General features: G+C 36.5%; 4 protein-coding genes across 4 annotated transcripts in view; 1 reads left to right on the top strand and 3 right to left on the bottom strand.

Moving 5' to 3' along the window:
* Positions 1–58, bottom strand: part of LOC140164181 (uncharacterized) — a 657-nt gene extending 599 nt beyond the window's left edge. The window contains exon 1 of the mRNA XM_072187427.1: positions 1–58. This exon is cut by the window's left edge and continues 599 nt beyond it. Within this exon, the coding sequence (XP_072043528.1) occupies positions 1–58 (58 nt within the window).
* A 1,706-nt stretch (positions 59–1,764) lies between these two features.
* On the top strand, positions 1,765–2,211 carry LOC140164171 (uncharacterized). Its single transcript, XM_072187415.1, has one exon. It carries the CDS (start codon positions 1,765–1,767, stop codon positions 2,209–2,211), a length of 447 nt encoding a protein of 148 aa, XP_072043516.1.
* Positions 2,212–16,478: 14,267 nt separating this feature from the next.
* LOC140164160 (craniofacial development protein 2-like) lies at positions 16,479–17,300 on the bottom strand. Its single transcript, XM_072187405.1, has one exon. It carries the CDS (start codon positions 17,298–17,300, stop codon positions 16,479–16,481), a length of 822 nt encoding a protein of 273 aa, XP_072043506.1.
* A 75,811-nt stretch (positions 17,301–93,111) lies between these two features.
* On the bottom strand, positions 93,112–244,346 carry LOC140156599 (probable aconitate hydratase, mitochondrial). Its single transcript, XM_072179540.1, has 22 exons — positions 244,236–244,346; positions 238,551–238,625; positions 238,093–238,239; positions 236,756–236,866; positions 235,441–235,521; positions 234,138–234,230; positions 231,907–232,065; positions 231,488–231,539; positions 229,718–229,816; positions 227,397–227,501; positions 226,613–226,704; positions 223,154–223,259; positions 222,069–222,162; positions 221,680–221,817; positions 220,403–220,514; positions 217,132–217,254; positions 216,205–216,360; positions 215,318–215,415; positions 135,547–135,640; positions 100,411–100,543; positions 95,386–95,507; positions 93,112–94,196 (listed from the first exon to the last, which is right to left on the bottom strand). Exons 1-22 carry the CDS (start codon positions 244,266–244,268, stop codon positions 94,062–94,064), a joined length of 2,358 nt encoding a protein of 785 aa, XP_072035641.1. The 5' UTR covers positions 244,269–244,346; the 3' UTR covers positions 93,112–94,061.
* Between the last annotated feature and the right edge of the window lie 44,012 nt (positions 244,347–288,358).

The following is a 288,358-nucleotide window of genomic DNA, read 5'->3' as shown; positions in this document are numbered from 1 at the left end:
TTTGATGGAGATTGTTAATCAGGGACTTCAGTTCTTGCTCACTACCAGCTAAAGCCATCTATGTCATCAGCGAAGCGAAGATTGGATATTGCTCTAACTAATTGTCATACTGTCATCAATTGGTGAATCTTAGGCAATATTACAGTTTGGCGGAGCCTATCCCTCTCTAAACCGTCGTCCTGGTCTGTCCGCCACCTGCTGAACAAGTCAGCAGGCTCACAACCCCCACCAGTCTTGAAGGTAGACCAGGGCGCCTTACCCGTTATCTCACAAGTCGGTCGTCCCCTCACACTACATGCTACACTAGTGCTACAACTATGTTATTATCTACACTACATGCTACATGCAAGATGCTACCAGGGACGGTCTCCTCCTTGTATGGTCCATCATAACAAGTATGATAAGAGACTACAGATCGTTAGCTACAGTGCCGGAACACTGTAGCAAGGGGGGGTTAAACGCTTATACAGGGGTCCACATTTAAAACTACAACCAATTTCAAAATACATCTGGTCATAAGGATTCAAACAATCCATAATTAGACCAGGTTAAGTACCACTTGGAGAACAAGAAATTCTCATATGGTTTATCTGGACCAGTTTTGCATGGGGAACAAGAATTTCTTGGGTTAAAAGCCTGTAACCTGCTTTTCCGTGAGGGCGCTTTTTTCAAAATGGCCGCCAAAATCCAATATATATGGTTAAATTAGTCACTTTGGGGCATATTTAACCAGATTTTGATTTTATTGATAGCAATAATGTACTACTAAGTCAGGTTATTAATATGAAGGTAACAGGAGGTCACAGCTGAGGGCGCATTTTTCAAAATGGCCGCCAAAATCAACGAAAAACATATATATGGTTGAATTAGTCACTTTAGGGGCATATTTAACCAGATTTTGGATTTTTATTGATAGCAATAATGTACTACTAAGACAGGTTATTAATATGAAGGTAACAGGAGTCACAGCTGAGGGCGCTTTTTCAAAATGGCCGCCAAATCAATGAAAAGCATATATATTGTTGAATTAGTCACTTAAGTGGTATACTTTATCAGATTTTGGATGTTGTTATTGATAGCGGTATTAAAGCATTACTAGGTCAGATGAATAATATGAAGGTAATGGGATGTCACATGCGAGGGTGCTTTTTTTTTCAAAATGGCCGACAAATTTGAAGGAAAGTATGATATCAACGAAAAAGCGTCAGGAAATGTTACTTAAGTAGAAAAAAAGTAATAGTTGTCTTTGACTTTTTGAACATATAATGAAGTACTTCAGGGTGGTAAAAGTAGATTCTGATTTAAAATGGCGGCAATGGCGACTACCAGAATTGCCTTTATGTATTGAAGAAGATCCCAAAAGCAACTTGTAAACTAGAATGCCGCAAAAGTCATGAAAGTGTTGATTACAATGTTATAAAGTGTCCATTTGTGCATGGTTTCAAAGATGCAATTCTCTTTGTTTTAATCCTCAGGATCACTCAAATCGCTATTTTCTGAAAAGTCTTCATAGTTATTCTCTACCAATAGTTCTTGGACGTCCTCAGGCGCGCATTACCGTTTCAACCCATTTAGGTTCCATGTTTTCGTTCCACCCATTGTCAACAATGATTCCACCATTGTATACAGTGACATCTGCTGCTCTCCACTCTCTTGCAATGAAATTTGCGCTAAGGATATATGAAGCGTCAGCGCCTGCTTACATGGTGGTAGTAAGGATATATCTGCAATCTTTTTATCTTGCCCAACTAATTGTCACCATTGATGATATTGCCAGACGAAAGAGGGCAGACAGACCTTATCTTGCTTGATTTTGAAAAGGCATTTGATAAGGTGTCCCGTCATCGTTTGCTGATGAAAGCAGAGCATTATGGTATCAGAAGAACAACCTTGGAGTGGATTTCGGACTTTCTCACAAATAGAACCCAACAAGTAATGGTTGATGGCCAGTTCAGCACTGAAGTGGAAGTGACTTCTGGTGTACCCAAGGCAGCCGGGCCGTTGTTGTTTGTAATATTTATTAATGACCTACTAGCCTGCATCAAGAACTCCTCGGTTCGACTCTTTGCAGATGACTACATCTTGTATAAAAGAATTACATCACACGAGGACATTCTGCAACTGCAAGTAAAAGACTTGGATAACTGCAGGAGTGGGAACAACAATGAAATTCCATCCATCAATATGCCAAGTCATCCATATCAGAAATAGGAAAAATCCCCTCCAGAGCTCATACTCTATTAATGGCCACACACTTGAGGAAGTTGATTCTGCCAGGTATCTGGGCGTCCACATTGACTTCAAACTCAGTTTCAACACCCATATCGACAGCATCTTTAAGAAAGCCAATTCCACCCGTGCAGTTCTCAGTCGCAATTTCAGTCACTGCATACGCAAGACCAAAGAAGCAACATACACCACTTATGTCAGCCTATAGTTGAATATGCAGCACCTGTCTGGGATCCCCATACCCAAAAGAACATAAAGAGACTTGATCAAGTCCAGCGCAGGTGTGCTCGCTATGTCACCAGTGACTATGACAGGATGAGCAATGTGTCTGCTATTCTGCAAAACCTCCAGTGGCAATCTCTACAAGCCAGACGGCAACAGAGCCGTCTACTGATGATGTATCGCATCAGATATAACCTTGTGGACATCCAGTGGAACCAGTACCTTACCCAATCTGTGACAAACACCAGAGGCCATGATTCCAGATTCCAGCTTCAGCACTGCAACACCCAGGTCTACCTGCACTCTTTCTTTCAGATAACAGCCAAGGACTGGAACCTTCTTCAGACATATCTAGCCATCTCGCCGTCCATGATGCAGTCATGTCTACAGTAGAATTCATTTCGACCTTTGCAGGACTTAACCCCATTAAAAGCTATTAAACCAAGATAACACTAATTGAAACAGCTCAACTGATTAAATCGGATCTTCTCTGGCTGTGCACATGTGACTGTTTTCATGTGCGATATCGCAATAAAGTTTGTATTAAAGCTTCAGTTGGGTAACCGATTATAAAGGAAACGAAAGGAAACAATGGTATGTGTACCATTGTTCACGAAATGAGACAATGGCGTGCTTTTTGTAAACCAGCATTCTTGAAAATGAGCAACATAATGATTGTTGACTAAACACGGTTTGGAAATAATTTCTTCATATTTTTGGTGTTATCTGTCGTTTACATATCCTTCCTAAAACACAAAAGTACGACCCTCTCCAAACACCTAAATTAGCTAAAAATTTAGGACATGTTACAAAACTATATTGTCTAGAATTTTAGAAGAGTACTTTTAATATTGGCCGGTTATTTTTCACACAGCGACGTTAACTAGGCAATGTACTATTACCTATAACATTAACTAAAACACCAAAGTACGAATATTTCCAAACATCTAAATTAGCTAAAAATTTAGGACATGTTAAAAACTATATTTTCTAGAACTTTAGAAGAGTACTTTTAATATTGGCCGGTTATTTTTCACACAGCGACGTTAACTAGTCATATCCCCATACTGTTAACGTAGGGCTATTTGGGAGGTCACGCGTCAATGGGAAAGAGCACTGTGTATTGTGTATAGGAAAACGGACAGTAACTGCAGTATGCCCTCAATGCTGTCAAGTCTGCATTGGGGGGTTCCGCAGCACTAATATTCCTCCACCGAGTGCTGATTTTTATCACACATCGCACTGTACATATTTTGCACTGCTGTTTTTGAACCTGCGTTCCTGATCCTTTGTACATACGCAACTTGAAGTGTGCCTGTCATCATTGATGTTACACTTACCGTGGAAGAAGAAAAGAAGAAGAAGATATCTTTGATCGAAAGTTTTTGAAAGAGAAAAAGATTGCAGATATATCCTTACTACCACCATGTAAGCAGGCGCTGACGCTTCATATATCCTTAGTGCAAACTTCATTGCAAGAGAGTGGAGAGCAGCAGATGTCACTGTATACGATGGTGGAAACAACGTCCAAGAACTATTGGTAGAGAATGACTATGAAGATTTTTCAGAAAATAGCGATTTGAGTGATCCTGCGAATTAAAAACAATGCATTAGTGAAACCAAGCACAAACGGAACAACACTTTTGCATCATTCTAGTTTACAGGTTGAGGTCTTCTTTAATACATAAAGGCAATTCTGGTAGTCATCATTGCCGCCATTTTAAATCCGAATCTATCTTTACCACCATGAAGTACTTCATTATAAATTCCCAAGTCAAAGACAACTATTACCTTTTTTCTACTTAAGTAACATTGGTGATGCTTTTTTTGATATCATACTTTCCTTCAATTTTGTCAGCCATTTTGAAAAAAGCACCCTCGCCTGTGACATCCTATTACCTTCGTATTAATAATCTGACCTAGTAATGCTTTACCGCTATCAATAACGACATCCAAAATCTGATGAAGTATACAACTTAAGTGACTAATTTATATATATGCTTTTCATTGATTTTGGCGGCCATTTTGAAAAACGTGCCCTCAGCTGTGACCTCCTGTTACCTTCATATTAATAACCAGACTTAGTAGTATATTACTGCTATCAATAAAAATCCAAAATGTGGTTAAATATGCCCTAAAGTGATCAATTTAACCATATATATGTTTTTTCATTGATTTTGGCGGCCATTTTGAAAAAGCGCCCTCAGCTGGGACCTCCTGTTACCTCCATATTAATAACTTGACTTAGTAGTACATTATTGTTATCAATAAAAATCCAAAATCTGGTTAAATATGCCCTAAAGTGACTAATTTAACCATATATATTGGATTTTGGCGGCCATTTTGAAAAAAGCGCCCTCACGGAAAAGTTCTCAGGTTACAGGCTTTTTACCCAAGAAATTCTTGTTCCCCATGCAAAACTGGTCCAGGTAAACCATATGAGAATTTCTTGTTCTCCAAGTGGTACTTAGCTCAGTTTTAACCTGGTCTAAATGTAATTATTAGGAAAAGGTTAAATGTCAACAATTTGGCTCCGTAGGGGTCAAAACAGACAAAATCCTCTGAATTTGATGTAAATAGGATTATACAGGTCTGTCTACTTAGGATATTCTGTTTCCTAGGAGACACAATAAAATAGACCATAACCAATATCCGTTTCGTTATAATTGACAGGATTTGGAATAAGTCCAGTACAAAAAACTTAAATGATCGAAATATGTATCTTTAATTGTGATTTTCTAGCGTTGCTTATTATCAGTTCCTTCTAAAAATTTTGTCTATTTACGATATTTTGTTACCTCGAAAACACAGGAAAATAGATCATACTCAATAGGATAAACGAGTATTGATTCGTTTTGCTGTTTATGTAGGCAACAAAACATTTGAGGTATTACAAAGTATTCCTGATTTAAATGTGTATTTCGTGATCCTACTATCCCTTTTTATAACATTTTTCAGTAGATATCCACGAAAAAAGCTTATTCCCAAAATTTCAGTTGATTCCGATTTTGCGTTTTAGAGTTATGCATGATTATGTGCATTGCACTAGTACTCCATAGACAATGTGTTGTAATTTCGTTCTGGTATACCAGACCGAAATTCAAATTTTACGATATTTTTGTACATAAATATTATGTAGCCAGATATTTCAAGTGGTTAAAAAATCTCAACTTTTTTTTGAGAAAAGTGTGGGAATGAGGCTGTGGATCACGAAATGCCCTTTTAAGGTGTTATAACAGAAAATTGAAAGGATTGCGATGCCGACAGTAAAAAGGACTATCGAGAATGTGGTTATCTAAATGTGTATTTTAATTAGAATTTTCTGGTGGTGCTTATTATGATCCCCGTCTAAAATAAGAACTGCTTTAAGCGACGACACTCACTATTAAAACTTTAAAACGAACGTACACACGTGATACATGGAACCCATGACAACATCACATTAACCAAATCTGATATGTGTGGACATATTCAATTATCTGGCTTTTAATCAAGGAATTAAATCTCAGCGTCCACAAAAGGTGCAAGACCCCTATTTGAAAAACTTTTCTTGCACAGAATTGACAGAGGTAAAAACATGAAAAAGGAAATATGGAAAAATGATCTATATTAACACAGAATACAGGCGAGTCGGAGCCCTGAGGTCATATTTTGCTGTCCGTGGTATTTGCCGTAGAAGTGATGATGTAACAGCATTAACTACCACAGCAACAGGTTTACACATTTTTTGATTATATCGCCCTGCACTACAAGTAGGTTGCATTCATCACCTGTGTATGTCTACAATCATAGATTTAATACAATACTGCTCTTTTCAAAGATACTAATCTTACAGGTGCGAGTGATCAGCAGAAAATGAATATTCTAAAAATTACGATGCAGGTCTTTATCCCTGTTCTTTGACATCCATGGTGCAATGCAGAGGTACCTTCCTTCTTCCCATGTACGTGCTTACCTCAACTGATTGGGTATCAACGCACGGACTTTACGTGCACAGTTTATGCCTATGCACGATCCTGGAACCTAGGATTGATTGCAGATATCAGAACCAGGGATGGTCCCCCTTCTCTTTTCGAATAGCTCTGACACTTAACGTGCACAGGGTTTGACTCTTCCTGTACATAAGACCAACGGCTTCACGTGACTTCCGTACCACGAGACGTCGTATACACACTACCTATATCTGCACGTGCTAAGCAGTGTATAGGGTGAGAAGAATTTCTTCAATTTTATTCTGTAAAGTAACTGCACACATTCGTAGGATTTCTAGGAACATTTTGGGAGAGGAAAAGAATTCTCACCTAAGGCAAGCCCAAGGCTTGAACCCTCGCCGATCATATTATCCCGGCCGGCAGCGCAACGCCTTAACCGCTCGGCCATTTCCCCTGAATATACTAATGCAGTGCAGTATATTCATATTCAAAAAAATGTTTTCAAAACAAATCCGATCTCCTACCCTGTCTATTGCACGCGTCTCTATCCAAAGTTTCCAGTGTAAACGTTAGGACGAGCCTAGCTCCTATGTTTTTTAAATTTTATTTTAAAGATCAAAGGCACTTTATAGGCGGTTTTACCTGTCCATATAAACAAAGCACTATTTAGATAAATACTCAATACTACGCCTTGCAAACGACGAGCAGAACAACTTAGAAAGCAGGTTTCTTTTCGATATTTTAAAATTAACTTGTATGGCAGTTTGAACAAACATAATTATGGAAACTGCGGTAGCCTATCACAACAATTCTCACGAAGTCCACCCGTCAACGATATGTCCACTCGCCGATATGTTTGTTTTGTCGCCAGTGAAATCACAAAAGCCAGCCAAATTGTATCTGTTACCATTATCGTATGTAACCAAATCAGGGTATGCAAGAACCAATGATTCGAGAAAAACAAATTGAATCAAAAACATCATAGAATGGGGCATTACTCCGAACTACATGTTAGACGAGTAGGATCGACACCATGTGATTTCTATTTTCAGACGATTATGTATTTGTACCATAAAATGCATTAACTGTACAAAACGCTATGTGGATTTCCGACTATAATACTAGTCCATTTGGCTTCCTCGAGAAAGACATGAAAGAAGTGTCCTCTTATGATACACACGCGATTAAAGGCGATGCATCTATACCGTGCCATGCGGCGAGAAGTGACTGTACAGATACACCGCCTTTAATCGCGCTTGTATCACACGCGGACACTACTGTCTCAATGAAACCAAATGGCCTATAACTTTGGTAGTAGTTTGCAAGAAAGTCCAAAGTGTGCGGAACTTTGTTAAAGTATGGTGACAGTATTATAGTCCAGTGACGATGTTATGTGGGATGGCTAAAAGAACGGGACTGTTGATCTTCAACCTCTAAGCAGTGCAGTTGTATATTAAGAAATGCACTGTTCTCATTCAAATTATTTTGCTACAGGGTGTCCCAGAATGATTTATACCGGGAAAGATGGAATTTTTTTAGGTATAAACGGAATTTCTATGGGTCATATTGTTTTGCATTTTAAGTTTTACATATATTTAGCTTTCTCAGATTTTTTAGATTTTAAAAATTTGACGTTTCTAGTAGAAGTTAGAGAGGATTGCGTAAAAATGGTGAATTCCATGTTTTAACAAAGCAAACTATTTTGAAAATCTGTAAAATTACTAACCGTTCAGCACAAAGTTATTTGGAAAATGTTATGCAGTATATTTGTTGTGTCCTGTTCTTACTTCTACTAAATAGTTGATATCTATCGTTTATTTATGATGTTATGAAGCAATCCTTGCATGGAATAAAGGATTTGCTACACTTGAGTGACCTTAAACTATTCTTTCTTTGGCGGCAGTTTTGAAGCCAATTATTGCAGTGTGTGAGTTTCATCATTTCAAATGCCGGCAGAGATGGATTTTTTCATAAAAGTATAGAGAAGGTTCGTCCTTAGTGTCACAGCATGCATTTATGTCCACAGTATATTGGCAAACCCACAGCTACTTGACGAAAAGATTAAAGTTTACTGCGGAGGATGCTTGAGGAAGATATATCCTCTGTAATAATGACATTTTTGGGTAAAAATTGGGGTAAAAGTCACATAAAAGTATGTTTTCCTACCTAAATATCTGATGTCATATTGAAATGTTTCACTTAATCCCATATCAACATGATCAAGAATTATTTAGCATTGTAAGCTCTACATCTGTGCCAAATTTGGTGTATTTCATATAAAAGAATGTAGGATTTCTTCAATATATTGCACAGTGCGGCTGGACAATGGTGATAAAGGATCCATGCCTTTGCACTGTAAATTACACACATGCCGTTTTCGTCCATTTTCAGTAATAGCAATGTCACACGAAAACGAATCAAGCAATTTCCATGAAAGTCACAGAATAAGTAGGAGACATGTGTGGCATTGTATTGCACTTATGAAGATTCGATACACTGTTGGCTATATATTTTTGATATTTTATTCAAACACGGTATAAATCATTCTGGGACATTGTATGTTACATAGGCTAGATCAATCCACAAATCAAAATGAGGTGGGTATTGTGCTGAAACAGATTGTGTCAATACCCCGGTCAATACATAATACGTGCAGTTGTTGAAACCTGATTGCTTCGGGTCGGCAAGATAATTTTCCTTCGCCTTCTTCCCGTTCCCTCTTCTGCTCTCTTTTATCTTTTTCTTATTTTTCTTTCTCTTTTCTTTCCTTATTCCTCATCCTCTCTTCCCTCTTTTCCTCATCCGTTTATCTTTCCCATTTTATCTTCCATATTTTCCTTTTCCTCCTGTTAGGATTTTGCTCATATAAAGCCCTGGCTACAACACTAGACTAAATCCGTCAGTCTCCTAACCTATACGCACGGACGCTACACTGTGCCGAACACACAGTGTCATCGCCCCGATATCTTCATGGCAGAAATCGCCATGGTAGGTTGAATCCACCGCCACGCATGGCCAATTTGTTCCGACCTGTTTAATAATTTTGAGACGCATAATGGGCCGAAGGACATCTGACTAAGGCTACTGACAATTGCCCGGTGACTGACCCCGCTGTGTGTGAGTCGAGCATGGTACGCCATAGGTCATATGCTTTTAGACTACCCACGATTGGCCTATACACTGCGCTATATAATTCGGCACATATAAAATCAGAATTATTGTCAGTTATTGAGTTCAAGACGCAAGCTTCTTTCTCAAGACGCAAGCTAACGACTCATATGAATCATATCTGTTCAACACATTATTCAAGTGCAAGGAACCACATCTGGTTCTATACCGGTATCCAAAAATTTTCGTCTGAATATCAAAATCGTGCATAGCACATTCACGCGAATCGATCTCGGGTATTGATTTAAGTATCTCTGGTGTACCAAGTAATTATTAGCCAGGCGATGATCATGTCGGTGTGGAACAGGATTATGAGTAAAAACGAACAGGATTGTGGGTAAAATAGGACGCCGCCGCGATAGGGCCTGACCAGGTAGGCTAGCTACAACACTACAAAAGACGAATCATGGGATAAGTAGGTCTATTTGATTGGTCAAAGGAAGCTGAATGGCCTTTACAACGTCTTTGGGAAGGATCGAATTAAATGTACGTCGTCTAACGACTTTCTGGCAAGCTAAACTGCACACGACTTGATATAATTGTAGGACCATCCTTTATAAGCCCGAAAAATCGAACCTGGAGGGTATTCGATGTTACAAAAGTTCTTAAGAGGGTTAAGGCTCCACAAAGTTCAATTTCCAATACTTTTCAGTAACCTTGCAGGAACAACTATAAAAATGTAATATTAGTTTTATTTACAAGCAATTTTCTTTATAACGCGGCTGTACGTGTAGGTTGTTGCTAAACTGAAGTACTAAAATGAAAGTTATTCTCTCAGTTTTGGTATTACTTGAAACACATTTCAAGAACAATTTCGACAACATTCGAATATCTTCCTTTTTACTGCAATGATGTTTTAAATGAACCTTGTGCTTTACTAAATTAACGTCATCTGTGCGTCATCTTAACTTGTATTAAATTAAAACTACTATCCAAGGTAGCCTTCTTGTTGCCTTTCTCCGTATATTTCATCGGCTGTTTTGTAGAATGTTCTAATATTTTAATAAGATTCTCATTTTCAATTGAAATCGAATTAACAGCCGCGAAGACTACCATAATTAAAATTTAAATTATTAACTTCTCTCATAACAGAAGAGAAAATTGAATAAAATAAGTGAAATATATCTTTGATACCAAAGGGTCGATAAAGGTTACACAATAATAGAAACGGCTTAATTACGTTTGGGTGAATCGGAGATATCTCCTTTGAAATATTGACATTACTAATCAATGAGAATCGCATCTCGCCCACTCTACCTATTACTTCATTTGGTCTTTTATTATTTCAATCAATCCAAGATTAAATCGGAAATATGATAATTATTCCCACTATCATATTTTATAATTGTTTGTGTCATATAATGCAGAAATAACTCAATATTTTATACGTTTAAAAGCTTTGCCTCAATATATGAAACTGGTGAGCTAACGGATGTCGATAGTTAGTTTACGTCATCTCATTTGCATCTTTGCGATATTCTAGTAAAACCATTGGCGAAAATAATTGGAAATATTATCAAACTTCGCTGCCATGTACTTTCCAGTCAATTATTAATGTATAGTTTAGTACTTGAACATAGGAGGTCTCTTAACGATGATGAATTTAAAGTTGAGAATAAAAACTTTTTATGTTTAATATTTTTGTTCACTTTTATTTAAAAATATGACTAGTGAATGTGGAGATAAGATTTTGTACGGATCTGGCGTGACAGTTAGTATACTAGTGGCACTGGGTGAATAGTATGCATACATCACAGTTGCACATTTTGGTGATATTCCAGCAACACTATACAGTCAATATTTTCTGACCACAACATGAACTTCATTTTCATACAGGTTTTGGTGTATTTGGTGTGAGTTTTGAAATGGACCTTTGGCCAAATCTTCCGACTTGCTGCCATACACTTGAGAGTAAAATTTAATACCTGATCGCAAAAGTTCCTTCCTTGAAGTCCTTTGATCCCACAAAAAAATAACCATGTTGCCGGGCATGTTGCGACTGAACTACAAATTCCATGCACGTAATCTTACAATATCTGATATAGAGAGGTATATTTTCTCTTTGAATTGATCAACTTTTAATAAACGTGTAATGGTGTTTGCCCCAGTGTCTGATTGTTTATTTACCTAAATCGATCTTCACGATGTGATAGTTCTTCCCGTTGACTGGGGCAATGTTACCAAAAAGTATACTAATGCAATGTTCAACCTAGAAAGAAAAAGAAAAACTGTATGGTTTAGTTTGTAACATTTATTTCTGAAACTGTTTCCCGTGTTAGGAAACAACGAATGTTTGTTTAATGCATCTGAGCAAAATATTGAAGACACTTAAAAGAACGGAAAGTTTACAAACTAACACTTATAACATCCAAAGTATGGATGAATCTAGTTCAGGAAAGCAGTTGAAAGGCGTCATATGGTATACAAACAGCCTGAACGGGACGAGAATTGCATTGAATGTAAATAGAATCTGACTATCGATTGTACATAGTGACAGTTTGTTGATCTGGGTTGATCAAATTGGAATTCTTTATTGTATGATTGCCATTACTTCAGAAGTATTGTTTGTCAGTCTCATCGGTTGGAATCGCAATACGATCTCCTCGAACACTAAAATGCAGAAATCAATACCATTTGCGTTTCGACCCCGCGTAGCCCAAACGGTTCAAGCATATGCATTTAAACATATTTATTCACCAATCAATGATAATGATACAAATGAAAGGGAATAATCCGAAATAATTGGGGTGATTACGTAACTGATGTATGCTTGAACCACATTTTGTTCTTTGTTCTCAAAATTACAAAAGTGACTTGTGCAATTAGCGTAGCAGGCTGACGATTTGGTGCCGAAGCCACTTATTCCATGTATTCCTTGGACTGAAACAGAGGTTTCCCCTTCGAAATCCCTTATGATATAATCTTGTGGGTCTGGTCGGCTAACCAGAAAACCTCCCAACGTATTTGTTGGGTACTCAACACTGCTCAAATTATTTGATTTTTGCTAGAGTAAATATCTTGACATAAGCGATTTCATCCGATTTCATTATAATGCTGTTTGTTATGGTCTCGAGACCGTGTAGTTGGGATGTTGATAGACTTGAGATGGTGGTGGAAAAAAAGAACCACTAACCGCGAAATGTGGATATCCAACATAACTCAAGAACCACATGAGCTACAAAAGTATATCTGTGATATTTGAGTTCTTCTACACGCTCGCTATGAAATGATCAATGCGATTTTTGCCAAAGCTACCACTCGCAAGATGCTGTGAGCTACCAAATCGCAACAGTTTAAAATAGTTGCTGATCTTAAAGGCTTAATGTACGATTTCCTTCAAATTTTAAATTTGTCATTATATACTCAAAATGCTGAAATAATACTAGTAATAATGATCGGGAATGGTTTCTGTCCATTTTGAGCTGAAATAACGAGGTAACGTGAAAGAAACACTGCTTGTAATTTTGGCCGTTTAACACGCAGTTCTATGGGCGGACATAAAGTCATAATCTTGAATTATGACTTTATGTCGAAATTGCTCACAGGGGTTGATGTACATAGACCGCTCGATCACTTGTTCAAAAAAGTTCAAAAAAAGATAACTAAGTCGAAGCCAACCAATTTGCATGTACTATATGAACGATAATTGTACAAGGATTACTTGGCTTAAAAATCCGGTAAAACTTGAAAATGTATGAAAATTCAGCTCAAAATCCAAGATGGCGGCCGTAAAGTGAAAATTGTCAGAAGAAGAAAACTAAATCGAAGCCAAGCCATTAACAGGTCTCACATGATAGGTAATTGCATATAGATTAATTGGGGACTTTAAAAAATGAAGAAAAAATTGGTCTTTGGTTTCAAAATGCACAAAATGGCAAAAATCCAAAATGGCGGATATACGAATAAATGATCAGGGCCAACACCTGTGTGCTCTGTTTACCTACAAACACAACAAATTTGGCTGATTCCACTCTGGGTGCAAGTTATGACATGTGTAAACATTACAAATATGCAAAAAAAATCAGGTTTGAAAAAAATTAACCAAATTCATATCATAAGATCGTACATTATGACTTTAAGCTATCTTAGAACTGCCCTCCAACGTGTCTGCCATTTCAATTATTATACTAACTTGGTTGGTTTAGCAAACCTGATTTAGTAAGTGAATGGAATGGTTGGCCTAAGGGCTGATACATTATGACACAACAAAAGACAGTGTGCATCGAAACCATGATGTCGCATGGTTCATGTTTATGAATATCACAAATGGATTTGAAATAGAATATACCCTGAAGGTATTATTTTATATAATATTCTGCTAATTTCCTGATAACAACATTCTTCATAAGAAACACTGGTCAATGACATTTAATGCTTGAAATTAAGAATCGAAAATAAGTTTGATAATATGGCTATGAAGGTAGTTAGTAAAATATAACGCATGGGAGCAGAATATAACGGTGAATAGAAATGGGCACTAGAAGTTTATTGTACAACAAAGCCGATTTGCCAGACGTTGCAATCCAATGAAGTAGTACATGGTGCTGTGTAGTGATATTTGAGGGTTTTTTTTGTCTTGCTACGTTAGTGGAACCAACCATATTTTCCATGCCCCTATGCTTCTTACGACGCGTCGTAAGGGCGAAGGTCATAATGGGGTCAAATTTTTCAATATTTTCAATCATTTTATGATTGTGATGTACCCTGTATAATCCTGTATCATGAAATAGGGGAAGTTACCTTTATAATCATGCAATAGTACAGTTTGTTTATTATGACTTTTCTTGAAAACCCCTATGATGGAAATAACAACATCATTTATGTAAAAGGGGAAATCCCCGAGTTTGTAAAGAGAGTATGACATTATGGGAAAATCTCCTGAGATCAGTATGTTGCAATAATGAAAACTATTGGCAATGTCTATTATTAGAACATTGGGGAATATCCCCAATATAGCTAGATGTAGCTAGATAAGCTACCTAATTCTAGGCAGACCTGTATCAATATGACTGTAATGTGAAGGGATGTAGCTAGCTCTCAAAAATAGAGCAATGTTAACCAGTTAAAATCAGGATACTCCAAGAGTATTACTGAGTGTGGCCATGGAGATCATGATTTTCCTACAGTGCTAGTTAATACAGCCTCGGAGAGATGAAGATTATGTTGATGGATCTCGTCAAGTGCGGATACCGTTGTTTGCTCACAGGGCTATTATTTTGTCTTCACCGGCGCGACAAGCTGGAAGTATGTGGTTATTTCGAAGCTACGAAAATGTAAGACAACGGGTCTACTGCGGATTGTGTCGGACTTTATGGAAAAAGTTACAATTATTATCATCTGGATACAGATCTGACAGGCTGCAATAGCCTTTATTATGGTAGAATAACATGAGATATTGTAGACTCTACATGTGTGTGTTGGTCGACATTATGCTTCAAAAGGAGGTATAATCTAACCATTTTGCATAGACAAAAATTTTAATACAGCAACGAAGGAGATTTTAAATACACAAATGTGCTCCTCCTCATCAAAGGATTAAAGTTCTTCTGGCGACTTGCTAGAGTCTGGTTTATAAAACAACACATGTGTCAAATACAGTGGAGCAGTACAGAAATAAGCCTGTGGGGGTGTCTGAGCTGGAAAAAAGTCGACAAAATAAAGGTCCAATTAAATTTGGGTGCACCATATTTTACACTAGTATAGCTTTAACAAAAGTGTACATGCATGTTGTCCAAACTAGAAACCAAAATGGCCAATATTTTATATCCATATCACAAATAGACAATATAACCGACGTGGCGCTAAAATAATCATAGATCTTCCACGAGCAACGCCGCTTTGAGGTTTACGCAAGTGTGGATCTAGGGGAGTTTGCAGCAGGCTTCTAGTTGATACTGAATCACAGTATAATACACTTTTTGGCTGTTTGCGCCACAAGAATTGGACATTTTGGGGAAAATGCCATAAAAATTCGACACAGTTCAATAGTTTAGTAGTACATTAAACTCCTTGAAATGGTCACAATAAAAGTGTAATCCAATCACAGACGCTGTATTAAAAGCCGTTGCAAGTCCATACTTTGAACCACTACTTATTGTAAACACATCAAAGCAACTGGCCTTATCATACTCCAGTCCATGGCTTACATTATTAGGTTGACTTTGACTACACATTGAAAATGTCCTAATATTCTTAACTGATTGTGGACCAATTAATGTCTTTCCCATTGACTTAAGCTAGTGTTTTAATTATCAATTTTAGTACAAATTGATCTGTAATTCATTAAAATCGCTCAATTTTTCACAAAGTTGGCCCACAGACATTTAGCTATGATATTAGTAGTCAACTCTTTAGCTACAGTTAGTTAACCCTTAGCTTAGCCATTTAACTGCGTTGTCTCTTTTAAAGACAGTTCTGGTTAAGTTATGGTATGGTTAAAATGCACCAATACTGGTCTATTGCTTGATTGAAATTTATGTACAATATCATACATTTTGTGAGTATCGGTACAGTATAACAGATGATCCGTGAACATAATCATGAAATAAGTTATTGTTGTGATGTATTAAAATAACAACATTTATGTTGTGTTTTAGTTTCCAGTTTTACATAATAAGTACATTTTTATGCACATAAATTTTGATCAAGGTTCTTCGTTTTATTTATAATACTAGTATTATTACATGTATTATTCATTTAATCACTCAACATATTGAGCAAAATAATTATAGGAGTCTATTAAATTTGGCTTGTACTTTGGGGTTTCAGCACTTTCATGATGTTCATTCAAAATAAGCGTTTATAAGTCGTCAAAATATTATTAAGGTTTGTTGTTTAAATCTGTTAGCACTTCAGGTCCGATCCGTCTGCTTCTTCTCTTCTCCAGCTGGAATCCAAGCTGCTCTTCTTTGCCTTCAACTGCCTCCCTCAATGCATAGTCTGTACTTCAACAGTATATAGCTCCTGAAGCTTGGAGTCTGAGCAGAGTGTTTTCCAGTCATGGTTCTTCCCTCTAGGCAGGGTCTTGTTCTTTCTTAGGCTGAGTCTGATCCTTGATGTCACAATTCCATGATCTGATCCTACACTTGAGAAGGTATTGTATGCTTCAGCATTTAGTAGGCTGTTTCTCCACTTTTTGCGAAAAATGATATACTCCAGTTGGTACTTGTTTCCTGCTGGGCTGCAGAAGGTCCACAGCTTTCCTTTTCTCTTCCTAAAATAAGTGTTCTTTTCAATTGCCAGATTAACCAAGAACTTCCCATTCCTATTAGTTATGTCATGGTAGGTGAACTTTGCATCCCCTGTTCCAATTCTGCCATTAAAATCTCCAATAACCATCAAGACATTATGCGCAGGGATGGAATCTATAGTTCGCCTCAAGTTGTCATAGTGATCTTCTACTTTGTCTTCGTCTTCCACATTGGTGGGACAGTAAGTAACAATAACAGTAGTTGCAGGGTTTCCTTGAAAGTTGGCAACCAATATTCTTTCTGTATGTGGTACCACACCACCCAGTGAAGCCTTTGCATTTGCGCTTAGCACTATTCCTACTCCCCCTGTAGCTGCACCTGCTCTATTCCTGGTAGCTGATGTTGTGATAAGAGTCTGTCCCAAGATGTCTTCAAATTTGACGGGTTCTTTATGTACTATGCGGTGCTCCTGGATCCCCAGGATGTCGATGTTGTATTCTATCAAGTTTGACACTAGCTCTTCTCTACATCTGTTCTTTCGGATGGTTCTCACATTCATTGTGGAGATGTTGATGATTTTCTTGCAGTTCATTTTTTCCTGATACAAACGCTCTTCTCAGACTTATTCCTTCCATAAGGCTTTGAGGAAAAATCGTCATTTGATTTCTTCGAATCAGCGTCAGTTTCAGGAATTGATGTTTTGTTAGGGACTTTAACCCCAGTGTTATATAGGTTTGCTGTCATAGTTTTTCTGTTACTCTATAATATCTGTGGTCGCAACTCCTACAGAATGGTTTGACATTGGAGTTTACCTTCTCACAGCTGTCCAGTGGCCGAAGCAAAAGAGAAACTATCTGATCCACATCGCCCTTCACTCTTACCATCCCGTCTCCAAGCAGATATGGCAAGTAGTGCAGGTCTCAGGACTCCCTGTTTGTGTTCACTGGCCGTGATATGAATGTAATCCATGACGCCCTTCTGCCGGAACAATACCGGGTACTTGAGACTGTCCGCCTGAGGTAGTGAACTACCTCAACTATATGACCCATAGTGGGGGCAAAGGTTGGTGTGTATCCAGGGCGTGTACACGCGCCGGTGGGCCTGCGTACCACACCTTTGGGGCCCTTTGCTGCTCCCAGATCCCATCATGTCAGCCTTGTATCGCAAGATGCCAGTTACCGGTAGTGACTGCTGGGAGGCCATGAGGAGTCTTGAGTAAGGAGAGGCTATGTACTGGCAGGAGAAGCCTTACATAGTTTGCTTCCCTTTTCGCCTTTCGGCTAGCCAGCGGCAAGTTGGGTTCGTCCACAGTATAATAACGTTTCAAGCAAGCAAAAAAGAGAAGCGAGGAGAATGATAAAAGAGAAGCTAGGAGAATGTTAGGCGGGTAGAAAGCTCAGAATGAAGGATAGGGAAACAGCAGCAAACTACATCTACAACTACAACTATGTGCACTAGACGCATCACCTACCCCTGTGACAAAAGTCACCCACCACCAAGTCACTATTACCGGTTTTAAGTCGCTTATTACCAGTAATAACTCGTTTATGTCCGACTGTGTGAACACGATTAATGGCATGTACTACCAAAGTCAAAAGGTGCGTGATTCAGTTACCAGGTAGTTACGTAACCACTTCGCTGGCGAATAGATCCCTTTATTCGAAACAAGTGTACCACTTTTATGAATAGCCTGTTGGCAAATAAAATTGGCATCAAAGGAACAATACGTTACGTAATCTATTGCTTCTCCCTCAAAATAAATAATCCTTGCAAATTAGCATCGAACCTCCAGTCAATGTTCCTTGCCAGTGCTAGCCACGAAACAAGGTCAATGGTCGTCATTTCAGTGATTGGCAGTGATTTTCAATGACGTGATGCAAATATGGCACTGGCCATCTGGTCACGTGCGCATTTATAAAAGCGCATTTATATATATAACCGAAGCAAAGTAGAAATATCAAAGTTCTTTTGTACAAATCCAAAAATACTTAACAGAGACGTGGAGAACTACTTTCTTCCGCATATTTACGACCAAGTCCTAACAGCGCCATCTAAGCCAGCTCCCATTATCGGAAGCAGTCGATGATGTGCAGGAATTGGCCATTCAATTTGAAAAGGTGCTAAGTCTGAGCACGAAACTGTCATTGAGATACTTTTGTCTAAAAGAACTTTGAAATATCGGTTTCTAAACTGTTTCTATATGCATCGGGCAATATGAAATGTGGTTTTCAAGAAAATGAATGCTATGAAGTGTCGATGAAGTGTTGAGAGCCCTTAAAAGCCGCGAAAAATTTGATATTTTACCTGAAAGTTGGCGTAAGAAAGGCTCTACAAGCATCTCAACTGCATATGTTAAGCACTGATTCTCAAGTGTCACTGCATGGATGTTTAATCTCACTGCACGAACGTGCCAGGAATTAGCACGTAAAAATAGCCCATGGATTAGAGAAACAATTGGAAATACATTACAACATGATAGGACCATTTTTGAATTTTTGCCCCATTATGACCTTCGACCTTTCGTGGGAATCATAGGGGTATATAGAATAATGGAACCAATTCTAGTTTTATTACTTGCGGTGTAGGGATGCCTAAAAATATTGGTTCCACTGAGCAAAAAACAAAAACAAACCCAAACACCCATCACCATATATTATAGGATTGATCTCCCGATATGTGACTGTGTCTCGATATGTGTGTGGTAGTGGCGGCGCCAGTTGGGCATGGGGGAAATGACCCCGTTAGAACTCTTACCCCCCCCCCCCAGTTCCCTCCAGTACGAATCGTGGCTGCGCTGCTCTCCTTGTTTCTTTACAGTAACTATACGTACTTCTTTCGCATTCCAGGTTGATAAAGGGAAAACTGATTCTATTTCCAGGGCTGTCAAGTTTTTGGAATTGCTTGGATTGAGATATTGTCGAACAATGGCGTACCGGGACGAAAATATTGTTTGCCAACTAAAATGGGAAATTTTTGACCCCGATTATGTTTCGCCGGGGGGGGAATAATTCTTGAACTATATTTTGAATATGCGTGAGATTCTACAACCTTAGCATGAAAGAATGAGAAAGCGTGAAAAGCATAATACTTGCGCCAAATGCGTCAGACTTGACAGCCCTGTATTACGTAGAACTAAGGTGAATAGGCGTGTAATCCAATTAAAACTGATAAAGTAATCTCTTTACTCTGCATTTGTCCCGGGAATTTGGTTTTTGCAATTTTGTGCATGAATTTAGTATGTCAATTCAGTTTTCTTAGCTGTATACCTTAACTTTTAAAGTTCAGTGTTTGTAGTTTTCTGACTGTCTTCCACGCAAATTTGCGAAAAGCTGCAAATCCAATATAATCGTATATATTTAGACAGACACATGTAGTTTAACTCTTAAAAAGTGTTGACGTCCGTGGCGCAAAACACATTTAGTAGCTAAAAATAAACAGTAGAGTACAGCGAGTTGCACTTTTTCTTAAATAGATAAGAGCCAGATTTAAATTTCAGACCCACTTATCTTTTGTTGGATAGTACACACAGTTATGTGAATTAAGGTTGAGTAAAGCCATGAAACAGTACCTGGTGGGCTTGGCGATCCGAGTAACAGAGCCAGTTCTACGTTAAATTAACTACTGTCTTTATCAGATGCTTTTCCCACAGAGATATGCTTCTTTGCTATCGTTGTTATGCCATGGATCGATGAAACAACGCAGAAAAGTTTATGAGAGAGAAACAATACCACGAATAGAAATGGGCCACCCACATCCCGAGTTAGTCCCATTTTACATTAAACTGTAAGTTAAAAAAATGTTCAAGATACAACAAAAAATGGCAATACCAAATACGCCGTAAGAAATATTCTTTAACATGTTTAAGGAATCTGACTAGTTTATGCGTTCATCATCATTTCTCCTCAAATGTCAGTCGTTGACTTAGATTTGACTAGACAAAGAACATAATAAAAATGTGAGAATTTGTATGTATTAAGTTCAGATAGCTCTAACATGATAAACATTCGCACCTGCTTTAACTTGAATAACTGCGATATCAAAGAACATCAAAACTAAATTGAATAATGAATAAAGAGTTAAATTTCGACATTATTTTTCACTCACCTGGAACGTTTCCACTAGTTCGACTAGCGTCTTCAGCAGATGGTGATACTGTGATGATATCTTGTCTACAATCGGGATATTCCTCAATGATGATGTCATATTAAAGAATAATCTGAATGCTGCTAAATCTCTAGATTGAACGATGTATACGAAATTGAATCATCCTGCCTCAGAAAGTATGTTTTATTTTCTGATGCTGGTAAAGGTTAGTTGTAAGATTACAAAATGAATGTACTGTTTAAAGAATTTTGATACTGTCATTGGATCTATGTAATGTTTCTGTTTTAACATGACGCATTTTAGTGTCATTTTTAATAACTTCAAATTCCTTTAACATTTACGAAATGTATCTATTTTAATACAAAGGTGAGTTATTTGCAATTTCAAACTCAAAATCAACTTTGAAAGGTTGCGCTTCATAATGCATTCATCCCATATTAATCCAACTATCTCTGTGCAGCTGATATAGATGAAAGCTAGCCATGAGTGATCGAAATCTGACACGTGATGACGTGAAAATGAGGATGTTCCTTTCTCATACCCGGAACAGCAAAAAGAATCGATCATCGCCGTGTAGCGACTGAACTTTAAACCCCATTTAAGTAATTTTACCATATAGAGAGGAAATGGGTTAATTTAATCGTGAAGTATATTTTTCTCTATGAATTGATCAAAGGGCAATCGGTTTCGCTCCATTGTCTGATTGTTTCTTAATCTAAATCGATCTTCACGATGCGATGGTTCTTTCCGTTGACCAGGCAAAGGTTTACAGAAAGTGTGTTAATATAATGTTCAACCTTAAAGAAAAAAACATGTATGATTTTTATTTGTAACGGTTATTTTGGACATCAAATTAGTTAATAATTGGATTAGCTTTTTGCTATATAACCTATATGAAATACGCCTGAAAACATAACAAACGTTGAAACTGTACTATTTATTGATTATAATTGTATTTCTGAAACGTTTTTCTGTATTAAGAAGCGACGAGTAGCAAAAACAGCAAAATATTGAAGAGCGAAAGGATCACAGAGTTTACAAACTAACACTTATAACATTCGAAGTATGGATGAATCTAGTTCATGAAAGCAGTTGAAAGGCGCCATTTTGTAATATAAACAGGATGTCCTACAATGTAATTTGAAATGCAAATAGACTTTGACTGTCGAAGGTGCAGAATAGCATTGTGTAAATCTGGGTTGATCAAATTGGAAGTCTTAATACAGGAAAGGTTCTTCAACGTTTTTATAATATCTTTTGATTGTACAAGACCTTCACACAAAAACAACAATGCACCATCACACATATAACAAATTAGTGGCAAAATGTCATAGACTTTATTTAACCTGGATTATATTATAAAAGATAATACTTCGGAAGTTCAGACTCAGGAATGTGAAAGAAGTGCGGTAGAATTTTCAGTCTCACCTGCCGGAATATTGTCTGATTTACACCCTGAGTTGAATGTCGTTCTGTCACAGATACTGTCCAGATAATAGAATTCAGGCTTGCCTCAGGTATCGGAAATATTATTGGCATCTTGAGGCCGCATTAATTCCATCCCTTTTAGTATACAGACTGTAACCCCGGGACTGTAACATAAAACATAAAAATTATATAATTATTGCAATTTCGCTTCTCAGATAAAAATAAAAGAGATCATGGCAACGATGTTATATACAGTGGAATCATTAACATCTTGGATAACAGAAAAACTTTACTTGGTTTCTTTATAAGTTCGGACCCAAACGCTATGCTCAATTAACTTATCGTCCAGAAAACAAGTTAGGCCACTTATGACATTTTCGTTCTTATCAAACTTGCATTACGTAAAATCGACTTTTAAGATTAGCAATTTTGCTTTTCAGAAAAAATAAAAAGCAACTTAATCCTCCAATAGTCACAGAGATTTCATGTGAAACTTTTCCAATCAAATTAAAATTACCCATCTTAAGAGCACCGACCAGATGGTTCATGATTCAACTCAATTCAGTCACTTTTTCTACACAAAGACACGAAAGAGGCCAAAGCTATGTTAGGACTACTTTACATAATTGGCCATATCTTAGCTCGTAGACTAGACTATGCCATAGTCGAATTTTATTTAAAATATGTTATTATTAGTCATGATGAACCCATTTCGTTGAACTCAAAATTATACTGATATTTATTAAAATTAAAGTATTCAATAGTAAAATGGTCATAAAGAGTTAAAGATATCAGATGATTAGTGACAATAAAAGTAATTGAATGCAACATTATCTTGCATAATTATAATGGCTCACTTTAATACTGAACAATTCAGATTTTGGAATCTACCAGTTTATTGATAGCGAACCCCCCACTTGGGAAGCTAACAAAGAGAGGGAGTAGGGTGACTGAAAAGATCAGATGTGAAAATCTATCAATTGTGCACACATTAATTAAATCAGAGTTTTAAGCTTAAATACAATATCCAGAGTATGCACAATGGGCAAATGGACTACGGGGTAGTCTACTCGTAGACCACCGATTTTACTGAAACAAAGTTAATGTAGTAGTAGCTTAAGAGACAGTCCCTCTTATTATGTACGGATTTGCGATACATAAAAAAATCGAATTTTCTCTAAAAAACAATTTTGGTACATATCAACACCAACAACGCACATGTACAATATGAGCGTGCACAGCGCCCTCGTTCAGCTTTAAAAATATTCTTGAAATTTCAGCCTCTCTGAGCTTTACTTGCAAATGGTAAACTTTGGAGGTGCATAACATGTGCGCCAAATTATCCCAACCTGCATTTTGAATTTTGTTGAAGTACCAAATGCTTACATTACAAAAACCAAGAAAAAAAGTTGGGATCTTGATGGCGCACAAAAACAGCAAATCCAATGATTTGATGAAAAGCACCTTCGTGCAAACGTCAAAGCATCATAACGGGCTGCGCCAAGTTTGAAATTAAAGATCTCAATGGTAAGTTTCATTTTTCAGCAAAACGTTTTTGGGATTTCGATGGCGCACGTAGTTAACAGAGGTCAAATGTCAAAATTTCCTATTTTCGCACATTTTTACATGCCTGTATCATTGCGCGCCAACGTCACCCGACTCTCCGAATAGCATTTCATCAAGGAAGGGGTAATTCTCTACCAGTACTGAAAAAATTAGCTTGGGATTTTATTTCTTGATCTTCATATTTTCAAAGTTCATAATTTGTGCCGAATTGGCATTATTTTGCCTATACAGCACAAAAGTGGAACTTTGACCCGCAATAAAAATGTGCGCCAACAAGATCCCATCTTACATTTTGGATGATTGGATAAAGGTTTTTTTCGAGGTTGGTTCAAGAGGTCTAATTACAAAATCGAACAAGACTCGTCTTAACCGCCTCCTGCATGTAGCCAAGTCGCACATCAAATACAAAGATCTGAGGAATGACATCTCCAAAATGGCTCTCATGTCTTCTTTTTCCATCTTTCAGGCAAGACATGAAAAAGAGTGGAATGTCAATATCCTCAGATAGCCTACCAGGGTGGCGTATCTGTCGCTTGATGCTCAAGGTCATTAATTTGTTATAATTTTTTTGTATCTTTTAGGTGTTTTAAAAATTGTGTATGTGTAATTTGTATTTCGTTCACGCCATGCCTGGTGGTCAGTAAAGGCCCCAGTTGTCTTGGATGTTTGTTGGTTTCTTTATTCTTTTAAATTTGTATGTTTAAATTGCTTGAATAAAGATGATGGAATAATAATGCAGTTTTCAATCATATTAGGAACAGATTTCTTGTTCTGGTGTAGTTCTCAGTTGAATTTAATTGAAAGATATGAATGTCCTTTGATGTTTACATCACACAGTTTGTCAATTAAACAAAGAATTACCCGAGGAAGCGCATTACAATGGAAGAATCACACAATCGCAACACTTTTGGCGGTCTCTTTGTATCACAAAATGAGATTAATGACACTAGAAAACTTCATTGTTTAAACAAAAAATTAACCTCTCATTGTGATTTGTTCAGATAAGTTTCTTGCTTGAGAAAACACATCTCAATATTTGGTGTGTCCACCCCTTGTCAGCTCAAGGTCATTTAGGCGACGTGACATTCCCTCATCCAGGTTTGCCATGGTCCCTTGTGGAATATCTCTCCAGCAAGCAATGAGGGCGTGTCTAACTTCCTGCAGGGTGATTGGTTGATTGTCCATGTTACCTATCCTGCGGGATACTTCTGCCCATAAGTTCTCTATAGGGTTCATATCCGGGCTCAAAGCCGATCAGCCCAGGTGTTCTGCATTCTCATTTTCAAGGAATTCCCTCACGCGTAGGGTTCTATGCGCCGCGGTGTTGTCATCTTGGATCACGAAATTATTCCTGAAGTCTCTTCTTGCAAACGGAAGCATAACTGTATCAAGGACATACAGATATTGGTCCTGGTTCATGTGTCCTTCTAGCATGTAGAGTTGTGATTTCGACCTACTGTGAAATGCTCCCCATACTGTGATTCCACCACCATCTTCCTGGACCAAAGCAAGCGCGCATGCCGATGTCTTTGCAGAAGTATCGGCTTTCTTATTGGTCGCCTTGCGCGAAAACCTGCACTAACCAGTCTATTGTTCACAAGTTTCCTGGTAACAGGCACTTTTATGGACCTCAGCCATTCTGTTCGTAGCCGAGATACAGACTTCGTGCGGCCATTGCGGCAAAGTCTCAGGAGAGATCGGTCTTCCCGGGCGGTGGTCTTTCGGGCCCGACCTGACCTTGGTCTAGGTGCAGTAGTTCCGGTCTCCCGACGTCTTTTCAAAATTTTAGAGACTGCACATTATGTAATTCCAAAAGTGGCACCTATATCCTTCCATTGCGGCAAAGTCTCAGGAGAGATCGGTCTTCCCGGGCGGTGGTCTTTCGGGCCCGACCTGACCTTGGTCTAGGTGCAGTAGTTCCGGTCTCCCGACGTCTTTTCAAAATTTTAGAGACTGCACATTATGTAATTCCAAAAGTGGCACCTATATCCTTCTGTCGATGACGCGGGCGTATAAATCTGCGCTCAACCCCATGATCAGAAATATCGTATACAACAGACAGATGCAACAAAATAAAGCTGGTTTCTTCACACCGTAATGCAAAAGCCAATGTAACCTTATGAATCATATCGCTAAAATAACTGCAAAAAGGATGCCCGATGGTTCATTGGTCAGGCATAAGAAGCCATTGCCCTACAGTATGTGTTGTGTGATATGGAATGGTACCTAAGACCTTGACAGACACCCGTGATCCATTTTGCTTGGCTTACGGGTCATTGATGGTAAGAAATCTGTACTTAAAAACAGGGTTATGCAAAAAAATAAAAATATTCCAAACTTTTGTCCATGACTGTATATTTGTGACAGTAAAAGTAAAGTATACGTAGGCTTATATTATTGAATTCAACATATCATAATGGCATAACTATAATGGTACTTCAATACTGAACAATTCTAATTTTAGAATCTGCCAGTTTGAATCGCAAAAGCCCGAGCATTTGGGAAGCTAACAAACAGAGGGAGTACGGTGACTGAAAAGATCAGTTGTGAAAATCTATCAATTGTGCACACATTAATTAAATCAGAGTTTTAAGCTTAAATATATTATCCAGAGTATGCACAATGGGCAAGTGGACTACGAAGTAGTCTACAAAAATGTGGGATCATGTGGGCGCACTAAATCAATAGAGATCAAAGTTCATACTTTTTTTACTTGTTATCAGTTATATATAACCCTTCTAGCTAATCATCCAAAAAGTAAGATGGGATCTTGTTGGCGCACATTTTTATTGCCGGTCAACGTTCCACTTTCGTGCTGCATATAGGCAAAATAATGTCAATTCGGCACAAAGTATAAACTTTGACCTCTATTGAATAAGTGCGCCCACTTTGTTTTACTTGCAATCAGTTATACATAAGCCCCTTTAGCCAATCATTCAAAAAATAAGATGGGATCATGTTGGCGCACATTTTATTATGGGTCAAAGTTCCACTTTTGTGCTGCACATAGGCAAAAATGCGTCACTTTGGCACAAAGCTTGACCTTTGACCTCTTTTATATTAGTGCGCCCACTTGATCCCAAGTAGCTGTTATTGTTTTGTCTACCAGTTGCCAAAGAAGCTATACGATGAAAAATAAAATTGGGATCTTGTTGGCGCATCTTTTTGTGCTGCGGTAAAAAGCCCACATTGTGCTACGCGTCATTATCAAGGGGAAAAGAGGGCAATTATTGACTGCAATTGGGTGTTGAGTGGGTCTGCTTTTTCAGAATCTGTGGTGCATATCTTTCCTTCAGACTTAAGTGGTGGAACACCAGTGTTCTCAGTACGCATAAGCTTAACGTAGGACCAAAAGGTCTTGGGATTGTCCTTCAAGTTCTCACCAACAACTTCATTGATGTAACGGTTGTGAGAGTCGCGCACCATTTTGGTGACACTGTTACGATAATTTCTAAAGGTCACCCAATCATGTTGTTTTCTAGTTCTTCTAGCCTTAATGTACAGCCGGTCACATTTCCTCATTGATCTTTTTATTTTGTAATCAATCCATGGTAGGTGTCGACTGCCTTTGGTAGTCTTTGAAGGCACATGGTTATACATTAAGGTATTGAGCGCTTCCTTTATGATTGTCCAGTTAGTGTTCACTGAATTTGACTCAGGGTTAGAAGACAAAATCTCCTGTGTGAACTTCTTGGTGTCTTCTTTTAGCTGATCTTCATTAGCTTTCCTGAATAGAAACACCTTTCTGGGTGGTTTGCACTGATGATGGGGTTTAGTGTTGATATAGCATAACACAATACAGTGGTCTGATATCCCAGGCAGCACATCATGTTCGCTGATGAGACTTGCATTGGAAGTTACAATTAAATCAAGTGTCCTTCTTGAGAGCGGTCTGGTTATTTTCCTAACAAGCTGAGCTAAGGAATTATCAAGCAGGAATTGGAGAAATTTCTCATGGACAGCCTTGGTTCTGCTAACAGTAGCACGCCAATCATCCCAGTTTATGTCGCCAAAGTTGAAGTCTCCTCCTATCACCATTTTTACATGTTGACGGGGATGTTTAGCATGTTTAGCAAGAAGATCATGGATTGTACGGTTCAGTTCTTCAACTGAAGCAAATTCAGTTTAGCTGGGTGGTCTATAAAAACTGGCGAGGTACAATGATTTACTATTAGCAAAGTGGAAGTTTGCCCAGATAAGTTCACTGTTTGAGTCCAGCTCGGGCATTTCAGTTGCTATCAGGGTGTTTTTGAAAGCAAGGAAAACTCATCCCCCATTTTTGTTCCTGTCTTTTCTGATGATGTTATAATCTTCAGGGAACAAAGAATAGGTTGCCATTGAACTGTCGATTTTGGATTCACATCCCATGATTACATCTGGGTCATGGTGAACAATAGAAGCTTGAAAAGCAGCTTGCGTGTTCTTACCCTTGATTCCATTACAGTTAATTATCATAACCTTCACTTTATGCTTCTTATTTTCACGTTTACTACGAGGCTGGTGCGATGAACCTTTATTTATTTATTTATTTATTTATTGCATCATATTTACCCAGGGTGGCCCGATCAGCTAAAATGCTGTTCTTACACGGGGGAGCCAAACCATTTAGAGATTTATACATCAATAAAGCCTTAAAATAGTTACAACGGTCTTGAAGTGACTTCCATCCTAACATTGGAAACATAATATCAGATGAAGTTAGATAATTAACACTTAAAATAATTCTGGCACAACGTTTTTGTAATACACTGGGTTTATGGACATCCTCGTTGTATCTACCAAACCATACAGCACTGCAGTAGTCAAACTGGGGCTGAATCAATGACTTATATAACACATTTAAAATATTGGCATCAAGAAATGTGCTAAGACGCCTTAGAAGAGCTATCTTACAGAAAACTTTCTGAGTAACACCATTTACTTGTTTGTGCCACAGCACTCATCGTCAATTATCACACCCAAACATTTAGCCTTATTTACTCTGTCAAGTTTAAAACCATTTACCATAACTGAAAACAAATCATCATGAACATTGCGTAATTTTGAACTACTGCCCAATAGCATAACATTTGTTTTGTCAGTATTGAGAAAAAGCTTGTTATTACGAAGCCACTTAGTAATTTCTTCCATATCATCGGTAAGCTTCTTGGATATTACATTAACATCACTTCCACTAACATATAGTGTGGTATCATCAGCGTACATTGAGATCTTTCCATGTTTAATTACCAGTGGCATAATCATTAATAAAAATAAGAAACAAAAGTGGCCCAAGGATACTTGTGGAACTCCCGTTTTCACGGGAAGTGCATCAGAAACAATACCATTAAATAAAACTCTTTGCATTCTTCCAGTCAGAATTTGTTAATCAAGATATCATGGTTTACAGTATCGAATGCCTTACGTAAGTCGATAAAGGCCACGCCGGTCATTTTACCTGAATTAATATTTGAGAGCCAGTCATCCACCATGTCTATAAGAGCGGTATCAGTAGAATGCCCTGGCCGAAAACCTGACTGGTGCTCATTTAAAATGCCAATGGGTGTGGAAGTACGTGGGTTACCTGGATTTCCAAAGGAGATATCTAAATCACAGTCATCTGATAAAATGCTAAAGCTGTTTTCAATAGATACGCTTGCATTGTTGAAGAAGGAATTAGTGGAGCTCAAGTTTGGCAGCCCACACTGGCAACATATCCATGATATGTTCTCCTTATTCAGAACATTATAATACATGTGATCTGATACTCCAGCACAATCTTGGTGAAACCATGCATGACATTGATCACAAAAAATACCTATGCTGGTCACATCGTCACTACAAATACCACATAATGCTGAAGCGTCGTGATCTCTGTGGCAAACCGTGCATGGATCTGTGGAATCTAATTGAGTTGGTGTTGGCCCAGGGTTTAGTTCCACTTGACCACTTAACAGGATTACAAGCAACATGTGAGGTAATTTGGTAGAATTTGCGCAAGTGTAATTCCATACCTGTGGTTGGTGTTGTAATTTCTGACTCGACATAACATTTATTGCTATACTCCATTTGCTAGAATTGGCAACGAACTGACTCTCAAGAAAGTCGGTTGACAGTGACAGGTTGTTACCAATAACAGTTATATTATAATTGTAATTACGATAGTTTTGTTCACAAGTTTGACTTTGGTTAACTTGATTGTAATAAGATAGGCTGAGTGTGTACGTGTTACTGGAGTTGCTGCCAAACTTGTTGGTGAGCTACCTGAGCCAAGTGGTCTTTATGATGTTAACTCCAACAGGTTCCAAAGCTATTACAGTCATATCAGGAATGGATCCTTTGATCTCCATGAGGTCAGCGAGACCTTTGTCTATGATGTGCTAACCAATCTTAACATCAATAAAAGCACTGGCTTAGATGGCTTGCCGGCTCGTTTTCTGAAAGATGCTGCAGAAGTCATTAAAACTCCAATCACATATATTATTAATCTCTCTATCAGGACTGAAGTGTTTCCAAGTGAAATGAAAATTGCCAAGGTCAAACCATTATATAAAAAGAAGAGCAGGTTGGAAGTAGGCAACTACAGACCTGTTAGTATTTTGTCTGTGGCCTCCAAAATTTTGGAGAAGGCAGTATTTGTACAATTTAACAGGTATCTCACGGAAAATAACATCTTGTTTAAATTTCAGTCAGGTTTTAGAGGTAAATATTCCACAGACACATGTCTTATCTATCTTCAAGATCATATCAGAAACCAAATCAGTGCTGTTCTGTTTACTGGAATGGTGCTTCTTGACATCCAGAAAGCATGCGACAGTGTTAATCACTCTTTTTTTATGTCAAAAGCTTACTGCTCTGGGAATGAACTCCACTAAATGGTTTGAGTCATATCTAAATTGCAGATCTCAGATTGTTAATGTTAATGGCTCAGACTCCAACTCTATGGCTTTAACATGTGTAGTTCCACAGGGGAGTATCTTGGGTCCCATTTTGTTCCTTTGTTACGTGAACGACATGCCCAACTGTGTTGATTGTATGCTCCATCAGTATGCAGACGATAGCGCTCTTTTGGTTTCTGATAAAGATCCATTGAAAATTGGGCAGCAGCTTAGCAAAAATCTCGAAAGCTGTAACAAATGGCTCATAGATAATAAACTTTCTCTCCACATGGGTAAAACAGAACTCATTCTTTTTGGAACAAAACATAAATTGAAGAATTGGCAAAATTATACCATTGAGTGTGAAGGGCAAACAATTCATGCTACTCCCTCAGTCAAATACTTAGGCCTTACTATTGACCAGTGCTTGAATGGTGACGAAATGGGTCTTGGTGTCATAAAAAATGTAAATTCTAGACTCAAATTTCTTTACAGACAGGCAAAGTTTCTTGATCAAAATATCAAGAAAATTTTATGCTCTGCTCTTGTACTTTGTTTGTTTGATTACTCTATTTCTTCTTGGCATGCTGGCACACATAAGCAGATGAGTAAAGGCCTACAAATTGCTCAAAACAAAGTTATCAGATTTATTTTAAATAAGAATTGCATGTATCATATTACAGAAGATGATTTTAAAGATCTTAATTAATTCCTTAACATACAAAATAGGGCTAAACAACTCAGGTTGAACCATGTTTTTGATATTTTTAATGAAGTTGGCCCAGACTATCTTAGTTCAAATTTTACCAGAGTTTCAAACGTGCACCAATACAGTACTAGAAACAGTGCTCAAAATTTTCGTGTTCCAAAATCCACTACCATCACTTCTGGCTCTTTTTTATTATAATGCCATTCAGGATTGGGCCAACTTACCAAGTGCAATCAAATCAATTTCTAATAAACCAAGTTTCAAAAAGTCTGTAAAAACTCATCTTTTTAACCAAATTTAGTTTCTAATGATTTTAATCATGTTGAAAGATTTTATTTTACTTTTAATATTCACTTGTATATATATTTCTTTGTATGTTTTTATATGTATGTATGCCTTTTGCCCTTCTATGTATAAAGGACCCCTTCGGAAATAAGCCTTTGGGCTTAAAGGGCTATCCTGTGATATCTCCTTGCTTTGTTTTTGTGTATTATATGTTATTATTCTTAATGCATTTTATATCTATTACCTTGTATTGTTGTATGTGCAATATGGAGATACCGAATAAAATCAAATCAAATCAAATCAAATCAAATACGTTGAGATACATGTTAAAACAAATTGAAAGAGCACTGTGAAGTGCACTGAATGACTGGATTTCTGTTGCTGTATAGAAGCCATCGCAGCTTCCACAAAGTCGACACTGCAAGTGCAACAGTTTGTTTACAACTCAGTGATATTTCCTCTTGTCTCGTTCATCATGGAAATGGGATAAGTAATAAAATTTTCATTACTCACAGACGTCATGGAGTTTGCATGAGGGCGCTTGTCATCAAATCATTGGATTTGCTGATTTTGTGCGCCATCAAGATCCCAACTTTTTTTCTTGGTTTTTGTAATGTAACTATTTGGTACTTCAAAAAAATGCAAAATTCAGGTTGGGATAATGATGGCGCACGATGTTATGCACGCTCATATTGTACATGTGTGTTGTTGGTGTTAATATATACCAAAATTATTTTTATTGTATCACAACTCCCCTTATTTATGTACATAATAAGGGAAACTGGCTCATAAGAAATTACCTTGACGACTAAGTAAAATTCAATACAATCATATCATCAAATGAGTGACATTTTGCCTAATACTATTCTCTAAATTGTATGATATGTTTTGTTACAACCTATACATCGTAAAAACTGAGTAATATAGAATCACTTTTGATCTATTGTTCAAATACACACACTCAAAGACATTGATCGTTGGCATTACTCAGTAAGTTGACGTAAGTCGTTGCGTCAACTTTCCGAGTAATGCCAACGCGTACAATTTTGAGTAACGCTGACTTGATATCATTATGTTGGTAGAACTCATTTGCACTTACTTTATTGAGTTGTTACAACTAAGAAAATGAAACTAGGTTAGCATAATTTTCTAGATTTTGCACTGATTACAAAAATAAATATTTGAATACTGCTAATTGTGCAGAAAATGATCCAATTGCGTGAATTAAGTAACAAAGTACCAATTAGAATAACTCAAAACAATAAGTACCAGTAACTTAATATGAACGAGTTACATCAACTTACATGTTCAGTTTCAATAAATCAACTAATTGGTTCTTTGAACCTTGTTTATTTTTCTAAGTTCCCTGAACTTGAATTCAGAAGTTGGCATTACTTAAAAAGTTGACGCAACGACTTACGTCAAGTTGATTAGTTGACGGAACTTTTTGAGCTTTTTCAGCATTTTTTAAGTTCGGGTAACTAAAATGAATATTGTTTTGGCAACTTTTACACTATTTTTGAGTTGTCCAAACTTACTCCTTTTGAATTGCGCCAACAAGGCGAACAAGTCATTTCTATGAGTGCACCCAGGCTATGAAAAGTTCGACATCAATGGCACACCATGGATTTAAAAACAAATATTCCCGGCAAAAATTACGAACAATTATAGAGTAGTTCATTGAGTGATATATATCCAATGTACGAATAACGTTTTCAGGCCACCAGCAAGTGCGAGTAAAACAGTGACAAGGCCAATTACAATTGATACTTAGTTTCCTGTTTCCCTCGCGCGTCCAAAATCAAGAATGGAAAAATATTTAATTATTTAATTTTTATTTAGGTATTTTCATCTTTTAATTGACTTTGTAATTACTTTTATTTGCTAATATCTGTTTTTGATCATCTCAACTTTGATTATGAATATAAAACATTAAACCATTGCTGTGACGTCAGTCTATTCAATAAACTGTAGATTATTTTCTACGAATCAACACTTTTCTGCACGAATCTACAGTTAAGTGTGGATTCGTACAGAGAAGTGTGGATTCGTACAAAACATGTAATCTACAGTTTATTGAATAGAATTATGACTGTTTCTAAATTAGGCCTAAATGATAGAAATCAGAACATTATCATGAACAAATAAAAAAAAGGACGACATTTGAAAATTATGAAACCATTTTACAGTAAAAAATATAATGAATACAATATTTGATATGTATAAAGCGCTGAGCTTATACGTTTTTCCAAAATTATATAATACAGAGCTATTTGTATGTAAAATAACAAAGCAAATTTGGCATTTTGAGTGCAACTCGGTCATTGTACTTTCATTTGTGTCATAAATCTATTATTCCACCAAGATTTATAGGTAGGCCTATGTACTTTTTTCTTTTAATTACAAATATTTGATCTTTTGTCTGTTTTTTTTCCCTATTTTTTTTGTTTTTGTTTTTATCGTCACAAATTTTGCATTTTGCCTGCAATTCAGCCATTATACTTTTATTTGTGTCATAAATCTGTTATTCTGGTACGATTTGCTATTATATTGTTCTTTTCTTTTTCTATTAATTAAAAAAAAAAATATTTATCTTTTGTCATTTCTTTTCCTTTGTTTTTTTTTTTTTTTTCTTTTCTTTGTATCTGCTTTATATTTTTTTTATGTTTTTTTATTTGGGAAATATTGCTGCATAGTATATGCCTACATTTTGAATTAATACATTTTGAATTAATGCATTTAGGCCTTTGTATTTGTTTATTTCATTGTTTGTTTTTGAGCATGTTTGATTATGATAAAATTCACAGTTGGTCTATTTTCAGTTTAATTTGTATTTGTTTTTCGTACAAGCTGTATTTTTTCACCAGATGGTATTTTGGCATGCTTGAATATTTACTTGGATCCTTCAGTAGGCCTAGTTCGATAATTAAATGTTATAATGTTACCGTTCTGGGTACGTAGGCCTACATTGATCGGATTTAAGTTCAGGGATATAGGTAAAATAGTTCATAGGGTCAACAAAATAAAACGAAGTCTTCCTTTACACTGTTTACAAATTTGAAAAGGACTTACCTGTGTTCGGCTAAAATTAGAATCCTATTTTAGATCCTTTTTCGAAACACAATTAACAATATATCCTCTGAATGATTCCATCGCAAAATTATCCAAATTATCGTGATTTACGGGATGCATTTCAATGGTTGTTCCTAAACCAAACTCTCGATTCACTCGATTCACGGAGTAGAGCATCATCATTATACTGATATCCTCATTTCTTCTGAATATGTTTGATCCACTATTATATAATTTCCGTATGGCAAATATACTAATTCATTATAAAGATAGGACATCCATCATCTCTAATAAAATCTTGTGAATAGCACACATAATGCAAAACAGGTTTAGCTTCCTTTAGGTGCAACACTGCAATTCCAATGATCTGCTATGACCAGAGATGAACCCGTGACCATTTTGGCAATTGTTATGCAAATAGAGACCTATTACACGCATCTAATGCAGTACTACATACATTAGAAGTGGGTATAAACAGCTATTGATTGTCTAATCACTTTGAGAGGTTTTACGAATCCACGTTTATTCAATTTGTGTAACAAACATTTTAAATCAATCCTAACATTTGTAGATTGGTGTTTGTAAGAATCCACAGTTATAGAGAGTAATAATAGGCCTATTGTTAGTATAAAGCAATGGTTTAAGTCAGAGAATACACTCGAAACTGTTGATTCTTGATATTAATCCACTCGGCTCCGCCTCGTGGATTATTATTCAAGAATCAACAGTTTCTCGTGTATTCTCCTTAACAGAACATTGGTGGGTCCCCTACTAATATTAATATAAAAAATCAATTATAAAGGTAAAATAATTAATTAAAATGACCAAATGGATGTTGATAATAGTCACGACCACATTTTCAAAATAAAGAAAGTAATAGATAATTAATAATTAATAATTAAAAGTCGCCTCGTCCTTTATTTTCAAACTTGAAACAGGAAACTAAGAATTAATTGTGAAGGGCCTAAAACTCGAAACATATTTTGCTCTGAGCCAGGGTAGACGTCAACGATTACATCATTATGAGGCCAATGAGATATGCTTCATATCCTATGTAGATTTTATTAAGACTAATGTAATACAATATTATTGATATGGTTAATGGAATGGTTGCCCTAAGGGCTGACAAATTATGAATGTACAAAATACATCGAACAATGACGTGACGCAAGGTTGATGGTTTTGAATTTAATTGACAGAGAACTGATATAGTATATGTAGTGGAATCACAAATGGATTAAAAATACAATGTATCCTGAAGGCATTGTTTTGTATAATAATATTTTGCTAATTTCCTGAGTACATAATTCGTCATTCTTCATAGCAAACACTGGTCTGGTCAATGACATTTCTTTACGTTGGAATTGAGAATCAAAAATAAATTTTGGGAACAAATAGAAGCATCGTTTTATATATTTTGCTACTTCCCTGATGGCATATCATCTGTAGTTTATACTAAACATGGGTTTATTATCTTGTCTTAGATACTAGTAGTTGAGATATATATCATTGGCATGTTAACATGGTAGCTTCCTAAAGATAAAACTGATCCAATATATCAAAGGAACTCTATACTCATATTTTTTGCACGCACTGTCATGACTGTTGTGCACAAATATACTAAACTTTTTAATGTACGTCTTATTCAGATCTCCTGTTTTGTCTTTACTTTCAAAGGTCATTGGCGGTACTACTCCGAAATGTAAATGTCGTCCTTTGACAAATTTGCAAATGCTGAGAATCATATTTAGTTGCATTCAGACAAAAATGTGAAAAGGTGATGACGTTCGTGGTGCAAAATACATTTAGGAGTTAAAAATACACAATAAAGCCCATTGAGTTGAACTCTTTTTCTAAAGCGTTAAATTTCAGACTTAAGTAATCTGTACAGATAGTACACGCAATTCTACGTGTAAAGCCAATCAAATTTAGTAAATATTTCAACGTACGCATTATTCAGATTTCCTGTTTTGTCTTCATTGTCAAGGTTCATTTATGGCAGAACTCCGAAATGCTAATCTGTCTACTGATCCAATGAAACAGTCGTCAGACCTGGCATACTTGGCGATTTTATAGGAACTGAGCCAGTTCTACGTTAAATTAACTTAATGTCTTGATCAGAAGGCTTCTAGAGATGTGCTTCTCTTCTATTTGTTATGCCATGGGTCGATGAAATAGCGTAGAAAATTTTATGAGAACTTTAATAGAAAGTTTATGAGAGAGAAACAATACCACGAATAGAAATGGGCCACCCACATCCCAAGTTTGTTCCATTTCACATTGAAAATGTTTAAAAAATGTTAAAGGTATAACAAGAAAATGGCAATACCAAATCATATACGGTATACCAAGAAGGAAGGAATTAGAATATAGTTCATGCGTTCATCATTTCTCCTCAAATATCAGTCGTTGACTTAAATATGACTAGACAAAGAACATAATAAAAATGTGAGAATTTGTATGTATTAACTCAGATAGCTCTAACATGATACACATTCGCACCTGCTTTAACCTGGGATACAGGGTGTCCCTGAAATAACTGTATCGTCGGAAACTTTAAGGGTTTGGGTATTTTAACGCCACAACTAAACATAACTAAGTACTTGGTGTGGTTGAGGAATAAATCAGCTATCACAGACTTTTAGCAATTCTAGCAATAGCAATTCTAACGTACTTCTTTCACATTCCTGATGATAAATGGAAAACAGATGATTTTGTATGACTAAGGTGATTCAGATTTCCTGTTTTGTCTTCACTTTCAAAGTTCATTGACAGTAGTGCTCCGAAATAATAATCTGTCTTTCTTTGACAAATTTGCAAATGCTGAAAATCATATTTAGTCGCATTCAGACAATGTGAAAAAGGTGATAACGTCCGTAGAGCAAAGAGAGTAGTTAAAAATAAACAGTAAAGCACATTGACTTGACCTTTTTTCTGAAGAGTTAGATTTAAATTTCAGACTTTAGCAATCTGTACAGATAATTACCCGCAGTTCTATGAGTAAAGCCAATCAAATTTAGTAAAACAATTCAGAGTTCCTGTTTTGTCTTCATATTCAAAGTTCATTGATGGTAGAACTCCGAAATGCTAATCTGTCTACTTATCAAATACATAGGCTTAGGAACCGGTGGGCTGGGGTGGGGTGGCTTTGGCTCGTCCCACTCAATAATTTCGGTGCGGGGCTGGAATACCTTTCAACACCCCGCCCCCAATAATAGGTGAAATGAAGTTGTGTGAAAATTGTGATAAAATAGAGGGAAAATGGGTGTTTGTAACCTATATTTTCAGCCCCCTCCCTCCATGTTGCCATGTTGAAAATCTTCCAAAGTCAATGGAATGAAACAGTCATCAGACCTGGCACTCTTGGCGATCCAAGGAACTGAACCAGTTCTACGTTAAATTAACTTCTGTCTTTATCAGATGGTTTTCCCACAGAGATAAACTTCTCTGCTATTGAATCAACACAGAAAAATTTATGAGAGAGAAACAATAACGAATCGAAATTATGGGCCACCCATATCCCGAGTTAGTCCCATTTTAGTACATGCGTTCATCATCAAAATGTCAGTCGTTGACTTAGATTTGACTAGACAAAGAACATAATAAAAATGTGAGAATTTGTATGTATTATTAACTTCAGATAGCTCTAACATGATAAACATTCGCACCTGTTTTAACCTGGGATATTAAAGAACATCAAAACTAGATTGAATGAGATAAAATGAGGTCGAATCGGATGTTTTTCTAGCATTGCCGTACTGCTAAGTCTCCCAATGTTATTAAATTTGGTGTTTACATAACGAACGACGTATACCATGTATACGGAATTGAATCTTCCTGCCTCAGAAAACACATTTCATTTTCTGATGCTGGTAAATGCTAACACACAGGTTAACGTTAATCTGATAAGATTCTAAAGTTAATGTACTGTTAAAAAAAATTAAACGGTCATTGGAACTTTGTAAGTGTTTGTAATTTAACATTAACTTAACATTTCTTTAACATTTACGAATGTATGTATTTTAATACAAGGGCTTTGAAAAGTTGCGCTTCATCGTGCTTTCATCTAACAGCATCCAACTATCTCTGTGCAGCTGATTTAGATGAAAGCTAGCTATGAGTGATCGAAATTTGACACGTTGAAATAAATTGATCCCCACAAGAATATAGGTATGTTTTCAAAACAACATTGACCGTTCCTTTCTCATACGCGGTACCGCAAAGAGAATCGCCCCTCGCCGTGTAGCAAAACCCCATTTACGTGATCTTACTATGTAGAGAAGAAATAAATAAGTTAATAACTTAATTTAATCGTGAAGTATAGCCTATTTTCTCTATGAATTGATAAACTTAAGTAAAAGGGCAATTGGTTTTGCTCCATTGCCTGCTTGTTTCTTAATCTAAATCGATCTTCGCGTTGCGATGGTTCTTTCAGTTGACCTGAAGGTTTACAGAAAGTGTATTAATTCAATGTTCAACCTAAAAAGCGAAACATGTATGATTTTTATCTGTAGCGTTTATTTTGGACACTCTGTACTCAAATTAGCTAATAATTGGATTAGCTTTTTGATTGCTATATAGCCTATATGAAATACGCCTGAAAACATAACAAACGTTGAAACTGTACTAGTAATTGATTAGAATTGTATTTCTGAAACGTTTTTTCTGTGAATAAGAAATGTAAGCAAAATATTGAAGAGCAAAAGGATCACAGCGTTTACAAACTAACACTTATAACATCCGAAGTATGGATGACTCTAGTTCATGAAAGTAGTTGAAAGGCGCCATTTTGTAATATAAACAGGATGTCCTATAAGGAAATTTGAAATGCAAATAGACTTTGACTGTCGAAGGTGCAGAATAGCATTGTGTAAATCTGGGTTGATCAAATTGGAAGTCTTAATACAGGAAAGGTTCTTCAACGTTTTTATATATATCTTTTATATTATAAAAAATAATACTTCGGAAGTTCAGACAAAGGGAGTTTGTTTTTCAGTCTCGCTTGCCGGAATATTGCCTGATTTTACACCCCGAGTTGAATGTCGCGGTACTGTTCAGATTATAGAATTCAGGCTTGCCTCATGCTCAAAGGTGAATGGCTTTTTATTTATTTTTATTGTGTTAGTCCTACAAGGGTGGGGTGGGTAAAAGTTGTCATACAGTCAGTATATTCCTACAGTGGGATTCTCTTACTGTGTCCTACGGGGAGAAGATTTAATAGTAGTCTTTTTTAGTCGTTGTTGTACGGGGGACTTTTATTCTGTACGGGGAGGGGGCTTACTCCACTGATGCCTTCAGCAACTTAAAATCCTCCAATAGCATACATACATACATACGTACATACATAAAGCTATTTATATAGCGCCTTTAAAATTTATCAAAGCGCTGAACAAGGAGAGAAAGAATGGGGAAAAAAAGAAACACAGCGGAACAAGAAAGAAGCTAACTGAAAAGGTGAGTTTTCAGTTTCTTCCTGAAAACTGGAATTGATGGAGACTCCCTGGTGGCTTTAGGGAGTTTGTTCCATTCCCTCGGGCCAGAGACAGAGAAGGTATTTAAACCAGATCCTCTATGTGCCCTAGGCTGACTAAGCAGAGTCTTATCAGAAGAAGATCTCAATTCTCTTCCGGGAGCATAGGCTGAAAGAAGCTCACAAAGATAATTAGGGGCACAGCCCTGAGAGCACTTGAAAACATAAAGCAGAAGTTTAAAAAGAATTCGGACCTGGATTGGAAGCCAATGCAATAGAATGAGAAGGTCGGAGGTACCAGTTGAGCGAGGGACAGAGAAAATCAAACGCACAGCACGATTTTGCAGCTTCTTCTGCAGTCTATTTCTTTCACCTTGAGTGATACCATAGAGGATTGCATTGCCATAATCAAGTCGGGACAGTATGAGAGAGCGAACAGCATGGTGACAGGTATCCTGGTCAATGAATTTACGGATGCGGTAAAGATTACGAAGATGGAAATTGACAGACTTTGTGAGGGTGGTAATGTGGTCACGCATAGACATGGTGGGATCAAATATGATTCCCAGATTCCGGATGAAATTGGAGGGCTCGATGATGACTGAGCTGCTCAAATGAAGCGTAACATTGGAAATGGAGTTAATGGCATGAGGGGATGCAGCAGCAAAGAATTCAGCTTTTTGATCATTCAACTTGAGTTTATTGATTGTCATCCACTTCTTGATATCTGAGATACATGCAGACAATCTGGATAAAGCTAGATCAGAACTTCCAGGAACAGAAGGATCAAAGGCAGTATAAAGCTATATGCATATACGTGGTATCTCAAATGATGATGAGTTATGATATCAGCGACAGGTTTAGTGTAAAAAGTAAATATGAGAGGACCCACAACTGAGCCCTGAGGAACCCCAAAATCAACAGATTGCTCATCCGAAAGGGTGCCAGAGCACCCATAGTGGGTAGGAGAACATGAAAACTAATATGAGATACTGTATTAGGATCACATATTAAGTATCATGTGAGAGTATACTCTTGTACTCCAGAAGACAGGATCACATATTAAATATTTGACACCATAGAATATAAAAACTAGTAATTTGATAAGTTAAAATAAGATTTTTAACGGAATAAATCTAAATAATATGATTATGCAGTTTATTCCGTTAAATATTTACTATAATTTCCCTCATTCTTCAGGCCCTGCCCTCTATCGGGTGCTAATTTAAAGTTTAAGCTTGATTGCTATTGTTTCTTTGTAAGCCTGCGGCGCAACCTTGAACAATATTGTCCTTGGGTAGACGTCAACGATTACATCATTATGAGGCCAATGAGATATGCTTCATATCCTATGAAGATTTTATTAGACTAATTTATTATTAGACTAATGTAATACAATAGTATTGATATGGTTAATGGAATGGTTGCCCTAAGGGCTGACAAATTATGAATGTACAAAATACATCGAAGCCGTGATGACGCAAGGTTGATGGTTTTGAATTTAATCGACAGAGAACTGATATAGCATGTATAGTGGAATCACAAATGGATTTAAGATACAATGTATCCTGAAGGCATTGTTTTGTATAAATAATATTTTGCTAATTTCCTGAGTACATCATTCTTCATTCTTCATAACAAATACTGGTCTGGTCAATGACATTTCTTGGAATTGAGAATCAAAAATAAATTTTGGGAACAAATAGAAGCATTGTTTTATATATTTTGCTACTTCCCTGATGGCATATCATCTGTAGTTTATACTAAACATGGGTTCATTATCTTGTCTTAGATAGATATATATCATTGGCATGTTAAAATAGTAGCTTCCTAAAGATAAAACTGATCCAATATATCAAAGGAACTCTTTACTCATTTTTTTTTGCACTGTTGTGCACAAATTTTCTCATTCAGATTTCCTGTTTTGTCGTCACTTTCAAAGTTCATTGACGGTACTACTCCGAAATGTAAATGTCGTCCTTTGACAAATTTACAAATGGTGAAAATCATATTTAGCTGCATTCAGACAAAATGTGAAAAGGTGATGACGTTCGTGGTACAAAATACATTTAGGAGTTAAAAATAAACAGTAAAGCACATTGAGTTGAACTCTTTTTCTAAAGCGTTAAATATTAGACTTTAGCAATCTGTACAGATAGTACACGCAATTCTATGAGTAAAGCCAATCAAATTTAGTAAACATTTCAACGTACGCCTTATTCAGATTTCCTGTTTTGTCTTCATTGTCAAAGTTCATTTATGGCAGAACTCCGAAATGCTAATCTGTCTACTGATCCAATAAAACAGTCGTCAGACCTGGCACACTTGGCGATCCTAGGAACTGAGCCAGTTCTACGTTAAATTAAATGTCTTGATCAGAAGGCTTCTAGAAGTTTCTAAAGATGTGCTTCCCTGCTATTTGTTATTCCATGGGTCGATGAAATAACGTAGAAAATACAATACCACGAATAGAAATGAGCCCCCACATCCCAAGTTTGTTCCGTTTCACATTGAAAATGTTTAAAAAATGTTAAAGATATAACAAGAAAATGGCAATACCAAATCATATATGGTATACCAAGAAGGAAGGAATCAGACTATAGTTCATGCGTTCATCATTTCACCGCAATGTCAGTCGTTGACTTAGATATGACTAGACAAAGAACATAAAAAAATATGAGAATTTGTATGTATTAACTTCAGATAGCTCTAACATGATAAACATTCGCACCTGCTTTAACCTGGGATACAGGGTGTCCCTGAAATAACTGTATCGTCGGAAACCTAATTGTTTGGGTATTTTAACGCCACAACTAAACATAACTAAGTACTTGGTGTGGTTGAGGAATAAATCACCTATCACATACTTTTAGCAATTCTAGCAATAGCAATTCTAACGTACTTCTTTCACATTCCTGATGATAAATGGAAAACCGATGATTTTGTAGGACTAAGGTGATTCAGATTTCCTGTTTTGTCTTTACTTTCAAAGTTCATTGACAGTAGTGCTCCGAAATAATAATCTGTCTTTCTTTGATAAATTTGCAAATACTGAAAATCACATTAGACTTTTTAGTCGCATTCAGACAATGTGAAAAAGGTGATGACGTCCGTATAGCAAAATACCACTGATAGCCAGAATGGAGTCAAGTGACTCTATAAGTGGAGTAAACTAGCACTGACTCTCCAAAGGAGTCACGTGATTATCACAGGAGAGTCAGTTGACTCTACCTGTGAGATCAATTGACCCTTCATTCAGAGTCGTCGACGGAATCAAGAAATGTATGACTCTTCAAGGGAGTCAGACTCTGTAATTACTTGGCTCTTGGCACAATGGAATGTATATTCTCCCATTCCAAGAGGAGGGTGGAAGCTAAATTGTCTCCATCGTGTCGTCTGACAATCGCCTATGGCGTGAAACTCAGAGTAAAGTCTCCTATTCTTTACTTAATTTTTATCTTGATATACATCTATGTGTATCATTATTTTGTATTTTTTCGGACTGTCGGAGTGACCGGAGTCACGGTTACTCTAGGAGCAAAGTCCAGCCACTACGCAACTCTATGTTTAAAATGACTCTATATTGAGAGTCAAATGACTCCTGTGTATAGTCATCAACAGTGACTCTTCAGTGGAGTCAGGACATTTATTACTCTTCAAGGGAGTCAAATGACTCCCAATATGGAGTCATTTAGACATAAAGTCGCAGAGTGGCTGGACTCTGCTTTTAGAGTCACCTAGACTCCAGTTTGGCTTTCAGTGTATAGTTAAAAATAAACAGTAAAGCAAATTGAGTTGAACTCTTTTTCTAAAGCGTTAACTTTCAGACTTTAGCAATCTGTACAGATATTTACACGCAGTTCTATGAGTAAAGCCAATCAAATTTAGTAAAACAATTCAGATTTCCTGTTTTGTCTTCATTTTCAAAGTTCATTAACGGTAGAGCCCCGAAATGCTAATCTGATCATAGGCTGAGGAACCGGTTGGCTGGGGGTCGGTGGGTTTGGCTCATCCCACTCAATAATTTTGGTGCGGGGCTGGAATACCTTTCAACGCCCGCCCCCAATAATAGGTGAACGAACTTAAGTTAAAAAAATTATGAGAAAATAGAGGGAAAATGGGTGTTTGTGACCTACATTTTGAAAATTTTTCTGACTCCTCGGGCACCCCCTGGGTGGGCCACCAAATATTTTTCAATTTTCAGCCCCCCCCCCTCCATGTTGCCATGTTGAAAATCTTCCTAAGCCAATGGAATGAAACAGTCATCAGACCTGGCACGCTTGGCGATCCGAGGAACTGAACCAGTTCTACATTAAATTAACTTCTGTCTTTATCACATGGATTTCCCACTGAGATAAGCTTCTCTGCTATTGAAACAACCCAAAAAGTTGAAAAGTTTATAAGACAGAAACAATAACGAATCAAAATTATGGGCCACCCATATCCCGAGTTAGTCCCATTTTACATTACACATGATAAATAACAATATGGCAACCGTCACCAATCAGATGTACCGTAAGAAAGGTTCGTATAAAGGAATCAGACTAGCAGATGCGTTCATCATCAACATGTCAGTCGTTGACTTAGATTTGACTAGACAAAGAACATAATAAAAATGTGAGAATTTGTATGTATTAACTCAGATAGCTCTAACATGATAAACATTCGCACCTGTTTTAACTTGGGATATTAAAAACATCAAAACTAGATTGAATGAGATAAAATGAGGTAGAATCTAATGTTTTTCTAGCATTGCCGTACTGCTAAGTCTCCCCAATGTTATTAAATTTGGTGTTAACATAACGAACGACGTATACGGAATTGAATCTTCCTGCCTCAGAAAACACATTTCATTTTCTGATGCTGGTAAATGCTAACACACAGGTTAACGTTAATCTGTAAGATTCTAAAATTAATGTACTGTTAAAAGAAATTAAACAGTCATTGGAACTTTGTAAGTGTTTGTAATTTAACATTAACTTAACATTTCTTTAACATTTACAAATGTATGTATTTTAATACAAGGGTGAGGTTTTTGCAATTCCAAACTCAAAATAAACTTTGAAAAGTTGCGCTTCATCGTGCTTCATCTTACAGCATCCAACTATCTCTGTGCAGCTGATTTAGATGAAAGCTAGCCATGGGTGATCGAAATTTGACACGTTGAAATAAATTGATCCCCACAAGAATATAGTTCTGTTTTCAAAACAACATTGACCGTTTCTTTCTCATACGCGGAACCGCAAAGAGAATCGCCCCTCGCCGTGTAGCGAAACCCCATTTACGTGATCTTACTATGTAGAGAAGAAATAAATAAGTTAATAACTTAATTTAATCGTGAAGTATATCAACTTAAGTAAAAGGGCAATTGGTTTTGCTCCATTGCCTGATTGTTTCTTAATCTAAATCGATCTTCGCGTTGCGATGGTTCTTTCAGTTGACCTGAAGGTTTACAGAAAGTGTATTAATTCAATGTTCAACCTAAAAAGAGAAATATGTATGATTTTTATTTGTAACGTTTATTTTGGACACTCTGCACTCAAATTAGCTAATAATTTGATTAGCTTTTGGATTGCTATAGCCTATAATGAAATACGCCCGAAAACTTAACAAACGTTGAAACTCTACTAGTAATTGATTAGAATTGTATTTCTGAAACGTTTTTTTGAAACGGCGAGAGCTTGCTCTTTGTAAGCAAAATATTAAAGATCGAACAGATCACAGCGTTTCAAAACTAACACTTATAACATCCGAAGTATGAATGAATCTAGTTTATGAAAGCTGTTGAAAGGCGCCATTTTGTAATATAAACAGGGTGTCCTACAAGGTAATTTGAAATGCAAATAGACTTTGACTGTCGAAGGTGCAGAATAGCATTGTGTAAATCTGGGTTGATCAAATTGGAAGTCTTAATACGGGAAAGGTTATTCAACGTTTTTATACGTCGTATATATCTTTTATATTAAAAAAAAATGCTTCGGAAGTTCAGACAAAGGTAGCTTGTTTTTCAGTCTCACCTGCTGGAATATTACCTGATTTTACACCCCGAGTTGAATGTCGCGGTACTGTCCAGATTATAGAATTCAGGCTTGCCTCAGGTATCGGAAATATTAGTGTCATCTTGAGGTCGAATTAATTCCATCCCTTTTAGTATACAGACTGTAACAATAAAAATTATTGCAATTTCGCTTCTCAGAAAAAAATAAAAGAGATCATTGCAACAATGTTATATGCAGTGAAATCAGTAACATCTTGGTTAACAGAAAAACTTTACTTGGTATCTTTACTAGTTCGACCTCAAACGATATGCTTAATTAACTAAATCGTCCAGAAAACGAGTTGCGCCACTTTTGACATGTTCGCGCCTATCAAACTTGCATTGCGTACAATCGACTTTCATGATTAGCAATTGCATTTTTGCTCTTCAGATATACAGTAAAATTAGTAATATCTTGACTAACAGGAAAACTTTACTTGGTGTCTTTCCTAGTTCAGGTTCAAACAATATGCCAGATTTTACTTAATCGCCCGAGTTGATCCACTTTTTGCAAATTTCGTATATCAAGTTTGTACCGCGTAAAATGAACTCTCATGCTTATTGTCAAAGATCTCGGAACAAAAGATTTTGCATGTTTTTCTTACACTTAATTGACCTCAAAAAATAAATAATATGATATTTATTTCAAAATCATAAAATAAACTACACTTTAGGCAGTTTGGCGAAATGGTTTCATTTCATTTCATTTTATTTAGCACTCAATATACATCAAAAATTGCAAACAAAAAGAAAATACAATAGATTGCACATTATGGATAAAATACTTTAAAATCTACTGTACATGTATGTAATTCAGGGTACCAGAATAAACTATTGCACGAGGTGACAATGGAATCAATAGCAATGAGTACCAAGGATAGCCCAAAAAGCCTTCCGAAGAAAGCTTAATTCCATTGGGGTCCTTGTAAGGCAAAAAACAATAAAGCAGCAGCAGCAATGATTAAGGCAGGAGGACGAGCAAAACATAACAAAGACGAAAAAGAAACGAGCAAAAAGGGCCTAATAATTTTCGTGATGCATAATATCACGCTCAGCTAGCCAAGCCTGTTCAGAAAGGTGCTTCTTGACAGCACGTTTGAATTGCGGCAAATTCCCAATTTCATTGATTGATTTGGGTAACAAATTCCAATGGTGAATAGCAGTGAAATAAAAAGTATTGTATGCTTGGCCTTTGACTTTGGGGACAATGAAATTGACTGAGCTACCCCTGGTACTATATTTGTGAATGGACGAAATACGGGTAAAATTGGAATTAAGATAATCTGGGGCGGTACCCTGAAAAATTTTTAAAACGTTATTCATTTTCATTTGAATCACCCTATCTTTCACTGAGAGAAATCCAACTCTATCCCGCTCTCTCTGTCCAATATGAGAGCGAGGACCTAAGTTTAAAATAAATCTTACCACTCTGTTTTGCATTGTCTATAACCTTTTTCTTGTAATGTACAGACAAACCTGAAAACCATGAAGAACATGCATAGTCATAGTGACATAAAATCAGGGCAGTGCTCAGAGTTTTACGGCACTTTTCATTCAAAAAATGAGCATGCCTATACAAGAAAGCAAGGCTAGCGCCAGATTTTATCAGAATATCACGGGCAATTTCTTGTTTCACCTTTCCTTTTGAACCAAAAATTATACTCTCAGTCTTTCCAAGATGTAAGGAAAGTTTGTTATCAACAAGCCATTGACGACAAGTCTCTAACTCTTTACTTAGTTTATCAGCAATACACTTAGGATCTTTGTCTGAAACTAGTAGAGCACTGTCATCTGCATAAAGCAGGAGTTTGCATTCGACACTGACGGCCATGTCATTTATATAGCACAAAAAAAGGAGTGGCCCTAGGATACTGCCCTGAGGAACTCCACAAGAGATTGGAAGGGGGTCAGAATCCACCTTGTTCACGTGGACAATCTGCTTCCGACCGCTCAAATATGATCTAAACCATTCCACCGAGTCAATACCCATGGCCCCAAGTTTTCCACATAGAATGTCATGGTCGACAGTGTCGAATGTCTTCTGGAGATCCAATAAGACTAGTCCAGTGTAGTTGCCTTTTGAAGTTTGACTGTTTATATAATCTGTAAGATGGATTAAACATGTATCTGTTGAAAATGAATTCCTGAAACCAGATTGATGTCCATAAAGAATATTATTTTCCCGTAAATAAGAATCAATTTGAACAAAAACAGCTTTTTCAAGAATTTTCGATGTTATACAAAGAATACTGACGGGTCTATAATTACCCACTTCAGACCTACTATTTTTCTTGAAAAGTGGCCGAACACGGGCGGATTTCAATTCTTTAGGAACTGTATTAGTTGTTATTGATAAGTTCACAATGTGCGTTAATTGATCTTTTAAACCTGTTGCACCATCCTTCAAAAATCTGGCTGGGATCTCATCAAGGCCAGTACTTTTATTTGGCTTTAAAGAATGGAGTTCTTTGAGGATAAAATCAGAGGAGACTGGAGAAAGCTTAAACCCTTTGTTTGCAACTCCCATTTTCTCATAATAAGATTGAACAGTCTTTGATTTCATATCAAACTTGCCAAATTTTGTGTAAAATGAATTGATATAGTTTGCAACGGCACTAGAGTTAAAGCATAGATTACCATCAATATTCAGAACTACTTTGGACTGGTCTTTACTTTTGGAGCTATAGCCCAAGGTCTTAAACTGTTTCCAAAGTTTTTTGGGGCTAGATTTATTCTCCTCAATTTTATTTCAACGGATTTCTTTTATGGGCGCAACACTATCCAAAATACTACTAAAAATCATCCTAAAAGTCACCCAAGCATGTTCAACACTACAATACACTTCAGACCAATCAGCACTAAAGAAGGCATTCAATAAATTTTCAGCAGAGTAATTCTTAAGAGATCTTATTTTGATGACGTTATGTTGTCTAATCTGCTTTTTTACAACCTTGCGGGAGCAGTAAGTCAGAATGTGATCACTCATACCAATACATATTGTACCTGATTGACAAATCTTGGTTTTGTTATTACAAAGAATGTGATCCAAACAAGTGTTACTGATAATACGAGTTGGTTCATTTATGAGGTTTACAAAATCAAATAAATTTAGAACCTCTCTGGATTTCCTTAACATTGCACATGTGTTGTTCAATCAATCTTTATTAACACAGCAAGCAAAATACATACAAGCAGGCAAAACAACAAAGATTGTATACACAAATGCCCAGGACATGTACCAGGGTCAGCAAAGCTGACCCGGATACGGTGCAGGGCTGCACGCAAGACAACGAATTAAAACACAAGACAAGGCCTATTCAAAACAAGGCAATATATTAGACAACAATGCAAGAGGCATATGAACGGCAAAACACCTAGAGCTTGAGATGGGGTTGATCAGATGAGCCCCATGTCGGTTCATGACGGGCATTCCAGATAGTGTAACTGGAGAGGATAGCAAGTTTGCTTAGGTCCTTTTTGATTGACCTGGGTGGTTTGGCTTTGACAAAGGAGAAGATGTTGGAAATCCTTTTGGTGGTATCGGGTGTAACCAAACCACGTGACCCAATTTCTATGCAGGTGAGATTGCAGGTGAAGCCATTGCCGGAAATGTCTGATATGAGGTCGGTATATTTTTGAGTTTTGCGTTCATGAGCCTTACTAATATTTTGTTCAAACGGAACTGTTAACTCAACCAAGTGGACATATTTCTTTTCAGTGTTGATTATAACAATGTCTGGACGGAGTTTTGAGACTATGACATTGACAGAAAGAGTGCCACCGGTGGTGGTAAAACCGGGCATGTCGGAAAAGATCTGGATAGTTGTTGTAGTGGCATTTTTAAGATGTTGTAGAAGATAAATTAGGATTGAATCGTGGCGCCACGTAAATCTGCCTTGGTTGAGTGAAACAGTACAGGAATTAAGAACATGCATGAGAGTTTCTTGATTTCCACAGAATCTACACTTGGTTTGAGATCTTTTACCCCAAGTTTTCAAGTTGCAGAAGGTTGGCAGGAAGTCAATTGAGGCCCGAACTGCAAAGCTTAGGACCCCCCTTGGAAGGCCATAAATAATTGACCTCCAAGAGAGATCTGCGCTTTCTGATTCCATTAGCTTCAGGAGATTGCCCTGTTGAACTAGCGGCTTGATGTAATTTCTCCAGAAAGCAGCACGGTCAATGGAAATAAGGTCTTTGACCATTTGCTTGAATTTTGGCCAATTTGTCTTGCTGTCTTCGTTTTCAGAGACTTGACGATATTTTTCGTCCCACCGCATTGAACCGTTTTTTGTTTTTTTCCGCTTCCATTTTGACTCCCTGTCAACCTTACTTTTTAATGCATGAACTACACGAGTATCAGCTTTAACCATACAACGACTATAGGCCAAGGTATGCGATTCTAAATATATATCGGAAACACGTGGAAAGCCCAGTCCATCTGGGCTATGGATGAAAGCTGGGGTCGGACCTTTTGATGGGAGACCCAGAAAAGCCTTAATAGTATTGGTATGGATATGGTTGAGTTTATCCAGTTGAGTATCGGTGAGTTCATGAACAGTAAGCATGTATCTTATAGATGGTGTAGCATATTGAGTATAGATTTTTAGTTTATACTCTTCACGGACCAGACACATATTTATGTTGTTGATCATACCTTCAAGTTTTGTTTTAACAATTTCATGAATGTCCGTAGATTTACCTTCAAATGTGATATTACTACCGAGGAATTTTTCAGGGGCATCCTTGAGAGAGTTGAGCACGTCATCACCAATTGCAAATGTGCAGCCATCTGATTTGCCACTGCGGATGGAAATAGATTTGCATTTGACCGGTTTAAGGGTCAAGTTCATCGATTTGGTGATTTCATGAATTTCATTCATTAACTTTTGGTGCCTCCTTTTGTCTGATGTTATTAGACAGAAGTCGTCGGCAAATGGCAGGGTAATTTACCGGCAGCCATCCAAATCATAGCCGAAAGTTTCTTCATGGGTCTTCAGATGTTTGACGATGGGCTCAAAGACAACCAAGAAAATGATTGGAGATAAAGGATCGCCCTGAATAACTCCACGATTAAATGGGAAGGGTGCAGACACCCACCCAGGGCCTTTCACTTACAGGCAAAAGATAATCAATGTTGAAGTCGCCCAAGACAACGATCTCGCAGTCAGATCTAATTTTTGAGATCGTTTCTTCCAGATAGTTGATAAAACCATGGTTTCCTTCAGGTCTATAGCATACTCCAACAATGATTGGCTTTGTCCTGGGAAGAAGTATTTCAAACCACAGAGCTTCGTTTTTGTTGTCATGTAAATCAGGTCTAGGATTGAAAGCAATGTCATTTTTAATATAAGCACATACACCACCCCCATTTCTGTTTCTGTCCTTACGAAGAGCAGTGTATCCATCAATTGAAATTTCAGAGTCAGTAAACGAATTGTCCAACCATGATTCAGAAATACCTATTACAGCAGCTGATGTTTTTCTTACCAGGTACCTTATTTCAGAAAGCTTAGGTGAAAGGGATCTGGTATTCAAATGAATAAAATGCAGACCTCTTTTAAAACAGTCAAATTGATATTCTTGAGCTTCCGATGGCCTAGGTATTCTAAAATCTGCGTTAGAATTTTGCGAAGGACCTGGGTTCAAAGAGACATCTCCGGATAAAATAATGAGAAGAGTAACTTTGATGCGGCTTTTGTTCAGGTTACGTAAAATACGAGTCTTATTTGATGAGTAAGATGAGTTGGGAATCGAAGCATGTAGTTGGCATATTGCACTTGATAGTGAAATACTTCTTCCCAGTTATCAGTAAATGTTGCTGGAGCAGACCAGTGTTCAAGCTCAATCGAGTTGTATTTCATGTTGTCTTCGAACTTGCTGGGTGATTGTACCCTATTTACAGTAGATAAAATGATGAAAATAAAAGTCATCCATGATGAGCCAAGATATTGCGACATGGTCCTGGTACGGTATGGTCTTGATTACAATTTTAAAAACCACTTTAAAAGGAAATGTTACGTATAAAAATATAATTCAGACCGAAAATTCAAAGAGATGATGGAATTTATCAGTCATAGCAGTTATTTACACGTAAAAATCATTTTGCACAGGGTTGAGGCGATGTTGTGTGGCGGATGTGAAGTAATGTCAGCCTTGATTAAAAGGCGCAAAATTCGGCACTAATTACGCTATACGGAAGTGACTGTGCATTAAAATATGTGTCTCAAAATGTCTCTTAGCGGCGTCAGAAAAAACTCACATAGTCTGGAGGTTAACGGAGTGTTGAAATGTTGTAAACAGCAGAAAACAGTGGACAGACGGTCATCACAGATGATAAAAACGAGAAAAAAAATGACGAATACCAGGACGTAAAACAACACACCTCCAACACAATCTAGCGCCGCCGCCGGCTGGAAACTTTTGCGGTCTACTTTATTTCGGGAAGCTATTTTTGTGACGCGAAGAATATGGTTGTCCGCACCCCAATAAAACATCAAATTTTGTTTTTGTTTACATTAAGGGTGTCAAATTAAGTTAATTATTTTCAAAAGCACTGAAAGCTCCATGCGAGCTTAACACTGAGTAAACAGTCACAATACACTACAATACAATCATCTGTCTGAGAATCATAGCCTGTAGTCTGATATCCGGTCACTGAATCAAATATCCATGATACTTCAGGCATTCAATATTTATTTGTCAACCTTAAACCCAATCAGTTTTTGTCACCAATCAACTATTAACTATGTACACATGTCCTTTTGGAGATCCAAACATGGCAAACATTGAACATATCATTTACATAATAATTGACCAAATTTTTAGCCCATTACATAATAATAATAACAATAACTCTGTATTCATGAATGGTGATTCAATGTTTATTGTAGGCCTACTGCTCAAATGTGAATGGCTTTTTTTTAAATTGTGTTTGTCCTACAAGGGTGGAGTGGGTAAATAGTGGTCCTACAATAAGTATAATCCTACAGTGGGATTATTTTACTGTGTCCTACGGGAGAATATTTAATAGTAGTCTTTTTAGTCACTGTTGTACGGGGGGATTTTATTCTGTACGAGGAGGGGGCTTACTCCACCAACTTAATCCTCCAATAGTCATAAATATTTCATGTGAAACTTTTCCAATCAAATCAAAACTCTTTTGTTTGCCTAATAATATTTGTAAACATTTTTGAATAAATACATCGTAAAAACTGAGTAATATAGAGTCACTTTTGATCTATTTTTGTTCAAAAACCACGGATTTAAAAACAAAAGTTATATCTATCCAATGTAGGCATGTAACGTTTTCAGGTCACCAACAAGTGCGAGTAAAACAGTGATAAAACTCGAAACATATTTTGCTCTGAGCCAGGGTAGACGTCAACGATTACATCCTTATGAGGCCAATGTGAGATGCTTCATATCCTATGTAGATTTTATTAAGACTAATGTAATGCAATAGTATTGATATGGTTAATGGAATGGTTGCCCTAAGGGCTGACAAATTATGAATGTACAAAATATATACATCGAAGCCGTGATGACGCAAGGTTGATGGTTTTGAATTTAATCGACAGAGAACTGATATAGCATGTATAGTGGAATCACAAATGGATAAAATACAATATATCCTGAAGGCATTGTTTTGTATAATAATATTTTGCTAATTTCCTGAGTACATCATTCTTCATAACAAATACTGGTCTGGTCAATGACATTACTTTACGTTGGAATTCAGAATCGAACAAAATTTTTGGGAACAAATAGAAGCATTGTTTTACATGTTTTGCTACTTCCTGATGGCGTATCATCTTTGAAATTTATACCAAACATGGGTTATTAACCTGTCTTGACTTAAATAGTTGAGATATATATCATTGGCATATTAAAATGGTAGCTTCCTAACACAACGTAATAGATTCGTAATGGTGACAAACGAACAAGGAAACAAAGTAATATTCGATATCTTTTAACTGATAATGAAAGCGGCTTGAGATATTCAACATTGATTATTAACCTTGACTTTGACATTGAGCTTAGAAAATAAAAGTAGGAAAATAGAAAAAAATATCATTGGCAATTGGCATGTTATAAAAAATGGTAACGCTCTAAACCAAAAGAATGATGCCACCGATTTTTATGGATCGCAAACGGTTTTACACCAATTGACAGAAAACCACAATACCGGTATTCGGTTTTACAAGACTCATAGGGCACTGCTCGTCACATTACATGGCCCTTGAAAAAGATGCGTTTTTTAATCCAACTTGGTCAGAGTTGTCTTTTATACTACCCACAATGGGTATTGCAGAAAATAAGTTTAAAAAAAAGAAATCTGGATTTCCTAGTTTGCTTTCGGAAAACGACTGGAATTCCAGTGGCTAATTTGCTGGAAAAAGCTTGAAAATGGAATTGAATGAATGAAAACTCGCGAAATTGTCAAAATGAGCCTCTCAAATTGATGATTTTTATCACCTTTAGACACTTTAAAAATCTGGGTTCAAACATGACTGGACATGAAGTCCGGAAATCTAAAATCCTCAAAACTTAACACTTAACCATGTTATAATACACTTAACCATGTTATAAGACCTGATGAACCTCTTCAGTCAAGACAACAACATGCTCTGACTTAATCCTTGAACATGAATTGGATGCTCTGTTTCTTACTGAAACATGGCTTGGCCGAGACGATGATGATGCAGTATCTGGCGAATCTATCCCACCAGGGTACTCTTTTATTAATATTCCGAGAGTTGCAGCCAATCATTGTGGAGGTCTGGGAGTTATTTTCAGAGATGCCCTGAAACTGAAACTTATGCCATCTGATTTCAGTACCTCTACTGGTACCTTTGAACATGCTCTTATATCCGACAAACAAAGGAAAGTTATTTACGCTCTTGTATATAGGCCACGACCAACTTCTGCAAATCAATTAAAACATCTGATTTCTTAAGCGATTTTGAAGATTTTCTAATCTACTTAAATTCTTTAAGTACTAAAATGATCTTGCTCGGCGATTTCAACGTCCATGTTAACACTCCTGATGATTATGATGCCAAGCACTTCATAACATCCTTTGAAAGTGCTGGATTTTGCCAACATGTGACTGGTCCCACCCACAAGTATGGTAACACATTGGATTTGATTTTTTCGCATCCTGAAGATGGCTTGTTTAGGGATACGTGTACTGGCACTCGCCTATCAGACCATCATGTTATTTTCTGTACACTTAACCTGGACAAGCCAACTGATGTGAAAGAAGTCAGGAACTGTCGTAATTTTCGGAACATGGACCAGACATCGCTGAACAATGATCTTGTATGCAAATTTAAAATGCTTGTTTCTGAATCTAATAATAGTGACCTAGTCACTAGCAAATACAATGAGATCATTACAGATGGTCTTGATACACATGCTCCCAATACTAGGAAAATTTGTAGAGCCAGAGTCAGACAACCGTGGTATACCCAAGACATTCACAAAGCTCGTCGTGAAAGACGAAGGCTTGAAAGAAGATGGAGAAAAAGCAAGTCTGAGGCTCACCACGAGTTGTATATTGCTCAAAACAATGTTGTTAACTCAATGATTGAAAATGCTAAAATAACCTACTACAAATCTGAGTTTGAAAACGCAGATAGCAAATCTGTTTTTAAGCGTGTAAAAGGTCTCCTAAATCGCAGTAAAAAGGTTCTGCCAGACCATAGCTCCGCAAAGGAGCTCTCTGACGAGTTTGCCAATTTTTCTCTGAAAAAGTTGCTAATATCCATAGAGAATTGAAGATTGAACAGAGTAGAATTAAGAATGTTGTTGATGTATCATATGATAATACTGTTTCTTGCAATCTTGCACACTATGATCCTGTTAATGAAGATGATGTTGTTGATCTTATCAATAAGTCTGCTAAGGGATGAAATCAAAACTCGACCGCCGGTTGCCCGCCGGTTCCGGGCGGTTCCGTCCGGTTCTAAAATATATACAGTAATGAGGTCAGTCGTCACACCCTGGTTCATATGGCCGGTTGGTATCATCGAGTGAGTGAGTGGAGTGGTTTCAAGTGGTTTCTTTTCAAATTTAGTACAATAGGAATAATCGATTTTCCTTCCCGGTGTTCTTCTCAATCAATGTAGCTACTTTTAGAATTTTATTTTGAAAAAATATAATTATTTTACATCTTGACAGGTTAGACAAGGCCTATTTTAAAGTTTCATTTCCGAAGGAATAATCGCGATCTCGGAATTCTGCATGTTTTAAAACGCAAGGGTAATACATTTCTCATAAACTTAGTTTATAATCGAAAGAAAGAAAGAAAAAAAGAATCAAAGAAAGAAAGAAAGGGGGAAAGAGAGAAAAAAGAAGAGAGAGTGGAGAGGAAGAGGGAGGATAGGGGGGGGGTGGAAAAGGGGTGAGAGTATGAGATGTGTCTCTTACATCGCATGAGAGAGAGAGAGGTGGATACAAAACTACACTATTCGTAATATTAGGCCGGTATATTGGGCCTATAATGATGTTGGCCAGGCTCGTTGAGGTGATGTGCAAGAAGAACTAATGATTTTGCAAGATGCATATTAAATATATGCCAATCCCATCACCCTTCGGCACCGCGCCCTTCATCAGCACCAATGGAGATTAGCCATGGGGCAGGGTGGCAAGTCAGTCCCCTCCCCTGTCGACAGAAATGTTGTGACAAAATCTTCCTTTTGGTCTATTTTAGACCCAAAATCAACCCCATTTTGGGCTATCATTTTCTTGGGAAGAGGGGGAGGAGTCCCAAATATACGGGGGGGTCATATATTCGTGGAAAGAAAAATGGGGGGGTCATATAGTGTGTTTGTTGTATTCAAAAAGACTGATTTTAGCCTGTTTAGAGGTGTGTCGGTGGTGGGATCATAAAATTGTTGTTGCCGAGATAGGGGTAATCTCAATTTAAGTACAAAGCAAAATAGCAAATGAGTCAATCAATATCACTTCAACTGGGGATTTCTTTTGTGATTTATGCAGCATCATGTCTTCTGGAGGAAGATTTGAACTAATGACCTTTCGTGAAATCGCCCTATAGTAATTTATAAGTGATGATTGTCCATCACCAACACAGGCCTATGTGATTCACAAAATAATAATTCGCAACTTTTAAATTACTTAACCTATAGAAATCATTGAAACACTGTTCTGAACTGAAATTAAATGATCTAAACAATGGTACTATATTCAAGCAATTTTAACCATAAACAAGAAATCAGTTCCAAAATTAATTTGCTTTGGTGACAAGCCAATAGATACACGACTAAGAACAATCGATCATCGTGTAGTACTTTCAAGTATGGGCTATTGTGACCGTGAAATTTCAAGTATGCGCTATTGTGATCGCGAAATAAACATATCGACATTTTGTGATAATCTCTCCGGTTATGTGCTTAAACCAACCGGCGGTTGCTACTCATGCATTCTTGAATATTCATATACCAATGACCTCTGCCAACCGGACGGAACCGCCCGGAACCGGCGGGCAACCGGCGGTCGAGTTTTGATTTGATCCCTAACAAAAGTAGTCTTTTGGATCCAATACCCACTTGGTATATCAAGCAAAATATGTCTGTTTTTGTACCTGTAATCCACCGTATTATTAATGTTTCTCTTACCACAGGGGTATTTCCAGACGCACTCAAGCAAGCTATTATTAACCCATTGATAAAGAAGCAATCCCTGGATCCAAATGTTATGAAAAACTATCTTTTTAAATTTCAATCCATCTGATCCGATTTCCATTCAATGTGCTCTGTCAAGACTCTCAAACTGCATTAGCGAGATAAAACTGTGGATGACTAACAACATGTTGATGCTGAACGATAACAAAACGGAGTTTTTTATCGCTGCTTCACCACACAATAGGCGCAAGTTACCATCAAATATTCATCTTCAAATTGATAATAATGTTATCATTCCCTCTGACACTGTTCGTAATCTGGGTGTCCTCTTTGATGGTCAGCTTTCCATGTCAACCCACATTACAAGCTTGTGTAGTAATGTCACTTACCATCTTCGTAACATAACACGTATACGCCGGTTCTTAGACAGAGACACATGCCACCACATCGTTAGGTCGTTAATTCTTTCTCGCCTCGACTATGCAAATGCAGTTCTACTTGGAGCAAATGCAACTGACATCGCGAGACTTCAGAGACTGCAAAATTGGGCGGCAAAACTAATTTTCTGTGCAAAGAAGCGTGATCATGCAACACCGTTCATCAAAGAGCTCCACTGGCTTACTATCAAGAACAGAATAACATTCAAAATCCTTGTCATTGTTTTCAAGTGCCTAAATGGCTTTGCTCCATCATACCTTGCCTGCAACTTGTCTCTGTACTCACCTGCACGAACTGGCTTACGATCTTCAACTTATACAGCGCGTTAACAGTGCGTAATGCTGCGTCTCTGCTGCAGGTATGCGTGCCTTCAAAGTCGGCACAACGTGTGCGTCCGCGTCTGTACTTACTTTGTACTTAGTCCTGTCCGAAGACTGCAGCTTTTCCGAACTCAGCCACGAACCCTGTATCGAGAGGTAAATTGTTATGTTGTTACAATGAATTGAGTAATCATATCGTCGAGAGACCCACCTAGAGGAATATGACATTCATCCCGAGCCAATCTGCATTCTGTTGTTTTCAATAGCCGACGATCAGACATAAATTCTAAAAGGAGCATATCCAGATATCAGCGTTAATTTCAGCCTAAAACGCATTGAAAACTTCAAAATGCAGTCACAAAATATATAATATTAGTAAATCGCAAAAACGAATGGTACGTGGGTATGCGGAAAAGAGCTGCGTTAAGGTGGCACACAGGATCACTCAAAGTGGGAAATTTTAGACATTGTTTTGTATTGTATCTTTAAAAGTAATGATGATAAGTACATAAAAGTATACATTTTCAGAAAGGAAATGACACAAGGAATCCAACTAGCATAGCAGACTTCTGCAAAAATGAGCAGTTTATGAGAAAAGTGTCAAAATTGATTTTCCATGCCAATTATTTTCGGTCCATCATAACAACTTACCCTAAATATCAAAGTTGATGAAAATTACATGTTTGTGTTCTAAAGACACAAATCTAGAAAGTGTTTTCTTAAATTTTTGAATTTATCTTTCGTTTTAAAATATGGGTCAAAAAGGATCAAAATTTGACTTTTTTTCAATTTTGACCAAAATCTGGGATATTTTAAGGTATATTTTCAAAACGAAGAAAAAATTAAAAAATTTGAGAAAACACTTTCTTGATTTGTGTCTTTAGAACAAAAATATGCAATTTTCGTCAATTTTGGTATTGGTGGTGGACTCACAGGAACGTATTTGCTACGAAAGTTATTGCCGTTTCGTCCGATTTCCGCTCGTTTCTCTATACGTTGTGGAATCCTGCAGGCGTCCTATATTATGTAGGTCCCTATGTCCGATATTCGTTCAACGTCCCGTTCGCCAGTAATGCATCCGTCGCCAGCACCAGCTAACCCTCACGAAGGAAATATACAAGATACTACGAACACACATCGGACAAATACCGAAAACGTGTACGGCACACTCCGTTTCAAGTTTTGTGCATGCACATAATTTGCCGACGGACTTAACGAACATCACCTAACACGAAACGCATTTGGCAGATGATAGCAGGACATAAAAAGAACCATAAGACGAACAATTACGTACGTACAACGGATTTACTAAAATACCGTCCGTTTATGGAAAGATATTCTTATTGTTAAATGACTTTATCGCGTTGTCATTTTAATATTATCGTGCAATGTGGAAACCGGGTACTACGTGTGACGGGCCCACGGACGTTTCTCCTGCTTTTTATCGAAAACCCCGGTGGTTTTCTTTTAACTTTGTTGCATACGTTCATGTACATTGATTTTTATGATCATATTGATTGAATTCTGCTACGACTATTTTCCGTTGCCTGTTTTTAATATTGCTATAATTTTGTTTCAATATTATCTGCTTTATATGGTTTTGGTGTGCTTATCATGCTTGCTGTAGTTTTGATGTTATTTGATATGTAATTTTGTATTTAGGGCCTATGCTGTGTATATCGCTATATCATGTTGGATGCTTTCTGTAGTTTTTGTTATTTTGATATCTAATTTTGTATTAAGGGCCTATATATGCTTTGTAATTCGCTACTGGTATATCATGTTTAATGTACTTGTAATTTATTGTATAATTTTGTAATTAGGGCATGCTTTGTAAAGCGCTTAGCGACTTATGTTTTAAGCGCTTCATAAATGTTTCTTTATTATTATTATTATTATTATTATTATTATTATTACTGCTTCAAGAATAATAATAAGAAGAGGATGAAGAAGAAGAAGAAGAAGAAGAAGAAGAAGAAGAAGAAGAACTGAAGAAGAAGAAGAAGAAGAAGAAGAAGAAGAAGAAGAAGAAGAAGAAGAAGAAGAAGAAGAAGAAGAAGAAGAAGAAGAAGAAGAAGAAGAAGAAAAGAAGTAGAAGAAGAAGAAGAAGAAGAAGAAGAAGAAGAAGAAGAGAGAGGAAGAGGAAGAAGTCAAAAGAGTCAATTTGTAAGCCCTATTTTGAGAAGAATCAGGTCAATGTTTGGATTAAAAGCAGGAAAGCTACACAATCTCTTATTCTTGCTTTCACGGGAGTCAGTTTAAAGTGTGTCTTTAAAATGACGTTTAATACGCTTATAAAGAATGACAAAGAGAATATATAAGAATTAAAAAGGGAAAAGGTAGAGTAAGCGAGAAAGAATATTATACGCTGAGAAAGAAATTGAAAGAGTAATTGAGAACGGTTAAAACGGAAGTAGAGCGCCTTATATGATACCGTTAACCCGAAATTGATACGAATATAGTAAATCAAGTTCCACTAGGTTCTTGTTCTACTCGAGTTTTTAAAAAACTTCATTAAATCCCAAAACATAATAAGAAGGTATCCGTTGTTGTTTTAATGAAACAAATGTTCCTAATGAATGAGGCCACCTTCTGGCTCTATGTTGTTAAGGGTGTAAGATATACCTGTAAGTTCCCGGGTGGAATAAGCATCAGGTTTCGTTATAATAAACCCTATAAAAGACAAAATGTAGGGTATAGATGACGGGTTAAAATAATTGCTAAACTTTCTCAAAATGTTCTCAGAATTTTGTATTTTTAGTTGGAAAGCAATTTTATTGTTTATTGTATTCCTTGAGATATTATAATAGTAAGAACTGATCTATATTAAGGAATGGGAGCATTTAAGTAGCGTTCTCCGAAAAGTTTTCGATAAATTCATTAATTTCTCAAAAAAATAAAAATCTCAATTTAACAAATAACGGCTAAAATGAAAGCCATTATTTGGGGGCTAATTACAGTTTCATTATAACAGGTCTGACACCAATATAAACATTTGTTCGGTGTCCCAAGTCTATAGTTATTTACGCTCACGCATCGCCTGAAATTGCTTATTTAGGTTTCAGCGATTGCTGAAAAAAGGGTGATATGTTTCTGAAAAGCGTTTCTGCTTGGAATGTAGATATCTATTGTGGATCTAACTGTCCGTGATTTTAATTTATAAGCTCTTTCATCTGACATTTGTAACGTCTTTTACGTACCATCCCGATATTTGTAAAAGTATCGGGTTTTTTAAACCACATTCTTTGTTTGCTACAACCACAGATAACATTAGAACAGCTTGTTATCGGTAGATTTTAAACGAGAACCTAAAGTGTTGGCATATGTGATAAAATACGGACTATCGCAGAATATATCTTTGTTGTAAGAAATTATATTGCCGACGTTTTTAATGTTCTTGCTAAGAAGAACATTAAGAACGTACCTCAAACGTCTTATGTAGTCTGTATGCATACTCCGGTTTGGTAATAAAGGGTTCACAAAAATAACTCCCCCCCCCTAAAATTACAAAACATTTTTTTGCATAACTTGACATACATTTTGTGGATTTGAAAAATTTAAAAACCTGTGAATAAAGGAATTGTTTGTCTACCCTCCCAACGTTCTTTCGTCTGAAAATCTTTTTGTTTTGGCCAAAAATAATCACGTTTTCTAAAAATGATGCTTTAAGAAAAAGTTGCACTTTCCAACATCCTCATTTATGTCAAAATTAGCTTCAACAAATCATTATTTTGCACTACGTGATGGTTGCATGGGTGACTAAGAGTTCAGAGACGGTCTTAAAACATCAGCTTTATGGTACATGTACACAAAAGTACACATTTGGAGAAGCTAGTTAATGTGTATGCACACAAGCCCGGCACACAATTTAGATCTATTTGAACACAAAAAGAGTGTAAGTTGTCACCAATTTAGTGCAGCAGTGCTATACAACCGTACTATTTTTAGGCTGCTGTCGCATATCTAAGTTAATTGAACTCACCTGTCCGTGTTAAATGCAATCTGCAAATTAGTTGCAAAATCCTTCGGATAAATCTCGATTCACGACTTTCGAGAAGACTCTTTCTTTCTTTAGGAAAAAACGACACATTGAAACAATAAGCGAACTACGGATTTTGAAGCCCACACGCGCTCGTAAGAGCAATAACACTAACATAAGAAACGAGAAGGAATGGAAAAAGAAAAAGAAGAAGAAGAAGAAGAAGAAAAAACCCCACCAAACTCATATATCAATATAGCTGTCGGTCCTATCATAACAAATCCCCAGGATAAACACAATCAATTTATTGAACACGGATTGATTGGACAGTGTCACCTTATACCAACGAATATAACAATAGCTAACTACAGGGTGTCCCAAAAAAAAGAGGCCCCACATTGCGCCCTCTTTTTCTCCTATTTCTGAAACGTTGATCAAATATATTTTGGTATGTAAAGAAACCCTAAATCGTTAGCTTTAATAAACCAAAACAATTCTTTCAATCGGCTCATAATTTTTGAAGATATGCCCACTTTAAGAAATGTACCCGTTTTTCACTCTGTCCACGGATGAGGTTTGGCTACATTAAGATTTAAACGAAACACACGGTTAATGACATGGATAGATAATGGCATTAGTCTTGGGAAAGCATTCACTATAAGCGAGGATCACCAGCTAGCTTCAAACATCTTCGCAACCCTGTATTACTGCTGCATTCGCAAGTATCCGGTGCACAAGGCCTTAAGGATGGTACGCAACGCAATTAATGCAATGAGAACTAGGGCTGAAACCTGTATTCGTCACGGAGGCAACCAGGTAGAGGGCAGAGCAGCACAGTAAACTCACTTCAAAAGAACCAAAGACAAACTAAACAGCCCTTTTCAGGGCTACCTTTTATTCCAAAAAGAGAAATGACTTATGTTGTCAATAAAAAGAAAGCAAGAAACGAGAAAAACATAAGTATAATTGCAAGTATAGCAAAAGAAGTCCCATCCCACATCAATTTCGCCCAAATTAATGACACTTAACAAAATCCATAACCCATAAGCCCACCGGTAAAGCCCATTCCCTTAAATAAAGTTGTTATTTTATAAAGTTATCATCGAGGAATGTTTTATATTCATGCATGGTATATGCACTTTTCAATCTTTGAAGTAGCCAAACCTCTTCCGTGGACAGAATGAAAAACGGATACATTTCTTTAAAAGGACATATCTTCAAAAGTTATGAGCTGATTGAAATAATTGTTTTGGTTTATTAAAGCTAACGATTGAAGGTTTCTTTACATACCAAAATATATTTGATCAACTTTTCAGAAATAGGAGAAAAAGAAGGCGCAATGTGGGGCCTCTTTTTTTTGGGACACCCTGTATATAATTATATCTAATTATAACTAACAACAATATTTGTAACTTGATAATATTTTCAACACAACAAACATACGTACAAATGGTGTTTCACGCCTCCTACGGTCCATCAAAATGGTAGGTAATATAATACCTAACAATAAAGAAACCAAAAAACAAACCAAAGAAAAGTAGAATTGAAAACTTGAAAAGACGCATTAAACTTCATCACGTCAAGCAGACAGATAAGCATTCTACTTATGAATATTCATGATTGTATCTAATAGCTCGTATTAATTATAGTTAATACGTCAAGCATTTTGGGAAGTACGGCTTAGCAATCGTATATTGCCGAATTACTTTAAAATTGGAAACCTATCAAACAAAAGATGTTAAAATCTAAAAATATGTACATTTTGAAACCTATTATTATAGAATGTGAGCTATTCTCACGCAATGAGCATCCCCGATGAGCATCGAACATTTTAACTACTCAATACATTATTGAATACTTCAAGACCAACTTCACTTTGGAAGTGTTCAATATTTTCTCCGGGAAACCATTGAAATCTCCTACCTGCATGCATGCAATAACGTAACAAGTTGCAAGTTTCCTACTTGAGCATTTGCTAAATACTCGATGTGATCTACAAACGATCTACGTAAGGTTTTTGTCGACAATACGATAATGGTAAAAACCCTACGGAAATGTGTATCAAAGTTTTACTTACATCAAAATGTTTCTACTCTGTGTGATATTAGGAATAATGGGTTTTAGGAACTGGTTCAGAGCAAATAAATTGTCATTAAATGCGAACTTAATGTATTTGGACTCACGTATGTAAACAAAAAACTAAAATGATCATGATGTATGTATATGACTGTAAGCTAAATCGGGTGCACGAAACCAACTTGCTGGGAATTACAATAAATGATGAAAATTGAATATTGGAAAAACAAATTTAAAATGTTTGTGAAGTATGTTCTAGGAATATTGGGGTATTAAACGAGCTACAATCGTTTTTACCTAAGAACACGATGTATCAATTATCAGAGTTCGATCTGATCAATTGCTCCGTGGTTCAGCCGCATTTCTATTACTGCTTGCTTTTATGGGAAAATGTCAACAAAGAATGTCTCGATATATTTTTTCGTCTCCAGAAACGTGCTTTAAGAACAATAATATTGTAAACCATTTTTGTAAACAGTCGAACTTGGGCCATCAAACTCTTCGTTCGAGAGTTCCAACTTATTCAATATTTTTGATAAGGTTGTCCAACGTTTACATATTTTGAACAATTTTGTGCTACCTTTAGAATATTTTAGGCAACCCCACCCAATTTTGAGCAGTTTGGTGCAACTTTACGCAAGTTTGTACAACATTGCGCGACTCTTAACAACTTTTCACAACTTTATGAAATGTTTAGGCAACTTTACGCAAGTCTTCGCATCATCGTAAAATGTATAGGCAACTTTGTGCAAGTTTGGTCGTTTTTACCATTTTTGGCAAACATTTCCCCCTGTGATATGGGTGTCTGACAACGGGTCCAATCATGATGTATATGGAATGGTTTGCCAAATCACAGAACCCAGAATGTGGCCAAATCAGATAAACTGTCTACGATATTGGGTCAATTTAAAACAAATCTAAAGTCTGTATTATCAGTGGACTTCGGTTGTATATATAAATGCGCATATATAAATGCGCACGTGACATCTACAAGTCGCCATACCGTATTAAACGATATAAGGTACCCGGATGTACATAAACTCCCCGTGCAAAAGTATCGGGGAAAATGACAGGTCGCAAGGAAAATTGCTTTTGCAAAATAGTGGCATTGATTGCAAAGGGTAAAATAACTTGACCCGAAAGATAAACTCTTTATTAACGTTTTCCATCACGGAAAAAAAAAAATTAACTACGGAAAAGCTAGATATAGCTGATTCACAAACTTATATTTCATAATTTCCGTGCTAAATGGGCGTGCCAATTGGCCATATCTATGACGTAGTGCTGGTTTCATACTATCATGCTGCTTACCGCCGAGCGGCGTGACACACGCGCATTGTAGACAAACAGACACAATCAAGACTTGTGAATGGCTGATAAGTCATGCCTCTTGTCGCAACGGCATGAAAGTATGAAAGGGGACATGATTGGCTTTAAGGTCAGAACTGTGCAGGCGGCGGATGACATGATCGAGCCGGCAACTTGTGAAACCGCCCGGCCGTATGGCATTTTCCAATATAGTCGGTTAATTTTGTGGAGTTCATTATCGAACCCCAACGGGTTTAGCTTGTATTTATATTATTTATCAACATAGGCCTATTTGTTTGTGATATTTCAAGCGTTTTAAAATTTCAAAATAATCCCATTCAATTACACGGTTGACGATGAAAATTTACTGAATTTAGAGAATGCAATGCGGCCACCACCTGGAACTGTGGTCGCAATTTCAGTGATTGACAGTGAGGTAACACGAACATGGCACTGGCCATCTGGTCACGTGCGCATTTATATATACAACCGAAGTCCACTGATTATCTTCTAAGGATAGGCAGGAGGGTGAAAGTGCATAGGAACAATGCCGGAAACTACGTCACGCTATTGTTCGACCTAGGCTACATATTTTTTAACGCATGCGTGTTCGTCAATACAGCTTTAGACTCCTCCACCTTCGCAACACGGTACTGGAGTGACTGGAATCACACTGACGGCGGAGGAGAATACTAGCTGGTCAAACAGTTTAATTCTATCAAGCATATAATATCTGAACAATCATCGTCATTTGATCTATTTACTACAGAATATACTCAAAATATAATTTTAAAATTGTAAACCTGTTAACTTGTAAATTTGTGTACTAAAATATAAGGACATGTGAATAAAATCATGTCGAAGACAAAATGGCCGCTAATCCGCCTATTGTGAGACCTAGGATACATATTTCGAAAGAGGGCAGCAGACTAGGATGCCTATCCCTTTGTCTATTATTCCTGGGATAGGTCTTATGCCAAAAAAAAAGACGGTCTATTTTGAAACCTCTGTAACTTTGTATGTCATTATGTACATGCTTTTAACATTTAGTGCTATTTGTGAGATGTAAAGATGAGGAAGTGATTGTACGTTTTGATCATCAACTTTAATTGTTTTAAATGGTTTTTTTAACAGTCGGAGGAATCGTGGTTCAGAGCAAATAAATTGTCATTGAAGGCGAACTTAATGTATTTGGACACATGTATGCAAATATATAAACTGAAGGCGAACTTAATGCTAAGAGAGATAGGGTCTTAAAAACAAAACATCAGATTTATAGCATACTGAATAAAAAGTACATCTTTGGAGGAGCTAGTGTGAGCATACAAGCCCGTCACACATTTCAGATATATTTGAACGCAAAAAGAGTGAAAATTGTCACCAATTTAGTGCATTTACCTCTAGTTCTATACCACCGTACTATTTTTAAACTGCTATCGCATATCCAAGTTAATTAAACTCACCTGTCCGTGTTAAATCCAATCTGCAAATTAGTTGTAAATTCCTTCAGATAAAATTCGATTCACGACTTTTGAGAAGACTCTTTCCTTCTTTTGGAATAAGCAATAGGCGAACTACGGATTTTAAAACCCACACGCGCTCGATTTAAGATTGGCCTCTGATTGAATAATTATACAAAGAGATAAAATTGGTCTCTTTTTTTTAAATATCTAATATTGAATGGTGCAGATTAAAGCTACAAGGAAAATCGTGATATTCGTTATTTATATTGCTAGTTTAGTTCTATTTCTAATTCTATTCTATTTTTATTCTATTTCTAATTCTATTCTATTTCTATAGAAAAATTCGACTATATAACTTTAGCCTGGGATATTTTATCTAAAGACGGGCCAGTTCAGCATATTCAGACGTTTGTGTTAATTTGTATCCGGAACCTCAGACATAATTCTCCGCTAAAGTGTGCAAAATGTCATTTCCGTGTCGCTCGTAGTCTCGCGTCGTATTCAGACTTCTTTCATCAGCAGTTAGAATTGAATTTTATTAATATAACTTATACTTAGGAGTTAGTTTGTCGGGCTACAGGTTGTAAAGTGCTTTGAAGGTATAAAACAATAAAGCTGATTATGCATATCTTTTGTTTCCCACAATGTCGCCAATCAAGGTGCGTTCCCTACAATGTGCCCCTGCTCGTAATGCCTCTGTCACACTTAGACGGAGAGGATCAACGTACATCGCCGTACACAATTTACCCGTTGGCAAAATCATCATTCCTGCAGAAGATTTGGGCCCGATTTCCGTTCGTTTCTCTATGTGTTGTGGCCAATAATAATCCTGGTTTTTCTTCTTCTTCTTTTTTTTTTTTATCCCTGTTGCAGAAACTCATCAAAAATGTGAGATAGTTGATACGGTCCTTAATTTCTGTTCATATTTGTAAGCCCCCTCTTTCTTATTTCTACAGCCTCCTTCATCCAGCGTTTATCTTGCTCCGTGCCAATGACCTCAGCCTCAAGTCCCGGTCCCATCCAATGACGTGAGTCTTATCAACAACTTGGCCTGTTATGGCCGACTTGTACGTGGTTGTTAGCGACTCCATTCTCTCTGCTCTAGTGACCACTGTGCTGATGACTTTCTCCATTTTACTTGTGTGTTCTTCCAAGCGCGTACCAAATTTCCTTACTGTTTCTCCAATGTAAGATACATTACAGTTCGTACAGTGGATCTTGTAATGTACACTGCCTGTGTGATGGCATGTTATGACATAAAGGCTCAGGATTGGTCATTGCACAAATAGGCTACAGTTATTGCAAGAAAGTGTGCAATTTGTACATGTATATACAAATAGTACAAATAGCCAGGTACCTAAGCAATTTTTACAAATTGCATAAATAGCCACAGATAGTTACAATTGATGCAATCTATGTTGGACAAATTGTATAAATAGCCACAGGTGTTGCAATTTGTGTGATTTATGCCAGTCAATTGCACAAATAGCCTACAGTTGCAGGAAAGTGTGCAATTTGTACAAATAGCACAAATACGTACTTACGTATGTAAGCAACTTTTACCAATTGTACAAATAGCCACAGGTGTTGCAATTTGTGCAATTTATAAAGCAATGATGACAATAATCTGAGTTACTTCCATTAAGCGCTATTTGTGCTATTTGTGCAATTGGTGGAAAGAAAATTCAAGGAAGAACGATATGTACGAGGTTGTTTAGAAAGAAAAAACAAGTCCGAAAACTACAGTAACACTCAACTTTTCGGGGCTCCCTTAATTTCAATACTCCCAAAATAGCGCTGCCCCATTGCTTTCGAGAACCGAGAAAATTTAAGAAAGAATGATACGTACGAAGATGTTTAGAAAGAAAAAACAAGTCAAAAAAAAAACAAAAACAAAAAAAACCCCGCCCTAACTACGGTAACACTCAACTTTTCGGGGCTCCACATAATTTCAGTGCTCCCAAAATAGCACTGCCCCATTGCTTTCGAGAACCGCCTTGTTACAAATCGAGAAAGTTTAAGGAAGAATGATACGTATACGAGGATGTTTACGGTAACACTCAACTTTTCGGAGCTCCCCTAATTTTAATAACGCTAATACAAAGACACACTCATTCATTTTGTCCTTATGCTTAGGCTTGGTGGGTGGGGGGGGGGCCAAATGAAATTTTTGGGGAAAAAGCGAACAAAATTTCCCGGTTGATTTAGCTCTTATTCCCGCTAATACTAGCCTAATTATACTCCCGAAATAGTGCTGACCCACTGCTTCTGAGAACCGCCTTGTTACAAACCGAGAAAATTTAAGGAAGAATGATACGTAAACGAGGATGTTTAGAAAGAACAAACAAGTCCGAAAACCGCCCTAACTAGGTAACTCTCAACTTTTGGGGGCAACATTGCTTACATAGCCGGTACGATATTAATTAATTAATTTGTTCTTTCATTTTTTCTTAAAAATGTATATCGTTAGAAATGTATGTAACAACATTGTGAATAACTGTTCAAAACTCATAAATATTAACCTTTGAAATTTAGTAAAATTCTTTCTTGACCACCTTGCATTGTTATGAAATTAAACTTCCTTTAAAAAACCTATAGGACAAAAACCTGTAACCGCGTATAACCTGGCCCAGGCCATGCATAATAACTATTATTATATCGTTTGCGTGATTTTGCTAAAGCCTTATAAATGTATCACCATTATTTTTCTTAGAATACATCGTATTCAATTCCTTTCATTTTATGTATATCTAAAAACAAATGAAAAGAAGCTCAAAAGATTTAAAAATCTTTTGAGTTTCCTTTCATTTATCTTTATTATATATATTCTGATTCAATTCTGGATTCACGTGTGTCCGGCAACAGTTTCACTTTACTAAGGTTAATTTGATTTTAGATTTTAGTAAATTTAGATTTGTTTTTCTTGAAAATGACGTAGACCTAAATGTATTCATGGTCAAGACGGCCAGTTACGATGCATTCGATAAGCTTCGTAATAGAGGACCAGCGCTAATGTTTCGTGACTAAATCTTAGAGCAAAGGTTTGAAAGTGTTTTGGCATGTCTGAAGGTACACCACATTTCGCCATACTGCATTTTAGAAACGCTTGCTGTTAGAATAAGAAAAATTTTAATTGTAATTATTGCACAGGTCACGGCGACCCTGTGACCTTTCCGGAAAAAGCCGAGTGGCAGGTTTTTCAAATAAATATTTTCTGCGTAAAAACTGTACCATCAGATATGTAATGGAATATATGAATATTAACTGTACATCTATCACAACAATTTTTGATAACAACTTGCGTCACAATTGATCTAGTATAGAAGGTAGAGAATTTATTTCAATCTTATATACGCCATTTATTTTTTGGAATTAAGTGAAAATTAATTCTGTAAAAACTGTAATTTTTTAATGTAATTTTCACATTAGACCCGACAAAAGATTACCGTTTTGTTGTTATGATAATCTCATCGTTTGATTTCGTAAATAAAATTAGGGGTCTAATGTGGATTTTGGATGCAAACTGGAACAATCCAATGCCTTGTCAAAAGCATTTGCTTCAAAATGGAGTTCGGATGCACTTCGTAATACAACTTCCGCCACTGCGGGAAACCACATGCACAGCAGAGCACGTGGCCGATATCAAAATCGATTTTATGTATTGTGTATGTAGGCCTATTCCTCGTATTAATCGTCTTTATGCGCATTATATGTTTAAATTTTCATGATGACACTGTCAAGTCCTTCGTGGTCGAGCGGTCTAAGGCGCTGGTCATATGGTAGGCTATACGTGATAGCGGCGCAGTGCAGCGTGGGTTCGAGCCGGCCTCTGCCTAATTAAATGTCCTTCTTTTTTTTTGATTTCATATCATGTTAGGGAAATGTGGCTGGGAGAATGTATGTATGGCGAAGAGTGGTGTGGTCTGAAGGGTACTGAACAAATTTGGCTTGGGCTGCCCTCTTGAAAGTGTCAGGCATTTTGGTAGGGGTCAATTAACGTCAGACAGGGTTCAAAATGATCCCAAGTATACCAAATTACTCACCTGTTCATAAGGAATCCAAAAAGGTACAATTTGCCCTATCTGCGACCTTTGGTTACGGAGCCATGGTCAGAAACGTGACAAAGGTCAACACACTATCGGCTAGGTGCATTTTTATCAAAAAAGGTTAAGATTGTCCAATTTTCATGATTTTGGTGTCTATTTTCTGACATGACAAATTCAACTGAACAACTTAAAAAAACCCAAATGGTCACCTTGACCTTGCAATCTAAAAATAGCCGCCAAAAATACATAAATTCAGGTTTGGGTTCAATGGCATCATGAGCCCTCCGAATGACCTCTAATTTTCTACATATGAGACCGTACACTACGAATGAGCCGTAAATTCCTCCCCGGTCATTTCAGGTTTAGAAAATATATATCATAAGCTTTAAAATGATATATCATTTGACTTCAAACGATATCCTGAAGCAGGGTTATGGTTTGTTGAACTTTGCTCCTTCAACAAAATTTTTCATTTTACATTTTTCACATTGCTGGTAATAAATATCAAAGTCATATTTGGCGGTCATTTCAAATCATCCCCAAGTCAACGAGGTCCTCTCTTGTTATTGTTGGTTATAGCCTACATACCTAGACAAAATACAATACTTTGTAACACTCCACTTGAACAGGATTTAGCCAAAGCAAACAAAGACCAGAGCTATTTAAAAATTCTAAAGAAATAGGTAGAAGCTTATTATCCTCTTCAACAATAGGATTATTGATTGGTTTAAAATATGTTTGACTAGCGCTATTAAAATCAGATACTTGTCGCACTAACTTGAGGTACCTATGAATACGACCTTCATTCACATTTTACACTATCGTTTTATCTTTTCAGTTTCGGTTCCTGTTTCAGTTTTCGGCTTCGGATCTCATTTGTCATTGTTATTTTGAAGTGTTAGCAATGTAAGTGTGAAAAATCCTTTTATTCTAGTCTTTTGTTGCTCACTGAAAATTTGAACGAAGACAATGTTTTCGGTTTGGTGAGTTAATATCTGACATGAAAACGTGAGTTGAGAGGGTTGGTGCCAATTTAGACAAAACTTGAGATTTTACGGTCGTAAATTCCCGATAAGTTGTACGGCTTCAATTGTCTTGCGTTTGGTGTATAGGTACTTCCGCCTACGCGGGAATGGCTCGTGAAAATAGCCTAGCATTGAAATATATACTGACCATGTTGCCAAGTTATAAGCAAAAGTCTTTCATATTGGCGATGAAACGAGCGTCTGAAATAGCCAAATATCTCCCAATGAGGCGTGCAAGTGGCGATTTGGTCATCATGTTATATTGAAATGCAATACAAAAAGAATTGTATTGGAATGAAGATAATTCTATTCATTCGTAACAATGGCAATTGCTAATCTGATAATTGGTTGGGCCCAACGCACTGAAGGGTCTATTGTTCTATTGTGTCCGATTTGAGCGCCGACATATTGGAAAATGTTGCCAATCAATATTCATGAGAGTGTACTTTCAACGTCCAGTTATCGAAATTGGGTGACATGTGTTTGGCAGGTGTGAAATATATCTGACTGGGTGTTTTAATTACGTAACGTATTAAGGTTTGGGCATCATTAAATGGCTGCCTACTTAGATTCTATAATAATAATTAGTATTTTCTTTATTCATTCCTTTCTTTTCTTTTCTCTGCTCTTATTCTTTATTATGCACACACTTAAGCAGTGACGTAGATTTATTTTTGACATGGGGGGGTAAGTACCCAGTACAGTGAACTTTATGGTACAAATGCGCGGGAAAATTTTAGCATAGGCCTATTGAAACTAAACTGGTGAAATATGGGACAAAAGCGCTAAAAATGGCATTTTGTGGCTAAAATGACCAAATATGAGGTTAATTTTGACAGAAACCAATACACAGGCGTCAATATTGGGGGGGGTGATTATATCGACCATCCACCCTGGCAAAATATTGTGGGGATTTATCCCCCCCCCTCCCCCGATCTACGCCTATGTGATTTAGAGCCATGTGACTGCATCAATCTCCTTCTACCTCTCTCTCCTTCTACCTCTCTCTCCTTCTACCCCTCTTCCTTTCTTTTTTGCGCTATTTATGGCATTTTGTGGCTAAAATGGCCAAATATGAGGTTAATTTTGACAGAAACCAATATATAGGCGTCACTATTGGGAGGGGGTGATTATATCGACCATCCCCTGGCAAAATATTGGGGGATTTACCCCCCCCCCCCACTTCCCCCTCCCCCGATCTACGCCTATGTAATTTAGAGCCCTGTGACTGCATCGCTCTCCTTCTCCCCCTCTTCCTTTCTTTTTTGTCTTCCGCCCCTCCCCTACAATCTCGATCACCCATCCGCTTCTCCTCTTTTCTCCTCTCGACCCTCCTTCACTACCTCATGGGTATTCGTGATATTAAGAAATCCATTTGATTTTATTGAACAGGCCTATATAACCATGATAACAACATAATAGCTGCGAAGTAGTTAATTATAGATAGTGACACAGAAAGACCTATATACCTGGCAGCAATGACACGTTGTTACGGATAATCGATCAGCAACTCTATTGAATTTATTTAAATGAGGCGCCTAAATTAAGAAGGGCGGTCAACTAAATAATTCTATGTCGACGGTAAAGTGTGTTTTTGTGTGTATGCGACAACTCGAGCACACCCTTGTGTGGTATTATAACAAAAGGTACCTCTCGTCGATGTAGACGCTTTCACGTGACTTTCATTTGATCACTTAATGACAGTGGCCTGCCTATATAGCGTTAATACGCTGTCAGGTCAGTTACCGATTTAATGGCGGAAGCCCTTTGTCCCAAACAAAAGGTACCTCTCGATGAATAGCTTGGCGGGCACAAAGGAACAATATGCGTTACGTAATCTATTTCCTCTCCTTTCTATATCTAACCTCCTTGGTTGGGCCTATATGCGAGACTGGAGTTTATTCTAAATGTTTATTTTTGCGGAGCTGATTTTTGTAAGGCATGTTGATCAAAATGATCAATTTAATAAAAAGGGAGGGGGAGATACTTGAGACTGACAGACTGAACAAGTGAGGGGAGGGGGCGAGGGAGAAAGAGAGGAGAGGGAAAGACGGAAAGACTAGAAAAAGAAGAAGACGAGAGGTGAGAGATTGCCGGGGAGGGAGAGGGGATACTGATTCGGAGGGGGAAGTGAAGTAACTAATAGGGTGTGCTACATTGATACAAGAACGTCAGGAGAGATAGGCGACACAGGCCCGTAGCCAGGATTTATTGGGGTGCGATCGGTTCAAAGGCTGACCTTTTGTGATTTAAGGGCTGCTTTTCAACGTTTTTACAGAAAAAGAGGAGACCTTTTCATTCGAATTGGCAATTTGTCACATAAATGTGAACCACATTAACGACATCAAAGTCCTATCAGCTCCTATCATAGGTATTAGAGGACATAATAGCGAGAGGGGCGCTAGACAACTAAAAACACCTGTGTTCCACACACTGTGTGTGTTCTATAAATATAATCTTATCTTATCCAGCCTCGAATGACACTGACAGCAGGCATCAACCACTATTGAAATATTAAGCTGATTGGTACTTCAAACTTCAATGAATTCAAATTATAGATCAACTAACATAATCCCTTGCGTTTTCGTTTCTGAACAATAGAGCTCCCGAAACTGAAATTATAAAACGACCCTATAACTCGGAACTTACAATTTACGACATTTACGGCTCATTCGTCGTGTACGGTCACATATGTCTAAACATGTTCCACTTGTCTAAATATTATATTAATACCTGTCCACCGCAAGTTGGATGTCGTAGGAGGCCCATTATTACTGTATGTTTGAATGCAAAATCTTATAATCGGCCTCGTATAACTTCAACAGCTTGCTGAGGACCCAATAAAAAAAAATTTAGAATTAAGTAAAATGTGACAAAATAATTAACATTAGTAATAACGGTCAGGAAGGTATAAACATAAATTTTAGGCCAAATGCCAAAATAATAACTTTTGGCACACCGTTTGGGGGCTTGTTATTATTGCATAGCCCAATACAAAACCAATACGTATATCTTCCACAAATACTTTGTTTCTCATTTCCTATGTTTCGTGCAATAAAAAGAAAAACCTTCACAGGGTTGAAAGAGCAATCATTTGTAGTGTCCAAGCGTGGGATACAATGACGGCGACGCTTTATGACGGCTGAAATCTTTAAATGAGGCTCTTGCGCGATGGAGAGGTTTGTAGTGACACTTCAGAGTGTATGTTTAAAGTTGTATTTTTTTTTATATAACTGAAGTGTTTTCTTTTTCCACGGGACTGACGTATTTTATACCGAGTGTGAGATGCAAGTGACTGCATTTAAGGCTATAGAGGTTATCTGTGTTTTATAAGTTGCATATCCTATCAGCGACTACTATACCTTGTTTAGGACTTTCAAAAGAAGTACCTGCATGTGCAACCACGACTACTTCCAAATAGCCCGCCAAAGTCATGCAGGTAATTCCGAGGTCGTGCATTGAATTGGTTTGAATGAGGAATACTACGGGAACCAGCGCCTTTTGTTAGAAGGCACACATGAGTCAAGTGGATAACCTCTATACCTGACATAAAAAAAAGCTTTTTCTTGAAGGCATTGAAATTGATTAACGAGGCTTGAGATTGGGCTATTCCAGATAAAACATGCACCCCCCCCTAGAGGGCAACGGAAATCCAGATTCTTTGGTGGTCTCTGGGGCTCGGAATTCCAGCCAATTCTACAATATGCTTGGTCAAATTCCAGCCTATTCTGCCTATGCCTATTTGGAATTCCAGTTTCCTTTCTCACGAAGTAAGGGCTAAGAGTAAAATTGTACAATTGTGTTTGGGAGTGGCCTTCTCTCCTTTTCCTTGCTATTTTCTTCCATTTCTTGCTTTGTTTATCAAAGCTATCTAGGCCAGCATGCATTTTATTAGCCTACACTGGCTATCCAGGCTTATGCTTTTTTTTAGCATTTGTTTAGTATGAGCTTGGAACGGTCCATGAATTTCCCATGGATTAGCATGTGTCCCTCACGGACCAACCTGGGTAAACCAACGAAATGCAAAACTATGCGAAATATTATAAAGTGACTGAAACTGTAGATATTACACTCACCCTATCAGGTCCACTATTCAATCCCTTGTAAACGTGTTACGCGAAAAACCCGGGGTAAAGACATATGAATAATGATGACCAAAACTTCTTGTTTATACCATGATATTGTACTATCACAACAATAGAGGTTATCCGTGTTCTATAAGCTGCATATCCTACCAGCGACTCCTATACCTTGTTTAGGACTTTCAAAAGAAGTACATGCATGTGCAACCATGACTATTTCAAAATAGCCCGCCAAAGTCATGCAGGTAACTCCGAGGTCGTGCATTGAATTAGTTTGAATGAGGAATACTACGGGAACCAGTGCCTTTTGTTAGAAGTCACGCATGAGTAAAGTGGATAACCTCTATGAACTGCAACTGCATAAAACATAAATTACCCCTAAATGTTAGAAAATAAATTAAAAATCAAATAGTTTTTTTGCACTGACCATGCAGACTACAGTATTATTTATCGGGTGATTTATTTTGTTTCATTGTAGCTCATTGTGGAGGTATCTCTACAAGTAGGCATACTATTCACAGTAATTGGCCAAAAACAGGGTCGGCCCTTCTAAAAAAAAATTTTAGATTTTAGTTTATAATTTTTTTAAATGGTTTATACTTCTTTTTCTGTGTGTAATTATCATTTCAAAGTTAAATTGTGGCTAACAACATTTTGTTAAGAAGAAAATCATTACTGTAAACTCATAAAACATTTAAAAACTGTCCATTCCTGATCTATTTTCCAATAAAGTTTGCGTCTAACGCCTGTAATTGAATATATGAATACAAAACCCACCCAAGTCCATACGTTGGCCAAATTGAGTTAAGCATGGGAAATTCTTGCTATACATAGGCCTGACATATGTTTGAAAGAACAACTCATATTCATCATCTGTGTCTATTGAGCATACTGAGAAATAGCATGTATGAAAGTACCACCCAATTCCGTGATTTGAGTCTTGTAACACATTGAATGAAATCCAGTGTGTATAAAAGTCCACTTGTAACACATTCATTGCTGGAGAGTGACTTTTGAAAATAAAATGGGTTTAATAAAGGAACGTGTGTGGTTTATATTACATGGCAGAATGCTTATCAACATTATACATACCTGTGTGCTTTATTTTGTATTATCTTACTAGTGGTAATCTCATTCCAACTTTGTTGTCTTTGTATATGATTCAAAAAACCACCCAAGTCCAAAATTTAAAATGAAAGTCCCTGAAATGCTAATCGTCATACTTTATACAGTTTAATCCACTCATTTGCGCGTAAAAGTTACCATATTGACCAGGTAAATCTAACTTAAGGAATTAAAATGATACACGTGTTTTTCTCTCAGAATCACTTCCCATGGACTTGGGTGGGTTTTGTATTCATGTATTCAATTATTTACTCACCCTAATTGAATTTGTGGTGTGCCATGCGTCTTGACGGTCTGAAGTATTGATTTATCTTTCCATATGACCAATGCCCATTGCCTAGGCCTATACAGTTGTGTGTCATTAAGTATTAAACAAGAGTAGACATGAAAGGATTCATACCAAAGAGAAACCATACCAATAATACATATTCCAAAAAGAGTTTTGCATGAATAAGTATACAGATAGACATGGAAGGATTCGCACCAAAGAGAAGCCATATCAATGCTTATATTGCTTGAACAACATGTTAGTTGAGAAGACTAGACATAACAGGTTTCATACCAAAAAGAAACCATAAAACAAACGATTTGCACAGGCGGATCAAAAGATGGGATCGTGAAAATGTAAATAGAATAAAATGTCCAATGTAAATAGTGCAACAATAATTTCTCACAGGCACGTGGCAAGACTTAATAAACTCAAAGGACCAAGTTGACCGCCTAACGTGTCTTACACAATTGTGCACAGTCTGTATAGAGCAAAGCGCTTTTAATAGACAGAGTGCTTGCACAGCCTACAACTTCCTGCAAGGTCAAATATTGATCCATGCTTTGGCGATTTTGCTGGAGGACAAACAATGCACTCGGCACTGTACTGAGCAATAGGAGAAACTCAGGTTCATGACAAACTAGCTCTGAAAATGTTCAATTATCTCCACCTAATACTTATTTTTCATCAAAGGATTTGTTCACAATTATTTCTTTATTTTTTCAGCAAAAATTTACCATTTTTATGTTGAAATTGTGTTTCAGGGACAATTTTTCCTGTCTCAGCACATGATCCTACATTGAAACAGTGCAGAAAACTGTGCTTGCTTGTCCTCCACCACACTTGACTGACTTGGCCGCCCCACTTTTTGAGAAATTTGTTATGTTTTTCTTTATATCTTTATTTCAATTTGGGTATAAATTTGTAATTTGGCCGCCCCACATTTGTGATGGCCGCCCCACATTTTTCAACCTTGCTACGACCCTGGACCTACTGTGTAAGGGCCCTATTGGAAGATCACTGGCTTGCGCAAGGCTATGTTGCGCGGTTTGTATCGGTACGTTATCTTGGAGAATAGAAGGTATGGAGGCCATCAGCGTGACGTCACATGCCGCCATCTTGTGGGTACACGCTGCGATGGTTGTTTGATCTCCATGCATGAACAGCAAAATCACCGCATCGACGCGTGATAACAGCTGCGTGGCAAGCTGCGCCCTGCGCGTAGTGTCCGATGCATGAACACGCAGATCATTTGTGCCCACAAGATGGCAAAAGGCCGATGGCCTCTATTATATCAATGTAGGCCTATTATTTTGGAAACCTGTATTTCTCCTAAGCCACCGGTAGCTTGATATGTCTATTATTAATTATGAGTGGCACCCCTAAGCTCACCAAGATGCAACCTGACTGTATCCTTTTCATATTTCTACCCTTATAGACGAATCCCACGAGCTAAGTCATGATCAGGATTTGGTCGGCCATTATTGGGTCCCCGCTGCACCAAACTGGTGTTTTGACCGCCCAATTGAGCGAATAAAAGCCACCCAACGCCTAGAGAAGATACAAGGACGAGGGTTAATAAAATAGCCTAATATATACAATAGGGATAATTCCGCTCGTAAAAGGCAATGGACCATGTACTAGAAGCGGTGTGTTTTGCCGAAGAGAATTCTATTGGGTTGTAAACTTTCATCATTCTTTTGCCTACATGTGCTTTTGCTGCAGGTGTAAAACGGGTGATGGAATGCAGTTTAAAATTATTTCTTTATCATTTCACATTTTGGGTGAATCGTAGACAACGAGGGACCCAGTTATGGCTGCCAGTGAGGAGTAGGAATGCGTGAAATGGGATTCGTCTCTTCCCGGGATACCCTTGTACTCTCAGCTGTAAAAACTAGGACATTTTCCATTCACACCTTACTGTACACACACATACAGGGTGCTCAACCAAGTGTAAAGAGCACATTAAGGTATGACAACATTCAGCATTAAGATTCGAGTTTTCTCACCTCCTGATTTGCTCAAAAATCGTGATAATATTACAATTCAGTTTCAGCTTCACAGACATTATCTTCCTTTTCGGATAGGAAATAGCTTGCAAAATTATTGTTTCTGGAATGAAACTTCTACTCAGAGGCGATGTCATTACATCTTCTCTGTTCTACTTTTGTATGGATGTTTATCTACTGTTTGACTACAGTCAGTACAGGATCTATTAATAATCGGTCCATAGGGTAGCACATTTTCCACATTTAAAGCAATATTATAACATTTTCAAACAAAATAGATTAGCATTTCTTTGCCATAAAATGTTAGCTTTTACTGTCAGATATATCCTCTTTTATTTTTGAGCCGAACAACTACGGCAAAGCAAAGAAAATTGGAATTTACTACCAGCGCACGTGTCGCCAATACATACCACTCCTTCGGTCATGTTGTGGTACGACCCTTTGTTGTGTATATCACCGTCGCCCACGCCGCGTACATACTGTGTGTTATGAACATCGTGTATGCGTTCGACTAACGATTCCATCGTAATAATAAATGGCTGAATCAGCCTTTTATTCAAAATCTCTGATTTTGACAAAACTACAGCACCTAGAGTCTTGATTTTTGCAGGGTATATTGGTTTAATAAAGTACAATTTAATCGTGTAAAAAATGAATTTTAAAAAAGTCAGTGAGGGCGTCCTCCTCAGCAAATGTTATAATATGGCTTTAACTAAGAGTTTCCTCAATGAAGTATTACTAGTTTTTATCCAATCACAAGCTTATACTGCAATAACGAGAATGTCACGAATTCTGGTGACCTCTTACCAAATTCACTAAGTTCATGAATTTATGACATGCACTCATCTCACACATTAGGAAAAGTCAATGGGCCAATACATTGATTTGTTGATTGGGTAATCTTATTTGCCTAGTTGAATAGGAGTTCAATACCTGACTGACTTTGTTTACCTGCCTGTGTATTTAAGGTGTTTTGGAATTTAAATTACATTAAGAAATAAAAAGGACTATAGCAACAAAAGTAAAACATAATCCTATAAAATGTGATCCATCACATCGAAACAGACCACTTCGCGGCTAGCTTCATTGGTAGATAACAATGAAATGAAGATGGAAAAATATAAGGAAAATAAAAAGAATTCTGAGCTTGTTTTGCCTCATAAAACATTTTTACTGTATCTGATTTCAGCAAGTAAGGTGTTATTTTCAAGCTAAAAAACAGTCAGTTTATCCTAGAGTTTAAATCTCCATTTTCATTTCTGCCGCGAGGTGGTCTGTTTTGATGTGATGGGTCACAAATTTTAAATTTGACAATCTTTAACAAAAACGTCGCCCGGCAACGTCACACAATGACCGGGCACAATGATACCAATTTCAAACTACCTTATTACACTTAATAATGTTTAATATTTCTATTAAAAAAATGAGAATATAACACCCCCCCCCCACACACACACACAAAAGGTGATTATATTTGGGTCAGTCCATGCCGAAACAGACTGAGTGTACACCCACCCTCTTGGATTTTGCTCTCCTTTGGCTCAGGGGTACCTTTCATGGATCCCTAGGTGAGGTCACAAGAAAAAAATTCAAATTCCATTTCGTTTGCGAATGGCAGGCCGTCAAAGTTTGGCGATCTTGACCAAAATTGGGAATTTAAGTGGGTTAAATGACAAAGTGCTCTCTTTGATGGACATTTTCTTCTTAATTGAATCAGTTGTGACCCTCTTGTTGAATGTGGTCACTCACTGGCTGTGTCTGAAATGCCCAATGCCAAAAAATATTGATTTTTTAATTTCGTTGGGATTTCAGGGGGGTCAAAATCAGCACTTTGTTCTGTTCAATCAAATTATATTTGATTTTGAAGGACCCATGATAATGTCTCAGTGCACTTATAGGTCCTAATTATGTTCAGAATGGATTAACCATGTACCAATGTCTATGAGAAATTCATAAAAAGAAATATTTCTAGACCCACTACAGAATTGTAGGGCCCCCTAGAGTGGTTAAGCCACAAATGGCGCTTAAAATCGGCAAATTTTGACGCCTAATAACTTTAGGTGTACACCAGATATGAGTTTCTAGTCTTTTGCTTCTGAAAGAATGCAGTCTAACGTTAATACTAATAGGAACATACGATTTGTTTTGTATTTTTTGTGTTTTGATACTAAGTTGACGCTTTCAAAAATGCCAATTTTTGACTAACATACAGGTTTATAGGGGTACAAAATGCCAATTTTAATATGCCCTTTTTTCTATTTTTGATCACTAATTATATTCAGAATGGATTAACCATGTGCCAATATCTATGAGCAATACAAAAGAAAATAAATTTCTAGACCCCCTACATAATTTTAGGCCCCCCTAAAGTGATTCAGCCACAAATGGCGCTTAAAATCAGCAAATTTTGACCCCTAATAACTTTAGGTGTACACAAGATAAGAATTTCTAGTCTTTTGCATCTGAAAGAATGCAGTCTAACGTTACCAGGAACATAAGATTTGTTTTGTATTTTTGTGTTTTGATACTAAGTTGACGCTTTCAAAAATGCCAGTTTTTGACTAACATACAGGGTAGGGGCACAAAATGGCAATTTTAATATGCCATTTTTCTATTTTTTAACACTAATTATATTCAGAATGGATTACCCATGTGCCAATGTCTATGAGCAGTACGAAAGAAGAGAAATTTCTAGACCCCCTACAGAATTTTAGCCCCCCCCCCCCAAGTGGTTCAGCCACAAATGGTGCTTAAAATCGGCAAATTTTGACCCCTAATAACTTTAGGTGTACACCAGATATGAATTTCTAGTCTTTTGCATCTGAATGAATGTAGTCTAATGTTACTAGCAACATAAAATTTGTTTTGTATTTTTTTGTGTTTTGATACTAAGTTGACGCTTTCAAAATGCCAATTTTTGACCAACGTACAGGTTACGGGTACAAAATGCCAATTTTTAAATGCCTTTTTTTTCTATTTTTGATCATTCTATAGCAAATTGTTTTATTTACAATGTTATTTCAAGTTGTTCTTGAGTCAAATGATAAGAAAAAACTCATTTCTAATTCTCTATACGGATTTTCAAGAGGGTCAAAATGGTGCTTCCTGGCCTGGCAACGATGCACTTGCAAATTACAAAATACCCATTTCACTGTGCTAATGTTTCTAGTTTTTTTAGTTTTATTGCAATTTCTTTACTTTCTTTCTCTACTTACTTACGTAAAGAATAGATGTCAGAATAAAAAAAAAAATTGCAATACAACTGTAAAACAGAGAAAAAAGAGCACACTGATATCATGGAAATGGGCACATCGATCATAACCTGTACTTTGCATGTGCATCGTTTCCAGGAAGTGCCTTTTGACACCCTTAAAATCCATACAGAGGATTTAAAGTAGTTATTTCTTATTATTTGACTCAAGAGCAACTTGAAATAATCAGGATAAAGACAATTTGCTATAAAATGTTCAAAAATATTTCAAAAAGTCACACTAAAATTTGAATTTTGTACCCGTATCCTGTACGCTAGGCAAAAATGACTATTTTTGAAAGCATCAACTTAATGTCAAAACACAAAAATTACAAAACAAATCTTATGTTCCTAAAGTTATTAGGGGTCAAAATTTGCCGATTTTTAGGCGCCATTTGTGGCTGAACCACTTTAAGGGGCCTAAAATTCTGTAGGGGTCTAGAATTTCACTTCTTTTGTATTGCTCATAGACATTGGCACATGGTTAATCCATTCTGAATATAATTAGTGATCAAAAATAGAAAAAAGGGCATATTAAAATTGGCATTTAGTCCCCGTAACATGTAAGTCAGTCAAAAATTGGCATTTTTGAAAGCGTCAACTTAGTATCAAAACACAAAAAATACAAAACAAATCTTATGTTCCTAGTAACGTTAGACTGCATTTTTTTTTTAAATGCGGTCCGTCAACACTCAACATGTGTACAGCTTCAATAAAAACTATCAGTGATAGTGTCTATTCGCATCTTCTCTGGTCCAAGGCAGTGGAAGGAAAAGCAATTTGTAGTATTCAGCTAAATACAATTATATGATAAGTTGTACAATTATGACTTAACAAGGATGACTGGAACTCAAGCAGCCTCTTGCCGGGTGAGGAGTGAGCCGAGGACACTAATGGCACTTGACCTTTCAGTCACTTTCAAAGTCTTTGCAATCAACAGAAGGTTTGATCAAAACGGATATACATAATTTTTAAATAGTACATCTTGCAGGAAATATATGAGCGACCAACACACACTAAAACACACAAACAAGAAACGCGATCATTTCCCAGATGCGGATCCAAATGCAGTGTAGAGTGTAGCCACTTGTTATGTTATGGATGAGCATCCTGGGAGATCACATTGATGCAGATATTGCTCTCGTGTACATGTAGCAAAGAAATTGTAATGTGTAAAAAGTGAAAGCTTTATTTTAATGCAGGTTGCACTGACGTAGCACTTATATTTAAGACAACATAATTCTCTGGTGCAATCTGTGTACAAACTCTGAGCCATGAAGCCGTTTTGTTTAATGAGAAATGGATGGCCTTTTGTTTTAACATTTGGGGCCCTCAGTATACTCAAGCAGGGCATTGTAGCTGCTTTATTTACTCAGAGATGTCACAGACTGACCCAAAAAAATCCTGAACTTGCGAAGCGTAGCGAGCGGAGGTCTCGCCCGGCCCAGCACGGAGAACGGAGGGCGTGGAGCGCCCCGCAGTATCGCCGATGATGGCGGGGGGTGCAGGGGCCCGTTTAAGCTAGATGGTTTCTACACTGTAAAAACCCTTATAAGCCCCTTACAGAAGACACATTTTATAGGAAAAAACCAATAAAGAACATGGTGAAAATGAAGCCCTAGGCTTTTATACACTCCAGCTTGCATTGGAGGAGGGATTTCGACTCCACATCTAGCAACAATTTCAACACATATTTGATGACAAAAAATGTAAAAAAAAACATTCTGGGACCTGTTTTTATAATTTTGAAAAATATGCTTCCTTCACACAGAAAATGTGCTTTTAAAAATGCAGTTTCCTATACTTTGGTACATAACGATTATTTGTTGAAGCCATTTTTTGGCTTTAGAACAAGGCCTACGTGACTGATAGGACACTGATATGATACACAATACAAAGGTGAAAATTCAGGGGAAAAAACCAAGTTTTGGGTGACTTTGGAGAACCACTAGTCGTATTCTGAAGTGCTGGGATCATTCACAGTTAATTTGGAAAGAAAATTGGAAAAAAATTACAACAAAATTACAGTTTGTTATTTTTAATATACAAACCACTAACTAATGCTAACCTCTTCATCTATCACATATTATAAATGCATTGGTTTTCCATGCATTTATAATATGTGCTAGATAAAGAGGTAAACATAAGTTAGTGGTTTGCAAATTAAGGATAACAAACTGTAATTTTTTTTTTTTTTTTCTTCCAATTTTTTTTCCAATTAACTGTGAATGATCCTAGCACTTCAGAATGTCCAGTGGTTCTCAAAAGTCGCCGGAAACTTTGGAAAAGAAATAAAATCAAATTAACAAAAAAAAACATTTTAAATTTTTTTTCCAGTAAATCGGGAGTACTCCGATTTTCGGGGGTTTAAAACTCGGGAAAATCGGAGTAGGGCCTAACTCCGTGAAAATCGGAGTAGTTGGCAGGTATGCAGATGGTTTCTGCACATTTAGCACCACAGGAAAGGCCATTTCAGAGGGTAAAAAGAACATTCAAAGCTCCTGGCCTGTTCTACACTTTTAATAAAAAGTGCTTCCTTCTTCCAGAAAACATGCTTCGAGTTTCCTATACTTTTATACACAAGAGACACTCTCAAAAAATGTTTTTTGGCTTATCACTTTGCATATTAAAAACACACACAATATGTTTCATAGGTCAACCATGAATAATCCTAGCATTTAGTTCTTGGTCCAGGGACGCTCCAAAACCAACAAAAATCCGGAGCACATAAAAAAATCCGGAAATCCGGAAGTGTGACATCTCTGTAATTACCGAGTAACAGCCGACCCTATGTTTCATAGTGTACCAAATCTGAGCCCTGAAGCTACATTATTTGCTGAGAAACAGTCGGCCCTCTGTTTTAATATTTGGGCCTCTGTGACCACTAGCCTTATCTGGGGCCAACATGGGCAAAAGGCACATCTACAAGCTAAGGCTCATAATGTGTGCCACATATGAGCCCAAGTGCCCTTGTAGTTTTAGAGCTAGCTCTGTCGCATTGTGAATGTTAATTGAATTGGATTAGAGATGTGCATCTGTAATTGCTCAAATTGCCCTCTCCAGTATAGAGTATGTGCATATGACATATCATACCGTAAATATGCCGGACATTCAACAAAAGCATGATTGCAATCTACAGTGGCAGTTTGTCTCACACACATAACAAAGGCACTACCATCAAACAGGTTGATTGAATGGATTGCAGTGCGCTACTGATTAAAGGAAGTGTTCGGCAATCACAACATTAAGTCTTATATGTTAGAAAAATAATTATCAAGCACGAATCACAAGGTTTTATTTAAAACAAACTCATATTAACAATAAAAACGAATAAAAACAGCAATCTCTCAAGATGCGATCTTCAAAATTCCCGCGCCGAAATGTTCTAGAGCAATGACGTCATGGTTATTTTGTGCTCATTTGTCGTCAGGCTTCATTGAATTATTGGGACGTCATTGCTCTAGACAATTTTGGCGCGGGAATTTTGAATATCGCTTGTTAAGAAATGGCTGTTTTTATTCATTTTTATGGTTAATATGAGTTTTAAATAAAACCATGTGATTCGTGCTTGATAATTATTATTCTAACATATAAAACTTAATGTTGTGATTGCTGAACACTTCCTTTAAGGTGAAGGACACCGGTTCAAATTCTTTGTTGGGAGCCAATCGAAAAAGCATGCAGGGCCTCTATATGTCATTTTTTTTAATAAAATGTAATAACAAATGTATCAGGTTTCCTATCAGAGTGCAATTTAAAACAAAAAATATATAGGTAGGGAAGGGTTTTTGTCAAGGTAATACAACCAAAGTGGAACTAGCATGAGATGAAGGCCATCCTTTATAGTGGATCTATGTATACACCAATCCAAGAAGCGTTTACTGTATTTGGCCCTCTATTGACAGCAACACAGATATACCAGAGCGGGAGATTTAATTTGTAATTCAATACTCATGATTGTGCATTGAATCACTGTTGTGTACAATTCCCAGGTACAATTATGTATAGCACAAAAAAATAATGGATGGAACCCCCACTTTTGGGACACAGCAGTTTTACATCGGCGACACCGCATAAATGGCGAAGTAGGATAGGTGTATAAAACCTTTCAGAGGGGTTGCACACACACCCCCACAGCACCCTTTAGACCTGTTTCAAGGAGTCCACTGATATCATAGATGTCAACTTGGACAAAGTGGATGAATTAGAGATGTGCATCTAAAATAGTGACAACATTCGTGATGTGATCAAGCAAAATCAGTTGTAAGTCAGACATTATGATTTTGAGATATAGCCAAACAAAGGAAATATTTCCTTTTGTTTCAGAAACTCTTTGAACTGATTGCCGAATTTCAATGGATTTTTTTGCAAAATGTAGCTTTGCAAAATGTAGCTTTGCAAATGGAATTTACAATCCTGCAAGAAACTGATAATTAAATATGGTCGGTGTCAGACTGATTTTGCTTGATCACACCTCATTTTTAATAATAACAAATAGTAACACAATGTAGTCATGTTTTCTATAGATGTGCAACTTTTATATATCCACTCAAGGCATAAAAGTTTCTGATTCATACTCATAATATTTATACACCCTTATGCATAAGCAAACTAATTCCACACATTGGGATGGGATTGTTTTTGATAATTTTCTTTCAACAGCACTTCAAATATAACTAGAACCAGCTTAGTTTCATTCTGACCTTGATGCCAGATAGCACTAAGCCAGAGCTAAATATTACAAACATACATGGGATGTGGGGCTGGGTGAATGTACACGGGATCTGCATCAACGTGCACTCCTGGGATGCATTTCATTACGATTTCCTCTTGTATGGCATCACGTCATGAGCTTGTTACACACACACAACATTGCACCATGAGTGACTTACACACTAAAATACACAAGACATGTGATCATTTCCTAGATGCGGATCTAAGTGCAGTGTAGAGTGTAGCCACTTCCTACTATGGATGAGCATCCTGGGAGATCACATTGATGCAGATCCTGCTCTCCTGTGGAGTCCCCCAATATTAGATCATCCACCATAACTTATCTCATAAATCTCAATAAATGCCCAGCAAAAATAAATATGGGTTTTAAAACATTTTACACAAGTTCATATTTCATTAGGGATTACATTCTCAGCTTGAAGTTTAATCATTATTGTTAAGTCTCTGAATCCATCTGATTACTTATTGTAGACTACTAATATGATGTGCCTGGTCAACCAGGACTTGGTGAAATCACTTTGTGAATTTCAAAAAGACTAATGCATTTTAAGTACTTCAACCTGTTGAAAAGCTCTGTTTATACCGGGCTTGTACATTCGACTGTGACATACAATGTAGGCGTCTTAAAAATCTTTGTGAAATTGGAGTTGTTAACAGTGCACTTAGCTCCTAAAATAGAACAACCAGTTCTATTCTTACATGTTTGAATGGCTATAAGGAAAATTCAACATTCATATTTTGTTAAAATAGTTACATTGGTTAACCTTTCACAGGCACATTAAATGAATACATATATGTTGCTGTGCATGAAAAGGTAGATTGAGAAACAGATTAAAAATAAAATGCTGAAACACTCCCACGGATGTAACCTTGAAAATACCAGAGATAATCTATTTTAAAACATAGCAGTAACTTAACTCCAGGCTTAAACTGGGTCATGGTGCATCAATTAATGAAGACAATGGTAATAACAGAGAAACATAACATCTCTTTTCCAGCTAAAACAGCTTTCTTAATATCACACTGATGAGGAAACAGCTGCCTATTAAATATTATGTAATTAGACTCTCATAGTTGGGAAACAGAATAATTATGCTCCATTCAAGGTCGTTTATTACATTTGAATTTTAACCACCACAAAAAAGACATAATCTGAAGTGATAGTGTTCTGCCATATAACAAATGCTTAAGCTGAGTAAACCAAGTAACATTCACAAATGTGTACATATGATAAGGACTGTATAAGGAAATACCTACAACTTAGGCAGATACCTTTGTGGTCCACAGAATAAAGGACAGTCACTTATGTTGTGGGTAAATTGATACAATTGCATTCCCCTCATTTGTCATGGGTGTGCAAATCTGTGTAATCTTCTCTAGGTTATCACATGCTTTTATACTTGATTTATCCACAAATGGCTGAAAATAACGTAACACAAACAAGCTCTACTGATGCACGTCACACTGTAATTATACACGATTGACCATCTGCCCACTCTATTTGGGGGTGAAGGAACACTGTCATATGTATTAAGTTAAGCGCTTACTACAAGAAATCTTGTAGGTAAATCAGTGTAGGTAAGATGTAGGTAGCTAATAACCAATGTGTCTAAATGGGAACTACCTGTGAGGAAGCTAATTAGAACCTTCCCTACAAGTTACCAATGATCATCTTGTCTATGATACCTTAATGCCTTGCAACAGGTGATGTCATGAAGAGTTGTATATTTCACAATTTCTTGACAAATTTTGGCCGTATATCAGGATACATATTATATTTATTGGTACTGCTGTGCTATTTCTATAGCAGTTTTTGTACGATTGGTAGTCTATAAAAAACAAACCTGATAATAGTAATAAAATGTGAACATGTGTGGGGTTAAAAATTTTTATTTGTGCCTGGCATGATGAGGAATTGCGATAAAATAATACACAATTTATGCAATATTTCACCAGCATATGATGTTTCAGTCCTTTTGATATAAGTTTTGTGATGCTAAGAAACACTTGCAACTTATTAATAGTGCACAGCGCTATGTTGAACAAAGGGGAAGTCGTGCGATTTGTTTGTTAAAAGCAATTTCTCAATTGATTTCATTACATTGGAAGGTAAAGATTGAAATAAAACATGTTTTCATTTTTTTAAAGACCGTTTAGTGCCTAAAATCCAAGATGGCCGCCGTGATTGAAAATGTGCCATATTTTACTCATAAATTGCGCTTTAGTAGGATACAGAATGGAAGTCCCATTCTAGGGTTGAGTACAAGAAGTTTTGAAGTTGTTTCTTTATAGATTTGAAGATGCTGAATAAAATGAGAGGGGTCTGCACCATCGAAAAGTGTGGGGAACTCTTGGTAGAGGGCTTTTTTCAAAATGGCCGCCAAAATCCCTTAAAATCACCATAACTTGGTCAGAGAAGCACCCAGCAGCACGATTCTGATGTCTATACCCACCTAACCCCAGATCAGGAACGTGGATCTAGGATAATGCAGTCTAAACCCCAGATAAGGTGCCCTAACCCCCGATAAGGGACGTGAATCTAGGATAACGCAGTCTAAACCCCTAAACCCATTACACTGTTGTCAATGGCAAAATGGCTGATTTCGGGTGAAATTTTCTCAAATTTAGAACTCTCACCTGCTTTAATATAGTTAAACGCCACCAATATCAGGTGAAACTAGATGATTTAATGATCAAAAACTCAAGATAGGTTGAAATGAGACTTTTCTTATTTAAATGCACTGAACCGCAAACAAAATGGCATTGCACCCTCGAAGCTGAAAGATGCAATTAATTAGATAGGGCGCATATATGCTAAAAGGTGTCATATAATGAGAAAAATATACCATGTCGAGCATCAAAACCCAAAATGTACTTTTTTGGCTATATAACTTGGTCAATTACAGTGATTTTAAACAGTCTTTTCAGATGCCACGCAAACAAATAGTTCATCATTTCCATGCATCGCCCAGGCCTATTAGTGGCGTATAACCATGCACTAGTGCCATGAGTAGGTACTGTATCTGATATGTCGTCCATCTTGGACCTGGCAAGGGGTCTGGTTATATAAAACATTGTGCTTTTGGTTTAAAGACATAATCACTTGGAAACGTGATCATAAAAACAAACTCATGCATTTATATACATTTAAGCAGTATATAAGCAGCCATATTGGTCGCCATATTGAATAATAATCATAATTCTAGAATATTAAAGTTATCTTTGAGTGCATGACACAATGCTAGTCCCAGTGTTTGAAATTTTGAGCATACTTTGAGATGGCTTTTTTTTTTTTCATTTGTCAGTCAGGTTTACAAGATTTTGGTGGCCATCTTGGATTTTACCACTTACCCTGAAATATTAAATCTTTCTTTGAGTGTCTGACACAAGGCTACATATAGTTCCAGTGTTTGAAATTTACGTTTTTAGCATATTTTGAGAGCGATATATAGCTTTTTTTTTTTGTGTCAGTCAGTTTTATAGGATTTTGGCGGCTATCTTGGATTTTACCACTTACCCGAATCTTTCTTTGAGTGTCTGACATAAGGCTACATAGTTCCAGTGTTTGAAATTTACATTTTTAGCATTTTTTGAGAGCGATATATAGCTTTTTTTGCATGTGTCAGTCAGTTTTATAGGATTTTGGCGGCCATCTTGGATTTTACCACTTACCCGAAATATTAAATCTTTCTTTGAGTGTCTGACACAAGCCTACATAGTTCCAGTGTTTGAAATTTACATTTTAGCATATTTTGAGAGTGATATATAGCTTTTTTGCATATGTCAGTCAGTTTTATAGGATTTTAAGCGGCCATCTTGGATTTTACCACTTCCCACGAAATAAAAAAATGAAAACATCTTTTTTCCCATTATTTACCCCCACAAGAGACAAAATCAAGTGAAAGTTTGCTTTTAACACCGAAATCACACGACTTATAACCCCCACAACTATTCAAAATAAAATGCAATATATGGTGATGGTATTTGTAACAATGTGACCCAAATAAAGTTAATTGAGGGCAATGGGCCATTACATTTGAAATCCATACGCCCCCATATGGCCTATATCTCTTTATTTCGCAATATAATAGTTGGTTCTATTTAGATAGGGAGTACCATCAAACTGCAGCTAATCAAATGTTACTTCTCAGTAAACCATACTTTCAATATTGGAATTTCCAGACATGTCCTCCTTTTGCTTAACTGGATCATATTCTACAAAGCTGAAATGATTGATTTATTCCATTTCTATACTAATCGAGTCACCATCATCAGGTAACACCAGTGGAGGAGAGTATTCAGACTAAAAAGAGTATTTCAAAAGTAGCAACCAAATCTAAATTGTAAGTGAATTCACTTCAGCATGCTCATCTATATTTCAGTCGCACACAAAATGACACCACCAAAGATGAAACCCGCTTCTTGTCACAACTTCTTTTTCAGAGCCTTGGAGTCAGAAGACCACCTGCTACAACCGGAGTTAAGAATCTGACCCTCCAGCCACAAAATACATTATATTTGATATAATTTCATACCTTGTAGAAGTTTAAAATACCTGCACTGTATTGCATATTGGCAAATATATATTTACATATTACAACTGGCAAAACAGTAAGTATCACACTTTATTAAATCTAATACAATTTAAGTTTGTTTGGCTTGTAAATGGCGAAAAAATTGATATATAGAACGGTAGGCACACACGTATGTGCAGCACACACGCACATACGATGTGCGTTGCAAAATGCCTGATTGGCCCTCGCTTATGTGAATTTATGCTAGCATAGGTTACTTTATTAACAAAAAAGCAGTAACAAAAACTGAATAATATTTGCCAATTTATAAGCCAATAAACTATAATACTGTTTTTTCATATATTTTCTGATAACTCAAGATTGAAAATCTGCAACACAGTGGACATATTTTGTGGGTTATGGCTAAAAACAAGCTAAAGAGACTGATACTCAAAGCCATGTGTGAGTTAATTTCAATGTGTATTATAAAACATAAAACAACAGGCACTGCATCATAATAAACATAAAACAAAGAATTCTGAAGTTGTTTATGTGAACACCCTTCACATCCATTCAATCAAAATAAACTATACGACAATATTTGACTCAGTGTAAATCATGCACCACGCACTTCACTTTTATTTGAATAGTTGAAGTGACCTATTCCATTTGAAATCCATACATGCCCTATGAAGGCATGATCTTAATCTCCCACACAGGGGGAGTAGGTAATGCCATTGAAATCTACACACTCTGTGTGGAAGATTAAGGTCATGTCTTCCATAGGGGTGTATGGATTTCAACTGGAATAGCCCATTGCTTAACTTCAGTTTTCCCTAGATATTGTTCTCAAAGAAGATTGACATTTAGAGCTGGTTGCTCTCTGAGAAAGAGATTAAAAATTAATCAAAATTCTTCCTTGTATATTTATTTTTTATTTATTTTTGTTTGCTTTTGTTGATTGTCATTTTTGATGAAACCAAACCTTGATCACTACAAACATAAAAGTTGTACATGCTTGTATTCATTGCTAAATTGAAACTTTGGCAATAATAATATAAGTGTACCATAGAATTCTATCTATAAACATATATGCCTCTGAATTAGGGTTTTTTGACAAAAGAAAATAATGACAGAAACCCTCCACAAAAATATACTGATAGGGTGGCTGTACAATCATGCATTTTTGTAAGACCAATTTATTGTAATGTTTTTGTGAAGGGCATCTGCCTTTTGTCTCTTTCATCAAACAAACCCCTCATTTATAGGCATATATGCTGCAAGGTGGAATTCTACAGTATATTATTCACAACAAGATAAAATTACCATAATACAATGATAAAGAAAGTGGCATAATTTGTCATAAAATTAATTTTTTCTTTTCAGAGAAATTTGTAGAATGTTTCTGAGGTAAGCTTAAAGTATCCAATGATGTAAGAACGGCTGTGAACTGTATTGCATATTTGTAAAACATAATAATGAACTTCTCAATATCTAATAATACAGTCTGTTATTGGTTCACTTCTTTCATTCTGTTGAGGGCGCTTCCTGCTTTGAACCATGTGATCTGTAAGTCGTTCATGGTGTGGACCAGTTGAATTTCGTCTGATGTTCCATCGCTGTGTTTCAATCTGCACACTACAGGCTGTAACAGGTAGACAAAAAACAAGAATAGAAAAAAAAAATAACCTAGTTAAAGGCACAACCACACAGAGAAAGTGTACTTACCGAACTGTACCATGTTTTTTTTTTTTTTTAGCATGCTTAGTGAATGATGCAATTCCACCCAAATTCATTTAAAAAAACCAAACAGGAAAAAAATTAATAGTTCTACATGTATCAGATGCAAGTTTATCAGAAAATCAAAACAAAACAACACATCTGATGATGTAAGTAAAAGTGAATTTCTAGTTTGTTAGGTCTAATTACTCTTCCAGTATAATAGCTAATAAAGAAAATTTTACTTTCATTATATACTTATGAAACTAGCTTAAAAAGATGTACATAAACATTTTATAAATGTGACATGATCAAGCAGTTAGGAGGTAATTTTTAAAAATGAGTTCTCATCATATCATCATCTACAACTTGCCTCTGCATTAATCACCCATACTATTATGGAAATCCTTACATCCCAAGCGCACTTGGTTGTAAGTAATGAGCTTTTATAAAGCCACTTTTCCCCGTTTTTATTTCCTCTTTGAATTGCCACTTTTAGCCTCATAGGAAAAAAACAAGTCACATATGACACATTGTCAGTTCGCTAACCCATATCCTAAAAGATGAATGCACCACTTCTGTCATTTTCATTTATTTTCATGAAATTGTCAACAATCTTTTACTGAAGGGTATGCACTCCTTGAAAACAAATACCATCTTGACATTAAGTGCCTTTTGAGGTATTACCTGCTTGCAATACTTTTGGCTTAATGGGGAAGATTTCTGTGTGTCACACTATACCTATGTCCTATTACTCTTCCAAACAAGATTAGCCTCAAAAGAACAGTAATTGTTATTGTCAAAATGAGCTTCATCCCAACGGACTTGAAAACACACACAGTCGTTGAATGCTGGTAATTCCACAAAGGTGTTATTTGATCTTCAATCAAATCAAATTATAAAGATTTCTCGATTGAAACTGATTCACAGAAAAATGTAAGCGGAGCGGAGCTACGATAAAAACCATGCATATGAGTTACAGGTAAACATGAATGGTGTCAAAATGATGAGAAAATCCATGGGTTGAAATATTTGTATTACAGTACAAGTAACAAAATCTGTCAGTCACAAATAAATTGAAGTAAGGGTAAGTTGGGAATAGAGCTTCCTCTCACCTTTCCAGGGGCGATATCTGTTAATCCCAGCAGTGAGAGTTTGTCATCTGGGCGCACTTTGTCATAGTCTGATGCATCGGCAAATGTCAGAGGCAGCATACCTTGTTTCTTCAAGTTGGTTTCTGAAAAAAGAAAGAAAGAAAGACATTTGAAAGAAAATGGACCACATACAAAGCTGACAGGACAATAGTATAAAAATGTAACGGCAGACACTTAGAGTCCGAAAAACAGAGGAACCTTTTGGAAGTTACGTTAGAGTTGTTTTTAAACAGATTTAGGATACTAGAACAAAAATGTCAGGAAAATTATTGATGAGCACAGCTATAATAAATTCATTACTTCAGGGATTTATTTGTCAAATACTTGTGCTGACACAAAAAGCATCAGGCATCTGAAATGCATCAACTTGGTTTCTAAAATCAGAAATGCTTTATGATCAATTTGAGCTTGCAATACTTTTCAGAGGATATGGGATAGAGAGAAAGAGAAAATGGATAATTTCATCTTGCAACTGGATCAAACCTCAGTTATCTAAGCCTTTTCCTGTAATCTACTGGTCACAGAAATGTCATGAATATAATATAGGAGGCAATGTAACATTTTCCTTGTTTATATTGCCTCACAAAAACTTAATGTATCAAATCGCAACACTAAAAGGTGCAAAGTACAAGTTTTTAAAAGTGAGTGACATCTGACAACTGTAGACTTGCTATATTTGTTCCATGTTCTTTCACCTCTGACAAGTGCTACTTGACAAGGCTATCCCAGTTCTTATCTACAGGCTTATACAAAAGGTGCACATGGGACAAAAAATTATAGCAAGAAAGAGTACATTACACAATAGAGCATGAGGCATTTTACATTTATAATTAAAGATGCCAGTGGTTTCTCTTGATTGTCTTCACTTTAAAGTTCAATCACTGGTTATATAAGTAACAGGTTGGTGATTGATCACCACAAGTGCTATAATACATATTTTATGGTAGATGATTAAAAATTGATATGTTCGACATTTAAAAGTCCTCGAGGTAAACTTTATAAAGCTAATGATATGTACTTAAAGTGTATGTAGGTGGAAGAAAAAGCTGTCCATCATTTGAAAATTATGACCTTTCATATTGAAGATAATACATTTTTTCCCCTAGCGAGCTAGGTGTAATCTCCGCCAGGCGTATGTTGCAATGTGAATGCTGCTACGCCTGGCACCTGGTGTAAGTGTGACCTTTTTTGGTCGGAACTAAGAAATAACATTTCGCATGGTTGAAAAAGGTCGCAGAAATGCCAGAAGAGGTAGCCAATGTGTACGCCAACCAGAAGTGAATGCTTGGTGGAACTGGTTGGCGTAGTGCTAGCAGTAGGCTAGGTGTGGACACACTGTAGGAGTAGGGAATATATTTGTGGATTTTTACCATTAATGATAGTGTTAAGTTTACACTGGGTGTAACTCAAAATGTGAACACTACTCATTATAGGAACATCTGCATTCAATCTCTAAGTCTGGTTCTTCACCCAAAGCATATCTCATCTGGTCAGAGACAGGTTGACATCTTCATTCATATCTGGTCTGGAAATCTTTGTTGAAATTGATAACACCGTCATTAAGTTTTCCGCTATTTTTTTAAACTGCATAATTCGTTGACCTAAAGCTTAAAATCATATCTGGTCAGAGATTTTTGAGATGGAAACCACATGTATCTGACTGCACTGGTTAGAGAACCATTGTTGAGACTAACACCATCATTCAGTCATTCATTCAGTTGTCAGCTACAAATGTAGGTTTTCAGTTGGCTAGTATGCCTCAAGCATACTGCTTAGATCATATTCTATGTATAGAACCATATAGTTCAATATACTACTGGACAGACCTTCATTAAGTAGGGCAGAGGGTGATGGCACACAATTCAAATGTGTGGCAAATGCTCAAATGCAAACTCTTCCTTGCCATATGTGACCCGGCAGCACAAATGAGCCGTAAATTCCCTAAATTGTATTCTGAGTTACGGTGTAAAATGTGTACGAAGGTCATATTCATCGGTAACTTAAGCTGGCCCGACATCCGTCTCATTTCGATAGTCAAAAACTAATCAATAATCCTATTGTTGAAGTGGATAATAAGCTTCTACCTTAGATGGCTATAGCACTTTTAATAGCTCTCTGGTCTTTGTTTGCTTATATTGCTAAATCCTGTTCAAGTGGTGGGTTACCATGCATTGTATTGTGTACAGGTATGCATAACCAACAATTAACAATGAGAGAACTTTCTTAAACCTTGTTGACTTGGGGATGATTTGAAATGACCGCCAATTATGACTGTTTGATATTTATTGCCAACAATGTGGAAAAAGAGACACATGTAAAAACGTAAAAGCTATAATTTTGTTGAAGGAGCAAAGTTTAACAAACCATAACCCCGCTTCTGGATATCGTTTGAAGTCAAATGATATACCATTTTTAAGTTTATGATGTTTATTTTTTAAACACGAAATAAACCAAAATTGACCAGGGGAGGAATTTACGGTTCATTCGCCGTGGACGGTCACATATAGCTTGTAAGTCAAAAGGTCTTATGTTTGAAACAGTGAGGACAGGAGTGACAACATTGATAATCCACAATTTGTCCATGCTGACAAGATCTAAATCCGGGGCTGGCAGGAATGGCATAGACATGGGGGCAGCTGCCCTCCTGTGGAATATCTAACTCCTGTGGGATGCTGGCTGCAATGATATTTAAGGTTTTTAGGCCATTGTGACCATGTTGTACAATTTTCATCAAATGTTGTCCCCTCTGAATGTCCTCTTTCCCCCCCACCCATTTCCCCCTTTGCAAAAATCCTGGCTATGACACTGGGTGGGAATGGTCGATTGCCCTAACTTTCAGCTGGCAGAGACAGAGCATCCTGTACTGGTCCACAAATTGGGACTACTGGGGTTATTATGATATTCAAATCAAGCTTTGACTCAGAGAATCCCATACAGGGTCTCAAATTCAGTCAGTGAAGGTCCAGGGCAATGAATATTGTAACTAGTACTGAAACCTGCTTAAATCTTACCTGAAAATAATGCACTCTGGCAACAAGGTCTCACACATCAGATGTGGTTTCATATCACTTGACCTGTTTATATTCTAGTATAAGGCCTGGGTGGGGAGGGGGAGTACAAGGTCACTCTTGGAAATATTGGATCTCATTTGGTTACCCAGGTAATTGCACAATTTCCCCCAAGATTCAGAATGAAATATTTTAATCACATTTTCCTTAGGGGTTTAAAACTCGACCCCAGGTTGACAACAGGTGGAATCGTGTTTCATTGAACTGTTTAGAACAATAGAAACTGGCTCCAACCAGATGGAACTGGTAGTTCAGTTTTGAAGCCATCCCTTATGAAATACAATATATCAAGTTATTACTCTTCACAAACAATCATTTTGTTTACATTTTTATCTATACCAAATCAACAGGTTGTGCTTTCAACTCGCAGTCATTATTTTCTAATAGAGGTTAAGTTTGACACAATATAGTTCATATAAGGTTAATCGCGTAATAACCGGGTACAGGTTGTTGCTCTATTATATAATACCATAAAGCTACCCAATACAATGAAACAAGTTTGAAATAATCAAAATCGACCCTGGTTGTTCCAAGCAACAGATTGTACTTGACTTGATAATCTGAAGTGTCTATTGTTAAAATGAAGACAAGTTTGAACATGCATATCAATTGAAAAATACTGACATGTTTTGGGGTATTGGTTGTACAAATTAAAATGAGGACAATCGATCAAGATTGATACAACTAAATTCCACTGAAAAAAAAAGCACAAGTTCAAATATACTCCTCATAAAAAATTCTCATCCACACCTGATGGTGTACTTTAAGTTCAATACCTTTGCACTTAGAAGTCAAGTTAGGTATATCAATAAGAGATTAGATTCTGGTTCATAGTGTTTGGTGATATGAATTCGAGCCACGTCACAGTCTCTGTTTGTTCTCGTGAAAACACTTGAAATTCCTCTGGGCAAGGAAATAACTGCTTATTGTTTTGGTTATCCATACGAGAGCTCAGGGAGCTGGTCCTGGCTGTGACGATTTATTGTGGTATGTATAGGGTGTGCACTTCTTAGCTGTAAGTCCCTGATTGTTGTCACAGTGTTCAGCAAATTCCTGTAAAGTGTGCAGAGGCTTGTGGGTTTATGCCTGCATATAATGAACTATACATTACTCCCCTTTTTTACTTATCGTGTGTTCATCTGTAGCTACCTGTTGATAAATAAATCCACTTGACATTGATTTCATGTTGCCATGCCTATTTGCTAATACATTAGATCTTGCCCAGTTCCATCCGATTGCGATGTCCCACAAATTGTGTTTGTGACTGTGAAGTGGATAGCCTTTGTGTCAGCTAGGACTGGTTACGTTACTCCAGGCTATTTATAATTAATTGACTGATGTTTTTGCCTCCAACCATAGACTCTGAATTCAGAGTCTATGCTCCAACTTGAGCTACCTAATCACAAAATTGGGAAAGTCTTTCAAAACTCCCAAGGTCTGTCACTCTTCCATATCTAAAAAAGTCAGTGTCAGAATTAAATTTCTTGTCTTTTTGTCAATATTTGGAGTGCCTAAAAAATTCAAATATAATTCTTTTCACAAACGTGCAGCTCATTGTGCCAGTTCTTCTTGGCTTCTCAGTTTTCTTTTGCCCTTGTGCATACACAAAAATTCAACTAACCTTGGAATTTTCGATGTATGACACACACATCTTCATCAGAAGAAGCCCTATGATGTTGTGATGGACTTGTTGTTTATCACCAGCATGTATGAATTTACGTTCAAGCTTTGATTATTGGAACACCCTTTGGAAATCTGTTATCCAATCAATTTCAAGAATGTTGCCAGTGAGTCGATTTGTTAAGTGACGAAGGAAAATGTCATCCAGAACCTACCCTCCACAAAACTATCCCACACACACCCCACATCCATTCCCCCTCACACCCCCACCCATACCCCGCACACACAGATTACTAACCATGTATACGAGCAAAGCTCTTGACAATGATGGCTCTCCCTCCAAGATGTCTTGGTTCCAAAGCTGCATGCTCCCTGCTACTTCCCTCACCATAGTTCTCGTCTCCAACCACTACCCATTGCGCACCGTTAGCCTGCAAATACATCAAAAACATACACTTCAATTTAATACAGTAAGAATAGCATATATTATCATGATAACTACAAACTTACAATGTTGACAAGAAATCCATCAGTACTTAAAATTGACCAATTTATCCAAATCAAGGTCAAACCAACATAAAATCACTTCGGTTTCTCAGGGAAAAGAATATTTCATCCATGTAACTTTGAATTTAAAGTCTGCTTATTCTAGCTGCATTTCATAATCTGTCATCTTTCAAAATGTTAAAGTGATTTCTACTTCATTATTTACAAGTGAGATGGCTTCAAAAACACTCACTGGCCACTACATTGTACTTCAACATACGATATGTAACAGACATCTACTTGTGTGAGAATGACACATCTCCAGTGATATGATATGAAACTTATGAAAAATATGAAAAAATGTGACAATTTCCAAGTAATTGGATCTCAAATATTGGCAAAATAAACAGAGGTCACATCTCACAAACATACACTTACCATCATGTGGGAAAATGTTGGGACACTTAAGGCTACTGACAAGCGATCTTGAATTTCTGTCGCATAATTTCTGAAAACAAGTGAGGTAACTTTTTCATTCGTATTTTTCTGACTTTCATTGTATGACCAAACACGAATGTAAAACAGGTTTTTATTTACTGCTTACTCCATCAAAGATGTATGTTTATAGCCCAAGTGAGATTTCAGAGTATACTATAAAGAGGCTGCGAGGTTGGTACCAAAATGGATGTTTTGATTTTGATTTTTCCACTAAAAATGCATGGATATTCATCTGTTTTTTTTGTGGCAAATGTTAGCCAGTTTTTATTGTTATTTTGGAAAATCACAATAACGAATTCAAGTTAGAGTCAGAAAATGAAGTGAGGGCGTGTGACGGGAAACTCAAAATCGACTCACACATCCTCGCTCCCCTTCAACAATGCCGAGTGCTGGATGGAGTGACAGATGATTCAAAGTCTGTAATTCTAAACGCCTAGTACTTATTATTGCCCTCATGCACCGGGCCTTATAACATCAAGTATCTCATCAACTTTCACACAATATTGTAGGTGGGCTTTCAGTCCATGTTATTCAACAAACACTTGCAGCATGTTTTCATGGGATTAACATGTGTAATTTTAGCTCTAGTAGGCAGACAAACAAAATCTAGCTGCCAAATTGATAATAAACCACTCCTTAGTTTGTCTGATCTGTAGATTTTCTTTCTGTCTCCTCTCTCTCTCTCCCTCAAATGCCTCTCTCTGTATTCAATACTACAGACAACAATCTTAACAGCAAGGCCAAATGCCAGACATCAAATAAATCTTAATATGTTTATACAAGTGAGCTTCTTGCTTTTCAATACAACATATAATTTTTACCCTTTTTGTCAAAAAATATCTTGATAGGTTCCTTATAAGGCAATATATCAATTTTGTAAAAATTACATGCTGGAAAAATGATACAATAACATTTTGTAACTTTGCAAATAATAATAAAAAGTTTACTTTGTGAAATTAATCACACAGATATTTAAACCGAGGATAATGAAGTGGGCACCTATAACATCAGACTTGCAAAATTATCTTGCTCCATCCTACTCGGTCATTCATACATGAGAAGAAAGGTTACCACAAAAAGCGTTTTTGCCCTTAAGCAAAGAGTGATTGCAAACAAAATTGACTATTAATATATTACAGGCCATATTGGCTTCTCAGTACTATTTCAATTAATTACAAAGATTCCCATCATAATACTAATCATGGCGTGTCCGTCCGTCTCTCTGTCCGCGCGCTATCGCGTCCGCGTCCGCGCGGTTTGCGTTCTCGCGGTGCACAATCGCGTGCTCGCAGGGCGCCGCTATCACGTAGTATCAACGCGGAGTGCCGACGGGCGCAGTGCGTGCATCGGAAAGCATTAGGCCTACAGTATGACTAACAGGTGCACCTCATTGGACCAATAGGCCTACTTTCAACACATATTTCAATACGGAACGCGTGCATTGGCCTATTTCAGCAGAACATGACTATTCCCGAGGTCCTCCAGAATGGTTAACATTATGATAACAATAATCTGTTAATAAAATAATCAGGTAAGGCCTATAACCCCTAATATTAGGCCTTATTGGGTTGACATTTCTCCCGATTGATTTCATTACTTTAGTAACGGCCTATACATCCAAGCTATATATTAATTTCGGAGTATTTTCGGGGTCCTCCAACGTAGTAGCAGGACACTCAGAGCTTGGAAGAGGCGAATGATGGGTTTCCAGATTATGGTACCGAAGTAAGCGTCACAGCTACAAAACAGAGTTGTGTCAAGTTGGATCTTGATCATTGAGAGACGGCGAGGCCTAATATAGTAGTTTAATAGGTCAGGGCAGCTATATGGGTAACGGGTGTTGGGCAATTAGAGATAGGCCTATTACGAGAACCGCACAACCCGAGAACCGTGAAATCTAGTGTTATATATTGAGCCAATCAGAGATATGGTAGTAGCCAGTAGGGTTGAAGAGGAAAAGCTTAAGACATCTAAAAGATCTAGTTTGATTGGTTCAGTCATTTCATTAGATCAAGCAATTAACCAATCAGGGACATTTTAAGAAAGCTAGTAGTATACTACCCAAAGATAGGGTTAATGGTTGGACATTGATTCAACACCCCAGTGCTTCAGGAGTAAATGACCCTTGTAATAAGGCATTATTAAGCATTTGTCAGCTAATTTAGCTTAATTAGTTGATGTAAAGGTCTTTTTTCCCACCTGATTTGTTGCTGCATATAATGCTTCATAACTAATTGTTTACCTTTTATACTATTATTTGAATGAAAGTATGAAAATTCGGTAATTTGAGTAACATACAGCAAAACTTGCAACTGATAGGCTGTGCTACTATCTATTTTTAATACAGTTAATTTATCTCCCAAACTTAAATATTTCAGATAAACAGAGTAACTGAAAAGGCATGCAAGCCTTAGCAAGCTAACCTAAACAAACACAATCTATCATACAGGTTGCAATCCATCAATACCGATGTTTCCATTTCAAGTGCCATCATTCATCATTGAAAACGGCAGCAACCCTTGTTAACCAGGTAACCACTTGTTACCTGGTTATGAATAAGAGTCTAACTCTTGCGTATTCATCTTGAATAATTACCACCCCAATATATGGGATGAACATGCTTTGAATTTTCCCCTCCCCCCATAGGTAAAACCTGACCAGTTTTGTTGCTTAAAACTTAAAATTCCATTACTGATTATTTAAGTACCTAGTAATTCTAAGAATGGATTCCACCAGAAATGGTAAACATTATCCCATCTGCTATTGAGTGTCATCTTTCCCTGCTCTTCGATTGACGATTGCTTGCAAACTCTTCCCTAATCTAGATGCGTGATAAAATTCTAAAATCCCACCTGTACCATTTGAAGTTTACAAGAGTCAGCTATGTCCTATATTTGTAAAGGACACTGATCTGGTAGTATTTCAGAATTCACAACAGCATTGTGAAAGGCAGTAAATGCTCATAGTTGTAACAGGTTGTAATGCAATCTCAATTCTACTATTCTATTAAATTATTCTATAAAATATTGAATGGATGAAGTTTGCCACAGAAATTGAGCATACTCGAAATAAATCATGATATTTTATGCATAGCATAGTACTAACAAACGACAGATGTGGTGTAATCAAACAACATGAGTCACCTGTTGCACAAAGCAATGTTTTTAATTTGACATTCATGTTCATTTATTAAGTGACATGTCAAAAAATGGTTACAATTCCTGGAATATGACAATTTTATAAAGTTGAAAACAATGAAGCTTCTTTTGGCTGTAGTTGAAAATTGTTCAACAAGAGACTTTCTTTGAATAACTGGGTTGCAATATTCTCTCCTGGGTTGTTCCATCTATTGCATTAACCCATTGCACACGTCTGTCAAAGTGGACTCCTTGCAAAATCCCTATTTGTTTGTACATGGCCTTTCAAGTCAAGTTTGGAGCATAGAAAATTGGAAATGGATTCCCTGTTAAGAAAGCAAACTGTTGGAAATGTTTTACGATTTCCGCTATAGAATTCAACAGTAAGCGCCCCCTTCATGTCAGAAGGTGTGATATGGAATAGCCAAAAATAACCAATGCGATGAACTAATCTATTGTGAGTGATGTAATGTCAACTGACTGAATGCTTGTCCATTCAACAGAGTTTTGATGCTGCTGGTATAGATATACTATCATCGTATGCTATCTCGTATGTGCTATCTTCAGTAGATAGCAAGACTGATGAAATCATAACAGCACCAGATGCAAACTGACTACAATCTTCAATATCAATACCAGAAACCATAGAGAAATCTAGAAAACATTTATAGCTTGAATGCACTACTTCCCAATTAAAATTAAACAAGGTTATGGTCCACCTAACCAAGTTATGTCTCCAGTGAAACTGTCTATAGTTTTCTTTTTTGCACAAATCACATACATGTACATTTATCACCAATTTTTTTTATCAACAATATTTTTTTTTCCGTCAACACAGGTTTTGGAGACTCATTTTTAAGTGATTTAGTTTGTATTGGGAATCCGTAGGGGACCCTGTTGACTATGTTTTTGCCTTTTTTCTGCTTTTTATGGTTGCTTGCCTGGATTATCAAGAAATCAAATCAAATACAATCAAACTGTGCATCAGTTGTTTGAATGGCAATGTAAAAACACTTTGCCTTTGGTATCATGGGATAATGCCAAGCATTATAATGATGGCAAGTTTTTAACCCAATTCATAAGCGTCACATCACATTGTGCTACATAATCCCTTGCTATTTCACACACAGAGGACATTAGGCCAAAAAAAATGGTTTGTCTCAAAGCTCACGAGTGGTTTGAAAACAAATGCGAAATGCGATTTAAAAAAAAAATTTATTCCCGACTTTTTTCATGGTATTTGGAGAAAAAAATCTGATTTTCGCCGAATTTTTCTGGAAAAACTATAAAGAAAAATAAATTTTGAAATAAAAAAAAATTCTGCATTTCTTTTTTTCCAAATCTCACAATTTTACAAATGCGCGTGTGAAACCTTTTTTTTTTTGCCTTATCAACTAACAAGCAATTTGATTGTGTCTCATCCGTATATACCAGTGTTCGAATTAAGCAATTTTTTGAGGTTGTCCGCCGGACAACCTAAAAAAAAATTTTGGTTGTCCGAAAATATTTTTGGTTGTCCGAAATTTTAATGAACTTTTTGAGCTTCAAGTTGCAAGTTTAAAAACATACACTGCCGCCAAATTCACACATCACACACTTTCCCCAAACTCACCTTGTTGCTAATAAAATATCAAATATATCCAAGAAAATACAAGTTGTATGTTCATCAATTATTTATCATCAATAAATCCATGTTTGTGCCGTATTTTATGCTTAAAGGCCGTCCAGAATTCATGATTGTTTTCAAGAAGTCAAGATTTTAATATGTACCGGTACGCAAAATTCTCCATTGAAATATACCTCATTAATTATTCATGAGCTCATAGGGAAATCCCCCAAAGAGACAATGGGTGTTTTGAAACTGATCTGATCTGAATATTTTTTATGCACATTATAATTGCCTCGTGTCTTGAAACTTATAATAATATCATCAATCACTTAGCAACGGTCAGAGGTCAGATTTTTTGCCTGGGTTTTTGCTGACAGCCAGTTTTTCTTTAGACATGATTTTACTATTGCAAGAGCTTGACAGATTCGGGAACCATGTTAGCCCTCGACCGACCATGTGTCAAAATGCCCAAACCAGCTGTTTACATTTACCGATGCACATGTCCAAGGTTGGGTATTTATAAAATACTGGCTACAAATTATGGGTGTTTTTTACAACATTGGTCATGATTTCTTCTGAAAATTTCAAGATGATAATACAATGCATTTTATATTCAGCTTATTCAGTAACAGTGGTGCACATTTTTTATGGTTGTAACTTGTAAATCCAGACTTGTATAAATCGAACGCAAAGGACTGAACTTCCCCCGATGCATAAACTTTTTTTTCGGTATCGAGGGGCTCGATAAAGTAAACAGATAATGGCTGCGAAACTCAATCGAATCAGTATTTTTGGTTGTCCGGCGACTTTTTTAGTTGTCCCGGCGAACGGACAACCAAAATTTTGAACGCTGGTATATACATCAATCTAATTTTAACAAACATAAACAAAAACATAAACATTGTATCGATATAGTGAAATATATACATGCTGAGCACCTGAATCTCATCCAAAATATATATATAGTTAAACCCATCCATACCAAGCTCAATGCCGGTTATGGTATCCTAATTCGATTAGATGGAAACGTGGCTTGACTTGAACACCACTTCCTGCAGAAACATGTATCTTTATAATCGGGCCAAGGTAAATGAATACTGCCGGTTTTGGCGGATGGTAGGCGATTAAGTAACCAGTATTACTTACAAGCCTACAGGATTTACAACACTATTTATATATTTATTGAAACATGCGCTATCGTACCAGCAGCACACGTCCGTCATATTGTATGTTCAGAAATATCAGTAAATATAAGCATATAAAATACAAGAAATACTAAACATGTTTAGGGGTAACATTGTTACAACACTTGTTCAAAAACAATTCTTATGTAAAGAAATATATAAGCCAAAGCCAAAGTTACTGTATTTTTTGTAGACAGCTATAATAATACAGCAAGTTGACATTTTAGGCCCTGCAAAATGTCAAGTCAACACATACTGTGTGTTAGAAAGAATGAACTTATACGGTAAAGTAGGCTGATATCAAATTGACACGCAAAGATCCGTTTCTCTAGCTTTATAGGGAATAAAGACAGCATGAAAAGGTCACCAAAACAATTGCAAAATATCAGCCATTTACCATGAATGTTTTGATAAAGTCACGCACAACCACCGCGTCCTCACGTAGCTCTGCCATTTTAACCAAAATACTCTATTATCCTGTTGATTTGCAAGTAGACAGACATTAATTACTTAAAATGAACCAATACCATAAACAATCACAGATTTTCTGGTTGCTGTCTTTGACGTCAGACTTTTCATTAAAACTAGATGGACCGCGGTTCTCGGATGTCGCGGTTTTCGACGCACAGCGTCGACCGTGATGCCTCCACCAAAGGGAGTGATGTGGAATTCACAAGTTGATACAAAGCTTCAAGCCTAAAAGAGGAGACTGAATTTGACCTTAGATGACCCCAAAACAACCTTTCAATGACTCCTGGGTGACCCCAAAATGACCGCCAAAAAATTTGGCTCTAAATGTTGACTGTACCCACCAAGTTTCATGCCCATATAGTAATTATACTAATTTGACCTCAGATGACCCCTGGTGACCCCAAAATGACCTTCCAAAAATTGGCTCTAAATGTTAACTGTACCCACCAAGTTTCATGCCCATACGACAGTTTTTACTAATTTGACCTCAGATGACCCCTGGATGACCTCAGATGACCCCTGGATGACCTCAGATGACCCTGAAATGACCTTCCAAAAATTTAGCTCTGAATATTGACTGTATCCACCAAATTTCATGCCCATACGAGTTTTTACTAATTTGACCTCAGATGACCCCTGGGTGACCCTGGATGACCCTAGAATGACCTTCAAAAAATTAGGCTCTGAATGTTGACTGTACCCTCCAAGTTTCATGCCCATACGACAGTTTTGACTAATTTGACCTCAGATGACCCCTGGGTGACCCCAGATGACCCCAAAATGACCTTCCAAAAATTTGGCTCTAAATGTTGACTGTACCTACCAAGTTTCATGGCCATCTGACTATTTTTTTGCTAATTTGACCTCAGATGACCCCTGCATGACCTCAGGAGACCTTGACCCACTAACCAATATAAACTTGTTCTGTCTGGGGTCAAGATGCACCCACCCACCAAGTTTGAGGAACGTGCGACCCCCAGTCTCCGAGAAAAGTGTTAAATAAGGAAAATGGGCCCTCTGACCTCAAATGACCTTTTACCTCGGTATATGACCTTGAACCTCACCCAAAAAAAAGTAGCCAGAGTTTTTGACCATGACCCACCTATCCTGAAAATCTGAAGTCAATCCGCCCATCCATGCCCGAGATATCGCATCCGGACGGAAGGACGGACATTGCAAAAACAGTATGCCTCGCGGTGGAGGCATAAAAGAGGGAAAAAATGAGGAAAGGATGATAAAATCCCAAACTGTTTCGCTGGTCATGAGGTTTCTTGTCACCAACTTTGAACCCTGTACCCCTTACAGATGCCCAGATCTGCCAATTCTAATTCAGATGTCCAGATCAGATTCTAAGATTTTACCCCAGATGACCTATGACCAGATTCCTGCCAAATGTTCCAAAATGCTCCCCTGGTCATGAGGTTTGTTGCCACTGAGTTTGAACCTGTACCCCTTACAGACGTCCAGATAATGCAATTCTAAGATTTGACCCCAGATGACCTTTGACCTGACCCCTGCAAAATATCCCAAAATGTTTCCCTGGTCACGAGGTTTGTTGCCACTGAGTTTGAACCTGTACCCCTTACAGACGTCCAGATAATGCAATTCTAAGATTTGAAACCTGATGACCTCTAACCTGACCCCTAAAAAATGTTCCTAATGTTCACCTGGTTATGAAGTTTGTTGTCACCAAAATTGAGCCCACACCCCTTACAGATGTCCAGAAAATGCATTTCTAAGATAATGACACCTTAATGACCTTTGACCCTAAATCTGTGAACACCCTAAAGGCACATGGTAATAATAATGCATGTGTGTAAGTGGCATCCCCGGGGACTGGCATCACTGTACGATGTTGCTTGTGGGAGAAGAAGTAGATTGAGAGAAGAAAGAAATTGGTAAGAAACAGTAGACAGTAGGGAATCCATCCATTCCAGGTGTTGTGTGGAATGCAGGAAACTTTGATTGAACCCTCAGAAGGTTAATTTTACTGTGTATGTTAGTCATCTTTAATGGAAAAGTACCAGGAAGTCATTTAAATTGTATCCGGAACTACCACCATCAAGCACTGGTACTTAAACGTAAAAAGTACTGCGGGAATTTAGAGAGGACCCTAAATTATCCTCTCAATCTGCAGGTAGGCCTACATGGACATTAATTACTAAACAATCATGGATTTTCCGGTTGCTAGCTATCTTTGACGTCAGACTTTTCATTTGGCAGAAAAAATAGGGTAAAGATGAGAAAATACAAGGGTGAAGCATTAAGCCTAATGGATTAATTAGAGCAAATAATCTCTACTGGATTCAAACAGTCGTAGAGTTACTTTTTTCACCTCTCTTGCTTAAAAGATGACTTCAAATTGAGTGTTCAACAAAAATCTCATGCATCCACCTGTATTGCGCAATTTATGTAAAAAAGAGAATTATAAGCCTTAGATACTCCTTCTCTTGGGATGACAGTTAATTGACTTCAAATTGAGTACACCCACCTGTTTTGCCATACAATTTAAGTCTGTGTACAAGGGGAATTTCAAGGGCCCTACTCATTCTCTTATTGAGCAATAATTTATATTTATGAAGACCAGAAAGTTTTCTTAAAGAGGCCTATCTGAAAATTACTCTAGCAGAATATAAAAAAATGGGATGTACCACACACACAAAAAACCCACCAAGCGGATTACAACACAGTGGGCTGAAATGGTAAAAAGTATTGATGAACAAGTCACAATGGATACGCAGTGTGTGGGTGTCAAGCACAAGGAGCAATTGTCACATAACAACTGCTCCATTACCTCCATACACGACAATAGTGCAGTGTGTATCTAGTCTGTACATACAAAAACTTGCTAATAATAATGTGTCTTTACTTTTAGTGAGTGCCGCATAGGGTATACAGAAAGTAAAAATGGCTAAAACACACTTATTAATTCAGGCAGTGCTTTATCTTCAGTTTAGAGTTCCCTTAGTTTATGATGGAATATACTGTCATGCATGGCCTACATGCAAGGCATACACACACGCTACAGAATAAGAAATCGTAATATCATCTCTTTCGGGTAAGCCAATAACCTCAAACTGAGTATGTCATAAATGACATTAATTATGATCAAAAAGATCATGGGGTGGTGGGTGTTTTATATATGCAAGATCAAAAATCTTTGCATGATCTTTGAGATACTAATTCAATGCAAACTGTGTGTCAACCCATAGCCATTACTTTTAATGGTTTCCCTCTATGTTGAATTCTCTGTCAACAACTTGTTGATGCAAATCTTCCAGGACATATTCTCAGCCTAATATATCCCTCCAAACTTGTCTGGTCTGAGCTATACTTGGGATTATAATATATCTTTCAAGCAAAAAATAGTCCAATATCTAATTTTATGAGGACGATCCTGGATTTGTCTTTTTTAAAACTTTTTATCTAGCAAGCAGACGGCATATCTAATTTGGCAGGTGACACCTGACATTTATTCACACCAGTAGACAGATTAAGTCCATCCCATTGATTTCCCCGTCTTCCTTCAATTGCAATGCATTGTTATAATTGTCTGTAAACCCATGCTGTTATGTTCACGGAAAAGGTTAACTTCAAGACTTAATTTCTACCTTTTGCCTGTCACATCTGAGCCTTACTTTTTGCCTTTTACTAAGAGATTTAGTTTCACAAAATAAGACTGCTACCAAGTTTTTAATAACAGACATTTGCTTATTTCAAAGAGCATAAGTCACAGAACGTCCTTGTAACAAAACTGTAGACTTCCTAACATTGTGAATGAAAGCTCTTGTGAAACTATATTGTGTGACCTTTTATGGATACCCTTTATCTTTCCAGGGAACATCATCATGCCCAATCCAATATCATCCCAATACAAAGGATGTTTCTTAATAAGTCAGCCACCTCTAGTGCATTTCTTAACATAAAACATATAATTATTTTCTTATGACGCATTTCCACACGAACAAGCTGCCAGTGATGCAAAAGCTGCCCAATGTTGGCTTATTTTAAGATGATTGCAGAAAATCCTGCAACAACTTGCTTAAAACTGGGTTATTTTGGAGAGAGTCAGTCAGGCAACAAAAATGATGTATCCCCCTTCAATTTTAGCCACTTTTACAGGATTTTGAGTTTCTGAAGAAATTTATCTGAGAAATAGATAACCTCAGAATCAAATAAAATCATGGGTCAAATGTTATGCTTGTACATATTTCTATTGGACTAATTGACTGCATGGACTCTAAAGGGGGACACATCAACAGAAACATGCACTTAAATTGTGAATTAAGTATTATGTTTCTAATGTTAAGGGGAGTAATTTGAGACCAGTTTCGATGAAATCAGACTATTTTGTAATTTTGACCTCTGTGTATGAAATTTTTGACATTTGACCTATTCGACCTTATACCTCCTGAACTAAGAATTGTAGAAAAATATGACAGGTGACTTTTTTATTCCGTGTGATGAGAAGAACAATTTGAGATACATAAGTATTACATATTAAAGTCCTCCATAGTGGGTACCACAGGGGCGTGAAAAAATGGAACCAATCAAATTGTTATCATTTCAGGTTTAAGGATTGCAAAAAACATTGGTTCCACTAATGTAGGAATATAAAATCCCAAACCCATAGCGCCCTGTACTATACCTTTACAATTGGGCTACTTGACGCTCATTTATGGCCTAGGAGGTTGACTCATAGCAAGTGATGGCAACACTGCAGGCAACAAGATAAGTTTCTGGGTAAGTAGCACAATAATTAAGAGCAATGTTGTCTGCAACATTTTAGTCTTCTGGACATTACATTACTACAATTACATTAGGAGTAAAGTAATTTGTCCCAATTATAATTGTGCTAAACAAAATAACACACACTTACAATGGGTATCTCAAAAGGCTGAATTTCAATGTTTTTACCGAAACATATATAATTGATAGATATAGTGCCTCTTTTAGTGGACGTAAGAACAGGACACAATAAAAATACCGATTAAAATTTGTCCAAGTAACTTTGTGCTGAACGGTTAGTAATTTTACAGATTTTCAAAATAGGTTGTTATGTCAAAACTTGGAATTCAGCATTTATATGCAATATTTTTAACTTCTGTTAGAATAGAAACATCCAATTTTAAAAATTTAAAATTTTTAATTCTAACTGTAACTTTATAACTACAATGAAATTTTGCCAATTTCGTTTTTCTACAACTGAAACAAACAATATGAATCAGAATTTCAAATATTCATGTTATGAGACAATATTCAATGTGTTTTTGACTGTGTGAACTTATCATTTGTATGTGCAAGGGCATCTATGGCACCTCAAGGTATGGATTAGTTGCCTAACTTCTGTAAGAATGCTGGATGACATTTGAAAGAGCGTATCATACGACAGATCACTCAGCTCAGTCTTAACTGAAAGGTCACTGCCCATAGAAAAGTAAAAAAAGTGAATTTTAGAGGCGTGCAACTGAAGCTTAATTAACAGCATGCAAGTCTGTTGTAGTGCTTTGCAACGTGAAGTTGTTGTCTTTCATGCACGATGTGAATTAGTTACTTTCAGGCGGTTTGGAATCCAGTCAAGATTATTGGCACTAATCAAGATTATGTATAGAAGTCTTACCTGAATTAATGTTCCCCCCCCCCAATCCATCTGAAAATTAAAAAAATCCCCTAGGAAAATTGCCGAAAACGGCTTGTGCCCTCTTTCATGGTCGGTCCCACCAATATGATGATCCATACTACCCCACTGGATCTGGAAAAGGCAGGGCCTATGATCCATAATAAAAGGGTAGGCCTAATACATAGGAAGTTGAATGCTATTATTTGCTATATCTCAAAATCAATATTCCCAGCATCGGACTCATTTTGCTCGATCACATCACATATATTGTAAATTGAGATAAATCGCATTCCCTGCACAAGTCACAATTTTGCATGTAGGATGATGCCGGTCATGTGCCGGTAAAGCAAAAAATAATACAATTACATAATCTAGAAAACATACAAATATTGAATATTCCTCGTAAACCTTTTTGAAATTCACTCAAAACATCCATTCCAAATAATTTAGATGCCATGGCGGCACCTTGGATATGCAGGGAAGAGAAATCACCAGATGTGGACGACGCGCATAAAACTGTCAAATCATAATAGATCACTTTGTGATATTGACTTACTTGGAATTCCATGCAAATTTGATCATTTTTAGTTTTATTTTATATAAGCATACAATACAATACACACACTATTCATACCGTCACTCATAACCTTGACTCTATATTTCAAATCTACCTAGAAGTCACCAATTAACTTTTAAAATAAAATAAAATAATTCAAACAATATTGTAACAGTATTGCCCAGGCTTATCCATCCAGGCAACTCTGATATTGTCCGGACTGTGAAGAAGATACAAGTTTTTTTGATATATTGTGTAACGTTTACACATGTTGAAAGTTACACTTAATTGGAATCAGCCAAATGTTTATACATTTGTAGTAAAGAGCAATTTTGAATCAATGTTGCAATTACAAATCTCCCATAGAGCTCCACCGTTAAGGGACCAAGATAGTAAGTGGGTTGGTTTTCATCTTACCTGACAGTTATCACTAACATGGTTTTTTTTTCAGAATTTTTAGCAATGAATAACAAAATGATAAGTTGATCAAAATATTATGGCTTTAATCCTTTCCAAATTTATTTTGAATATGATAACTTAAGCAGTGATTATATGTGATGCGATCAAGCAAAATCAGGCGGAACTCGGAAATATTGATTTTGAGATATAGCCTGTTGTTTTGCCAACTCTTTAATTGCTCATATCTTTGGAACTGGTTGTTCAATTTCAATGGGTTTTTCTGCAAAATGTCTCTTTGTAAATGCTTTTTACTATCCTATATTTTACTATCCTATAAAAAACTGAAAATTTAATATTTCCGAGTTCCGACTGATTTTGCTTGATCGCATCACATATAACCTTTCAATCATATGCAATTTGCCTATGCTCTCTTTACTTAGGCCTATATGTCTTCCGTCCTACCTTTAAATCTCTCACAAATCAGTGGCTTATCTTTTCACCATCAACAAGAAGTAGTTCAGTATAGCTATTGGGAAGTCACTTTACACCAAAATCTATCTAATCAAAATGAGAGAACCAGTTCCCTTCAAAACAATATCCCAGCGGTCATGACATTAGCCCCCTTTACAACATGATCTAATTCTCCTGAGTTATCAAGAGCAACTACAATGTTCCTAATCAACTCACGCTTAGAGCTATATCTTTCCTACTACAACATTTTTGCCAGGGATACCTCAAGAGAAATATAAACATTGCTCTAGTTAAATATAAGGCATGCCAACAGCTCTTATCCGCCCTATGAAAACAGGATGTCCTTCTATGGTGAAATGCTTACATAACCTAAATTTTTGTCATAGAAGACACATTCTATGAATAACTAGTATGTAACCCCTTAACAACTACATACAAGTTATTAAAACAATATTTTCCTGTGGGGTACAGGTGGTTATTCTTTCAATGAAAATGTTAGTCCACATGCTCTAGTACATACTGATTACGGAAATCAAGAGGACTAAATGAATTTGTTGTAACATCAAAGGCCTGCTATGGGAATTCATTTTGTTTTATGAATGTATAGGTAGGGGCCCTCTGGTTGATCCAATTTCTATGTTTGCACAGATAGTTTTGCTACCACTACAAGTTTTCGTTATGCTGACAGGAAGGCCACAATAAGAATGAGATGTGTTCTTGGTTATATAAAGAAGGTATTCTATAATAGTCATTTTCAAATTAGCAAATTAAAAATGGGCATATCATACATGTATACTAGGGTGGGCCGAAAAACACCTTTTTTCTCGGATCGACTTGGAACTCTCAGAGAATTTTACTAGGGTACATACTACTATTGTGCTAAAATATCAGTAAGATCGGAGCATGTTTCGCCCAGGCAGTAGATTTTCAAGAAATCCCTACTTATTTGCCATTTCTTACTGTATAACTCTATATAGAGAAATCAGTAGAAACAACCTGGGAAAAGTAGGCATTGAGATGACATCATAGCCAATATTAAACAATTTGGGTAGTTTGTTTAGACCCTCCAGAACATCACCAAATAGCAAGCAGTCTCCAATTGGTTACCATTATTTTTTGCTAGAGACCTGTATTTGGTTAAATATTGATGATATTTGAGTTGCTACATTAAGGGGTAGCGGTAGCATTATGGAGCATTTCCCCAGTTCTACTGAGTCAAATTTCACAATCTTGGTCTTGTTGGGTAGATATGAACTGCAAAAGTACAAACAATACATGAGATATGAATTTAGTGCAGCTCTGACATGACCAGGGGTTAAAGGGTCATGTGACCCCTGATATGTAGGAATTTTCAAGGCTGTGTGACCTTTTGACCAGAGGTCAAAACATGGATAACCGAAAATCATATAGCATTTATTTTTGGCAATGCTGCAGTTCATATCTGTGCAACAATACCGCATTTGTGAAATTTGACTGAGTAGAACTGGGGAAATTCTCCATAATGCTACCCCTACCCCTTAATATAGCAACTCAACTATCATTAATATTTGACTTACATGCGTGTCTTTAGCAAAAATAATGGTAACCAATTGGAGACGGCTTGCTATTTGGTGATGTTCTAGAGGGTCCAAACAAACTATCCAAATGTTTAATATTGGTTAGGGTGGCATCTGAATGCCTACATTTTTCCCAGATTGTTTCTACTGATTTCTCTATATAGAGTTATACAGTAAAATATAGCAAAAAAGTAGTGATTTTGTGAAAATCTACTGCCTGGGCGAAACATGCTCCAATATTACTGATATTTCAGCACAATACTAGTATGTACCCCAGTAAAATTCTCCAAGAGTTCCAAGTCGATTCGAGAAAAAAAGTGTTTTTTGGCCCACCCTAATGTATACCTAAACAAGGCTGAAATTGCATGCAGTTTCTGATACATCTCATAAAGAAGAAACATACAACACACCCATGAACTAATATGACCCATCTGTCTGTAGTTTGGATCCATGAGATTTTAACCTAGCTAAAGCCATGCTCCTGGACAAGTAGAAACTGCCAGTATTCAATATTATCATAACAAATAATACATTTGCTTTCATCTTCCTATCATTACTTTATCTTAAACAAGGTGGTTCTTGAACTACAAGTGTCACCTGCTTTCACGGTTCCTCATCAAGTTGACCTCAAATTACCTTTGACCTATGTGACTCTGAACTCATCAATACTTTTATGCATCTATTCATATTTGAGTGTTTTTAGCGACAAAGCCAGCTCATGCAATGTGTCTGTCTTTCAGTTTGTTCATAACATACGTTCAAACATTTACATGTTTTGTGCATGCTGTACACACCGGCTGTGGACGCATTGGTTTGAACCATGGATACTATCATATCATCTGTAAATCTGTGTACATCAAAATTAAATTTAGGAAAAAATAAACACAGGACTATATTGCATGGAAGGAAGAAAGAAAGGAGAGGAGAGGAAACATATAATTATAAACAAAGAAAGAAAAAAGAAATACATGTAGTAACGGCGACGGACATACAAATTTACTCTGGTCACATCAGACTTATTCAAGACCAATCCCCTCAACAGCTGCCAGATTTTGTTTCAAAGGAATCTGTTACAGTATAATCTGAAGGCTTATAATATGATATTACTTGACATGTCATCAAACGTCATAAGCAATCAAGAATGACCCACAGGCTGGCTACAGAGACTTGGGAAATCAACCTCTTAATTGTCTCTTTAATAGTTCTCCTACAATGCTGCTGTCGGCATCAACCAAATGCAATTAAACTTATATGAGCACAACATCAACAGGTGTGAGAACCGTTTTATGCCCCAAAGTTATGATCTTGATAATCAATTTTAATTTGAAGATGGTTTCCCTTTCATTTTGGATATGTTACAAGAACTGTTTATATCTTATCTATCTACTTTTAATTATATAGTATTATTTACAAATTTCAACTGATCATCTGAACTGCAGTCTAAATTCCTGTCCAGATTGTTATGAGGCTATGACCATACTGATGTAATAACCAGACAAATAAGTGAGCACAGTGCTAGCCTTTCTCACCTTAGTACTGTGCCATGTGAGCCATCCCTACATCTTGGCTGAGTTAACGATTGTGAAAAAAGGAGTTCTGCCAAGTGGGCCATCCTTACACCTTAGCATAGTTAAGCTTTGTGAAAAATTGAGTTATTGAGCGGAAAAAAAAAAAAAAGAATCTGGTATTTGAAGCAAATTATCAAGCATTACAGAGGGAAAAAAACCCACTGCTTCTTGAAACAAGAATTTCTATTTGGGAAAAATGTTGGTCAGAATCAGTGGGTAGTTGTATGGTGCCACTTGCCATCATCACCACAGATTAATGCATGTAAGCTAAGCACTTTGAAACTATAATATAGGAGGAAACCCACAGCTCTTGAATTGATTGCTCTTTTGCTCTAGTTTTAAAATCAACTTACATGAGGTCTACCATTATCTCTGAGGTCTCTTTTTACAATTTGGGATTCATGTCACTTGAAGTAAACACTACCTTACTTATAATTAACGCGTGCGAGGAATTGATGACACGATTCTGTGAACAAAAAATGTGCACTGAATGACTGGTGGTGTTGAGGAATGCATACAATCTTTTCATGTTACATATTTACATGCAAGAATGTGGTTTAACTGATGCATTGGTAGGTAGATCACACATGTTCAGGGTAGGCCCTTAAATAAATAACAAAACTTTTTTCACAAGTAAATATTTGGGTATTTCAACTTTGAAGAATGCTACCCATTGAGAGCTGTAGTATGAATCATCTGATTGGATGGCACGAAGCCTCATTGACAGGGCCCCAGGCATTTTTTGTGAGTAATTTTTTAATTGGAACTATTCACTTTGCATAATTATGCCCCTGTAATTATTAAAACAGAACGTGGGGATACATGTATTATTTGCGGTTTTATAGTTATTATTAGTGGGATACTACTAAGATATTTTCTGATGTGTGACTGTTCAATCAGGTATTGATGCTCTAATCTTCAACCCGTGTCAGTCACATAACCAAATTCTCATAGTCTTCCTATTCAGCATATATGCATACACTGAACTAGATTAGCACATAATCTCCATGTTGCATTCAACCACATGCATATGTTTAAACTTTAGATGCAACTATGTGAAGTAACTCCTTGATGCGTCACAGTTTCTAAGGTTTCATTCAAACACCTTGCAGGGAATAACGTAACTTATCTACATCGCATCTATATAGGAAGTCTTTGAACTAATCGCTATTAATACTCCTGGCTGGCACTATCGGGTTGTAGATAAGCACTTACCTGTAATTAACTTCCCTATTGAAGATGAATTTGACATATTATACACAAAGCTGAGAAATGATTATTATTCTGATGACAAAGGTCAATCAATGCAGACATATGAGTTCTCTCCACTCCTAATCACCAGCCATTGACACCTGTTAGATATAGGAGTTCTCTCCACTCCTAATCACCAGCCATTGACACCTGTTAGATAGCTACCATTACAGGTATATCTGCTAGCAGATGGTATTAATATTAGGAAAAATATTTTTCTCATGTCAATGTCAGTATTGAAGTGAATTTTGAGATTTCAATCTGATCTACTGTACTTGCTTTTTTTAGTGGCAATATTTCACATCCTACCTATCCTGGATGTACCTAACCTAGAGTCCAAAGTTTTCTGTTTTACGGAAAACGGAAGAAAATCTACTTGATGAAGTAGTCTATCTACTGCTGATATCAGTATTGACAAAGTACCTATCTACTGCTGATATCAGTGTTGATGAAGTAGCTCTCTTCTGCTGATACCAGTATTGATGAAGTAGCTATCTACTGCTGATATCAGTGTTGATGAAGTAGCTCTCTTCTGCTGATACCAGTATTGATGAAGTACCTATCTACTGCTGATATCAGTGTTGATGAAGTAGCTATCTACTGCTGATATCAGTATTGATGAAGTACCTATCTACTGCTGATATCAGTGTTGATGAAGTAGGTCTCTTCTGCTGATACCAGTATTGATGAAGTAGTCTATCTGCTGCTGATACCAGTGTTGATGAAGTAGCTATCTACTGCTGATATCAGTATTGATGAAGTAGCTATCTACTGCTGATATCAGTGTTGATGAAGTACCTATCTACTGCTGATATCAGTATTGATGAAGTAGCTCTCTTCTGTTAATACCAGTATTGATGAAGTAGCTATCTACTGCTGATATCAGTGTTGATGAAGTAGCTCTCTTCTGCTGATATCAGTGGTGATGAAGTACCTATCTACTGCTGATATCAGTATTGATGAAGTAGCTATCTACTGCTGATATCAGTGTTGATGAAGTAGCTATCTACTGCTGATATCAGTATTGACGAAGTAGCTATATACTGCTGATATCAGTGGTGATGAAGTAGCTCTCTTCTGCTGATACCAGTATTGACGAAGTAGCTATCTACTGCTGATATCAGTGTTGATGAAGTAGCTCTCTACTGCTGATATCAGTGTTGATGAAGTAGCTCTCTTCTGCTGATACCAGTATTGACGAAGTACCTATCTACTGCTGATATCAGTATTGATGAAGTAGCTATCTACTGCTGATATCAGTGTTGATGAATTAGTATATCTACTGCTGATACCAGTTTTGACGAAGTACCTATCTACTGCTGATATCAGTGTTGATGAAATAGCTCTCTTCTGCTGATATCAGTGTTGATGAAGTAGCTCTCTTCTGCTGATACCAGTATTGATGAAGTACCTATCTACTGCTGATATCAGTGTTGATGAAGTAGCTATCTACTGCTGATATCAGTATTGATGAAGTACCTATCTACTGCTGATATCAGTGTTGATGAAGTAGCTCTCTTCTGCTGATACCAGTATTGATGAAGTAGTCTATCTGCTGCTGATACCAGTGTTGATGAAGTAGCTATCTACTGCTGATATCAGTATTGATGAAGTAGCTATCTACTGCTGATATCAGTGTTGATGAAGTACCTATCTACTGCTGATATCAGTATTGATGAAGTAGCTCTCTTCTGTTAATACCAGTATTGATGAAGTAGCTATCTACTGCTGATATCAGTGTTGATAAAGTAGCTCTCTTCTGCTGATATCAGTGGTGATGAAGTACCTATCTACTGCTGATATCAGTATTGATGAAGTAGCTATCTACTGCTGATATCAGTGTTGATGAATTAGCTATCTACTGCTGATATCAGTATTGACGAAGTAGCTATCTACTGCTGATATCAGTGGTGATGAAGTAGCTCTCTTCTGCTGATACCAGTATTGACGAAGTAGCTATCTACTGCTGATATCAGTGTTGATGAAGTAGCTCTCTACTGCTGATATCAGTGTTGATGAAGTAGCTCTCTTCTGCTGATACCAGTATTGACGAAGTACCTATCTACTGCTGATATCAGTATTGATGAAGTAGCTATCTACTGCTGATATCAGTGTTGATGAATTAGTATATCTACTGCTGATACCAGTATTGATGAAGTACCTATCTACTGCTGATATCAGTGTTGATGAAATAGCTCTCTTCTGCTGATACCAGTATTGACGAAGTACTTATCTACTGCTGATATCAGTGTTGATAAAGTAGCTATCTACTGCTATCAGTGTTGATGAAGTAGCTCTCTTCTGCTGATATAAAGTATTGGTGAAGAATCTATACCAACATTGATGTAGTAACTATCTACTGCTGATATAAGTGTTGATGAAGTGGCTATCTTCTGCTGATGTCAGTGTTGATGAAGTAACAATCTGCTGATGTCAGTGTTGATGAAGTTGCTATCTACTGCTGATATCAGTGTTGATGAAGTAGTTATCTTCTGCTGATGTCAGTATTGATGAATTATCTATCTACTGGTGATATCAGTGTTGATTAAGTCACTATTTATTCCTGATAGCAATGTGCATAAAGTAGTTATCTGCTACTGATATTGGTAATTGATGAGTTGATGCAGTAGCTATCTACTGCTGATATCAGTCTTGACGAAGTCACTATCTATATCTGATATAAGTGTTGATTAATCAGTTATCTTCTGCTGATGTCAGTGTCGATGAAGTAGTATTCAACAGAAAACATCAATTATTGATGCAACTGTTTCTACCACTGATATGATCAGTATTAATGAAGTAGCCATCTACTTCTGATATTAGTGTTAGTATTGATGATATAACTAGCTACTGCTGTTATCAATGTTGATGGAAGTGGTTATCTACTGCAGATTCAGTATTGATGAAGAAGTTATCTATTGCTGATGTAAGTGTTGATGAAATAAATATCTACCGTTGATACCACCATAAGTTACTATCTACTACTGATATTAGTGTTAGTGTTAATGAAGTAGTACTCAACAGCTGATATAAAGAAGTGTTGATAAAATAGCTATCTAACATTGCTAATAGTGATATCAGTATTGATGAAGTAGCTATCTACTGCTGATATCAGTCTTGATGAAGTAGCTATCTACAGCTGATATCAGTATTGATGAAGTAGCTATCTACTGCTGATATCAGTCTTGATGAAGTAGCTATCTACTGCTGATATCAGTCTTGATGAAGTAGCTATCTACTGCTGATATCAGTATTGATGAAATATCTAGTAACAAAAAGAAAGAAAAAGGTAGCTATCTACTGCTGATATCAGTTTGATAAAGCAGCTATATACTGGCTGTATACGGCTGATATCAGTATTGACAAAGCAGCTATCTAATGCTGATATTAGTGTTAATGATGTAAGTATCTACTGCTGATGTCAATGATGATGAAGTAGATAACCATATCTGACATCAGTGTTGATGAAGTAGCTACCTACTGCTCATATCAGTGTTGATAGAGTAGCTATCTACTGCTGTTGATAAGACACATTTTTACTGCGATTACAGGTTTTGTTTCAGATTGTAGTAACTACCTGACTCTTGCAAGTAGTATATGGCCATTGTTACCATTCATACCAATTTTCAAGAGTTGGGTTTCTACTAACTGATGTCCTTCGGACATTTTAAATTGTTATGGGTTGAGATGTCCAGTCAAAAGTGATTTCCATGTTCTTTCCTGACCCTTACTGTGATTAAGCTCTATAGGATAACCTGTCAGTGTATTTGTGTACATGGTCACTGACAGTCAATACGAAAAATAAACACAGATAAAGAAAATATTACTGAGATTCTCCTGTGATAACTGTGGAGTACAAGTCATCACCTGCAAATCACTTCAACTGTTTTTCAAAACAAGTGTACACAATACGGGTTACTAAAGCTGCAATTTGGTAGCCTATTTGGCCTACTTTGTGAAGTGTCCATCATGATTTGTGGTCATTCCCCCTGGCCTGTATAAAACAAAGATCATGTGGAAATTTGCTCATTTTTTTCAACTTCTATCACCACAAGGTTTGGTCACTTCTTATCCTATAGCACCCAAAGCTAAAGAGAAACCACAAGTTTATGGTGATTTATCCAATGATTCAAGCTGGAATTTATTTTGCAACACTGCATGAAATAAGGAGACAGTTGAACTGCAATGAGTGTTTATGTGTAAACACTGCCTGGCCGGCCCAGCAGCAAACCACATGAGTGATTGTCGGCATATCCTTGCCTGCCTGGCCGTATTGAATTAGTACACTTAAATTACCGCAGGAGTTTTAGCCTATGTATATAACACAGAGGTGACTTCCTGTAACAGATGTAGAAAGTACCTGTAACTGGATACAAACTTGTAACTTCTTGTGGCGTTTCAGTTTGTCACTTGATTTTGAAGTTCAGACACTCAGACCTATATATGGTATCTCCACAAGAAAAATAACTTGTTAAGTTGACTCAAATTGCTGGGACTCAAATGTCTGTCTTTTCCCCCCAACAAACACTAAGTGTTTTATAAACATGGTTCCTCGGCCATGGCTATAATGAGTTGTTTTTATAACTGAATAAAACAATTTCTAAATGGGTAAAATCCAATGAAAACGTTGAAAATAATATGATGCGAAATAGACTGATACATGCGATAGAGACCACTGTGATGCATATGAACTTTGATCTCAGCTACTAGGGAGGGTAACAGCCACATGATTACTTTGTTGTACGAAACGAGCGTAGACATTAGAAATAGAGCTTCTAAACAATCTTGCTAGCTTTTTTGAATGAAGCACTTTTAATCTTTGTCGAAAGAAGACATGCGCATACTTCCATGGTGTGTACAGGGTCATAGCCTTGCTATCAGGTTGCATAATAATCCATGCAAAAACATAAATGCAATGTCCGTATTTCCAGAAATACCAACTTGAGCCTATGCAAACAACAAAGGGGCGAATTCTACCTGTTTGTCCAAGTCTTAATACATCCCTGGGGATTCCAATGCAAGCAACTGTTGATTGTTTGTCCAATCGGCTACCTACAGATTACAGTATAAAGTACTTTCATGGCACTAAAGAGTTTCATTTGTAGGATCATTTCAGTCCAATAGTGCTTTTTTGTTAGACAAATCCAATAACTTTTTCTCACTTTTCGATGACAAGTCATCTTGGTCACAGATGTCCAGATCCACTGCACTTCCTGTGGGTAGATTCTACTGGAGTTGCTTTAAGGTGGTACTTCACCCCCTGATAAATTTTGTGACTAATTTTTCTCAAAAAGTAACTACACACTGGTAACAAAAGTTATGTATATTATAGGGGCAAGGAATCAAATTACTTCACTGCAATTTCAGAGATTCAAGACAGGGATTCATTATATATGTTAAGAAATGAGGTACATTTTAGTAGTACCTCTTTTCTTATCATAAATAACGTACCGCTTGTCTTGAGTCACTGAAATTCCAGTGTAGTAACTGAATTCCTTACCGCTATAATACACATAACTTTTGTTACCAGCGTGTTATTATTTTTTGAGAAAAATGCAAAAATAGTCACAAATTTATCAAGGGGTGTAGCACCACCTTAAACAAAGAAGCACTATAACTTTCATAAAGGAAACAAACAACTTGCAATAATTTAATTCTATCAGCTTCATTATGCGACACCAGGACTCTGTGCCATAAAACAACTTGCATGTAAAACAAGTTTTCATGCAGCACATTAAACAGTTCTGCAGATTTGTGAGCTGCAAATCTATGGTGAAATCATTGAGGATTTAATACTTTTTACTTCTCTCCTACAAACTGAAATCCGCAATATAAGCAGCGCACAAGTATTGAATCTTATAAATATTCTTTTCCAATTTCAAGCACCTTCAAAAGAATGGGGTAGATAAATTCAGCATGAAAGATAAAGATGAATGTTGTTAAAGATTTGTGTGAGAAGTAGATCAACATAAAACAAAACCACTTCATACAATACACAAATCACCTGAGAACCAAGGGAAAAGAATATTTTACCAAATTGTCTTTTTTGTGATTTTATGCATAAAACCTGGTTTTATTTTTGTCATGGTCGGTACTTATTACTTGGATAAGTATATATTTAGATATACAATTTGAATGACGAGATGTAACTTGTTAACATCACTTGCCATCTTAATTTGTAAGGCCATCTTATTTTAATAGTTTGTCTCAAAGCCCCAGTGTGCATTAGTAAAATTGCACACTTTTTGAACGTTATTCCCACTGGATTAAATTGGAGTAAAATCTCATTTTTCCTGCTGTTTTATTTATTCTTTCCAAATCCACCACACAAAAATCTTGCATGTAAGTTTACCCTTTCTATGAAATCTAAGTTTACCCTTTCATACACATCCAAAGTTCACATCTACGCAAGTTATTTGTTGCATAAATAAAAGTTTTTTAGTCCAATTGCTGATTTTTTGACCCCTCAATCATAAGATTGCATAACAGATAAGTTTACCCTTTCTCACACATCTAGAGTTCATAAATACACCCACGTAAGTTGTTTGTCTTCTATAACTAAATCTACCCTTTTTTGAGACAACATATTTTATGGTGAAGATTACATGGTAAAGATTTAATTAAGCTAAATATGTACGCAAAGATTTCATACAGAACACAAATCACCAAAGAACAAAGGATAGACATTGTATGAGTTTTCTCAATAATAGAATTCTAGGCGTTACTGACTGACTTTATTACATCATAGCAATTATGAAACAGACTATTATGAAGTTTACCCTTACAACCCAGATTTCATAGTTACAAAAGTTGTGTTTCCTATAACTTTATTAAGTATATATTGTATCTGTACTACTGGAGATATTGCAATATATTTCCACACAAAGTTGCGCTTGCAATAAAATTCTGATGCAACATTTGCCTCACAACATTTTACTCTTAAATAAAGGCACACAACAGTCAATAAGATGTAATTTGAAGTTATTTCACAACACAATATCCCTCCTGAAAATCTGAATCTATATACTACAGTTTGGCATTTTACCAAAGGCAGGCACAAAGGTGATTAGAAAGCTAAACTAAAGTGTGTTATACAAGAAGCAACAGTGTTAAAGAACTGTATGTCTCTCTCATCTCATTTCATACCTCAAGCAATAACACATCTAAAGATGCGACAAATGTATCTCACTACAGGGAAATCTCAACAGAAATCACTTACATTTCCTATGTTTAAATAAAATACGACAGACATATGGCATTTATCACAATGTCTACAGAAGGATCATTAATTTATTTTGTGTGTATTTTGTATACAAAATTTTTCTTTTGAGAAAGATTATTTAGCATACCGTTTGCTCATTTGTTGTTACAGTTTCCAGCTGTTCCCAAATAAAGTTGGTATATTACTTTTCTTTTCTGCTTTGTTTCTTAAAAATCTGTTTTGTACAGCAGCCTATGATGTTGATGTTCTAAATGTAAGCCAAATAACCTTAGTGATCTGTAAATGTAAATTAAGATGGAAAACTATTCTCACTCTATTCCGAGCGATTAGTCATGAATTCTTTTTCTTCTACTTAGTCAATCTAGATTCACTCCTTACAGAGTGATCCCAAATTACTGTTCAATCTCAGAGTGAAATCACGTTTACTCTTTGTTGAGTTGATTTCACAATCCGTGTGGCCAATCAGCAAGCCGGATTTTAGTGATGCATGTCACAGAAAATTGTGACATTAGGTTGCCACACTCTGTTGAGGGGCTAGTCTATCGATATGATTGTGGGAACAATCTACAAATGAATGCCAACTTTTACTGTTCAATAGCTGAGTGTTGCTTTCTAACTGATATGACTCAAGTTTCAAAAGCAGAGGTCCTAACCTAAACAAAACAGGATGTATATTTAATATGTGCATACTGCTGGGCAGTGTTATAATTAAGGCAAATAAAAAGGCTAAAAGCCCATGAAATTGATGAGGGCCTGCATATTCAAACTTTTAGGAGGATATGGTAATTCAGTGAAGTTCTCTTCACACTACTTTTCATCTGACATAATATTAGCAGTTTACCCTTAAGGTTAGCAACTATTTAAAACTGTTGCGATTTGGTAGTTCATAGCATCTTGTGAATGGTAGTGAGCTTTGGCAAAAATTGCATTGATCATTTCATAGCAAATATGTAGAAGAATTGAAATATCAGATATACTTTTATTATAAGTCCTGTGGTCCTTGAGTTATGTTGTAAAGCGGGCTGAAACAACACCACTTTCGTAAAACATACATAACTCATTAACAACAATAAATCAAACAAATTTTCGAAGTATATGATTTGCAGAATGAACTTTTGCAAAACATCAAAGTATTATTTTATATTGATTTAGATAATGAAATCAATTTTTTGGCTGCTTCGACCAACAATACCTAGTCTACCCTTAAGAGTGCTTTCCTGCATAGCCCTTTTATTTGATAAAGAGGCCGGCTCATTGTGGTATGTCAGTTAAAGAGGCTTTCACTGTAATGTTCATTATCGGTGTGTTTGAACTTAAATTCAATGAAAATGTTGTCACTTTGGAATTGTGACTCGTAATATCAATTAGAGCACAGGTTCAACCATCTGTAGAAGCCTATCTTCTGAATAAAAGTGGTGATATCTTTATGACAAGTGTGATATAAAATTGGATCGATTGAGCCCATATTTATTGGTTGAGCTACGAGTTTTAAAATTTTGGACGAGACAAAGTCAAGTTTAATATTTTAAAACTCATAGCGAGACCAATAATATTGGGCGTAAAGCATCCAATTTTATCATTATTATGTTTTGGATCCAATATTTTCACACACTTGGATTCATCAAAACGTAATAATGCTGATACTTGTTGTGCCCACTAAAATTATATATTAATATAGATTATAAGTCTTTGATAAAGATCCTGCTAGGATCAAAAGCTCAGGCCCCTAAAACTTTGAAATTTTACTTAACAGGCTATTTTTGTGGATAAGCAGTTTACAACAGCTCACTTTTCAACATTACAAGTACATACAAACTCCCACAAGACTGCAAGTACACGACAATGAAAGAGCCATCAACTTTTCATCATCCTTACACTAGCCCACAAAACACATGTATCGTAAGTGCAAAACTTCCCATAAGGCCCCCCTTAAGACAGTATTATGCATAAGTGAAATCCTTAAAGGTTGCCATGATTTCACACCAGATTCAATGTGTGACACAATCTCTTGAGTTATCTTATCAAGTGGCCCAGTTAAGGGTAAACTAGATAATGTTGGTCGAAGCAGCCGGAAAAAAAAAATGATTTTCATTATCTAAATCAATATATTATTGAAAAATAACACTTTGATGTTTTGTAAAAGTTCATTCTACAAATCATATACTTTGAAAACTTACTTGATTTATTGTTGGTAATGAGTTATGTACATTTTACAAAAGCATTGTTGTTTCAGCCTTCTTTACAACATAACTCAAGAATCAGAGGACCTACATGAGTATATCTGTGATATTTGAATGATCAATCCAATTTTTGCCAAAACTCCCTACCTTTCAAGATGCTGTGAACTACCAAATAGCGACAGTTTAAAATAGTCGCTAACCTTAACCCAAACATACTATTGTTACAATCCCCATTGAATAATATCTCTGGCATTTTGGTTTTAAGCAATACAAATGTCCTTATTTTTTTTTAAATCCATATTTTGCCTGCATCTCAATTTTCCACTTCCAAATGTTGGCCTGAGTGGATCCAATTGTGACATACCATTGTGCATTGCAAAATTCTGAACAAATTATTACGATTAATTTAACATGCTTCCTTAGAATTCTAGTCTCTTGTGCTCAGATTTCTCTCTGTTCTTGAAATAGAACACTTAAGTGAAATACTTACAAAATGCTCTTTTTTTCTTTTATGCTCATGCTATATTCTCCCACTGGGGAATGACTTGTTCCTTATTCTTATATGTTTAATTGACTCTCCTCAAGATACATGTATATTCAAAGAAATTCCATAGGCATATTGCATTCAAGTGGGTTTTCTGATATGGCCAACAACTCTACAAGTGTTGAGTAGAATAGCGTTGACTTCTCATTTGGGAGTGTTGTAAGTTCAGTTCCGTTCTCCCAATTTGCTAGGGATTACTGTTTTTACGTCATGGACAAACCACTTCAAAATTGAGCTTTGTCAGTCTTATTTTCTGTTGGTCAAAACCTATCCGTACACCATGTTTTTCAATTTAGAAATAAAATAAGGAAATGGACAAAAAGCTTTTCATTAACGTTCATTTGTAGCTGTATCCTAAGGTCAATACAATTAAAATGGTTTGCTTATTTTTACCCAGTAAGGACACTGAGTGAAGACACTTACAGTAAATCCACAGAAATAGGTGAAGTAGAATCAAGAACCTGGCCTTTCATCTTTGTTCAGGCAGAGGAAAATTTGTAGGTATTCAAATTCTGCTTGGAATGCATTCATAACTTATTGTTAATGGTTGGTGACACTCTGGGACTAAGCATAATTTGAAATTTATACAGGTAAATTACAGCTGATACTTTGCGGTTTTACACAATGGATTAACATCTTTAGGAGCAGTATATCAAACTGGACACTATTTTATAATTTTTTCATAAAAAGATTAAGCTACTTTTTCAATTCTGCTACCTTTCCCATTTTACAATAACAACAAAATTTCACTCCAGTGTCAGAGGGAGGTTGAGGAATAGATTACTGATTCGATGCCAATGCCATGGTTAAGGTCCAACAATTTGTGCCAAAGAAATTAAGCAAATTGCACAGTAAAAAAATTGACCAGATCAGCGCAGAAAATATTAAACGCCCCCTTCAAATAAACACCCCCCATTAACCCTAACCCGCCAGGAGCTTTTTGGCGATGGGAAGGGAAAGAAGAAAGGAATAAAGAGAGAAAACTAGGAAAGAAGTTGTTTGCTCCGGGTGGGATTCAAACCCGAGACCCCTCGCATGCCAACCACTGGCTCAGTGACACTTTGCCACGGGTCCTGGGCTTCGCTGGCCAGCGAAACCGTGCCTATATATATCACTTAGGGCGATTGCGTCATCACTCCACGTGGGATGCACGCATCGAACAGCGCATATATCAAGTAGTATTTTTGTAGTACTCAGGCGTGTTAGGGTTAACTGAGCCTATACTGAGTTTCGCGAAACCGTGCCTATATATCACTTAGGACGATTGCGTCATCACACCATGGATGATGTGGGATGCATGCACGAACAGCGCATATATATCAAGTAGTATTTTGTAGTACTCCGGCGTGTTAGGGTTAATTTTCCAGCAAAAATAGACCAATTTAGGCCTTACAATGCTGAAATTGCCATGCTATCTTGCGTAAGCTTACCACACATGATTGTAAATGACATCGCAAATCCGGAAGTGAACCGGAAGTCACTGATCATACGTTCATAGTTCGTCATTTTTGGGAATGATGTACGCCAGTGTGTGCGACTGTGCATGCATAACGGGGAAGTGAATCTAACCATGTCAACACACAGGTGATTGGTTAGTATTGTATCCAAGGTTGTGTGTTCGAGTTGTAGTTTGAAATATGCGATCGCGGTTGGATCGAGTACAGCAGTACTGAAATTCCTACTTTAAGTCTTTGTTGATGCACAGATCGTCACTGCACATATTGAACTGGTCTGCAACAATGTGCGCATAGATTCTACTTGTCCTCAAAGCATTTCTGGGTGCAAAAAAAAATCAAATTTGTTTGAAGATTTTTTACTTCCGATGCTATGGGTAAACTTGTCCATCAAAGGCTAAGACATGCCCTTGATGGTCACTGAACTTGACTTGATGATGTTGTAGTCATGCAATACATGTTTTTGATGAAATGTAAACATCGCAGCAGAATAAATTACTTTTAGATTATTAAGCTGCTTTCATCAGTTTTCCAAACCCTCAGACAATGGTCAAGTGTGTACTGGGAAGGCTGACAATATATCCGGAAATTAGTTTTCATTCAGGATATATTTTGGTAGCTAAGTCTATCTCTACATCATTTCCTGGATAAAATAGGATGACTTCTTTTGATTTTTAGGCAATGTTTCAGGGGTGCTTTCATATGGTTTACAGCCAATGATCCTGGGGAACATGTTTTGAGAATAAATACGCTTAAGGGTAGACGAGGTATTGTTGGTCGAAGCAACTAAAAAAAAAATCAATTTTCATCATCTAGATCCATATATTATTGAAAAATAACACCTTGATGTTTTGCAAAACTTCATGCTACAAATCCTATACCTTGAAAACTTGCTTAATATATTGTTGTTAATGAGTTATGTACGTTTTACAAAAGTGTTGTTGTTTCAGCCCTCTTTACAACATAACCCAAGAACCACAGGACCTACCAAATATATCTGTGATATTTGAATTCTTTTACACGTTCGCTATGAAATGAGCAATGCAGCTTTTGCCAAAGCTCACTACCATTCGCAAGATGCTGTGAATGACCAAATCACAACAGTTTAAAATAATTAATAACCTTAATTATCAACACACTACAGAACATCTCTGAAAAATTCTACCATTGGACACTGTAATTTAATGGTATTTTAATGCTCAAATTGTAATGCATTGCTACAATTGTGTCTGCAAATGAATACGCTATATAACATGCTCAATCTGAGGCTATTGACAGACGTGTTGACAGTTTATTTTGTACAGTACACGTATTGTTATAGAGGGCTATACTGCACTATACTATACTAACTGGAAATAAGGACCAAAATATGGGTTTTTAGGCCATTTTTTTGTATGTTGTGACAATCAAACCTCAAGACTTGTACAAAGACTATAAGTTATGAAAATGAAAATTTAGTGCAAAACTGCAGCAGTAAAACTAGGCCTACATCATATACAGTAGATGTTTTTTATATGAAACTTTTAGCAATTAGGTAACATTAGTTACAATACCCCTTCTCTCCCACAGGAACCCTTCTTCATCCACTTGCTATGTAATTTCTATTGAATATAGTACTTATGAAACACACTGCTCTTAAAGCGCATGAACACTCAATTCACATTTTAAATGTAGTTTGATGCTATATAACTGGTGTTAACACCAGGAATTCCAAATTCTGCACTGAATCAACATCTTCACATTTTCTACTATAAACACAGATGAACTGTGAGTACTATTAACTAGCTCTGACCTGTGAGGTACTACCCTAGTTCTGCCAAAATGAGTTTTAAACTTTCTCTACTAACTATGAAGAAAACTCATCCATTAATGAAAATTCCCTTTTTAAACGGAGAAGAGGACATGTTAATATTTTTTTGTTCAAATATCCCAGTATAGCTGAATTGGTTGACACTACACCACCTTTTCAAGTGATTTGAAATGTGGCCATCAATGTTGACTGTTGTTGTTTGTGAATATTCTAAAATTATGACACGGGTTTTTTCCCTTTTACTAATTTTGCCATGTATATCATACTTTGCATGAAAGTACCCATATTGCAGCTATGGCCTAAGTTTGGGAAGAGTGATTTAACTGTCCAACTGCTTCAGCTACTGAAACCTCATCAATGCAATCCTGAGTGGGATATATTCATCAGAGGGTATGTGTTAATTCTAAATTGCTAATACCTAGTAGTGCTCCTTTGAATTTTCAAAGTAAAATCCTAATACCTTTCAAGGTATGTCTACTACATGTCTACGGAAATTAATGTGGTGACAGAGTAGCTGAAATAGCTGAGTAACTACAAAAATGTTAATTAAATCACTCCATGTACATGCAGTACTGCAGGGTGTGGCAAAAAATCCCATTTTTTTCTCGGATCGACTCGGAACTCTCAGAGAATTTTACTGTGGTACCTACTACTATTGTGATGAAATATCAAGATTGAAGCATGTTTTGCCCAGGCAGCAGCTTTTCACAAAATCCCTACTTATTTGCTATTTCTTACTGTATAACTCTTTAAAGAAAAATCAGTAGAAACAACCTGGGAAAAGTAGGTATTCAGATGACATCTTGTAAAAATCCACTAACTGGGTGAAACATGTTCTGATCTTACTGATATTTCAGCACAATAGTATTATGTACCCTGGTAAAATTCTCTGAGAGTTCCAAGTTGATCCCCCTCTTATGTATCACACCCTTATGTATAGTGCTGGCTTTGGTTGATCTTGACTTAATATTTGACCACATCTGTAAGCTTACAGTAAGTAAATTATGATTACAGGTTCTGAGATGAAATTTGTAAGACAGATTTACTCTGAGCAATTTAAGATTTTGTTTGTTTGTAAGAGGACATCAGGTCACCAAATATTATCTCAAGCAAAGAACAGAGCAAGCATTTTGAGGCAGCGTATTTCACCCAAGATGACCAAACAGGGGAAATACCCTTCTGTGAATCTTCATCTCATGCAGCTCTGAGCAACTTGTTAGGAAGTGGACACCTGGTCACCAAATATTATCTCAAGCAAAGAACAGAGCAAACATTTTGAGCCAGCGTATTTCACCCAAGATGACCAAACAGGGGAAATACCCTTCTGTGCATCTACATCTCCTACAGCTCTGAGCAACTTGTTAGGAAGCGGACACCTGGTCACCAAATATTATCTCAGACAAAAAACAGAGCAAACATTTTGAGCCAGCGTGTTTCATCCAAGATGACCAAACAAGGGAAACAACCCTTCTGATGCTCCTCCACTTCATACAGGATGTTGGATATATTCCTTGTCATAAAATCCCAACCACCACCATTGACTAACATCAGATGAAACTTTTGCACTTCTTGTGTCCATGAATGAAATAATTTCAGACATTACAATGTAACAGTTGCCAGTACCCCTGTGCAATTACTCCCAGCCATCAGAAGTGATGGCAGGTCTCTCGTAATTTCTTGTACAAACCGTCAAATTAAGGTAAGACGTTTTGGGACAGCCTGTATGATGACCTTTTTACCTTCTTTTAATGCTTTTAGTGCTTTATCAGCATGTGCACTATCATTATGCAAAACAACACTTCACAAGTTCTTCAGATTCTTTGATCAATATTTAACCTGTAAAATAGCATGCCAGAAATGCAAAGTTTTGTTTTTGTTTCGGAATTACAATTATATTAAATATGTTTAGAGAGCGACTTGTGGAGCAAACTGTCTGACATACAGATATTTAGTTTCTATTTTTTAATTTACAAACTTGTTGACCTCAAATGACTTTTGACCTATGACCTTGAACACCACCCAAAAAAGTAGCCAGAGTTTCTGACCATCACCTTTCCTGAAAATCTGAAGTCAATCCGCCTATCCATTCACGAGATACAGCATCCAGAGGTGCAGACGGATGGACACAGCAAAAACAGTATGCCTCATGGTGGAGGTATAAAAACCCTCTGCAACTGACCAAATTAATTGACAAAATAAGCCAATACATATTGGGACACAATAGGTGCAATTTGTTACCTAAAATAATCAAGAGTGTTGTGGTGAAACACCCCTAAATGCAGCTACCATGTAATGGAGAGATCAGGAAAAGACATTCGGGACAAGAATATGCAAATAAAGGTAGAAGGTAGGATAACAACCTGAATACCTGGTGAAAAACTCAAGAGGATGGGTATAATAAACTGTGGTTGCAGATAGTCAAGTAAATTGACTACTAAACCAACTATCCAGTAAGTAAATATCAATCACTTGATAATGTCACATCCACTTTATAGGCCCATTTGTGGTAGTTTAAACCAACAATAATAAAGTGAGTGAACAAACACACAAACAAACAAACGCACAAGAGTTTTATGGTTTAACCCTGTAACACCCTATTGGGGTTTTGGTCAGAGATGCCCTTTGTGTATGTATAAAGCACCTTAGATCCATTGGCAATCCAATGGCGCTAGTATGACTAACCCGTAAGAGCTCCCCATTTTACACCTTGTGGAGTGGAACAAGCGAGATAAAGTGTCATAAATTCTTGAGAGTTCACAGCCAGTTTAGAGTAGGGTTGGTCTCCTTCTTTATGCACATAGCCTCAGTCACTTCGCACTGTACCAACTTGTCTTCACTACACCTCCCAGGTCAAGATTGTGTCCTGTATATCTGTTGTGTTCTGCAATAGCTGAGGTGTTAACTCGCTGTTTTGGTAGACTAGTATGTTCTTTGAGGTTTCAGCCAGGGTCTTCTTGGTTTCTCCCACATAAACTATATCACACCCACTGCATGGGATGTGATCAAATTACACCAGACCGATCTTCTATTTATGGCTTAGGGATGAAATCAAAACTTGACCACTGGTCTACCGCCAGTTCTGGCTGGTTGGAGCTGGTTTCTGTTGTCCTAAACAATGGTTGAGTTATGATTTCATCCCTTATCTTTTAGTAGAACAAACATTTGATGCAAGATCCGGGAGTTTGATTCCATACCTGCCGAAAATTTGTCCAATTCTTTCTGATATTTCTGGGACCTATGTTTGTTGTATCAAAAGTCGAGGCATTATGTACCTGCTCTTTAATTGATCTCCATATTTCCTTATGCTGAAAGCTTATGTGGAAAGCGTCCTCATCAAAGTTGCGCTGAAGCATTTTATTATGATTGACTTCCGTACCCACAACATGTAAAAATAAACTTGTACATTTGAATAACTTACCTTGTAATGACGTGCTGTATCTGGTACTGCTCCGTATTCCCCGGTCAAAAAATTCTTCACTTTATTCATCTCTCCATTTTCACTATTAATTGCACTGAAATTAAGAAAATAATATTACCCATGAGGTTACTTAAAATGCAGACAAACCATGAAGAATACTGATAGGCACAAACATGGCTCCTAAAGCTCCTGGGATTTACAAAGCGAAATTCCGAAAAGGGATACAATCTTGACCCAGTCTGTCAAGACTCGTCTCCAAGAAAGCATTGTCGTTTTGTCCCAAATTTTGTCGTCATGGACAACCATCAAATAACATCATCCAGGGCGAGTATCATATTTTGTCATTTCATATTTCTCTCAATCATGATCGCCATATAATGGAGTACCACTGTGTATATATGGGATATTTTAGGGCCCAAAAGAAAAGGGGATCATTTTCAATTCCTGCACGGGCATGGGTGGCTGATAGTTTGGAGAACAAACACACTGGACTGAGATGCAGAAATTGTGCAATAAATTGGCCTTTATGATTCCTGTGATATTAACTATCACGGATGTATGCAATTCATGAAATGTCTGCAAATATTTTTTTATAACCAAGTATTTCAATATTAAATAAATAATGAAATGAAAAAGAGAATCTCTTTAGAGAGATTGAACAATTGTAGGCCGTAATGTTATAAAGTGGGAAGGGGAGTGATTACACATCTCCCAGGTCAAAGAGTGGGTGGATATCCCCATGATGTATGGCCAAGCAAGAAACATATTGGAATTCAAATTTCTCTTTGTCCTCTCACATTTAGTCATTTGGTCCAAACCCAATTGTCCACTCCAGCATGTTTAGCCCTTTTCCCAGTTCATCCATTTTGTCCTCTTCCCACTTTCCAATTCATCCTTTTACTACTTAGTCCTTCAAAATTCATATTTTTTTTGTTCTTTGATATTTGGTCCTATTGCCAATGTTGTGGTAGATCTTGAGATCCAGTACCCACATTTAGGATTGTAAATAAATGGCAGAATAAAGGGCCGATCTAAAACTAAATCAAACATCAAATAAGCAACTTAGTTGTTAATATTGCTGCAAGTGATATGACACATTCTTTACACTGCATATCAGAAACAATGCTTTCAGTTAACTCTGGGCTTAACTTAACCCCCTGAACACTACTGGTCATTTAACAGCATTTCTGATTGGTTGATAACTTGTAATGCTCATTTCAATTGCCAATTATGACTAGGCTTTAAACTATTTATGGTCAAACTTACATTTGCTGATGATCTTATATTAATACCCTCCTTGATAGGTTCAAAATTGGACATAATATTCATTTTGGCCAATCAGCAGGTAGTTCTCATGGGGTTAAACTGCACTTTTAAAGTCTACTATGGGTAAAATCTACACAGATGCAATTGCAAGGGCACCATCTGAAGTGACAATCCCAATAGAGGTGGAAGGTATTTTCACACCTTGTAATATTACAAGAAGTAGGAATATGTGACATGAATTCAAAACTAACAAGCTGTAATTAATTTACAAACAAAGTGTCAAATGTCAGGGCTGTAGCAAGGTAGATAATGTGGGGGGCAAAAGCCAAAATTGGTATAAAGCTTTAAAAAATAAAATAAAAAATTGCTCAAAGAGTGGCGTGGCCATGGCCTCCCCGCTTTCTATGGTCCTGATAACTCTAAAGACCAGTACAGAAGCTGCGGTTGAGTTAGAAGGTCTACTTCATTTTACAATACATGTATGCCTGGCCCCCGCAATGTGATCACACAGATTAAGACCCAAGTTTTGAGAGCAACCCGAAGCAAAATTCAATACGTTGTTTAAATAGAGACAAATTGGTGTTTCATCCAGCTTGTGTTGTGTCTATTCTTACCTCTTCCTCTTCATCTTTTCTTTCTTCCTGTCCCAATCATAGAGTTTTGTGTAGAAATGTGGATGAACCTCACTGCCTTGTGAGCGCCTCGGGAGAGGCAAAGGCTAGGAGTAAACCTTACACAAATCCGAGTGGAGCCCCTAAGGCGGTCTGGTGAATGAACTTCCAACACCTTCCGGCAGCTCCTGCATCCAAGTTGATGCCAAACGTATTGCTTCGCTCTCCTTTGGACTACATCAATGAGGCCAAGAGGGGGACTCTGATTACTGGGCAGCTCAGAGTCTCCAAAAAAAAATTTGCCCATATTGGAGTAGCCTATCCCAATGGCTCTAAACCTTCATCATGGGCCAAAGAGCGGAAGAGGAAGATTTACTTCTCAACGGTCATTAGGCTGGTGTTGAACATGTCATCATTGGTCAACCTTCCAACACTGGCCAACATGTTCCAGATCAGAGGCGAACTACTACATATTGGTAGATCTCGGCTGCTGTGTGTCCAGAAATAAGCTGAAACGGGCTGATCACCCGTAAAGCTGCTGGGACTGGACCAAAATAATTCCCAGCAAAATTCATGATTACGAAAACTACAAGCAAATCTTGAAAATACCGAGGGTAGATGAGCGGCAGTCTACTGTTGACTTCATGACGGACCAGCGGGAACTCGGCACACCATCACGAACTGTTGGCCCTGATTATTGTCGCCTGTCTACCTTCAAACCTCTTGTAATATCTACTTATAATGTCCGTACTGTAAATCAACAAGGGAAAATGCATCAGCTTTTCATGGGCTGTGCTGATGCAGGTATTGACATTGCGAATTCAAGAACATCGTCTCATTACACCAAGCCCAACCGATGAACTTTGGTCAGATGATAGGAACTGGGTTTTATCATTCAGTTCTGCTACCAAGCAAAGGCACGGAGGAGTTGGTCTGGTCATGTCCAAGCACATTCACAGATGTCTTAAGAGTGTTGAAGCTGTTTTCGAGAGGATACTATCTGTAACATTCCATGGCAACCCTCAGCTCAGCATCACTGTTGTATATGCACCCACTGAGTGCGCAACATCTTCTGACAAGGAGGAATTCTATTCATCTCTATCTGACCACCTGGGTGGTATGAAAAGACACAACATCCATCTCATCCTCGGCGATTTTAATGCCAGAATAGGAACAGACAGTCATCTTTCCCATCCTTGGGTCATTGGTCCACATTGCTACCATGATTCAACAAATGACAATGGTGAGCGTCTGGTCAACACCTGCCAGGAGTACAATCTCAGACCGCCCAGATGAGATTCCCATAACCCAGGAACCGTCTCTGGACTTGGACCCATCCAGCTGGATCAACCCATGCACAGCTAGATCACATACTAATAAACAGCAAGTGGGTAAATTCTCTCCGCAACTGTCGAGCATACAACTCAGTAGAAGTGGACTCCGATCATCGTATTGTGAGCATCCGTCCTAGCTGCCAGTCTGCGAACTAGCAAAGGAAAACCTTGCAAGAGACCAAAATTCAACTGGAAGAAGTTGCAAGATCCTGATACAAAGGAGGAATTTCAGCTGGAGCTATCAAACAGATTCCAGGTCTTGAGCATGGATGACACCACACCCATCTCTGACAGGTATGAGACCTTCGAAACAGCGGTCCGTGAAGTTGCCGAGAAAGTTATTGGAAAGCAAGAGCCATGCGGACTACCAAGTTGGATATCAGATGCAACCATCAGACTTAAACTTGAAAGGGATGAGGCCAAAAAGCGGTACTCCATTTCAAAGTCTCGTCAATCTAGAGAAAGATGGAGGAACTTGAACACCAGCCTTAACAACTCCTATAAATCTGATGAGCTTGCTACCCTCAATAAGCAGATGGAAGACCTGAAGCTGGCCGACGAGATGGGGAATTATACCACCACCTGGAAAATTATACACTCGCTTTCTGGGAAGAACTCAAGGAAAGGGGTGAAAGTCAAAAAGAGAGATGGATCAGCTCCAACCAGTGACCATGAACTGCTTGAGGAATGGAAGGAATATTTTAGCTCACTCCTTAACAACGACAGTGGCATAGCAGCTTCAGAACTTCCTGCACCAGCTGTTGAAGATCTTCCTATTATCACTGAGCCCCCAACTCGTGAAGAAGTAGTCAAAGCAATAGCAGCCATGAAGACCAACAAGGCAGCAGGATTGGACTGTGCTATAACTGCAGAAGCACTTCAGGGAGGAGGGATAGCATGATTGATATGATTCTCGAATTCTGTATGGAAGTATTCTCAACGCTGACACCACCACGTCAATGGGTTACGACTGTAATCATTCCTCTACCAAAGAAAGGTGACCTCTCTCTCATGACAAACTACTGTGGTATTGCGCTTATGTCCATTGCCGCAAAAGTGTACAACAAGATCCTTCTGAACAGGATCCGACCCCACATTGATCCTTTACTGAGAAGCAACCAGGCTGGCTTTAGATCTGGTCGCAGCTGTGCTCAGCAAATACACATTTTGAGGAGGATCATGGAAGGCTTCAAGGAGTACCAACTTCCCTTAACAGTAACTTTTGTGGACTTCAAAAAAGCCTTCGACTTCATCAACAGGTCCGTCATGTTTTCAGTGCTGCGGCATTATGGAATACCAAAGGTTGTGGTCAATGCCATCCAGGTGCTCTACAAAGACTCCAATAGTGCCGTTATGGTAGATGGCAGTATCTCAGAGCCTTTCAAGTAACAACTGGAGTGCTTCAGGGTGATGTGTTGGCACCATTCCTGTTTATTATCCTGGTAGACTACCTTCTGATGAAATCAACTTCTGGAATTGATGCTGGAATTGTTACCTACCCACGTCCGGTCAAGCAGGTATCCTGCCAAGATGCTGAATGACCTGGATTTTGCTGATGATATTGCCCTGCTGGAATCTTCCATAGACCGGGCCCAGTCACAGCTTACTAGGACTGCAACTGCAGCAGCAGATCTAGGCCTTGTAATCAGCGCACCTAAGACAGAATATATGACTGCAAACTGTAACGCCTAACCAGCACTTGAAGTCTATGGTAGTACCATCAACCATGTCACAGACTTCAGGTATTTGGGTTCCAAGATGGGCTCTAGTGTTGGAGACCTAAAAGAAGAAAAGCACTAGCCTGGGCAGCTTTCTGGAAACTGGGCGCCTTTGGAGAAGCCCGTCCCTGCCCATCGAAGCAAAAATCAAGCTGTTTCAGACAGCGTGTGTTACTGTCTTTCTGTACGGGTGCGAGTCATGGGTAATTACCAAGGACATGGAAAACAAGATCAATGCATTTGCAACATCTTGCTACAGAGTCATGTTAAACATCAAGCGTGTGGATCGGATTCCAAACGAAACCATCTACAACCTGACCAACACCACTCCACTGGTTGCCAGAGTCAAGATTCATCAACTCAAATTTCTCGGCCATATACTGCGTCTTTGAAGATGGCGAGCCTGTGAAAGAATATGCGCTTTATATTCCACCACATGGGAAGAGGAAACCGGACGGCCGCGCACACTGTACTTACAGTATGTCCAGCACCTCCTGGGAGATACTGAAGGGATGCTGCAGCCAAACAAAATTGTTTCGCTTGCCCAAGATCGCATTAGTTGGAGAAAGCTTGTAGTCGCCTGCTCTGCAGCCGACTGATGATGATGATATTTGGGCATGACATAATATTATGACCATAAATATGAAGTTATCACACTGATGAAGTAAATGATCTTATGATGTCAATATTGTCAACATTATCACAGCAATAAAAGAATATTACAACTGTAATTGTGTATGCTTAGGCCTGCTAGAAATATATGATATTGGAGGCCAAAATATGCACCTCAACTTAAAATCCTACAAAAAAAGAAGATTTTTTTATATTATTTTCTTTATTGGGATTCATGGTTGATTAAGAAACTAGAATTTTGCGGTTCTCCACTTGTGCGGTTCTCGACGCAAAGAGTCTGCAACAATGCCTCCACAGTGCATCATTTTAACCAGTGCAATTTCACTTGATTATTACTTGTCTTGCTAGGGTGGTTGTTCCCACCAAATTTCATGAACCTGGTACCAATTTATGTCGATTTGACCTTGGATGACCTCAAAATGACCTTGACATTTTTGACTTACTACGATGGTCGTTCCTACCAAATTTCATGAACCTGCAACAATCCTATGGCTATTTGACCTCAGATGACCCCAAAATGACCTTGATATTTTTGTCTCGCTAAGGTGGTCGTTCTGACCAAATTTCATGAACCTGCAACTATATATAGCGATTTGACCATAGACGACCCATCATGACCACTAAATGACCTTGTGATTACGCATATTTTGCGCTGAAAATATAAGCAGGTCAAGAACCTCTGGCTGTGCTACTCCCCAAGTTTCATCACTGTGACCCATATAGATCACCAGATAATCTGTGCACAATGTTATTAAGGCCCTTCACAATTGATTCTTAGTTTCCTGTTTCATGGTTGAAAACAAGGGATGAGGGGACTTTTAATTATTAATTATCTATTATTTTCTTTATTTTAAAACAAGTGGTCGCAACCTACATCAACCCGTTTTGCCTAGGAACATGCATTTAATTATTTTACAACTATGTTTGATTTTATACACAAGTAATGGTACAGTTATATTCTTTGTTAATTCATTATTATAGTTGATATGAGCAAAGTCAGAAAGTAGCAAATGGAAGGCATTAAAAGTTATTTTAAAAGAGAAAATCCAAAATAAAAATAAAATAATTAAATATTTTGCATTTCTCTACTTTGGACGCAGCGGGAAACAGGAAACTAAGAATTAATTGTAAAGGGCCTAAGCTGGATATGTATAAATTATCCAAATCAGATACTTAATTATCATATTTTGCAACAAAAACCTACTGAAATTTGGTGACTGTCAATTGCCACTCCTCCACCAAATTGCATCACTATATGCATTACCAGTTCCGAGAAATTGCATTCGCAATCTTGGACAGACAGATGGACACACGGACGGAATGACAGACGGACAACCAGGAAACATAATACCTCCGGTGGAGGCATAAAAACACATTGGTTTTGTACACATTTCTTGAATCTTAAATGGATTATGAAGTGAACTCTTCAAATCTGTGAAAAAGACAGAAAAAAATAATAAGCTTTTCAGATGTTTCACCAAATGTAATTTGCGTATTTGTAGCAGCTCTATGAACTACTAAAAAAAATAAAAGGATCAAACTAATTTATTAGCATTTTTCAAAACAATATTAGCTCTAATGACCCAGTTGCTTTTTGGCGAGGGGGGGAGGAAAGAAGGAAGGAAGAAAGAAAGAAGAAGAAAAAAGTTTTTTTCTCGGGTGCGGTTTTGAACCCCCAACCTCTCTGATGCCACACCCGTGCACGGGCCTACCTTGCCTGGGGTATCTAGGTTGGCATGCCAAGCTTTCTGTGGCCATATGACTGTTTGCATGATGACACAATCGCATCATGTGGGATACCTGTGCATGCATATGCTTTGTGAATTGAGGTTTTTTGATGTTTGGTTCGGTTAGGGTTAACCTTGTAAATCAGATGCGTGTAAATGATTGACACTGAAAAATACTTTGGTTACCACCATGACAACAAAACAGAAACAAGGTAAAATTAAGATTGACACATTCTGATCCTTAAATCTTTTTGAGCAGTGTACTTCTACTCTTTAGAAGATGCAAAATAAAAATAGTCCTCAAAAAGGACAATCCTGCAGATAAACAAGACAAAAAGAGAAAAGAAAGAAAACAAGAAAAACTGAAGGGGAAAAAGCAATCTTAGTATGATTTGTTTGACAAAAAAATTGTAAACCTGAACAAAGATACTAATAAAATGCAGACAGGAAAGCCAAGCCCAGCAACAAAAGAACACAACAACTGTGATTGTGTATGCTTGTATACTTCTACTCTTCACAAATATAAATAGCAACATGTATTGAAACTTTGCAAACACCTGACATTTCAAGTTTCTCCAGCTGAAATTGACAATCACTTTTGATCAAAACTGGGATAACCTTGAGAACACACGTCTGCCATCTTTTTAAAGTCAAAACATCATCTTTCTTGCATGTGTATGAAATGTGTACTAATAGTGTGTTTCATTATATTCACTGAATGTCACACTCAATAAAACATCTGTCATTTCACATTTCTGTAGTAGATATGGACTCTAAATTGATGATACTGCTAAGCTGGTTAATTATTAAAAAGCTTTTAACAGGTATTCCACATTTTAACAAGAAAGTAATCTTGCTTTCTACAGTCTGTATACCTTACTTGAGTCAGTAAATTAGATATTGTTTTCTATTGTATCTCTAAATGTAATGATGAGAAGTATATAAAAGTAGATATAGGAAAAAGCTGTTTTGGCATTGTGAAAAGTAATATAAAAGTAAAAAGTATGATACTACTGGAAAATATACAATCATACTTTTATAGTATATAAAAGTATACATTCTAAATGATGCAAGGAATCCAACTAGCATACCAGCTTCCTGCAAAAATTATGGTTTTTGAGAAAATCTAAAAATATGATTTTACTTTACTGATGAGGAATTCTTAACATATCAATACAATGGGGAGAAAGAACAACACATCACACACTAGAACAATGTCTATTATGTTTAAGTGTGCAATATGTGGCTCTTTCAATAACATATCATCTTTAAAAGCTGATGGACTATGTGCAGCTCTTTACAATCTTTATAAAATAACAATAATTTTAATGGAGAGATAAGATGAAAGTCATATTTATTTCAAATCCTATTATGGAATATTTTCATTAAAAAGCAAAATTTATACCGTATGTAACTTCACCAAAGCCTGAAAGTACATTGACTACTTGCGAACTCTCACATTTTAACGTTGCAGAAAAAGGCGGTGAACATGTAATTGGCCAAGTTTTACATGAATTGATTCTAAAGAAGATTGGTGGTTATTCAAGGAGAAAATGTCAAGCTTAATCAGTCATAATAGAGCTTAATATCCTGTGACTTCAATAATAGAATAAGTAAGATTTTAATCTCTTAGTAATTTATCTTTTTCTTTTATTGAAATAAATCAAATCTTATCTTGATATCTATTTCTTCAAATAATTGTTATATTTACATAAAAATAAATCAGTCAAGTATGGTTGTAAGTCTGCCACTGGTGAGAAATTTGTGAATAATTAAGAATGACAATGACTTGCGATAAGAATCTTGACAGGGTTGTTTGATCAACTGTAATCATATGTAACAACAGCTAATTCTTTGGTAATTCGTTTGGGTGTTGCAAGTCCAGACAGATCAATTAATAATCTATTTGCAGTTAATTGTTCATTCATTCAACTAATTTTGCTGAAAAGAAAACCACACAATAGTGTGTCTTTATCCCCAAAAAGTGTGATCACAATCTTAAAGTACACTTTAATGCAGACATCCTGTTATTCAAAGGTACTAGGTGGTGCGGTCTGTAATTTGAAGATAATTGTGATGGATTTGTATTTCTTGGTAAAGTGGGACTGCATTGGGTGCAGAAGCCAAACACCTTTTAGGGATGGTGAACGGTTCCCTTGAAAATGAAAGGAAAACACACCTTCTCTAAAAAGCAATAACTGCATTATTTCAATATCTGAAACTGATGCAATTGATTGAAATATACCTGAATATACCTGTTACCAATAAATAAACACAGAGGGCACATCCTCCGACAAAAAAACCTGAAGTAAGTGATAATGTAAACTTAAAGATTTGATTGTAGAACAAAGCTAAACATCCATTCACGGCTAAAATCAAGTTTTAGGCATTCATTTTGTAACCCACCCTTTTTGCACATTAAAAGTCGCTTACATTCACATAATAAACCCGAGGCGCAGCCGAGGGTCATTATAAAGCATGGTTTTGAGATCACCGCGGGCCTATAATCTTAACCATGTCCCGAATATAAAGCAGGCAATATTTGTTTTATATTTGTTTTATATATGGATACGTGGATGCTGAGATTGCGCAGTTTGATCGGGACTCACATGACCAGTCCATAGTTCATTTCCATGACCGGTCCATAGTTCATTTTGAGGGCATAGTTAATTCAATGACTGCACTTTCAACAAATCAGATGACAGGAATCTACAGTAAGCCAAAAAATTAAGGTACCAGTTATGTTCACCTCCTGTATATCCTAAACAAAGACATATATGTCATAATTGGAACCAGCAGTGAATAGCTGCATCTTTCAGCTCGAATATATAAGACCTCATTCGTTGAAAATGTTAAAGAAATAAAGACACGGCGATACCAAAACCCAAGGAAGATACCAATTTAAAAGTTGCAGTTTGCTGCATTAAATGCCCTATTGATTTGTACACAAAGTGTTCGTGAACGAGAGAACTGCGCTGCGCTTCCATTGATTAGCACGTTAAAACTAGCGTCGTCATGGTCATGCTTGCATTGATTAGAACACAAAAGTGCAACTTTTGATTTTGTTACTTCATTAGGTTTTTAGATCATTGTTTCTTTAATTCTCAACCAATTTCAACAAATAAGGTTTTAAATCAGAGCTAAAGAGTACAGGTATTGACCTCATTTGCTCTAATTTAAGACCTCATTTGTTAAAAGCATTTGATAATAAAAACAGTGATTGAAAACCCCAGGAAGGAACAAAATCAAACAGTTATCTAGAAACTATTTTCTCAAATTTTTAAATTAAGACCGTACACTGATTTTATACCTTAAAATATCCCAAATTTTGGTCAAAATTGAAAAAACATTAAATTTTGATAGTTTTTGACACATCTTTTTTAAAACAAAGAAAAAATTCTAAAATTTGAGAAAACAATTTCTAGATTTGTGTGTCTTTAGAACATAAACATGTATAAATTTGGAATTTTCTCAAAAACTGCTACTTTTTCAGAAATCTACAGTGCTATTTGGATTCCTTGCATTATTTCCTTTCTGAAAATGGTATACTTTTACTTACTTACTTATCATTACTTTTAAAGATACAATACAAGACAATGTCTAACATTTCCGATTAGGAGTGATCCTGTGTGCCACTTTAAGTATTTGAGAATTTGAGAAATTTGAGAATGATTTGTGTACAGGGCATTCAATGGAGAAACACCACCTTTTGAATATGCATCTTTCTTGGGATTATGGATCACTGCATCTTTATTTCTTGACTGATTTCAACAAATGAGGTCTTAAATCTAAGCTTAAGGATGCAGCTGTTGGCTGTTGCTTCTAATTATGACATATCTGTCTTTGTTCAGGATATATAGGGGTACCTTAAAGGGACCATTGAAAGAAAATATGATTTGGTATCAAAATAAAGCCCATAAAATATAGAATCAATATCTAAAACAATTGAAGAACTAACTATTTTAGAAATAAAAATACAGTGAAAACAACGTACTCGATTTACCCCCTTCCGACGCTACATCGCGCGTCATTTATCAAAAGTAGAAAATTGGGCGCTTTCCTGATGACGCCATTGTGGTTACGCTGCTTTTGTGTTGCGTTGACATTTTTGCCGGGATAATTTGACAACAGCGATCGCGATCTAAATATCAGATGCAATAATCATGGTAATACAACCACTTATAATCATTTAAAGGTCAAGTAAAAACAAAATTCCAGTTGATTGTCCACATCTTACTATAAATAGGGAAATGTTGTATGTATCTATCTATGTATCTATGTATGCCTATAAAGGCTCCGTCAGCTTCGATCCAAATGTCGCCAAATTCATACGGGAGATCGATGAATATACGGGAACGTGTTTAAACTTTATTTGGTTGAAAACGGTCAAGAATTGGCTGCAAAAACAGTGAAAATATGGGTAAAAACGGGTTTTTGTTATGAAAATCCTTTGCCAGGCTACGCGTCACTGCAGCTGGCCGGCAGCGCGTCGGCGCCTGCGTGCGTAGTCGCACTACGCCAATGGGCGTAGAACGGCGCAGAGCCACGCGACTGCGAGCCAGAGACCAGTGGACATGATAATACGGAAAGAAGGAAAAATAAAGGACAAAAAGGTACATGGACGGGTCACGGGATTATGATAACGGGTGAAAACGTCCGCAGACACGCTATGAGAGGACGTAATAAATACGGGAAAAAGATGTTTGTTGTTTAAACAACATGAAGCGGTACTATAAAGAAAAATAAAATTAAAATGAGGACAAAAAAATACGAGTAATAGGCCAACGGGTTAAAGTAACTAAATGAAACGGAACGAAACAAAGAAGGAAAGAAACTAATCAGGAAATGTAAGAAAAAGAAGCTAAAATAATGAGAACAGAATTAAATAAAAAACATGGAAACGGGAAATCACAAGCAGCAAATAAACAAAGAAGCTAACGGGAAATGTATGAGAAAGAACAGATTTAGAAAATAATAGGAACGAGGTTAAATAAATAAATAACATGGAAACGGAAAATCACAAGCTAAGCAAATAAAACTAAAAAAGAAAGTGTAAGAAGAGACAGGTTTAGAAAGATAAAAGGTACCTTTTCAATGAGTCTACCTGTTCAGTAATTATTCCTGTTATGGTGAACGCTCCCATCTAGCGGGGACCCGCGCGAAGCGCGGGTATCCCGCTAGTGTTATCAAAAAGAGGAAGTGGAGGGCCTTTTTATTTATCATTTATTAGTTATTTTTTACAATGCAAATGGATCATTTAAGCCTTTGTATTATTCCCGGACATTATTACTAGTTGTGTAATTTGTAGAGGAGGATGATAGGATCGAGGCTCTTGTTATTAGATGGTTCTCTGAGTGGATGATTAAAACAAAGCCTCTAAATGAAAATGCTTATTGGACAGAAGCAAATCTAAACTATTGACAATATTATTAACTTTTGAAACATTTAAAAAAAGAAGTTTTCCCTTATAATAAAGAAAACAGCATTAAAGCGGGCGGGACGATCAATTGGTTTTTTTTATCATCATCAAGCATATGCAGCTTCCTATTTTACTTATTCATAAATTCAACCCCCCGGTCAACATGACCATGATTCCGATGACTTTATGTACTTTTTTATGTAGCCCTGCATGGCATATATAAAACCATAAAACTAATTATGAGTATGCCTACAGGCCTATGATATAGTGACGATGTTGAGGGAATATCGCCAAGATTTGTCGCAACACATAAATTGCAGATGATGTGCGGCGCCGAGCACCTCCTATGGGTATTATTATTATAGGCCTATGTATTTTTTTTTTGTAGGATCTACCTTAAAAAATATTAAAGAGAGAATTATTTTTTCCAAAACCTGACAATTGGTATAAAAAAGATTTTTCTTCCATAAGTTAACTTTCAAAAGTGCTTATTTTCATACCCCAAACAATGCAAAGTAGGCCTAGGCCATTGGCGTACGCAGGGGGGGGGGTGTTACGTGTGTGAAACACCCCCCTTGGATCTGTCAAAAAATAAAATGAGGGTAAAGAAAAGGCAAAGAAAGAGAGAGAGGGGGGAAAGAGAGGGAGAGGTGGTGAGGGAGATAGGGGAGGAGAGGTGGGAGATGAGCAAAGCATAGGGGCCATATTATCACAATAATATCATAGGCCTATAGCCTTAACAACCCCCATTATCTCACCCCATAACCGGTATTGACCGGTAACATTATGTAAATGTGTTAATTATTGAAACATGTCAACCCCCCATTACACCCCTGGCAACGTACGTACGTTAAGGTTTTAATTGTTAATTGACATGTACATGTTTACACCAACACCCCAGCAACGTAGGCCTACTTAAAAGTTTTAATTGTCAACCCCATCATTACGCTTTTGCATCTCTTACACCGCATTGCGCCATGTTATCAGCTGAAAACCGTTTGCAAGCTAGCTATAGATGATTAAATTTGTAATCGAAATCTAATCGCTTTTCAAAAGAATAAGTTGAAATAAAGCATATTTAGACAGTATTTTGCATTGAAATAGTGGAAAAAGTATGCACCGAATGGCTTCAATTGGACCTTCATTTTGCAACATCAAAGGGAAAACTTGTTTACGAAAGGCTTCATAGACCATGTAGACCGTCATTTCAAAAGTTTTCGGCTTTTGAAACTAATATTTAATCAGCTGAAAACCGTTTGCAAGCTAGCTATAGATGATTAAATTTGTAATCGAAATCTAATCGCTTTTCAAAAGAATAAGTTGAAATAAAGCATATTTAGACAGTATTTTGCATTGAAATAGTGGAAAAAGTATGCACCGAATGGCTTCAATTGGACCTTCATTTTGCAACATCAAAGGGAAAACTTGTTTACGAAAGGCTTCATAGACCATGTAGACCGTCATTTCAAAAGTTTTCGGCTTTTGAAACTAATATTTAATTTTACACACTAATAGTGCCAAAATGGTCCACCAAATCGCTTCAATTAGGTCTTTATTTTGCAAAAGTTTCTTACTTCTCAGGGGGGCACCCCTCAGACACCCCCTGCATAGTGGCCATATTCGCTTTCGACATTTACCAATTTGTGTTTAACATAAATCATAGGCCTACAATTAAAGGGAAAACTTGTTCACAAAAGGCTTCGTGGACTGTCATTTCATAATTTTTCGGTTTTTTCAGACTAAATTTTTACACACTAATAGTACCAAAATGGTCCACCAAATCACTTCAATTAGGTATTCATTTTGCAAAATTTCCTACTTCTGAGGGGGGCACATCCCTCATCAGACGCCCCCCTGGTGTCGCGCAAGCGTGACGCGATGTCCGCTACGCGGTCATTTTTAAATTTTCAGTTACTTTTTTTTTATCATCACACCCCCCTTGAAAATTCCTGCGTACGCTACTGGCCTTTTATTTTGCACATTTATTCCCCTATAGGCCTACCATGTGTTACACGGGAGACTTGCCAATATTATTTGAGCCGTTTAGCACTGGGGCAGTAGCTGAACGGCAGATGAAGAAGTTGGTTCAGAAGAATATGACATGCAAGCTGTTCTTGAAATAAATTACGAGGAGCGCCTGTAAACATACATAGACCTTCAAAAAGCCTATATGCTACAAACATCAAATGGGAAATATTATAGGCCTACACTTATTTTAATCCATGGATGGTTAGGACCGGGGTAGGCTTAGGCTATGCGAAAATGATGTCAGTCGTTTCTAAAAACGAAATATCCAGCCAGGCGCGATGTATTTTACAAGATTTACCCAATCAACATAAACTTTGTAACTGTAGCCTACCTTTGATAAAACGCTCGGACACTTTGCACTTTCAAGTAGGCTATCAGTGGGAGTTGAGATTGGATTAGGCCTAGTATAAGCATTTCCATAACGTAAACTAAAGGCTGACAGTAAATATTGTTCATATGATTGTTTGGAGTGGCCTTTATATGTTCCTCTCGTGGTTCTTTATCTTCAAATGTGTTTCTCATTTTTCATAGGCTTTTAAAAATAAATAGAAATAAATTTCGGCTTTTATATAATAACGCCTTTTCCCAGATCTCGGAGAGTTCAAAGCGCTGTAATTTCGCTGCCATGGTCACAATCAGATCGCGTCATCTAGGCTGGATACTGCCGAACCTGTCGCAAATCTAGCCGCACTTGGATTGTAACATCCACCAAATATCTTTTCAGCTCCCCAAATTTCATTGGGTGAAGGAAGTTTTTGATAACCAAACAACTAATCACCGAATGACGATTTTTGAGAAGCGGAGGAAACTGGAGATCCCAAAGAAAACCTGCGGGGATCGAGATAAACCAAGTTCACATGAGTCTTTGGGCCGCCGCCAGCCAGGGGTTTGAAGTTGAACCCGGGACCTCAGTAGTGGTGCAAGGCGAGGAAACAACCGCGCCAACTCGCTCTCTATCTCCCGAGCCTGACTTTTGTTTTGAACCTGGTCCCATTTAAGCTCCCATAAGCTCCCATATAAGCTCCCATATAAGCTCCCATAAGCTCTTATAAGCTCCCATAAGTGTGTGTCTCTACGTACACGGAGCGACCGTTTAGAAACAAGCAACACACTTTAAATTTTTAATCACTCGCAATAATATTCAGCTTCCAAACTCGGAGTCAGGATCGGCTTGCGTTTTAGGCCTGGCGGTTAAGGCCGATAAAATTAATGTTTTGGTTCTCGTCCCTCCCTCCTCAATTTCTGGGATTTGTCAGATTTTTTTTTTTTTTTTTTTTAGATTTGTCAATTATTTTAGACTTTGGAATGATTTATGAATTTTTCATACATAGGCCTATAAATAAGTTTATTAGAGAACAAGGACCACTTCCAAGTCTTTTTGTGGTAGGGCCTACTCTAGGCGGTTTAGTTGTCAGATTTTTTTTTTTTAGATTTTCAATTATTTTAGACTTTGGAATGATTTATGAATTTTTCATACATAGGCCTATAAATAAGTTTATTAGAGAACAAGGACCACTTCCAAGTCTTTTTGTGGTAGGGCCTAGGCCTACTCTAGGCGGTTTAGTTGTCAGATTTTTTTTTTTTTAGATTTGTCAATTATTTTAGACTTTGGAATGATTTATGAATTTTTCATACATAGGCCTATACATAAGTTTATTAGAGAACAAGGACCACTTCCAAGTCTTTTTGTGGTAGGGCCTACTCTATAGGCGATTTATTCCTCAGAATCTCACATTTGAAAAAAAAGAGTGCGTCATCGTTTCCTCGAGCACTGTTGGAAAAGACCGAAAACTGCAGACAATGCTGATTTTACACTGAAAAAAAACACCTCCCTCCCTCATCAATTCATGAAAATCCTCTGGACGAGAACCAAAATATTAATTTTATACGGCCTATCCTAGGCCGCACGCCCGGGACGTAGGCTAATTAGGCCTAAAGAAATTAAGTCGCATGTCATGGGCTAACCCGAAACATCATTGCCTTCTCTTTCCTATCCTCACCAGATATTTCAGAGGAAATATAAGTAAAGAGTTGCTATATCAGAATGCCTCAGTCAAAACAAATGATACTCTCTTGCAAACGCCGAGCAGCTAGCACCAAGGATTCTCGAGTGCTAGCACTGACAGCTTTGACTTTGTCAATATGAAGGCCTCCTCGGGGAAGGCCTAGGCCTAACTTACTTATGTTTCCCGCTTTTGGGCCAATTTTGTAGGCCTAGCTAGAATTTATATATAGGCCTATCATAGAAGTCATTGTAGCTTTGTAATTTATATTATAATATCCTTTTCAATATACTTGTTAGGCCTAAAATGGCACATAAAAGCTCATTCATGCGTTGGTTTAGGACCAAGTCTGGACTATGCAGTGTTGCCATGCAGCGGAAAGGATAACCACTTTGACGTCACAGGGGTTGCCACGTGTCTCTGCACATATGAATTAGGCGGAACGACGCGACATTAGGCGCTTTGTCTTTATTTGCTGATTTGGGGGTAAAATAAAGGAAAATTGCGTTTATCATTTTAGAAATGGATTCTATATGCTATTAGCTTTATTTTGATACCAAATCATATTTTCTTTCAATGGTCCCTTTAATTCTTTTGGTGTCTGTGTATGGATATGGGTATGTGTATACTGATCCAAACCCTGGGATCCAAACTAGGCAACAGGTGGTAAAGGCTCTGTTATGTTACACAATGTTGAATGTGCTTCACCGAAGCGGTAAAAGAGATGTAGAATGTCATGAATATCTATTTGCAAATTGGAGCATGGTTGATCAGATCAAATCAACACATGGCACATTTTCTTTTCGCCGAAAACATTTCATTTATTTAATGATTTATGGGATTTCTTTTGTTCTCATCAAACAGGATTGAAAATATCAACAATAAAGCTCTCTCTGGAAAAGAGCAAAAAAACAAAAAACACAATAAAGCTCTCAACTCTATTATTAATGTTCAGTGGAAAAGTCAAAAGTCAAACATTATTGAGAGTTGATGACTGCACATTAGTTGTTTTAGAGTATTATGAAAAATCTAAACATTTTGCATTAAGAACCCAGGAATATTCAGGTAAAATCCCATAACTGTCACTTTCCAATATGTTGATACTCAAAAAGGTCCAAATATATTTTAAAACTTCCCATAAAATCTGCATATTCCTTTAATAAAAATGTTAAATAATTACAAATAAAGAAGAGAAAAGATGATTTCCCCAAAAGGTATGTCTACATTTTGAAAGTCTACCCCAAAATATTTTACATAAAAATATGATCCTGCCTATGGGCCTGAGTACAGTCATATCCATCCATGCAGTGATGTAAAATATTTGTACAAGCACTCTTGAAATGTTATGAAGGTTGGTAGACTTTGTGCCGAGTTAAGAAATAGGACATCCATCCCAAACTATGAAGCTTAACTTGCCCTGGGCCAACATCTTGATTTGCGGAAAAGTTACATGTTAAATTCCACCTAGCTAGCATAAACGTGAGGCAATCATGCTCTGGCATCAAGCCGACTATTAAATTATTTTCCGCGAAGTGTGACGTACAAGCATGCGAGAAGTGTGACGAACATGCGAGCAGTGTGACCATGCACACGTTTGGTAAGCGCAAGCTGTTGTTGTTGTATGAGTACGAGAAAAATAAGTCAAGGTAAATGAAATAAAATAACTAATGACAATTGCATATAGTCCCAGGTACCTCTTTTGCAAACTAAAAACCATGGAAATCAACCCCATAAAATTAGTTAATAACTCATTATTGTCCGATAATTTATAACGAAAACATGGTATAATAAAAAAGTGCATGTTTTTTCCTATTTGAACTTGACAATTATGAACGCATAAAGGCTTTTTTTTCCTTGCGGTAAAGTAAGTTCAACAATTGTTGTTAAATACCATAGTAACAATGTGTTCTGGTCTGTAATGTAATTACATTATCGAGAGTAACTTGTGTTGTAACTCTGCTAAAGTGTAATGTTGTTTCAGACTCAATTCTAAGGCGACCAGCGATTCATCCCAACCAATGAAATTGGTTGTTTCTTGCTACAAACATAGGTATCGTCAACATCATTGGCCATTAAATCAGTACCTTGTCACTAGGGACCAAGGTATAAAATAAACATACAAATACACAGGTGCAACGCAACATTTAATTAAAAGTTAATTTTAATCAGACGCATCGAAAGTCACTTGAACGAAGACTTGAAATCTGGTATGTGACATGTTTAATGCATGTTTCAATGAATAAAGTAATATATAACTCATATATTATGGCAAGGATAATTGGGGAAGGGGGAAGATAATCAACAGAATACTTTACAAGCCGTTTATTACTCATTGCCTAGAATGATCTAAAATAATTTAGTACACAGAAAACTTTTTAACTCTCAAAACAAAAATTGCTTTTTTATATGGATATGGGGATATTTACCGTCTGAAACAAATTGCATAACCAAGTGGGAGCATATGTATATAATATTCCTCAGGCAGGACCATTCATGAACGATGCCAGCATTTGTCCAGGTCAAGTCATTTTGAGTCAGCGGGACAATTGGGCAATTTTGCCCCCTCCTGGATATGTTTCCCAGTAAGTCACTGTTATGAAAGCTAGTCCAGTGCCCGGGGGTGGGGTGGGGCACTCCCATATATTGGTATGTGTCATGTGCCTGTCAATAGACCCCCATTTTTGAGGCAAATCAGCCACCCTTACACCCAATGATCCATTTTTTTCAAATATGCCACCCAATGACCCCCTTTTCTCATCAGCTTTACACCAAATTTGCAAATTTTTAGCATTTCACCACTGAATGACCCCCTTTTTTCGGCAAAAATCTCCACCGATAGACCCTTAGTTTTGTACTCTGGAAGGCACAGGTACGTCACTTTCATATTCGAGTGCCCCCCCAGGTCCAGTGACACCACCTCAGACTACACAAAACCAGTTTGACAAGATTACAAACATACATATTCCCACTTACTTTGTTTACCAAATTATGCACAAGACTTATTTATCTGCATGCCAAGTTAAATTGGATAGCTCTCCAATTTGAATTTACAACCTCAACCAGACTACTTTGGAAAACAGTGGCATGATCGACAGGAATTATATATATTAACAAACTTTTTCACCAGGTTCGCCGTCGCAAATATAGAACAAGTGATCCCGTTCGGGAATCGAAACCAGGACCTCAGGTTTACGAGACCAGTGTGCCTTCATGATTAGGCTCTTGGTTGAAGTCAATTTGGCAGGGCTGAAAAATGTTAATTTCCCAGAAAACAAGCTAAATTTCCCACAATTTATAGCATGTTCTTATATGCAAAAAAGATACAATTTCCTTTCACATACCAGAATTTCCCTCCCAAACACCAACATTTCCTGAAAAGGAGCTTCCCAAATTCCCCACTTTTTTTAGCCACGTCAATTTGGTAGCAGGGTAATTTGGCAATTTTTTCTCTTGATACTTTAGCAACCAATCAAATGACAGCTACGTTACTGTGCAATTAAACAGGTCAAACGACACATACGGTGTCAGTTCAGATCGGTAGTCTATTTTTATCTTTTTGAGGCATGACCTACTATCATTTTGATCAAGAATATCGAATACCGCATTTTTCGGAGTTGACCGTACCACCGTATTTTTGTGTTTTACCAAACTAAATACAATGAAACCGTACTCATAAGTTGGCATGTCTGAACATACACAGACTGATACAGAAGACAACAAAGGGATTATATATTGCTGCTGCTCAAGTTACTCTTTCTCATTTTACCAATCCTAGTCAAGACTTAACAAGCAGCAAAGAAGTGTCATGGATTTTCTGCCAACTTTCACATGTTCTATTCAACATTTATAAGCGTTAACATATCCCAAATGGATGCTTTCAACTTGCATGTTTAATCGATCAAACACAAGGGCTTTCAACATCTTGAGAGCGCCTTTGTATTTGACATTGCAACTTGAAAACTCCAACAACAATATTGTGATTCCACTCAAATTGTTTGTACGCATTTTGCTGAAACTGAAGGAAAGGACTGCCCACTTAGTTCTGTTCTGTGTGTCCATTGGTGAACAAATCAATGTAGTCTAAATAAACACTGAGTTATTGTGATATGAATTTTTATCTTAATTAAATTTTATTGTTTTTAATGGCTTTCCCTGTTTTTTTCAGCAGATAATTTAACATAATTTTTTAGTTAATGTCAAGTTACCAAAAATCATGATTATTTTCCTCACTTTTTGTAATGCAACCTCTGGATGGCATAAATCTGGTGAGCGTGAGGCTATACATTGTACAAAGTGAAATTATAGTGAAATTATTAGACTTCTGTGAGCATCAAAAGTCCCAACTGCCGCACACATCAATTCATCAATATGAGTATGCACAGCTAGGTATCTTTAATTGGTAATATTTTACTGTGTTTTTCAAAACATTATATTTGCCACCATGTTCATAGTCTGGGCATTCAGACTTACTGTAACCACCCAGGTATAAGCCCACCTTCAGGTATAAGCCCACCCCCTATTTTTCAAAACATTCTGGGAATAAGGGTGAACTCGGCTATAAGCCCAGTACTAAATTTTGGCCAAGTTCTTAAATCAAATCAATGCTTTCTCTCACATTAACCCTAACCGCCTAGGGGCTTTTCGGCGACGGGAAGGGAAAAAAGGAAGGAATAAAGAGAGAAAAGAAGGAAAGAAGTTGTTTGCTCTGGGTGAATTTCGAACCCGAGACCCCTCGCATGCCAAGCACACGGTCGGCGACACCTTGCCACGGGTTTTGGGCTTCGCTGGCCAGCGAAACCGTGCCTATATATCACTTAGGGCGATTGCGTCATCACACCACGTGGGATGCATGCACGAACAGCGCATTTTTCAAGTAGTATTTTGTAGTATACGGTACGGTTAGGGTTAAAGAACAAATATAAAAAAATATCAGTTGATAATTAACATTCCACACTTAGAATTTTAAGAAATTGACATAGATGATAGAAATTACTGGTACATTGGGCATATATAAATGGGGATGATTTTTCTTATTTCTAAATTGAAGTACTAGCCCCTCGCCGATTATAAGCCCACCCCATTTTTTAAGTGAAATCTGCCATCTAGGGGTGGGCTTATACCCGAGTGGTTACGGGATTTTCATGCGAGTAGTCTTTTGACTATGTAACAGGAGGTTAAATTATTTGCTGTCTTACGTTGAGACTCCTGAACCAACAAACATGTTTTCCCCCAAAACATTTATTCAAAAAGGCATTTATACCCTTTGCGTAAGCAAGTTCAATCTGCGTGGAATATACTACCTCTTTGCGTAAAGAGATTTGTTGATCAACAATCAGTATTCATTATTCTGGGTTATACAACCAAATAAGTGGCTATCCAGACTCTTCAATCAATTATTTTGTTTTCTATATGGAATCATTGGTCTCAATAAAATGTCTTGGGAGAACAGTTTGTGATTTTTTTTCTGGATTGCAGTCTTAGGCTGAGACTCCTAAACCAACAAACATGTTTTCTTCCAAAACTAGTATTACACTTAACATTTATAGCATTGTGCAAGCCAGTTCAATTTGCATGGAATTTACTCCCTCTTTGCCAATGAGATTTGTTGATCAACACAATCAGTATTCAAGGAAATAATAAGTTGCTATCCAGACTCCTCAATCAACATCTAGCGTCTTTTCTATATGGAATCATCTAGCTCACACCCAATAATCCCCCTTTTTTCAAATATGCCACTTAATGACCTCCTTTTTTCATCAGCTTTACACCAAATCTGCAAATTTGTTAGCATTTCACCATTGAATGTCCCTCTTTTTTCGGCAAAAATCTCCACCGATAGACCCTTAGTTTTGTACTCGGGAAGGCACATTCAATCTAGTCTAAAGACAATGTTTTGTAGGAGAACAGTTTGTGACTATTATTCTGGATTATATCAAATTTGAAAGAAAATTAAGTCAAGTATATTTTTTAATTATTGGTAGATTATGCTTTACAAATCCACTTGATTACTCACGTTTTTAGACGTTTCATCTTCCTACGGAAGACTTCATCAGTAATGTGATGAACCAGCAACACTCCTACTCTCATCTCCAGAGGGTGTAGTTCTTTGCAATAGCTGGTCATATACATGATTGAGTGAGTATGTCCCTTCATCGCGGTTGATAACGTTGGCCCCCCGTTTTCTGATCCACATTGCTTCCCTAATCCATCTGGTTTGCTTACATGAGTCTTTGTCGATTACTTTGGCTCCGGCCCAATCAATAACATGGTTTTGTTGCGAAACATGGTCTGTGATGGCGGACTTGTTAATTTCATCGACCGACTCCTTTCGAACAGCGCGTGTGAATTTCCTCTCTGTTAACTTTTCAGTGTATATGACCAGCTATTGCAAAGAACTACACCCTCTGGAGATGAGAGTAGGAGTGTTGCTGGTTCATCACATTACTGATGAAGTCTTCCGTAGGAAGATGAAACGTCTAAAAACGTGAGTAATCAAGTGGATTTGTAAAGCATAATCTACCAATAATTGATATCTACAATCCTGATGAACTTATTCAAGGAGTTAAGAAGTCGTTATGGTCAAGAGACAGTGAAAAACGTACGTGATTTAGAGAGTTTTGAGAAGAAAATTGCACGCCATCGCAACCATTTACCCTTCACACATCGCTGTAAAGATAGCGGGATCACTCCCAATAGTTTGAAATTACGCTGCGCGATCAACACCATCAAGGCACGGAATATTATACAGAAAGCACAAAACGAACTGGTAAGAGAACGATTCGCGTTAGCAACAGAATAGCCGATCTAACCAAAACAAGTAAAAAATTACACGGACAAGTTCTAGAAACACTCGAAAGTAAAAACGATGGCCACGAGCAAGCCGATGTACGCCGCCATCTTGAAATTCATTTGGAAAACAAACGCAAAACGGAACATGAAAAGTCAAAGGAAAGACAAATTAAGAAGTTAAACAACCTCAAAGACAAAAATGAAGATCTAGCGAAGGAAAGAAATGCCGTACCGGATATTGACTTGTCGGGAACACAGCTGAAAAAATGGGTTGTAAACAACACAGAAAGGAAGCTTACGGACTCGCAGAATTCCCTGCTGGCAAAAGGTTTAAATTTCGCTGTGTCGGTGGACAGGATTCCCAACGAGGATTTCATTGTCGCGCCGAGAAAGTGAGTTGAAATTACCACCGGAGAAGCACAAAACCTTCGTGCGGAAGTCGCAGGAGTTTTAAAGTCAGCGAAAATCCCAAATCGAACATTAGCAAAGAGGAAAGAGTAGCACTCAAACAGATGAAAAAGGACAAGTCAATCATAATAATGGGTGCAGACAAGGGTAGAAGCACGGTTGTTACATCTACCGACGGCTATGAAGAAAAGGTAAACAACTTGCTTAGTGATGAAAAAACTTACGAGAAACTTAAAGGAGACCCCACTTCAAAGTACAAGCGGAAGTTGTTGGGTACCTTACAGAGACTTAAGAAAGAAAACAAGATTGATAATAGCCAATATAAGTTGCTCTACCCCACTGCTGAAAATACACCACGCATATACTGCACCACAAAGATTCACAAAGAGGGATACCCGGTCAGACCAATTGTGGATTACACTGGATCCATCGCGTATCAGACATCTAAAGCGTTAGCGGAGATTCTGTCCCCCATGGTAGGAAAGACAGCCCATCATGTCACCAACTCGCGGGAATTAGCGGAAGAACTAGCTACGGTCAGAATTGACGACGAGGACATTTTTAATTCACATGATGTCGTGTCACTGTTCACGAATACCCCTATCAATAAAACGCTGGAGATAGTGAGAGATTATCTGGACAAGGACACCACGCTGAAACAAAGAACATTACTCAACACCGATGACATTATTGAATTACTTGAATTTGTCTTGACGACGACATATTTTTCCTTCAGGGGAGATATTTACATGCAGAAATTTGGAGCGCCATGGAAGCCCAGTGAGCGCGATTATCGCGAACATTTTTATGGAATGGCTGGAACAAAAAGCCATAGCCAATGCACCCATCGCGTGTCGTCCAAAATTATGGAAAAGATATGTCGACGATATCCTCGAGATTATACCAAAGGGCACTACGCAAGAACTGACAGATCACCTCAACAAAGCGGATCCAACCAACAACATTAAGTTCACGCACGAGGAAGAAGCAGAAGGAAAAATACCTTTCCTCGATACGCTGATCAATCGGAAAGAAGACGGTTCGGTAAAGACAACAGTGTACAGAAAGAAAACGCACACCGACCAGTATTTAAACTTTGCTTCAAGAACATCCCTTACACCAAAAATTGGGTGTAGTCAGAACATTGCTTGATCGGAAAGACGCGATTGTAACGGAAGAGGAGGATAAACAACAGGAGGAGGAACACATCAAACATGCGCTAAATCAATGTGGATATCCTAACTGGACGATTGAAAAAGTGAAACAACAGATCAGTGATAAGACCAAAGCGAAGAAGAAAGCAAAGGACAAGAACACAGAAAGAAGTAAGGGCATGGTAGTGATACCCTATGTCCAAGGTGTGTCCGAAAGACTGCAACGTGTGTTTAAAAAGCACAACATCCAGACAGCGATGAGACCACACAATACGCTGAAACAAAACCTTGTACACCCCAAAGACAAAATAGAAGCCACCAAAACTTGCGATTGTGTTTATGAAATACCATGCAAAAGTTGCAAGAAGTCGACATTGGGGAAACCGCAGACCTTTTCGGGTAAGACTGAAAGAACATTTAAAAGAATCTGAAAAGTTAACAGAGAGGAAATTCACACGCTTGTTCGAAAGGAGTCGGTCGATGAAATTAACAAGTCCGCCATCACAGACCATGTTTCGCAACAAAACCATGTTATTGATTGGGACGGAGCCAAAGTAATCGACAAAGACTCATGTAAGCAAACCAGATGGATTAGGGAAGCAATGTGGATCAGGAAACGGGGGGCCAACGTTATCAACCGCGATGAAGGGACATACTCACTCAATCATGTATATGACCAGCTATTGCAAAGAACTACACCCTCTGGAGATGAGAGTAGGAGTGTTGCTGGTTCATCACATTACTGATGAAGTCTTCCGTAGGAAGATGAAACGTCTAAAACGTGAGTAATCAAGTGGATTTGTAAAGCATAATCTACCAATAATTGATATCTACAATCCTGATGAACTTATTCAAGAAGTATATTTGTTGTTTTGGAGTGTCCATGGACCAAAAGCTAAATGCTAGGATCATTCATGGTTAACTTTAAAAAAAAAAAAGTTTTTTGTGTTTTTAATATATGCATGGTTAATATTATATTAATGTTTTAAAAATAAATTGAATTTGTAATAGAGTATGTCATGAACACAAATGTATAACTTTGCATAATTATTAAAAACACGAAAAACTTAACCATAAAAAATCCTAGCATTTAGCTTAAAGTCCAATTGCTCCAAAATCGATTTTGAAAAATGGGGGGGACTTTACTCGAAGGTAGGACTATACTGTTACTCACATCATTATGGTTTGTGGTAATGATTTCAGTATAACCTGATTGGTGATGCCAGGTAATATCTTTGTCAACTACCTTTTTAGGTTGTTAATAGTGGGTGATACAGGGCACCATCTGCAGTTCAGTACCAGGTAATGATTTACCGGGTACACCGGACATCACTTAAAGTGATAAGCTATATACAGCACACATGACCAGAACCTAAAGCAGCTTGAGGTCTCAAAAAAGTTTCTCCACACTTTCGTTCTTACCTATAAATGAGCTGGGAATGAATATGTTACCATGCAATAGAAATGACCCAATTAAAAGCACATCAAACATACAGGTGATGCAATGTTTTCAGCATAAACATACTGAATGAAAGTTCTGACAAGATGTGCATAGTACAGACAGTATTATATGTGACGTGTTGTGTCAAAAGGAGACACTTTTGGGCAGGTTATCAATTTTGAGGTTTTTACATATTTAAAATATAGAGATATTTTGCTCTACAACGCCATTTTCCCAAATAAAATCAAACATTCCTAAGTGAAGATATTGAGTTTGTAAGTTATGGTATATTATAAAATTGGAAATTGAGATATCGGCCTTTAAAAATATTTATTGACAATGTTGAGAGTAGGAATTACCTTGAAAATGTCTCAAAAAATACAAGATGCCAGTTATATTCCGGTCTGAAACTATCAGACAATATTTTTAACATTAATAACATCACAAATTCGCAAAAACCCAAATTGTGAAAAAATCACACGGGCAGATTTTTGGCTATTTCTCCATTTACGATCCAAAAAGTGTCTCCTTTTAACATGACACGTCACATATGGGCCAATAATGGTATTGATGTGTTCTGGATGAAATGGGGGTAATATAAACATATCCCAAGGAATCCAAATATTCAACAAAGTGCACTTGTTCAGCTCAAGGAAATATTTCAAATGGTAATCACTTTTGGAAAATGGGTCATTTATGCAGGTTAATAAACTGTGACAGAAGTCGTAACCCGGTCCCGCTCTACATGTTTAAGTGTACTTTGTCATGTTTTCTTAGAATACACTCCATGACTATGATTATAGGAAATTAAATAGGAAAGAAGCTTGCCCATTCTAAACAATTATGTTTGAAGTTTTCATTTCGCTCTCCAGACACGACAGAATACAAAATATCTTTAATTACTCCAGTTGTTCTCTTTTTGCTGAACACCTCTAAGGTAGGTACTACCAACAAAAGATGATTTTGAGTCATCCTCATCAAATGTGGCACTTGCCTATTGACAATGGCAATTGAGTATTGCAAACATAGTGTGCATGTTTTCAATCCCATTTTGGAATTTAGATTGGATTTAATGTACCCATTAACAGACTAGCAAAGAAATAGTTCCAGGGGTTACATTAAGTACTGGTCCTTACATGCCTTAGGAAAGCTGCATTCAATGTTGGCAGGATAAATAAAAAACAGCCAACTATTAAAACAGCTGAAACAGTGGACTATTTGATTGCTATTGGAAAACAGGTCATTTATAGAGGTTAACAAACTGTAACAGAAGTCCTAACCTGCTTGCTTGAGTATTCCTGCTCTACATGTTCAAGTGTACTTTGTCATGTTTTCTTGGAATACAGTCATGACTGTGACTACAGTAGGAAATTAAACAGGAAGAAGCTTGGCCATTGCAAACAATTATGTTTGAAATTTTGCTTCTACAGAAACTTCCAAAATAAATATATCTTTATTTATTACTGTGTTCATTTTTGAACACATTTGTGCGTTGTAGGTAGGTACTGTCAAACTCAAAAGTGGCACTTGATTATAAGTCGCAAGGGAAAGGGGTAAAAAAGTTGGGAAAGGGGTAAAAACCTTGCAAATTTTGTTTTTCAGTTTTTATAATTTTTGTTTATTTTAATCTACCATTGAAAATAAAATATTCTTTTATGTCTAAAGCACCCAAATCTAGCATTTTCTGAGCCAAACCAAGTCCTTTAAGGTTACACAAAGAGACGATAAAAACGATAAAAGACGATAAAGTTGTTCTCTAAAACAGAGTTTTCTCAGTAATCAAATATCGCAGCGAGTGAAATGTTGGTGCATTGGATGTAGCTTAACATTTTTGTGTGTGTTATATACAAATTATTAGAATAAATTTTAAAATCCTTCGCTTAAAGCATTTTTACCCACCATGTTCACAAGATCAAAAACACGCTCCATGAGGTTTTTTTCAAATGTGCGCTCCGTATAAATCCAATAATCGAGCGATTGTTTTCTTTTTTTCGATTGTATTACAAATCGATCAAAGAAATAATGTTGCCATGGGGAAGAACCAAATACAGTACCGATTAAATTTTAAAAGCCCGCTTTGGGGGAAAATTTTGGAGAATTTGCTTGAGAAAAAGCTGGTTTGTGAAATTATCGATATCTTGATTACGAGACGTTAATTTAGACATCTGAATACCTACATTATTTCTCAACATTCTGCCAATTGCTATTCCATTTGATTTTCACTCCAAATTGAAGCTAGTTTTGCAAAAACGAGGTTTTCCTCCATCAGTTCGTTCAAAATTTCAGCGCCGACATGCGTGTTTATTCTAAGAGCCATAATGCGACGCGATTGTAATCATATGTAATTGCATCCAATTATAGTTATATCATCCGCTTTGAGAACAGTCAATTCGTGTAAGTTGATCTGTGGCGAGTGGATAGAGCGTTGGACTGGGAATCTATTATGAACTATTTTTGTGGGTTCGAGTCTCCGTGTGGCTGAATTTTCTTTTCTTTTTCTCTTTTCTCATTTTTACTTCCTTTCTTTCCTCTTTTCTTTCTCTCTTTCTTTTCTCTTTTCTTTTTTTTTTCATTTCTTTCATTTCTTTCTTTCTTTCTTTTTCGCTCATTTTCTTTCTCTCTTTTCTTTCTTTTTCACTATTTCTTTATTCTTTCTTGCTCCTTTCTTTTTAGTTTTATTTGATTGATTCGCTGAGTGCAGTGAATCGTGATTGATTGTTTTTCACTTTGTAGGCCTGCTAAGTCTGTCTTGTTGATTTTCATCCCAAATTCGATTTACAAATAATTGCTTTTTGATATTGTTGTTGTTGCCTACCCTTACATTGTAATCAGGGAATAGCAGCATTGATTTCATCAAAGATATCAAGGCTATAAATTCAAAATCAACACATTTTCCAGGGCGTAGCTTGACGAAGTTCCCCCAATCAATTTTAAAATTTATAAAATCCTTGTGAAAATTGCGAAAATGGCTTGTGCCACCCCCGCATCCGAGCTCCGGGCACGAGCTAAGCCAAGTTTCATAGCCTTTTCATGTCTTGACCGTGGATCGATATTCTATTATAAGTAGGCCTCACGTCCCGCACGCTTGTTCATTTTCTGCATGGCTGTTTCTGTTATGAACTTACGCCCTCTGAAATCAAGCGCATGAAAAACTCTCGCTAACCTTAACATGTAATTTTACAACTTTAAAGCCATTTTTATTGCATTTGCCGTTTCTTTTTGTGTCGCTTCCCCCTTCCCGTAGAAAGACCATAGAATGAGGACCACATGTCCCAGAAACATAATTGTGGTACTAAATGAAAGCTGAAGACCTGTACTAAATGATGACATCAAAAACTCAATTTTCAAAATTAGTGACTTATGTCTGGTTTTGTGGGAGCAGGTCACTTATAGAGTCCGTTTGAAATAATACATTACTTGCCCGTGTGTGTAGTTGTAAATTTTCACTTGGTAACAGTACTTTGCACTTACTAGAAAACTTGGCAAACACTTGTCCAGTTGAAAGGTGATATGCCGGCTGTGAACATGCATAGCAATTGGTTAACCAGGGCCAAAAATAAAAGTAAAGTAGAAAGCTCTGGTATTCATATGAAATGTCTATTATTAGGACACATTCAGTCCTATCATTTTGACATTTATTTCAATTGGATTATTTTGGACAGTTGCTACATTAGCAAAGAAAGTTAGAGCTTACATTTAGCATTGGTTTCTAAATGCATCGGGCAAGCTGTGAATGCTAGCGCGCAAGTTGTAAAACACAGCCAACTCAATTGCCAACTGGTCCAAGCTGTAACAGTGGACCACTTGATAAACTAGAGCGATAACCGCACCATAGCTGAACCATGTGGCTTTGGCAGTATATTGTGGTTGGCCTATACCACTGTCATCATTGCATTTAAATTTCAGCTCAATTGAAGCATTTTGAAAACTTGACATTTGACCCCTTTATTGCCCCTTAATGACCTTAAATGAATTTTAAAATATATTAAACATGTTTAGAATGTCATAAGGATCGCTATGCTTAAATTTCAGCTCAATCGAGCATTTTGGAAAACTTGACCTTTGACCCCTTAATGACCTTAAATGAATCTTAAAATGTTTTTAAAATGTTTAGAATGTCATAAGGATCATTGCATATAAATTTCACCTCAATTTGAGCATTTCGAACCACTTGACCTTTGACCCCTTTATGACCCCTTAATGACCTTAAAAGAATTTTAAAATATTTTTTAAATGTTTACAATGTCATAAGGATCATTACATTTAAATGTCAGCTCAATTGGAGCATTTTGAAAATCTTGACCTTTGACCCCTTTATGACCCCTTAAAAACCTTAAATAAATGTTTTAAATATTTTAAACATGTTTAGAATGTCATAAGGATCATTGCATTTAAATTTAAGCTCAATCGGAGCATTTTCGGTTAAAATGACCTTTTTTGACCCCTGTGACCCCAGGATGACCTCTGGCGTTTGGAAATATTTTTATTATATTCTTTATGTTTTCCTCTTTCATATGACACCACTCATGGGGTCATACCTTCGTGGCATTTAGAGATATGTCCATTTCAGACCAAATGGTTACTCAGTAAGCTAGTAAGTAAGCTAGTAACATTCAAACATATAGGCTGATACCATTTCATGGTTCAGCAAAAACGATAAATGTAAGCCATGAAAGACACACACATCTGCAGAAATTGCACAGTTTTGCAGCTATCCATATCATCTGCCATGCATGGTATATTCAATCATAACTACATGTTGTAATGATGAGCTCAATGCATCATTAACTACAATCTATCATCATTAAAGGGGGTAACCCTATTGGTTTTGGATATGGATTGTCTTTAAAATTACATAATAATATCAAATATCTCCCCTTTATGCTGCTTTGTGAAAAAACGAGAGCATTTTCAGCGTAAATGTGAATAAATAGCCAAATTTGCAATCCAATACCTTGTATACGTGAATTGCATTCTGGGTAGGCATGCAACAACAACAATTCCCGTCAGATGACGAATGCTGACATGCTGCAATGCCGGCCCGTATTGAACGGAAAATATTTTTGTTTTTTTTTGTTTTTTTCGTACTGTTTCAGAAAAAAAGGAAACAAAATATATTTCCCCTTGCAATATGTACATTTCAAATGAATATAAAAAAGTTTGGGTTAAAAATGGAGAGAAAAAAACCTTCCGATACCGGGTTTTGAACCGGTACCTCTCGGTAAAAGAACGGCGCTAGCCAATTGAGCTATTTCACCAACTGAAATAATCAAGGAATTGTTTTTATTATATACGGCGGACCGTCTCCTCAGCACTTAGCGTAGTCTCCTACACAGCCAGTTTATGTCGGTCTGACACTCGTCGATCCTCGTGATAGCCACATACAGTCTGGCCGCGAGACTACACTTAGCGTAGTTCGCTTTTTTCTCTTCCCATGATCCAAGAAATTTTTATTGTTTACAAACTGGTAACCTGTAAAACCGCTGTGATTCATGATTTCTCCGAAATACATCGACTTGGAGCGCCAAATTTCAGGATAGTAATGAGAAAAATAGTATCTATTATGTGATACCAAAACCTCATCAACAATGAAAAAAATCGGGGATGATGCTGTCGATCGGGTTACGGACCTTTAAGACCAATTTCACACCTCATCTGGTAGGGATTACACCTAAAAGCTGTGCAATAATAGCTGGTTTCCTACAAAGCACGCAACATACATTAGTATTTCTGTGTATACTACATGTCAAATAAAGTAAAATGTTGTTCTTGAAAAACAATGTTTTGAAAACATTTTATTTGAGCCAATTTTATTTCAGAGAGGACATTTTAAGATAAAAAGGATAGGGACTCACTATGATAGTGATTTATTGAATGGAATACCCGTTTGTTTGAACCATTGGAAAGTGTTCTAATATATGCCAGCAGGTCAGAGCCCTTCTTTTCCTCATATTTTTTTTTTATAAACGTATGGGGTATGTGTTCATTTCATTTACAAAATACCTTTCCAAAGGCACATTGCACATTCCAAATGCATATTAGAACTGATTTATTAATGCTAGACACTGCATAAAGGCTGAAGCCTAAAGCCGGTCCCGACTCCACATCGCAGCGCTATGCAATGCTGTGATGCTATAAAACTGTAATCTGAGCCAGGTTTTTACGAGCTCAGCGGTGAAAATTCTCATCGCGCAGCCGTGCACACTTCTGATTGGCTGCTGAAAAATCAAGGTCGGTAGAATGACCTTAAAAGGAGATGCAGACCCCACATCCTTTTAAAACATCACAACATCATGCCATGAAATTAAAATGTACATTTTAATTTCATCGCGCGATGCTGCGATATTTGAAAAGCATCGCATCGTGCTGCGAAGTGGAGTCACGATCGGGCTTTACACATGTTTTTTATTGTGACAGACATTTTCCACTGCTAATATTTTGCACAGCAAAGGTTGAGAAAGCAAACAAAGCTATTAATATGAATGGAAAATTGCATCTGAGAAGCGAAGCTTACAGCAGATAATTGCTGCAGATACCAAAAATGTCCAGAAAATTGTCACACTATATGCCAGTATTATGCTGTTAACAAAAGACTGACAGTTGGAAATGGGAACTTCAGATGTAGGTCTATGTTTAATTAAAAAGTTTGGAGCATTTCAATTTTTTTGGGGGGGGGGCAAACAAAAATGTGTCTCGCATACTGTTATAAAAACGACATTAATAATATTTGATTTCAAAACAGGAATGACCTAGTTCTGACAAATGAAAGCTAAACAAATCTCTATTATGCATTAAAAACTTGTATATTTGAATCACTTTTCTAAACAATACCATATTTCCACTTTGAACACATATCACATAATCTTGAAATGTTTTAAGAGATTTGGGAGACTATTCAAAATTCAAGAGCTAGTTACCTGGTGTTTCACCATGATTATAATATGGGCCTATTTACTGAAGCTGGGCTAGAGGCAAGGCAACTCCATGTACTTAGAGCCACTAATATTCACATCACCTATCATGCTTTTGCTCAATTACACATTTCAGCAAAAAAGAACAAAAGTTTAAAAAGATATTGTCATGAAAATCTGAAATCAAGCAATGTTGATGAAATTGTTGTCAACAACTAAACATGTATGATTGCCTGGCATGAAGATGGTTAAAACCATCCTGACCAAGTTTCAATGACTTTCTGTGTAACTGATCCTATCTTAAGATCCATATAGGCCACTGGAGTAGTTTACAAATCTATGCATTATTTTGGATTTTCTCTGTAAATTCCATCACAAGAAAGTAGTTACTTTGAAATATGACCTAGTTGTTTGATCAAAAAGGATTTTGGGGCAAGTAAATCCATTAAGTCCATTTGTAAGTAAATTAGTGACAATTTCAAAATCTTTAAAAAGATGCACATATCAAGCTTCCAGATAGTGAACAGAAAATACAGAAAAAAATTCTATATATGGAAATTTGATCTGAAGAGATTGGTTCAGTATATCTCTTGAGTAGATGGTCTTGCGAATCAGCTTTCATCAGTAGACAGCAAACATTATATTGTGCAATGTTTGATCTCAGCAACAAGCAGATTGATACACTTGTGGTGATCATAAGGAGTTACAGACTGTGTACATGTACATCAGCCAACTTCATCATTCAGTGGATGTTTACATTCCTAAACACAAGCTTTATCTGAAGATTACAGAAATAGTTACACACCCATTCAATGATTTGCTCATTTTGAAAATCATAAAAATCTAAATTCAGATTTTTGTACCATTGTTAGTAGCATATAAATGTACGATTAGCTTGTTAGGGGTGAAGGCGAAAGCTGTGTATTAACACTAACTGAACCAAACAACAACAAAACAATTCACAAAGCATCTGCAAGACCAGATATATGCGAACAGTCGTATGGGCACAACAAGTTTAGCCGGCCAAGGTAGACCCCTGTGCAAGGTGTGGCCATGCACACATCTGGCACCCGAGGAGTCCCTGGTTCAAAACTGCATCCAAGAAAAAAATTTATCTTCATCTTTATTTCTTCCTTGTTTCCTTCCCTCACCAAAATAGGTCTGGGGCTTTAGCCTTAATTTTTCTCCTATATGCATCTCTTAACCCTAACTGAAAGAAACATAAAAAAACCCCGATTCACAAAGCATCTGCAAGCGCGGGTATCCCATGTGGCGATAATCAACTTTTGAAAAGAACCCTAAACAAGGATTTAATTCTTGGCTAAAACGATACCCTAAACAGGTAACAAGCCTGTTTTCACACCCTATACTCGGGGAGCTAGAGGCACCTCCTGTGCATCCCCCCCAGGACTAAACCAAACCAACTTTTTTAGGTTCCTGAGATGACCCCAAAACATAATCAGGATGTTCCCAAAAATATAAACTGGCCCCAAGTGGGTTTTTCCAAGATGGCGTCCAAAATGGCCCCAAATGCAGGTAATCAATATAAATGACCATATATGAATACTTTTTCTGAATCAAACTAACCTTTTTATCTTAATTAAAGAGCATAACATAAGCTCAAGTTGATATAAAGGATAAAACGCCCCAAAAGTCAGTGTATTTTCAAAATGGCGCCCAAAATGGCCGCCAAATGCAGGTAATCACTATAAATGACCATATATAAATACTATTTCTGAATCAAACTAATTAACCTTTTTAGCTTAATTAAAGAGCCCAGCATAAACTCAAGTTGATATAAAGAAAAAGAATTCCCAACAGTCAGTATATTTTCAAAATGGCCGCCAAATACTGAAAAACAACTATAAATTATCATATAATGGGATTTTTCTGAACCAAACTATAACTTTTGGCTTGATTTAGGACCTAATATACTTCTAAGATCAGATAAAGGGAAAAGCATCCCAGCCATCAGTGTCCATCTGTGATAGCACCTAAAGTGGCCGCCGAAATTGGCACTAATACTAAAAATGACTAAAAATTCCCAAATATTAATGCTTAGTCAGTCAAATATAAAGTCAAACTTGAGAATGAAAAAAAAACCAATTCAAATATATAGCAAATATTGTTTCCTCCCTATTACATCACTGATGATATAAATAAATAAATGGGAGTTTCCTATAGCGGATGTATACTTTTCTCACTATTGCACAGGTTAGTATCAGCAATGACATAAGTAAATAAATGGACATTTTCTAAAGCGAGTGTCCACCGCTTTCTACTCGCAAACATTTAAACCTGTTAAAAATGAATATATAGCAAGTATTCTTTTCTCACTTTTGAAGAGGTTAACATAAATAATGACATAAAGTGCCCACTATGGTTTCAGAGAGTGTGTGGTTCCCAGTAGTTTCTCTCCCTATCGATAATACAGGTACACGGTCTGTAACACAGACTATCCCAGATCTGACCACACTTTTACAAACCATGGCCCCCGAGCCGGCACCATGCAGGGCGCAGCACGACGGAGAAGACCAGCGCGCCGGTCCGCCGCCCCTGCCATCCTAGTCACAACAGGATTCCAAGACAAATCCCTGCTGAGGGCGAGACCAAGGAGTCCAACACCATCAGCCCTACACCAAGGAGGCCAGGATGACTGCCAGCAGAATCTCCGCGGTCGGAAACCGCGATGGATTGGCATCCAGCTGCCCCCAAAAGCATGTCCCATGCAGAGGCCCACGCCTCGATCTCAAGTAGGTCCCTGCCGAGAGATGCAGCAGAAGCTTGTGTGTCCTCTCTAGACTCGATAAAGGTCATCAGGGCAACACCGGGGGCATACAAGATGGAACCATTTGTCAGCCTCCGAGAGACGCCACCAATGAACATTACAAACAGGAGAGAACCAAGGACGGACCCCCACGGGACACCAGCACTGATCCACACCAGACTGGATGACCTGCCATTCAGCACTACCTTCACGGAGCGACCCGAGAGTCAGTCGGCCAACCATGCCAACAGCCCTCCAGAGAAGCCAAGAGCAGAGAGCCTCCCCAGGGATCCAGGGTGCCACACTCGGTCGAATGCTTTGTCCAGGCAGACAACACAAGCCTCTCCCCTGCTGCCCAAGGCGCTGGTGAGACGCTGGAAAACATAAGTGAGGGGGTCTGATGTCAAGTGGCCAGCTCTGAAACCAAACTGCCGTCTGGACATCAGCCTCCGATCGCCGAGATGTCTCCACACAGCCCCATTGACCAACTTCTTCATGATCCCGGAGAGAACAGGGAGGAGAGAGACGGGCCGGCAGCCGCTTGGAGAGTGCCCGTCCCCCTTCTTGAAACATGGGACCACACCGGCAAACCCTCCGGGCCGGCATGCGTCCTCCGCCGAAACAGAGCTGGAAGAGCCGCGCAAGAGTAGTGGCCAGCCCAGCAGCCGCAGCTCTATGAACCAGAGTGGGAATCCCATCAGGCCATGGGCCCAGATGCTCCGCTGACATCCAGCCCGGTCAGCCGTCCCCTTACCCTCCCAGGCCAGAAAGCCGCACTGGAGCACCCGGCAGCCGCCCTCAGAGGAAGGCGAGGGAACTGCTTGCCACCCTCAGCCTCAGCAATGACTGACCCGTCACCGGCTTTTCGTGAGTAGAAAGCGTTGTTACCTGCTATAGAAAATGTCCATTTATTTATTTATGTCATTATTTATGTTAACCTCTTCAATAGTGAGAAAAGAATACTTGCTAGATATTCATTTTTAACAGGTTTAAATGTTTGTGAGTAGAAAGCGGTGGACACTCGCTTTAGAAAATGTCCATTTATTTACTTATGTCATTGCTGATACTAACCTGTGCAATAGTGAGAAAAGTATACATCCGCTATAGGAAACTCCCATTTATTTATTTATATCATTAGTGATGTAATAGGGAGGAAACAATATTTGCTATAAATTTGAATTGTTTTGTTTTTTCATTCAGGGTCAAAGATGTCTCAAGTTTGACTTTATATTTGACTGAATAGCATTAATATTTGAGAATTTTTAGTCATTTTTAGTATTGGAGCCAATTTCGGCGGCCATTTTAGGTGCTATCACAGAGGGACACTGATAGCTGGGATGCTTTTTCCCTTTATCTTATCTTAGAAGTATATTTGGCCCTAAATCAAGCCAAAAAGTTATTGTTTGGTTCAGAAAAATCCCATTATATGATAACTTACAGTCTTTTATCAGTATTTGGCGGCTATTTTGGGCGCCATTTTGAAAATATACTGACTGTTGGGAATTATTTTTCTTTATATCAACTTGAGTTTATGCTGGGCTCTTTAATTAAGCTAAAAAGGTTAGTTTGATTCAGAAATAGTATTTATAATGGTCATTTATAGTGATTACCTGCATTTGGCGGCCATTTTGGGGGCCATTTTGAAAATACACTAACTTTTGGGACGTTTTATCCTTTATATCATTTTGAGTTTATGTTGGGCTCTTTAATTAAGCTAGAAAAGTTAGTTTGATTCAGAAAAAGTATTCATATATGGTCATTTATAGTAGGGATGACCAATGAACCATCAACTTGATTAGAACACTCCCATAGACATGCAGGGAGCTCAACTGTGCACTGCTTGCACAGACATTTCTAAATTGATCTCATTCTTTTATTTTTCAATATTTTTCTGTATAAATTGGGGAAATTAATGCCAATTATATTTTGTAACTACCTTGCAAATTACAGCAACATAACTTATTTAATTTTCCTGTAAGTGCGAATCAAAATTGGTCCATCAACACAGTGCGCTTAATTGCCAGTGGCTGAGTTCAGCACTGCTCAAGAATGGCACAAAATATTCATGTCAATAATTTCAGGTGAAAAACGTGGCCTACTGAGCTGAAATTTGGCAGAGTTGCCAGTAATACCTCTATCATACCCTCTGTACAAAGGTTAAAATATTGAACAAGTAGATCTCGAGTTTAAAATTAAATCACCAGCTTCCCTTTGGAATTTCCATATTCCTTTCGAATCATGCTAAGAAGACACCTTTCTGAACATAAATGTGAAGTTTCGTGCTCATTTGATGTATTTTTCACCTGATTTCAACCCTAAACATTTTCTTATATTTATACTATCTGCACTGACTTGCTGCTAAACACGCACAGGAGCTGTACTTTTAAAATACGCGCCTAATCAATAATGAGTCTTTCACTCCATTGTTAAAGTATTGTGCTCTCTGTAGCATATGGAGTGACCAGGCCCTGGAGTGTGATGGTTTTGTAGCACATGACAGTATTCATTCAAGCCTATCAAGGTCAGTTATTAGCCACTTGCTGAATGGCTGGGCATTATCAGCTATCAAAGAGATACCTTATGCTGCTGCCAATCACAATAGAGGTTAAACATTTTGTTAAAACCCCAGAAGTGATATCAGGACAAAGCTGTGCATGTTGGTACTTGATTGTTTGGATTCCTATGTTGAAAATCCCTTGTAGTACATTAGTATTTTTCTTATGTGTAGTGTATATGACACGATTTCAGATTTGAAGCAGGTTTGACTGCCAAAAATGGCAAAATATAAAGTTTCAAAAAATATTGTTTTAAATATGTTTTCTAGACTGAAATTTTGTGCAGAATTCATTTCTGAAGTCAGAAATGCACAATCTGTCATTGTTTTCCTGATATGAGCATTACAGTAGAGGCATATGCTTTTGACGGAAATAAAAATATGAGATCCATAAGTGACAACATCATCACAACATATTTGAACTCTATTGGCACACTTATAAAGGCTCTGCAAGGCTCACATCATGTTGTAGTGCAAGTCTGACATCTGATTGGTGCACACACATTGAATATAGGTCACATGATTGCGCAATATTACAGGTACTAATTGTTCCCGATTTTGCTCAAAATGGGGTGGCGAAATCAATTTGATAAAAAATTAGAACTTAAAAAATATGCATTTTAGCACAAGTTTGATACTATATCCCTGTAGTACTGTATCATGGGAATAACTGATTAGTTTTTCTAAAGTCAGAAATGCAAAATCTGTCATTGTTTTCCTGATATGAGCATTACAGTAGAGGCATATGCTTTTGACGGAAATAAAAATATGAGATCCATACGTGACAACATCATCACAACATATTTGAACTCTATTGGCACACTTATAAAGGCTCTGCAAGGCTCACATCATGTTGTAGTGCAAGTCTGACATCTGATTGGTGCACACACATTGAATATAAGTCACATGATTGCGCAATATTACAGGTACTAATTGTTCCTGATTTTGCTCAAAAATGGGGTGGCGAGTCAATTTGTTAAAAAAATTAGAACTCAAAAAATATGCATTTTAGCACAAGTTTGGTACTATATCCCTGTAGGACTGTATCATGGGAATAACTGATTAGTTTTTTAAACATGTCGCCCTCATATTTTTTTTTTTTTTACGATTTTTCAAATGCCAAATTTTACGTAATTTACAGATGTCACAAATTGTTAAAAAATTAGAAAAGAAAATTGAGAAGGAATGGAAAGATATCAATGTTATACCCAAGTAGGAACTTATACTGTGCATAACTGATTAGTTTTTCAAGCCTATAGCTCTTGTAGTTTTCTTGTAATCCCGATTTTTATAAATGGCGGGAATTTTTACACACATCCAAATTTCAAGGGGTAGGGGAAACATTTTTACATTTTGCAAGTTTTTCCTTAGTTAAAATGAACAAAGTTAGGTATCAAATGAAAGCCCATTCAATACTGCATAGACTGGTAGGTCAACCATCACTGTAGCACCTTCCTATCAAGAGTTATGATTTTTCAAATAAATTTTTTTGCCGAAAACAGCTTATTTTGGCATGTCAATTGTCACGAGGCATGTCATATTTGAATGATTCTGGCACGCAAATGATTAAGTCAATCACAAAACAAATACCTGAATCCATCAAATAGTAACCTCAGCTGATATGTTAACATTTTAAAGGGCCATATCTATGTATATTGTAGACTCTATGAGTATACAAAGTTGGCATGTGAAAATTTTTGTCACCCAAAAGTGCATTTTTTCGGGCAAAATCGCCACAAATCAACATTTTGTAGCAAAACGATGTACGATGCACGCGTTTTGACAAAGCAATCATGTTCTACAAACAATTTTACCCTAGAAAAGACACCTTAGAAATTAAACATAGCTATTTTCACTCTGGAGTGAATTTTTACACACTTTGGCAGTGAAACCTGCTTCAAATCTGAGACCATGTCATATTGTTGTGGAAAAAAAGTTCACCTGGACTTTTGATTTTGTGCCACTTTGGCCATTATGGATGATTTTTGGCAAATGTTTTCTAAAAGCATGATTTCAGTGCCTCGGTTTGAAGAAATACTTAATGCTATTGACTAGTAAAGTGCCATTTCATAAGAAACCCCTTCGATACTTTCACAATATGCTTGTTTCATGTTTGCATATATATTAAAATAAAGAAATATTAAAAGGTAAATATATGCTTATACCAATTTTGCTCACATTGCTATATTTAGACTTTGTCAATTTATTTCGCTCCAATGACCGGTCAGAATGGGAAACTTTGAAAATTCATAATTCAAAAGTTTTTGACCGATTTTGATCATTTAACCACCAAAATACTTCTGTTGATGAGTTCTTTCCAGAACACAATCTTTTGTAGCAATAGGGGCAACATGAAATTATGATGGTCATCCCTATTTATAGTGATTACCTGCATTTGGGGGCCATTTTGGACGCCATCTTGGAAAAACCCACTTGGGGCCAGTTTATATTTTTGGGAACATCCTGATTATGTTTTGGGGTCATCTCAGGAACCTAAAAAAGTTGGTTTGGTTTAGTCCTGGGGGGGATGCACAGGAGGTGCCTCTAGCTCCCCGAGTACTAGACAGGGAATTTATTCCATGCATCAAATTTCATTTCCGCGTATTAGCAATTGCAATTTTGCTACCCTTTTCCCCAATTTTTCATGTTTTTGACAACCTAAAGACGATACGCGCGTATTGTGTCTAGGCATGAAAAACTACCCCTTTTACGCATTTTTATTATATGGTGTACAGGCCACAAAAGGAGTGACCCCCCTGGGAAAAAGAGACGTGTGTAGCAGCACGTGCCATGTTCAATCAAGTCTCGACTTGGCATAACCCCCAGAATAGGTTATACAGTTTCCTGCAATTATGGTTATCAATGGTATTTCTTGTTCAAAAGAGGGCTGACCATAAACATGGTTTGGGCAATTAGTTGCTATAATTTGTGCCACTTTGTCTCATTAATTGCCAGAACTAAATAGCAAAAGGGGCCCGCAGGTAGATTATAAATGATATGAATTCTGGAAGCCTGTCTGAAAGAGAAGATAATAAATGTAATGATGGTACTGCAAAAGTTATTAATGGTATTTCTTGTTTAAAAGACGACTGACCACATACATGGTTTGGGCAATTAGTTGCTATAATTTGGGCCACTTTGTCTTAATAGTTACAAGAACAAACTGACAATAGGAGCCACAAGTATTTTGTGAATGATGTAAATCTTGGAAGCCTGTCTGAATGAGTAGAAAATGAAAGTAATGGCAGTACTTCAAACAGCTAGTAGGGGAATTTGTCTCAGTTTAATGAGAAACAACAATGACAGCACTTTCAGACATCTCTCCGGTGTGATGACCGAATCGAAAAAAGACAACTTTATTTTCCACTCTTCTCCAACTCATAATGACAAGATAGAGCTGTAATGTTGTCAATTCAAAGATCCAGTAGGGTCTGGGGATGACATACAAATCATTTTATCCTCCTGTGCATTGGTTAAATATACCAAGATAAAGAGTGAATCACCTTGCTATCAGTTTTATGTCTTTCTCATTGAGCCACTTGGGAGGCTGTTTTGCTGTTCGCTATGCTGTTTTTGAATCAGTCTGGAATCTCCTGGATTTTGTCAGACTGGCAACTGTACGAGCATTGACCTGTGCTAAAAAGAATGCAGTTAAAATACGGTGGATTTCATTATCAGAAACTCTTATCCCCATTCAAGCCTAACTCCGGGCTTAACTGTCAGTTTGTTAACCATAGATAAAAAACACAGGTATGAAATCTAGCTGTGGAGTTTATTTCTTATCATTAACCATTTTTGGAGGAAATATTGTTACCAAATCTTTGATGCATTTTGTGTCTTTTGCAGCACATTGCATCTATTTTTTGAACTAGAGATTGATCCGCCCTTTCCTGACTTGATAATCCAGCCCTAAGCTTCATTTTACAGCTAAATTGCTATTCATTTCAATGTAGTTGTGACATGAGTCAGTGACCCTCATAACAATGTAAGCAATCAACTCCAGTCAGAGATGAAGTGTACACATGCTCAATCAGTGTCTTTTCTTTCACTGTAAAAAAATTTCCATTTTGACCACAAAAATACAATTATCCACGCAGAACGCTAGTCAGTCGATGGCTATTGTTAAACAAGACCCACTCAGTTACATAATTAGGTGCTTGAAACGATCGAATTCAGTGTTGAAATTAGCAAAATTTTTAGTTACACCTTTTCACTTCATAATAAAATTTCTCCGTCAAATGAAAAGCAACAATTTTTATTTCTTTGGTAAATGTCAAAAGAGAACTACAATGCTTGGTACTGTATTTTTTTCAAAGCATGGTGTTAAACTTAGGTGTGATATTTAGGCTTCTAGTGTAAAATATTAGATTTTCACAGGCTTACTATTGAAGCCTTCAACTTGCCCTGTGAGCTTTTTCTGGGGTTAACGCTTTTGTTTTTCATAGTAACATAATTCGCTAACGAAAGAAATTTCCCAACTTTTTAAAGCACATCATAGAGGGCTATATGTTATAGTTTTGTCAGAATTTCGGTTTTGATTGCACAATTTTTCAATTCCGGCTACCAATTTGGTCAAAATCAACTCGTGAATGTACCCATGGGTGGATGAGTTTGCAAGCACAATAGAAATATCAATTATTTCTGCTGGTTATAATTTATATTAGAATTGAAGTACTGGTTAGACATTTTTGCAATCGCAAGTGAAATCAAAACAGATATTCTCACAAAACTATAGGCCCACACGATGTGCCTTACAGAAACTGAAACAAAAAAATAATTCCGAATAAAAGCTAACGGGCGAAGCTGAGGCCTGTAAAAATCAAAACTCTTACACTGAAAGACACAATTTCATTCCTACTTTTAACACAAAGATTTTTTTTAAAGGTATATCGAAGATGTTTTTAACTGACATTAAAAATTATTGCTTTATATTTGAATTTCATGAAATGAATTTCATAGCAAAAAGGTGTATCTCTGAATTGTGCTTATTTCAACATGTATCGATCGACTTTTAGCGCGACTATCCTAAACAACAGAAGCTGGTCAGTGGCGTACTGAGTACACAGTATCCATCAACTCCAATAGTCATTATGTATGAAGTGTAAGCTACTTGCAATTTAATACTTAACCCTAACCCTCCTGAATACTACAAAATACTACTTGATATATGCGCTGTTCCTGCATGCATCCCACGTGGTGTGATGACGCAATCGCCCTAAGTGATATATAGGCACGGTTTCACTGGCCAGCAAAGCCCAAGACCCGTGGCAAAGTGTCGCCGACCGAGTGCTTGGCATGCGAGGGGTCTCGGTTCAATCCCACCCAGAGCAAACAACTTCTTTCCTTCTTTTCTCTCTTTATTCTTTCCTTCTTTCCCTTCCCGTCCGCTAAAAAGCCCTTAGGCGGTTAGGGTTAGGTTACCACTATCGAAACTCAGTATAGGCTTCCTTAACCCTAACCCTCCTGAATACTACAAAATACTACTTGATATATGCGCTGTTTGTGCATGCATCCCACGTGGTGTGATGACGTAATCGCCTCTAAGTGATATATAGGCACGGTTTCGGCTGGCCAGCGAAGCCCAAGACCCGTGGCAAAGTGTCGCCGACCGAGTGCTTGGCATGCGAGGGGTCTCGGTTCGAATCCCACCCAGAGCAAACAACTTCTTTCCTTCTTTTCTCTCTTTATTCTTTCCTTCTTTCCCTTCCCGTCGCCAAAAAGCCCTTAGGCGGTTAGGGTTAAGTGATGTATCACTATTGCCACAGGCAAATTTGGGTGGGGGGCTGTCTGCCTTTTGGCTGTGAACATCTTTTTCCAGAAAGGTGTCAGTTTTGCTAAGCTTATTAATTTTGGGCCCCTGACTTTCAAGACAATTCCATATCTGCCCCTGATAGAGAGGTAAAGACATTGCCATATTGTTACATTCATTCATTGCTTGGTGAGATAATTCATCACAAAGATTGTTACAATTCGGCGCAGGGGTGGTGTCATTGCAGTAGTGAGGAGTAAAAGTTTGGTGCACTCAAGAGGTGCTGCTGTGCATCTTAACTATTCGAGGGGAATCGGGGTCTGCAAACTAGTTCTAGACTTAACATGCTATATTTTGATGTTGCAAAATAAAATAGGAATAATGGATGCTGCTTATTTCCATTTCCGCCCAAGAGACTGCTATCGGACCAGGTATCACACACCACATCTGTTGCTATCAGTATTGCTAAAGGCAGGTGATGGGGTATTACTAGCAGATTTCATCGCAGGCAATGTCCAGGTAGACAGCATGATGTATGCATTCACAAACCTGTGTCTTCCTAAGGGACAGAATTGTCCGAATTTGCCAGACCACTGCCACAGGCACGGAGAGAGACATAGATACGGTACTGACGTTGTGACAAACACAATGGCATATATGCGCAGTTAACAAATCATGAATAACATTAATCCCACTGTATAAATACTTCCATTGAAAGAATATGGGGACACATCATGGCAAAATCAGACAAATGTCCAAATTGTACCTTCTTTCAAAAATGCATTGTTCTATAATCCTTTAGTCTGACCTATAACTGGGAATAAAATTCTATGTTCAATAAATTTTCACAAAACTAAACAGCACATCAGGCCACCGTATCCTACCACCATACCAAGTTTGATATAATATTGGATGGCTGAGCGTGATACCATAACATATCGGATGAGTCATAAAAATATCGGACGAGCCAACGGCGAGTTCGATATTTGTATGACGAATCCGATATGTTATGGTATCATGCGAAATAAGCCATCCAATATTATCATTATTAGGTTTTCTTAACTAATAACCATGAAAACATAATAATGAAGTTGATCGGTTATTGTATTTGAGCTGCACAGTGGACTGATGAATTTGCTTCCACCCGGACAGCCAGCAACATGGACAACCATTTGGATGATAACATAAGCCCAATGTGTGGGGCCAAAAATAAAATATTGGCTAAATTTAATCTTTTGGAAAGGACTTTTCAACATTCCACACATTCAGTGGGGAAACCTCCTAATTTATAGGACGTCATCAAACTTTTGGTTTGTTCCCTTACCTGCTGCCTGCTGTACAATAATGATAAGAAACTAAATAGATATTGGTGTGTGGTTGATCACAATAATAACTACCCCTCCTATTTCGCACAATTGGCATGACCCAAATCACTAGGGGATGGATATATCAGCCAGAATTGATAATAATTGTACCTTTGTGAACAAAAACATTTCCAAGTAAAGAAAGGAGAGATAGCAACCAGTAATGAAAACCAAACAAGATTCTCAAGAGATTTAAAAATGCCATTATAGGGTGGATATAGTAGGTGTAATCAGCACAAATACAGACAATAGTACAACACAAAATGGGGAAATAAGCTTACTGATGTACTTCATAATCAGAGCAAATCAAATGTAGGGCACCTTTCCTAATAAGAGTAAGAAAACTATGTCATGTCATGCACTTTCATTATATTATGGTCATAAAATTTGAATCAAGCTGTTAACTTGTACTCTTTTCAAATTTTTTTGGTTTCCAAAGTTCCAAACTTTGTGGAGGCAGCAGGGAAAGTGATCTCACCCACGAGTCAAAACCCAGGACCTTAGGTTTGTTAGATGGGTCTGTGCCTTGATTTACCATTTGCCCACAGAAACTTCATAAGGTACATGTACTGGGGGTTAAGGCCCCTTGCAGTCAATTTTGAGTTTCCCGTCACATAATTTCTAAAAACAAGTGAGGTAACTTTTTCATTATTTTTGTGAGTTTCATTATATGACCAAACGCAAGTGTAAAATCCATTGTTTTTACTGCTCATGCACTCAAAGATGGATGTTATCATGGTTAACTTATAGCCCAAGTGAGATTTAAAAGTACACTAAACAGAGGCTGCAATTTCGGTAGCAAAATGGATGTTTTAATTGAGATTTTCCATTAAAAATGCACGGATATTCATCGTTTTTTTGCAAATATTACCAGTTTTTATTGTTATTTTTGGAAAATCACAATAATGAATTCAAGTGAGGGTCAGGAGGGCGGGTGATGGGAAACTCAATATCGACTTTCCTTGGCCTAAACATAAGTACTCATACAAATTGGGATGCTTTTAGATCACTCTGATCACTAGGGATCCCAGTAAAAGTGTAAACAAAGATAAAAAAAAAAGTACAATGTACATGTATGTATAAGTCAATAGCATGTTCATTAGGTCCCTGTGTTATTTGGATATATTCACAATCTAAGGGTAGACAAGATTGAGAGGCTTACAGGTTGTAATCCAATTCTGATATTCACAATAAATGCTTGTAATTGAAAAAGTAACATACACACACATGCAGAGGGGACAAAAAGCAACAAATGTAGGCATATAAGTACAGGTAAAGTTTGATAGCCAAATATCATTAATTCCAAGGCCCACCGAAGTGGCAAACCTGCAAAAACCACAGAGATAAGTGTGACTAAAAAGTGCACTGAACTGTGATTGAAATCACTGCACAGAAATAAGCAGATAAGGACAAACTCCCCAACAAATTCCCCAAACAGAGAACAAAATGAGACATTTTACCCTTTTTATGCTGTTTTCAGTCTTATCACTTGAACCTCTTGAACCTTTTTTTTTTGATTTTCTGATTTAGCAAATATAACATTTAAACACATTATGGCAGGAATATAATATGTATTTAAAGCCATATTATAACATTTGCTGAGGAGGACGCCCTCACTGAATTTTTCAAATTCTTTTTTTTACACAATTAAATTGTACTTTATTAAACCAATATACCCTGCAAAAATCAAGACTCTACAATGCTGGCCATAAGTGTTGGGACGGTTTGATAGGGTAATGTAAATAAGCCCCCACTCCCCGATCAATGTTGAATTCGACTTTTTGGTCACACGAGCCTTGTGGCACCCAACATTGATTGGTGGGGAAGGGGAGGGTTGGGGTGTTAGGAAAGTGTTTAGGCTTGACACCAAAGAAACCTCCACTTTATCACGTTAATAATAACGGAAATAAGGTCATACTATAGTGTACGCTTTTCCATAAGTGTCCCAACACATTTTGGCCATGGTTGTATTTGAAAAGTTGAAAAAAATCATCTAATTTCAGTTTTTTGCTTATAACACAAAAAGTAAATATGATATTGACACCAAATTTGGAGCAGTTAGAGATCTTATCATGTGGCTTTACCAAAAATTTTTGGATGGCTACATTTGAAATTTAGGGACTGGTCACTTAAAATGTCTTAAAACGATATTTTGGCCCTGTCTAAGTTCACTATTCGTCACTTTAACTGTCAAAAACTTGGGTTTTAAAATGGAAAATTATTGTTTCCACCAATTAAAATGTTACATTACAGCTATAGAAGAAAATAAAAGTTATCACAACATCTCGTGATCAAAAAACAAATAAAGGAATCGAACCCATGCACACTTGTTTACCCAATTTACCGCAGTCTACCACAAATGAAGAACAAAAAGAAAGACAGCACCACAGGCTTAATAAAATACAGAAAAAAGAAGCTTAAATATTGCAAAAATTTTATTGGTGGACATGGTTGTGCCCACATATATTTCAGTTTTGGGCCGGGTAATGATTTTGGGACAAAATCTAACGATATACACGCTTGTAAAAAGAAAAAGAAAGTAATATTATATTAAAATTCTTTACTTTTAAAGACGTAGGCATACCGTCCATTTTGTCCCGTAGTCATTTATCCCGACAAAAACTGAACTAAATGTGGATACAATGTCAGCCAACACCTGCTATATGATAAATATTCAGTTAATGAAACAAATGCCGTAAAAATGTATTTTTTTGGACTGTATATCGTGTGTAGAGCGTATATTTATATACATGCATGTTGAATAGCATTATATTATAGTTTAAGCCTGTTGAAGTTACACAGCTCTGTGGCGACAATGGATACGGCATCTGCCACAGGCGTTAGTGGACACGGGTTCGAGCCCCTGAATTTATTTAGATTTCTTTTTTTTCTTTTTTGTTATTATTTTACAATATCCTTCATCATATTATATTCGCTGCTCTATTAATAATTTTGCCAATGTCCGCCCTTCTTTTTTTTCTGTATGTCTACCTATATTTTACTTTCTATACTTACTATAAGTTTCTTTGAAAGCGCTTTAATAAATTTCAGTCATAAATGTAATTTAAGCCTACTCCTGCCGACTATGATTATATTTACACGATATACTCGCTGCAAATACCACATAATGCTTTTGATGCAAACGATGAAAATGATTAAAGTTTTGTTTTTTTTTTCTTCTAAAAATTAGCTTTTTTTTTAATTTTAAGTATTTTTTTCCCAAAATCACTCTTTTAAAAGACTTCAATCAATTCCTGTCAACAAATATCATGTATTTCTGGCGATTAAATCACTACTCTTTCAAAATAAAACGTCATTTTACGCAAAATAATGAGTTGGCATAGGCTAATAATGTTCAGAACGCACTGTAAAATACATGATATTGGGTATAAAACGTGACCGTATCCCTAAATCACATGAGGAAAATGCAATAATTTTTATATAAGTGAAAAGATCAAAAGTTTCTCCGCTTTCATGTAAAATTTGATGAAAATCCAAGCTATGGTTGAGGAGATATGGGCCAAAACACACATTTTAAAATTAGATTTTTTGTACCTTAGAGACAATGCTGGCCATAAGTGTTGGGACGGTTTGATAGGGTAATGTAAATAAGCCCCCACTCCCCGATCAATGTTGAATTCGACTTTTTTGGTCACACGAGCCTTGTGGCACCCAACATTGATTGGTGGGGAAGGGGAGGGTTGGGGTGTTAGGAAAGTGTTTAGGCTTGACACCAAAGAAACCTCCACTTTATCACGTTAATAATAACGGAAATAAGGTCATACTATAGTGTACGTTTTCCATAAGTGTCCCAACACATTTTGGCCATGGTTGTAGGTGCTGTAGTTTTGTCAAAATCCGAGATTTTGAATAAAACGCCGGAATCCGCGCTTTATTATTACGCACACACGATGTTCATAACACACAGTACGTACACGGCATGCGGGACGGTGATATACACAGCAAAAGGTCATACTATAACATGACCGAAGGAGTGGTACGATTGGCGACATGTGCGCTGGTAGTAAATTCCAATTTTCTTTGCTTTGCCGTAGTTGTTCGCTCAAAAATAAAAGGGATATATCTGACAGTAAAAGCTAACATTTTATGGCAAAGAAATGCTAATCTATTTTGTTTGAAAATGTTATAATATGGCTTTAACTAAAACCACTGCAATTGTCAAAAGTTCAACATTCTCTACAAACATGAAAGGAAGGTGACTTTGCACTCTCAAGTAGCCACACCAAGATATTTATAGTTTGCTAATTATTTGTCTAGACAAAAGGTGTTATGTCAGCTAGCCACGAGGTGTATTTCACAATAGTGTTCGCAATTTTCATGATCTAAAGAACTACCAGGACAAATTTACATGGACATTTAACTAAATTAAGTTAAATTAACTGCACTTGGTAACCTGGCTACAATGATGCACCTTTAAGGCCAAGGTCATGCAACTATTTTTTTTTCATCAATTCATACTTTTTTAATCTTACAGGCATAGTCACAATGATGTATAGAGATAAAAGTGGTGCCATGTATAAGCTTGCTAATTGCACATGTTATAATAAGCACAGACGAAAAAATATACAGACCAACTGCCAACAGGTAAAGTCCCAGCATCACATGATGAGGGCCAATCGTTCCAAGAAGTGCAAGAGAGATGAAACTGCTATGCACATACCACTTATCTTTATGGTATTTCGCATCATACTCATCGCGTAAGCACAAAGGCATGCAATGTTGACATGATTCGGCCCTCATGAATATGCAAGAATTCACAGCATGTTAGTGGATAGTCTGTATATATTCTCATCTGTGGTTATTAGGTTTTTGCAGAAAGTTAATTTTCTGCTCTTTATCACAGTTCAAAATAACAACTTGATTCTGTTACCAGCTATCCCAGTAATGACGATGTTCTACAATCGAGAATCCTGAAATAATAATTCTACATGCTGATAACTTGAACAAGTTACAAGTATTTTATGATTGTAATGCAGCCATGATGGCCATGTAAAATGCTCCTATGTGCAGCCGTACCACAATGGCAGGAACATCTTACTTAATCTGGGTTTCAATATCACAGCAGTTATAAAGCATCACACCTAACACACAGGTAATCATCATAGAATGCGATTCACTGTGTATCAATACACACCTATACTAGCTTACTTCTAAGTGACAGAACTTGGAGAAGTCTCATTAAAGACAACATCAAAATATGCCGGGTCCACTGAGAGCAAAATATTAGTCAAAATGATTGAGCATTCCTAAAAAAATGGATTCTGTACCCAGTGATTTGCATTGGGAAATCAACAATTGAACAACCATTATAAAGCAATTTGGCTGATTTGCACACAGTGGATTATATGTCATCACTTTGATATCCTGTCTGTATTGACAGAGCAATATCCTCTACAGATACGATTAAATAACTGCATTCAGAACTAGGTCGCACACCTCATCTTTGATTTTTAAAATCAAACACATCATTTAAAACCCTGGGGGTGTATCGTTGGTGATCTCATAGAGTGCCATATCAATGTCATATACATCTGTCAAGTAAGTTGTTTGACCGTATAGCCTAAATGTCCACACCTTGAATTCTTATTTGGATGCACCACTCAGCATTTAGTCAGCTACACCACATGCATCTGGAAATAACACTCTTGAACTTTTAACATATCATATTCAGATAAATTTGATTAAAAATATCCCTTTGAATAAACTGAAATGAATGTTAGGTGACCACTGCAGGAGTCTTTTTTTTAATCCGCTGTATTTGACCGATCCTAGAAAAAATACGAAGGTTCAAAGGTATTTTTAGCTGATAAACACACTGTCTCCCTAAATGCATGATATCGACTGAAGATAGCTATACACTGACTCCTTAAATACATGATATCTACTAAAGATAGCTACAAATATGCACAATGACTATTTTAATGTGCGATATCTACTGAAGATATTTGATACACATACTGGTGACCTACATGCTATCTACTGAAGATAATATATAAACACACTGGCTCCCTAAATACAAGCTATCTACTGAAGATAGCTAATAAACACAATGACTCTCTAAATGCATGATATCTACTGAAGATAGCTAATACACGTACTGACTCCCTAAATGCATATCTACTGAAAATAGCTAATTCACACACTGACTCCATAAATGCATGATATCTATTGAAGATAGCTAATACACATGACTCGCTAAATGGATGTTATCTACTGAAGATAGCTAATATACATACATACTGATTCCTAAATGCATGATATCTACTGAAGATAGCTAATACACACACTGACTCCCTAAATGAATATCTACTGAAGATAGCTACTAAACATGCTGACTCCTAAATGCATGATATCTACTGACAATAGCCTGACTCCCTAATGATATCTATTAAAGATAGCTAATAAACACACTGACTCCTAAATGCATGATATATGCTGAAGATAGCTTATACTCATACTGACTCCCTAAATACATGATATCCACTGCAGATAGCTAATACATGCACAGACTCCCTACAATGGATGCTATCTACCAAATTTGAATCAATGCATAAAGCGGTTTGACTTTATGTTAACTGCATATTTACTCGCTCACAAAAAAAAGCCACCGAGTCATTATAATTGTCACACATCAGTGATTTTAACACAAGATGTTGATTCAGCTATCAACTATAGCTGTTTAACCAATACTTATTAATCTAGTGGCATTTTTCAAACTGTATACTTGTTGATACACCCTGTATACTTAGTTCAACTTGTAATAGGCCAAAATTATTCATTCCCTATAACATTTTTGACTGATATGGCAGTGACATTGATTAGACAATAATAACTGCGCACCATCTATTTTGAGGTCATTGTGTGAAATTGGAGGGTTTTGTTTTGGGCGAGTATTTTCCCGAGGCGCGTCAGCGCCGAGGAAAATACCGAGGCCCAAAACAAAACCAGACTATTTCAATTTATTTAGTCGTCATCCCTCATTAATAATGGGCGAATCCTGACTACATGACGTCATATTCTGCTATCCATATGCTATCCATATTCCGGGGCCCCTTGATTAATTTGACCGTTGACTGCGGTACTGTTTATTTTTGCTACAGAAATGTATTTTTACAGGAAACTTTATTTTTATATCGTGACATTATCTGGAGAACAATAGCATATATATTCATGTTGAATATTTGGCTATCGTAATTATGCATGCAAGAGACGTGTAGGCCCTACGTGTGTGAAATTGGATGCTCACTCTTGGCCCAAGATGCAGATTTTCTGAATGCGTGAATGAGTTGCATCAATCATGATTATTGCACGCCGAGTTTATATTCTCATGTTTACAAGTGGACCTGGATATATTGTATACTTGGATTTAAATGGATGAATAGTTCTACCATTAGGGTTTACACCCGGTAAGTAGGTTTTATAGGTTTTTTTTAAATGTGATTACAATTTTATTGGCTTAAAATCAGAATTTTCTCTTGACCCACGGCCACCAAAGGCTGACAATTTATACCGTACGTACCGGTGGCTGACAGTAAAAATACAGCTCAAGTTTCCCTTGCACTGTATCTTCAAATCTGTAGGCCCTATTTTTCCATATTGGCCAGCATGCTTATAATTTATATCATCATGATTACTACGCTTTTTAGCCTGGCTTGAGCATTTTGTTTAAGTCTGGCACTGCTGGTCAATATCAGGACCCAACCAAGCATCATGCCTGCCCGGCATCATGAGCGCTTGAGCATGCAAGTGTCTCTGCACGGTGCACCATTACCGAGCATGCGAGGACCGCTTAAACAAACTTGCAGAATGATCTGAGAAAAATAGAATGGAATGATGCTCTAAAAACGAATTTAAAAAACAGTTCCAGGTTTAAATTACCTAGCCTGAGGTAGTCTAGTCTACTCACATCGTCACACCTCCGTCACTATGATTACTGACTTTCTATGTTGAGGAACAACAAATGCTAGGCCTAGCTAGCATGCTAGGCCCCCTGTGCCATGATGTTTCGGCTACATGATATTTGTTAGGCCTACCATTTACAAAAATAAATACCTGAAGAAATTAATTGTTTATATTGTGAGGAACATGGGAAAGAACAACCAGCATGCCCGGCCAGCATAACTATTTAATATAGGGCCATGATATTTTGAGCTTCAAATTACCATACACAATAATAAATAGGCCTATTCAGTAATTTTCTCATCTGGATGATAATAAAAATCAAGATTCAGATTTTGTTAGTGGTTTTAAAGCCGAAAGCCGGACGTGTAATTAATTTTACTTTCAAAATATATGATTTATTTTCCAGTTTTGTCAATAGTCCACCATGCATACTGCTGTTTTCCTGGGGTTTTTGTTTTTTTTTTTGGGGGGCAAGCCGTGTTCCCGTCATTCCACATTTGCACTGCATACAGTACTGACGATACTCGAAGAGAGGAATGTACTCACCGGTAGAAGAAGAAATGTTTCATTTCAAAAATATCTAATTGGCAATTTTAATGACTAAATATCCTTCAAGTACATGCAATAACAAATTTGTATTTTTACACCTTCACTGGGATGTCACGGAGGCTAGGGCCTTAAAATAATTTAATTGTAATATCGTTTGGTTCCTGTTGTTGTTGCTATTTCTTGTTGTTGTGACTCGTCTATTCTGTTGTTTTTTCCTGTTTGGGATTCCCCAATTGTATTTGTTTTGAGTCACGTCATACGATGCAATCATATTATTGAGAGCAGCAGATGCCGGGATCGGGAGCAGCTGAGACCTAGACGCAGGTCGTAAAGGTCACTTCTGGTCGCTCACTCGATCAACGTAACACAGGGACAAACATATTAGAAAAATTGTTTATATTTATTCAATATTCATTCAAAACAGGACCCTGTTTTGTTTAGAATGTGTGTGCATATTTTTTATTGATTTATTTTTTTGAAGGTAGTCGCCATTTGAATTGGACGCTGCAATTCGCAATGCCAATTCTTTATCCATGTTCGGGGCCCCGATCACCCCATGTTTTGATTGCTACATCAGACGCGGAAGTCATTGTTACGCGTCCCGAGTCAATTGTGAGATATTAATGACCTCGAATTGCGTTCGCGTTTTCAAAAATAATAAAATATGATTGGATCACACCCATCATGCATATTCATGAGGTTATGAATGCACAATAATTTCAGAGGGTGCAGCTTTAAAACGATAGTATTCAATCAAAGCCCTGGCGTACACAAGTACACAATTAAAGACACCCCAAAGATGGGCAAGCGAAACAGCTGCCTCAACACAGTGACGTCACTGTCACGCCAGGATGAAAAATGGTACAGATGCATGTTATCTACTGAAGATAGTTTTTAATAGATTGGATTAGCTGCTGCTATAAGACTTATATCATCCTATTCATTATTTGACCATTCCAAATGCCTTACATAAGGCTAAAAAAATATGTTTGGTTGCCCTCAACCGACCGACCCAAAAAACTGGAAATCTTGGGTGGTTTTTTTTCCAATCACTTTTTAGAAGAAACCTTAAATGTGGACAGAATCAAGGACTTTTATATTTGTTATTCACTCATTTTATTTATTAAATGCATATTTGATTGAAAACAAGAGAAGTATATCCATTTAAATCCAGTCCATAGAGTACTGAAGTGTGACGTCATAAAATTTTCTTTTTTGCATTTCAGCATTTTCATGACCATATTTCAGTAGAACATGATTAAAACATCCACAGTCCATATTTGGTGGGAATCGGATCATGAGGGCCGAGATATGGCATAATGAGCCCCATTGAAATCAGTGTAAATTGGCCTGGTTCCAAACATTTATGAACCAGGCCAATTTACACCAATTTCAATGGGGCTAATTAGGTATTCATGCGGCCATATCTCGGGCCCTCATGATCCAATTCCCACCAAATTTGGACTGTGGATGTTTTTCATCATGCTCCACCGATACATGGTATTCAAAACGCTGAAATGCAAAAAAAGTTTTCTGTGATGTCATCACTACGGTACTCTATTGTTTTACCATAAAATGATCAAGCATTTGTCAATACTAGCCTTTTCAAAATGGAGGGAAAATCGAGGAAGAGTCCATGAAAAAAAAAAAAAGAAAAAAAAAGGATCAACCTATCGACCCTCCAAATTTTTGTCTCGGAAGAGCAACCAAACAATTAATTTTTTTGGGCCTTAAGTATCAGCCAACTCAAGAAAGTTACACTATTCCATAAATGGCACTGACAGGTGGAAACATACAATTTGAACAAATACTAGCATAATCCCTCAACAAGTGGCACCTGTAATGACTTTGATATATTATCTCACTATACATGCAATTTGAAATCAAGACATACACAGCTCACATTTCCTGTGGCTGATTCCGTCAATTGATTTTGACGTTTACAAGGAAATATGATCGCAATATGGGACTTGGCTGTGTTATCCCTGCGGCCATTTGGAGAGCTTCACTGATTGTATTGATCATTTGTACTCACTGTCCTGTGTAATTAGTTAACATACAGTGTCTGAGATTATTCCTTATAAGGTTTAATGCAAGGAAAGGATAGCAGCAGTTTTTAATCTGAATGACACCATACAGCCCATCGCAAGATGCTGATCCTATTGATTTTTAAGACTCCAACAAATCACAAACTTCACCCCAGTCTCAACACTTTTTAAGATTCATCACCATGAATGAACCCAATTTTTGATTTTCACTTTATTTTGAATGTTTACACAGGCAACCCAACCAGTATTCATGCCTGCTGTGGTTTAATTAAGCTGGGGGAATTTAATAATTTTCATGTTTAAAATAATATGTACCAGAACTTTTGCATACCTCATCATATTACCTGTGTATAGTTTGAAATAACCAGATTACATTCAAATACAGACCCCAAATAATTAAGGTACCAGTTATGTTTACCCCTATATATTCCAAACAAAAACAAATTAAACCCAGCAGCCATTACCTGTATCCTTTAGCTCTGATTTAAGACCTAATTTGTTGAAATTAGTTGAGAGTTAAAGAAACGGTGATTTAAAACCCAAGTAAGGAATGGAATCAAAAGTTGCACTTTATGATGTTCTAATCAATGGAAAGCACTGCGCTAGCTCTCGTTCGAGAATGCTTAGTGTACAAATCAATAGGGCATCCAATGGAGTAAACTGCAGCCTTTGAATTTGCATCTTCCTTGGGATTTGGGATCATTGTGTCTTTATTACTTGACCGATTTCAACAAACGAAGTCTTAAATCAGAGCTAAAAAATTCTAACTAAGACATCTGATCAGTACCAAATAGGCTGCAATTGGTAGGCTTTTACCAGGCCAAAGAGTAGCCACCATGTTAAGAGCGATATAGTTGACCTGTCAGGTCTATATTTTGTGTGTAAAAGAAAAGTAGATAAAGTATCAAAGAATTTGAATTAATAATAAGTCTTGTCTCGAAATAATCATATCTATCTTAATCCACAATGTTTTAAGGGAAAACTAATTCTTGCACATACATTTTGTCTTTTCACTAGTATTTTCAAACACGTCTAGTGATATAGTTATAAGTTGTAGTATTAATTCCTAAGTTTTTTTAGTATATTCTCTGGCGCTATATTGTTGTAAAAAGCCGGCCTATTTGGGACTGATCAAACTACAGTTCTGGTACAGATAGCCTTCCCTCAATATCCACAACATAATGTGGTTAGTAACACTTATAACACAGGCAAGCTCATGAGTTGACTAGCCCAGATACAAATAGCCTCCCCTCCACTTGCAATAGCGGCCCTTTAATTTGCTAGTACTTTTTTTCCCTCTGTTTATGATTCATTCTTGTGGCTATAAAACATTGGCTTCTAATGGCAGATTTTATGAAAAATATCTGAAATTTCACAGAACATGTGTCTCATTGCCTGAGCTGTTATCACATCCATGAAATCTTTCAGCTATGTAGTGAGGAAGAAACATGTATCTGGTCATAGCAATTTATGCCAAGCTTTACATGTTATCATCTGGAAAAAAAATACAGCAGCCATATCACATAATAACCTAATTGCACCGCATCGACATATGTCCACTAGGTATTATAATAGCACATTAATCTAACTGGTCAGGTGTGGATTTCATACAATATTGTCTGAAGATTCTACAAGATTTGTCTCTTTTGACAAGAAAAAAACAGTGTATAGCTTTTTTGTTGTAGGGTCAATTACTACATTTTACTAGCTTCTAGAGAAGTACTGTACCCTTTGCTCCAATTGACATGAGCAAGCCTGTTATTATGAGCGACATACATGGAGCTTTTGTTTTTATGATTTTTGGCATGTTTATTTTGGAGCATATCTCAATATAAAGCCTTGGCGACTTTGTCCCGGTTTTGTGGGAGCAGGTCTCATGATACGTAGTTTGGGATTGATGGATCACTGAATGTCTCTTTAACTACAAAAGGAGGAATACCAATCAAACATTTTTATTTTTCCTTTGAGCTATACTGTTCTCAATACATTAAATGATAACAAACACATGTCACGATCTATAGCCACTGCAACATTATGATGCCACAGTAAAAGCAATTTCAATGTAATTCAACCTGCTAGCTGTTTACAAAGGGGCCTGGAATTTGGTCAATATAGTTAACTATTACAAACTCAACATCCATTCAGAAATCTAAATTGACACTGGGGGTGTATACAGTAAAAGAAAATAAGTAGAAATCCAAAATGGCAAACTCTAACATAAATCAGGACACATTTTGATCAAATCTATCATAAAATAATCTATACCTAAGACACTTTTTGTTTAGGGTTGTGGTTTTAGGGATAGGGTTATGGTTAAGATTAGGCCATGGTTGGGGTTCTGTATATAATTATCATAACTGACTACTATACATACCGTATTTCCTCGAATAGTCGACCCTCATTTATATAACGATAATTCCCGTTACAATCATAAGGTAAGCTCACCCTGAAATGACAAACTATTAACTTAGGAACGATGACTTCCAGGATACTGATGTCATTAGCGAGCATGTGTGCACCTTGGTAAGCTTACTACACAAGATAGCATGGAAATGTCAGCATTTTTGAAACATCTTGTTTGAAAAAATGCAATTACCACACTTGGTGAAATACTACCTAGTTTACACAAAGATAAGTTTGCCATACCCAGTTTGAGCAACTTGAACATTTTATGGTACATGGCTGAGAGCCAGAAAGCAAAATATGTCATCCCATAAATTTATTGTTTGTCAATATTGGGTTCTGCCTTGCATTTGTTGCTGTTGAATGTTATAAATAAATAAATAAAAAATAAATAACTGTCATGGTGATGAAAGTGTTGTCAAGTTGTTCTGGTGTTTGTGGTACATGAATCTAGGACACAAAGACTGATATGACAGCTAAGGTGCCTAAAACTGCTTGTAAATTTGATGTGACTTAGATGTAACTCAGTTCCCAAGGTAAGCACCTTATTGCAGACAGTACTTGTTAAATTGTCTGTTCTTTTTCTTCTGTGCATGGTTTGTCTATAGCACTTGAATACCCCTTCTATAGCAGGTTCAACCAATCATGGGACGTTTTTCAACAAATCTGCTGCCAGTCAATCATTTATACCTCGTCTTTAGCGTGGTATGCATGATCGCCTCGTAGCTTGGATATGTTTGAAAAACGTCCCATGATGGGTTGAATCTGCTATAATAGCATTTGTTTAATGGTGGTACATAAAAATGGCAGAAAAGTTTTAATCATGTCACATTATTCAAAATTGGTAGCATCTTCAAGCATGAATTTTGTCATTTCTCTCAGTGATTCCCCACAATCCTGTACCTCCCCCTGCCTAGAGGAAATCAAACACACTATGAGGATTTGCATTCAGAAAATATTCCTTTAAATCCCCATTCCTTGTTTTTAGAAGCATCATCCTCATGTATGTCTGACTAACGCCTACACATCACAGCCACCGACCAGCCTGCTTTCATCATGTAAGCAACAAAACCTCGCCAGACCATAGCAAACAAGCTTGATGAATTGAGTAGCTCAGGTGGAAAGTTTGCCTTCAGATTTTTATTAAGTCATAGTCACTTTCGTATAGTAGTTCCCATGACTTGAATGATACTGTAGACATTCTCCTAGGGCAGATGTATTCATAGTCTTGTTTGTACTGCACCCGTCACCATAGATACTTCTCACAAATTGGCAGGAATTCTTCCAAAAACTTTTAAAAGCTTATTTCACAAACCACTAAACCAATACCAGACATGATTGTACATGTATATCATTTCCAATTTGGTAACAATGGAAATAAAATAACTTGAGATTTATAAAACTTGATTATATGTGACACAATCTGGTCCATGGGGGCAGGAGGCATTTTTGAAAATTCAGTTACTATAATTATTACATTATACATACAATAGGCTATCACTTACTGAAAACACCAAAGGTCTAACATACTTGGTGCTAAAGTTATGAAGTTTTTTGATGTCTATTTTCTTATGTATTTTATTGTTTTTTACTCCATATTTTTACCTTTATTTCAGTTTCAAATTTGCCGCCTTTTTGACCAGATTGTGTCACATATGATGTTGATTTGTCAACTATGTGGATGTTTTAAACAAAATGAAAAGGTTGTGATACCACTGCATTACAAGTAATTCAGGGAGTGAAAACATCCTAAAAAGGTAAACAATTCCTTACTTCAATTCCATTTTAAGAAATTTGTGCCTATTTTTACACCATAACACGATTTATTTGACTACAAGCGACTCATTTGATGGTGCTACAAATGAGTCATGCAATTTATAACCTACATAAGCAATAAATAAAATCTGCCATGAGCTTATAAAACATGCAGCTTGTCTACATCAAAGTTTGTTACTTTCTTGATCTCCTGTGACTTTCTATATATTACATTTACACTCTGGTACACATCCTAACAACCATCAATGTATTGAAGTCCTAATTACATGACCTAAATAGATTTATAATGGTGCTGACAACGCTTTTAAAGGAAGTTTCATCTTGGATAGATACGGCACTTGATGTCTCCTCCATATCTGTATCAGAAATGTGTGGAAAGTACTGTATGTATCAAAGAGTAAATTCAGTCATGCCAGTACACTTCAATAAGTTTTAATGTGTTGTTCCAAGGAAAAGTGTACTTTAAAGGGGGGGGGGATCAATATAATTAAAGTGTTTTCATTTTCATCCTTGACCCAAATAACAGCTTCATCCCTAATTTATCAAAATTGAGATTTTGGTATTAGTAGAAAGCTTGTATTTGTCTCATTATCCCAGTGAAATTTAAAGCGGTCCCAAGATATTTTTTGTTTAAATAGTGTGAACAAAAACGCAGTGATTTGTGGTCACCACACTGGAAGTGTATGTGCTATCCTCATGAATATCAAAACCTCTGGACTAATACAACTCAAAATTTAGAAACATATTGTTTTAATGGTAGGGCTCAATCTAAAATGAAAATTTGGACCATGTCTCTTATATGCAATATCACTTTAAATCTTTCAATTCCAAAATTGCACTGTAGCTCATAACAGCTAACAACGACAGAAAAGCATTTTATATATTTTAAAAACTTTCATTAATATTAGTCTGTATCACAATTAACCACTAAGTAACTCAATTCACGACAGTGTCATCATACTTTCCTTGGACCCAAGTTTTTTCATGATGGCTCTCAAATTTAACCGACAAATAAAACCAATACAAATGAAATCCACAGTAGAACATTTGCCTTTTAGCAAAAATAAACTTTCCTCCTACCTACCTAAGTGTAAAATGTACATGGAGTGTTTCCATAACTTTATAAGGGCACTTGAAAAAACCCCGCATATTCTGTTCTCATAACTTTTTATTTATTAATGCACTCCAATGGCAGGAAATCCACAAAGGACATGTAGGATTCACAGGAATTCCAATATTTTCTTTACAATCGTCCGTCTGGATGCTGACGTCACTCATAACTACTCATTAAATCCAACATGGTGTTTTTGAAATTTTTAACATTGTGATGTGAGAGTATATAGATATAGATATTAGTAATAACAAAATAATTTATATGTTTAAAGTGGCATTTACACATAGGGGGAGGGGGTTTCTGACTTTCAATGACAACTTTAATGACTTAAATCATTCACTTCCCCTCCCCTCTTTAGGCAATTTATAAACAATTTTTGTTACACTTATGCTGGGATCACTGATGGGGTTCTAACTGTGAGATGAAAGTATGCAGATTAGCAAATCACAAATAATATAAAGTTCTTTGTTATTTTAAATGTCTTCCATGATGTCTAACTTTTGTCTAAACATGATCACCATTAATAAACATGATGTGACACATTCTTTCAAGCATCCTGATGTTTATTTAACTTTCCACAGATCAGATGAGAGCATGTAGAGTAGGAGTATTTAAATTGATAAAACACTTTGCTGTATAATGTTCAACCTCATCATCACAACATCTATGTATACACAGGGTTGCTACACAAATAAATACACTTAATGAAAATATGGCACTCAGGTCCATGACCCAACAACCAAAACATGGTGCTGAATGATGAATCTTCCATGTCTAATCAATAATTTAAATACTCCATTAAGAATGTAATGTCATCACATGAAAGCTGGATGATATTCAATGTCACATCAAATCAATTTGCAAAAACAAACACTGATGAGACGAGTGACTAAAGTGTGATTAGAGACAACTAGAAGACAGGTTTTCATGCTCAACTTTGTGCCCCTGTGAGACAAATCATGAATTTTCATGAGGTAGTGCACAATGAGTTATTTTAGTGTCTTTCCACATTGTAATCTTTTAAATTGATTCTCTGGTTAATTAGTGACAAGGGGGCTTGATTCAGAATACAGGTTGCATATTTATTATCACTTATCCAACTAATGTCGAGTTCAACGGCTTTGTAACATCCCGTTAGATGTCAATTATGCTATGTTTATTTCCCATTATTTCTAACTTATGCCTCAATGCGTGAAGTGTAATTTCCCTCTCCAATTTTCATTTATTTTAAAACAAAGTTCCCTATCATAAGAGTAACCGTATTATCATTATAACAGTCAGAATATTTGGCATCTTCATTACATGGAAAAACATAAAGCGCAATGTATGGGTCCCCTGGGGTGTGTCCCCACCCCTTCCCTGACTTGTTGCAAGATTACTGGATTTTGCCTGGAGACTACCCATGCATGTGAGTCGCTCATTTTCATTATAAAAACATGTAACTAGCACTAGCAGTCAGTGGGTTCATTAGTTATCTTCAGTAGACAGCATGCAACTAGGGTTCAGTGGGTGTAAAGCTATCTTCAGTAGATGGCATGGAATTAGCATCAGTGTGTGTGTATTGGGTATCATCAGTAGATAGCATGTAACTACAGTAGAAATTTCAATTGAATGAACACTGCTTACAGCTGTATGCAATCCAACAACGATTGTAAATCACATATTTCAAACTACAATGTGAACGCATGACCTTGGATACATTAATTAAAATACTAACCAATCACAAGAGATTTGGCATGGTTGCACGCACAGTCGCAAATGCTGGCGTACATCGCGTAGTGTACGCGAAAAATTGTCACACTATTTCAGGCTGTGTTCATTCAATTGAAATTTCTACTATATGGAATCAATGTACCATGTATCTGTATTATGTTATCTTCAGTAGATAGCATAGCAAACAACTAAGAAGTCAGTGTACCTGTATTAGCTATCTTCAGTAGACAGCGGCGTTGAACTAGAGAGTCAGAGGGTGTGTAAGCTATATTCAGTATATACGTAGAATGCAACTAGGAAGTCACTGTGTGTATTAGCTATCTTCAGGGGATAAGCAACTGCAGAAAGTCATTAGTGTGTATTCAGTCGGTCGGCAATGGCGTCACTCGCAATAGATCAATGCATCCCATTGATGGTTTTTGACGAAATTCGGCTGTTCCATCTTGCGCCCTGGGACACGAAGGGGACACTTACCATTGTACTCAATGGGGAAAATCACAAAACATGTCATAAAATAAATAACTCTTGGTGAAACAAATTCAAAAGTTCGATTCTTATCAGGAAATAAACTCCCAATAATTACGAAAGGAAAAGCAAATTGGTGTTCTCTATGTGAAGAAAATTGACTGGAACTGAAAGGCCCTGTACAAATCAATAGGGATTTCGCGAGGGTGTCCCCTTTTACAGTCGTGAGAAATGGGTAAGTGTACTGTATGGATCAACCCTGACTGAGAGAATGGCTATCACCAATACAATAGATGGTATGCATTCAAAGTATGTGTGTATATCTTCAGTAGATAGCAAGAACAGGGAAGTCAGCACTACTTGTATAAGCCATCTTCAGTAGATAGCATGCAGCTAGGAGGAAGTGGATGTTAAAAGGAAACAAAATCTTGGGAGTTAACATGTCTAGGCATACATTGTGTATGTCCTGTGTAGATTTAAACAAAAAATATTTTACATGTATTTCAAGAAGTAGAGGCTGCTATCATATACAGACAATGCAGACAGGGATTATGTTTCACAGATCAGTTGAAGTTGATCACATTAATTGACAGTGAGTAGAACTCATAATTTAGAAGGCTAAAGAACATATGACACTGCATGCACTAGGATCCACATGCTCATCTATCAAGGGCACAGTTCTTCAATGCCAATACATTTGTACATTCATTGAATGACCTTTGAAAATTGGGTACAAAAACTCATACTCTGCAACTTGAGGTCAAATTTTGTACTGTGATTGTTTGATTGAGGTTATTGAACTATGCCATTGAGATGAGGCCATTGTGGTCCATAGTGATGAGTACCAGGTAACCTAATCGCACATCAGGACCAAGTGAAGAAAACTTTGCTTGAAATTTGGCACCATGAATAAGAACACTGTATACCTCATTGGTTGCAACTTGATACAACTCCCACCTAAAGTAAATCACATTGATCACATAGCAAAGTTACCATGGTTACACTGTAAAACGATACTAAAAATAAGAAAAATAATAAGGATCTGACTGCTAAACAGCCTTCATTCACCTTGATTGGTTCACATAATGCATGAAATTATCAATGGAGGTTCAATGGAAATATGTACCCAGGCATGTGTTTCATAACACAAATACCTTTTCTATGAACTCAATTTGTGAGTTACATTTCCAGCTGATTAAGGGGGTACTACACCCCTGGCCAATTTTGTGCCTATTTTTGCATTTTTCTCAAAAATTATAGCGCATTGCAGTGGTAAGTAAGATATGTATATTATAGGGGCACGGACTACAATGACTGCACTGAAAATTCAGAAACTCAAGGCAAGTAGTTATTGATTTATTGATCAAATATTGGTTTTCCTCATTTTGACTGTAACTCCACAACTGTTGTCTGTGCTGAAATAAAATTTCCAGTGCAGTAGTTGTAGTCCTTGCCCCTATAATATACATATCTTACTTGTCACCAATGCACTATAACTTTTGAGAAAAATGCAAAAATAGGCACAAATTGGCCAGGGTGTAGTACCCCTGCTGCTATTAATTAAAAAATAATTACTTCTAAATACTGCTAACTACGGAAATAACTATTTTTATGCAGATATGGCCCAAAATGAGGATAATTGTGGCTTTGACTTTAAGCCAAAGGGAAGATGCACATCACACATGTTGGTCCATTTTCCTGAGCAGTATTAAGATGATGGGCATTTGTCTGGGAACTCACATTTCAGTATATGCCTTACAGCCACTGTAAAACTAATGTACACCCGCTATTACCAGTGTGCCAAGATGGTACTCTGGTTCCAATGCTTTGAAACAAGATCATGCAGCCTGTAAACAGGCATGGACCTTTACCTTTACCAGAAGCCAAAAAGTCAAGACTTGGTTTTAGTATGTTCTATTTCCTTTCGGGTTCTTTACTATATATTACAAACTTAATGAAGTCCATGGGCTAGAAAGATGAAATATTATATGTGTAATACAATATGAACCACTAGAGCCAAAGGGGGACATATGGAAAATTGATGTATCATGATTAACAGGCACACTCAAATATATCATGTTGAAAATAATACCGGTGTAAAAATAGCACAATCCACTGCATGTTGAAAAAATTGTGCTGTGTCCATTTTTCTCACATTTATCGTGTTTAGTTTGTTTGTATTGTGTGTTTTTCTCTCTACTACTGTTGCCACATTTATTTTTCGGACACAACATGTACATTTGAAAGCTCCAAGTGTGTCCCGCAAGCCTAAGATGTTGTAAACTAAGCACAACATGAAAAGATTAAACTTTTCATGCCACACAATGTGTTACTAAGCAGCTGATTGCCAAGATGGCCAAGATGAGTGCTTCTGTGAAGTAGGCAGTCACTATGAACACACCAAAAGGCAAACACATTTGCCTGAGAATTAACAACAATATTCCATATCAGAACCAACCAGAGTCCATATTAAGTCCATCTGTCGAAACAAGCATTCATCCCACAGCTCCAGGGGGAAATTGTCTGTTAATTAATGATGGGCATTTGTCTGCAAACTCGCGTTCCAGTATATGTACTTCTGTACTTTACACAGGAAATTGTCCTTAACGCACATAATTGTTCCTGGAATTGTATGGCCCCTGTAAACTACATGTACTTTAAGTTAAAAGTGTGCCAAAAACTAACGGTAATTAGGACATTAAAACAAAGAGATACATATCAGATTAAACTTACATATGTAGGGCCCTCCCTTCATAAGCACCTTTAACAAAATTTTACATCCAGTATTGGAAATTACAACATTGTTTTGGATGCAAAATATCCAATGTGACTTTCAGAATATAATACATTATTATAAGTGCTCCCCTCTTGGAGTGACTTTGTAAGACCTTCACTCCAGGCCCTTATTAGTTGAATAAAGTACTTGTTTTGATCATACCTTAATATCCCCAACATCCGGCTTCATTTATACCTGATCACATCCCCTATCTCAATAACACATCTCCTACCGTTGGCTAGAATGGACAAGATCATGTCACATTTTGTCTAGTGAACTCATAAAGCATGGTATTAAATAGAAAATCTCCTTGAGGGTTTATGTGTTTAGGCCCTTCACAATTCATTTTGAGTTTACTGTTTCCCTCCCGCATCCAAAATTGAGAATTGTAAAATATTTAATTATTTGATTTTTATTTGACATGTTCTCTGTTAAATGACATTTTAATAACATTAACTTGCTACTTTCTTACTTTGAACATACCAACTATGATGCTGAACAAACAAAGAACACCCCTGCATTATTATCAATGTATAAAATCAACCATAATTGCAATATAATGAAATCCGCATATTGGGCTGTGACAACTCATTTCAAAATAAAGAAAATAATAAGTAATTAATAATTAAAAATTACCTTGTGCTTTAAAAAAATCTGAAACAGTAAACAAAGAATTTAATGTGAAGGGCCTTATCCAACTTTCTATTCCCTGTTTCCCACACACATCATGATATTTAAAGAGAATTACTTCACAAAGAATTGCTCTCTTCATTTTAGTTTTTAAGCAAGAAATGTATCACCCTGGACTTGTCTGCAAACACAAAGCCATTCAGCTTCGATCATCACTTTCCCATCAATTTTTCTGGTTGTGTCATTCTGCATCATGTCCTGTTTATATTTTGTTTGTAATCCTACAAGCTGCTGACAAGTATGACCATGAACTTGGACTTATCGTTCTATGAAAATCAATCACATACAAAGTCATGGACAGTTCATAATCAATCACAAGGCAAAAGTGTATTTGAAAAAAATCTATCCAATTAAACCTTTGTTGTCCTTTTGAATCAAATTTAATTATGGACAATCTAATATAAAGATAGATAACCCTTATTGTAAATTGAAAAATGTAGCTATGTCTTATATGGTCATACATTCTTGCTAGTGATCTGACAACAATGAAGTTGTAAGGTAGGTAACCTCTTGGATGTTAGCCAAACACCCCTTGCACGCTAAGTGGTGCCACAAAATAAGAACGATTTAGTTCCAATTTACTGTGCAAAATGCTTCCAATATTCTCTACCAGCTATCACCATCCATGCACTGACCAATCACATTACTCATTGGTTCCACCCACACTGGTAACAACCAATCACATTACTCTATTGGAACTCAAGTCCAATGTGATTTGTCAATCAAACATGGCAGAGTGCACTAAAATTAACAATAATTTGGACCCTAGAAAATATTGACAATTCCTGTCAATAGAGGGGGTTATTTCAAAACTTTTCCCATAAAGAACCTTCTTCAATTTCATGAAATACAAATGACTGATTATTAATGGTAAAGTATAATGATGATAATAATACTAACTGATAATAATAATAAGTACAAGCTCAATAGAATCAGTCTGATGGTCTGTCCTTTTTCTGCAGGGGGGTCATGAAAATGTCTAACATGACCACAGTAAATTTGTCTATGTCTGTCAACTTCGGTTTTCCTTTTTAACCTTCTTTCTTTTGGTCTATATCTTTTTTCTATGTTTGTTAATATCTCCCTGTTTTCTCTCCTTATTTCCCTTACATCCATACTATTTACTGTGTTTACATCCTACTGGGTTTTTTGGCTGCATTGTATATAGGACGCACACAGCCTTACCAATGAGGGCAATATGCGGCAGCTGGCCATCGATATCACATAAATATGTGAGCAAACCAGTACATCCACAGCCATTGCATAAAGCAAGTGCAAAGCACAAAGCACACTCAATAACCACAGTCTTAGCTAACACACCACACATCTCGAAAGTTTGTACAGTGTTTTACCAACCGTTTGTTACTAACAAAATGAATGAATGGAGGACACAGGTACTGCTTGAGCTGGCCTCATCCCTAAAAATAAGGCAAAAAAAACACAAAAAAACAACAAACCACAATTTGTAGGCCACCTGTTCTGGCTAAGTTCACAGCACAATGGTCACTACTGCATATTACCAAACACCTCTCAAGTATATACAACCACTAAAGCCATAATAAACAATTTTGCTTAAATTTTAATTTTGTTCTTCTTTTATTTGCCTTATGAAATATTATTAGTAACAACTGTCAGGAAGGTTTTCTGGTTGTTTTACGCCAACCCAATGAAGTAAAATGAAAGAAACCTGGTTACTGGCTGCTTAAAGAGGTGTGGTCCAATTTTTCATGTTCTATTTTCTATCGTACCTACCATTTCGAAATCTTGAGTTGTATTGCTCCAGCGATTTTGATATGAGAAGCAAAAACTTGTATAACACAATGCCCCATAGGATATTATGCATACATTTTTGTACACTTCCGACGTGGTTACCACAAATCACTACATTTTTGTTCACACCATTTAATGAAACATATCTCGAGTCTTAAATTTCACTGGGATAATGAAAAAAATATAAGCTTTCTTTTGATACCCAAATCTCAATTTTGATGAGGAAAAATGGGGGATGAGACTGTCAATCAGGTCAAGGATCTTTAGCTTTAACTGTGATGTTCTACAGGCATTGAGTTTTGCAATGTGACAGGTGTGCTGTAAATCGCACGCCTGGATAACCCGAGGTGTGCTTTTAGGTGTGCTGCAAATCGCACACCTAAATAAACCAAGGTGTGCTTTTTCAAAACTGGTGTATGACTATGATTTCATTTTCAGCTAAAACTTAGCAAAATTTTGTGACAACATACATGTCCTTTTTTAACTGGCCATGGTTAAGCTCTGGGGTAATGAATGGTGTATACTGCATAGATGTCCCTGGACTTTGGACTTATTGCTAGTGTCATTTGTAAGGCCGTATAAAATTAATGTTTTGGTTCTCGTCCAGAGGATTTTCATGAATTGATGAGGGAGGGAGGTGTTTTTTTTTTTTTTTTTTTTCCAATGTTCTCTAATAAACTTATTTATATGTATGAAGATTTCATAAATCATTCCAAAGTTGAAAATTGAAAATCTAAAAAAAAAAAAAAATCTGACAAATCCCAGAAATTGAGGAGGGAGGGACGAGAACCAAAATATTAATTTTACACGGCCTAATTAATTAATTTTTTTTTAAGGTTTTTTTTTTGTTTTGGATTTAGAATGTCCCTAGAATGTCCCTGGAACTTTAGAATGTCCCTGGATTTTGTTTTATAAATTAAAAAAAAAAAATTACAAAAAAATTAAAAAAATTATAAATTCTTGTTTAAAATGGGCAAATTTGTAACTTATGTTCACATAATAATCTATAAATGATTTTAAAATGCATTTGTTTTGTATGCTTCTTTACTTCACAAATAGGTTGTAATGTGAACATCAATTATAAATTTGCCTATTTTGAACATGAATTTATAATTTTTTAAAATCTTTTTGTAATTTTTTTTTTTTTAATTTTAAAATATTTCAGGGACATTCTTAAGTTCAGGGACATTCTAAATCCAAAAAAAAACTTAAAAAAAAAAAAAAAAAAAAAATTTTTTTTTTTTTTTTTTAGGTGTCTAAAAATCGCACCTCGGCGTATTTTCAGGCGTGCGGCGCGTGCGAATCGCACTCGCACGCCTTAAAACTCAATCCCTGGTTCTATATGAGATTTAATGTCTTTATTAAGATATTAATTCAAAATTGCTCTACTTTCCTACAAGCAATTAACATTTCTTGAATCCAAATACTAGTAGGTGTACGTTGGGACATACATGTGTAAACATTACAAATATACCAACAAATCAGGTTTTGACAAAAATTAACTGAATAAATTTTAAAAGATTGTACATCAATCTAATCAGACCTGTAGCTACTACATTGTATGAGTTCAAAAAAATTAGACAGGGAGGTACTGCAGTAAATACATTTACAGAGTGAACACAATCGTAATATGTTTCATATATATACTCTGAACACTGTGGTTTCAATCTAAATTGCATGTTTTGCATTGTTACACAGTTCTCTTCAAAAGACCCCAATAATATACTAACATGCCCTGGAGGAATGTGTCAACCTATGTTAGAACTGATGCAGCAACAACCATGTAAAATACAGAGGCTGGGAAAATGCCTTAATTACACAGTATATATAACAATGTGTTCAGGTGAATATTGGAGCATGCCAAGTGAGATGATTTAAAAGGGAAGAGCATTCATTAGTCTAAAGGACAGCAACAACTTTCCAAAAACAGATTATTTTGCACGAGGATGCAGCACCCGTGCGAAGCGCGGGTGTCCCACTAGTATAAGTTAAAATAAGCAAAAAATAAATTTTATTTATGGGTACCTAGACTGAATTAATGTTTGGAATATTTTCATTGAGCATAGAACAAAACCAAAGTGTTAGTTAAAATCCAGTATAGTTCCTTCAACCATGCAGAATAGGATGATATGTGACATGTTATCTTGGATCAAGAAAGCCACCCATCTTAAGGAAGTTTATAAGCAAAGCTAGCAACATATACAAAACTATGTGTAGTCAATACTTTCAACTTGCACTTTTTTTTTTTATTAAGAAGATGGACATTGCCTTTCAAAGTCAACTGATACCACTTTGAATTACATTGCTCATTAACACTGCAGCACTTAGTTGAGGGCTTCAACAAATATTTCACTAAAAGAGGCTAGACAATGTCTCTTGGGTAAACATTTTAGTTTATGATTGAGAAGCTGGACATTGTCTTTTTAAGTCAACTGATACTACTTCCATTATATTGCTCATTAACACTGCAGAACCTGAACAAAATTTGATCAATTTGGAGTCTAGGCATCTTAGCAATCTTCTTGGGTAAACTGATCATTACTATAACACCTAGTCAAGTTCAATGTATGCTCAATTCAAAATGCTGTTCAATGCCCTTAGATGAGGAATGTAGAAACTAGAGATAAAAGTTTTTCATTTTATACTGATTAAATTCCATTTTTAGATTATCCTGTGTTTTCTTCATATTTCAAATTGGAAAATCTACCTTCACTAAAATACTCCCCTATCACGGCAAAAGGAACCAACTGACCAATAATTTTGAGATCATTAGGAAAAACTGTGCTCAACAGCCTCCATAGCTGCAGTTTGTGGCCCTCATGGACTTAGCAAGCGCATAGTGCAAGGCATTCAACCAAGCGTGTAACCTCTCTGGATAGTATACTAATAACAACAGAGCCCGAAGTAATGCTACTTGTACTGCTACAGCCTCCATAGACATAGACCGATTTTAGGAGGGTAATTGTCTGGATTTATTTTTCAAAACCTGAAAATGAAATTGTTGTTTAAAAAAAAAATGGTCTCTGAAAGCGAAGCAAACTCACACTAAAGCAACTCCCTGCATGATTTCAAATGGCTGTAGGGACACTACAAGTGTAAAATATGTGCATCATAGTAAAACATCCATTAAAGTATGTTCACACCATTACACATTCACACCTACATAGACTTACAGGTGTTATGGTTGTCTCCGAGCTCTTTCATACTTCATGAAAAGTAACACCAAGGATAGGTTCTTATAAAGACCGCATCATTTCAGTACAACACCCACTTAAATGTGCAGGTACCTAAAATGTATGGGTAGGGTTATCCCACAATTCTTTGCTTCAATTTTAATATTCATGACATTCAAAATATTTTACAAATTGTGGTATTTTGTTTACCACTGATGAGCTCCTCACTCCTGCATTCAATACCCGATTATCCCTTTCTTCAAGATTGCTGCTCGTTAATATAATAAAAATTGCAGTACATTCACATCATATAAAACCTGAAATTGCAACTTCCATCAACAGGTCTATGCTTCAATACCTTGGAACAGATGGCTAAAAGAATCAATTCAGATCAGCAGGGGGTGAGGAGTTATGAACAGAGACGAGGGGGTCTACAATCTAAGTTACATGTTTGATCCACTGTTGAAGACTGCTAGCAAGACTAACATCGCTACCGGAAGTGACATAACTTCCCGTCAGTCATCAGCTGTTGGATCATCACAACAACATCAAGCTTCGAAAAAGTCAGTGGTTCACTGACAAAACTGTCAGCAAGAAAGTAAGCTTCTTCAAATTAGTTTCATCACATTATAAAGCATGGTAATAGTTACCTGTTATTCACTCTTATCAAAAAGACATCAAAATGTGTCGATAGATCTCACAAATCATTTGCTCCTCAGATTAAATGTTTGATTGTCCAGCATGCAGCTGATGTCCACATTCTGACTAGATCTAAAGATGGTCACCCAATTATGTCACACATCACCTCTGCCCATTGCAAAACAACACTATTTACTAACTACACCATTAGCATGCCCGCTTTTGTTTGCAAAATTACATTGGCATAATAAATTAGTTTGTTACAACTAGATTAGTAAATTATGCCATGTATAATTATGTGTACCCAACAGAAGGGCGGTTGTTGAACCACAATGCTGGACCCTGCGGAATTAATAACTTTTGCAGCTTTAAAAAACTAAAAGAGAAAGAAACTAAAATGTTGATGTTCTCAGTTTACACGGTATCGTTGGCAATGCCTCCACCTTGACATGCATCATTTCAACCAGGGTGATTTCACTTCGAGCTAGGGGGAAAAAAAAAAAAAAAAAAATCCAATTAAAAAAATAAATAAATAAATAAATTGATGCAAATGTGATACCAAATTAATACAGTTTTTCGACAAAAACCTTGCAAAATTTCAAGACCGCCAATTGCAACTCCTCCACAAAGTCGCATCACTATACACCTTAAAAGTTCCAAGAAATTGCACTCAAGGAAATTAATGCAAATTTATACTCATTAGGTACCAAATTAGCATATTTTGTTACAAAAACCTAATAGAATATATAGGCCACTAATTGCCACAGAACATCAAAGAATAGCTTTTTTCAATTGTTTTTTTTGTTTTGTTTTTGCTTTAACATGATATTTCACACAATTTGATGTCGGATGTAGAATATTGATTTTAACCAACAAATATAGCACAAATTCCTTTATTTTCTTTTGTTTCATACATATTTTCTTTACTATCTTCAAATAAGCTTGTCCAACAATTTGATTTTTTTGATGTGATGGGTTACATTGTGTACACGGTTTTGGTCATGACCTTTGTTTTTAAGTTGAAACAAATTATATTTGTCTACTTGAAATTATCATGTCTACTTGTCTAAGCATACAATATCTTCTGTCTGATCCAGTTTCACTGCTGTCTGATCCAATTTCGCTCTTTAAGTTCTCAATTTCTTTAACCCACAAAAATCTTAACTTGAGTGAAGAATACTTGATTACATTCTTAATTTTGTCAAAATAATTGATTTCCACAAAATTAAAACACAAAAAGAAAAATTTGTTGTATCATGGTTGAAAAGATATCTTGGTGAACTTGACTACGACTGAGATCTTGACTAATGCAGATGGTTGTGTCGACTGTCATGGTATTCTCATCTTTAGTAGATCAATCATGCCATTCAAGGTATCCTCATTTATAAGTGTCAGTAGAATAATCATTCATACTACCATTTAATATCAAAATAATAAGATAGGATTACAACATGGCTAAAAACACACCTGACATACACTCCTCAAAGAAAAAAGGTTCAAAAAATTTCATGCAGATTATCTTGACCATACTTGTACCTAATCGAAATATCTTTTTATATCATGTGACCTTGTCCATGAGCTACTAAACGCTATAAACAGTCTCGTCATGACTGTTTCATCTGGCACTTAAACGTTTATCTTGAAAGATAATTTTGGTTTTGAAAAATATTGAATGCAATTTTTTGATCCTTTGATTACTTTGAGGAGTGTATTTTTCCTTACAAAAAACTAATACATTTTGTGATAGTTGATAGATTAAATTGTTTGGAATTACAGAAGTATTTGCCAAGTTCTTTTAAAAAAATTGGGTTAATAATTCAAAATAGTGCATCCTGCTTGATAACAGACTCATTAACACAGATGTTGTATGCCCTTAAGCCCTTGAATTGGATGCAATTTCTAAATCTGTTTCTCTGGCTGTCAAAATATTATTTTCTTACAAGTAAAAGATGAGTTAAATTTCTTGGAAACAGTGATTTCTTTAGCATTTTGGTGAAGCGGTACATTCAATTAGTTTGTACCCTTCCAATTGTGATATTTTCCTCCGAATGGGTACAACACTTTGCCCAGGGGGTATTTTTATTTTTATTTTGGAAGACTTCTTTTAACAATGTGTTTCTCAATTTCACTGAATAAAAGAGTTTTCCTCTGAATGGGTACAACACATTGCCCAGGGGGTATTTTTATTTTTATTTTAGAAGTCTTCTGTTAACAATGTGTGTCTCAATTTTACTGAACAAAAGAGTAGAGGACTTTATATTGTGTATGTCCTCATTACTGATAATGCTAGATGATTTTGATTTTACTATAGAGCCATCATTTTTGATATTCAAACCACAAGGAAAAAAAATACATTATCTGTCTTTACTTTCCAAAATAATTTAATTGTAAGAAGTCGGTAGTGAAAATGCTTCACAGCTGATTTGATTTATGGAATATTGCCTACGTCAAAGTCAATTAGTGAGAAAGGAGCCTGAACTCATACATATTACATTGTTCATGCTAATGTTGACTTGTTACCCTTGAGGGAACAAGTCATGGTCTGAATGTGTAAATACACATATCTAAATGTGTACAGAAAACCCTGCAATATGTTGTCTTTTTAATATCTAAAGAGTATACAAGTAGATTAGTAAATAATATAGTTCATAAAAAAATGTGTCCTAGCCGGATTATGAGATCACACAAAGTTAGGTTTGTGAAGAATAAACATAAAATTGAAATGTGTTAAATGACAACTATATGACCTTTGACCACACATCTATTGACATCACACATGCCAGTGTACCAAAGATGGAGATATCGCACCAATGGGTCAGTATGTATCCCCCCACACACAGGCATGGATCTTAACTTTTTTTGCCACTTGCCAATCGGGCGAGCAGGTCAAATAATTTACCCGTCCGAACAAAATTGTACTCATCCGATAATCATGGCCACCAAAAATTGCAATCAGTGCAGTTTTTCGTGGGTCCATTTCTTCAGCATAAACATGATATAAAATGCGGCAGCAGCCATGTTAGTCTGACGAGTAGGACATGGCCTGGCCTGAAGTTGTACACGCAATATTTTAGTACAAACACCTTTCCTTGTAATCAACACAATCAAGCCACTCACTTTCTGAAACTGTCGTCTGAAACTGCAGAATTTCTTACATTCATAAAGCTTAACAAACATTCACTGACATTAATTTAGGTCCAAATTCTCTGAAAATGTTTTCTTTGCATGTTGACAGGGAATGTTGTGATGCAAAGTGGCTGCTGCAAATCCCTGATTTGGCAAAATGCTTCACTATATAGGTCTACTCAGGGCCTACTTTCAAGTAAACATGGTGTCAGCCGAGTGTGAAGCTAAAGACCAGACCGCCATTTTTTTCCTTAAACTGCTGGCAATAAATCTATTAAATGATCCCAAAATACATTTAAAACAATTTCTACCTCCAAACTAGGCCTCTACGTTTTAAAAATATTTTACCTTTTTTTTCTCTAGTTTTGCTTGTTTATTTCTGGTGAGGGCCTCTTGTTTACTTCTAATTACCATATGAATGAGAAATTGTTTTGGAATGTTACATTCACCTGATGGGGGTGATATATTAATATTAATACTTAAAAAATATTGGAAAATATACACGCATTATTATAGTTGAATAATTACAGTAATTCCATACTGATCTTTTAATTATGACTAATTACTCAACAAATAAGAATTAAATGTCGGAAAATGAATGGTGTCCACACCTTTTTATATTGCGCTGGTATAGGAGTTGCAAGGGCCTGTGCCGATACTCAGCGGGAGATGATGAAGGCCTATAGATTTATATTTGTTCCTTTTGAAAAACAAATTATGAACTTCAAGATTTGCTTTGTGTTTTCTAAGCTCGTTGGAAATATTCTTGGAAATTATTTTATTGGAAAAAGACTTCACTTTTATTTAAGGCCCTTGGCTGAGTTGGCCCCTCTCAAGAGAGAGAGAGTCGAAACTAAAACAATGCGGTATACAAAAATGATGTGCGTCGCTAGCAGCATATCATGTGGACATCGTTTTTTGCATGTTGTAAGCTTGCGTAAAGCGATCGACGATCGAGTGGTATAAATAAACGCTGCGTACAGAGGGCCATCAACATCATAAATGATAAAATGATAATCATATTTTTTCGGACGAATGTTATATATAATTTTGTTTGAACTTCCAACTTTTTCAAGGTTATGTAAATCAAGGAATAAACAAGATTAGTCAGATTGTACTCTGAGCCTGGGAGCATCATGCATGCACCAGTTAGGCCTTGAATGTTACTCGCCAGTCGGGCTGGTGACTTTAAAACTTTACTCGACCGGCCTATTTACTCGCCACTGGCGACCGGACGGGTGTAAATTTCCCTGCCTGCCCACACACACACACAGATCCCCACAACTAGCAAAGTCCCTGATCTGACTCAAATTTGTTCTTTTTAACAGACCTAATAGACATCAACTTAATTGGAAGAAAATAAGATGGCTTGTGTTACCTTGCTATAAGGATTTTATAGGAGACCAGCAAATAATGTAACACCTTAACTTCTTTGGCCTCTTAGTGGCAAGTAATGGACACAGAAAGTGTCCACTGAAAAAGGCGAGTCAGATATCCGTTGTTGGAATATAGTGCAACTTATCCCACCAGCAGATCACCTGTCATTGCAAGTGGGAAAACACTGCCCACCTGTCCAGAACAAGCCCCTTTACAGGCTATCATGTTGGCTTCACATTTCAACTGTATCATTGTGTTGGTGGTAATAGACACCAAGTGGGAAAGTACTTCATTCACATCAACCATGTAATAGGTTAAAATGTCATCTACAATAATCTATGATCTTAATTAGTTAGGTCAACTGCATCTCAAAATGTATCTAAGCTGTTGACATTTGAAGTTAATGGTGTAAGTCATCCCAAAGTGAATTCAATTCATGAGTTCCAAGTCAACAACATTCCACTAAACATACTTCTATAATACTTGGTACTTCAATAATACTTTCTTTTGGCTTGCAGGTGATGTGTAGAGAACTAGAAATGTCTACATATAAGAGAGGAAAACATCCTCATGTTACAGTCTATTGATAGATGCAAAGATTGCAAGTGATAAGTGCCTCTTTACACAGTTTACTATACAAATAGTTGCAAGCTGAAATACGCTTGCAGAAGTAGCACAAACCTAATTACGTAGATGGCTTGAGCCTCAACTTTGTATCATCTGCAATGTACTATATTGAACATAATGTTCAATGCACTTTTGAAAGCTAAATATTATGTCTGCTTGTAGCAAAAGGTATGTTGTCTATGATCTAAAAACAAGATTAGTAAGGCAGCTTAGCCCACGCTTAGTTTGGAACATATCTTTTGATGTACTTTTTAACGATTTTTGCTAGTGTGCTTTAAATATGCATATAACTAAGAAAACATTTTCTAAAAGGGTGTCAGCTTAAGGTGTTCAGATACCTCTGTAATGCATATGAAGTGATCAGGTAATTATATGTGTCTAGGGCTATTCTGGCTTAAATCCATACACCCCCTATGGAAGACCAACTCTTAATCTCCCACACAGAATATGTATCAGGGATGATAGCGGCCTGAAGTGACTTTGCAGGAAAAGTCTGAAAAAGTGTGCAAATTTGGGCTATAAAGTCTCAAAACAGGCTAAAAATAAATAAAAATGCAGAAATTTGAATTAACAAAAAGTAGAAATCCTACAATTGTAGGAAATCTAGAATCCCTGACAAATGCAGTCACCCATTCACACCCCCTGTGTGGAAGATTAAGGTGATACCTTCCATCCCTGACAAATGCAGTCACCCATTCTCACCCCCTGTGTGGAAGATTAAGGTGATACCTTCCATCCCTGACAAATGCAGTCACCCATTCTCACCCCCCCTGTGTGGAAGATTAAGGTGATACCTTCCATCCCTGACAAATGCAGTCACCCATTCTCACCCCCTGTGTGGAAGATTAAGGTGATACCTTCCATCCCTGACAAATGCAGTCACCCATTCTCACCCCCTGTGTGGAAGATTAAGGTGATACCTTCCATCCCTGACAAATGCAGTCACCCATTCTCACCCCCTGTGTGGAAGATTAAGGTGATACCTTCCATCCCTGACAAATGCAGTCACCCATTCTCACCCCCTGTGTGGAAGATTAAGGTGATACCTTCCATCCCTGACAAATGCAGTCACCCATTCTCACCCCCTGTGTGGAAGATTAAGGTGATACCTTCCATCCCTGACAAATGCAGTCACCCATTCACACCCCCTGTGTGGAAGATTACAGGTCATGTCTTCCATAGGGGTTGTATGTATTTCAACTGGAGTAACCCATATACAATTAGTGCAGCAGTTACTGCACACATAACCACAGGCAAAATGGACAGAAATACCTGGAGTTTTCATCACCTTACCATGGACATCTTAAGAAGTTTTTATTCACTTTACAGTGAACTATTATGTCTGTACTCACCCTACACCTGTAACTGCAGGTGTTGTTTATGTTGCAAATTCCCAAATTCAGTTACAATATCATGAGCATACACTGAAGTCATAAAACTTTTCAATTAAGCTCTTAAAATTGTTTTTGACTATTTGCAATCTCTTTGTGGATGTCCTGAGCTTGGTGCATAATGCATATCCATGGCGATTATAAAACATCAAGTAAATGTCCCCATACACAACTCCCCCCTCCACACACATACACTTGTAGATGCTATCAAGTGTGGAGTTTCCAACTGTGAAGGTTCACACCACCCACCCCCCACCCCCCCCCCCCCCCCCCCCCCCCCCCCCCCCCCCCCCCCCCCCCCCCCCCCCCCAAATAAGCCTAGATATGACACTTACGTGATAAGTAAGTTATTAGAGATGTTATCCAGATGTCCTCTGTATTTCAACCATGGTCCGGCTGAACTGATGTGATCCGTTGTACATTTTCCTTTTACCTGCAACATACAAGCATAATAATTGTTAAAGTCAAGAGTTTTTACATAAATTAAGCAACTCAAATTAGTGATCACGCTCAACTTCTAAGGTCCTTGTAACCTTTTTCCAAATCTGCCATGATAATTTGTGACCATCCACAATAACAGATTTTGGATTAGTTACAACGTACAAAAATAAATTTTAAGATGATGTATCACATGTGATAATTGCTTCGTAAACAGTCACTCAAATAATCAATAATCCTTTTGAAATTCTTCAGTTTCTTTGTGGGGAGATGTATCCTCCGTTGCAGAGTATTATCACAACCATGGAGCAAGTGCGGTGCAGAAAACACTAAAGGTGCAAGAAATAGATGAAGGTGCTGTACAGTGCGACTAAAAACTCGGATGCTTAAGGGCTGAGGTATGAACGCGTGGACAGTATTTTTGTGGAACATGAGAGTATATCAGACATATCGAATTGCATTCTGAATAAGAATGTCCTTCTGATATCAATTTTGTTTTTGTTCTCGAAATTTTCGCACATTTTATGGCAAATGATTAAAAATTTTCAACATTTTTAATAGTCCTCAAAGTAAACTTTCTAAATCTAATGATATGTACTTAAAGTGTATGTAGCTGGGATGAAAAGCCAACAATCAATTGAAAATTTTGACCTATGGATTTTTCCCCCAAAACACCAAAACAAATTAGGTCTTTTGGGGAAAGAAATTTCTACATGAATTGAACTGACCATCAACTAAGCGTTTCTCCATGTTAAAGTTTGCACATTGCACCCACTCAACTCACCTTAATAAGGATAGTCATGTCTTCTAGATCGTTACCGTCCCATTTTTGGAATGGCGTCAAAAGTTGAAGACGTTGGCTCTCAGGTGACACATCTACGTGTAACGAGGTACCATCTGCAGGAGGGGCCTTGAAAGTATCCTGTCCTGGGTCAAATCCCTGCAAACAGAAAATAACAAAAAGTTACAAATAAATGTTAAAAGGCAAGTTTAGCTGAACTAGAAGATAAGATTTTGCCAGATGTTTGGAATAAAAGTTTATCTACAAATATGGAAGAAATATTTTTATAGGATATTTTGAGGTGCATGAATTCGTGCCTAAAAATAACTTCTCTCAATTTCTGTCGCCAATTTGCACCTTACTAATAAACTATTATCAGTTTACTTGTAAAGTCACTGGGTGGGCGCTTATAGAGGCATGGGCGGTTAATGGAACAAATCCAGTAGTAACAAGAATTTTGTCTCTAGATAAATAATATCATCATGTAATTTTTATTATTGGATATGTAAGCATAGTTAAGGTGATTCAAAAAATATTTGGTGATTCAAAAAAAAAAAGAATTGGCAGGAAAATCCTGTTCCGCTTTTAAACATGGGCAATTTTACTATAATTTTGAAGATACAGTTTGATTAATTTCCCAAAATATGTACTTTCATATACTCGCCTTTGATACTTTGATATATATATATAGAGAGAGAAAATAAAGTTAAAAACGTTCCTGCCAAATGCGATCCTGTTTGCATGCCCTTAAACAGAGGTATATGCACAACAATATTTGTGTTGCCATTGTGAGGTTTCATACATGAAGCACAAATCAGTCTTATCTCACAATACAAATCCATCTTTGGTTTTGACAATCATGAACATTTTTTTCCAAGATTAGCCGTCAAATTCTGACATGGGTAATCATATTGATACGAAGGCAAATACCTTGCTTGGAAGCTCATCTCCATAAGGACTGTTGAGTTTGAATTTCCTGCCATCAGCTCCTTCCAATTCATCGGTAAGTGGGTTGAAGTCTAAGCTTCCTGCTAAGGCAAGAGCTGTTGTAATCTGTGTAACAAGAAAAAATGCCTGTGTTAAAGATTAGTCTTCCTGTTAAGACAAGGCCTATAGTGATCTGTACTTTCATGGAATGTTTTACTATTATTTTTCTTGCTGATCAGGCAAGGGCAGTTGTGACCTTTACAATATCAAGAAATGATAAGAATCTTTTAAAGCAATTTTCTAATTCAGACACATGCTGATATGATCAGTACTTGATTAGAAAAGTATCACCTCCAGTATGATTCTAACTTTAACGAAAAGACTTACAGATCATGCGGTGTCTCCAGCATTCTCTACATGTCTACATTCTCACAATATTTGGTTACACATTGGAATTTTCAAATGATATATCTTCATTCTCTTATTCTTGACTAATGCTCAATCAATCATAAAAACTCAATGTTCATATAATTTTCCTTATCATGACATAATCTATGTACCATCCCTTGACACCCATGTTGTCCTGTGCTCATAAATTGCTATAAAGATGCAGGGTGAAAACTTAGCAGGCACAATACGAATAAAAGAATAACATCTGAAAAATTTACATTGCTATATTGCACCATTGCAAACTGTGGTTCATTTTCTATGTGTAACCTTTTGTGGGGACACTACATACTACAAAGTGGCTGTTAAGGGGGTACTACACCCCTGTGGTAAATTTGTGGCTATTTTTGCATTTTTATCAAAAAATAATAATACACTGGTAAACAAAAGTTATGTATATTATTGGGGCAAGGATTCCAATTACTACACTGAAATTTCAGTGACTTACGACAAGCGGTTCAGTATATATGATAGGAAATGAGGTACATCCTAGCGGTACCTTATTTCTTATCATAAATAACGAACCGCTTGTCTTGGGTCACTGAAATTCCAGTGTAGTAATTGATTCCTTGCCCCTATAATATACATAACTGTTGTTACCAGTATGTTACTAGTTTTTGAGAAAAATGCAAAAATAGACACAAATTTATCGAGGGGTGTAGTACCCCTTAATAGAAAAGGCAAAAGGTTCACATAACTTAAACCCCTACAAGACATTTTTACTGTTTTTCAGAAGATTATCTGGGACAACTTGATTAACTTTTTAACATTCGGAAAATTAGTCAATTTGGAAAGCTGTAATTAACTTATAAAGAAACAAGGATGAGATAGTTTGTATTCAAATTATAAAACATTAAGGCAGATTAGAGGTGAGCATGACCTTGTATGAGATAAATAAATCTGACACGAAAGAGGGTTTGTGTGGGTTCTATAAAGAAGATCCCAAGGCTTGATATAAGGGTGTCATTTCAGCTCCACTTGCATTATTTTTCATAGAAGGAGGAAAACACCTAAAACTTTAGTTTGAACATATCATTGGTCTAATTTAAGAACAGCAAGACCTATGGAAATATAAACGAGATTATTGGCTTCCTTGATCCATTTTCTATAAGATCAATGTATTAATATTAAGAAGTACACTGCCGTGTTTTATTTAAATGGCTAAAACCGTGACTGGAAAAATATGGCTTTTGCCCAGGGTTTGGTTTGTGCCGGTAACCGTTGGCGGAACCCGTTTTTGCCCGGTTTAAACTGGCAAAAAAGGCAAAAACTCACATATAGTTACTCAAATATTAAAAAGTAACACAGAAAGCTCATAAACAGTAGCACACAACTTTTAATGAATCATTCAACATATTTTTTGTCTCACTAAGCCCTTAAAATGAAAAGGATTTGAATTTGGTATAGGCGTATATGCCACATAAACGCTTAAATGCACTTGAGCAATGAAAACGCATGCCTTTGATTTCTTAATATATGTTACTTATAATTACAAAATCTGGCCTTGTTACATTCAGGAAATGATTTTTGTAACTTAATAATTTGTTTTGAGATGAAAAAACTGAACTATAAATCACTTCTGCTGGCAAAAACTGTTTTTGCCAAGCGGTTAAAACAGCTTTTTTTTCCACCTGCGGCAAAAACCTGTGAACCCTGCTTTTGCCATCCTACTCGCCTTAACAAACTTGCTCACAATATAAACATAAACTAGAGCAAACATTCAACCTGTTCCTAACCCCATTAAGAAAAACAAACATGTGGAGACAAATTGAGATTCTGGCCCCTCAATCACTATATGTAACTTAATTATATATCTATATAGGTCAAATTAACAAGCAAGATCTAATTAGCACTCAATCTGAATGCAGCAAGAGAAGTATTTTCACAAGCTCCTCTTTTTGTTTTCTGTATTTACGTCAAACTGGGAAGGAAAAGAGCAAGGTATATAAACTTGATGTGGAGAAATAAGTCAAATACACACTAGACGGTATGCGTAAGGGGACAAAAACAACATCTATATGCACAAAAGTAGGTCAAGTTTGATAACTACATTTTTTTATATCTATATCGACATGAAATAATAGTACCCTCTGCATGCAATAGAATCTTACCAATTGTATGCAATACAAAGTACAATATGAGAGAACGTTGCAAAAAATATTAAACTTTTTGAAGAATTGTTTTTTTGTAATACCCCATGATGTACCTCAGAAAAATGATACTGCATTTCATATGAAGTTGCTATCACATTTTTTTTAACAACTTGTTCCCATGCAGAAAATTGTCTGTTCACTAAGACCCCTCTTTATTGTACTTAATTAATCCCACTTGCAATTCTGTATTGAACTCTCAGCTCATTTAATTATGCTCATTGCCACAGGCCAAATATTCCATCACACTGTATTTGCTTCAAGCCTCTATCATTTCAATTTAGACTACAAAACATTAGTCTGCAAAGAATATATTTGACTATTTATAAGCCGATATATGTCTCTATACTTATTGGAAACACGCTTTTAACAAATTAACTTTGATTATTAATGCTTTTAAGGATTCATCATCATTCATGCAAGTTTTCAAGTTACAAAATATATCATAAAATTAATGCATTGTTATGGCAATCATTAAGAAATAATATTGTTTGTAATTATCATATCATCACATTAATTGCCAAAGGCAACCAGCTGAATCCTTACAGACCCAGTGAGATATACACCAGTGACTGTATTCATAACCAACACACAACAAGTATATACAACACTTAATGGTTAAGTTTGAATTTCATGAGGTATGAGGTCCCTGTTAACCTTATCTGTGTTAAACGTACCTCTGGTGATGCAACAAACGCATGTGTGGCTGGGTTGGCATCATTTCGTCCTGTGAAATTCCTGTTGTATGATGTCACAATGGTGTTTTTCTCCCCTTTTTTCACATCTTTCCTGTGTTGGATATGTAAAATGAGAAACACAGTATTATGAAGGATACATATAAGCTCAGAAGTTATCTTTTTAACTAACTTTTTGAATAAAGGTAAAAACATGTCTAGTCGAGTTACTATGATGCATGGCAAGTCAGTTACTATCCTGGTTAAAAACTTGACTACATACTGTTTTGCTAAACGTATACCATAATATGCACTTCCTGTCTTTATCTTCTCTTCCATACAGCTTGGCCTTCAGATTGAGGTGTGGATTTTCTGAAGAGACATATTACACAAGTGTCTCATAACTGAAAACAACATGACAGAGAATACCCAACCAAGAAGGCTGTTAAAATTCTCAGATCTGCGGCTCTCCAACATTGCCAGAAGGAAGAGACATGCTCCTGTAGACCTATTATTGTCACATACATCCCAACCCATTCCACCATCACAACCATCTTCCTAGTCTTCATGGATCCAGCTGCTGTAAGGATCCCTGAGCCATCCAGTGGTGGCCGCTCCAGACCTAGGATTCTTTCTATGTAACAAACTGTACTATATGCCAGCATCAACATGATGCCCATGAATCCAATTAGGCCTTAGGGATTGATTACAAACACATCACATCAAGTAATTCCCCACCCTTCAATTTGAGATAATAACTCATAATCTGTGCATCAAATTTGAAAACTGAAATAGCAAAAGGAATCTCAATTTTGATATTAGCCTATATATTCATTCTTCTTGTAAGTGTCTGCTAAATTCTGATGCCTCATTTGTCTTCATAGCCCAAAATATGTTGCCATGATGACCCTTTGAATGAAAAGATGCAGATTTAAAAGTTGCATCTAACCCATTGAAAATGTTGCTTTTGTTGCTTGAGTGCCTGTTCATCAGTGGCCACCACAGGTCATAAACCACTCATGTAGAGAATGTAATGGTACACTGACTTGAGTATCTTTTTAGAGCAACTTTTGATTCTGCATCTTTTTCATTCAAGGGGTCGCCACGGTCACAAATTTTGATCTATCCAAAATAACTGAAATGTGTTTCTTTTGTTAAAATTGGATGCATACATTTTGAGTTATTGTCTCGTATTATAGAAGGTAATTAATGCATTTATTATCCCAGTATTTGTCCCTTTGAACAAAAAAACATGCCAATAAGATGAATCTAAGTCTCACCTGTCCCATTGGCCGATACATGGCCCACAAGCATTAGCCAACACCATGGCACCAGCATCATTGAGGATCTTAGCCTGACCATCTCTCTCAATAGTTGCCCTGATCTGTTCTGATCCAGGAGTAACTGTGAACCCTGACCTATATATATATATATAAAACAAAAACATAAACATAATGATAATGAAGAGCTAAATGCAATGAAGTTTGCATCAAAATAATAGTATCAAAGAGAACCATAATTTTTGGAATTTTAATTTTAAGATTCATTCACTCAAGCAAGAATTTTTTGCGATTCATGCGAGTTCACTTCATCACGTGTTGTCATGTTTAGACACCTGTTAATGTCAGTAACCAAGCTTGATGCTCTTGTTAGTGATAGCTCTACTTACTTGAACCTGACACCATTGTCAGTAGCCTGCTTTGCCAGACTAGCTGCTCGACCCATGTCTTCATAACTGCTGTTGGTGCAGCTTCCAATGAGACCTATGAATTGAACAATGAAATCCAGTTAGCATGTTCAGTAGCTCATTATGTTTTATGGACATCATGGCAGTATATCAATTACATAAAACAAACATGTATAACCTATGGATGTGGTAATGATTTAATATCTGCTTATTACAATAGCACAATTATAGTCTAGTCTAGTCAATTCAGCTGCGACCTAGTCCTACACACACAATATTTCTGATGAAGCACTTTCACTTAAACTTTGATTAGCTCAAGTCCAGTTGTGCTGCAAGTGTGCTGATAAACCATCCCTGTATGCATGCGTGGACACTCTGTGTAAACTTAATGCTCGCTATTCAATACTGCAACAGCGAAATAAGCAAATATGTCACTACCGAGGTTGAGGTGAACCAAAGAATAGTAAAGTGAGCCTTTAATACAATAGAAATACCAGATAGTTTCAGAACTTGTTATGGTAGCTGCAGACAAAACTGGAACTATACCATGTTATACTACTTTCGTTAACGTTTGTTTTGATTATTAACATTTATAATTACCAGTGTTGGACATAGTCGGTAAGAGCAAAATGCTACTGAAGTTTGATCACTTTGCTACACAATTTTGAAAAATGTGTAGCAATTGTATGCCAAAAATCAAGTTGTGGAAGCTGATAATGCTATGCAAAAGGCAGAAGATAATAAATTGACTCATAAACTAAAAGACTGGACACATAGAGCACATGACAGAAGGAGAGGCAGACAGTGTAGACAATGAATGGATGGCATCAGAGAATGTGTTATAGAAGGACAGTGCAGAATAGAGTGAAATGGAAAAGTGATGAAGAGGCTGCAGTGGAATGAAATAGGCTAGACAGATACTATAGGTAGTTTGATTGAAAGAAGTTAAGATCTTGCACAAAACGCTTCATAAACGTAAAGGCATGTGCAACAGTGAATGTGTCATCTGATAATATGAAGATCCAAAACAGGAATTATAACTCTGCACAGCATCAGCCATAACTTACCGACCTTGACGTCAAGAGGCCAGCCATTTTTCTTTGCAGTCTCACCAAGTTTTGATAAAGGAGTACACAAGTCAGGAGTGAACGGGCCATTCACATGAGGCTCCAACTACAGAAAACAAAACATCAAAATGTGAAACGATCTGCTCCATGGGGGGCCAAAGGAGGCATTTTTGAAAATTGAGTTACTATAATTATTACCATAGTGACACGATCTGGTCCATGGGGGCTAAAGGAGGCATTTATGAAAATTGAATTACTGTAATTATTACATTTCACATACAATAGGCTATCATTTACTGAAAACACCAAGGTCCGTATGCACAAAAGAGTTAGACCGGGTCTAAAGTTAGACCTGGTCTAAGTGGAATTTAGTACCTGGATAAAGTACATTTTCCTTTACATTTTAATTTGTATTATTTTTGAACTTTACATTTAAATCTTTAGAATTTGCTAGCTACTCTATGAAGGAAATAAGAGTAAAAGACCATTCCTGCTGGAACTAAATTCCACTTAGACAAGGTCTAACTTTAGACCCAGTTTAACTCTTTTGTGCATACGGACCCAAAGGTCTAGCATACTTGGTTCTAAAGTTATGAAGTTTTTTGATGTCTATTTTCTTATGTATTTTATTTTTTACTCCATATTTTTACCTTAAATCTCAATTTCAAATTTTGCCGCCTTTGGCCCCCATGGACCAGATCGTGTCACATAAAAAGGCTATCAGATACTGAAAACACCAAAGGTCTAGCATACTTGGTTCTGAAGTTCTGTGATGTGAATGTATTTTACTGTTTTTTTACTTTTTTGCCTTTATCTCAATTTCAAATTTGCCGCGTTTGGCCCCCTTGGACCAGATCGTGTCACAAATGTAGTTCATGTTGAATTAACCATACAGACCTTTGAATGTCATAACCTATGGCCGTTAGTTTTGGCAGGTAAATATGTTCAAACAGCACAGAAATAATGGCCATTTACATCGCAGACAGTATGTCATACCATATTGAATCATTCTTGCCTGAAATAGGGTCAAATAATGCATGATGGACCTCACCAAGTTTCCATGTTTCCATTTGAGACACGTTAACCTATATGTTACATAAATAAACATGACAGCGTCTACACACAGAGGCCTGGTAATAATGCAATGTCACTTATGAGCAGGGCCCAAGGATGCTTATGGCTACTACTGTACTGTATCGGTCACATTTGTGTACATCCATATCAAAAGCGATGCACTTAAAATTGCTACATGTGTCTCATTTCAAACAATAGCTAGGAATAAATACCAGACTCATCTCAAGTGGAAGTCGCTTTAAATCATTCCCAAGTCACATGGTTTAGTAATATGTTCTTTATATTCCTAAATCAAGTGACTTCGGTATGATTTGAGGTGACCTCCACTTGAGATGAGTCTGGTATTTTTTTCCTAGCTATTATGTGAAATGAGACACATGTAGCAGCCGACAAGTGCATCGTTTTGATATGGATGTACACATTTGTCCTTCTCCAATCAGTTTTGAACTTCTCTATGCATTTTCCATGCGATATTTAATCAAAACATACATGTACCAGCTAGTTATCTACATAGTTTCTTTATCATTGTTTTAACTTTAATTGAAATAATAGCCTTGATTGCATATCACTATTTTTGTAGTATATCACTGTTCATAAAGTTAATAGAAAGTTCTTGAGTACAAAAAATGCTTTAAAAAACAAACCCACCTTTTCTTTGGCAATTTCTGCAAAATTGGCTATTTCATTCTTTAATATTCAGTGAAATTTGAGAAAATGCTTTAAAAAAAAAACCCTTTTCTTTGGCAATTTCTGCAAAATTGGCTATTTCATTCTTTAATATTCAGTGAAATTTGAGAAAATGCTTAAAAAAACAACAACAAAAAACACCTTTTCTTTGGCAATTTCTGCAAAATTGGCTATTTCATTCTTTGATATTCAGTGAAATTTGAGATTTTGAATCTATCCAATTCTCATTAAAATGTGTTCTTATTTATGAGCTCTGAGCAAATTCACATATTTTCCAAGCAGTTTTTGCTATTTTACCATGCAAACCAATAAGCTACATACTTTGTTTCAAATAAACTGTTGTTATCTGTAATCACATAAATTGCGGGCAACATCATATTGCTTTAAAATGTCCAGTCCTTAGCACTGACCATCGGGATCCGTTGCATTGTTACTAAGTTAACCAAATGTCATCTTATCAAATATCGTAAGTGCTCTCTGTGGCAGACAGACAGACAACTTGATAGGTCCTTACTAAACACTATGACTTCATTTCAAATGCAGTGACAACAAACCTGACATGAAATCAATCTATAATGCTTGTTGGAATGCACTTACTTTGCTTGAGGGCAAATTCCTCAGCAAAGAATTTTATAACTGGGTGTTTATTTCTGCCACCAGTATAACTCAGGGAATAAACTAAAGTTCAATGACATTTGTTAAGAAGCTAACCCCTCCCTGACACGTAAGTTAGTGCCAAATGTTGACAATTCCAACTCAAAAAGATCAACTTTGACTGATATTTAACTAGTTTTTTTACAAACATTATCAGACTGTAAGATGTCATTGAACTTTTGGTTTATTCCCTTAATGTGGCCCAATATAATTCATTCAGTTAAAGGAGTATTTTGTGATCCTAGCATTCTCTTTTTATGACATTTTCCAGTAGATATCCACGAAAAAAGCTTATTCCCAAAATTTCAGTTGATTCCGATTTTGCATTTGCGAGAAATGCATGATTATGTGTATTACACTCTCCATAGACAATGTGTTGTAATTTCATTCTGGTGTACCAGAACGTAATTCAAATGACACAATATTTTTGCCAAACAAATAAATCTGTAAGAATTTGTTTTGTACATAAACATTATGTAGCCAGAGGTTTCTAGTAGTATAAAATGTCAACTTTTTTTGAGAAAAGTGGAGGGGACGATGCTGTGGATCACAAAATGCCCTTTTAAGTGAAATAAATGTTTAAATATGACATCATTAAATAAACTTGTTCAAACATACTTTTTCAAATATTGCATAAGATTGAAAATGAGTCAAAGGGAATCATCAGAAATAATTAGGGTGATTACATAACTGATGCGTGCTTGAACCAAATTTTTTTACTTGTTCTCACAATTTCCAAAAAATGATGTGGGCAATTATCGTAGCAGGGTGACGATATATGTTTCATTTGTGCAAAATGTCATGAATTAACATTACTTGGCACAAGTAGCAACATTAAATATCTCGAGTTAGAAGTTAATTTTTAACTATACTTTCATTATTGTTTCATTATTGTTTATTAGAGAGAAAACAAAACTAGTCTACAAAAATCAGAATACAATGTATGTAGGCCCTACACCAAAAGAAGATTTCTTCAACAGTGAGTGTTCTTACAAAAAACACAAAAATTACATGTTTTTTTTGGTGATAATCTGTATTCCTTACCTCATCCAAGTTGATTTCAATGACTTCGTCGTATTTAGCGCCCTCATCAGATGTCAGTATATGTTGGTACTTTGTAGCAAGATCAGCGATTTCTTGATATGGGAAGGAAGACAAACGGCAAATATTATGTTTAAGAATATGGAGATGGTATTTGTACAACGTTGTATTGGTCTGTATTGTACAGTTTCAAATTAATTTGCGCATTAAGTAACTTGAACCAACATGTCAAACCAGAAAAGAGATCCTGCCATGTTTGTCAGGCACTCAAGAGTGCATACCACCAAATCCGTGCTTCCACCAAAAGAAATTTGCATAAAAATTATGCAAAATCGGTAGAATCTTCTCAAAAAGTAGATGTAAGTAAAATCAGTAGACTTAGTCATTTTCAGGATGTTATGCAAAATTATGTTATGATTAAGATGCTAGAAAATATATATTTCAAAATGCAATGTACCTCGACTTTCGGCCGGAAACGTGACCCCTATTTTGTATGTCAAGTCTATGCAAAGCTATTTGGTGGTATGAACCCTAAGGAGAGGAAAATAATGTACCTCCACAAGCTGGAGCACTTGTATTATACGGTGCAGTATGCCACTCCTGTCTATCGCCATCTCAAGTCACTTACCGTACACTGATTAATTGTAAAACCTAGCTCCCCCCCTCATTCCCAACAGCTCATGAAAACCATTTTAGTTATTGCTTGTCAGCATTTTGTGTTGTGATCTCTACTCACAGACCAGCTAACGATTCTTATCCAAATACAATGGCCAATAACTGCACTAACCTTGCCTGTTAGTTGCTTTGAGGTAATCTGCCATTCTATTATTGAATGGAAACACTGATGTTGTAGCACCAATCTCAGCTCCCATATTACAGATGGTACCCATACCTACAAAAGAGAAAGCAATTAATATTTGTTCCAAGATCATCTGATCACATTTATATCAAAATCAGGGGTAGGGTTACACCACTAAGTTAAATATGAAAGTGGTTGTGAATATTTACAGTAGTTGCTATGTTAGATCATGACTTAATGATAATTGACAAATAAGGACAATACAAAATCTATAACACTGACTGTAAGTAATTGTTCAACACCCTGTTATTAAATTTTGTCAATATTATGTTAATAAACTTATTTGTGAGAAAGTTTAACAATTGATGTTTTGTCTTTATTTGTGAGAATGTTTTGTCTTTCTACTGTCATGGATGTTTGCATGCTGGTGGCACCATTCTCTCTTTTGTCCATTATCTTAATGTGTTAATTCATGCATTTTGGGCACAAAGTTATCATAGTCATGCAAATCACAACATATTGATGCCTACTAGTCGAAATACTAAAAAGACCCTAGGCAGGGATAGTCCCATAGTGGGATTATTGGCTCCTAAGAACATACTGATAGAGTTGGGCGACTATCACTTTTTTCCTAGTCGACAGCAAATAGTCGCGACTACGACTATAGTCGCGACTATCTGTTAAAATTGGACTGAAAAATCGGGTGAAAGATTGGTGGCAATTTAGTATTTATAATGCATGATTACAGGACCTGTGATTGCCGGCATCGCATCACAGTTTGCTACACAAACCAGCACAGTTGCGATACAAATTGCTACACTGTATCGCACGTTTGCGATGCAAATATTTGACAGTAAAATGCTGTAATATAGGCCTAACTTTTCTGTTCAATTAAATTCACTTGCCACTTTCCAGCAACAGCACAAGAAACTTCATATAATTTCTCAAACCTTCAATATTCCAATAGCGATCTTCGTTCGTTTCCATGTTTTGATGTGCATGAAAATATGTAAACATGCCGGTACGGCAGTGCATATTTTCCATGGTATGCTCATGAATGTGTTGCATCGTGCATGTACGATTAACTTTCACCTCCGCCCTACGCCACCTGACCTCATCTAGACTACTGCATTTGTCGCTACAGGGGTGGCATTGCAACATTACGACTGTTTGTCAGCTAATTTGTTTATTTTCCTGTTGCTTTCTAAATATTCCGTTACCACAATAAGCATAGCTTTTTGAAATTACGTGAAAAGTACTTCTATTCTAATCTAATAATATTTTCCTAAATTTTCCCTTTTGGAAAACACTTCTCGGAAGTTCTCGCTGTTTCTTTCCAAAGTTAAAATAATCTCATACCTTCAGTAGTTGGTACAAAGACCCAACCTGGGTCTGTACATATGCACGCTATGACGCTGCTACACCTGTTATCGCTGCATAAATTATAATCATAATGAGATGTTCGACAGTTCTAAGTAATTTGAGTTTTTTGACGGCTTTTATCTTGTGGGAAAGTAGTTCGACAACAAGTCAATAACACCAATTTAATGATGATTTATGGACTTTATGATTACTTGTTGGTTAGTGTTACTATTGGTAAGACAATGACTAACATTTTTTCACATTTTTCGTAGTTTATTTGTTAGTATTTGGTTGGTTTTGGTGCAAATAACTGGCACTTTTAAAGTAATTTTTTAACACAAAAATATACTTGCATTAGTCGACTTTTGGTTTTCAATAGTCGTAGTCGCGACTATCAGTAATAGTCGCGACTAACGACTATTGGCGACTTAGTCGCCCAACTCTACATACTGAGCAGTTTAAATTATCAATGCTTCATTGCACTTTCAAAGTGTTCTTTTTTATATTCAGAAAGAAAGCACACAGAAATGTTGGCATCTATGTTTAAGTTATAATCTGAACATCAGAGATAACAAATATTTAATCATTAACATATCTCTGCTCAAACACACGGTGGCTACTGTCTCACCTATTCTCTGTGATCTTTTCAACCTGAGTTTCATTACTGGTCGGATTCCTGTTGCATGGAAACGCTCCAGAGTGATCTCTATTTTCAAGTCTATCCATTTGCTACCATTTGGAATTACCTGAGACTACTGTCAATGCATCTTCCCTCTAGGCTTTTAAATGTCAAATTGGCCATACAATGTTGCCCTTAGTTTTGCTTGGTTGTATTTTCTTGCAACATTTTGATTTTATCATAAGGGTAACCCTTCAGTTCATTGAATGGTTCAATATTGTTTTGCCTGGCCTTGTGCCAAATGTTACAAAAATAACTATAAACTGACCTGTGCATGATATGGAGTTGACACCCTCGCCAAAGTACTCAACAATAGCACCAGTACCACCTTTCACGGTTAAGATACCTGCCACTTTAAGAATAATATCTGAAATAAAACAAAAGAAACATGCCAATAAAAAGAAGCATCACTTGATCACAAATCAAGGTGACCATTATGCTACACTCTATTACACAGACAGAGGGTACATTACTTAACTAAGCATTGTACGATTTATCCATAACTAGCGGGATACCCGCGCTTCGCGCGGGTCCCCGCTAGATGAGTAAATGGGAGCGTTCACTATAACAGGAAGAATTTACAGGTAGAATCATCGAAAAGATACATTTTGATTTTCCGTTTCCATGTTATTTATTTATTTAAACCCGTTCCCATTTTTTTCTAATTTTGTTATTTGCTTCATTTTTTATTTGCTGCTTGTGATTTCCTGTTTCCATGTTTTTTATTTAATTCTGTTATCATTATTATAGCTTCTTTTTTTTTTTACATTTCCTGATTAGTTTCTTTCCTTCTTTGTTTCGTTCTCCTTTTCGTTTAGTTAATTTAACCCGTTGGCCTAATTACTCGTACGTCGTTTGTCATTTTAATTTCATTTATCTTTATAGTATAGGTCTACCGCTTCATTTTGTTTATACAACACACATATTTTTCCCGTATACGTCCTCTCAGAGCGTGTATGCGGACGTGTTCATCTTTATCATAATCCTGTGACCCGTCCATGCACCTTTTTGTCCTTTAATTTTTATTTATTTTTCCTTCTTTCTGTATTATCATGTCCACTGGTCTCTGGCTCGCAATCGCGTGCCTCTCCGCCGTTTATGCGCACATTGGCGTAGTGCGCATTACGCTTGTGCTCCACTGCGATGCCTGCCAGCTGCAGTGACGCCGCAGGCTGGTAACTGATTTTCATAACAAAAGCCCGCTTTTACCCATATTTTCACTGTTTTTGCAGCCAATTCTTGACCGCTTTTCAACCAAATTTCTTCCATGCCGTCTCGGTATATTCTTTTATCTCCCGTATGAATTTGGCCACATTTGGATCGAAACTGACGGAGCCTTGATGGACTCAGATACATACAACATTCCCCTATTTATAGTAAGATATTGGTCATTATTTATCTATTTTAACTAACATTTTATACACATGTGAATCATGTGTTGTGTGTAGTGTGCATTAATCATGGCTACATATCCAAATATTCTTAATTCATGCTGTCACTTATGCTGTGATCCTACTGTGGATATGTGTGCATGCTTAAACTTGATGCAACAACCTTAATTATTTTGGCCAAAAAAATTGATATTTCATCTTTAAACCACTGTTTTATGATAATAGAATATAAATTACTACAGGTAAATTAGGTAATTCTTGGCCAAGTTTGAACACTCCGAAAGCTAGTGGCTCCGCGATAAACGCACACGCACCCGCAGAAGACCGGGAACAGAAGAAAGCATGCACACGCCTTGAATGCGTACACGCTTAGTACGCTACATGGACGGAACAGTTATGTTTGAGCTTGGCCAAGAATTACTTAATTATAGTTTGAATGCACCTTCAGCAGGGGAAATCTGTCTTCGATAATACAAAAATTACAGGCTTGACTGCACCATGCCCATATTTTCATTCCAACCTCCAAGATGTCATTTATCTATAAATGATAGTTCACCACAATTTATTTTTTCTGTAAATAAAAGGAGACATAAAATACAGAACATCATGAAATGTTCCGGTAATAATTTTCATTTGGCTCGTCTTACCTTTAGGCGCTGTCCAGCCAGTAAGTTTACCAGTCAATTTAACACCAATAACCTAGGGGAGAAATACAAATTGAAAAAAAAGCAATTGGTGATATAAATTGTTCATGAACAATCAAATATGGACTTTCTACCAATTCAAATCACATACAAATCTTTAGGCATATGAGTTCAAATGAAATCTCAACTACGACACCAATCACCAAGGAATACACCGTTAGCTGTTTCAAGGAATAATACATCATGCCACACAGTTCTACTAAAAAACTTAATAACTGATGAGAAAAAACCTCAAAAAAACCACACAAATTCTGCTAAAAATCCTAAAAATTGTTGGAAAATAAATGCAAACACAGAAATTTACTTGAAAAATAACATTTCTGAACTATTATTGATAAAATATGTTACATTGTGTGCATTACCTTTGGACATTTGAGTTCCCATGGTATATCAGCCATGACATCAACAGCATCAGCACCTCCCACACCAATGCAGATACCTCCAAGACCTCCTCCATTCGGTGTATGACTGTCTGTACCAATTAACAATACTCCTGGGAAGGCATAGTTCTCTAGAATGATCTGATTATTGAAATGAAAAAGAGTGGATAATGAAATAGTCATGGTGCTCTTGAACATGTTTTCTGTTCAAATGTTCACCATACCTATAAAACAAGCTTGTGTATGCAAGTTCCCTTTTTGGAATGCAATATGCTACAAACTAATGTCGGTTTTACAACCCTTACTTACTTATCAAGGAAAGAGAAATGAATTATCTTGCAAACTCCAGCTTATTAAGATCTGTGTAGCAACTACTTGGGACGTCTACCACAATAAGCAGGCCAAGAGTTGATACAGCCTTTATAATTTACCCTACAATGTTTTTAGCTACAACCCTATAAAGTACTTAAACAATCCCATGTTACATACACAAAAGTTCAAACAAATAAGCAATGCAATGAACCTGACCTCTCTTACATTAATAGTTACTAGTTGATACACAAGTCCAACAACATGAAAAATGCAATGACCATGAGATGACAAACATTTTGTACTAAGCACCAATTGGGTGATTATGAATCTCATATTGGTACTCAAATTCATTCTCAAATTGCATCTCAATTCTATCCAATTTGAGACAATTTTCAAAATGAGATCCATTTTCCAAAATGAGATAGTTCTGTACAACAGTGTATGCAGTTCAATACTTCACTTGATTGTGGGCCCTTTCTTTCTAATGTTCTATTTAAAACTAACATGGATGACATACAAATGTGGGCAGCAGCATACGGAAGCAGACTTGATCTTCAGTCAGAACTCCCACCTGTACGCTGCCCTATCACTGGTCACAATGAACCAATACTGTGATATGTTACTCTAGGTCTTGTCATACCACACACAAGGAATGGAATCTTCTTGCCTGTTAGTATGTATTGACCATCGCTTATATGAGTGTAAGAATGTGGTTTGCAAAGGGTATGTGCTATGGTTACTTGGCATATATATAATTACATTGTGTACAATTGAGTAAACAAATTGTTACAAACACCAACTATTTCAACAGAAGCTTAACAGAATGTGTAAAAGAAAGTTACCAGACATGAGCCACTGCAAATTCTTATTCAGTTGATGTGTTTTATCAAGAATACACACAAAATTAAATAGGATTTTATGCCGGTATCCACTACTCAAAATTGGACATGGCCATCCCATCCACTATGACACAATATTATGTTTTGATGAATCCAAGTGTGTGAAAATAATGGATCCAACACATAATAATGATAATGATAATATTGGATGCTTTACGCCCAATATTTATTGGTCTCGCTATGAGTTTAAAAACTCATCCATTATTTTAAAACTCAGCTCAACCAATAAATATGGGCTCAATCGATCCAATTTTATATCAATATTAGATAGGCAAAAGACAAATTCGTATCTTTTATTCTCTAATTCAACTGTCCTGCATGAATTTCATACAACAATTGTCTTGCCACTGTCATCCCTATGTAACCTTTACAACTACTCTGATACCTAAACTGCATATATTTGTTTTGTCTTAATCTTATCTTAATTAGACCAAGATTACAACTACTGTTTACACTTAATGTGCTATCAAAATTATTGAGAGTCAATGCTTTAGCACTGGCTCCAACAAACTATACATATGGCCTACATGTGAATCACTGCAATGCCATGTGCGACACATTTCTAACTCTAGGCACTTAAAACAGGTTTTAAAAAGCCATATGTACCATTTTAAAAAGCCATATGTACCATTTTCGTCAAATTTTAATTTTGTTATTTTTTATTCAAAATATTGAAATATTATCAGTAAGAACTGCCAGGAAGGGTTGCTGTCCATTTTAAGCTGAATGTAAAGTGAAAGAAATCACACTGGATCTATGGGAGGACATAAAGTCATAATAAAAAAATTATGACTTTATGTCGAACTTTGTTCTGCTGACTTACAAAGACTACAAATTTGGCACATTCCATTTAGGTGCAAGTTGGGACATATGTAAACATTACAAATATGCCAAAAAATCAGGTTTGAAAAAAATGAACCAATTTCATATTATAAGATTGTACATTTTAAGGCTTTAAAATGTGGTAAACCTGTGTATCCATTAGTGATTGCCCCCACATACCTGGTGAATAATACCACTGCCTGGTTTCCAGAATCCTACTCCATACTTAGAACCAGCTGTTGATAGGAAGTTGTATACCTCTTTGTTTAGATCCTATTGAACAAAAAACACATTTTTTATGCCAGTGTTACCAGACAGTATATAAAAACACATGCTTGTTACTAGGCAATACATAACAGCTTCACCAACATTCTGGTCATGATAAAACAACAGTTTTGTGTTAATTAACTATGACAATTTCAATTTACCCCTAAACATGTCGGCTAAAACTTGATGAAGGACCTACATTTTAAAACTATACTGTAAACACAGAAATATCTTACACTTCCCATAATGCATTTCTTCCCTGTACTGATTTGTTTTTCAGTGCAACATGGGTCAATAGTGACAAGAAATACCTAAATTGCAAGATCTAGAAGAGCTCTGTTCATTTAGGTATTTTTTATCACTATGTTGTACTGAATAGCAAATTAACACAGGGAAGAAACGCATTGTGGGAAGTGTAGTATGATAATATGACCAAGCACAATGATTTAATGATTGATTTTGAGATCATAGGGCCATTAGAAGCGTTCAAATTCTTTGCATTTATTTAACTGCTTCCAGCAACTTGTAAATAATTATATCTCAGCACCATATCCAAGTTCAAGCAAACAATAACCTATTAATTGGATATTAAAACAACATTACTTTAACAAATGCATTTTGATTATCAAATGATTCAAAAATGTATTAAAGCATCCAAAGTCTATGCAAGAAGGTATCCATGTCACTGACCTTTGACCCACACTATCTCACACAGTTCACAGCAGGTGCAGACCTACCCATACATATGTATATAAGTACAATTCTTGTAGTTGATTTTGTAAAGACTTTCATATTGTTAAGTGGCTGGCTAAAACTCAATTTTGGCCTACATTTGATGACTTTAGACGGCTTTTTATATGATGTACTTCAAATGAAATTACCTTTGAATGGGGTAAATGTAAATGAACTAAGTAGTTATTGAAAAACTCAAAATGGTGAGCAGATTTTTTAAATCAAAACAATGTCTTGCACTTCCAGGTATCTTGAAAATCCACACACTCCAGGGTAGGTTTTAAGGTACACCACACACAAGCTGCGATTTATTATGCGAGTATGCACCGTTCTCAAAAAAATCAGAAGCAGTGTGACAGGAACTATCTACCTTAATTATTCTAAAGTTAAGCCAAATTGTATTTCCCCATTCAATTACATCCACACATGGTGAAATCTAACTATTGCTATGAAACAGGATGGGATTTATGTCACACTACATTACCTTTGCTCTTGCCAGATCTTGAGCACCACCAACTTGTGCTTCTATCAAGTGATCACAGTGAATAGTAGACGGTACAGCAACCTACAATGCAAGTTAAAACATAGAATGTCACCAATAATTGTCTATGATGTTTATATCTGTACCGAGATGGTCAAAACAGTGATCAGGAATAAATTTGACACTTGAGTTATAACACATACAGGCATATACACCTATTCGCCAGCAAAGTGTTACGTGCTATCCAATTATCACCATGTCAACTGGATCACGCTTTTGAGTTGTGCAACACGATCAAAATGATCACAACACAACATCTATGGCATGCACTATCAATTCCAAAAGGTGCATGATCCAGTTACCCGGGAGTTATGTAACCACTTCGCTGGCGAATAGTCCCAAATCGTCTCTTACATATGTAGGTTATAAGTTAGCGCTACAGTGGACTTGTGTAATGGCCTTTATACAATGCAGCACAATTGTTGAGAAACTGACCTCTGAGAACATGTATTGATTTAAAAGGTGGGGGAAGGGAAGACACAAAAAACATGTCCAAGTTTTATAGGCAATACATATTGATATTGCTTTTTTAGAGAGTTAAAATGAAACATATATTTCTTATTTCATTGGGACTGCATATGAAATGAATTTGAATTAGACATTTTGGATTTTAGTTTGACAAAACCAAGTGAATATTTGGTACTCGTTACAATATTTCGTCCTACTTCATCAGGTATGACTGATATGGTCATCTGATCCACTTTCCCGGGAAACAAGTTTGAGTGGTTTCCGGAGTTGCTTAGTCTCTTTTGCAGATTTCAGATGACCATATCAGTCATACCTGATGAAGCAGGACGATGAGTAGGACGAAATATTGTAGTGAGTACCAAATATTCACTTGGTTTTGTCAAACTAAAATCCAAAATGTCTATTTACTGAACAAACCTGATGAATCTATTCAACAAATTTGAATTATAAAGCTGTTTTGGAGCAATTTTCGACAAAGAAACAGAATGAGAGAAAGGAGGGAGTGTTCTCAGTTTAAACCATAAAGGTAGCATCTTGAAACATTCATGAACCAAATAAATATTAATCAAGTGAGATTCATTCAATATTTGAAAAAGAGAAAAATTTCAAAGATTTTGAACTGAGAAATCAACTAAGTGACTGTGTTTCGGGTTAAAATTTTGAATATACACAAAACTTTCCTTTCATATGTAAGACTGTGAGGTTGTAATCTGTTTTATATAATTAGTAAATGTTTCTTAGGTTAGACCTGAATGAACTTATTCTTTGGATCTCATCTTGAAATGTATACCTTTGGTAAGCCACTTGAAATGAATTGCAGCATAGCCATCTGTGCTGTGGCATCCTGCATGGCCACACGGTCAGGTCTCAGACGGAGGTAACTCTCACCACGTACTATGTCCTGTATAGAGGCAAACAAATCATTCATTAAAATCAGTAAACATTTTGAGAAATCATCTGAAGACAAATCAACTCATGTGTGTCTTTTATTTATTGCTTATGCACTTGCAAGTTGTTTGCAAGGAGTTGGCATCAGACTTGTCAATATCCTGAAGAGTGTGGCCCAATGTCCATGTTACACTAGTCCTACGTACCACAAACTTGAAGAAATAACTCAGCTCAGTCAAAAGGACTTACATTGAATAGCTTTTTCCAAACAATCAATACCAATGTTGGATGCCACTATACAATGAACACACAGGCTCACTACATTACCGTTCTAAAGGTACCTGTAATCCTGTATACAATCTTGAGTTAAGTCGTTCATTATGAAACAATTATTTAGGGGTTCAATTAATAACAGAATTGAAGGCATGACTGATTGTTTAGCCCGAGGCATATCCGAGGGCATAAATGATGATCATGCCCTCATTTTTATTAATGAATCCTGTTCATACATTATTCTATTACCCCCACGACCCATTATTCAAAATCGCGCACTGTGATTTGTTGAAACGCGTCACGTGAAAGACCATTAATTAGCAATAAAGTGGCAAGGGCAACAAACTTTATGTTCTACTCGTATCACAGCGCACAACAAAGCGCGATGCAGTATATTAGCGTCGTTACGCATTCTACGCAAAGCATTACGCTTGATTACGCGTTCTGCAATACTCGCTATCACTTACGCTTTGGCTACGCGTAGGTAAACAACTTGAGGTAAACAACTTGAAATATTTGTGCAAAAAATGTGATATTTTCTCTTTAAATTGCACTACTTTCTGGTAATAGAATACCCATAAAGGGCGCACCATTATCCTTTACACGCAAATAATGTGTAGCCTCGGCAGTAAAAAGCGTTTAAATAATGGGTTCGGCTGCGCCACCCATTATTTACGCTTTTACTGCCTCGACACATTATATTTCGTAAAGGATAATGTATTACCCTTTATTTCTTAAATAACATTCTGTGATTGTGTTTCATCAAATAATAATAACAAAAAATAATACGCAAAATCCGTAAAATGAGTTTCTTGCATAATGTTGATACAGAAATCTTCACGCTAAAGCAGCCGGTTTATGCCTGCCTCTCCAACAATCATGTACGACATTAATTAACACATACATGTATTTATGAAATGTGAATTAATTATCGCTTGTACTGTGTGCATGCATTAGGTTACTTACCTGATGAATTGGATCATCTAAATGACTGTAGACAATTTTCTCTGACATGGTGAGCGGTCTGTTGAGCCTCTTCTTCACTACCTCTAGTTTTTCCTCCATGTTCTCATAGGGAAGGTAGTTGTTTTGGTCAAAGCGACTTATTGCCACCTGTGCCATTGAAAAAAGAAAGGAAAGTTATAAACAAGTTGGTATTGTATTTTTCAGGCTAAATCATGACTTTATAAAGATGCTGAAGTTATACTTGTACCCATCTTATTATTGGTTGCTGCCTTTTTATACTTTTTTTATTGGTGCTTTGATCTCTATGGTGCCAGTATTGTTGACAGTTTGTACATGTGCTCTTATAATAGGGACCGGACATGGGAATTTAACAATGAAACAAACTAAGTGAGTTTTTAATGAATCTTTGCTCCATTCCTTTCTTTCAAATATTCACATTCAATAACTTTTCATCTTACCTTGGCCCTCTGTGTTGCTGCTGCTGATGTTTGCAGCAAACGAGCCTGAAGGCCCGTTGCCAATGCTGTTCGCATCTGTAGAAGAGCAAAAAAAAGGGTTATTTATAGTTTTAAATTTGTGTAATTTATAATTACTCAGAGAAAATGTATTGCTTCATTCATTCCACTTTATTAAATCACAAATCTGAACATGCGGGTACTTTAATGAATGCAGGGTGAACCTTTTAAACTGCGACATGAGTTCAGAGAGGCTCCCTCAGTTGCCCCGGTTTGTGCAATAGTATGGCGGTCATGCCCTATATGGTGGGGAAGGAACAACTATAGCAGACATAGGCCTTATGTACATTTTCTGGGGAGCATAACAAACACCAAATTGGTGTCTTATGACCTTTGACATGCATGCATTCTTTTTTTGTTGAGTGTGACATGGTCTTTAAACTCATGCTGAGTGTCCTTGGCAGACTTGACTAGATGCGTCACAAAAGGATTCAATAGATAACCTTTGCCTTCTACTTCTACTTGGTCACTCGTCAAAGCCTGTTCAGCATCTACACGAGGGTTCTGCAGAAGACTGACACCTCATGCATGTGCCAAATATATACAGTCAAGGTGCAAAACAGTGATGCCAACTACTCAGTGCTGACGGCTTCTTTGAACTGCTCCAAGGTGGGCAGCTCAATGGTGCTGTGAGGACTCTCATCCTAATATTTCATGGTCAGGGGGAAGAAACTATACTTGTAATATATGAATCTGAAGATGTGCTCAGTCTAGTGAATCTGTGCTGGTGTTGACTTCTGGTTGCTCTTCCTTTAGGTGTGATGTAGTCAGGAAGGGGAACAATCAATCCATCAATCAATCACTGAAACTTACATTAAAACAGTCAACATTTAGAGTCAATATTCTGGAAGGTCATCCGGTCACCCAGGGGTCATCTGAGGTCAAATTACTAAAAACTATTGTATGGGCATGGAACTTGGTGGGTACAGTCAACATTTAGAGTCAAATTTTTGGAAGGTCATTTTGGGGGCATCCAAGGTCACCCAGAGGTCATATGAGGTCAAGTTACTAAAAACTCATATGGGTATGAAAAGCCCATTTTAGTTGCAAAATGAGAACACAGAGTGGCTTATCTTAAACCCACATTCTCAATCTCTCATGCCAGAGTTTAAAATAAAACGATCCAGGCTAACTAATTATCAAAAGATCGTAAATTTAATTTCTTGAAACGTGCCGGCGAAACGATTTGTTTACAAGTAACAATCCTTGTTCTGACACCGATACCGCTCATTCGGCTTCATTCGCAAAACGTGATCCCTCAGGTGAACTAGGATTGACGATCGATTATGCGTTAAATTTTATCCAGGTTACCATGCCTAATGATGATACTCGCGTCTTGGAAATATTTTTCAACCACGCTGCAAAATGATCCGAAATACACCATCAAGGCGACTCGATCGGTAAGCATCATTGAAACTAAGCAATATTTAGTATTTCTTCTTTTAATTTTTTCGATAAAATTGTAGTTTACAGTTTTGATTTAGTTTGATGAGAGTGGATTTGCGTTATGGGTCAAGCTGGGAGAAAAAAATCCCAGGTCGACCATAAATAGCGTATCGCACACGATAGACCACCTAAGTTATCGTAAATCGGTTTCTCCCAGGTCGACCGTAAATTTTGGGTTGCCACATTCGGCCCGCAAACGCCAGGATTTTTAGCCAGGTCCACCCATGACAAGCATGCAAATAGCCCTACATACGTGCCCCGACCATGGCGATTTAATATACATGTGATGAGTATAAACCATTGTACAGCTGCATTCATTCATAACTTTTGCAAGCGCCGGTGACTTTTACGATATCAGTTTCAGTGTCTTGGCATCTAAATTAACTCACAGTCATAGGCCTACTCTCATTTTCGTATTTATTAGAGTATGCCCTATTCTTGTTTTAGTTTGCAAAATACAGAGGCAAATAGGATCAAATAATCCAACAAAGAATCACCCTGCCTAAGTGCCGGACATAGGCCGGGCCTTCATGTTTTATAAAGTACTTTATTATTATCCACCACAAATGGAGTGCCAATTTCTATTAGCCTAACTAAGCTGTCTTTCTATCAACAAACGTGGAATCTCCCAGCTTGACCAATTTGGCTCCACTAGTATACGTTGTATTATTGACAGTTTGACATTTCCGCCGGAGGATAATGTGAATCCATAAGATGTGGCGATCAATTTCACGATTTAATAAAACCTTTCCTTTGGGGCGATTTACATTTCTTGCTATCATTTCTGAACAAAAGCATCAATACTATTTTGTAGGTATCACAGGGAAACCTCAGTTAACACATTTGTTAGTCAGTCAAAATGGCCTAAACCGGCAATACAAATTTACATTGAAATTAAAAAGAAGCTTTTTAAGAAGGAAACCTTCATAAATATGTTGTCTATACTTCACTTGACCCAAATATATGATTTTTTTGGTGATGAGACTCTCGCACATGGAATTTCAGAGAGATTTTGATAGCAGTTCCATTAAAAAAGGTGCTATCGTCATGAGACTAAGATCTAGAAACACCCCGTAATGCTGTTTTGGGGAATTTTGCTAGCAGAATCTTTTTGATGAAAGTCAATCTTTGACAAGATGTAACTTTGCTACGGAAAGTGCTATGACAAAAAGGTTTTCAGTGTTGGCTTTCTTTACTCAAGGGCTTTAATTTGATATATAAAATGATGCAGTTTGATGGCAAATTTGAATTCACCTGGGATACCTATATTTTGAGGCTATCCAAAAGTATCCAGTCGCTTGTGCAGATATATCTATGTTAACATTGGATTCCAGTTCTTGTTTATTGTTCACTGTATGGAAAAGCCTGTTCTGTTGTATCTTGTATTGGTTGTATTGCCCACGCATAGTTATGAACATGATCAGCTACAGCTGATGATGAAGTCTCAAGTCAGTGAAGCGGGATTGAATAAAATAAGTATTTCTGAAAATCACTAACTTGCTTGATTATATAAAATTCGCTTTTTGAAATTAGCGCTAATTGTGATTTAAATATAGGCTGAGCGCATGTGCCGATCAATAAAAATTATGAAAATGATGACCAATAATCATTACGCGTTCAACTCAGAACCGGTTCTGGCTGGTTGGCTTATGGCGTGGTTAACGCAAGGCTTACGCTTGGGCCATTCTGATTTAGGTGAGAGGTTTGATTGTATATCTTTGTGTTGACGGCAAGTATATTTAGTGATTTTCGCTGTTTTATTATGAATTATGTCATAAAAATGTTATAGATCAGAAAGTCAAATGTTAGGGAATCATTTTGGAACATTTTCGAAATGTCAGTATCGAAATTTAGGCTTTAAAATTGCATTTTGAAGTCATGTATCAGTGATCATTTTGATTGCTTATTGTGCGAGGCGCTTGCATGTATTCATTTTCCAAAATGTCATGTCAGGATTTTACATCAAATTTCATATTTTTGGCGATACAAAATTCTATTTATTATTTAATAATCATGTTCTATGTATTTTGCCGATCATTTTGATAATATTACCGAAGGTATAGGAAGTAGGATTGGCAGAAGGAGGTGGTGGAAATATTTTTGATCATTTTTGATTTTATTTAGCTAAAGTTCTAAAGAATGAAAAGTCGCCATTTTCGAGGATTGAAATGTTGCGCATGCGCATAATTATGAAGTCGCACATCATAATTATTGTTGGAGTGAGGGAGGGAGCAAAACTAATTTTGAGCATGACAAACATGATTGAGAGGGACGGGATGTATTGCTCTGTCGTGTTAATTAATTATTTTATGGCAATTTTGGGAGGACTTTAAATCACCTTCCTTCTGCTAATGTGATATTTTATTATTATAAAATACTCGCGCGCCGTGCCGTCAACTTTAAACATGTTAAATAAAAACATATTGATATTTTTATGCATGTAGGCCCATATTTTTCATATTATATTAATACACATGTCACTTGTATGACCCACCCTATGACCCCCGGGAGTGGTGAGTCACTTTACATAGGTGCGTCGGATTTAACTATACCATGACCTACATGTGCGTCTAAACAATGACTGACATTTGCCGACAATGACTGAGCCCCTGGTCAAAATTGTGACGCACATGTTAAGGATTATGACTGTCCTCATGACGCAAATTTGACTCACCATTTTAGGCATTTAGGTATTTTGACTGACACTGATGCGCCTAACCATTGACGCACCTAGGTAAAGTGACTGACACTGACGCACCCCTCGGGGTATGTTGTGACGCACATATTGAGTAAATGACCGTACCCTGCGTCACTAATTGGTTGGTAAATGACCCAACCATGACGCACATCCCCCGGGGGTCCTAGGGTGGGTCATACAAGTGACATGTGTATAAGGATGTCAAATTCATCCCGGGGGAGGGGAGAATAATGTTGTGTATCATGAACTATGTAAATTATTTGTGTTATGAATATTTATGTGCAAACAAACATTCTGTACACACACGCACAGAGATATCCATACCCTGGGGACAGGCCTAGATGTGTGTCACACCTATGGGATATTGGCACCCGTGGGTGGTGCTTGCAGGCTTCATAGGAGAGGAGTGGTGACAGAAGGAGGGAGATGAAGCATTAGGTGTGATCGCAGAAAGAGAGGCCAGGGGTTAGTGATATTCTGTGAGGTAAGTTGATCATGCATATACACACCCATACATATACAAACTGGTTACGGACGCCCCTACCCAGGAGTGTGGTGGATCCGACCCAGGGGGTCGTGTGTCGTCGTTACCTGAGTGAGAACTTGAAGGCGTGCATGAGGGTGCACGTGAAGATCATCATGACAGTTGGAGCGTGACCTTGTGTTGCTTGATGTGAGGGTACGGGGTGTAGGCGTACCAGAGGGAAAGCACACATGGTTGACCCACGGGAGATATTATGACTGCAGGAGAAGGAGGCCGAGGATGATGACCTAGGGGTGTACTGTAAGCTCTGTAACCAGTTTTACACAAATACATTATATACACACATACTTTAAAGTGTATGCCTACTATTCGGCTTACGTAATAAAACATTAATTTTATAACCTGGGGTGGGGGGATATTTTGTTAAATAAACAGATAATGCAGTATTCTTTATTCTTCTTTTTCATTCTGATTTAGGGGTGTTACATTTTGGTGCAGATTCAGGATCCGATTCAGATATCTATGTCTGAGGGAGGGAGCTAGGTTGTGGTGAGGGTAGTAGGGAGTAGGTGAAGGTAGATTGTTGTTGTTGCTGTGATCTCAAAGTTAATAAAACTGGTTGATTGAGACATAAATTTTATTGTGCTTCAGTGTGTCCTTACAAGGCAGTAAGTGGGGTTCTGTCCCCCACAACTTATCCACGTTTCACACACAACTTACAGTCTCCCCCAGAGAACTGGTGTCAACCCGGTTATCCTGACATTCATAATCCATATATTAGACAAACGGCCGTCCTGCTACATCAGTCTCATGCAATGCATGCAACATGCATCATTCCATTGCATGTACTGTCACTGAGCTGAGATGCCGGTTCATGGGTTACACTTTTTGACAGTGGTTTTAGAACATATTTCATGGAGTATTCAACATAGGATTATATTTTGAGGTTAGTGATCATTCAGAGAGCACGTTCCTCTATTTCTGTTATTTCTATACATACCTGACGAGCTGAAAATCTCAAGCAATAAGCCATGGTTGACGTCTGACTAGTCACTGCTAGTGCCGAAATCGATGACCTTTACAACATGACCACATGACCGGACGGTGAAGGGCGTATTACACTAAATCACTGCGCGAAAGGTGCAATGGTGATGAGTTCCGGTTAAACGTATATGGCTACTGGAGACAACGTGGTGTCCTTAGGGACCATGTTCTTCGTGAGGTTGACATGTTCTGATTTAAATGAAAGATGCTAGCCTATAAATGACTAAAATAGATATGAAATTATACAAATCGATTTCACAAGAAAAGTAGGCCCTGTCCGAATTACTGCTAACGGAACAAGTTTTAATGCTAGTTTTGGTGTTGAAATAGCGGCGTCGCTTTTCAACATTTTTAATAAAAACTGATTCTATAAAGTTCCCCAAAATTGAAGCTTAAATAAAATTTCAGTCCTTAATTAATACAGGGATGACGTAAAAAAGTGACAAATATTGTCACGCCTGGTAGAAAACGCCGTTTGAAAAGTTGATTTTACGTGCTTTTCAATGGAGAAGTTATTTGGTGTTTTACGCCCTTGAAAGCATGTTAAAAAATGGTGGAATGAGCTATAAAATTCGGAATTTAAAGTTATTAAAGAAAGTTTTCCCCTCAAACTGATTTATTTTGAAATGAGAATATTCTATTTTATAATCCCGAAGCTTTCAAACAAGATTTTAGAGTATAAATTTCTGGAAAATTCGTTGGGAACAGGGTTTGGTACCAAAGCTGGCAATGGCGGCCATGTTTGTTCAGATATACCACTTTGAGCTTAAAATCGAATAACCATTCAACTTTTAAAATTTTTGTTTAAGAAAATGGTACAATAATTGAAAAACGTATAACATGAAATGCGTTTATAAGATACTCTCGGAAACATTTATCCCATCAAAGGTATCCAAGTACCTCCAACTGCCTTATCAATAGCGTTTTAAGGTGACGTTTCTATTTTCCTCTCAATTTTAACGAAATTTGGTCGGTATATGGCGTTACTAGTTACAATGCGGCCGTTTTCAATTCTCTAGAGGGAAATTGATTAACCAAGTTTGTGACGAGTTTCTTTGATTGAAGATATTGTAATATTATCAGACATTGGGAGAAAATATGCGCGCAAGGGGGGGGGGTGTCGTGTCTTTATACCCCTACCCCTAACGTTTTCGACCTAGGCATATACTCGTGCAATGAGATGATGCTTGTCATGGGGGGGGGGGTTCAGAAACCTTTGTGCCTTTTGCTTATGTAATGTGCAACTTAAGTTATTTGACTCACTGTTGTTAAAATTTTAACTATTATGATGCCATAATTGTATTTAAAGATCGATCAAACCTGCTATAAACTCTGTTTATATCCATAATGGTCAAAAGTACCCAAAATGGCGGGTTTTTTTAATGTATCAAAAATTGTTTAGAGAACCCTTATAGCAGATTGGTGTAATGTATGAATTAAAGAAATGACACTTTTTCTTAGAATAGTTTATTGTTTCCAAAAATAGAGAAAAGTTTAAAAAATTCAAACCTCTTGTGCGGTTCAAGGGCGTATTACACTAAATCACTGCGCGAAAGGTGCAATGGTGATGAGTTCCGGTTAAACGTATATGGCTACTGGAGACAACGTGGTGTCCTTAGGGACCATGTTCTTCGTGAGGTTGACATGTTCTGATTTAAATGAAAGATGCTAGCCTATAAATGACTAAAATAGATATGAAATTATACAAATCGATTTCACAAGAAAAGTAGGCCCTGTCCGAATTACTGCTAACGGAACAAGTTTTAATGCTAGTTTTGGTGTTGAAATAGCGGCGTCGCTTTTCAACATTTTTAAAAAAAAAACTGATTCTATAAAGTTCCCCAAAATTGAAGCTTAAATAAAATTTCAGTCCTTAATTAATACAGGGATGACGTAAACAGGTGAAAAATATTGTCACGCCTGGTAGAAAACGCCGTTTGAAAAAGTTGATTTTACGTGCTTTTCAATGGAGAAGTTATTTGGTGTTTTACGCCCTTGAAAGCATGTTAAAAAATGGTGGAATGAGCTATAAAATTCGGAATTTAAAGTTATTAAAGAAAGTTTTCTCCTCAAACTGATTTATTTTGAAATGAGAATATTCTATTTTATAATCCCGAAGCTTTCAAACAAGATTTTAGAGTATAAATTTCTGGAAAATTCGTTGGAAACAGGGTTTGGTACCAAAGCTGGCAATGGCGGCCATGTTTGTTCAGATATACCACTTTGAGCTTAAAATCGAATAACCATTCAACTTTTAAAATTTTTGTTTAAGAAAATGGTACAATAATTGAAAAACGTATAACATGAAATGCGTTTATAAGATACTCTCGGAAACATTTATCCCATCAAAGGTATCCAAGTACCTCCAACTGCCTTATCAATAGCGTTTTAAGGTGACGTTTCTATTTTCCTCTCAATTTTAACGAAATTTGGTCGGTATATGGCGTTACTAGTTACAATGCGGCCGTTTTCAATTCTCTAGAGGGAAATTGATTAACCAAGTTTGTGACGAGTTTCTTTGATTGAAGATATTGTAATATTATCAGACATTGGGAGAAAATATGCGCGCAAGGGGGGGGGGGGTGTCGTGTCTTTATACCCCTACCCCTAACGTTTTCGACCTAGGCATATACTCGTGCAATGAGATGATGCTTGTCATGGGGGGTTCAGAAACCTTTGTGCCTTTTGCTTATGTAATGTGCAACTTAAGTTATTTGACTCACTGTTGTTAAAATTTTAACTATTATGATGCCATAATTGTATTTAAAGATCGATCAAACCTGCTATAAACTCTGTTTATATCCATAATGGTCAAAAGTACCCAAAATGGCGGGTTTTTTTAATGTATCAAAAATTGTTTAGAGAACCCTTATAGCAGATTGGTGTAATGTATGAATTAAAGAAATGACACTTTTTCTTAGAATAGTTTATTGTTTCCAAAAATAGAGAAAAGTTTAAAAAATTCAAACCTCTTGTGCGGTTCAAGGGCGTATTACACTAAATCACTGCGCGAAAGGTGCAATGGTGATGAGTTCCGGTTAAACGTATATGGCTACTGGAGACAACGTGGTGTCCTTAGGGACCATGTTCTTCGTGAGGTTGACATGTTCTGATTTAAATGAAAGATGCTAGCCTATAAATGACTAAAATAGATATGAAATTATACAAATCGATTTCACAAGAAAAGTAGGCCCTGTCCGAATTACTGCTAACGGAACAAGTTTTAATGCTAGTTTTGGTGTTGAAATAGCGGCGTCGCTTTTCAACATTTTTAATAAAAAACTGATTCTATAAAGTTCCCCAAAATTGAAGCTTAAATAAAATTTCAGTCCTTAATTAATACAGGGATGACGTAAAAAGTGACAAATATTGTCACTCCTGGTAGAAAACGCCGTTTGAAAAAGTTGATTTTTACGTGCTTTTCAATGGAGAAGTTATTTGGTGTTTTACGCCCTTGAAAGTATGTTAAAAGATGGTAGAATGAGCTATAAAATTCGGAATTTAAAGTTATTAAAGAAAGTTTTCCCCTCAAACTGATTTATTTTGAAATGAGAATATTCTATTTTATAATCCCGAAGCTTTCAAACAAGATTTTAGAGTATAAATTTCTGGAAAATTCGTTGGAAACAGGGTTTGGTACCAAAGCTGGCAATGGCGGCCATGTTTGTTCAGATATACCACTTTGAGCTTAAAATCGAATAACCATTCAACTTTTAAAATTTTTGTTTAAGAAAATGGTACAATAATTGAAAAACGTATAACATGAAATGCGTTTATAAGATACTCTCGGAAACATTTATCCCATCAAAGGTATCCAAGTACCTCCAACTGCCTTATCAATAGCGTTTTAAGGTGACGTTTCTATTTTCCTCTCAATTTTAACGAAATTTGGTCGGTATATGGCGTTACTAGTTACAATGCGGCCGTTTTCAATTCTCTAGAGGGAAATTGATTAACCAAGTTTGTGACGAGTTTCTTTGATTGAAGATATTGTAATATTATCAGACATTGGGAGAAAATATGCGCGCAAGGGGGGGGGGGGTGTCGTGTCTTTATACCCCTACCCCTAACGTTTTCGACCTAGGCATATACTCGTGCAATGAGATGATGCTTGTCATGGGGGGGGGGTTCAGAAACCTTTGTGCCTTTTGCTTATGTAATGTGCAACTTAAGTTATTTGACTCACTGTTGTTAAAATTTTAACTATTATGATGCCATAATTGTATTTAAAGATCGATCAAACCTGCTATAAACTCTGTTTATATCCATAATGGTCAAAAGTACCCAAAATGGCGGGTTTTTTTAATGTATCAAAAATTGTTTAGAGAACCCTTATAGCAGATTGGTGTAATGTATGAATTAAAGAAATGACACTTTTTCTTAGAATAGTTTATTGTTTCCAAAAATAGAGAAAAGTTTAAAAAAATTCAAACCTCTTGTGCGGTTCAAGGGCGTATTACACTAAATCACTGCGCGAAAGGTGCAATGGTGATGAGTTCCGGTTTTAAACGTATATGGCTACTGGAGACAACGTGGTGTCCTTAGGGACCATGTTCTTCGTGAGGTTGACATGTTCTGATTTAAATGAAAGATGCTAGCCTATAAATGACTAAAATAGATATGAAATTATACAAATCGATTTCACAAGAAAAGTAGGCCCTGTCCGAATTACTGCTAACGGAACAAGTTTTAATGCTAGTTTTGGTGTTGAAATAGCGGCGTCGCTTTTCAACATTTTTAATAAAAACTGATTCTATAAAGTTCCCCAAAATTGAAGCTTAAATAAAATTTCAGTCCTTAATTAATACAGGATGACGTAAAAAGTGACAAATATTGTCACGCCTGGTAGAAAACGCCGTTTGAAAAAGTTGATTTTACGTGCTTTTCAATGGAGAAGTTATTTGGTGTTTTACGCCCTTGAAAGCATGTTAAAAATGGTGGAATGAGCTATAAAATTCGGAATTTAAAGTTATTAAAGAAAGTTTTCCCCTCAAACTGATTTATTTTGAAATGAGAATATTCTATTTTATAATCCCGAAGCTTTCAAACAAGATTTTAGAGTATAAATTTCTGGAAAATTCGTTGGAAACAGGGTTTGGTACCAAAGCTGGCAATGGCGGCCATGTTTGTTCAGATATACCACTTTGAGCTTAAAATCGAATAACCATTCAACTTTTAAAATTTTTGTTTAAGAAAATGGTACAATAATTGAAAAACGTATAACATGAAATGCGTTTATAAGATACTCTCGGAAACATTTATCCCATCAAAGGTATCCAAGTACCTCCAACTGCCTTATCAATAGCGTTTTAAGGTGACGTTTCTATTTTCCTCTCAATTTTAACGAAATTTGGTCGGTATATGGCGTTACTAGTTACAATGCGGCCGTTTTCAATTCTCTAGAGGGAAATTGATTAACCAAGTTTGTGACGAGTTTCTTTGATTGAAGATATTGTAATATTATCAGACATTGGGAGAAAATATGCGCGCAAGGGGGGTGTCGTGTCTTTATACCCCTACCCCTAACGTTTTCGACCTAGGCATATACTCGTGCAATGAGATGATGCTTGTCATGGGGGGTTCAGAAACCTTTGTGCCTTTTGCTTATGTAATGTGCAACTTAAGTTATTTGACTCACTGTTGTTAAAATTTTAACTATTATGATGCCATAATTGTATTTAAAGATCGATCAAACCTGCTATAAACTCTGTTTATATCCATAATGGTCAAAAGTACCCAAAATGGCGGGTTTTTTTAATGTATCAAAAATTGTTTAGAGAACCCTTATAGCAGATTGGTGTAATGTATGAATTAAAGAAATGACACTTTTTCTTAGAATAGTTTATTGTTTCCAAAAATAGAGAAAAGTTTAAAAAAATTCAAACCTCTTGTGCGGTTCAAGGGCGTATTACACTAAATCACTGCGCGAAAGGTGCAATGGTGATGAGTTCCGGTTAAACGTATATGGCTACTGGAGACAACGTGGTGTCCTTAGGGACCATGTTCTTCGTGAGGTTGACATGTTCTGATTTAAATGAAAGATGCTAGCCTATAAATGACTAAAATAGATATGAAATTATACAAATCGATTTCACAAGAAAAGTAGGCCCTGTCCGAATTACTGCTAACGGAACAAGTTTTAATGCTAGTTTTGGTGTTGAAATAGCGGCGTCGCTTTTCAACATTTTTTAAAAAAAAACTGATTCTATAAAGTTCCCCAAAATTGAAGCTTAAATAAAATTTCAGTCCTTAATTAATACAGGATGACGTAAAAAGTGACAAATATTGTCACGCCTGGTAGAAAACGCCGTTTGAAAAAGTTGATTTTACGTGCTTTTCAATGGAGAAGTTATTTGGTGTTTTACGCCCTTGAAAGCATGTTAAAAAATGGTGGAATGAGCTATAAAATTCGGAATTTAAAGTTATTAAAGAAAGTTTTCCCCTCAAACTGATTTATTTTGAAATGAGAATATTCTATTTTATAATCCCGAAGCTTTCAAACAAGATTTTAGAGTATAAATTTCTGGAAAATTCGTTGGAAACAGGGTTTGGTACCAAAGCTGGCAATGGCGGCCATGTTTGTTCAGATATACCACTTTGAGCTTAAAATCGAATAACCATTCAACTTTTAAAATTTTTGTTTAAGAAAATGGTACAATAATTGAAAAACGTATAACATGAAATGCGTTTATAAGATACTCTCGAAACATTTATCCCATCAAAGGTATCCAAGTACCTCCAACTGCCTTATCAATAGCGTTTTAAGGTGACGTTTCTATTTTCCTCTCAATTTTAACGAAATTTGGTCGGTATATGGCGTTACTAGTTACAATGCGGCCGTTTTCAATTCTCTAGAGGGAAATTGATTAACCAAGTTTGTGACGAGTTTCTTTGATTGAAGATATTGTAATATTATCAGACATTGGGAGAAAATATGCGCGCAAGGGGGGGGGGGGGGTCGTGTCTTTATACCCCTACCCCTAACGTTTTCGACCTAGGCATATACTCGTGCAATGAGATGATGCTTGTCATGGGGGGTTCAGAAACCTTTGTGCCTTTTGCTTATGTAATGTGCAACTTAAGTTATTTGACTCACTGTTGTTAAAATTTTAACTATTATGATGCCATAATTGTATTTAAAGATCGATCAAACCTGCTATAAACTCTGTTTATATCCATAATGGTCAAAAGTACCCAAAATGGCGGGTTTTTTAATGTATCAAAATTGTTTAGAGAACCCTTATAGCAGATTGGTGTAATGTATGAATTAAAGAAATGACACTTTTTCTTTTTTTAGTTTATTGTTTCCAAAAATAGAGAAAAGTTTAAAAAATTCAAACCTCTTGTGCGGTTCAAGGGCGTATTACACTAAATCACTGCGCGAAAGGTGCAATGGTGATGAGTTCCGGTTAAACGTATATGGCTACTGGAGACAACGTGGTGTCCTTAGGGACCATGTTCTTCGTGAGGTTGACATGTTCTGATTTAAATGAAAGATGCTAGCCTATAAATGACTAAAATAGATATGAAATTATACAAATCGATTTCACAAGAAAAGTAGGCCCTGTCCGAATTACTGCTAACGGAACAAGTTTTAATGCTAGTTTTGGTGTTGAAATAGCGGCGTCGCTTTTCAACATTTTTTAATAAAAACTGATTCTATAAAGTTCCCCAAAATTGAAGCTTAAATAAAATTTCAGTCCTTAATTAATACAGGATGACGTAAAAAGTGACAAATATTGTCACGCCTGGTAGAAAACGCCGTTTGAAAAAGTTGATTTTTACGTGCTTTTCAATGGAGAAGTTATTTGGTGTTTACGCCCTTGAAAGCATGTTAAAAATGGTGGAATGAGCTATAAAATTCGGAATTTAAAGTTATTAAAGAAAGTTTTCCCCTCAAACTGATTTATTTTGAAATGAGAATATTCTATTTTATAATCCCGAAGCTTTCAAACAAGATTTTAGAGTATAAATTTCTGGAAAATTCGTTGAAACAGGGTTTGGTACCAAAGCTGGCAATGGCGGCCATGTTTGTTCAGATATACCACTTTGAGCTTAAAATCGAATAACCATTCAACTTTTAAAATTTTGTTTAAGAAAATGGTACAATAATTGAAAACGTATAACATGAAATGCGTTTATAAGATACTCTCGGAAACATTTATCCCATCAAAGGTATCCAAGTACCTCCAACTGCCTTATCAATAGCGTTTTAAGGTGACGTTTCTATTTTCCTCTCAATTTTAACGAAATTTGGTCGGTATATGGCGTTACTAGTTACAATGCGGCCGTTTTCAATTCTCTAGAGGGAAATTGATTAACCAAGTTTGTGACGAGTTTCTTTGATTGAAGATATTGTAATATTATCAGACATTGGGAGAAAATATGCGCGCAAGGGGGGTGTCGTGTCTTTATACCCCTACCCCTAACGTTTTCGACCTAGGCATATACTCGTGCAATGAGATGATGCTTGTCATGGGGGGTTCAGAAACCTTTGTGCCTTTTGCTTATGTAATGTGCAACTTAAGTTATTTGACTCACTGTTGTTAAAATTTTAACTATTATGATGCCATAATTGTATTTAAAGATCGATCAAACCTGCTATAAACTCTGTTTATATCCATAATGGTCAAAAGTACCCAAAATGGCGGGTTTTTTTAATGTATCAAAAATTGTTTAGAGAACCCTTATAGCAGATTGGTGTAATGTATGAATTAAAGAAATGACACTTTTTCTTAGAATAGTTTATTGTTTCCAAAAATAGAGAAAAGATAAAAAAAATTCAAACCTCTTGTGCGGTTCAAGGGCGTATTACACTAAATCACTGCGCGAAAGGTGCAATGGTGATGAGTTCCGGTTAAACGTATATGGCTACTGGAGACAACGTGGTGTCCTTAGGGACCATGTTCTTCGTGAGGTTGACATGTTCTGATTTAAATGAAAGATGCTAGCCTATAAATGACTAAAATAGATATGAAATTATACAAATCGATTTCACAAGAAAAGTAGGCCCTGTCCGAATTACTGCTAACGGAACAAGTTTTAATGCTAGTTTTGGTGTTGAAATAGCGGCGTCGCTTTTCAACATTTTTAATAAAAACTGATTCTATAAAGTTCCCCAAAATTGAAGCTTAAATAAAATTTCAGACCTTAATTAATACAGGGATGACGTAAAAAAGTGACAAATATTGTCACGCCTGGTAGAAAAAGCCGTTTGAAAAAGTTGATTTTTACGTGCTTTTCAATGGAGAAGTTATTTGGTGTTTTACGCCCTTGAAAGCATGTTACAAAATGGTGGAATGAGCTATAAAATTCGGAATTTAAAGTTATTAAAGAAAGTTTTCCCCTCAAACTGATTTATTTTGAAATGAGAATATTCTATTTTATAATCCCGAAGCTTTCAAACAAGATTTTAGAGTATAAATTTCTGGAAAATTCGTTGGAAACAGGGTTTGGTACCAAAGCTGGCAATGGCGGCCATGTTTGTTCAGATATACCACTTTGAGCTTAAAATCGAATAACCATTCAACTTTTAAAATTTTTGTTTAAGAAAATGGTACAATAATTGAAAAACGTATAACATGAAATGCGTTTATAAGATACTCTCGGAAACATTTATCCCATCAAAGGTATCCAAGTACCTCCAACTGCCTTATCAATAGCGTTTTAAGGTGACGTTTCTATTTTCCTCTCAATTTTAACGAAATTTGGTCGGTATATGGCGTTACTAGTTACAATGCGGCCGTTTTCAATTCTCTAGAGGGAAATTGATTAACCAAGTTTGTGACGAGTTTCTTTGATTGAAGATATTGTAATATTATCAGACATTGGGAGAAAATATGCGCGCAAGGGGGGGTGTCGTGTCTTTATACCCCTACCCCTAACGTTTTCGACCTAGGCATATACTCGTGCAATGAGATGATGCTTGTCATGGGGGGTTCAGAAACCTTTGTGCCTTTTGCTTATGTAATGTGCAACTTAAGTTATTTGACTCACTGTTGTTAAAATTTTAACTATTATGATGCCATAATTGTATTTAAAGATCGATCAAACCTGCTATAAACTCTGTTTATATCCATAATGGTCAAAAGTACCCAAAATGGCGGGTTTTTTTAATGTATCAAAAATTGTTTAGAGAACCCTTATAGCAGATTGGGGTTATGTATGAATTAAAGAAATGACACTTTTTCTTAGAATAGTTTATTGTTTCCAAAAAATAGAAAAAGTTTAAAAAATTCAAACCTCTTGTGCGGTTCAAGGGCGTATTACACTAAATCACTGCGCGAAAGGTGCAATGGTGATGAGTTCCGGTTAAACGTATATGGCTACTGGAGACAACGTGGTGTCCTTAGGGACCATGTTCTTCGTGAGGTTGACATGTTCTGATTTAAATGAAAGATGCTAGCCTATAAATGACTAAAATAGATATGAAATTATACAAATCGATTTCACAAGAAAAGTAGGCCCTGTCCGAATTACTGCTAACGGAACAAGTTTTAATGCTAGTTTTGGTGTTGAAATAGCGGCGTCGCTTTTCAACATTTTTAATAAAAACTGATTCTATAAAGTTCCCCAAAATTGAAGCTTAAATAAAATTTCAGTCCTTAATTAATACAGGATGACGTAAAAAGTGACAAATATTGTCACGCCTGGTAAAAACGCCGTTTGAAAAAGTTGATTTTACGTGCTTTTCAATGGAGAAGTTATTTGGTGTTTTACGCCCTTGAAAGCATGTTAAAAATGGTGGAATGAGCTATAAAATTCGGAATTTAAAGTTATTAAAGAAAGTTTTCCCCTCAAACTGATTTATTTTGAAATGAGAATATTCTATTTTATAATCCCGAAGCTTTCAAACAAGATTTTAGAGTATAAATTTCTGGAAAATTCGTTGGAAACAGGGTTTGGTACCAAAGCTGGCAATGGCGGCCATGTTTGTTCAGATATACCACTTTGAGCTTAAAATCGAATAACCATTCAACTTTTAAAATTTTGTTTAAGAAAATGGTACAATAATTGAAAACGTATAACATGAAATGCGTTTATAAGATACTCTCGGAAACATTTATCCCATCAAAGGTATCCAAGTACCTCCAACTGCCTTATCAATAGCGTTTTAAGGTGACGTTTCTATTTTCCTCTCAATTTTAACGAAATTTGGTCGGTATATGGCGTTACTAGTTACAATGCGGCCGTTTTCAATTCTCTAGAGGGAAATTGATTAACCAAGTTTGTGACGAGTTTCTTTGATTGAAGATATTGTAATATTATCAGACATTGGGAGAAAATATGCGCGCAAGGGGGGGGGTGTCGTGTCTTTATACCCCTACCCTAACGTTTTCGACCTAGGCATATACTCGTGCAATGAGATGATGCTTGTCATGGGGGGTTCAGAAACCTTTGTGCCTTTTGCTTATGTAATGTGCAACTTAAGTTATTTGACTCACTGTTGTTAAAATTTTAACTATTATGATGCCATAATTGTATTTAAAGATCGATCAAACCTGCTATAAACTCTGTTTATATCCATAATGGTCAAAAGTACCCAAAATGGCGGGTTTTTTAATGTATCAAAAATTGTTTAGAGAACCCTTATAGCAGATTGGTGTAATGTATGAATTAAAGAAATGACACTTTTTCTTAGAATAGTTTATTGTTTCCAAAAATAGAGAAAAGTTTAAAAAAATTCAAACCTCTTGTGCGGTTCAAGGGCGTATTACACTAAATCACTGCGCGAAAGGTGCAATGGTGATGAGTTCCGGTTAAACGTATATGGCTACTGGAGACAACGTGGTGTCCTTAGGGACCATGTTCTTCGTGAGGTTGACATGTTCTGATTTAAATGAAAGATGCTAGCCTATAAATGACTAAAATAGATATGAAATTATACAAATCGATTTCACAAGAAAAGTAGGCCCTGTCCGAATTACTGCTAACGGAACAAGTTTTAATGCTAGTTTTGGTGTTGAAATAGCGGCGTCGCTTTTCAACATTTTTTTTTTTTTTTTTTATTCTATAAAGTTCCCCAAAATTGAAGCTTAAATAAAATTTCAGTCCTTAATTAATACAGGGATGACGTAAAAAGTGACAAATATTGTCACGCCTGGTAGAAAACGCCGTTTGAAAAAGTTGATTTTTACGTGCTTTTCAATGGAGAAGTTATTTGGTGTTTTACGCCCTTGAAAGCATGTTAAAAAATGGTGGAATGAGCTATAAAATTCGGAATTTAAAGTTATTAAAGAAAGTTTTCCCCTCAAACTGATTTATTTTGAAATGAGAATATTCTATTTTATAATCCCGAAGCTTTCAAACAAGATTTTAGAGTATAAATTTCTGGAAAATTCGTTGGAAACAGGGTTTGGTACCAAAGCTGGCAATGGCGGCCATGTTTGTTCAGATATACCACTTTGAGCTTAAAATCGAATAACCATTCAACTTTTAAAATTTTTGTTTAAGAAAATGGTACAATAATTGAAAAACGTATAACATGAAATGCGTTTATAAGATACTCTCGGAAACATTTATCCCATCAAAGGTATCCAAGTACCTCCAACTGCCTTATCAATAGCGTTTTAAGGTGACGTTTCTATTTTCCTCTCAATTTTAACGAAATTTGGTCGGTATATGGCGTTACTAGTTACAATGCGGCCGTTTTCAATTCTCTAGAGGGAAATTGATTAACCAAGTTTGTGACGAGTTTCTTTGATTGAAGATATTGTAATATTATCAGACATTGGGAGAAAATATGCGCGCAAGGGGGGGGGTCGTGTCTTTATACCCTACCCCTAACGTTTTCGACCTAGGCATATACTCGTGCAATGAGATGATGCTTGTCATGGGGGGTTCAGAAACCTTTGTGCCTTTTGCTTATGTAATGTGCAACTTAAGTTATTTGACTCACTGTTGTTAAAATTTTAACTATTATGATGCCATAATTGTATTTAAAGATCGATCAAACCTGCTATAAACTCTGTTTATATCCATAATGGTCAAAAGTACCCAAAATGGAGGGGTTTTTTAATGTATCAAAAATTGTTTAGAGAACCCTTATAGCAGATTGGTGTAATGTATGAATTAAAGAAATGACACTTTTCTTAGAATAGTTTATTGTTTCCAAAAATAGAGAAAAGTTTAAAAAAATTCAAACCTCTTGTGCGGTTCAAGGGCGTATTACACTAAATCACTGCGCGAAAGGTGCAATGGTGATGAGTTCCGGTTAAACGTATATGGCTACTGGAGACAACGTGGTGTCCTTAGGGACCATGTTCTTCGTGAGGTTGACATGTTCTGATTTAAATGAAAGATGCTAGCCTATAAATGACTAAAATAGATATGAAATTATACAAATCGATTTCACAAGAAAAGTAGGCCCTGTCCGAATTACTGCTAACGGAACAAGTTTTAATGCTAGTTTTGGTGTTGAAATAGCGGCGTCGCTTTTCAACATTTTTTAATAAAAACTGATTCTATAAAGTTCCCCAAAATTGAAGCTTAAATAAAATTTCAGTCCTTAATTAATACAGGGATGACGTAAAAAGTGACAAATATTGTCACGCCTGGTAGAAAACGCCGTTTGAAAAAGTTGATTTTTACGTGCTTTTCAATGGAGAAGTTATTTGGTGTTTTACGCCCTTGAAAGCATGTTAAAAAATGGTGGAATGAGCTATAAAATTCGGAATTTAAAGTTATTAAAGAAAGTTTTCCCCTCAAACTGATTTATTTTGAAATGAGAATATTCTATTTTATAATCCCGAAGCTTTCAAACAAGATTTTAGAGTATAAATTTCTGGAAAATTCGTTGGAAACAGGGTTTGGTACCAAAGCTGGCAATGGCGGCCATGTTTGTTCAGATATACCACTTTGAGCTTAAAATCGAATAACCATTCAACTTTTAAAATTTTTGTTTAAGAAAATGGTACAATAATTGAAAAACGTATAACATGAAATGCGTTTATAAGATACTCTCGGAAACATTTATCCCATCAAAGGTATCCAAGTACCTCCAACTGCCTTATCAATAGCGTTTTAAGGTGACGTTTCTATTTTCCTCTCAATTTTAACGAAATTTGGTCGGTATATGGCGTTACTAGTTACAATGCGGCCGTTTTCAATTCTCTAGAGGGAAATTGATTAACCAAGTTTGTGACGAGTTTCTTTGATTGAAGATATTGTAATATTATCAGACATTGGGAGAAAATATGCGCGCAAGGGGGGGGGGGGGTGTCGTGTCTTTATACCCCTACCCCTAACGTTTTCGACCTAGGCATATACTCGTGCAATGAGATGATGCTTGTCATGGGGGGTTCAGAAACCTTTGTGCCTTTTGCTTATGTAATGTGCAACTTAAGTTATTTGACTCACTGTTGTTAAAATTTTAACTATTATGATGCCATAATTGTATTTAAAGATCGATCAAACCTGCTATAAACTCTGTTTATATCCATAATGGTCAAAAGTACCCAAAATGGCGGGTTTTTTAATGTATCAAAAATTGTTTAGAGAACCCTTATAGCAGATTGGTGTAATGTATGAATTAAAGAAATGACACTTTTTCTTAGAATAGTTTATTGTTTCCAAAAATAGAGAAAAGTTTAAAAAAATTCAAACCTCTTGTGCGGTTCAAGGGCGTATTACACTAAATCACTGCGCGAAAGGTGCAATGGTGATGAGTTCCGGTTAAACGTATATGGCTACTGGAGACAACGTGGTGTCCTTAGGGACCATGTTCTTCGTGAGGTTGACATGTTCTGATTTAAATGAAAGATGCTAGCCTATAAATGACTAAAATAGATATGAAATTATACAAATCGATTTCACAAGAAAAGTAGGCCCTGTCCGAATTACTGCTAACGGAACAAGTTTTAATGCTAGTTTTGGTGTTGAAATAGCGGCGTCGCTTTTCAAAATATAAAAAAAAAAAACTGATTCTATAAAGTTCCCCAAAATTGAAGCTTAAATAAAATTTCAGTCCTTAATTAATACAGGGATGACGTAAAAAGTGACAAATATTGTCACGCCTGGTAGAAAACGCCGTTTGAAAAAGTTGATTTTTACGTGCTTTTCAATGGAGAAGTTATTTGGTGTTTTACGCCCTTGAAAGCATGTTAAAAAATGGTGGAATGAGCTATAAAATTCGGAATTTAAAGTTATTAAAGAAAGTTTTCCCCTCAAACTGATTTATTTTGAAATGAGAATATTCTATTTTATAATCCCGAAGCTTTCAAACAAGATTTTAGAGTATAAATTTCTGGAAAATTCGTTGGAAACAGGGTTTGGTACCAAAGCTGGCAATGGCGGCCATGTTTGTTCAGATATACCACTTTGAGCTTAAAATCGAATAACCATTCAACTTTTAAAATTTTTGTTTAAGAAAATGGTACAATAATTGAAAAACGTATAACATGAAATGCGTTTATAAGATACTCTCGGAAACATTTATCCCATCAAAGGTATCCAAGTACCTCCAACTGCCTTATCAATAGCGTTTTAAGGTGACGTTTCTATTTTCCTCTCAATTTTAACGAAATTTGGTCGGTATATGGCGTTACTAGTTACAATGCGGCCGTTTTCAATTCTCTAGAGGGAAATTGATTAACCAAGTTTGTGACGAGTTTCTTTGATTGAAGATATTGTAATATTATCAGACATTGGGAGAAAATATGCGCGCAAGGGGGGTGTCGTGTCTTTATACCCCTACCCCTAACGTTTTCGACCTAGGCATATACTCGTGCAATGAGATGATGCTTGTCATGGGGGGGTTCAGAAACCTTTGTGCCTTTTGCTTATGTAATGTGCAACTTAAGTTATTTGACTCACTGTTGTTAAAATTTTAACTATTATGATGCCATAATTGTATTTAAAGATCGATCAAACCTGCTATAAACTCTGTTTATATCCATAATGGTCAAAAGTACCCAAAATGGCGGTTTTTTTTAATGTATCAAAAATTGTTTAGAGAACCCTTATAGCAGATTGGTGTAATGTATGAATTAAAGAAATGACACTTTTTCTTAGAATAGTTTATTGTTTCCAAAAATAGAAAAAAAAAAAAAATTCAAACCTCTTGTGCGGTTCAAGGGCGTATTACACTAAATCACTGCGCGAAAGGTGCAATGGTGATGAGTTCCGGTTAAACGTATATGGCTACTGGAGACAACGTGGTGTCCTTAGGGACCATGTTCTTCGTGAGGTTGACATGTTCTGATTTAAATGAAAGATGCTAGCCTATAAATGACTAAAATAGATATGAAATTATACAAATCGATTTCACAAGAAAAGTAGGCCCTGTCCGAATTACTGCTAACGGAACAAGTTTTAATGCTAGTTTTGGTGTTGAAATAGCGGCGTCGCTTTTCAACAAAAAAAAAAAAAAAACTGATTCTATAAAGTTCCCCAAAATTGAAGCTTAAATAAAATTTCAGTCCTTAATTAATACAGGGATGACGTAAAAAGTGACAAATATTGTCACGCCTGGTAGAAAACGCCGTTTGAAAAAGTTGATTTTTACGTGCTTTTCAATGGAGAAGTTATTTCGTGGTTTACGCCATTGACTGCATGTTAAAAAATTGTGGAATGAGCTATAAAATTCGGAATTTAAAGTTATTAAAGAAAGTTTTCCCCTCAAACTGATTTATTTTGAAATGAGAATATTCTATTTTATAATCCCGAAGCTTTCAAACAAGATTTTAGAGTATAAATTTCTGGAAAATTCGTTGGAAACAGGGTTTGGTACCAAAGCTGGCAATGGCGGCCATGTTTGTTCAGATATACCACTTTGAGCTTAAAATCGAATAACCATTCAACTTTTAAAATTTTTGTTTAAGAAAATGGTACAATAATTGAAAACGTATAACATGAAATGCGTTTATAAGATACTCTCGGAAACATTTATCCCATCAAAGGTATCCAAGTACCTCCAACTGCCTTATCAATAGCGTTTTAAGGTGACGTTTCTATTTTCCTCTCAATTTTAACGAAATTTGGTCGGTATATGGCGTTACTAGTTACAATGCGGCCGTTTTCAATTCTCTAGAGGGAAATTGATTAACCAAGTTTGTGACGAGTTTCTTTGATTGAAGATATTGTAATATTATCAGACATTGGGAGAAAATATGCGCGCAAGGGGGGTGTCGTGTCTTTATACCCCTACCCCTAACGTTTTCGACCTAGGCATATACTCGTGCAATGAGATGATGCTTGTCATGGGGGGGGGGGTTCAGAAACCTTTGTGCCTTTTGCTTATGTAATGTGCAACTTAAGTTATTTGACTCACTGTTGTTAAAATTTTAACTATTATGATGCCATAATTGTATTTAAAGATCGATCAAACCTGCTATAAACTCTGTTTATATCCATAATGGTCAAAAGTACCCAAAATGGCGGGTTTTTTTAATGTATCAAAAATTGTTTAGAGAACCCTTATAGCAGATTGGTGTAATGTATGAATTAAAGAAATGACACTTTTTCTTAGAATAGTTTATTGTTTCCAAAAATAGAGAAAAGTTTAAAAAAATTCAAACCTCTTGTGCGGTTCAAGGGCGTATTACACTAAATCACTGCGCGAAAGGTGCAATGGTGATGAGTTCCGGTTAAACGTATATGGCTACTGGAGACAACGTGGTGTCCTTAGGGACCATGTTCTTCGTGAGGTTGACATGTTCTGATTTAAATGAAAGATGCTAGCCTATAAATGACTAAAATAGATATGAAATTATACAAATCGATTTCACAAGAAAAGTAGGCCCTGTCCGAATTACTGCTAACGGAACAAGTTTTAATGCTAGTTTTGGTGTTGAAATAGCGGCGTCGCTTTTCAACATTTTTAATAAAAACTGATTCTATAAAGTTCCCCAAAATTGAAGCTTAAATAAAATTTCAGTCCTTAATTAATACAGGGATGACGTAAAAAAGTGACAAATATTGTCACGCCTGGTAGAAAACGCCGTTTGAAAAAGTTGATTTTTACGTGCTTTTCAATGGAGAAGTTATTTGGTGTTTTACGCCCTTGAAAGCATGTTAAAAAATGGTGGAATGAGCTATAAAATTCGGAATTTAAAGTTATTAAAGAAAGTTTTCCCCTCAAACTGATTTATTTTGAAATGAGAATATTCTATTTTATAATCCCGAAGCTTTCAAACAAGATTTTAGAGTATAAATTTCTGGAAAATTCGTTGGAAACAGGGTTTGGTACCAAAGCTGGCAATGGCGGCCATGTTTGTTCAGATATACCACTTTGAGCTTAAAATCGAATAACCATTCAACTTTTAAAATTTTTGTTTAAGAAAATGGTACAATAATTGAAAAACGTATAACATGAAATGCGTTTATAAGATACTCTAGGAAACATTTATCCCATCAAAGGTATCCAAGTACCTCCAACTGCCTTATCAATAGCGTTTTAAGGTGACGTTTCTATTTTCCTCTCAATTTTAACGAAATTTGGTCGGTATATGGCGTTACTAGTTACAATGCGGCCGTTTTCAATTCTCTAGAGGGAAATTGATTAACCAAGTTTGTGACGAGTTTCTTTGATTGAAGATATTGTAATATTATCAGACATTGGGAGAAAATATGCGCGCAAGGGGGGGTGTCGTGTCTTTATACCCCTACCCCTAACGTTTTCGACCTAGGCATATACTCGTGCAATGAGATGATGCTTGTCATGGGGGGTTCAGAAACCTTTGTGCCTTTTGCTTATGTAATGTGCAACTTAAGTTATTTGACTCACTGTTGTTAAAATTTTAACTATTATGATGCCATAATTGTATTTAAAGATCGATCAAACCTGCTATAAACTCTGTTTATATCCATAATGGTCAAAAGTACCCAAAATGGCGGGTTTTTTTAATGTATCAAAAATTGTTTAGAGAACCCTTATAGCAGATTGGTGTAATGTATGAATTAAAGAAATGACACTTTTTCTTAGAATAGTTTATTGTTTCCAAAAATAGAGAAAAGTTTAAAAAAATTCAAACCTCTTGTGCGGTTCAAGGGCGTATTACACTAAATCACTGCGCGAAAGGTGCAATGGTGATGAGTTCCGGTTAAACGTATATGGCTACTGGAGACAACGTGGTGTCCTTAGGGACCATGTTCTTCGTGAGGTTGACATGTTCTGATTTAAATGAAAGATGCTAGCCTATAAATGACTAAAATAGATATGAAATTATACAAATCGATTTCACAAGAAAAGTAGGCCCTGTCCGAATTACTGCTAACGGAACAAGTTTTAATGCTAGTTTTGGTGTTGAAATAGCGGCGTCGCTTTTCAACATTTTTAATAAAAACTGATTCTATAAAGTTCCCCAAAATTGAAGCTTAAATAAAATTTCAGTCCTTAATTAATACAGGGATGACGTAAAAAAGTGACAAATATTGTCACGCCTGGTAGAAAACGCCGTTTGAAAAAGTTGATTTTTACGTGCTTTTCAATGGAGAAGTTATTTGGTGTTTACGCCCTTGAAAGCATGTTAAAAAATGGTGGAATGAGCTATAAAATTCGGAATTTAAAGTTATTAAAGAAAGTTTTCCCCTCAAACTGATTTATTTTGAAATGAGAATATTCTATTTTATAATCCCGAAGCTTTCAAACAAGATTTTAGAGTATAAATTTCTGGAAAATTCGTTGAAACAGGGTTTGGTACCAAAGCTGGCAATGGCGGCCATGTTTGTTCAGATATACCACTTTGAGCTTAAAATCGAATAACCATTCAACTTTTAAAATTTTTGTTTAAGAAAATGGTACAATAATTGAAAAACGTATAACATGAAATGCGTTTATAAGATACTCTCGGAAACATTTATCCCATCAAAGGTATCCAAGTACCTCCAACTGCCTTATCAATAGCGTTTTAAGGTGACGTTTCTATTTTCCTCTCAATTTTAACGAAATTTGGTCGGTATATGGCGTTACTAGTTACAATGCGGCCGTTTTCAATTCTCTAGAGGGAAATTGATTAACCAAGTTTGTGACGAGTTTCTTTGATTGAAGATATTGTAATATTATCAGACATTGGGAGAAAATATGCGCGCAAGGGGGGGGGGGGGGTGTCGTGTCTTTATACCCCTACCCCTAACGTTTTCGACCTAGGCATATACTCGTGCAATGAGATGATGCTTGTCATGGGGGGTTCAGAAACCTTTGTGCCTTTTGCTTATGTAATGTGCAACTTAAGTTATTTGACTCACTGTTGTTAAAATTTTAACTATTATGATGCCATAATTGTATTTAAAGATCGATCAAACCTGCTATAAACTCTGTTTATATCCATAATGGTCAAAAGTACCCAAAATGGCGGGTTTTTTTAATGTATCAAAAATTGTTTAGAGAACCCTTATAGCAGATTGGTGTAATGTATGAATTAAAGAAATGACACTTTTTCTTAGAATAGTTTATTGTTTCCAAAAATAGAGAAAAGTTTAAAAAATTCAAACCTCTTGTGCGGTTCAAGGGCGTATTACACTAAATCACTGCGCGAAAGGTGCAATGGTGATGAGTTCCGGTTAAACGTATATGGCTACTGGAGACAACGTGGTGTCCTTAGGGACCATGTTCTTCGTGAGGTTGACATGTTCTGATTTAAATGAAAGATGCTAGCCTATAAATGACTAAAATAGATATGAAATTATACAAATCGATTTCACAAGAAAAGTAGGCCCTGTCCGAATTACTGCTAACGGAACAAGTTTTAATGCTAGTTTTGGTGTTGAAATAGCGGCGTCGCTTTTCAACATTTTTTAATAAAAACTGATTCTATAAAGTTCCCCAAAATTGAAGCTTAAATAAAATTTCAGTCCTTAATTAATACAGGGATGACGTAAAAAAGTGACAAATATTGTCACGCCTGGTAGAAAACGCCGTTTGAAAAAGTTGATTTTACGTGCTTTTCAATGGAGAAGTTATTTGGTGTTTTACGCCCTTGAAAGCATGTTAAAAAATGGTGGAATGAGCTATAAAATTCGGAATTTAAAGTTATTAAAGAAAGTTTTCCCCTCAAACTGATTTATTTTGAAATGAGAATATTCTATTTTATAATCCCGAAGCTTTCAAACAAGATTTTAGAGTATAAATTTCTGGAAAATTCGTTGGAAACAGGGTTTGGTACCAAAGCTGGCAATGGCGGCCATGTTTGTTCAGATATACCACTTTGAGCTTAAAATCGAATAACCATTCAACTTTTAAAATTTTTGTTTAAGAAAATGGTACAATAATTGAAAACGTATAACATGAAATGCGTTTATAAGATACTCTCGGAAACATTTATCCCATCAAAGGTATCCAAGTACCTCCAACTGCCTTATCAATAGCGTTTTAAGGTGACGTTTCTATTTTCCTCTCAATTTTAACGAAATTTGGTCGGTATATGGCGTTACTAGTTACAATGCGGCCGTTTTCAATTCTCTAGAGTGAAATTGATTAACCAAGTTTGTGACGAGTTTCTTGGATTGAAGATATTGTAATATTATCAGACATTGGGAGAAAATATGCGCGCAAGGGGGGTGTCGTGTCTTTATACCCCTACCCCTAACGTTTTCGACCTAGGCATATACTCGTGCAATGAGATGATGCTTGTCATGGGGGGTTCAGAAACCTTTGTGCCTTTTGCTTATGTAATGTGCAACTTAAGTTATTTGACTCACTGTTGTTAAAATTTTAACTATTATGATGCCATAATTGTATTTAAAGATCGATCAAACCTGCTATAAACTCTGTTTATATCCATAATGGTCAAAAGTACCCAAAATGGTGGGTTTTTTTAATGTATCAAAAATTGTTTAGAGAACCCTTATAGCAGATTGGTGTAATGTATGAATTAAAGAAATGACACTTTTTCTTAGAATAGTTTATTGTTTCCAAAAATAGAGAAAAGTTTAAAAAAATTCAAACCTCTTGTGCGGTTCAAGGGCGTATTACACTAAATCACTGCGCGAAAGGTGCAATGGTGATGAGTTCCGGTTAAACGTATATGGCTACTGGAGACAACGTGGTGTCCTTAGGGACCATGTTCTTCGTGAGGTTGACATGTTCTGATTTAAATGAAAGATGCTAGCCTATAAATGACTAAAATAGATATGAAATTATACAAATCGATTTCACAAGAAAAGTAGGCCCTGTCCGAATTACTGCTAACGGAACAAGTTTTAATGCTAGTTTTGGTGTTGAAATAGCGGCGTCGCTTTTCAACATTTTTAATAAAAACTGATTCTATAAAGTTCCCCAAAATTGAAGCTTAAATAAAATTTCAGTCCTTAATTAATACAGGGATGACGTAAAAAGTGACAAATATTGTCACGCCTGGTAGAAAACGCCGTTTGAAAAAGTTGATTTTACGTGCTTTTCAATGGAGAAGTTATTTGGTGTTTTACGCCCTTGAAAGCATGTTAAAAATGGTGGAATGAGCTATAAAATTCGGAATTTAAAGTTATTAAAGAAAGTTTTCCCCTCAAACTGATTTATTTTGAAATGAGAATATTCTATTTTATAATCCCGAAGCTTTCAAACAAGATTTTAGAGTATAAATTTCTGGAAAATTCGTTGGAAACAGGGTTTGGTACCAAAGCTGGCAATGGCGGCCATGTTTGTTCAGATATACCACTTTGAGCTTAAAATCGAATAACCATTCAACTTTTAAAATTTTTGTTTAAGAAAATGGTACAATAATTGAAAAACGTATAACATGAAATGCGTTTATAAGATACTCTCGGAAACATTTATCCCATCAAAGGTATCCAAGTACCTCCAACTGCCTTATCAATAGCGTTTTAAGGTGACGTTTCTATTTTCCTCTCAATTTTAACGAAATTTGGTCGGTATATGGCGTTACTAGTTACAATGCGGCCGTTTTCAATTCTCTAGAGGGAAATTGATTAACCAAGTTTGTGACGAGTTTCTTTGATTGAAGATATTGTAATATTATCAGACATTGGGAGAAAATATGCGCGCAAGGGGGGGTGTCGTGTCTTTATACCCCTACCCCTAACGTTTTCGACCTAGGCATATACTCGTGCAATGAGATGATGCTTGTCATGGGGGGTTCAGAAACCTTTGTGCCTTTTGCTTATGTAATGTGCAACTTAAGTTATTTGACTCACTGTTGTTAAAATTTTAACTATTATGATGCCATAATTGTATTTAAAGATCGATCAAACCTGCTATATACTCTGTTTATATCCATAATGGTCAAAAGTACCCAAATTGGCGGGTTTTTTAATGTATCAAAAATTGTTTAGAGAACCCTTATAGCAGATTGGTGTAATGTATGAATTAAAGAAATGACACTTTTTCTTAGAATAGTTTATTGTTTCCAAAAATAGAGAAAAGTTTAAAAAAATTCAAACCTCTTGTGCGGTTCAAGGGCGTATTACACTAAATCACTGCGCGAAAGGTGCAATGGTGATGAGTTCCGGTTAAACGTATATGGCTACTGGAGACAACGTGGTGTCCTTAGGGACCATGTTCTTCGTGAGGTTGACATGTTCTGATTTAAATGAAAGATGCTAGCCTATAAATGACTAAAATAGATATGAAATTATACAAATCGATTTCACAAGAAAAGTAGGCCCTGTCCGAATTACTGCTAACGGAACAAGTTTTAATGCTAGTTTTGGTGTTGAAATAGCGGCGTCGCTTTTCAACATTTTTAATAAAAACTGATTCTATAAAGTTCCCCAAAATTGAAGCTTAAATAAAATTTCAGTCCTTAATTAATACAGGGATGACGTAAAAAAGTGACAAATATTGTCACGCCTGGTAGAAAACGCCGTTTGAAAAAGTTGATTTTACGTGCTTTTCAATGGAGAAGTTATTTGGTGTTTTACGCCCTTGAAAGCATGTTAAAAAATGGTGGAATGAGCTATAAAATTCGGAATTTAAAGTTATTAAAGAAAGTTTTCCCCTCAAACTGATTTATTTTGAAATGAGAATATTCTATTTTATAATCCCGAAGCTTTCAAACAAGATTTTAGAGTATAAATTTCTGGAAAATTCGTTGGAAACAGGGTTTGGTACCAAAGCTGGCAATGGCGGCCATGTTTGTTCAGATATACCACTTTGAGCTTAAAATCGAATAACCATTCAACTTTTAAAATTTTGTTTAAGAAAATGGTACAATAATTGAAAAACGTATAACATGAAATGCGTTTATAAGATACTCTCAAAACATTTATCCCATCAAAGGTATCCAAGTACCTCCAACTGCCTTATCAATAGCGTTTTAAGGTGACGTTTCTATTTTCCTCTCAATTTTAACGAAATTTGGTCGGTATATGGCGTTACTAGTTACAATGCGGCCGTTTTCAATTCTCTAGAGGGAAATTGATTAACCAAGTTTGTGACGAGTTTCTTTGATTGAAGATATTGTAATATTATCAGACATTGGGAGAAAATATGCGCGCAAGGGGGGGGGGGGTGTCGTGTCTTTATACCCCTACCCCTAACGTTTTCGACCTAGGCATATACTCGTGCAATGAGATGATGCTTGTCATGGGGGGTTCAGAAACCTTTGTGCCTTTTGCTTATGTAATGTGCAACTTAAGTTATTTGACTCACTGTTGTTAAAATTTTAACTATTATGATGCCATAATTGTATTTAAAGATCGATCAAACCTGCTATAAACTCTGTTTATATCCATAATGGTCAAAAGTACCCAAAATGGCGGGTTTTTTTTAATGTATCAAAAATTGTTTAGAGAACCCTTATAGCAGATTGGTGTAATGTATGAATTAAAGAAATGACACTTTTTCTTAGAATAGTTTATTGTTTCCAAAAATAGAGAAAAGTTTAAAAAATTCAAACCTCTTGTGCGGTTCAAGGGCGTATTACACTAAATCACTGCGCGAAAGGTGCAATGGTGATGAGTTCCGGTTAAACGTATATGGCTACTGGAGACAACGTGGTGTCCTTAGGGACCATGTTCTTCGTGAGGTTGACATGTTCTGATTTAAATGAAAGATGCTAGCCTATAAATGACTAAAATAGATATGAAATTATACAAATCGATTTCACAAGAAAAGTAGGCCCTGTCCGAATTACTGCTAACGGAACAAGTTTTAATGCTAGTTTTGGTGTTGAAATAGCGGCGTCGCTTTTCAACATTTTTAATAAAAACTGATTCTATAAAGTTCCCCAAAATTGAAGCTTAAATAAAATTTCAGTCCTTAATTAATACAAGGATGACGTAAAAAAGTGACAAATATTGTCACGCCTGGTAGAAAACGCCGTTTGAAAAAGTTGATTTTTACGTGCTTTTCAATGGAGAAGTTATTTGGTGTTTTACGCCCTTGAAAGCATGTTAAAAAATGGTGGAATGAGCTATAAAATTCGGAATTTAAAGTTATTAAAGAAAGTTTTCCCCTCAAACTGATTTATTTTGAAATGAGAATATTCTATTTTATAATCCCGAAGCTTTCAAACAAGATTTTAGAGTATAAATTTCTGGAAAATTCGTTGGAAACAGGGTTTGGTACCAAAGCTGGCAATGGCGGCCATGTTTGTTCAGATATACCACTTTGAGCTTAAAATCGAATAACCATTCAACTTTTAAAATTTTGTTTAAGAAAATGGTACAATAATTGAAAAACGTATAACATGAAATGCGTTTATAAGATACTCTCGGAAACATTTATCCCATCAAAGGTATCCAAGTACCTCCAACTGCCTTATCAATAGCGTTTTAAGGTGACGTTTCTATTTTCCTCTCAATTTTAACGAAATTTGGTCGGTATATGGCGTTACTAGTTACAATGCGGCCGTTTTCAATTCTCTAGAGGGAAATTGATTAACCAAGTTTGTGACGAGTTTCTTTGATTGAAGATATTGTAATATTATCAGACATTGGGAGAAAATATGCGCGCAAGGGGGGGTGTCGTGTCTTTATACCCCTACCCCTAACGTTTTCGACCTAGGCATATACTCGTGCAATGAGATGATGCTTGTCATGGGGGGTTCAGAAACCTTTGTGCCTTTTGCTTATGTAATGTGCAACTTAAGTTATTTGACTCACTGTTGTTAAAATTTTAACTATTATGATGCCATAATTGTATTTAAAGATCGATCAAACCTGCTATAAACTCTGTTTATATCCATAATGGTCAAAAGTACCCAAAATGGCGGGTTTTTTAATGTATCAAAAATTGTTTAGAGAACCCTTATAGCAGATTGGTGTAATGTATGAATTAAAGAAATGACACTTTTTCTTAGAATAGTTTATTGTTTCCAAAAATAGAGAAAAGTTTAAAAAAATTCAAACCTCTTGTGCGGTTCAAGGGCGTATTACACTAAATCACTGCGCGAAAGGTGCAATGGTGATGAGTTCCGGTTAAACGTATATGGCTACTGGAGACAACGTGGTGTCCTTAGGGACCATGTTCTTCGTGAGGTTGACATGTTCTGATTTAAATGAAAGATGCTAGCCTATAAATGACTAAAATAGATATGAAATTATACAAATCGATTTCACAAGAAAAGTAGGCCCTGTCCGAATTACTGCTAACGGAACAAGTTTTAATGCTAGTTTTGGTGTTGAAATAGCGGCGTCGCTTTTCAACATTTTTAATAAAAACTGATTCTATAAAGTTCCCCAAAATTGAAGCTTAAATAAAATTTCAGTCCTTAATTAATACAGGGATGACGTAAAAAAGTGACAAATATTGTCACGCCTGGTAGAAACGCCGTTTGAAAAGTTGATTTTACGTGCTTTTCAATGGAGAAGTTATTTGGTGTTTTACGCCCTTGAAAGCATGTTAAAAAATGGTGGAATGAGCTATAAAATTCGGAATTTAAAGTTATTAAAGAAAGTTTTCCCCTCAAACTGATTTATTTTGAAATGAGAATATTCTATTTTATAATCCCGAAGCTTTCAAACAAGATTTTAGAGTATAAATTTCTGGAAAATTCGTTTGAAACAGGGTTTGGTACCAAAGCTGGCAATGGCGGCCATGTTTGTTCAGATATACCACTTTGAGCTTAAAATCGAATAACCATTCAACTTTTAAAATTTTTGTTTAAGAAAATGGTACAATAATTGAAAAACGTATAACATGAAATGCGTTTATAAGATACTCTCGGAAACATTTATCCCATCAAAGGTATCCAAGTACCTCCAACTGCCTTATCAATAGCGTTTTAAGGTGACGTTTCTATTTTCCTCTCAATTTTAACGAAATTTGGTCGGTATATGGCGTTACTAGTTACAATGCGGCCGTTTTCAATTCTCTAGAGGGAAATTGATTAACCAAGTTTGTGACGAGTTTCTTTGATTGAAGATATTGTAATATTATCAGACATTGGGAGAAAATATGCGCGCAAGGGGGGGTGTCGTGTCTTTATACCCTACCCCTAACGTTTTCGACCTAGGCATATACTCGTGCAATGAGATGATGCTTGTCATGGGGGGTTCAGAAACCTTTGTGCCTTTTGCTTATGTAATGTGCAACTTAAGTTATTTGACTCACTGTTGTTAAAATTTTAACTATTATGATGCCATAATTGTATTTAAAGATCGATCAAACCTGCTATAAACTCTGTTTATATCCATAATGGTCAAAAGTACCCAAAATGGCGGGTTTTTTAATGTATCAAAAATTGTTTAGAGAACCCTTATAGCAGATTGGTGTAATGTATGAATTAAAGAAATGACACTTTTTCTTAGAATAGTTTATTGTTTCCAAAAATAGAGAAAAGTTTAAAAAAATTCAAACCTCTTGTGCGGTTCAAGGGCGTATTACACTAAATCACTGCGCGAAAGGTGCAATGGTGATGAGTTCCGGTTAAACGTATATGGCTACTGGAGACAACGTGGTGTCCTTAGGGACCATGTTCTTCGTGAGGTTGACATGTTCTGATTTAAATGAAAGATGCTAGCCTATAAATGACTAAAATAGATATGAAATTATACAAATCGATTTCACAAGAAAAGTAGGCCCTGTCCGAATTACTGCTAACGGAACAAGTTTTAATGCTAGTTTTGGTGTTGAAATAGCGGCGTCGCTTTTCAACATTTTTTAATAAAAACTGATTCTATAAAGTTCCCCAAAATTGAAGCTTAAATAAAATTTCAGTCCTTAATTAATACAGGGATGACGTAAAAACGTGACAAATATTGTCACGCCTGGTAGAAAACGCCGTTTGAAAAAGTTGATTTTTACGTGCTTTTCAATGGAGAAGTTATTTGGTGTTTTACGCCCTTGAAAGCATGTTAAAAATGGTGGAATGAGCTATAAAATTCGGAATTTAAAGTTATTAAAGAAAGTTTTCCCCTCAAACTGATTTATTTTGAAATGAGAATATTCTATTTTATAATCCCGAAGCTTTCAAACAAGATTTTAGAGTATAAATTTCTGGAAAATTCGTTGGAAACAGGGTTTGGTACCAAAGCTGGCAATGGCGGCCATGTTTGTTCAGATATACCACTTTGAGCTTAAAATCGAATAACCATTCAACTTTTAAAATTTTTGTTTAAGAAAATGGTACAATAATTGAAAAACGTATAACATGAAATGCGTTTATAAGATACTCTCGGAAACATTTATCCCATCAAAGGTATCCAAGTACCTCCAACTGCCTTATCAATAGCGTTTTAAGGTGACGTTTCTATTTTCCTCTCAATTTTAACGAAATTTGGTCGGTATATGGCGTTACTAGTTACAATGCGGCCGTTTTCAATTCTCTAGAGGGAAATTGATTAACCAAGTTTGTGACGAGTTTCTTTGATTGAAGATATTGTAATATTATCAGACATTGGGAGAAAATATGCGCGCAAGGGGGGTGTCGTGTCTTTATACCCCTACCCCTAACGTTTTCGACCTAGGCATATACTCGTGCAATGAGATGATGCTTGTCATGGGTGGGGGGTTCAGAAACCTTTGTGCCTTTTGCTTATGTAATGTGCAACTTAAGTTATTTGACTCACTGTTGTTAAAATTTTAACTATTATGATGCCATAATTGTATTTAAAGATCGATCAAACCTGCTATAAACTCTGTTTATATCCATAATGGTCAAAAGTACCCAAAATGGCGGGTACTTTTAATGTATCAAAAATTGTTTAGAGAACCCTTATAGCAGATTGGTGTAATGTATGAATTAAAGAAATGACACTTTTTCTTAGAATAGTTTATTGTTTCCAAAAATAGAGAAAAGTTTAAAAAAATTCAAACCTCTTGTGCGGTTCAAGGGCGTATTACACTAAATCACTGCGCGAAAGGTGCAATGGTGATGAGTTCCGGTTAAACGTATATGGCTACTGGAGACAACGTGGTGTCCTTAGGGACCATGTTCTTCGTGAGGTTGACATGTTCTGATTTAAATGAAAGATGCTAGCCTATAAATGACTAAAATAGATATGAAATTATACAAATCGATTTCACAAGAAAAGTAGGCCCTGTCCGAATTACTGCTAACGGAACAAGTTTTAATGCTAGTTTTGGTGTTGAAATAGCGGCGTCGCTTTTCAACATTTTTTAAAAAAAAACTGATTCTATAAAGTTCCCCAAAATTGAAGCTTAAATAAAATTTAAGTCCTTAATTAATACAGAGATAAAGTAAAAAAGTTACAAATATTGTCACGCCTGGTAGAAAACGCCGTTTGAAAAAGTTGATTTTTACGTGCTTTTCAATGGAGAAGTTATTTGGTGTTTTACGCCCTTGAAAGCATGTTAAAAAATGGTGGAATGAGCTATAAAATTCGGAATTTAAAGTTATTAAAGAAAGTTTTCCCCTCAAACTGATTTATTTTGAAATGAGAATATTCTATTTTATAATCCCGAAGCTTTCAAACAAGATTTTAGAGTATAAATTTCTGGAAAATTCGTTGGAAACAGGGTTTGGTACCAAAGCTGGCAATGGCGGCCATGTTTGTTCAGATATACCACTTTGAGCTTAAAATCGAATAACCATTCAACTTTTAAAATTTTTGTTTAAGAAAATGGTACAATAATTGAAAAACGTATAACATGAAATGCGTTTATAAGATACTCTCGGAAACATTTATCCCATCAAAGGTATCCAAGTACCTCCAACTGCCTTATCAATAGCGTTTTAAGGTGACGTTTCTATTTTCCTCTCAATTTTAACGAAATTTGGTCGGTATATGGCGTTACTAGTTACAATGCGGCCGTTTTCAATTCTCTAGAGGGAAATTGATTAACCAAGTTTGTGACGAGTTTCTTTGATTGAAGATATTGTAATATTATCAGACATTGGGAGAAAATATGCGCGCAAGGGGGGGTGTCGTGTCTTTATACCCCTACCCCTAACGTTTTCGACCTAGGCATATACTCGTGCAATGAGATGATGCTTGTCATGGGGGGTTCAGAAACCTTTGTGCCTTTTGCTTATGTAATGTGCAACTTAAGTTATTTGACTCACTGTTGTTAAAATTTTAACTATTATGATGCCATAATTGTATTTAAAGATCGATCAAACCTGCTATAAACTCTGTTTATATCCATAATGGTCAAAAGTACCCAAAATGGCGGGTTTTTTAATGTATCAAAAATTGTTTAGAGAACCCTTATAGCAGATTGGTGTAATGTATGAATTAAAGAAATGACACTTTTTCTTAGAATAGTTTATTGTTTCCAAAAATAGAGAAAAGTTTAAAAAAATTCAAACCTCTTGTGCGGTTCAAGGGCGTATTACACTAAATCACTGCGCGAAAGGTGCAATGGTGATGAGTTCCGGTTAAACGTATATGGCTACTGGAGACAACGTGGTGTCCTTAGGGACCATGTTCTTCGTGAGGTTGACATGTTCTGATTTAAATGAAAGATGCTAGCCTATAAATGACTAAAATAGATATGAAATTATACAAATCGATTTCACAAGAAAAGTAGGCCCTGTCCGAATTACTGCTAACGGAACAAGTTTTAATGCTAGTTTTGGTGTTGAAATAGCGGCGTCGCTTTTCAACATTTTTTAATAAAAACTGATTCTATAAAGTTCCCCAAAATTAAAGCTTAAATAAAATTTCAATCCTTAATTAAAACAAGGATGACGTAAAAAAGTGACAAATATTGTCACGCCTGGTAGAAAACGCCGTTTGAAAAAGTTGATTTTTACGTGCTTTTCAATGGAGGAGTTATTTGGTGTTTTACGCCCTTGAAAGCATGTTAAAAATGGTGGAATGAGCTATAAAATTCGGAATTTAAAGTTATTAAAGAAAGTTTTCCCCTCAAACTGATTTATTTTGAAATGAGAATATTCTATTTTATAATCCCGAAGCTTTCAAACAAGATTTTAGAGTATAAATTTCTGGAAAATTCGTTGGAAACAGGGTTTGGTACCAAAGCTGGCAATGGCGGCCATGTTTGTTCAGATATACCACTTTGAGCTTAAAATCGAATAACCATTCAACTTTTAAAATTTTTGTTTAAGAAAATGGTACAATAATTGAAAAACGTATAACATGAAATGCGTTTATAAGATACTCTCGGAAACATTTATCCCATCAAAGGTATCCAAGTACCTCCAACTGCCTTATCAATAGCGTTTTAAGGTGACGTTTCTATTTTCCTCTCAATTTTAACGAAATTTGGTCGGTATATGGCGTTACTAGTTACAATGCGGCCGTTTTCAATTCTCTAGAGGGAAATTGATTAACCAAGTTTGTGACGAGTTTCTTTGATTGAAGATATTGTAATATTATCAGACATTGGGAGAAAATATGCGCGCAAGGGGGTGTCGTGTCTTTATACCCCTACCCCCTAACGTTTTCGACCTAGGCATATACTCGTGCAATGAGATGATGCTTGTCATGGGGGGGGGGTTCAGAAACCTTTGTGCCTTTTGCTTATGTAATGTGCAACTTAAGTTATTTGACTCACTGTTGTTAAAATTTTAACTATTATGATGCCATAATTGTATTTAAAGATCGATCAAACCTGCTATAAACTCTGTTTATATCCATAATGGTCAAAAGTACCCAAAATGGCGGGTTTTTTTAATGTATCAAAAATTGTTTAGAGAACCCTTATAGCAGATTGGTGTAATGTATGAATTAAAGAAATGACACTTTTTCTTAGAATAGTTTATTGTTTCCAAAAATAGAGAAAAGTTTAAAAAAATTCAAACCTCTTGTGCGGTTCAAGGGCGTATTACACTAAATCACTGCGCGAAAGGTGCAATGGTGATGAGTTCCGGTTAAACGTATATGGCTACTGGAGACAACGTGGTGTCCTTAGGGACCATGTTCTTCGTGAGGTTGACATGTTCTGATTTAAATGAAAGATGCTAGCCTATAAATGACTAAAATAGATATGAAATTATACAAATCGATTTCACAAGAAAAGTAGGCCCTGTCCGAATTACTGCTAACGGAACAAGTTTTAATGCTAGTTTTGGTGTTGAAATAGCGGCGTCGCTTTTCAACATTTTTAATAAAAACTGATTCTATAAAGTTCCCCAAAATTGAAGCTTAAATAAAATTTCAGTCCTTAATTAATACAGGGATGACGTAAAAAAGTGACAAATATTGTCACGCCTGGTAGAAAACGCCGTTTGAAAAAGTTGATTTTTACGTGCTTTTCAATGGAGAAGTTATTTGGTGTTTTACGCCCTTGAAAGCATGTTAAAAATGGTGGAATGAGCTATAAAATTCGGAATTTAAAGTTATTAAAGAAAGTTTTCCCCTCAAACTGATTTATTTTGAAATGAGAATATTCTATTTTATAATCCCGAAGCTTTCAAACAAGATTTTAGAGTATAAATTTCTGGAAAATTCGTTGGAAACAGGGTTTGGTACCAAAGCTGGCAATGGCGGCCATGTTTGTTCAGATATACCACTTTGAGCTTAAAATCGAATAACCATTCAACTTTTAAAATTTTTGTTTAAGAAAATGGTACAATAATTGAAAAACGTATAACATGAAATGCGTTTATAAGATACTCTCGGAAACATTTATCCCATCAAAGGTATCCAAGTACCTCCAACTGCCTTATCAATAGCGTTTTAAGGTGACGTTTCTATTTTCCTCTCAATTTTAACGAAATTTGGTCGGTATATGGCGTTACTAGTTACAATGCGGCCGTTTTCAATTCTCTAGAGGGAAATTGATTAACCAAGTTTGTGACGAGTTTCTTTGATTGAAGATATTGTAATATTATCAGACATTGGGAGAAAATATGCGCGCAAGGGGGGGGTGTCGTGTCTTTATACCCCTACCCCTAACGTTTTCGACCTAGGCATATACTCGTGCAATGAGATGATGCTTGTCATGGGGGGGGGGGTTCAGAAACCTTTGTGCCTTTTGCTTATGTAATGTGCAACTTAAGTTATTTGACTCACTGTTGTTAAAATTTTAACTATTATGATGCCATAATTGTATTTAAAGATCGATCAAACCTGCTATAAACTCTGTTTATATCCATAATGGTCAAAAGTACCCAAAATGGCGGGGTTTTTTAATGTATCAAAAATTGTTTAGAGAACCCTTATAGCAGATTGGTGTAATGTATGAATTAAAGAAATGACACTTTTTCTTAGAATAGTTTATTGTTTCCAAAAATAGAGAAAAGTTTAAAAAATTCAAACCTCTTGTGCGGTTCAAGGGCGTATTACACTAAATCACTGCGCGAAAGGTGCAATGGTGATGAGTTCCGGTTAAACGTATATGGCTACTGGAGACAACGTGGTGTCCTTAGGGACCATGTTCTTCGTGAGGTTGACATGTTCTGATTTAAATGAAAGATGCTAGCCTATATAAATGACTAAAATAGATATGAAATTATACAAATCGATTTCACAAGAAAAGTAGGCCCTGTCCGAATTACTGCTAACGGAACAAGTTTTAATGCTAGTTTTGGTGTTGAAATAGCGGCGTCGCTTTTCAACATTTTTTAATAAAAAAATGATTCTATAAAGTTCCCCAAAATTGAAGCTTAAATAAAATTTCAGTCCTTAATTAATACAGGGATGACGTAAAAAGTGACAAATATTGTCACGCCTGGTAGAAAACGCCGTTTGAAAAAGTTGATTTTTACGTGCTTTTCAATGGAGAAGTTATTTGGTGTTTTACGCCCTTGAAAGCATGTTAAAAATGGTGGAATGAGCTATAAAATTCGGAATTTAAAGTTATTAAAGAAAGTTTTCCCCTCAAACTGATTTATTTTGAAATGAGAATATTCTATTTTATAATCCCGAAGCTTTCAAACAAGATTTTAGAGTATAAATTTCTGGAAAATTCGTTGGAAACAGGGTTTGGTACCAAAGCTGGCAATGGCGGCCATGTTTGTTCAGATATACCACTTTGAGCTTAAAATCGAATAACCATTCAACTTTTAAAATTTTTGTTTAAGAAAATGGTACAATAATTGAAAAACGTATAACATGAAATGCGTTTATAAGATACTCTCGGAAACATTTATCCCATCAAAGGTATCCAAGTACCTCCAACTGCCTTATCAATAGCGTTTTAAGGTGACGTTTCTATTTTCCTCTCAATTTTAACGAAATTTGGTCGGTATATGGCGTTACTAGTTACAATGCGGCCGTTTTCAATTCTCTAGAGGGAAATTGATTAACCAAGTTTGTGACGAGTTTCTTTGATTGAAGATATTGTAATATTATCAGACATTGGGAGAAAATATGCGCGCAAGGGGGGTGTCGTGTCTTTATACCCCTACCCCTAACGTTTTCGACCTAGGCATATACTCGTGCAATGAGATGATGCTTGTCATGGGGGGTTCAGAAACCTTTGTGCCTTTTTGCTTATGTAATGTGCAACTTAAGTTATTTGACTCACTGTTGTTAAAATTTTAACTATTATGATGCCATAATTGTATTTAAAGATCGATCAAACCTGCTATAAACTCTGTTTATATCCATAATGGTCAAAAGTACCCAAAATGGCGGGTTTTTTTAATGTATCAAAAATTGTTTAGAGAACCCTTATAGCAGATTGGTGTAATGTATGAATTAAAGAAATGACACTTTTTCTTAGAATAGTTTATTGTTTCCAAAAATAGAGAAAAGTTTAAAAAAATTCAAACCTCTTGTGCGGTTCAAGGGCGTATTACACTAAATCACTGCGCGAAAGGTGCAATGGTGATGAGTTCCGGTTAAACGTATATGGCTACTGGAGACAACGTGGTGTCCTTAGGGACCATGTTCTTCGTGAGGTTGACATGTTCTGATTTAAATGAAAGATGCTAGCCTATAAATGACTAAAATAGATATGAAATTATACAAATCGATTTCACAAGAAAAGTAGGCCCTGTCCGAATTACTGCTAACGGAACAAGTTTTAATGCTAGTTTTGGTGTTGAAATAGCGGCGTCGCTTTTCAACATTTTTAATAAAAACTGATTCTATAAAGTTCCCCAAAATTGAAGCTTAAATAAAATTTCAGTCCTTAATTAATACAGGGATGACGTAAAAAGTGACAAATATTGTCACGCCTGGTAGAAAACGCCGTTTGAAAAAGTTGATTTTACGTGCTTTTCAATGGAGAAGTTATTTGGTGTTTACGCCCTTGAAAGCATGTTAAAAATGGTGGAATGAGCTATAAAATTCGGAATTTAAAGTTATTAAAGAAAGTTTTCCCCTCAAACTGATTTATTTTGAAATGAGAATATTCTATTTTATAATCCCGAAGCTTTCAAACAAGATTTTAGAGTATAAATTTCTGGAAAATTCGTTGGAAACAGGGTTTGGTACCAAAGCTGGCAATGGCGGCCATGTTTGTTCAGATATACCACTTTGAGCTTAAAATCGAATAACCATTCAACTTTTAAAATTTTGTTTAAGAAAATGGTACAATAATTGAAAAACGTATAACATGAAATGCGTTTATAAGATACTCTCGGAAACATTTATCCCATCAAAGGTATCCAAGTACCTCCAACTGCCTTATCAATAGCGTTTTAAGGTGACGTTTCTATTTTCCTCTCAATTTTAACGAAATTTGGTCGGTATATGGCGTTACTAGTTACAATGCGGCCGTTTTCAATTCTCTAGAGGGAAATTGATTAACCAAGTTTGTGACGAGTTTCTTTGATTGAAGATATTGTAATATTATCAGACATTGGGAGAAAATATGCGCGCAAGGGGGGGTGTCGTGTCTTTATACCCCTACCCCTAACGTTTTCGACCTAGGCATATACTCGTGCAATGAGATGATGCTTGTCATGGGTGGGGGGTTCAGAAACCTTTGTGCCTTTTGCTTATGTAATGTGCAACTTAAGTTATTTGACTCACTGTTGTTAAAATTTTAACTATTATGATGCCATAATTGTATTTAAAGATCGATCAAACCTGCTATAAACTCTGTTTATATCCATAATGGTCAAAAGTACCCAAAATGGCGGGTTTTTAAAAAAAAAAAAAAATTGTTTAGAGAACCCTTATAGCAGATTGGTGTAATGTATGAATTAAAGAAATGACACTTTTTCTTAGAATAGTTTATTGTTTCCAAAAATAGAGAAAAGTTTAAAAAAATTCAAACCTCTTGTGCGGTTCAAGGGCGTATTACACTAAATCACTGCGCGAAAGGTGCAATGGTGATGAGTTCCGGTTAAACGTATATGGCTACTGGAGACAACGTGGTGTCCTTAGGGACCATGTTCTTCGTGAGGTTGACATGTTCTGATTTAAATGAAAGATGCTAGCCTATAAATGACTAAAATAGATATGAAATTATACAAATCGATTTCACAAGAAAAGTAGGCCCTGTCCGAATTACTGCTAACGGAACAAGTTTTAATGCTAGTTTTGGTGTTGAAATAGCGGCGTCGCTTTTCAACATTTTTAATAAAAACTGATTCTATAAAGTTCCCCAAAATTGAAGCTTAAATAAAATTTCAGTCCTTAATTAATACAGGGATGACGTAAAAAAGTGACAAATATTGTCACGCCTGGTAGAAAACGCCGTTTGAAAAAGTTGATTTTTACGTGCTTTTCAATGGAGAAGTTATTTGGTGTTTTACGCCCTTGAAAGCATGTTAAAAATGGTGGAATGAGCTATAAAATTCGGAATTTAAAGTTATTAAAGAAAGTTTTCCCCTCAAACTGATTTATTTTGAAATGAGAATATTCTATTTTATAATCCCGAAGCTTTCAAACAAGATTTTAGAGTATAAATTTCTGGAAAATTCGTTGGAAACAGGGTTTGGTACCAAAGCTGGCAATGGCGGCCATGTTTGTTCAGATATACCACTTTGAGCTTAAAATCGAATAACCATTCAACTTTTAAAATTTTTGTTTAAGAAAATGGTACAATAATTGAAAAACGTATAACATGAAATGCGTTTATAAGATACTCTCGGAAACATTTATCCCATCAAAGGTATCCAAGTACCTCCAACTGCCTTATCAATAGCGTTTTAAGGTGACGTTTCTATTTTCCTCTCAATTTTAACGAAATTTGGTCGGTATATGGCGTTACTAGTTACAATGCGGCCGTTTTCAATTCTCTAGAGGGAAATTGATTAACCAAGTTTGTGACGAGTTTCTTTGATTGAAGATATTGTAATATTATCAGACATTGGGAGAAAATATGCGCGCAAGGGGGGGTGTCGTGTCTTTATACCCCTACCCCTAACGTTTTCGACCTAGGCATATACTCGTGCAATGAGATGATGCTTGTCATGGGGGGTTCAGAAACCTTTGTGCCTTTTGCTTATGTAATGTGCAACTTAAGTTATTTGACTCACTGTTGTTAAAATTTTAACTATTATGATGCCATAATTGTATTTAAAGATCGATCAAACCTGCTATAAACTCTGTTTATATCCATAATGGTCAAAAGTACCCAAAATGGCGGGTTTTTTAATGTATCAAAAATTGTTTAGAGAACCCTTATAGCAGATTGGTGTAATGTATGAATTAAAGAAATGACACTTTTTCTTAGAATAGTTTATTGTTTCCAAAAATAGAGAAAAGTTTAAAAAAATTCAAACCTCTTGTGCGGTTCAAGGGCGTATTACACTAAATCACTGCGCGAAAGGTGCAATGGTGATGAGTTCCGGTTAAACGTATATGGCTACTGGAGACAACGTGGTGTCCTTAGGGACCATGTTCTTCGTGAGGTTGACATGTTCTGATTTAAATGAAAGATGCTAGCCTATAAATGACTAAAATAGATATGAAATTATACAAATCGATTTCACAAGAAAAGTAGGCCCTGTCCGAATTACTGCTAACGGAACAAGTTTTAATGCTAGTTTTGGTGTTGAAATAGCGGCGTCGCTTTTCAACATTTTTAATAAAAAACTGATTCTATAAAGTTCCCCAAAATTGAAGCTTAAATAAAATTTCAGTCCTTAATTAATACAGGGATGACGTAAAAAAGTGACAAATATTGTCACGCCTGGTAGAAAACGCCGTTTGAAAAAGTTGATTTTACGTGCTTTTCAATGGAGAAGTTATTTGGTGTTTTACGCCCTTGAAAGCATGTTAAAAAATGGTGGAATGAGCTATAAAATTCGGAATTTAAAGTTATTAAAGAAAGTTTTCCCCTCAAACTGATTTATTTTGAAATGAGAATATTCTATTTTATAATCCCGAAGCTTTCAAACAAGATTTTAGAGTATAAATTTCTGGAAAATTCGTTGGAAACAGGGTTTGGTACCAAAGCTGGCAATGGCGGCCATGTTTGTTCAGATATACCACTTTGAGCTTAAAATCGAATAACCATTCAACTTTTAAAATTTTTGTTTAAGAAAATGGTACAATAATTGAAAAACGTATAACATGAAATGCGTTTATAAGATACTCGGAAACATTTATCCCATCAAAGGTATCCAAGTACCTCCAACTGCCTTATCAATAGCGTTTTAAGGTGACGTTTCTATTTTCCTCTCAATTTTAACGAAATTTGGTCGGTATATGGCGTTACTAGTTACAATGCGGCCGTTTTCAATTCTCTAGAGGGAAATTGATTAACCAAGTTTGTGACGAGTTTCTTTGATTGAAGATATTGTAATATTATCAGACATTGGGAGAAAATATGCGCGCAAGGGGGGGGGGGGTGTCGTGTCTTTATACCCCTACCCCTAACGTTTTCGACCTAGGCATATACTCGTGCAATGAGATGATGCTTGTCATGGGGGGTTTCAGAAACCTTTGTGCCTTTTGCTTATGTAATGTGCAACTTAAGTTATTTGACTCACTGTTGTTAAAATTTTAACTATTATGATGCCATAATTGTATTTAAAGATCGATCAAACCTGCTATAAACTCTGTTTATATCCATAATGGTCAAAAGTACCCAAAATGGCGGGTTTTTTTAATGTATCAAAAATTGTTTAGAGAACCCTTATAGCAGATTGGTGTAATGTATGAATTAAAGAAATGACACTTTTTCTTAGAATAGTTTATTGTTTCCAAAAATAGAGAAAAGTTTAAAAAATTCAAACCTCTTGTGCGGTTCAAGGGCGTATTACACTAAATCACTGCGCGAAAGGTGCAATGGTGATGAGTTCCGGTTAAACGTATATGGCTACTGGAGACAACGTGGTGTCCTTAGGGACCATGTTCTTCGTGAGGTTGACATGTTCTGATTTAAATGAAAGATGCTAGCCTATAAATGACTAAAATAGATATGAAATTATACAAATCGATTTCACAAGAAAAGTAGGCCCTGTCCGAATTACTGCTAACGGAACAAGTTTTAATGCTAGTTTTTGGTGTTGAAATAGCGGCGTCGCTTTTCAACATTTTTTAATAAAAACTGATTCTATAAAGTTCCCCAAAATTGAAGCTTAAATAAAATTTCAGTCCTTAATTAATACAGGGATGACGTAAAAAGTGACAAATATTGTCACGCCTGGTAGAAAACGCCGTTTGAAAAAGTTGATTTTTACGTGCTTTTCAATGGAGAAGTTATTTGGTGTTTTACGCCCTTGAAAACAAAATAAAAAATGGTGGAATGAGCTATAAAATTCGGAATTTAAAGTTATTAAAGAAAGTTTTCCCCTCAAACTGATTTATTTTGAAATGAGAATATTCTATTTTATAATCCCGAAGCTTTCAAACAAGATTTTAGAGTATAAATTTCTGGAAAATTCGTTGGAAACAGGGTTTGGTACCAAAGCTGGCAATGGCGGCCATGTTTGTTCAGATATACCACTTTGAGCTTAAAATCGAATAACCATTCAACTTTTAAAATTTTTGTTTAAGAAAATGGTACAATAATTGAAAAACGTATAACATGAAATGCGTTTATAAGATACTCTCGGAAACATTTATCCCATCAAAGGTATCCAAGTACCTCCAACTGCCTTATCAATAGCGTTTTAAGGTGACGTTTCTATTTTCCTCTCAATTTTAACGAAATTTGGTCGGTATATGGCGTTACTAGTTACAATGCGGCCGTTTTCAATTCTCTAGAGGGAAATTGATTAACCAAGTTTGTGACGAGTTTCTTTGATTGAAGATATTGTAATATTATCAGACATTGGGAGAAAATATGCGCGCAAGGGGGGGTGTCGTGTCTTTATACCCCTACCCCTAACGTTTTCGACCTAGGCATATACTCGTGCAATGAGATGATGCTTGTCATGGGGGGGGGGGTTCAGAAACCTTTGTGCCTTTTGCTTATGTAATGTGCAACTTAAGTTATTTGACTCACTGTTGTTAAAATTTTAACTATTATGATGCCATAATTGTATTTAAAGATCGATCAAACCTGCTATAAACTCTGTTTATATCCATAATGGTCAAAAGTACCCAAAATGGCGGGCTTTTTTAATGTATCAAAAATTGTTTAGAGAACCCTTATAGCAGATTGGTGTAATGTATGAATTAAAGAAATGACACTTTTTCTTAGAATAGTTTATTGTTTCCAAAAATAGAGAAAAGTTTAAAAAAATTCAAACCTCTTGTGCGGTTCAAGGGCGTATTACACTAAATCACTGCGCGAAAGGTGCAATGGTGATGAGTTCCGGTTAAACGTATATGGCTACTGGAGACAACGTGGTGTCCTTAGGGACCATGTTCTTCGTGAGGTTGACATGTTCTGATTTAAATGAAAGATGCTAGCCTATAAATGACTAAAATAGATATGAAATTATACAAATCGATTTCACAAGAAAAGTAGGCCCTGTCCGAATTACTGCTAACGGAACAAGTTTTAATGCTAGTTTTGGTGTTGAAATAGCGGCGTCGCTTTTCAACATTTTTAATAAAAACTGATTCTATAAAGTTCCCCAAAATTGAAGCTTAAATAAAATTTCAGTCCTTAATTAATACAGGGATGACGTAAAAAAGTGACAAATATTGTCACGCCTGGTAGAAAACGCCGTTTGAAAAAGTTGATTTTTACGTGCTTTTCAATGGAGAAGTTATTTGGTGTTTTACGCCCTTGAAAGCATGTTAAAAATGGTGGAATGAGCTATAAAATTCGGAATTTAAAGTTATTAAAGAAAGTTTTCCCCTCAAACTGATTTATTTTGAAATGAGAATATTCTATTTTATAATCCCGAAGCTTTCAAACAAGATTTTAGAGTATAAATTTCTGGAAAATTCGTTGGAAACAGGGTTTGGTACCAAAGCTGGCAATGGCGGCCATGTTTGTTCAGATATACCACTTTGAGCTTAAAATCGAATAACCATTCAACTTTTAAAATTTTTGTTTAAGAAAATGGTACAATAATTGAAAAACGTATAACATGAAATGCGTTTATAAGATACTCTCGGAAACATTTATCCCATCAAAGGTATCCAAGTACCTCCAACTGCCTTATCAATAGCGTTTTAAGGTGACGTTTCTATTTTCCTCTCAATTTTAACGAAATTTGGTCGGTATATGGCGTTACTAGTTACAATGCGGCCGTTTTCAATTCTCTAGAGGGAAATTGATTAACCAAGTTTGTGACGAGTTTCTTTGATTGAAGATATTGTAATATTATCAGACATTGGGAGAAAATATGCGCGCAAGGGGGGGGGGGGGTGTCGTGTCTTTATACCCCTACCCCTAACGTTTTCGACCTAGGCATATACTCGTGCAATGAGATGATGCTTGTCATGGGGGGGGGGTTCAGAAACCTTTGTGCCTTTTGCTTATGTAATGTGCAACTTAAGTTATTTGACTCACTGTTGTTAAAATTTTAACTATTATGATGCCATAATTGTATTTAAAGATCGATCAAACCTGCTATAAACTCTGTTTATATCCATAATGGTCAAAAGTACCCAAAATGGCGGGTTTTTTTAATGTATCAAAAAATTGTTTAGAGAACCCTTATAGCAGATTGGTGTAATGTATGAATTAAAGAAATGACACTTTTTCTTAGAATAGTTTATTGTTTCCAAAAATAGAGAAAAGTTTAAAAAAATTCAAACCTCTTGTGCGGTTCAAGGGCGTATTACACTAAATCACTGCGCGAAAGGTGCAATGGTGATGAGTTCCGGTTAAACGTATATGGCTACTGGAGACAACGTGGTGTCCTTAGGGACCATGTTCTTCGTGAGGTTGACATGTTCTGATTTAAATGAAAGATGCTAGCCTATAAATGACTAAAATAGATATGAAATTATACAAATCGATTTCACAAGAAAAGTAGGCCCTGTCCGAATTACTGCTAACGGAACAAGTTTTAATGCTAGTTTTGGTGTTGAAATAGCGGCGTCGCTTTTCAACATTTTTAATAAAAACTGATTCTATAAAGTTCCCCAAAATTGAAGCTTAAATAAAATTTCAGTCCTTAATTAATACAGGGATGACGTAAAAAAGTGACAAATATTGTCACGCCTGGTAGAAAACGCCGTTTGAAAAAGTTGATATTTACGTACTTTTCAATGGAGAAGTTATTTGGTGTTTACGCCCTTGAAAGCATGTTAAAAAATGGTGGAATGAGCTATAAAATTCGGAATTTAAAGTTATTAAAGAAAGTTTTCCCCTCAAACTGATTTATTTTGAAATGAGAATATTCTATTTTATAATCCCGAAGCTTTCAAACAAGATTTTAGAGTATAAATTTCTGGAAAATTCGTTGGAAACAGGGTTTGGTACCAAAGCTGGCAATGGCGGCCATGTTTGTTCAGATATACCACTTTGAGCTTAAAATCGAATAACCATTCAACTTTTAAAATTTTTGTTTAAGAAAATGGTACAATAATTGAAAAACGTATAACATGAAATGCGTTTATAAGATACTCTCGGAAACATTTATCCCATCAAAGGTATCCAAGTACCTCCAACTGCCTTATCAATAGCGTTTTAAGGTGACGTTTCTATTTTCCTCTCAATTTTAACGAAATTTGGTCGGTATATGGCGTTACTAGTTACAATGCGGCCGTTTTCAATTCTCTAGAGGGAAATTGATTAACCAAGTTTGTGACGAGTTTCTTTGATTGAAGATATTGTAATATTATCAGACATTGGGAGAAAATATGCGCGCAAGGGGGGTGTCGTGTCTTTATACCCCTACCCCTAACGTTTTCGACCTAGGCATATACTCGTGCAATGAGATGATGCTTGTCATGGGGGGTTCAGAAACCTTTGTGCCTTTTGCTTATGTAATGTGCAACTTAAGTTATTTGACTCACTGTTGTTAAAATTTTAACTATTATGATGCCATAATTGTATTTAAAGATCGATCAAACCTGCTATAAACTCTGTTTATATCCATAATGGTCAAAAGTACCCAAAATGGCGGGTTTTTTTTATGTATCAAAAATTGTTTAGAGAACCCTTATAGCAGATTGGTGTAATGTATGAATTAAAGAAATGACACTTTTTCTTAGAATAGTTTATTGTTTCCAAAAATAGAGAAAAGTTTAAAAAAATTCAAACCTCTTGTGCGGTTAAAGGGCGTATTACACTAAATCACTGCGCGAAAGGTGCAATGGTGATGAGTTCCGGTTAAACGTATATGGCTACTGGAGACAACGTGGTGTCCTTAGGGACCATGTTCTTCGTGAGGTTGACATGTTCTGATTTAAATGAAAGATGCTAGCCTATAAATGACTAAAATAGATATGAAATTATACAAATCGATTTCACAAGAAAAGTAGGCCCTGTCCGAATTACTGCTAACGGAACAAGTTTTAATGCTAGTTTTGGTGTTGAAATAGCGGCGTCGCTTTTCAACATTTTTTAATAAAAACCTGATTCTATACAGTTCCCCAAGATTGAAGCTTAAATAA

Source organism: Amphiura filiformis, chromosome 1 (assembly GCF_039555335.1).
Source record: "Amphiura filiformis chromosome 1, Afil_fr2py, whole genome shotgun sequence".
NCBI classification, from domain to species: domain Eukaryota; kingdom Metazoa; phylum Echinodermata; class Ophiuroidea; order Amphilepidida; family Amphiuridae; genus Amphiura; species Amphiura filiformis.
This window is presented reverse-complemented; position numbering and strand designations above follow the sequence as displayed.

Excerpts from the sequence above, each read along its gene's own strand:
- LOC140164171 (XM_072187415.1), top strand. The coding sequence starts at position 1,765 with ATGATATTGCCAGACGAAAGAGGGCAGACAGACCTTATCTTGCTTGAT.
- LOC140156599 (XM_072179540.1), bottom strand. The coding sequence starts at position 244,268 with ATGGCTTATTGCTTGAGATTTTCAGCTCGTCAG. Across the intron at positions 229,817-231,487 it reads TGGCTGGACAGCGCCTAAAG|ATATTATTCTTAAAGTGGCA; the intron begins GTAAGACGAGCC and ends GTTTTATTTCAG. Across the intron at positions 100,544-135,546 it reads ATACAGCACGTCATTACAAG|GCTAACGGTGCGCAATGGGT; the intron begins GTAAGTTATTCA and ends ATGTATTTGCAG.
- LOC140164160 (XM_072187405.1), bottom strand. The coding sequence starts at position 17,300 with ATGAATGTGAGAACCATCCGAAAGAACAGATGTAGAGAAGAGCTAGTG.